This window comes from Mercenaria mercenaria, chromosome 8 (genome assembly GCF_021730395.1).
Source record: "Mercenaria mercenaria strain notata chromosome 8, MADL_Memer_1, whole genome shotgun sequence".
Lineage (NCBI taxonomy): Eukaryota > Metazoa > Mollusca > Bivalvia > Venerida > Veneridae > Mercenaria > Mercenaria mercenaria.
The window spans coordinates 72446974-72730299 of NC_069368.1; the positions used below are offsets into that span (position 1 = coordinate 72446974).

A 283326-nucleotide genomic window follows, 5' to 3' on the forward strand; every position below is an offset into this window, starting at 1 on the left:
TGACCTGCTAGTGGCTATAAAGTCATATGTCCGGCTATTTGCAGATGACTGTAATCTACAGATTAGATAGTAAGAGCAATAACCGACGTTGTACCAGAACAGGGGCAGAGATGGAAGATTCTTTCAAGTTTAGTCGAGTTCCAAAAAATGAACTTCACAAAATATATGTATATAATTTATAAAAACAAAAAGCAAAAAACATTCTGATACGGTATACACATTACGAAACCAACCACACTCCACAATGAGCCAAGCTACAGCTCTCGGAACTGAACTAATATCAATCTGTCATGGTCACCATATGCAAACATAATTCCAAGTGAACCTACCAAAGTTTTGGTTTTTAAAGGTCCTGTACTAAGGAAAGTGAACATTTTAATTTCTTTTAAAAAGCACAGAAACTATTTCATTTTATTGGAAAATGAAAGTTGGTATGTAGAAATTCGAAATAAATTGCAGTATATGTACAATTACTTTTCTATGAAGTATGAAGAAAGTTAAAAAGACCTGGGGGGTCATTCTGTCGATTCATTGAAATTTCAACATAATACACATACATTTCTTTGAGTTCCAAAGACCTTCTGTAAATTTTGACCTGCCAATCTTCATTATTTAGTGTCTTGCAGAAGTCTATGCACTGGCTATGAAAAAAATTGCCAACTCACTTTCCCTTAGTAATGGACCTTTAAAGAGAAATATTCATTCTGTCAAAGAAATAACAAAACAGGCAGCTTATAACGGCATTGTTAGACCTGTTTATATATAGAACGTTCTTCTATTCGGAACCCATATACAAAAAGAAAAGATATTAAGAAATAGAAAGTGGCCAGATAAGAGCATCCGGATTTGTTACTGATAATAAAAGTAAGATATGGGGCATGGTTTCCAGCATATTAATCGAACTAAACTGGCATTGCTTTTCTCTTCCATTTTTCTTCCTTTCTACCCCCCCCCCCCCCACACCCAACCCACCACCCTTCAGTCACTTTCATACATTTTGTAAAGAATTTCTATAGTTAGAGTTTTGGTCATTTTCATTTTTATATTCTTCTCAATCAGATATTCCATAATTCGTAAAATCTTAAAGCTCAGGTCAGTACAAACAAATATACCAGACTTAGGAGAAGAACTCTATAAGACATTGTCTTTCGTTCTAATCCTATCCATACAGATATAATACATGTTTATGTAACTATATGTACATATATGTATGTGGAAGAAATATGTTTAAACTAAACTAACTAAACTGGAGCATTATTGAGAGCAGAAGCCGCCTATTCTACCTTATATATGATACATGTAGCTCATTTGTTGAAATATCTGAAAAACCAATTTTATTAAGGACATGCTCATCAGATACTAACCACATATCAGCTGACTGTTTCAAATTGTCATTTCCCATCAAGAGCTTTGTATTACAAGATCTCAGTCCTAGGACAACTTTATCATATCATATGGCAACTGTTTTATGTTTTTAACATAAGTAACAGGTGACTTATATGTTAGTTTTCTGTAATCACGTACAATATTTTAGACTTTTGAAGCTATTGTAAGGTTGCGCTACTTTTTTTATCATTTTGTTAAGTAAGTCTTGGCGGTCTGCGTAGGCTCAAGGCCGTCGCGGGCGGTCCGGCCATAGCCGGACCACTTTTTTGCCCGAGCATGATATCGGCTTTTTTTTTTCATATGAAATTTCAGCTTTTCCTTAGATTAAAAGTGCCGAAATATTGCCTTGCTAATTATCGACAACGAGCGGTATCTGTCATGATTGCCTGCGGGGTGTGAAAACTTCGGCACACTTCGTGTCAAAAGTAACGACCCTGCTTGATTGGATTAATCATAATTAAACGCTTATCTGATATACCTTTAATCCGGTGTGATCTAAAGGGCGATTTTTTTTATAATCTATAATAATTGCTTTGATGGAAAAAAAATAGTCGTAGTTTAAAAAAAATGGAAACAATTGTGTTTTTCGAGGTATGATAAAACAAAACTAACCGAAAGCTAATTTTTCTAATTATCTAAAATAATCTTAAATAATTGCTTTAAATCACATAAAATGTCGACGTACATCTCAACTATAAAATGATATAAACTTCGTTTCTATCTACTCTAGATTCTGAAACCGTATGCTTAACTTGTTGCTTAACATATTGCTGCAAAATGGACATACCTGAAATTCCAAATCAACCTAAGACATCTAAATTTCCGAAACTCATCTTTGGTCAGAAAAATCCGGTGAACAGAAGTTTTCAGCCTTCGTGGTTCACCAATAGATCGTGGTTGCATTACGATGAAACTAATGACCTCGCTTATTGTCATGTGTGTATGGTTGCTCACATAGACGCCAAGTTGTCAAGTTCGGATCTCGGTAAAGCCTTCATTATTAATGCCACCGCCTGATGAGACTCACAGAGGGGTCGAAATAGTTGTTTTCTTTTGTATTGGCTGACACTCAGAAGTGAAATACATCAACATTCATTGGGCAAATGTCGGATAGTTATCCTTGAAAACTGTTATAAAATTGACTGAATATCTTAATGGAAAATGCTTTCAAGATGCAAGGAAAACGCACTTACGGGCATTCCAAATATTAAAATTTCCCCGGGGAGACCCCCCAAACCCCGCTTACGAGAGGGGGAAAGCCCCCTCTCCTGACTTCGGCACTCGCGGGACGCTTTCGACATCCCATGGCCGGACCACTTTTTCGAAACCGGCGACGTCCCTGGTAGGTTGGGAGTAGATACGAGACACAAAACATATTTCTTTTATTTATAGTCGGGTGTCGGAAGAGAAAGTAAAAAACCAACATGTAAAACATCTTCTTTAAGTAGAACATGAAACAGGTTGAACATGATATATGATTAAGCAGTTCTGGCGCAACTAGAAAGGCGGTACTGCGGCTCTTTCTGTACCAAACACTATATATTTAAGCTTCGGAACTGACACAGGTTTGATTCATCTATAAAATATTGAGGAAGGGAGGTTCAGAACTTGGCAGTACAAGAACATGTTGCTGCCTTTTCCTGTTGTCCTTAACAGTGTTTAATTGTGTGCCTAAAGAATTATGTTCTTAGAATCATTTGTATTTACAATGTCATGCGTGTAAGCAGGATGTTGTTTATCAATATTTGTTTCTATAGCAATTGTCCTTAGACGTCTGTCTTTCAGAGACTAGAGCCAAGATTGGTTTGGATTCAGTGTTGTTATATTTTCTGGTCCTTTGTGATCATGCAAGAGTCCGTTCAACATATAGAGTTCCGTTTAAGGCGGTGCTAGGGTACGTGAGAGGTGTTTCACATGTCATTACCACTCATGGACAGACTCAATCAAACCGAGTCTGCTATGCATTCTTTGCTTCCAAGGATTAGAGTACAGCGATAGGTTAATCCAACTAGGGATGCCAACTCTAGAGTATAGGAGAACTAGAGCAGATGTCATTGAAGTGTACAAACTTAGAAATGAATTAGATAAAACTTCCACAAACTTGCTAACTGTTAGAACAAATACTAATACAAGGGGGAACACACAGAAATTATTCAAACCTAGAGCCAATTCTAACACAAGAAAAAATACTTTCAGTCACAGAGTAATTGACACATGGAATGCACTCCCCTCCAGTACAATTGAAGCTCCAACTCTCAACAGTTTCAAATCAAGACTAAATAAGCACTGGTCTGGGCGGTCAAAATTCATAGCTAAGTGCTACAGCCCCTATCAGTAAAAATTTTGTATATTGACATAAAGGGTGATAAGACTGTGCTAGGGAACAATGTTCCTTTTTAGAAATTTTATTGATTGATATTTTTAAATGTCAGGCCAGTCTGAACCCAGGCATAGGTGCTATGGTCTTAATTTGTAAAATCTAGACTCTATGACAGTTAAGATAAATTATGTTCTTTTTAAAAAAAAAAAATGAACAAAAACAAACACCAAAATAACTTGTTTCTACTATATAAATGTAACGCCAGTCTAATTCAAGCAATGGATACTGTGCCAAAACACGCAATTGATAGTACATACACAAGTATATATTGAATAGACTGTGCTAATTAACTGTGATTTTTTATCCTTTTAAGAACACACCATTATAAGGAATTTTAACTGTAAATAGTAGCAATATAATATATGTCAGAATGTACATACCAATATTATGACAATTAAATGGAATAGAATAAATATAAAGATAATTTATAATAACCATAATTAAAATAATTTAGTACCAAATTGGGAAAACAAATACAAATGGGCCTAAGAAGCGTCAACGCTTAACATCTAATGATGTTCCGGGCTTCTACTCTACATGAAAAAGTACATGAACTTATTAAAATATTTACATAAATTCAACCATAGTCGTTATAAATGAAACAATTGAAACATCATGTCCATTCTTGTGTTAATTTCTATCTTCACGTCCTTTTATTTTCAAATAACCACGCATAAGCATGATTATTCAGAACTGATTGCTTGCCTTTATTTTTATATGAAGAAGAAGAACAGCTGCGCCCAAAATAACTGGAAATATAATGCTACTGAAAATGGAAAATTTGTCGCTCTGTAAACTCTCGAATTTGGACCAATGAAATAACGATTTTTCATCGGGATTAGAACAAGTTTTCGGACAGAGCGGGTGCTTTGAAAAAAATATTTATTTTGGCTGTGACAGCTAAAAAATACTGTTCGTAATGTCATTGCTTAGCGTTTTATGTTGAATGATGGTTATTTTGTCATCCTGAGTGTATAATCTTCTTTACAAGACATAGCCTCGAAACAAGCGTCGCGGGAGTGTTGGCGTCATTGACAGCGGTGTCTGCACAAGTTTGCTAGTAGTGGTTTTGTACTGGCTTCCTGGCTGAGTAAGAAAGGTATTTAATTTTTTTATTGAGTAAGGATGAATTAATCTATCGGTTATCAGTTCCTTGAAGAAGCTTAATTGTGTGTCAGATGTAAGATATTTTAATATAAGTGCGAAGCTTGTTGATGTAAGATGATTTATCAAGGAAGATATTTACCTTACCACCGGACAGTGCATTTGTACCCCAGGTACCATCAAACTGATTACGATACACAGCTATAAGATGGATGGCAGAAGATAAAAGTGCGATAGATCTTGTGGGATGCAGGGATTACTGTTAGTCCAACTAATTTGACGCGATCCTAGGTCTAGGAAATATTGAGATATTTTTTTCATATGGGCAGTCAATATCCCCACTCATGTCAAACACTCGAATGACCAAAATAGTTGAAGCAGCTTCCGATGAAATTTTCATCGCTGCCTACGCTTTTCATGCTATAGGTTTAAATGTCGATTATTTCACGAATTGGCCATAAATTAAAATATAACTTACATGTATCAAAAGGGGATTCAATTCCCCATTAATCTATGTTAAAATTATCAAATAATATCCAAAATTACGAATTTGCCAGGTGAATTAAACCTTTGTATGCACTGTACACGATCAATGTTTACCATGTGTTTACACGCCATATAAAACCAATAACTTTACATGACTGTACTGTGATTTAACTTCCATTATTTTGGTCCTTCATAGTTTTGATGTTTAGATTATAAAACAACCTGAACGTCGAATTATTTTGACTAGGATTACTGTTAAATGAATAAAAATTCTGCTGATGATAGCCTTACTTATTTGACTTAGTGGGATGACTCATTTGTGATCTGTTATTTTATAGTGGTCAGCCCCCTAAGCTTTTTAAGCCTTACCCATATCTGCATTTTACCATACATATGATACATCCCGGATTGTCCCGGAAATGATATGCTCGTCCCGGTGTCCCTGACAGTGTTGAAATGCCCTGGAAAAATAAAAATACAGGAAACAAATAAAAAATACCCCCCCCCCCCCAAAAAAAACTTTTTTTTTTTTATCTATAAATTGTAGAATTTTATGTTAATAAAACACAAAACAGTCCCCGGTGTCACATTGTTTATTCCAAATTATCCAATATCAACTTAATGCCCTCGAGCGGGACACTTGTTGATTAAGCCATCGATCTCTCTCCGGCTTTGCACAACTTTGATTATAATTGTGAACGGCTAATTGATTAATAACTGTTAAAGATACCATCATTAAATATGTGTGAAAGCACATGCCTGGTGACAATCTTATTGATTATCCTGGGAAACAATATCTTGTAACTTCAGAAAATAACTCTTAACGAAAAATTATGGCATGTATGATTTTACTGTTAGGAAAACAAAGACGTTAAAAATCCCAAAAAGTCATAAGATAAAAAGTCAAACTTACTTCAATGTTCCAATAAATTAATATTCATATAAACTTAAAATGAGTTGAATATAACTCATAATTTTAAAAATGAGACTTAAATCTTCAGAAATATGTGTAAACAGGTGCGAGGAGAAATCTACCCAGACACTGGTTTCAATACACAGTAGTCCAAATAATAGGACGTTTCGGGATAGCTTGATAACTTTGGACTGTCGCTGTCTCTGTCACGTCCAAACTTATTCTGCATATTTCTGTTAGGAAATACCCAGTTAAAATCCGGTGGGAACGTTTCTGGTACATGTACAAAGTATTTATAATGATTACATCTCTGATAATAAATTTATGTTGACATTAAAGCATAAACTTGCCTCGCTGACATTTTATGAATGTATATTTTGTGTTTTAATTCTGTAATTTAGTGTCATATCGGCAGTCTGCTGTTATTGAAACTGGTGTCAGGGTAGATGTCTCCTCGCACCGGTCAAATCATGTTTTCGAAAGTCTCTTATTTAAAATTATGGATTAAATTGAACCCATATGAAGTTTCTACATGAATATTGATGTTTGATTTATTAAAGCAAGTAAGTCTGACCAGTATATTATGACTTTTTGGGTTTTTTTAAAGTCTTTTCCTAACAGTAAAATGCAGATACGGGTAAGACTTAAAGGAATGACAACTGTAAAATATCATATCATAAAATAAGTCATCCCGATAAGCTAAATGGGTAGGCTAAATACAGAGCTGACTGCCGATGACAATAAATTGCAGAAACAAAACTCAAAATACACATTCAAAATATGTTCTTTATACATGTACCAGAAAACATTCCCAACAGATTGTATTGGGGATTTCCTAACAGAAATATGCAGAATAAGTTTGGACGTGATGTGACGGGACAGCGACAGTCAAAAGTTATCACGCAGTCCCAGAACGTCCTATTATTTGGACTACACTGATGCTAGAACCTCCAGGAACTTGTCAGACCATACACAAAGTCAGGGGCATAGGGACCATTTGAGCAAAGGGCGGCGGAGGGGGGATGGGTTTGGAAGTGGGTATCCCCCTTCCATCAACAGGGTCCGGGAAGGTCCCAGGAAAATTTCGCATATAGCTAGAGTAAATAGTGCAATCTGGCAACTTCTTGGACTGCTCAATAGCTGTTGAACATACTCGGTTTTTTTCTTTAGTTTTCACCCCTATTTGAAGTTTACTGTGTTTAAACACTGTTTAAAAACTGTAATTGCGGTACAATGTTAGATACGGACAATGTCTTGCCAGGGTAAAACCAGTAATGTCTTAAGTACTTAAGTAGGGGATCAAGCACAATACCCCGACTTAAAGGGGTAATCCAATCCTTATGGCATTTTAGTCATTAAATTGCATTATAAAGGTAAATCACAATTCACTGTTTCAATATTTACCTCATCATAGTGAATCCATGGAAATACGCTGAACTATGAACCATTGAGGGTTGAATGAACTGAGTTCAGGGTTCTTTTTACGGAATGATCGCTTTGGAAATGCAAAATTGCAAGGCTGATTGGCCTTTTCCATTTTTATGTAGAAGCTGTAATACTTGTTAATGTAACTAGATCTGTAAAATCTATGAGGATTTTTCTACATTTGATGTGTTGAATTTAATCATTATGATTGATATTTCAAACAGTATGTTTCAAGTGGGACTTCTGGACAAGAGGTTACGTAATGTTATTGCTAGCCACTGCCAAAGTTGAAAAATGATAAAAAGGTCAGCAGCTTTTTATGTCTGTTACAATTATGACTAAGAATCACTCTCATATAAATACTCCAATTTTTACTGGCAAACCCAACAAAACTGCTTGAATTCCTTTTTTCTAAGAACAGCCTGCATCTAATATACCCAGTCAAGCTATGTACAGTCCAGACCTAGCCTTTTTCAGTTTGCTGAATCACCTCAGTAGTGTAGTAGTACAGCACTTGCTTTGAGTGCGGTAGGTCAAGGGTTTGCTCCCTGGCCATGTTGTACCAAAGACATAAAAAATGGGATGAACAAAATTGTAAGTAAAATTTACATTTTGTGAGTTGGAATTACTTGTACTAGCAAACATTTGTGATAGCAATATAATTAGATTCTAGCCCTGAATTTTGTCATATTCTGGACAAATGGATAAGAGCACTAGTTTCATAGATAGTTCGAGCTATTCTACTCACCCTGGTGCCGGCGTAGGCACTGGCATCACACCTTGGTTAAAGTTTTGCATGCAACTATGTATAGCTATCATAAAGGCATATAGCTTTGTAACTTATTTTTAGCTCGAACTTTCAAAGAATAGTCTAGCTATTCTACTTACCCTGGCATCGGTGTCACACCTTGGTTAAAGTTTTGCATGCAAATACATATAGCTATCATTTAAAGGCATATAGCTTTGAAACTTACTTTTTCTTTTTCTATGTCAATTTCCAACCTCACTGTGTCAAGTCCCGTAGCTCTGACATGTATTTTGGTCAAAATGCCCCCATTGGACCTAGAAAATCCTGGTTAATGTTTAGCATGCAAGTTACTATTTCAAAAACTAATGCAGATATTGAATTGAAACTTCACACATTTCTTCGGGTTTATAAAACTTGGTCATAGCATCAAGTCCCATAACTCTGACATGTATTTTGCAAAATTATATCCCCTTTTGAACTTAAAACTTCTGGTTAAAGTTTTGCATGCAAGTTACTATCTCTAAAACTATTAATGCAGATACTGGATTAAAACTGTATAGATATTTTAACATTTAGGGTAATATTACTCCTTCTGAGACAACAATTCGAATAGTCAAGCATTGGTTGTCTTACGGACAGCTCTTGTTTCTTTTTCTAGGTCAATTACCAAACTCACTGGGTCAAGTCCCATAACTCTGACATGTATTTTGGCCAAATTATGCCTCCTTTTGGACTTGGAAAATCCTGGTTAAAGTTTTGCATGTAAGTTACTATCTTCAAAACTAATGGAAATATTGAATTGAAACTTCACACGTTTCTTCGGGTTTATAAAACTAGGTCATAGCATCAAGTCCCATAACTCGGACATGTATTTTGCAAAATTATGTCCCCTTTTGAACTTAAAAACTTCTGGTTTCTCCAAAATTAATGCAAATACTGGATTGAAATTCTATATCAAATAGTCAAGCTTTGGCTGTCTTACGAACAGCTCTAGCTTGTTATTTGTGTAGACATGATAGGTTTGATAAGAGTTGTAAATTACTGATTGATTGTTAACGTTGTTTTCTTTTGTCATGCCATTCAATGTGTTGATAAGTTTCGTACTGATATACTTTGTGTCATGCTTCATGTATAATACCTCTTTTATGTTCAGCTTCCAATTTTTCCACCGCTAATGTTTTTCGTAAACAGAAGTTATGAGGAGTGCTAAGACTAAAAGAACTAAAATTGTTTTCTTTATCAAATTATTAAAGGCACTTATGTATTGATCAGTTTTGAAAAGTTTATCTAAAAACTTAAGATATAAGTTTTTATACTGCATTGTTGATGCTTGTTTTTCTTTGCTGGTTGTTTATCCGAATGACTTGTTTGTTTTCTATCCATGATACGGATATTGCTTAAGTTAAGCGTGATATCTCAATGTCATTATTAAATTGTTTTGATAGATTTCTGTTCCCTTTAAGGTCCAGTAATCTTTTTATCAACACCATTTATGACAACAATTAAATTATTTACGGGTCTAATTGAAATTTTCTTCGTGTGATCCAATAATCAATTGAATTTTAAATGTTTTATTAGAAAAACATTTTTATTTTGACGCTTTTTAATGAATTTCTCCTGTATATCTCAATGGAATTTTATTTTGTTGACTGTGTTATTCCATTAAATCGGTAGCATGAATGTTCAATAAGTTTTTATGGGTATTTATCGGTGAAATGTCGAGTCTGTTTCAACACTTGAGATAGAGATTTTTCGTTCATGTTATTGAACTAACTGATAGATCTATAGAAGTATCGTAAATATACTAGGGGATTATAGATAGTGTTTTGTGGGGGTATATGTCTTTATAACTCTGGTTTGTAAGTATTGAAAAGTGATTTTGTTTTACACGACTTAAATACATGCTTAGTTCATTGGGGCAGTTACAAAAATGTGGATAATTTAAGTGTAATCAGTGCTTTAATATCATTTGACATTTACTGAATTTGATCTACTTGACTTAAAGCTTTTGGGATTTTGGTATTGCAGGTTGTGAGTTTGTTTCATTCCTTTGGACTTTAATTGTAAGGAGAATGTTAACACTTTTGTAAAGAAAGTTTATTTGAAGACTTGTGTAATTAAAAGTGTTAAACAGGTTCTAATCTACGATTATTTCAGCAACAATGTATCATCACTTCTTTGACAGGGTAAGCACAAAATATTTTGCTCAAGTTATTTTTGCCCTCTGTATAACACACTGCCGTTCTAACTTCCATGCCTTATGTATAGTTTTCTTTCATTTGTTCCATAATAGGAGAAATAGTCCACTTAGAAGTCAGCATCATGACAGTTAAGTTTACAACCATACTGCTACTAACGTCCATAGTGGTTCCTTGTTTGTTGAGTAAAACAGGAATTCAGTTGCATACATTTTCATAGAAGCTGATTTTTTAGCTTTACTAGCTTTTAGCTAGGTATTTTGAGAGCTATCCTACCTACTGGTGACCATGTCCACAGCTTGTTTCAAAGTTTGGATGCATTTTCCCTTTATCTCTGGTTACAATTTGATGGATTTGCATCCAACTTAAAATAGTTTTTCCTCTTTGTTATGGACAGTACAAATGACACAAGGGCCATAACTCTCATTCCTATACTTAATGAATTTTACTTAGAATTTCAAGCAAAAGTTTTGATGTACGTTCACTCAGTTTCTGCTTTTACTAAGCATGGTCTCCCACATCCTAATGCTCAAGGTCCATAACCCTAGCACAAATGTGGGTTCAAAACTTTGCATGGTTGTAAAATTCTTTGCGCGAGAAAAATATCCTGGTAGCTTGTGGAATTTGCATGGTTGTCCCAAGGTGCCAGCATATGCTTTATACAATGTCTGGAGAGGCACCTAGGATCTGCTTCCACCATGTGATGCTAGAAAAGTTACCTATGAGTCTATGACCTAAACTGTGTTGGCATGACACTTCACAAATAAATACTTTGAATTTTTTTTTTGCACTTTCAACTTTCACTCTGACTCAGTTATTTCTAAATGGATTCACATCATAATTATGATATAATGGTATTATTCTGGCAGAATATTCCATTATTTATGTCCCTTTTATACATGTTTTGATGCAGTTTCTCTCCATCTCTGCTGTTACCCTAAATTATCATCTACATCAGGGAGGGATAGCTCTTGTCTCCTCAGTCTGTGCCTTATTTTAGTATCTAGCACAGAAATAGTTGAGTCTTTTCTAACTGCTCATACACAAGTGCAGTTACATTGGTCTCATGCAACAGGAAGCTTTTTATCAAAAAAGACTAAATTTATCGTTCTTATTTATCTCTAGATTGATAAATAATACTTGCACCAGTTTTACCCTCCTTTAACTAAATTGTAGTCATATTTTAAGTTCTGCTTCATACCCTTTGCAGGTTTGTAAAGCTTTGTTTATGGAAAGGAGCAGTACCCATTGGGGTTTATTGTATTTCATATTATATCTTGTAAAATAAAACTGACATGTTAAAATTTCTTGCAGAAATGAATTATTTTTTCTTGAATAACAACCTTCAGATACCTTACTATTTTTTTCCTGTATTATTTATCATTGCACTTTTATTAACCCTTATCATGCTGGACACGATGGATTCTGCCTTTGCGACCAGTGCAGATCATAATCAGCCTGCACATCTATGCAACTGATCGTGACCTGCACTCAGTATCTTTTTGGTATGCATCTCCTTGAAAAGTTAATGGTACTGTCTAAATTGAAAGATAGACAAGTTCATTATAGAAATTTAGAAGGGTAAGGGTTAAATTTATCTAAATTAAATTGTTTCATGAGAAAAAAAATGTAATTCAGCATTGTCATACTTAAGTTTGCATGTTTATTTTGTCATGTATGCATATTTACTCTTAAGAAAAAATGATAAAATAGTCTGTGAGATAAAGACAAATACAGCTTGATTATTAATGAGATATTGAACTAAGACAATATTTGAACCAATATTTTGGTATTTGTCATTTACAATACACAGCACGTAAACAATAGAATATCAATTGACTTGTTAACATATGAACAAATAGAAAAACAGTTTGAATTGAATAGGGCCTTTGATTATGACTCGGCTGACATGTCAAAAGTCGTTCAGAATTGTAACACAAAATTGTAAAATAGACTGCTAACCAATTAGGTCTTATTGATATTTTAATTGTAAATATTGTATTATTGTAATAGTGGCATTGGATTTACGTCTTAATAGATTACTAAACAAAAAGGTGAGGTTTGATTGGATGAACATTCCTGTTTTTAAGTGCTTTAATTTTAGTTACAAGTTTTATGTTTGCAGAGCTGTTTAGAGATCCTGGGAGAAAATGTCATAAAGTCTGGCTTGATTTCTGTAAGATTCATAGATTTGTCGAGTACTTGATCAAAAGAAAATATAAAATTGAGAACTGTTGTAATTTATGTTAAATTGCGTTATATTTTATAATAACTGATGTTTTTAGTACATTAATATTCTTACAACTATTTCTAAAAAGAAGACAGTGTATCAGTTTCTTACAATGGTATAATATTAGTAGAAACTATTTATTAAGCATATTATACACTTATTGCATGGCTTGCTGGTCAATAGTTAAAACTATTTCTTGAGGTCTGATTGACTGTATGCTAACAGTTTTGACTATCAACCGGCAAGCTATTCAATAAGTGCTTTTTTTTTTTTTGCATGACATCAAAAATTAATTGCCATGTTTTTTTTTCTTTAAGTGTTGATTTCAGTCTAGCAAAACTGAGCGTTGCACTGTAAACCAGTTAGTAACACTAACTATGGGTTGTTGATTTATATAACATGTTGTTTAATGATTAAAGTTATTGCTTTCAGTACAATACTTTTTGCAGGTCTGATTCATATATATTTGATTCTTTAAAATTTACATTAAAATGGAAGGTAGATGGTTTGATCTTTTTGAAATGTGAAAAATTTAATCAAAATAATATTTTTCCATACAGTGTGGTCTCACACCACTAACTTAATTGTACTATCATTAATGTAGTCTCCCTTGCAGGGCTCCGGAAATTTTGATAACTCAATCGGTCTGAAACGAAAATCCTGACATCGGCGCTACCCCACCCACCGCATTCCCAATATTACATATTTTGTAAAACGTGATAGGGTAAAGAAATAAGCATGTCATGCATTAAAACTGAGTTACCAGTCACTGCGCGTTACCATACAATGAAGACAGTTATTCAGTGTTATGTGTGATCGTCTCTTTGTTTAAATTTCGATGTTTTTCCGAGATAATATGAGGCATTGACACCGTGTGCGTAACTAGTCTAAAAGCCAACGCACGTGACTTCGATACCGTATACACGGCAGATACTTTGTGATGTTTCCTCATTCTTTGACGGAATTCTATAAATTTCTATAAAATACAATGCGTCAAAGTGAGTTACACGACACATATTCTCTGCTAAACAGCCTAAGTATTTAAAGAATACTCTGCCGCAGACCGAATGTGTACGTTATGTGAACGCTGAGATCGAATTTCCCGCATGTATAGCACCAAAACGTCAAGCGGGTTGGCCACGGATATTTCATTTCACTTACGTTGTACTTCAATAAGCAACTACATTTTATAAAGTTATATGTTCTCTTCTCTGATGTAAACAAAATTTCATTTTGAAACGTTTTTTTAAAAGACCGATTTGATAAACAGTGCCACTCCGGTTTTCTTTATCATTCGTGGTTGCCCGTCCATTTTTATCTTTTTTGTACAGTCGGGTTGCAAAGACGATTTTCTGCATTTGTTTCAACTGGAGCCCCAACCAATGAATCATGTAATTTTTTCAAATCAAGTAATTATAAAAATTATTTTTATCGGTTTTCCGCGTGATGTCTCATTAAATCAATGACCTGTAATGTACAATTATAGCTCTTTGATTAAATGCAGCGACCATTTGTTTGTTACCGTGATCAAACATAGCCTTTTGAAATAAACCATCCGTCGGATTCTAAATAAAAGAAGTGGATCCCCGTTGAAATGATGTGGATCCAGTCAGAAACGTTAGGAAACCAGTCAAAATGTTTAACCGCAGTCGGCTGTCTGCAAACATTAAAGGAGGTGTCGTGCGAGCACTGATTGCGTCACGCGCTAATTACGGACCGATTATCAAAGTGACAATCAGACCGATTGACACGTTTATTGATTATCTGAAGGTGCGACCAACAATTTCCTACTTGGCAGGTGATCGTGTATTGAGATATCGGACTGAAATTTATACTTTTCTCCATTTTTACGGGACCGATTTTTTTCGTTTTTTCACTTTACGAATCGGTCTGAAAAGTCAAAAATCGGTCCAAAACCGACAAACCGGCAAATTTCCGAAGCCCTGCTCCCTTGTGTGTGTGTTTACCCATATGGGTGAGTCCTTGGTCAAGACTATTAGTAATTTTTAGTGGATGCTCCAATTCCAGGAACTTCATACATGGGATTCTTATTCCAGTGTTGTTCATTTTATTTGGTATAGAGGGGATCAAATTTGTGACCCAGGTCTCATAGTTGTTACCACTGGACCACTACATCCTCTCTAGTTTAGTCTCCAATACCAACCCCCACCCCCTACCTTGTTAGCTTAATAGTGAGAGATGTGCTTTACCTACCAAGTTTATATTTTCTCTCACCCTATTCTATGGAAAAAAGTGATGCCCATTACTTTTTCTCTCTGATGATTTTATGTAAGACATAATTGTTCCTTCTCTTGAGAAGGAACACTTAGCATTGGTAAGTCACACTTGACTGAGCAACTGACCTCAAAAACTTTTGCCATTACTAGCTGGCCAGTCAAACACCGTGACCTTAGAAATAACCTCTGACATTAAAATTATACTTTCCTAATTGAGGCTACTCTGGCTGAAAGCACTCTGTGGATTACTAAACCCGAGGATGGAAAAGTGGCATTCTTGAAACTTGCCAAACATCTTATTTGTCACAAAGGTTAACATACATCGTTACCTTCGAATGCATGGTCAATACGTGAAAACAAACCCCATAGCAACCCTCACATTATGCGCAACAGGTTCACGCATCGAATGTCCGGATGTCACACTCACGAGATTTAGGACAGATACTACTAAATTATAGCCATGAATTACATGATCAATGACCACAAAGTTTGTTGTGTGTGAAGACGTAGACTGTTAGCGCATCAAGTCACTACATTAGGATGTTTAACAGAAAAAATAAAGCAAGCATATGTCAGTAAGGTAGATTGGTCTTGTCCTTGCATCCAATCATGGGGTTCCACACACTGATGACCATATTTAAAACAGACATAGCAACCAAAATTTTACAAGATGATCATTATATGTAATTATAGATGTGCCCTAGAAGGAACTTTTGCTGTGCTTTAACTTGTTATTAAAATGAGATAGATGTAAATTGTTTGCACAGTATATTAGGTAAAGCAGATGAGAGTCAAGAACCATTACAAGATTAATTCCTAACAGGCTATAAACATGTTGAAAGAGTGGTGATCAGACCAGCAAAGAGTAAATCTTTCTGTAAATTTTGCTTTCAAGTTAGAGAATAATCTTTCATTAATCTCTTTACTTAGCTAGACTTGCATAGACAGACTTACATAAGATCAAATAACATTAAATCAAGCATTATAAAGGCCTGGCAAACTCAAGTATGATCTATTTTTTCAGACTTCACCATGCTAAAATGGACTAGTCCATCTTTCATTTGGTCAGTACTATTTATTATTCAAAGGGGGGTTCACTGAAAATTTATGTTGAGCGTCATTGCTACTTTTCTTTATCTGCAGAAAACAAAAACATTCAAACTAATGATGATCAGCCTAGTACTTATGTGACTCCCCTGAAAACACCCCATAGACTGCTCAAAACACCACTGCCTCTGTATGTGAAATTGAAAGTAAGTCTCATGACAGTAAAAATCTTGTCAATTGTTTCACACCCAGTGTCTTCAATTGTATGGGCACAAAATTTCATGTTTCCTTCAAAATAGTGAGTTTTGGGTATATAGATTTATGAATTTCAAGTTTAAATGCAAAATGAGAGAGAATTTTACTTGCTGCTTTGTAGATATTCTTATATTAATGTCAGGACCTTAATATAACTGTGAGAAAACATTACGGCTTTAACAGGTATAAGGTTTGAATGCTAATAATCTCAAGAGCGTAAATAATGACTTTATTATAGCCCAGTATGAATTACTTTGTGAAAGCTATTTTATAAATGATTTATTCATGCTTTTTATCTTCCATTCTAGTGTGAAATTTTATAGAGGTATTTTGTCTGTGGTATTCTGATGGTTGATCAATATTTTATTTTTGACAATATTCTTCTTTTTGACATGATAATATTTCACAGACTGGCAGTATGATATCTGGTGTTAATTATTTTGCTATAATGAATGCACCTTGAAAGCTTACACCAGTTTACTGGTATTAAGAAGGTATAAAATTTTGAAGGTGTAATTATTATGTTAACGTAATGGATTCAGTTTGTTCAAGCCTGTTAATTGATTATTGAATTTGAATTCAGTAGTTCTTTTTTGAATACTCTATATAAAAGTTCTCATTGCAAGTTTATTTATGTCTAAATTTGTCTTGCACTGTTCTGAAAACATTGCACTGTAAATCTTTTTTTTTTGAAAAATCAGAAGGGGTAAAAAAATACCTTTAATTAATGACATTGAGCACTGAAAACCCATAGATTTTTTACGTTACGTGTTTGGATGCTTGTTTGGTCACAGCAACACCTTCTCATGTGACACCGGTACTGGTTTTTCCAGGAAATAGACTTTAGAGTGGTTAAAATATGTTTGTAACTTTCATCATAAGTTAATGAATAAATCAGTACAAACCAAATGAACCTAAATGAACTAATTCAGTGAATTAAAAGGGAGGTAATTAGACATCTCAGTTAAACTTAGCTTATTTAAACTTTATAGGGAGATATAATTACCCCTATTTTAATTTGCAACTTCTGTTGTGCCTTATTTATACAATCACTGAAAAGTCACCCATTTCTCAAATACAAACATTAATTTTGGTAGACAAGAAATAGATAAAACAAACATTAAAGAATCCTCATGTTTTGGCAAAGGCCCTCAAAATTTATACCTTAAATATTGTAAAGCCCTGTAAGTTGATTTACACACTTAAAACTGCTTGAAAGACCTTAAACAGTCTGTCCTACTGGTTTGACATATTTAATATATTAAAGGGACTGGCCTCCAGATCAGTCGACAACAAAAAAATTTTTTATTTTTAGATATCTGGAAATAAATGCTATATTACTTCAGAAGGCTTTAAAACTTAATTACTGACAAACTGTATGTTATGGAAACACAATCATGAGAATTAATTTTGTTGTTTTTACTACTTTTTAAGATGAAAATCGAAAAGCGTTTGTAACGCTTTTCTCCAGCACAAACTGTCTCGATTATAAATATCTATATTTTGAAGTCATAATTTATTAAGTCTGCTATAGCTCTATTGGTTATGACGACGGGAAAATGTCTTTAGTGCCGAGGCGGTCCGGAGTTCGATTCCCGACATGGCCATCTTTTTTTCTTGATTTGGAATTTTTAAAATATTTTAGAAATAAAAACTCGTATTCTAATGTTCATAATATGACCAAACTTCAATTTGAAAGAAAAATTATTTTTTAGCCAAATCTGGAGGTCAGTTCCTTTAAATGTTCTTTTCTGTTGTTCTTTATTTGCATAGGTTTACTTGAAAGGAAAAATAGTTAATATCAAAACACTTGTTAATTTTTAAGGAGCTAAAAAGGCATTGGAAAAAGAAGTTATTATATTTTTCTATGATTCAAAAAGATATTTCGAGTGTTTCTTTGTTCACTTAAGCATTTCTTTAAACACTCACAGTGCCAAGATTGAGTCATTGAGGTGTGGACTTCTTGTTTCAACTCCTGACCACTTAAGCAAATAAGTGTTTAAGTATGTGTTTTAGGGTTGGAATCAAACCCAGTTAGTGAACTTGGTGAAGTTAGGGAGAAAGGAAGTGTTCTCTTCTACTGTAGGAACAACTCATAAAATGAAGAAAATGTGCATGTTTAGGTGTATGAAATCTATTACCTCCCTTTATTGATGTATGACCTTTATTTTAGTGTCTTTAATGCTTCCCTAATTAATTAAGACATGTCTGTGACCTGGTTTTTGAGATTCCAATGCATTGAAGCAAATAAATTATATATATTGAAGAAAATTAATTATGATGATTATAAAAAAAAAGATAATTAACTGGCACAACTAATACAGCTATCAACTTGCTGGCCCCTGCATCAGACAAACAAGCCTTCCTTATTTCAGGAGTACTTCAGATTGTAAAGATAAGCAATTTTAAAAGATTTAGGACAGTTTTAACCCCAGTTTTAAATCATTATATTTATTTGATCATGTCCTTTGTTAAAAGTAAATACCTCGGGTATTGACACTATGATCGCTTGTACTTAACTTTTGCACGGATTTGAATATTTCAAATTGCTTTGTATACCCTGATATATATACACTTCTGTATTCTTAAGGGTCTAGTTTAATGGGAAAAGTTGATCTAGTTTCAATTAAAGTAATTTTTGTAGAAGTTTGAATTGAAAAGTTTCACAGTTTCTGTAAACAGAGGGACTAAAGATGAATTGTTTGCTGTGGACCTGTATATGTTGAACTAGATATTTGCTTAGACCTTAACATGGAATTTTGTGGACATTGTACAATACTGTAGGTGTTTCTAACATGATTAAAATAAACATGATCATTTCACAGTTATATATATATCTGGATTTTTTCTGCTTTCAAGTTTTTAAACTAGTTTTTAAACTTTATATGCGGATATTGCAAGTACAAGGTTTGAAGTAAAATAGTAGGGGTAGAAGGGCACTCAATGCTGGGACAGAACTTTCCTGACCCTTTCAGAAAAGTTTAACCCAAGACACTTATAATCAAAAGCAATATTGCATATCAAAAATAATACTTTATTCAGAATTTTGCAGGTTTGGGTCAAGTTGGAGTCATTTCATAGTTTATTGTTGTTGTTTTTTCAGGCAAATTTGGGGCTGAAGTTCAGCCCCATTCCAGGCTTGAAATAGTATACAATTTTCTTTCCTGTTTCCATAAAAAAGTTATTTGAAATTGTGAACATTCATTTGAGATTTATTTAATCAAGTATTGGTCAGAATTGTTATTAGAACACAACTTTCCTTAAGAAGTGCTTTAAAGAATCATTTAAAGGAGTTTTCTTTATGTTTACAGAGAGGAGACCTCTTGGACCAGTTTCCAACACGAGAAAACGGTGAAATGTATTACGGTTCACAGATGCAACTTAGTCCTGAACGGACGTCCCTGAATTCATTAAAGGGAGGCAATCCACAAGATTCTATGCTTTCTTTGTTTCCTGATGACGACAGTGGTTTTAAGTAAGTTTGATTATTTTTTGTTTAAATTACTGCTCTATGTAAGCCTTAATGATAGTTGTGGAGTATTTATTTTGGCTTTATTGGCAGTCATCATTAATACTAGTACACAGCCATTGCAAAATATTTTTATGCCCCCAAAGGGAGGCATATAGTTTTTGAACCGTCTGTCTGTCTGTCAGTCTGTCGGTCTGTCCGCAATTTTCGTGTCCGGTCCATATCTTTGTCATCAGTGGATGGATTTTCAAATAACTTGGCATGAATGTGAACCACAGTAAGACGACGTGTCGCGCGCAAGACCCAGGTCCGTAGCTCAAAGGTCAAGGTCACACTTAGACATTAAAGGATAGTGCATTGATGGGCGTGTCCGGTCCTTATCTTTGTCATCGATGGATGGATTTTCAAATAACTTGGCATGAATGTGTACCACAGTAAGACGACGTGTCCCGCGCAAGACCCAGGTCTGTAGCTCAAAGGTCAAGGTCACACTTAGACATTAAAGGATAGTGCATTGATGGGCCTGTCCGGTCAATATCTTTGTCATCGATGGATGGATTTTCAAATAACTTGGCATAAATGTGTACCACAGTAAGACTACGTGCCGTGCGCAAGACCCTGGTTCTTAGCTCAAAGGTCAAGGTCACACTTAGACGTTAAAGGATAGTGCATTAATGGGCATGTCCGGTCCATATCTTTGTCATCGATGGATGGATTTTCAAATAACTTGGCCTGAATGTGTACCACAGTAAGATGACGTGTCACACGCAAGACCCAGGTCTGTAGCTCAAAGGTCAAGGTCACACTTAGACTTTAAAGGTCATTTTTCATGATAGTGCATTGATTGGCATGTCCAGTCCATATCTTTGTCATTCAAGCATGGATTTTAAAATAACTATGCATGAATGTGTGACACAGTAAGACGACGTGTCGCGCGCAAGACCCAGGTCCGTAGCTCAAAGGTCAAGGTCACACTTAGACATTAAAGGATAGTGCATTGATGGGCGTGTCCGGTCCATATCTTTGTCATCGATGGATGGAATTTCAAATAACTTGGCATAAATGTGTACCACAGTAAGACAATGTGTCGCGCGCAAGACCCAGGTCCGTAGCTCAAAGGTCAAGGTCACACTTAGACGTTAAAGAATAGTGCATTGATGGGCGTGTCCGGCCCATAGCTTTGTCATCGATGGATGGATTTTCAAATAACTTGGCATGAATGTGTACCACAGTAAGACTACGTGCCGTGCGCAAGACCCTGGTTCTTAGCTCAAAGGTCAAGGTCACACTTAGACGTTAAAGGATAGTGCATTAATGGGCATGTCCGGTCCATATCTTTGTCATCGATGGATGGATTTTTCAAATAACTTGGCCTGAATGTGTACCACAGTAAGATGACGTGTCACACGCAAGACCCAGGTCCGTAGCTCAAAGGTCAAGGTCACACTTAGACTTTAAAGGTCATTTTTCATGATAGTGCATTGATTGGCATGTCCAGTCCATATCTTTGTCATTCATGCATGGATATTAAAATAACTATGCATGAATGTGTGACACAGTAAGACGACGTGTCGCACGCAAGACCCAGCTCCGTAGGTCAAAGGTCCTAAACTCTAACATCGGCCATAACTATTCATTCAAAGTGCCATCGGGGGCATGTGTCATCCTATGGAGACAGCTCTTGTTGGTATATATCATAATATCTCGCGATATTTCACAAGTCATATTTAAGTTAGGCAGTATTTTGATGTGATATTTGTATACTAAAATCAGCTGGAAGAAAGTTTTTTTGGAGGAAAATATGTACGAAATCTTTCATCCTTGCTTTCATACATGCCAAGAAGTTGTCTGTTGTTTGTGAAGAAAAAAGTAAACTCAGTGCATTAGTTAGCAATAATTTATTTATTACTTTCGTTGAACAGATAGTGCGGATACAGAATCCAGGAACACTGGTTAGATTAATTGTCTGTTGTTAAATACTTCTTAAAACAGAGCTACTAAACCCAAAACAAATTATTTTGATGTCAGGAAGTTGTCAGTTTCTTGGGGAAATTAACTTAACAGTGGTACATCTTCTCAGCAAACTGGGTACCTCACCCACATATCTCATTGGGTAGAGCACAGATCTATGGATCATAGGGTTGTGGGTCAGATCAAAGATTTTCTAGCACCTGCAAAAACATAGGAAAATCCAGTCCGGCATTCAAGTACACAGGATAGTACTGATACTGAATCCAAGAACAATGGATAAGTTAACTGCTCGACATTTGATAACTGAAATACTGTAAACAACAGTGTGAAGTAGGTTGGGTCTTTGTGAACTTATGCTGAGAGCAATGGAACTGTGGTGAACAATAAAGGACCATTATGGCCCTTCTTTCTGTGCTTTTGTTGATTAGTTATGGTTACATACAATATATTATTTACTTTCAACAATTTCCCAAGAATTATCTTGTATCAAAAATATTGTGCTGCTTCCATTTATATTTGTCTTTCTCCCAGCACATATCTCTGTGTTATGCCCATACATTTATACTGCCATTTAACCTTTAGCCTACTAGCAGCAAGTGATTCTGCCTTTGCGACCAGTGCAGAAAAAGATGAGCCCTGCACATCTGTGCAGGCTGGTCATGGTCTGCACTGTTCGCTATTCAGTCAATAATTTTTCAGTGGACACCCCTTCGAATAATAAATGGACCTGCCCAAATTGAATGACAGACCAGTTCATTTTAGAAATTTAGCAGGGTAAAAGTTAAATAAAGCAGTATGGTAAGACATGCACTTTTTTTCAGAAGTTATCTCTAGTAGTATTTGTTGTTTTTTTAGAATTAAAAAAAAATTCTTTATTAAATTTCAGCTCAACATTTAGATCAAAAAGCAGATCAGGATTGTATTTATCTGACGATTACAACATATCTCCGAGAATGAGCCGTTCACGTTCCATGACACGTATTCCCATGACAAGCTCCCAAGACCTTGACCCTATCCTGTCACAGTCATTGAGGACGCGACCTTTCGAGCACTCGTTGCGGCACTTGAAGGATAATTTAGATGACAGTGAAAACAGAAGAGTTGTGCTAGTGCACAAATTGAAAGAAGCACAGGAAACATTAGAGGTAAGTTACAGTCTAGCTTTGTTTGTTTGAACTGGTTAAATAATTTCAAAACCGTCCTTCATTCAAAGTCATCACCAGATCCTGGCAAAATCCCTATATAATGTATATTGCTTGATGGCTTTAACTGCTGGTAGCTCAAACATGTTTTTTTTGGTCCCGTCCTGTTTGAGCGAAGAAAGTTTGACTGTACATTGTAAAAGTTTGCTCTCGTGTTTCAGTTTAGTCTTTAATAGCTAAATGTTTTTTGTCTGTTTTTGCCGATGTTGAAATCAATAGATGTGATGCATGATAAAATGGTTGTATAATTATCTAAACCAAAAGAAAATGATGTGGAAAAATGTCAGCTTGTATGGACAAGGGACTCCAGATTCAAAGCTGTTGCAAAGTTTGACATGATTGAAACATTTTGTTTACCTGGATAACTCTTATGAGGTCAAAACTGAAGAATGATAATGAGTAAAGTCTGCCCTTTACTTGGCTTGGGCACTTTGTCGCTTTTTCATCTAATCATCTTAGCTCTAATTAGATCATGTTTTTTCCTGTGTGAAGTAACTGATATTGTATCAAACACTGTTGCCCCTGTTATTGAGGGGGAAGGGTCAGTTGGTCAAAGGTCAAGGTGACCCCAAGATTGAAATGCATCCCACCCAACAACAAGAAATGCTTTGTCATTCAGTTCTCAGTTGTCCATCATAAGATGATTGCGTGTGGTCAGTAAATGACCCTAATTGTTTTATGACATGGTAGGTCAAAGGTCAAAGTCACATTGTCCTCGAGACTTAAAATCTGTTTAGCTCAATATTTAAAGAAGATTTTGGCCGTCAACTGTCTTAGGATGGATGTCAGTAGTCAGTGGAGTAGATAACTCCTGAATTTTTTTAGGTTATTTTGATCAAAGGTCAGTGTCACAGCACACTAAATTATGTACCCCACTCACATCAGACAGGTCATCAAGGTGGGCATGTGTTTTACAAACAGCTCTTATTATTGATTGATTGTTTGATTTAAGATGTTAGTTATTGATATTGTTTTGAGTGTTCCAGAAGAAATAAGACTAAATTAGATTAAAGCATGAGTGCAACATGAACATGGCATTAAAGTATAGCTGGGGGAAGTTATCACAGCAGGAGTATGGCACAGATTTCAAGTTCTTTTTAATTATTTAATAATCCAGTTTTAAAACAGGGTAAAATTACAGTCAGTACATGATTTTGTTTACATTACAAAGTCTTATCATGTTTTATTCATTCATCTTGCAGAGTTTCAGAAATGTATTTGTTTTCTTGTATATTTCAGTTACAAAATGACAGATTAAACAGAATAGAAGGAACTGCCAAAACCAACTCAGTACTTGTAGATGATTTAAAATACAAAGAAAAGGTAGGTCAAGGAAGTATATGTCGGATAGACTTTTTAAGTTGTTGATGGCCTGTGGCAACATTTTGTTAGCAGAAACTAACCTGTGCCTTCATCATTCCAGCCAGTTTTTATGAAAAAGAAAGCTGAACATTTGATAAATCAGGAGAAATGACACCAATTCTAGTGTAATTGTGAAACCAGATTGAAATTGTGTTACTCCCAGTATAATAGGGTGGTGAGGGGCTATGCTTTCATTACGCTGTGAAAAGAGATTTCAGTTGAATATATTAGTACAACTCTTTGTATAGCAAAAAGTCAAGAAAAATGGCCAAAATGGCTGTGTAAGCCAGTAAACAGCTGTTAAAAAATATGAGTTATCCCACCCCACAAAGGTGAAGGAATATAGATCGTTCATCCATCTATTTGTCCATCTGTTTGTGTGTGTCAGTCCTTCTGGAATTGAAAATGCTTATAATTCAAAAAGTATTTTAGCTAGAAACACCAAACATCATGTAATTATTAATTAGCATGTGACCTTTTCTCATATATAGAATTAACCCCTGTTGACCAAAAATAAAAGCAGAGTTTTTCCCCTTGATTCAGTAAAAGAAACAGATTTTTGACTGCATCTAAGTAACATATAATAGATGGATATCCATGAAATTACACAAATGTAGACCAAAATAGGGCAGTGGTGCACGCGCAAATTTCATCAGAATCACTTCAGGAACAGAGTTTTTGTCGTAATTGTTGTACAATCTATTAATTCCCATTTAACAAAGTAAATTTTAAACCGTACATCATTTGTCAAGATCTCTTCAATACTTGTAGAGTTATTGCCCTTTGATTGTTTTAAACTACATAAATTCCAACAAACTATATGGAAAAGCCTATGGTTCTTTATCTTGCATCTCTGTGCAAGCTAGGGATACATTTAAACTGATTGGTTGATTTACATCCAAACAGTTACTTAGACAAACACTTGGAAAAAGACCAACATTTACAGTTACTTATTAACTTGATATTATTGGTAATGTAAAATTGAATTTCATAATTTTTAGTTTGGTTACACACTCATGTTTCAGGAATATCGAGATAAAATCAACCAGTTAGAAAAGTCAGAGGATGATAAATCCTATCTGAAGTACGAGAATGATAGGTTAAGAGATGAAATGCAAAACAGGTATGTATGGTTGCTATGACAAAACTAAGTTGCACTCTCAGTAAAATTACTGTTATATCATATATGGTTGTAAAGTTTGCATTTATTTTGCTACATTTCTCACTACATCATTTAAAACTTTCAGAAAAAAGAAAATCCGATGACCTACTAGATTCAAGAAATTTTTCATAAAGTTTGTCTTAAAAACAGTTGAAACACGGTATTGCTGAGCATTTTACTTCAAACCAAAATTCAACTTGAAATGATATTTTGTACAGAACTTGAAAATCTCTTTGAAACAGCCAGAATTTTGAGTTCGAGATCTTGAGTTTTAACTGTATAACAAAGAACATTGGCTATCAGCTATTGTTTGACTAAAACCAGAGGATAGCCTGAGCTGTGTTCTTTAAGAGTTTATTTGCTTATTACATGATGACTTTCCCTATTCAAAATTTCAGACATTATGACAGGTAGCTTTATGTTGACTGGCTAGTATAATGTGTGTAATATTTGCAAAATATAGATCTATTGATAATTTTTAACTATGTATTACTAGGCCTATTTATAAAGGATAAAGTTTTTACTTTTTTCCCTACATGCTGTTTATGCTGCAGCATGCTGATTTAAGAAATGAACTGGCATATATTAGACCTTGAAAATATTACAGTTAACTTATGAATAAACTGATTTTTGACATCGTACCATATTGTGTTCAGCAATAAGCCAGTCTATAAAGGTGACCAAAATTTACATATTAGTAGAATTTCAGGATGATGTTATTTTTACAGCATAATTGTTTATTCAGCATTTTTGAGACAGCAATATGACATATTTTCATATGAAACAGATCAAACAAAGAAGTTAAATGTATATTGTGATTCAAGCTAAATTAGTAAATACCGTAATATTTTTGCTTTAGCATTCCGATGCATTTTTATGTGATTTTTTTGGAATTGTTTGCAGGGTAGATTAGAGTGTTCATTTCTTCAGTTGCTAGGTTTTAGAATGAGCAGCTAAAAATTGTTTTATTTAAATAGGGAGTTTTCTCTATTTTGACCCTGAAATTTTCAGTCTAAAAATAGTTTGTAATAAACTATAAATGATTACTTTCCAGCTAGCAAAACAACTGCCAAAATAATGGTGTCATTTAACCATGTTAAATGCCATTTTGTGTAATTGTTGAATGTAATTACCATTTATTACAATAGTATTCTGCCCAGTAGTAGTAGTAGTATAAAACTTCTCTAATCGGAATAAAAAATTGGCAAAGACACAAACTAAATGCCAGTAATGTCACGACGCTCTATTTAATTTACAAATATTTACTAAAGTGTTTGTCAAGAAGATAAAAAACAATCAGTTTTAAGTGCTAAATTTAAATAACCATATTTTTAGCTCACATGTCACTTTGTGACAAGGTGAGCTTTTGTGATCAAGCAGCGTCCGTCGTCCGTCCGTCCATCCGTGCGTAAACTTTTGCTTGTGACCACTCTAGAGGTCACATTTTTCATGGGATCTTTATGAAAGTTGGTCTGAATGTTCATCTTGATGATATCTAGGTCAAGTTCGAAACTGGATCACGTGCGGTCCAAAACTAGGTCAGTAGGTCTAAAAATAGAAAAACCTTGTGACCTCTCTAGAGGCCAAACTTTTCAATGGATCTTCAGGAAAGTTGGTCAGAATGTTCATCTTGATGATATCTAGGTCAAGTTCGAAACTGAGTCACGTACAATCCAAAACTAGGTCAGTAGGTCTAAAAATAGAAAAACCTTGTGACCTCTCTAGAGGCCATACTTTTCAATGGATCTTCATGAAAGTTGGTCAGAATGTTCACCTTGATGATATCTAGGTCAAGTTTAAAACTGGGTCATGTTCCTTCAATAACTAGGTCAGTAGGTCAAATAATCAAAAAACCTTGTGACCTCTCTAGAGGCCATATTTTTCATGGGATCTGTATGAAAATTGGTCTGAATGTTCAAATATATGATATCTAGATAAAGTTCAAAACTGGGTCAACTGCGATCAAAAACTAGGTCAGTAGGTCTAAAAATAGAAAAACCTTGTGACCTCTCTAGAAGCCATACTTGTGAATGTATCTTCATGAAAATTGGTCAGAATGTTCACCTTGATGATATCTAGATGAAGTTCAAAACTTGGTCAACTGCGATCAAAAACTAGGTCAGTAGGTCTAAAAATAGAAAAACCTTGTGACCTCTCTAGAAGCCATACTTGTGAATGTATCTTCATGAAAATTGGTCAGAAAGTTCACCTTAATGATATCTAGGTCAAGTTTAAAACTGGGTCACATGCCAACAATAACTAGGTCAGTAGGTCAAATAATAGAAAAACTTTGTGACCTCTCTAGAGGCCATATTTTTCATGGGATCTGTATGAAAGTTTGTCTGAATGTTCATCTTGATGATATCTAGGTCAGTTTCAAAACTGGGTCAACTGTGGTCAAAAACTAGGTCAGTAGGTCTAAAAATAGAAAAACCTTGTGACCTCTCTAGAGGCCATAATTTTGAATGGATCTTCATGAAAATTAGTCAGAATGTTCATCTTGATGATATCTAATTCAAGTTTAAAACTGGGTCAGCTGCGGTCAAAAACTAGGTCAGTAGGTCTAAAAATAGAAAAACCTTGTGACCTCTCTAGAGGCCATACTTTTCAATGGATCTTCATGAAAGTTGGTCTGAATGTTCACCTTAATGATATCTAGATCAAATTCGAAACTGGGTCACGTGCCATCAATAACTAGGTCAGTAGGTCAAATAATAAAAACCTTGTGACCTCTCTAGAGGCCATATTTTTCAATGGATCTTCATAAAAATTGGTCAGAATTTTTATCTTGATGATATCTAGGTCAGGTTCAGAACTGGGTCACATGAGCTCAAAAACTAGGTCAATATGTCAAATAATGGAAAAAATGACATCATACTCAGTTCAAAACTGGGTCATGTCGGGACAGGTGAGAGATTCAGGACCATCATGGTCCTCTTGTTCAAATACTTGCAGGATAGACAAGCTGGATTTTGCTTTAAGATCATTACAAGCACAGCACCAGGTGTCTGAGACAGAAAATATCAAACGAAGCAACCTCCTTGAACAGTCCACAACAGCATTATCACTGCTAGAAAATGAAAATACTAAACTCAAAAAGGTAAACATCATGGTACCATTGTAAATGGAAACTATTTTTTTCATACAATATACAGTGTCTTGGTACTTCAGCTTCAGTTGGAAAATTTTTAAGAAGTGTAAATGGCTGGCTTTGTCACTTTTACATGTGCTTAGTTGATTTTATGGTATTTATGGGCACAGTTTATTATAGAATTAGGCGACCTCTAAGGCCAACTGGTTAAGGTTGCTGGCTTCAGATCACTTGCCCTCAAGGCTGTGGGTTCCCAAACCTTGCTTTGGCTGTAGAATTCTTTGATTTGAGGAAGCCATTCAGCAGGCTTATAGAATTTTGGTGGTTCTACCCAGGTGCTTGTCTGTGCCTGAAATAATTCCCAGAGAGGCACTGAGGATTTTTCTCCACTGTCAAAACTAGAATATTGCTGTGTGACCTGTAATTTTGTTCTTGTTACGTTTTCATACTAAGTATTGTTGCACTTGCTCTTACATTATTTTCCTTCAATCAAGACTCTACTTGCCACCATTTAGCACAAACACTGACTTGTTTAAAGTATTAGCAGAGAAATATGACAGATGAAATAAAGCACAACCTGATATTCTAGTTGATACTGAACAGTATGCAAATACGACTTCATAAACAAGTTGATTTTTAAATAGATCTTTTAAAAGCGGTCTTTGTAAAATTCAAACACAGGCTTTCCCCAACTTCGAAATTTAATGTTTATATATGACCATCTAGTGATATGCAAATTCTGTAAATAAGTTGTATTTGATATTAAATTTTGTAATTCATTTTTTTTTTATACGCCCGTTTGAAAAACGGGACGTATTATGGGAACGCCCCTGGCGGGCGGATGGGCGGGCGGGTGGGTGGGCGGGCGGCGTCCACAGACCTTGTCCGGAGCATATCTTCTACATGCATGGAGGGATTTTGATGAAACTTGGCACAGTTGTTCACCATCATGAGACGGAGTGTCATGCGCAAGAACCAGGTCCCTAGGTCTAAGGTCAAGGTCACACTTGGAGGTCAAAGGTCAAATTCAAGTATGACTTTGTCCGGAGCATATCTTCTTCATGCATAGAGGGATTTTGATGAAAGTTGGCACAATTGTTTATCATCATGAGACGGAGTGTCATGTGCAAGAACCAGGTCCCTAGGTCTAAGGTCAAGGTCACACTTAGAGGTCAAAGGGTACAAGAATGAAAACTTTGTCCGGAGCATATCTTCTTCATGCATAGAGGGATTTTGATGAAAGTTGGCACAATTGTTCATCATCATGAGACGGAGTGTCATGCGCAAGAACCAGGTCCCTAGGTCTAAGGTCAAGGTCACACTTAGAGGTCAAAGGATACAAGAATGAAAACTTTGTCCGGAGCATTTCTTCTTCATGCATAGAGGGATTTTGATATAACTTGGCACAAATGTTCACCACCACAAGACGGAGTGTCGTGCGCAAGAACCAGGTCCCTAGGTCTAAGGTCAAGGTCACACTTAGAGGCCAAAGGTCAGATACAAGAATGACTGTCCGAAGCATTTCTTCTTCATGCATAGAGGGATTTTGATGTAACTTGGCACAATTATACACCATCATGAGACGAAGTGTCATGCACAGTTCCCTTCTTTAGAATTACTTCCCTTTGTTGTTACTATAAATAGCTTATATTGTAACTTTTTCATTACTAGACGTAGGGAAAAATCGAGACCACTTTTCTGTAGTACAACATGCATGTTACATCCAATTTTGAGGTGTATTTTGACCAATCTCTACCTGGTAAGGATTTTTGTGTGGACTTACAATTTTTTTTTTTTTTTTTTTTTTTTTTTTTTAAAGATTAACTTCCCTTAGTTGTTACTATAAATAACTTATATTGTAACTTTTTTATAATTGACCGTAGGGAAAAACCAAGACCACTTTTCTGTGGTACAACATAGATGTTACTTTCAGGGTTCGCACAGACTTGAAAACTCCTTGAATTTCAAGCTGCTAGATGAAAAGTGCTTGAATTTGCAAGAACCTCCTTAAAACTCCTTGAATTCTTTTCTTGCCTTGAAAACTGCTTGAAAAGTGCTTGATTTTATGATAAAAGTCCTTGAATTTCCTTCTTCAGAAATTTTGGTCAGCTTAATAAAAAAGGATCGTAAAAGACGCTTTGTTATATGTACGCATCGCCATGTTTTATGTCTACATAACCTATGTGTACCGTACGATACGGGTTTTAAACAGACCGGGACTAGGAAAATCACGACGTGTAAAAATTATGGACACCATTTCCGTTATCGGTATCGAAGAAAGTGTCGTGTATTTTCAACAAAAAGTGGCTTGTATCCTATCCATGGCTGCTCGAGCTCGAAAACAAACGGAAAGCCATGTGCAAATATTGTAACAAAGTTATTAACATTAGTTCAATGGGTGAATCGGCGCTGAAATCGCACGTCAAGTCTGAGAAGCACAAGAAAAATGTACCTGATCGAGAGTCACCCACGGCCACTCTTGATGTGTTTACTATTCCACCTTCGCCCCCAGCAGCCAGAGGCACCTAAAACTTGAGCTTATATGACATGATAAGTCGCTGTTGATGTAAGAAGTGTTGATCAATTGTTTGCCAGTTATTTTGTGTGTGATAAAGTGTTGATCAATTGCAAATTGGAAATTTATAGAAAAACTTATATCACGTGATAGTAATTTTGGATGTACGAAGTGTTCAGCAATTGTAACCCAGTCATTTCGTGTGTAATAAGTGATTGTTCAATTTTTTGCTTATCCTTGAAAACGTAGTAAAAGTCCTTGAAAACTCCTTGAAAACCCCTTGAATTTTTTGTCAGTCTGGCTGTATGAACCCTGACTTTCAAATTTTAGGTGTATTTTAAGGTATCTCTACCTGGTAAGGAGTTTTTTTTGGACTTAGAAAAACAAATGACTTACAATGATTACTAAACAACCACAAAATTAAAATTCCATTTGCAAATACAGGTGCTAGAGTAAAGAAATTTTCTGTGACGGGTGTATATTGTGACATTCTGGCACTCTTGTTTTAATTAAATTAAGTTATACATTTTAAGGTTCCAATATTGCAAAGCGCAAAAGAATATTTTTATACGTTTTGCACTATATAAAATATTTAATGTATTTGTATTATATTTATCTACTGTTTTGCCCATATTATTTTGTTCTGAATATGTAGAAAAAAGAAAAATGTTGCTTTATAGGATAAAGATACACTACGACAAGAACTTCTGGTTGCTAAGGAAGCTCTGGAGTTGGCAAGGGAGAAGTATGGACCAATGGAGGGAGAAAACAGAAACATTAAACATGAGATGGAAAGAATCAAAGAGGTATGATGTAAACAAAAAAGATTGAAGTTGATATATGAAGTCAGAGACTTTTATCCATTCAAATAATTTGAGCCGCGCCATGAGAAAACCAACATAGTGGCTTTGCGACCAGCATGGATCCAGACCAGCCTGCGCATCTGCGCAGTCTGGTCAGGATCCATGCTGTTCGCTTTCAAAGTCTATTGGAACTAGAGAAACCATTAGCGAACAGCATGGATCCTGACCAGACTGCGCGGATGCGCAGGCTGGTCTGGATCCATGCTGGTCGCAAAGCCTCTATGTTGGTTTTCCCATGGCGCGGCTCATTTGTAGAAGATGTTTCTTTTAAAGTGAAATATTTGTGTTTATTGTACAAGTTCATCAGGTATGTTAATGAAAGGAATAACTGAACTAACATTGAGATTCTGCCTCTGTCAGGATTTGAATTTTGTTCAGCATGAAGCAAAGACTGAAAAGTTATTGTTGATCACAGTTTTTTTTTCCATTTTCTGGAAGACATCTTTTTCAAATTTATTAAAATGACTTTACAGTGATAATGGCTCTAATCATAAGAGTCTGATTTTTTCCCTGTGGAAGTTTAAGGCATAAATACACTATATGAATAGATGGACTTTTCTGTTCTGTTTTCTATTCTGTTTGATTTTGATTCCATACCTCAAGTTTTTATTTCGATGTAAATGAGATGTGGAACCAAAATTTGTAGTCCTGTTTGGTGCCATATAACCTATACTGTGTTGGTGTGCCGTAAAACCCAAATAAATGAATAAATATTCTGTTTGAAATGAGACTCCAGTTTGTTGTTGCAGTCTGTTACCTAAGTTTTCATTATGTATTTTGATGAGCAGTTATTTCATAAGCCTCATTGCTTACTCTATATAATGTATATTTTCATTTTGGTAAAACAAGTGTACACATTCACAGCAAGCAGGACTGACTTGCTTCCAAATTAAAGTTCCATAATGAAAATGCTACTCAAAAGTCAGTTTGAGATTTTCGATGCAAAGTCAGCATTGGAAATGCTCTTTTTAGTTGCGGGTTTATCCATCTACCAAAGTTAAAGTGTATTTCTGACAATCATAGCATCTTTATTTGATTCCGAATCACATCCAAAGGATGTTCATGTGCTACATAAAACAGTCCCATTCAATGACAATGCGGATGAATTATCAATGAACAAGCAGTTTTTATTCAACCTGTATCCACTCACACTGACCATTTAGATTATGTAAGATCTATCAATGATAAGGTGTTCCAGCCCATGGTTACATCACAAGCTGGGTCAGGCAGAGTTCATCTTACATATGAAGCACATTAAATTTGTATTTGTTTCTCTTTCATGTATATTCATAGACTGGCATTTAAACAGAAATGAATCTACCAAAAACCCGCAACCATCAGGCATTTCAAGGCTTTGATTAGCATTAGAAATTGAAGTTTATCATGGTGGGATGTGGGACTACCTGTAGTTAAGGTTAAGTAGTTTGGCTATTTAGTATATATGTAAATAGCAGTTAAGTTTCACTAAGTTGTTTTGTATGATAGACATTCCTAGAAATGAAAGAGGTAAGAGATATGTTGGTAATTACCTTCTCTTGTCCCACTGTCTAACAATGTGTAATTGTGAAATAACAACTAATTTTAAGAAGCTGCACTGTGTATTAAGTGAGATATATTACATATATATTTAACATTCTAACATGGCGGGATTTTTTGTCAGTTAAACAAAGAAAGAAGTCAGGTATTCTATATTCCCAGATGAAAATCAGACTGGGAAGAGAATATTATGACTTACCACATTTTTGACGTCGTGGGAGTGAAATAAAGCCATTACATAAATTTGGTAATACACTAGTGTAATAAAGCTTTGACATTGAGGTTGTTTTAAGTATAGGAGACGTTGGTCGAATTTATTTGGTCTATAATAGGTAAAGAAAGAAGTTATCCTGATGTTCCAGCAGGAAAAAGCTTACATGTGATAAAAAGAATATTACACTTGTGTGTGTCCACATTGTATTTATTAAACTCGTTTAATACCGTAGATACCCATGTATAATGCACAGTTTTTTGACCCCCGGAACCACCCCCGAATCGTGGGTGCGCATAATACACAGGTATAGACAATTTTCCAACTTCAAAACAAGTTTGTTACCAGTGTTCGCCATTTTGGTAAAGGGAAACTACTCCCCGCGCTTACTGTCTCCGCTAAAATCTAAGATTGCCATTACGTTCCGTAAAAGATCGAATTGTTTATTTTTCTTTCAAAATTAGTTTCATATAAATTTAAAAGTATTTTGACGAAAGAAATGATTACAAATCACAAAAATTATGATACTAATTAAAGATCGAGAATTATCTTTAACCGAGATCAAACTGTGAACAACATAACTGACACGAGGTGACACGTTAATTGCCGGTAATTACTGGCTTTATGATCCTGACAAAAAGACTATCACACCTTTTGTTATCAGTTTGAATTGAGAAGCTCATGTCATTTTGAAAGATACCATTCCGAAATATTGAATCAGCTGCTATTTATTTATTCAAAATAGTGAATTTAAAAAGGTAAAACAACAAATGTAACAATAATTTACTGGTTTTATTTTCGAGAAAACAAAAATCGATAGTACCGTGAGACCGATGCTGCTCTCCGCCGCGGAGATAAAATTTATTACCGGTGTCGATGTAAACTCTACTTTCGTTTTCCATCCACCTCAAACTTGACCAAAATTTTTTATTTATTTTTTTTCCCCAGGATTTTGGACTAAGATCGAGGGTGCTCATTATACACGGGTGCGCATTATACATGGGTATCTACGGTAAATACAATATGAAAAGACACTCATGTAATATCCTCTATGCCCTTGTTTATTATTTCTCTGATGAGTGAAATAAGTCTTACCTTCTATCATCATGTTATAATGAACATATTAGATTGAAAATAAACAATGACTTCTTGCACTTTATCATCTGATTTTAATTTACTACATTTCATCATTAAGATGCTTCAGTGTTTAATCACTTTGGCAAACTCCCTTGTGGTTCAACCCTGCCCATCTGAACCACTGTATATCAGTCTATAAACAACACAAAGACTTTGATTATTTGATAAGTAAATGTATAGTACATTAACTGCAGGTTATTCTTAACATATAACTGTGATCTAGCAAATACTGTTTGATATTTCGCAAAGAAAGTCTTAGTACCTAGAAGTGTAGTCCCTTGTGATTTTTCACTGTAAGGTAATGGTGAACTGATATAGAAATTCTTTGTTTGTATGTCTAATATAACTGCCTGTTGATTTCACTATAAAATATGATGGAGGTATAGTATTGTTATTAGGTTTGCATAATATAATTGTCAGTTAGAAATTCCAAACATTTTGATTGGTTGACCATTTTATTTTTGTTTATAACTGTTCTCAGTATTATTTTGCAAGAACAAATTCTGAAAATGACAGATATCGTTAGATGGGTGAATGTAATTTTAAAGTTTTCAGTTCTTTTTTTAAAGAATGTATCAATATTAAGTTTTTCATCATTATAGTAAAAAAATTTAACACTGCTTTCACTGTTGGCAAGGTTACTCAAAAACAGTAACTACAGATAACAATGTAGACGCAATTATGATATCACTGTTTTATTGCCTGTATATAGATTTGATATCACTGTTTTATTGCCTGTATTTATAATATATATCATTGCTTTATTGCCTGTTTAGAGAGTCTAAACTACATTAGTAGTCACCTGTATATACCGTGACACTGATTAGAATGGTGACCTTTAGGTCTGACATTTTGAATTTCCTATAAAATGAAGATTTTTAAAATTTGACTTTGTCTTATGTACATTGTTTTAAATAGATTTAATGTCCAACATTGACATAGCGGTCAGCCATTTATAGTGATCACTTTCGATCAGTCAATCCAGTGGCCGCTGTAATCGTGTTTAGCTGTACATATGATTTCATTGTTTTTGCAGGAAAATGACAGATTATCCCACAAAGCACAGTCCTCTACCAGTAAACTGAATGAACTTAAGGATCTCACAGAGTCTATGAGAGAGGAGAATGAAAAACTGGCCAGCTCCTGGAAACAGCTAGCAGAGGTATTTTATGCATGTAAACCCCTATCATGCTGGACATGACAGATTCTGCCATTGCGACCAGTGTAGATCATGATCATGCACATCCATGCAGTCTGATCATGATCTGCACTGTTTGCCATTCAGTCAGCATCTTTTTGGTAAAACACCCCATTTAACAGTTAATGGTATTATCCAAATTGGAAGGTGGACAAGTTCATTATAGAAATGTAGCAGGGTAAGGGTTAAAAGAAGTAATAGTTTCTTTGTTAGGATTGCTTGAAACCCTGGTTAACTTGAGAACTTTCTTTTCCCTTTGCGACATTGAGTGATCATTGTTTTACTGTATCTTAAAGTATTGAAGAACTTGCTGAATAACATAAGTTCTTTTCCGAGATTTAAAAAATGAGCCCACTTCAGTCAGCTTTTATGATTTTGTTCTCTCTAGGAAAAACAAAAACTTGTACGTGAAATTGACAATAATCAAGAAAATCACAGAGACGCACGTGCACGTGTTACAAACCTTGCAACAGAGCGAGATCGACTGTTCAATGAGAAAATGGAACTGACAAGTAAAACACAGCAGCTAATGATTGACAAGGAGCAAGTTGAAAAGGTGAGCAGGAAGTTCGGGGAATGGTAGATACTGTTAAACAGGAGCACTTTGTTACTATATACCATACTGTTTATGTTTCAGTTCTTGAGAAGTTACTGAATTTTTTACCAGTTTCATAGTGCTAAACATGACTCCTTTTTCATTTAATTGTATAATGACAGTTTTCTATTTAGTGGTGATATAGGAAGAAGTTTATTCTGTTTAACAGTCAAAAGTGTGACAACCTTTCATATATAAACTTTCTATTTATCCCTTAACTCTAATTGTTATGCATGATTGAGAATCAGATATTCAGGATGTGTCTCTTTTTCCCTTGTAAAAATTATGTTGAAGTGCATTAAATATTTGTAATCAAATAGTATATCAGTGAGGTTGTTTAGTTGTTTATAAAACGTGAGTTTTGTATATATGGGGATTTATTTAGGATTTCGCCCCCCCCCCCCCCCCCCCCCACTTTGAAACAAAAACAAAAAAAACATTAAAAAAAAAGATAAATATTTGTTTAAAGTTTTTTCTCTCGTGTTTCTTGATAATACCTTGAAGTATCCATACCTTCCCCACCCTGATGTCTCGCAATCCAGTGTAATATGAAAGTTTTGTAAGTCTTGGGCACCACTGTAATACATAACTAGTCATTGTTGATCATATCTTAAAGACAAATGGAAAAATAAATTAATAAGTGGTTTGTTATTTCAGAAGATAATGTTCTATATAATTATATTTTTACTAAAGGTGTAACTAATTTGTTGAAGGATTAAAAGCACCAATTTTTTCTTAGGCATGGCGAATATTGATGGAGAAAAAAGATCTTGCTGAAAAGGTTACAATACAATGAACAAAAATTCTTTTTGGTGATATGGTTTATTTCTTGCTTTCAGCTTAAAGCCATTTTGAAATATTGTTTTTATAATCTTTCTTATTGTGTTAAAAAATAATCATTTTTTCATTATTAGAGACTTATAAAGGTAACTTTTCAGGTTTCACCTTTACCTTCTACCCTGCATCCTACATATTTTTAAAACATTTGTGTATGGAGTGTTCCAAATATACATGAGTGTATAGGGTTGTCATTAGCTGAATTTAATTGTATCAATGTATCAGTTTATAGATATCAGCAATACATCAGCATATCAATAAGACTGTTACGCAGAATTCATTAAACAGGCAGAAATATAGATCCACCCAGATCATTTCCAAGAATAGATAATATTTATTGCTCGATCAAAGTTAATGGTAGTCTAACAAAATTCTAGTCATGGAGCAAGCATAACACAAGTAGAAATAAAAGTAGCCTGCCTGTTCAGCTCAGTAAGGAGAGCACAGATCTTCAGTTTGCCAGGTTGTGAGTTTCATCCCCAGGCAAGGTGTATGCTCTTTTCTTAATGATTTGATGAAAGACATTTTGTCTGAAATCATTCGTCCTCCACCTCTGATTTATGTGGAAAAGTTGGCAGTTACTTGCAGAGAACAGGCTTGTACTGGGTACAGAATTCAGGAACACAGGTTAACTGCCTGCCATTATTTAACTGAAAAATTGTTGAAAGACGACATTAAACGAAAAACAAACAAATGAACATTTATAGTAATGTTCATTTTCTTCTGAATTTTCAAGGGAAATATTTTTTGTTCGTTTACTGTATTCTTTTTTCCTAATATTCCAAAATTCTGTATCAGTATAGCATTGAATGGGCTGTATATGAAATTCATTGATACCAGGTTTAAAAATGACAGCCCTATATAGATGTAAGGGTAGAAGGGTAAGGCATGTGTTTTTTGTTTGCTATGATAGCTTAGAGTTATGTCCCTTGTCTCATTTATGGAAATTTGTCCATTTATTTTTATGGTTGTTAAGGTTGCAAATTGTATCTGCCTAGAACCTAGCATTAGTATTTGCTCAAGATTTTGCTTGGATTTTTATGTACATTTTAAAACATGCCATATTACCCTGAAAGACCAGGATGGCTAACTGATTTCAATATTATACATTTGCCCCAGAAACTGTTGTTGGTTACAGCTGGCATGAGAAAAGAAGCTTGTCTGAGGTAACTGATGCCTTAAATTGTGCCTTTAAGGGCACATGGGAAGGTTTTACCTAAGATGTTGATGTATCAGAATTTTTAGCTTACAAGTCTGATTTTTGAAAAAAAATCTACAAGGTATTGTCCTCACTTGATTGTCAGTGTCGGCATTGGTTAAACTTTTTGTTTATGTCCACCTTTCCTCAAATACCATAAGAGCTACAGCTTTGAAACTTTGCTCACTTGTTAACCATCATTGGGGGACTATGTAGGCCAAGAACCATAACTCTGATTTGCATTTTGTTAGAATTATGGCCCTTTCTGTACTTACAAAATTTGAGTTTCTTGGTTAAAGTTCTTGTTTAGGTCCACCTTTTCTCAAAAACTATAAAAGCTACAGCTTTGAAACTTTTCACACTTGTTTATTATCATTAGGGGACTATGTAGGCCAAGACCCATAACTCTGATATGCATTTTGTCAGAATGATGGCCCTTTTTTGTACTTAGAAAATCTGAACTATAACTCTTTTCTTACATATTGTCCAACACTTGCAGATGAGCAATGGCCCCCGTAGGCGGTGCTCTTGTTTATGTTATATCGTCATTCTTCATATACATTTAATGAAGTAAACATGAAATTTTGATATGAAAGACAAATATTAAGTTAAAAAAAAATAAAGGGGATTGTTTTTTTGCCTTAAAATTTTCTGAAATGTAGAAATCAGTTTCTTTTCTAGGACATTGAAATGTTATCTTAAATATCTTTGTCCTATATAAAGCCAATGTAAAGTTTTTTTTGTGACAGTTCATGTTGTTTTTGCAGAGACTAGAGTTTATAGAGAAGGTAGTTTATGTGTAAACTAGGATGCCGAGAATGTTCTGCTTGGTAGATTATATAGTACTGACATCTTTTATTTAGATGATAAAAAGAAGTGGGTCAGGGTCTAGATGGAAGAAAGAAGGATAAAATTAATAGTATTGTGCGTGTGTTTTGGAAAATTAGCTTACGGCTTTTTCTTGTATGGATGAATTTGAAATGACCAAAAATGACCAACTTTACAAGACACAGGACACTCTTTAATGGTTTTAAGAAATGAAGAGGGGGAGCATTTGTGAATAATGGCGAAATGATATAGAATATTGAGTAAATGCTTTTTCGCTAGAGTCTAGGATAAACTTGTTTCAGACAAAAGTTGTTCCATTGTTTCATGTTTTAGAATAACCTTTAGTCAAAATTTGATGTGCTTCGAGCAATTTTAGAAAGTTTAGATCTGGAAATTATATGTTGGTGAAGGTTATAAAAATGATTAAATCATTAGATTTTAACATCTTGATCTTTTTCTCTGTAGCATAGACATAATTAAGTTTTAAGCATCCTAGTTAGTAGGTAATTGACTGAAACCTTGTTTGAGTTATAAGACTACAAGTTTGAAATACTTTGAAATTGAAGATTGAAAGTAGAGTAGAAATGTTGCTTTACACTTTATGAAGGGAAATATTCACCTTTATAAATATTGGCTTATTATCTATGATTTATAGATGGTATGCTGTTATCTAGGTGAAGACTTTTTACTAAGTATACTGAAACAAAGGCATGCCTCTCTTAAATTATTCAACTAAGTTAGAAATAATAAAGGGAGGTAATAAGAAAATACATTTGTACAAAATTCTATCTTCTTAGTCTCTATCATTTATTGCACTTGTGCAGCACACTTTGAATAAAGTTATTAAGAACCTTTGAGATTGAGTAATATAGTTTTTTACACATTCTTTAAAACAATAGCATGCTTTCACTCATTAAATGAGCCGTGCCATGGGAAAACCAACATAGTGGGTGTGCGACCAGCATGGATCCAGACCAGCCTGCGCATCCGCGCAGTCTGGTCAGGATCCATGCTGTTCGCTTTTAAAGCCTATTGGAATTGGAGAAACTGTTAGCGAACAGCATGGATATGACCAGACTGCGCGGATGCGCAGGCTGGTCTGGATCCATGCTGGTCGCATACCCACTATGTTGGTTTTCCCATGGCATGGCTCAAATGTCTTTTCATATACTTTTTAGACCAAGATAGCCCTTGAAGAGCAGATAGCAGAGCAAGAAGAAGAATTGGCAAGAATCAGAAAAGGTGTGAAACGGAAAGACGAGGAGCGGCGATTACTGGAGGAAACTTTGCATGATTCTAAAAATGTAGGTGCAGTATGTCGGTGCAATATGCAATTGTAATAACTAACCCTTATTGTGCTGGACAAGATTGATTCTGCCTTTGCGACCAGTGTAGATCATGCACATCCGTGCAGTCTGATCATGAGCTGCACTGTTCGCCATTCAATCAGTATCTATTTGGTAAGCACCCCACAGCTAATGGTAGTGTCCAAATTGTAAAGTGGACAAGTTCATAAAAGAAATTTAGCAGGGTAAGGACTAAAGGGAAAGAATCATGAACTAAGTCTAAGGATATGTGAGAACAGGTCATGAGCAGGGACATTCAGTTTTTTTCTACGGCCTTCAACAGCATATGAAAAGCTTGAGACATCCCGTCTGTAGAATGTCCATGGACAAGCAAGGTTTTCCATGGAAAGTGCATGGAATTCCATGGAAAGTATGCTACTGACACTGGAAAGTGTAAATCCCTGGAAGTGTTCCATGGAGAAGTGTCCTGTATTCTAGGGAAACACTGGAAAGTTTCCAGACATACAGAAATATGCATGGAAAATGTCCCTTAACTAAAAATATGTATGGAAAAATTCCCTGGACACTGTAGCATTTGCAAATATACATGTATATAGCTGGTAACACCTGGACATTCCAATAAAGATAAAGAACCAATAAAAATGCAGGCTACTTGTGACTTAACAAAAATAATCCCAATTTTTCTGTTCGTTTTCATGTGATCTTTGCAAATTCTGTGAGCTAAAAGATGGTCAAATTCACTCTTGTATTGTATATATCTGTTTTCACAACATTCTGGATATTCACATCAGTAACTAATTGTACTGAAGAAAATTGCTCATGAATACCAAAAATTTGAATGTAAACAGGAAGTGCTTTGTTCTTGTTGTTAGAGGCACATGGATGGAGCTATCTTACTGGAAACCCTAAAATTCTTTTAGAGGGACACCTGAGATAAAAACATTATACTTTCTAATTTCAAATGTAATTTAAACCTATAATATGTCACAGGACTAGGAAATAATAGATTGAAGCAGGAACTCTATTCATCTCAATGGCATAAACTTTCATCTGGTTACAGATAATTTCTGTTCAGGTATGTGTGAATGATAGATAATAAATATACTTCTCTAGCAACAGTTTATCTAATACTTGATGACATATTCAGTACATAATTTAGGTAATTAGTACTTAAATCACTTTGAACCACTGACTTTACTGTATTTTAAATGTTATAATTTTACCTTTCAAATAAAAGTGTGTGCATATAAAGTTTTATAAGAAGTATGTCCTCAACACATATGTATGAATTTATATGGTCAGAGAAATTTGAGTGCTTCAATGAACATGCTATAGGATGAAAAGATATCACAGACTGACCTGAGACTCAATACAAATTGTGCACATGTCAAAAAGTTTGAACCAAGATCATTAAGAATCTTTTGTTTCTGACAAAGCTACTAACAACATGATTTTTAGTAAGAAACTTGGTGTATCAGGGAATATTTCCATGTGTACCATGAAATATTTCCAGGGATACCAAGGAATATTTCCAGGTGTACCAGGGAATATTTCCAGGGATACTACGGAAATTTCCAGGTGTTTCAGGGAATATTTGCAGGGATACCAGGGAATATTTCCAGGGATACTATGGAATATTTCCAGGTGTACCAGGGAATATTTCCAGGGATACTATGGAATATTTCCAGGGATACTGTGGAATATTTCCAGGTGTGCCAGGGAATATTTCCAGGGATACTATGGAATATTTCCAGAAACATTAACAGACTAAACCTTTCAAATTTTCCATGGAACACTGGATTTTTTCCATGGAAATCTGTTCCAATACTCCATGGAATAATTCCATGTACTTTTCCATGGAAATCCCTGGACATTCTACAGACGGGATACTGTTTTTTTTATTAATCTTTAGTTTTCTGACTTTAAAGTTGGAGCTTTTTTGTTATTACAGTGCTGTAAATGAATTGAAAAAAGTAACTAAGTGCAAATGTTGACGGATAGCCAGATACTTTTTTCAAGAAATAGATCAATAATTAGCTCCACTATTCGGAAAATAGGGCAGCGTGAGCTTTCTTGGTTAAAGTTTTTTGGCAACCTTTGTTTTCTTTATTACTATTGCTTATATCTTACTGTAACTTCACATAAACATTGTCTAGTATACAAACAAAGTATGTGCAGGGGCTGGGTCCATTATACCCAAGGTGAAGGTCACCAAGGTGTTATACTTGGGTTATTGTTAAGGTTAAAGTTTCTCGGCAACCTTTGTTTTTCTGTCATATCTTTGTTACTATTGCTTATATCTTATTGTAACTTCACATAAACATTGTCCAGCATACAAACAAAGTATTTGCAGGGGCTGGGCCCATTATACCCAAGGTCAAGGTCACCAAGGTGTAATACTTAGGTTATTGTTAAGGTTAAAGTTTCTCGGCAACCTTTGTTTTTCTGTCATATCTTTGTTACTATTGCTTATATCTTATTGTAACTTCACATAAACATTGTCCAGCATACAAACAAAGTATTTGCAGGGGCTGGGCCCATTATACCCAAGGTCAAGGTCACCAAGGTGTAATACTTAGGTTATTTTTAAGGTTGAAGTTTCTCGGCAACCTTTGTTTTTCTGTCATATCTTTGTTACTATTGCTTATATCTTACTGTAACTTCACATAAACATTGTCCAGCATACAAACAAAGTATGTGCAAGGGCTGGGCCCATTATACCCAAGGTAAAGGTCACCAAGGTGTTATACTTGGAAATATTTCCATGTTAATTTTTCGAAAGCTTCCTATCTTTGGTACTTTAAAAGACAATGACTTGAAATTAAAAATGTTTCTTTATAATCATCATTTGCATGTGTGGTTACAATCCCCATAACTCTAATTGTATTTTTTTGACAGAATTATGCCCCTTTCATACTTAAAGTGTTTTGGCAATCTTTGCTTTCTGGATATAACTTTAGTACAATATAAGATAATGACTTGAAACTTAAAATGTATCTTTATCATCATCATCTGCATGTGTGGTAACAATCCCCATAACTCTAATTTGTATTTTTGACCAAATTATGCCCCTTTCATACTTAAATTTTTTGACAAACTTAGTTTTCTGGACATAACTTTGGTACTATATAAGAAAATGACTTGAAACTCAAAATATACCTTTACTGTCATCATCATTACCCCTTCCATACTTGACCTTTAACCCCTCTGAGTAGTAGGGTCTTTTTATATCGTGGTGTATCTTCCTTTTAAAGTAAAGGTCTCTTATTGAGATATAATTTCATTTTACTATCAAATCGCCGAATAGTGGTGCGCGCTGTCTTATGGACAGCTCTTGTTTATGTATTCTAATTTACTCAATTAGTGAAAAGAAACTGAGGCTGTTTTGTTGAATTAAATCTTACTGTGGTAGTCACTATATCACTGTATATACTGTAATATTATGTGAAGTCATGAAAACATATGACAGATGGTCTAACCAATAATGTGAATAACAAAGTCTAATTCTAAATTCAGTAAAATTTAAACAGAGAAGTGGAATGTGATATTCTATAGCAATTTTAGGGTGTTATCCTAACCTGGCATTCTTAGGTCAAGTTAGCAAACACATAAAAACTGCACACCCAAAATGTCATAGTAAGAAAACATATGTTAACCTCTAGCCTGCTGGTGGCAAGTGATTCTGCCTTTGCGACCAGTGCAGACCAAGATCAGTAGGCTGATCATGGTCTGCACTGTTCGCTATTTAGTCAGTAAATTTTCAGTGAATACCCCTTGGAATAATAAATGGTATTGCTCAGATTGAGTGATGGACTAGTCCATTTTAGAAATTAACAGGTTAAAGGTTAACTAAGCATGTCAGTAAAATGCCAGAAATATCCGTCTACAATAATTTAAAGGATTTTGAATTTTTCATTTTGAGAACAGTAGAAATATATTTGAAGTAAGATTTAAGATAATTTTATAGTATGTAAAAGATTTAGAGATTTACATAAAATGAGTTAAATTACTGGTAACTTAAAAACATACTTTTATTTGTTCTCTTTGGAAAAGAAAACATTTTGTCATGGTATATTACCTACAATGGTATAATATATATATTTATATTAATTTGTTTTTGATAGAACTATGATGACCTATACAAAGAGTTAAGCAATGTACGAGCATACTATGAGCGGTCTTTAGAACAAATCAGTGTACTGGAGAACAACAAACATTGGCCTAAAACAGTTAGAACTGGCTGAACGAAAAAAACGTCCCCGTTGGAGAAAGACAGCTTGGGAAGGAAATTCCCCTTTCTAATTTTGTTAAAGTTGTGGTCTCATATAAAAACTGCCTTTTTGGCGACTTCACTGTAAAATAGATGTCATAAAAATTGGTTTTAAAGATTTTTATGCCCTTTTTTAAAGGGATTGGGGTATTGGCATTAATCTGTGGTTGCTATCTGTCGGTCCATTGGTAGAATTTGGTGGCATAAATAACTAGGAATGCTTGGACTACGTGATTAAATTTTAAAAGTTGATTCCCTATGGTCAGTAGTTATCCCTTTTATTTTAGGGTCGTATGTCAAAGGACAAGGTTACAGTGACCTTCAGATTGAAACTGATTGGGTCAGTAGAGCAAAGTTATACTGACCTTCAAACTCGAAACTGTAGTCAAACACTTGGATGTTGCCGGTGACCCCGAAATGAAGCAAGGGTTTTTGTGGTCAATAGGTCAAGGTCCGTTGCCTTCGGGACTGAAATGGTATTGTTTAAAAAACAAAAAGAAGGTTATAGCCCTGCAGTAGAATCATTTCATGGATGATTGCCTTAATTCAGTAATGGTCTCAAACAGGCTTGGGAAAAATTTCCGGTTTTTTGGGTTTTTGGGACGTTTTTTTGACTTTTCAGCCCGTTGTGAAGTGAAAAATGAAAAAAATCGGTCCCGTAAAAATGGAGAAAAGTATAAATTTCGGTCTAAATTTCAAAAAACGTACTGCCAAGCAAAAAATTGTTGGTCGCCCCCTCAGTAATCAGAAAACGTGTCAAACGGTCTGTTGTACTTGAAAATCGTCCGAAATTTGGGGCATGAGCAATCAGTGCTCGCGGGACATCCTTTAATGTTGAAGACAGCGACTCCCCGTTTTAAACTTTTTGAGGGTTTTCCCAAATTTTTCGACGCATCCAAATCCTTTTTCGGGGATCATTCTTTTATTTGAACCCGACGGGGGTTTATTTCAAAGGGCTATGTCGAGGGTTCAACCCCAATAAGGGGTAACTCTTTTAAAAACTTACGGGGGAAAAAAAAACTTTTTGTTTTCTTCTGTGTTCAGTCACTAAAATTTCCCAAGTATTTCACTTAATATTGACTGTATTGAAACATTAAACAACATGAATGAAATTTTGACAAAGTAACAGTTATTTTAAATCATTTGACTAAGTTTTTTGCAGTTTTTTTCATGTAAATCTGGGTTTTTTTATATGAAAGATGGCGTAAGTGGTTTTCGCCTTTTTGCAAAAAATTTTTCTGCTAAAGTTGGAAAAATTGTGTCATGCAAAGGTGTATGTCAAATAAGAAAATTAAACAAAAGTATTTGCACTTTTATACTCATTTAAATAAAACATTAAGAACATATTGAATTGAAGAATGTAACGTTTATTTTAAAAGTACAGCTTAACAGAAAGATTTTTTCAGTAAATCGGGAGATTGTTTGCAAAACTAAAAATAATGGGAAAAAAGCGTTTTTTTTCCAAAAAAAATTTCAATTAAATTTTCTGATGAATTTAATTTTTTTTTCACGTAAAGGTCGTTAAGTATTACTATACAACGAATACAATATAAAAATAATTTATGTCTGCATTTTCTTTAAAAAAAATAAATATTACCATCTCATTTTTTTCCCTCCGAATAAAAGAATATTTTCTATTTGGCACTAAATAAAGGGAAAAACAAAAAAAAAAAAAGACTTTAAAATAGAAAACGGTATATAGGGAGTTATCAATATGAATAAGACAATGAAATCTGTCAGCACTCTATTTCTTAAATTTGTTTGCAAGCTTTATCAAAGGAAAAAATGACTTTAAATTGTTTTCTGTAAAAAATGAAAAACCCACAAATACAGGCAGGGACCACAGGAATGGCTCAGTTCCACAGCCCCCGTAACAGATCTTTGCTGTTGTTAAAAATGGAAATTTCCTTCCCTTTTAAATTAATAAACTAAAAACGCGGGCATGGTTGGGATAGGTGTCGCCGCTAAATCTGGGCGGGGGGTTTACCCCCATGGGGCCCAAACCCATGACCTCTCATAATATTATGCACCGTATTGGATTTTCAGAAGCAGACGCAAGAGTGGTTCCAATAAGTTTGAAGTTTCATCCAATTGAGCTAAAAAAATAAGTTTAAATACTAAATTAAAACTGGGAAAGGTGTAAAAAGGACACAGGTGCCCCCACCCCCGTACTGTACATAGGTTCATGACTCTGGGGAAATATTTAGAACATGCAACTTTAAATGTTTCATCACTTTTCTGTGTTTTTTTCGCTAAGTCAAGACCAAATCCTGATGGCTGAAAAAAACCAAAACAAAAAACACCCAAAGTACAAGTTCAATGCTTAACAATCTCTGATGTTTTCGATTTAAATTCAAATTTCTTGAGAAAAGGGCAAAAAAACTTGTTTGCCCTTTTTGCATTTTTTGGATTTAATAAAGGGCCCCTTTACATGTATGCCCCGAAGAAATCCTGAATAAAACCCCTTGGTGCACAAATTTACATGCAAAAATAATATTCCTATTTGTTTACCTCTTGACCCTGGTCAAATACGTTTTAAGAAAAGGTGACCAAATTTTATATTCATTTTATGCATTTTTTTTTTAAGTAAAGGGGCCCATAACTCTGGACTGGGGAAAAAAATCAAAAAAAAACAAGGACGAACTCAAGTGCTGAAAATAATCCGAATGTTTCATGATTTTAAAGGTCAAATTTTCTAAGTTACTGTGAGTGACACGATTTAAAAATAAATGTTGGTCGGCTTTGAGAGTCCAAATTTTTTAAATTCCGCTAGGTGCACAATTTACTTAATGGAGCTTGAGCCCTTTTGTAAAATCCCTTTTTTTGGTATGCACACATAAAATTTGGAAAAAAATTCAAGGGAACTCAAGTGCCCCATCCCCCCCCTTGCTCCGAATTTGGTGGCTCAAAAATCGACAGTGAACAAAGAATCTGTATTTTGATTTGCATCCCTTCTTTTGGGACCTTTTTCCCCCTGGCACAATGCAAAAACCCAAATTGGTTTATAGTAAAAAAGTAAAATAAAAGAAGAAAAAAACGCCCGGAATTTGGAAAGGCATAAAAAAATATGGGTATGTCCCGGTATACAAAACAAGAGCACAGTTGTGGGTGCAGGCTCATCTGTTTTATTGTCTCGTATAATAGAAATTTTGTCGCCCTGATTTCTAAGTCCAGAAGGGCATAATTCTTGCAAAAAAAAAATTAAAAATTCGGTACTTGCTTGCGAGTCATCTTTAGTGGGAAATGCCTTCACAAATTTAAAGCAATGCTTTGACCTTTAAGGAAAAAAAGTTGCCCTAAATGCAAAATTTAACTAAAAAATCTGATTTTTTCCTTTTCCAAAAGGGCCATGATTCTTGCAAAAACAGGATGGAGTTGTGTTTTTTTGCTGTACTTAGTCAGTACTGATTTTGAACAAGTGTTGCAAGTTTAAAGAAATGTTTTGTGGTTGACTTAAACATAAAACTTAACCAGGCATGCAGCACGCGCAGACTTTGGGAGCTATCAGGCGATGACAAAAACTCATAAATTTTTTTTTTCAAAAAAATCAGAAAAGCTAAAAACTTCGAATTTCCCAAAAAGGCTCATTTTATTATGTTCTAAATTTTAACAGTCAACTTACTTTTCAAAGAATGTATGCGTATGTCTTAAATTAGGCTGGGTGTTCACGTAAACTATACCCCTTAAGTATGGTTTTTTATTTTGGACCCCTTTTTGTTTTTCATTTTATTTTAAGAAACTAAATTTGAAAATAAATTGCACATTTTACCTTTTTAAATTTTTTGTTTCTTTTGGTGCCATCAACAAAAAATTTTGGGTAAGATTATTGGGATTTTTTCCTAGGCCAGACGCCTTTTTGTTTACAATTTTTAAATTGCTGGTTTCCCCTTTTTAAGTACATGGAGTTTCACTACAGTTTTTGGGGACAAAACCCTAGCATTACTGTACCGAGAAAGCAGGCACAGTGAAAAAATTTCTTCAAGAAATTTGGTACTAAAAAAAAATTTTTTTGTTTTCAAAAAAATTTTTTTTAAACTCCCTTACTTTTTTTCAAGGGCAAAAAAATTTTTTTAAACCTGATACATTTTAAAAGCCTCCCGGATATAAAACTGGGACTTACGTCACCTGGTACGATTCCAAAATTCGGAAAATTTGAAATATTTCCTACCATGATACACCTTTAAATACTTTTGGAACAAGGATACCCCTTTAAAAATCTTTAAGTACGAATAGATTATTAAATCATGATACCCCTTTTCGAAGTCTTAAAGAATAGAGATGCTTTTTTTAAAACCTCCCCCAATTTAATTTTTGAAATTTTAAATTTTGGATAAAAATGTTATTTTTTCATTTTTTTTTTGGTATAGAAAATTTCTATTTGGCAATAATTATTGTGGGCAGTGGCTTTCACTTTAAAAGTTTTGGGGTATTGGCTTTAAGAGCAGTAAGTGAATGGGGGTCAAACATTTAACTGTAGTAAATTTGATTTAAAATTTCCCATAAACACAGTCAGGTAAATGTACCATTAAATAATTTGTAAGACTGACTTCTAAGCATAAAAAACTTTTCTTGCCTTCAGTGCATAAAAAGTGATAATTTTCTACATTTACTTTAAAGGCTGCTCGGATAATGCCCTTGTATTTTATGATGTATCATTTTGACATCACAGAAATTATCTTTTTCCCAAAAACCCGATTGCAGGTAGAATTTTAAAATACTGGATATTTTTTTATGCAATAAGGGGTAAGCAATTCTTCCATATTGCGCGGGAAAAATAAAGGGAATTGAGATAGCCCCTTTTTCAAAATTTAAATAATATATAAATAACTGAAACATCTGGTTTAAAATTTTTTACAGTATATAAATTAGGTCAAAATAAAGTGAAATCAAAAAAAAATGATTTTTGGTTAAAATTGGATCGCCCCTATTGGTTGCCCCCCGATGTTTGATACGGGTAAAAAACAAATGGTACTGCATTTAAGAGAATCACCGCAAACCCCATATTAAAATTTTTAAATTTTTTGATTTGTAAAAAAATTAAATGTTCATTTGTTGGGGTGCAGTTGAACAAGTGCGAAATAAAAAAAAGAAAAAAAAAAAATGGACTGACAAACAGGAAGATAATAAAAAAACCGGAGTGGGGTGTTATCAATCGGGTTTTAAAAAAAAGTTTTAAAACGAAATTTTTTTAATAAAAAGAGACTAAAATTAATAAAAAGTAGTTCTTTTTAATACAAACCCCTTAAATAAATTGGAACCCCGCCAAAAATTTCACCCCAAAATTCATCCATTTTCCATTAAACACATTTTCCCCAATTTATTTTTAAATACCCAAAATTATACAAAAACCCAATTTAATTTCCCCTTTATTTTTTTTAAAATTTCCTCAAAAAAAAAATAAAATTTTTGCCCTTTGGTCCCCAAGTCCGTGCGTTGGCTTTTAGCTGAGGTATAGGGGTTTTGCCCGGTTTTTTCCGCAATTCCAAAAACTGTTTCGAACTTCCCCAAAATAAATAAAAACTTCTCATGATTAAAAGAGACCGGAACTCGTTTTAAACAAATCTTTTAAACCTTTTTAAAAATTTAAGGTAGCATTGTCCGTTCAATTTTGCGGACCGATTGAGTTCTCAAAATTTCCAGGGGGTTCTAAATTCATTTTTTTGATTTAAAATTTTTTAGGGTTTCATAGTAATAGTGGTGGGAGGGGAAGTTGGGGCTTTGGCTGTCAAATTGTTTTAATGATTTTTGTGGTCAGTTGATGACCTTAATTGCTTCGAGGCAAATTGGTCAAAATTGAGGCCTTTGATTTAAAATGGTTTTCCCCCGGAATAATTGGGCGTACAGCCCCCCAGACTTCATAGCTTGATTGTCTGTAAACATAGATGGCCCCCTTTTTAACGGTCAAAGGTTTTGGTCATGCATACTTGCAACTGAAAATTTTGCTTAATTATCTGTAGGGGGGGGTGTGGGGGTGCGGGTGGGGGGGGGGGTGGGGGGCCCAAATGTGTTTTACAAAAGCTCTTTTTGTGGGTTTAGTTTTTTTTTAAAGGGGGAAATCATTGATTTTGAGGGAATATTGTTTGTGGATTAAATGGTTTTGTCAGTCCATAAAATAAAATGAAAACATCAAACTGCCAGTCCTTTTATTCTAACAATTTGAAATGTAGGAATTGATGTCCCCGGCCACAAAAATTTTATGCAGACAAAAGTAAATGTTTGTCCAGTATCTAATTAATATTATATGTGATTTTTGACATACATATTGATGCTGATTTTCATTACTGATCCAGGTTGACATTTTGTCGTGATAATTATGTCTCCCCACCTAGGGGGACAATTGTTTTTTCCCCCGTCCATCCCTCTGTGCCCCCGAAATGTGGTTTAAGTGACGATAACGGTCTTTTTCCTTTGTGTCTTTATTCCATTCGTTTTGGACCTTTTTCCTTTTTATTGACTGGTTTTAACAATGGGAACAAAGGGGGTGTCTACATAAATACACTCGAAACCGTTATAAAGCTACGAATACCCCGGTCCTCGGTATAAGCTGTAGGGGGTTTGGGCCCAATTTTTTGTGGGTAAAAAAAAAATTTTTAAAAAAAAACGCGGTGTTATTAATTTTTATCCTAACCAGCGTTAAAATTACAAGTAGTGTACTTTAAAACCTTTCCATGACAACTGTCCTAAATCTGCTGCTTATTGTTTTTCGTTTGCCCTTTTTTAAAATTTCAAAACATGTACATGTGCAATTAGGCAATCGTCCGTGTAAAAAAAGATTGTTTGTTAACAAGCGGAACATTTGGTCAGTCAAATATCAAAATGTTTAATTTGGGACCAATTAAGGCAGATGACAGTCATTAGTGAAAAAAAAATGATTTTGTAAAAAAATGCGCCGTTTTTTGTAATTCAACTCAATTCATGGAAAAAAACGAAAAAACGACGCACGAAAAACCTTATGAGTGTGCTCCCTTTTAATTCGTAAATCAACGCGTGATTTAAAAAAATTCTATCTTTTTTTATCGATTTCCTTATGTAGTCTATTCAAAATTAATTTTTTTGACTGTCCGTTTTTTTTCTTTTTGTTACATAACCCCAGCAACTGCGTGATATGTAATCCCAGACGTGCCTTCCCCCACGCGTTTTAAAATGTTTCTTCGGGATACACAAACCAATTTTCTTTTATAATCTTTACAAATGAGAAGATGCCAAGCGGGATTAAAATTTTTGAAAAAATTTTTCGTAGCTTTTAAGTAAAAAAAAGTCCCTTTATAAGTTTTTATTTCATTTTCATTAAAAAAGCGTCCCAAAAAAACGTTCCGGTGGGTGGGGTATTGCGTTCCCCCCGATCGATCAACCCCCCTTTAAATTTACCCCGCAGTCCGGGGTCTCGAACCTTGGCCCCCCGCGCGTTTAATGGGGGTCCCCGGTCCTTTTGTTGGACTTTTCCGCCGTACGTTTACATTCAATTCGAGCAATCCCCGGGAAAACCCTTTGACCTAGAACCTTCAAACTTCATGGGTTGTAGGGGCTGGGTTGAGCCCCCATTGTTTTTTGGGGTCACCCGTCAAAGGTCAAAAGGGACAGGGGCCTGAACATTGAAAACCTTTTTGATATCAAAGGGCACAGGGGCCCGAAAATTGAAAAAATTTCGATCAATAACTAGAGAACCCTTGACCCCGAAGTTTAAATTTAGGATGATTGGTCATGAAGAGTAGATGACCCTATTATTTTGGGGTCACTCCGTCAAAGGTCAAGGTCACGGGGCCTGCATTGAAAACCATTTCCCATCAATAACTGAGAACCACTAGACCCGTTGTTTAAATTTTAGGTGATTTATCATGAAGGTAGTGACCCCCCATTGATTTTTGGGTCACTCCCTAAAGGCAAGGGCACAGGGGTGAAAATTGAAACCCTTTCCCATCAAAAACTAGAGAACCACTTGACTCAAAAATTTTAAAAATTTATAGGATGGGGACATGCAAAGCAGATGACCCCCATCGTTTTGGGGTCACCCCTCAAAGGTCAAGGTCACGGGGCCTGACATTGAAAAACCTTTCCCTCAATAACTGGAACCCTTGACCCCGAATTTGAAAATTTTAGGATGTTGGCATGAAGAGTAGTGCCCATTGTTTTGGGGTCCCCCTGTCAAGGTCAGGTCACAGGGGGCTGAACATTTAAAAACATTTTTTTCCCATCAATAATAGAGAACCACTTGACGCAGAATGTTGAAAAAATTATAGGGAAGTACATGCACAGGATGACCCCTTTTTGATTTTGGGGGCCTCTGCAAGGTCAAGGGCACAGGGGCCCGAACTTGAAAAAAATTTTTCCCTAAAAAACTAGAGAACCCCTTGCAAGAAAGTTGAAACTTATAGGATGATTGGAAAGCAGGTAGTGACCCCTATTTTTTTGAGGTACTTTTTCAAGGTCAAAAGGGAAAAGAGCCCGAACAGTGTTGGAACCCTAGGCAAAGAGTGTTGAAAATTTTGGGGATGACGGACTGCCCAAATAGATGATCCCCCTTTTCGCCCCCCATCAGTGTCTCTTGACTTTAGCCCTGACTCTTTGACTTCTTGCCTTAGGACTTTGCATTGGGGGGGACATGCGCTTTTTTACAAAAGCATTTTCTAGTTAAAAATAGGATTATGAAGAATTTATGTTAATATTAGTTTGAGTATTTTAAACAGACAAACATTAACTTTTCAGCTGGCTGAAGGAAAATCTCGTGATTTGAAAAATGAAAGACAACAATTGGAGGAAGCCGTCCTTGACCTCAAGGTAATCATTTTTTTTTATAGATTTCACTTATCTCAACTTCAAGGTAACTTTGCTGCTTTAATTAGATGTTCATGGCCTTTCAAGGAATATCCTGATTTTCTTTCCCTGGTGAATTTTTCATCACTTTTATATAAAGATGTGTTAAACCTCAAGTAAAACTTGTGTATGATATATTTTACTTCAAGGTGATATTGTTTCTGAAATGAAAAGTCCTTGACTTTTTCGTGAACTTGTTCCTGTACTTCTATTTCTTTGACATTGAATTTGTCTGGTTTCACTGGTAATGTGTAAAAAATAAAGGCCATGTTCAGGATCACTACCTGTGAATAGAAGTACAACTGACAGTAGATTTTTAGCTCGACTATACGAAGTATAAGGAGAGCTATCCTACTCGCCCCAGCGTCGGCGTCGGCGTCTTTCCGCGTCCCCACCTTGGTTAAAGTTTTGGTGCACTTTCTCTTTTTTCAACTTATCTCTGTAATTACTTGATGGATTTGATTCAAACTTGAAATACTTATTCCTCATCATCATCCACATCATCTGACATAAGGGCCATAACTCTGGCACCAATATTTCATGAATTATCCCCCCTTTTCACTTAGATTTTCAGGTTAAAGTTTTGATGCACTTTCACTCTAACTCTGTTATTACTGAATGGATTTGATTCAAACTTAAAATAGTTGTTCAACATCATCACCCACATCATATGACACAAGGTGCATAACTCTGGCACCATTTTTTCATGAATTATTCCCCCTTTTTATTTAGAATTTCAGGTTAAAGTTTTGGTGCACTTTCACTCTACCTCTGTTATTACTGAATGGATTTGATTCAAACTTAAAATAGTTGTTCAACATCATCACCCACATCATATGACACAAGGTGCATAACTCTGGCACCATTTTTTTATGAATTATTTCCCCTTTTTACTTAGAATTTCAGGTTAAAGTTTTGGTGCACTTTCACTCTACCTCTGTTATTACTGAATGGATTTGATTCAAACTTAAAACAGTTGTTCAGCATCATCACCCACATCATATGACACAAGATGCATAACTCTGGCACAATTTTTCATGAATTATTCCCCTTTTACTTTGAATTTCAGGTTAAAGTTTTATGCACTTTCACTCTATCTCAGTTATTACTGAATGGATCTGATTCAAACTTAAACAGTTGTTCAACATCATTACCCTTATCATATGACACAAGGTGCATAACTCTGGGACCAGTTTTTCATGAATTATTTCCCCTTTTTACTTAGAATTTTAGGTTAAAGTTTTGATGCACTTTCACTCTGTCTCTGTTATTACTGAATGGATTTGATTCAAACTTAAAATAGTTGTTCAACATCATCACCCACACCATATGACACAAGGTACATAACTTTGGCACCAATTTTTCATTAATTATTCCCCTTTTTACTTAGAATTTTAGGTTAAAGTTTTGATGCACTTTCACTCTGTCTCTGTTATTATTGAATGGATTTGATTCAAACTTAAAATAGTTGTTCAACATCATCGCCCACACTATATGACACAAGGTGCATAACTCTGGCACCAATATTTAATGAATTATACCCCTTTTTGCTTAGGATATACTTATATAGTGTTTTGATACATTTTATCTTTACCTCTCTTATTACTTTAAGTTGATATTTTTGACATAGACTCAGGCTATTGTGCAATATCTTCATCCACAATTGGAGTCATTAAACACTCCAGTGACAGCTCTAGTTTCCTCAGATGTGCCCAGTTTCACTATCCAGCATCGAAATAGTCGAGCACGCTGTCTCCTGTGACAGCTCTTGTTTTCAACTTAGTATCTTTGTGGAATGATAACTTTTTTGGTTTCTCTTAGTAGATATAGAACTGTTAACCTTGAACTTTATCTTTTTGCATGTCTGAGTTTGTAATAGTAGAAGTAGTATATGTATCTTGTGATAGAAGTTGGGGCCTCCATTTCTGAGCAGTTAAGAATGTTGACTTCAAATCAGTTGCTCCTCATTGCTGTAGGTTTGAAATCCTACTTGGAATTTTTTCTCCTGTATGGAAGCTATCCAGTTGGCTTGTAGAAGGTCAGTGGATCTACTGGGGTGCCCAGCCATGCCGGGAACATCACAATGACCTTTGTAGTGTTGGTGTCTCTTAAAACCCTATGAAACTCACAACAGATTTTGTATCAAGAGAGACTTCCATGAAGATAAATTTTGCGATTAGGCAGTAATTAATGATTATTCAGTTCAAATCCTATCCCTCTTTTATTTAATAAAAATTGGCGAAATATTAGATTGCAACTGAAAAATGTGTAGTTTTAAACCTAAAACAAATATATAAAGAAAATTAGTCAAAATTGTTTATGTAGTGGAAAGGAAATGAAAAATTCCTGTAAATTATTGATATATTTTGATACCATAATGGCAGGTTATACAGACGATTGCACAATTACAGGTGAGCCGGAGTGGCTTCCCTTTGTCTACAAAAAAATAAATGTTGATTTATTTTAATGGCTGGCCATAGCAACTAAAATTGTCGGCTGTTTTGCTGAATGTTGTATATATTACAAGAGTATTTCATGTATTGTGTAATTGTTGTGAAATTTTAATTGCTGGCTTATGAGATATGTTTATAATTGACTTTTATAACAAAATTGATGTGTAAAAGTAACATAACATTTTTATCCTTTGCCAGGAAAATAGGAAGAGATATAGAAATGCAGTCCATCTGTCTGACTGTCTGTCCACCTCTTAGGGGACTGTTACGAAATTTGAATATATTGATAGGTAGCAATGAGAGGGAGTGAATAAACAATAACTGTGTATGGAATAATGTATGAATGACCTATTCTTTTTAACTTTTTTAAGATTTTTTTTTTTCATTCAGTAACTTAAGTTTGGGATAAGATATTGAAATGAAAATTGGCGTATAGATAGCTTATAGAAACGACATGGTTTGGTAACATGCAAAGTACCAAATGAAACTATACTATCAAATAAAAAAGTGTATGCTGAGCATATAGCTTCAGATTTTTTGAAAGAAGACGCCTTTCTTTGTATCAGTAAGCATCTGCACAGCTTGAAAACCGTAATATTTTATACATTGTAAACAAAGTTGTCTGCTGGCTTCCTTTTATATGTTATCAAATAGAAGGAATTCTAGCTTTGAAATCATGAAGTTGCATCTGTTATGGCTAGCTGAATGATGTTGGAAGGTGATCCGCATCAAGTGAATGAAAACAAATGAGTAAAGTGGTAAACACAGGACTGGTGTGTAGGTGGTTTAACAGGACAAAAGGGTTTGGGATTGTTTTTGTGGCCACTAGGATCAGGTCATGGTTACTGTTACTAAAAATAGAAAATGTTAAAAAAAAGTTGGTTTTGGGGAAATTTCTATAAGGCTTGTTGCATTTTTATCCCGACTAATAGAAGAATAAGTAAAGCTATCCTACTCACCTCGGGGTTGGCGTCTGCGTTGGCGTCACACCTCGGTTTAAGTTTTTCGTACCAGTCCACATTTTGAGAAAACCTTTTGAGATAAAACTTTAAAACTTTCAAAACTTGTACCATCATCATGTCCAGTTTTAGGAATGAGTACATAACACTATCAAGGATTTTGGCTGAATTATGGCCCCTTTTAACTTGGAAACCTTGGTTAAGTTTTTCGTACCAGTTCATTTTTTGTGGAAACTGTTTGACATATAGCTTTGAAACTTTTATCACCTGTTTATTATAACAGTCTCTATCTGTAGGCAAGAGTAAATAACTCTGTCAACTATTTTGACTGAATTATGGCCCTTTTTGGACTTGGAAATTGGTTCAGTTTTTGTCAGTTAAGTCCATGTTTTGTCAAAACTATTTTATATGGGGCTTTGAAGCTTTGAACACTTGTTTATCATCATGATCTCCATCTGTAGGCAAGAGCACATAACTCTGTTGAGTATTTTGCTGTATAATGGCCCTTTAAGGACTTGGAAATCTGTTCAGTTTTCTTACAAGTCCAAATTTTGTCAAAACTTTTGAAACTTTGAGCACTAAGTGTTTATCATGATCTCCATCTCTAGGCAAGAATAGGTAACTCTGTTAACTATTTTGGATGGATTATGGCCCTTTTTGGACTTGGAAATCAGTTAAATTTTTCGTACCAGTCCATATTATGTCTTACCTGTTTGTCATATGGCTTTGGAACCTTGACCACTTGTTTACCATCAAAGTCTACATATGTACGCAAGACTTCATTACTAAGACAAGGATTTTGTCCCTTTTTTGGCATAGAAATTATATAAGTTTCGCATATCATTCCATATTTTGTATAAACGATTTGTGGCTTTGAAACTTCGAACACTTGCTTACCATCATGGTCACACATTGCCATATAGTGCAAGACTTATCAAAATCCACAAATACAGATACATTGTTTTGTCTTATCTATTTTTCTTCTTTTGTCTGAAATTCTGTGGTAATATTTTGAGCCCATACTAACATCAATTCTTTGAATAGTCTAGTGCGCTATCAACAGACAGCTCTTGTTTGAAATATTTTAATTCTTCTAAAGACATCTTAAGGAAATAAAAGAAAATTGAAGTAATGATAGATAGCAGTTAGAGGAAGTATAGAGGATAATAAACAATTCTGGGATAATTTTTCAAACTATCTTACATAATTTTAGTTAAACTTTCTCTAAGGGATGTTTTTTCAACTGGTGAAGAAAATAAGATGACAATGTATTGAAGTGCAAGACTTTAGGTTAACTTCCTTATTTAACCCTTAGCCTGCTGGCGGCAAGTGATTCTGCCTTTGCGACCAGTGCAGACCAAGATCAGCCTGCACATCCGTGCAGTCTGATCATGGTCTGCACTGTTCGCTATTCAGTCAGTAAATTTTCAGTGAACACCCCTTCAAATGATAAATGGTATTGCCCAAATTGAATGAAAGACCAGTCCATTTTAGAAATTTAGCAGGCTAAGGGTTAATGATTTAGCACCCCTTCCACTATAAATTACATTGGCAGAGAATATAACTCTCCAGGAATGCTTCTGTCAAACTTAATTTGTTTATGTGTTGTTCTTTACCCACTCATTTTATTAGTAACATGAAATGAAATTTGTTAGGTAAAGAATAAATAAATATGACACTTATTTTTTAGCCACAGTAATTTGTCCTAATTTTTTATAAAGTTGAAAAGTGTGGGCTGATTATAATTTAGTATCTTTCCAAGCTCTAAAATTATTATGTATATTTTCAGAAAAAAGAGGTATACTGTTTATTGCTTGATTAGCACAGTTATTACAATAATTCAAGTTAAGTTAGAATCACACTGCCCTGGATGGGCTTGCGGATGAGTTCCGGATTCCCATCCCCGGATTGCTCCGGATGTGTATGGAAAAAATGAGCTTTGCAAATAATGCAATAGTAACAGAACCTTAATTGACCTTATTAGAACTGGAATAAAACTAATCGCACATATTTTTTTACCACAGTGATTTCTTCCGGACTGTTACGATCTGTTAAGATCTGTTACGATCTTTTCAGAACTGTTATGGATTTATTACGGATTCCTTACGAATAAATTATTCGTGGCAAAATTTCAAAACTTTGCACTCTTGCCCGTGGATGCCCCCGATTTCTGAACGAATACATTACACCGGATGACTTACAAATGAGTTAGGAGTTCTACGGATGTATAAAGGATGCTATCCAGAGCTCTTCTGCAAGCATATCCGGGGCAGTGTGAATCTAGCTTTAACTATACAAAATAATGTTTGCATCGTTAAGGCAATATGTTATAAATTTCTTTCAGTACTTGCTAGTTATTTTTTGATGCCATTAATGCTGGTTGTATTTCATTACACAAAAAGTTTAATCTAGCTTTTTTAAACAATGAGAAGAGTAAATATTTTAGCTTTTAAACCAATGTATAAAATTAATTTTATTTATTAGAATTACATGCATTAACAACAATAATTAATGAAGTAATAATTGGGACGCGCCATGGGAAAACCAACATAATGGCTTTCCGACCAGCATGGATCCAGACCAGTCTGCGCATCCGCGCAGTCTGGTCAGGATCCATGCTGTTCGCTAACAGTTTCTTTAATTGCAATAGGCTTTGAAAGCGAACAGCATGGATCTTGACCAGACTGCACGGATGCGAAGGCTGGTCTGGATCCATGCTGGTTGCAAGCCACTATGTTGGTTTTCCCGTGGCGTGGCTCATATATTTTAATGTTGCTAGACTTAAGCTGAAAGCTGTGTGATGTTGTTTTTTTGTAGTTGCCACTGACTGGCTCATTTCAGGTGACTTGTAGCAATAGGTAGCCTATAAGTAGCCCTCGCCCTGATTCTATATATAGTAACAAAAAAGGAAACACTTGTTTTCTTTATAGAGTATTTTTTCATTGAGGATATTATTGGTGGAAAATTTTTTATATATTCATTTTAATTGTATGACTTGTTGATCCATTGTATCTGCTGGCCAGTTTACTTTATCTTAAGTTTGCTTGGTTAAAATAAATACATGAAAAAGATGTAATAAAACACTTATTTCATGGCTTGCCAGTCAATAAGTGTATGATATATCAGTCTTGAGTTATAAGCTGCATAAATTCAGGCTGTACCCAATGGCATAGAAATTTTATGTTCATGTAGGTAGATATATATAAGCTGTTTTATGCTACTAATGTTTGATTCATTCCATCGAAAAAAGACAGTCTTGCATAACTTTAGTTCCTAATGGGAAAAGATGTCTTATAAAAAGTTGATTACACCGGTAGATAAAATAAAAAAAGGGAAAGATATAAAGAAGTCAAAAGAACTAGTAGAGGAACTTGAAATAGGACTAACGTTAGATAGAAATGCAAATTAGCATTCATAAGGATGTTCATTTTAAGATGCTTAAGGTCTTATATGGCTACTGTATACAGCTGCTGCTGGTGTATATAAATAACAGTCCTAACTAATTGAGGCTGCTTATAATATGCTTATATAGGAGAATGTATAACATCGGTTAGGGAAACTTCTCAAATGGGAAACTTGTTTCCCAGTGAAATGTAAAATCATGTTTGTTTTTTACGAATTTCATTTGAAAAGGAATATACATGGTGTAATTAAATTCATTCCTGTAGACATGGAAGATTTATCTAAATTTGAGCCACACCATGAGAAAACCAACATAGTGCATTTGAGACCAGCCTGGATCCGAACCAGCCTGCGCATCCACACAGTCTGGTCAGGATCCATGCTGTTTGCTTTCAAAGTCTGTTGCAATTAGAGAAACTGTTAGCAAACAGCATGGATCCTGACCAGACTGCACGGATGCGCAGGCTGGTCTGGCTCCATGCTGGTCGCAAATGCACTATGTTGGTTTTCTCATGGTGTGGCTCATTTCTACTATAAAATAGGGAATAAAACTTTTGTCTAGACATTCAGAGCAGTAGAAAATTAGGTATATTGTCTAAGTCTAACATGGCATATTTCATTTAATGGTACCATGTATATTGTTATGCACTTTAGCAAGTCAAAACATTGATGATTTTGCTTCCAGAACAGGAAACAAATTACTATCCTTAGTAACAAGCTTACTGTAAAGGAAGTAGGGAAAAACAATGAGTTGATTCAAGAATGGGAAGTTTCTCCAATGCGTGAAGTTCTAACTAATTTGTTCAGTTAAGACATTTGTTAAAGTAACTTTTTTTTACCAAACAAGTTTTCCTTGCTTCTATTTGTATATTATTGTATTTCATTACATCTTTTTTGAAGACATTTAAATGCATTTATATTACCCCCACAAAACAAAGTTTGGGGGATATACACAGGAGTTAGATTGTCAGTTGGTCCGTTGGTTTTCATGGTTTCCTGACAATAACTCATGAAAGGCTTGACAGATTTAAATAATTTTTAGTACACAGATGTAACGTCATAAAATACAGGTCAAATTCGACTTTGAGGTTAGTAGTTCAAAGGTCAAGCTCACAATGACACGGAACAGTTAAATGGTTTCCGGATGATAACTTGAGAACGCTTTGGCCTAGGATAATAAATTTTGGTACACAGGTGTAACATCATAAAATACAGGTCAGATTCGACTTTGAGGTCAGTAGGTCAAAGGTCAAGGTCACAATGACACAAAACAGTTAAATGGTTTCCGGATGATAACTTGAGAACGCTTGGGCCTAGGATCATGAAAGTTGATAGGAAGGTTGGTCATGACCACCATATGACCCCTATTGATTTTGACCTCAATAGGTCAATCGACTTTGACATTGGTTTACTTCTGTGGCAAGGCCGTATTGTAGGGGTATAATTCATCACTCCTGTGACTGCTCTAGTTCATCTTGTAAATGATTCTTATATACCAGTGTCAAACAAAGGAACATTATCATGATTGTCTATCCATCAGTATGTCCTAAGTTTTCAACAATTACAGTTGTTGACTTGGTTTGTGTAGGACTATTAAACTATAAACAAATATATAAATTACATAACTGAGATATTTCATCAATGAAAATATTGAGAGAAATAACATTGATGAATAATGGAAACCAATGACAATGTTCTTTTTTTTTTTTTTTTATAAAAATGTTAAAAAATAATGAATGACAAAGTAGTTCTATCCAAGTGATATAAATATATAGCAGATTTTTCTTACTGATGAGCTTTCATGGTCAATATAAAAATTATAATTTGCATTGTCTATGAAACATTTTATAAATATCTGTCTGTCAAAAACATATATTTCTGATTTTACAGGATGATCTACGTCAGATGAAACAAGATAAGTCAAAATCAGAGGACAAAATACAGGAGCTTGAAATTGTAAGTTTTTCTTTTCAGACTGCAGTATATGTGGTGATGATGAAATTTAAATTTACTAATGCATTGTTAAGATGTTTTCATGAAATGCTTAGTGAAACTCTTTTTAGCTTATTATTTTCTTCAATTTGTTGCAGGAATAGGGCATTTTGTTTCAAAGTAATGTGTTTTCTGAACTCTTGGTGTTACAACAGTTAGCCATGTTCTGCATTCCCTTATCATCACAATCTTATGAATATGCATGCGTTTAAACCTGAACATTCTGGAGCTCCACCTTTTTGCTTGTTCATGAATATTCAGATATTTACAGCAATATATCCAATGTAATAAATGTACATCTAAATGAATAAAATGTATGATCATAGTGGGTCAAATGTACTGGGTTTTATCAGTCTTAATATTTTTCCAAATACCTATATGTTCTGAAGTGACTCTTTTTCAAAGAAAGTAAAGGTCACTCACTACCACTGTACCTTAAATAGACCATCACTCCAGGCATTAGAATCCCATAAGTAATCATTCTTGACTCAATGAAATTTGTCACATGACAGACAGTTTTAATTTCAAAGTTACTGGAAAATTATTCTTTTAATGATAATTTCAGAAATTACAAAAGGCGAACGATGATCTGAAGGAAATGGCAAGTTTAAAGCAAGGTGAAATTGACACATTGAAATCAACATGTGACCGTCTGTCTGCGGGAACAACAAAGAAAGAAACAGAATTACAGTTAATGTCAGAAAAGGTTCAACAGGTGGAATTGCAGGTGAGCTTTCACTTATAATGAAACAGTCTTGTAGTCAATGTCAGAAAAGGTTCAACAGGTAGAATTGCTGGTGAGTTTTTACTTATAATGAAACAGTCATATAGTCAATGTCAGAAAAGGTTCAACAGGTAGAATTGCAGGTGAGCTTTCACTTATAATGAAACAGTCATATAGTTAATGTCAGAAAAGGTTCAACAGGTAGAATTGCAGGTGAGTTTTCACTTATAATGGAACAGTCTTGTAGTCAATGTCAGAAAAGGTTCAACAGGTGGAATTGCAGGTGAGCTTTCACTTATAATGAAACAGTCATATAGTTAATGTCAGAAAAGGTTCAACAGGTAGAATTGCAGGTGAGCTTTCACTTATAATGAAACAGTCATATAGTCAATGTCAGAAAAGGTTCAACAGGTGGAATTGCAGGTGAGCTTTCACTTATAATGAAACACTTATAATGAAACAGTCATATAGTTAATGTCAGAAAAGGTTCAACAGGTAGAATTGCAGGTGAGCTTTCACTTACAATGAAACAGTCATATAGTTAATGTCAGAAAAGGTTCAACAGGTAGAATTGCAGGTGAGTTTTTACTTATAATGAAACAGTCCTACAATCAGCATCAGAAACGGATCAACTTGTAGAATGGAGGTGGGTTTCTGTGTAATAGGAAATGATATAGTCAGTGTCAGAAAGTGATCAACAGAGAGTGGAACTGTAGGTGAGTTTTCACTTACAAGGAAACAGTTTTACCGTTTGTGTCAGAAAAGGTTCAACAAGTGGAACTGCAGGTCAGTTTTCATATATATGGAAACAGTCTTACAGTCTTACAGTCAGAAAAGGATAATAGGTAGATCAGCATAAGAGTTTTCGCATACATGGAAACAGTACTACTGTCTATGTCTAACAGGGTTTAGCAGAGAGTAGAACTGCGGGTGAGTTTTCAGTTATAAGGAAAAGAGTTACACTCAATGTCAGAAAAGGATCGGCAGGTAAATCTCCTGAAGAGTTTTTGCAAGTCAGAAAATATGTCAGTCAGTGTCAGAAAAGGACCAGTAGGCTGAACTGCAGTAGAGTTTTCAAAAATTATGAAATGGTATTATAATCAGAAAATGATCAACAGATGGAACTGTAGGTGTGTTTTGATATATAAGGAAAATGGTATTACAGTCAGGAACTGGGGGTGAGTGAGGAAACAGTTGTTAATATTTCATATTACCAGGTTTAAATGTACTACTTGCTGTACACATTTCTCTGTTTCAAAAAACAAAAAACAATATGAAGTTAAATGTATGTATCAATCTGGTTTTATGGTAATTTCCTTACAGAATGACCGACTGAGAGATGAGCTGAGAAGTTACAAGGAAGAGTGTGAGCAACTCTCGGATCAAGTCGAGGATATAAAAAAGTATGTAAAAAATATACTGTACTTGTACTGTGTCCATACATTATTGTTCATGAAACTTAAGTAACTGCATATGGATAAAGAATGTTACGTAATATTTTCATAACCAACCCTTGATTCAAAGAATGATATATCAAGTCAATTAGCTGGCTAGGGTACTATGACCTTGGAACATTATAAGCAGGCTTCCACAAACAAGGACAGTGGTTTCTTTGATCTATTGGTAAATGATTTAATGCTACCACATCTATGGAAATTGCAGTCTTCATTACAAAAAAACACAAAAGATGTAAACCTGGTTGCCACCTGCTGTAATATGACAGTCTACCTATCTGTTAATTTTATTACTTCCAGACTTCCCTGTTAAGACATAGATCAGTATTTTTATTTTTTCTACAGCATATTTAGCCATATTCAAACAGAAACCAATAAAATAAGGTAGTTTCTCACTTTTCTTGCAGAAATCTGAAACGAGTCTTGCTAGGAAAAACTTGAGTTGCATAACTTGAAGTGCTAATTAATGGTTCTTATCTAGAAAATGTCAGTTTCAAGGATTTCCTTCTTTCATGACATGATTTGCAATTCTTTGAAAACTTAAGTTGTTTGATGTTTCGTGATAACAGAACAACTTCTTGTAATTCAAGGAAATTGTTTTTATTAAATTTGTTTGTTTATTCTGATTTTTTTCTGTTTTTGTCTTTGATGTTCTCTTTGCTGTAAACATGTTCAGAGATATTGACAGGAGAGTTGCTTCATTTTCTAGAATTCACTAAACTTTGTCTATTTCCAATTGAAACAAAAAAAGCAAAGACTGATGACCTCTGTGGAGGTGTATTCATGATGTTTGGCATTATCACTATTCAGTATCCTCTTTCCCACTGCTTCTTTACTGTTTATTGAGTTTACAAAAGTTTAAGAATATTCACCCAAAGTCTAAGAATACTGTGCCAGTCTCTTAATGAGAGGACGGTTTTCTTCTTTAGACCTAGGTGGTATTCAACCAAATTCTTAAAATATTGTTTCTGTTTCTTTTAATGAGAGGAAGTTTTCTCCTTTAGACCTAGGTGGTCAGAATCTAGTTCTATTGACAAATATCTAGTGTGTGAAAAATTACCTTCATTGTAATAACAATAAAACAATGAGCCACTGTCATTTCCTTATTTAGACTTTGTCACCAGTGTTACTTTTATTTTTAGACTTAAAGATGAAAATCGTCGTCTGCTGCAAGAAAAGGCGGAGAACGAGCAAGTGATCAAGCTTCTGGAGACACAGAAAGAAGTGCTGTCTAAAAGTGTAAGGGATACTTACGCTTACATAGATCTGCTTAAGGATGTAGATTTGAGTGCTGTGTGACTCACTAGTTCAGATATCCTTGTGCACTGCTATTTTAGTATCGTACACAGTAAAACAAAGTCATGCTTTTTTTTGCTTTATTTCATTTTTTTGCTAAACTTTCATGTTTTATTATACAATACAAAAGTTTATTCAGCATAAAACATAACACATATGCTTATTAAGAATCAAAATTCACTCATTACTTTTTGTAGAAACATTATGCTTATAATGCTTTTAGTTTGGAAAGACTTGACTTACTTGCCAATTTTTACTGCCATGGGGCATAGTGGAGATGGTGTGGGGGTTAGGGTGAACAAAGGTCGAATTGGTTCTCTGTAACCTCCTTAATGAATGCAGGGTTCAAGTCCATCTTACAAGAATCCCATGTAATAATCTGGGAGTAAGTCATGTATCTCCATAGTTACATATTATACACAAAGCCATAAAGGATTTCAAGTTTTACTGTGAAAGCGTTTTCAGGAATAACTAAGTTGGGATTCAAAAGTATCAAAGCTGGATGCATTAAGTTGTAGCAAGTTTTATCTAGAATATTTTTGTAAATTACAAAAAGTGAAGTTTTTTGTTGCGTTTTATTTAATGAAAAAAACTACTACAGAATTTAGACATCATGCATGAAGTACGAACAAAATTTTTTTAATGTACAAGGCAAAAGAACAGATTTTTGTACATTATTACTGATATTTTACTTATGTTTCACTGTGTACAGGCAAACTAAGTTTATAAACTGTCTGTGTGTGTGTGTTTTATAACTGTCTACTACTGTAGCCATACTTAAAAGTCTTTTTAAAACTTGTTTACTCGTTTACAGTTGAATCAAATTAACACTAGGTTTTTCAAGTTGCAATATCATTTTAGTAAAGCAATACGGGACATCATTTTACACAGATTTTACTTGTTTACACAGTTTTAGTGCTTGTTTTGCTTGTAATAATTTTATAAAATGCAATATGACGTGTATTTTCAGTTGCATTTATTTCATGTTTTGTTGATTGACAGCTCTATTCGTATTCTTGAATATAGAATTGTGCCTCATAGCTAGTTATATTTTAGGAGATAATACTTGTTGATACAGTAGCTCCAGATCACTCAGAAGTTGGAAATGAATGAGCCAAATGCTGGAGTTGTCCAGTAAAAACAAATGAGCCGCGCCATGAGAAAACCAACATATTGCATTTGCGACCAGCATGGATCCAGACCAGCCTGCGCAGTCTGGCCAGGATCCATGTCAATCGCTTTCAAAGCCTATTGCAATTAGAGAAACTGTTAGTGAACAGCATGGATCCTGACCAGACTGCGCAGATGCGCAGGCTGGTCTGGATCCATGCTGGTCGCAAATGCGCAATGTTGGTTTTCTCAGGGCATTGCTCAAATGTAAATATAGCAAAAAATGGTTGTGGAGCACTTGTATTTGATACTTAAAATCTGAGATGAACACTGTGATATATCTAATCCAGTCTATAGAAACCCAGCAAACTACTTTATAGTTCATAGCATTTTATGAATTCAGAAGAACAATGATGTACTAAATAAAATAAATGAGGCTTTGAAAGATCAGTTTTAGTAAAAATATTCTATAATTATACTGAAACTTTAAGATGCACTTGGCTCTTTATGGCTCTTTTTTCCCCTGAATTATGACAAGTTATGAAAGTAATTTAAGGAATTTGATAAATTTCTTTCATAAGATATTGGTTAGTTGTTACCAGATATAACATGGTTGTTACCAGATATAACATGGTTGTTTAAGAAATAATATATCTCATTTAGTGATTTGTCGCTGAATAAATCATTGTTTAAAGTTCAGGTGCGAAGGAATTATATCACGAGGGTGCAGCCCGAGTGATATAATAATACGCATCTGAACGACAAACAATGATTTTATTCAAGAGCAATTAAATCACTAAATGAGATATATTATTTCCATTCTAACACATTACCATGGACTTTAAAGTACATCCTTGACGGCATTCATTAAATATTTGCCCGTTTTCAGTCGGTTTCTTTTCCAGCATGCCGCTATGCCGTTTGACGCTATGACATAATAATTGTGACGTCAGAACAATGATTTGTTGTATAATAATTCACTGTTTTCAGCCTTCTTTGTTTAATAGGAAAATGAATTGGATCGTGTTAGAATACCAGATATAGCATTATAGTCTTATAAAGATATTTCTTTACTTCGTGAAAAAAATGTTTCTTTATTTGGCAAAAAGATATTAGAAGACACTTAAAACAAACCTGCATAAAAATGTATAATTTCAGAGACACAGTTTATATATGCAGAAGAATCAAATCTTGAATTGCACAAAATATTAGTCTGATTGACCGTTACATCATGACTGTGTGTAACGTTACATTGTTACAGTAGTTTTATCAATATGTAACTGACATATTTACACACTGAATATGCTATCTAAAATATTTTTATAATGTGTAAAATGTAAATTCCAGGATATCCGATATAAACAAAAGGTATATGTCTTGTTGTCTTTTGCAGCTTAATTAAGCATGTTTTAATTAAATCCATTGGTTGGCCAGTTTCATTCACTCTTTAAATGATGAAAATTAACTTTATTTTTTTTCTTATTAAACTGCTCCAAATTTTGTTGCAATTTTGGACTTTGAAAATTTTTGTTTTTGAATCGTGACTGTGCAGACTTGTAAACTTTCAGAAGAAAGAAAAGAAAGAATGAAAGAATAGGCAGTTTTGTCTTTGTTTTTTTTTTTTGTGAATGAAATATGAAATTGGGTAATCTATGTAGATGCTTAAAGCACTATGAGTGCTTTAGTTTTTGCAGGTGTGATCTGGGTTGATGAAAACTTTTTGTTTTTGTGGGCCATTTTTTTGTTTGCCAGTTTAACCCTTACCATGCTGGACACGACTGAATCTGCCTTTACCACCAGTGTAGATCATGATCAGCCTGCACGGATACACATTCGAGCAGTCTGATCATGATTTGCATTCAGTCAGTATCTTTTTTTGGAAAGCACCCTTTTAACAGTTAATGGTACTGTCCAGGTTGGAAGATGGACAAGTTCATTATAGAAATTTTGCAGGGTAAGGGTTAAAGAGAATAGATAGCAGTGTATACAGTTAGAACAGTAAACTGAGAAAACCCCTTTCAGTAACTGTTTGACTGTTTCCATTGACAGCCTAGTATCAGTATATTTGATATTTGCCGAATTTGTTTTTTTTCCCCATCAGTCTATATAGACTCAACTACAGGTGTTATATTTCAATTTTTAAAATATACATTGCTAGATGACATTAATGGAAAATGCTGTGGAAGGCTACTTACTAATTTGATCTTGAACAAAAGTTGTTTCATTTTACAGTAGTGGTTGTAGACTAGGTACTGATCATTAACTTTTTGTGTGGTAACTTATTCTAGACACATTACTTTCAGGACGCCCGTCATAGACAACAGGTATACTCATAAAAAATATGACATTATCACAATGGTAGTGGTGCACAATTTACACATCCACCTATATGTATGAGCAATTTGCCATATTTGTACCTATTGATAAAAGTTTGGGCATGAATAAATGTTTGTGCGTATGTACCAGTCAAAGTCATTTTAAGGTGAAATCTGTGTAAACTATCACAACAGTTTGAGTGTTTTACAGAAAAATGAGTAGAATAAAAAAAATCTGTAGTATGGAAGCATGTCGATAACGCATGTTTGATTCTTGAAGCACCATCTTCAGAATCCCTTTAGCTATAGTAATGTATTTGGTTTTTGGGCTCATTGCACAAACCAGTCACTTGAGAGTATACACAATATTGTTAAAAGAAAACATGTTTGTTGTTCACTCTACAACATTAAGGTGGATGTGTCGGCACTCAGGGTAGTAATAAACATCAGCTTTTTATATAAAGCAAAATTCTGCTGAAAAATAATATGCAAATTCTGTTACAGCTTAAAAGATAGAGCTGATGTATATTGCACACAGATTTATGAATATGTAACTGATACTTATGATAAAAATATTAAAATTGTAGCATTTCTTTTCTTAAGGGCTAGATATTAATTTGCTTGGTATTGTGGACCTGGGTTTTATAATTTCGCACCTGTTCATTATGTTGTATTGTATTCACCTTTTAATGGTGTTCACCTTTTTAGGGTGATGGATATTAATTAATTAATATTTACAATATAGATCAGGTGATTCCAATAGGGAACGGATCAAATGCAAAATGGCTTAAAAGATGGAATGTTTTTTCCAGACAAATTAAATGTAATAAATGAAATATGGTACTAGACGGAAATTTACCCAATGTTAATTTTTTGCAAAGTGCCATTTTTAGATTACATTTTATTTTAGCATTTGTACTTTAAACTACGGTTGTAGAATAACATCTTAATTATCTCATCTCGTAAAGTATCAACTGTAGTACAAATGTTTGATAATGATGAAGTCATAAATCCCATGTTGCAAGATTTTGCCTTAATTAAAGTCATCTTTAGTTCAGCTTTCAGCTATTCTAGTTCTTCCTAATTAAGATATTCAATTGAAACTTGCTGTTCATGTTTCAGACAATATACACCTTATCAATTTTACTGACAAGCTGTCCAGTAGTAGAGCGTGCTGTCAAGAGATAGCTCTTGTTTTGTCATGCAATGTTCCATCTTAAAATCTTATACAAAAATGAAACATATGTAAAACTGACATATTCCACATTTTTTTTATACGCCTGAAGGGAGGTATTATATTACACTACTGGTGTCCGTCTTTTTGTCCGTCCGTCTTTCCGTCCGTTAGTAATTTCGAAGAAACTTGACACAAATGTTCACCACATTGAGGGGATGTGCAGAGCGCATGTTCTGGATGGCTTGCTACAAGGCCAAGGTCATACCTTTGGGCATATATTGCTCTGCATTGCGGTGCTCTTGTTAAAAGATGGAAACACGGTTGACATGTTAAAAATGAAATGTATCCAGTATTCACCTGTTCCATATAAAAGGAAGAATACTGTTAGTTCATTTGCATTGATTTCCTAGGCAAAATGTTGAAGTATAAACATGGATAAAGAGCATTCCAGTGGCTTTCCTTAGTATAGATTCACATATTCATTTATATCACAGCTAACTTGTAATTATTAATAAATGATATTGATTGTACACTATTTTATATAGGTAACAAAAAAGCAGTTACTGACATCATATTATTTTACAGTTATATTGCTTTATTAATTACAATATCATTTAATCATATATACATGTTGTAGAACACATATTGTTAATTGAATATGTATTATATATTAACAAAAATAAAGATATTGAAAACAGTTGATTTTTTTTATATTTGATTTTGAACCTGTATATATATATATATGGAATGCATATTTTGAACTTCCTTATACAATCAATTTAATTTTGCTGACATTGGAAAATTTAATTGCTAGATTTTGAGTGTTTTATCTGATAAAAGCCTTTATTGAGTTTATCCATAGATAACAGTTCATTTTTGTATTGATTATTGATATTTAAAATTCTTAAATATTGTATTAAAGGCCAAGTCGTATAAAAATTTCAACAACAAAGTCTAGTATGAAATTGAACAAATTTTTTAGCAGACGAGATTTTTGCTGCATGATCTAGAAATCTAGAAAAAGAAATTGTGATCTATATTGGACTATAACTGCCAAAAAGTAAACATTCTGTAATAGATTTGTGTAATACCATCAAAGAAGTACATTTAAATGAAGTACTAACACATTTGGTTTTTCATTTTTTATCTGCACCTTTCTATAAAACACAAAGGACCTCAAATGATTTAAATCTTAATCTTGTAAAAGGGTCCTTGTGGGCCTCAGTTTAGCCCCACCCTCAGTTCAAGCCCGCTTTGGGTAAAGAAAAAGCTCTTGTCAGGGCCTCTGGTAAACACAATCTTTGGCTAAGCAAAATGGACCTTTTCCGGGCCTCAGTTTTTCATATTTTTGGGCCTAGCAAAGAAGTTCTTTCAGGGCCTCAGTTTAACCCCATCTGGGGTATCTACAGGTAAATTCATAAAGTTTGTTCCACATTTAAATTGTAAAATGTAAATTGTTTGTGTTGCTTCAAGTTTTTACAGTCATTCTTTTACTTGTTTTTGTTATTGTAGTTAAGTTGTTTTTGTTTCTTTGTAAAATTATCAGAAAAAAATACATTGAGATTCAATTTCTGTTCTATAATCACTTTGATAGATCTACTTGCTCAAGGTGAAATTTTCATACACATAGTAAAATATCATTTTACAGTATCAATTTTGTATAATTTTCATTAAATATTGTGATTAAGAGGTACTTGTGTTTATTTGCTGATAAAATACTCCTTACAACTGTTGAAGGTCATAAATCAATGGTCAATCTATGATAATAATTGAAATTAAATTTTAAGGCCAGATTAAACATTTTTGTTTGTTCAAGCTGATTGTATAGTATTTCTTTGCTTCATGTAGAAAAAAAGTAATACTGTCTGCATTGAAATTGCTTTCTACCAGTAATAATTCCCAAATATTAAGAAAAAGAGCAAATATATATATTAGTTTTTGCCTGATTTTGAATGTTGGCTCTGTGGCTGCCCTTGGGGTAAAACTATTTAATCAAAGGCAGATCAAAACTTTTTTCATACTACAGTTAGTATTTTATATAACTTGATACATTTAAGTTACTATATTTATTTTTGTTTGCTTATCTGTCTATAAAGATTTTTTTAAACAAAAAAAGCAATGACTCTTTCCGCAGGTTGGAAGAAAATAAATGGAAACATTTAATCTATAAATTCTTTTGCAATTTCCGTTCAGGTCTTTAAATTAAGAAGTAAAAAAGAACAAATTATGATCAGAGAAATCAAGAATTTGGTTTACCTAGCCTTATTCAGTGGTTTACAGATAATAAGAAATTTCAGTTTTAAAGGTAATCAATAGTGCTATGATTGAAATGTCAATCAAATTTTGTTTGAATCATAAATCAAGTGCAACCTTCATCTTCATAAAGTGTTTTATTATTGCAGAAGTGACATTTGCGGTTTCAGAGCTGCCTTTATATAGAAAATGTCTGACCTTCAATGACAATGTCTTTTTTCTTTTTTTTTTAAACATTAACAGCCAGGAATTTAGTTCATCATAGAAATAATCCTTTCTTGGTTCATGGCTTCATATGATGATCATATGATATTTGGGCTAAGCCTGTTTTTTTTTCACAGAATGAAAATCCTGCATCACAGCATGTGTATCAGTTGTCAGTAATTGTTGGACATGATTAAAAAAACAAACAAAAAAAAACGTTACTATGGAATCATTAATATTTGTGGAGGACCTTGTTTGTGGATTTTCTGATGGAGTCCATCCTCAAAATCAAATCCCAACAAACAGATCAAATTCTGATTCATTTTTTTCCTCAAAAGTTGAAATCCATAAATGCATAAATGCATAAAAATGGCCATTTTGGCCAAAAACACAAATTTCATGACCATGATAATAAATGATTTCACAGTATCATTGTATCTATGGTCGGCATTTATGTTTCACTGAAATAAATTTGTTTATTTGTTTGTTTGTGCATGTATTGTACTTTGTTGTTTGGGAGAAATAGAATATAGAGTCTACATATAATTGACAGCTTATGATATATCTTTTAATGGTTCTGTCTATAACTGACTGGTAATAAGAATTATGTACAAGAAAACCTTGAAATTGTTCTGTTATACCTAGCAGGAGTCAGTGGTAAAGGGACAAGTAAACAAAATCATATAATTGTGATAATACAGTATTCATATAGAACATAATTTTCAACAGACAGTAAGTTCAGTCCGAGAAAGAAAAATGTTAAAAATAATGTGTAGTCGAAATTTTATGTATTTTTCAAATAAATGGACATGTTATGTTCATATATTCTGCAACAGTTCTTACTTTTAACATGCTATATTGTGTATACTTTACTTACTTTTTACATACTTTCTTGTGTATATTGTACTTACATTTGACATATTTTCTTGTGTATACTCTACTTACTTTTTACATACTTTTTTGTGTCGTTATTTTGATTTGCTTTCTTGTGTATAATTATAGGCTGATTCCAGTATGGAGAAACTTAAAGATATTGACAAACTAACAGACAAGATAGAACAATATAGGAGTGACAATGAACATCTCAGGTAGGAATACACTTACATGCATTTAGAAGACAACAAAATTACCTTTAAATCCATGTATAATAAGTGGTGTCACATCCCCTGAGAGTTTGTCTATAAGCTGTTAAAAGTACCCTAACAATGATTTACATTGCATGCAAGACCATATATCAGAAAAATCTCTGTTAAATACGCAATTTCTTTTCCCAGAATCCTTACTGTGTGCTAGGGCAGCCATTTTTTAACTGTTTGCCAGCTATGTGTGTGCTCTGTCCCGGAAGCAAAATATGCGCATGCACAGTTCTGGTTTGCTGCCCACGTGATGGTAGTGTCTTAAAAATACTGTCTCTTCTCGTTCTTTATTTATCAAGGTTTACAAAATCATTGCAACGGTTTATTAAAGTGCTGGAGAAAAACTCGAATGTTCCCATTTTTCTGGAAATTAGTAACTGATCAACCATTAAGTTTCATGAAATGTATGAAACCGTGGCAACATTTTGCCTGCCATTGATAAATCAAAATCACAAATTACAATGTGGGAGTTAGTTGCTTTAATGTATAGTTTAAGAATGACAAGAGGAGAATTTTCTTAAAACTGGCATTGTTCAAAATATTTGCATGTTGAGTTAATGATTGTAATGTTTGTTTCAGGAGTAGGATAGCAGAGCTTGAAAAAGTGCGAGACAATCTGATAGCCCAGAAAGAGGAACTTCTTGTTAGTAATTCCATTCAGTTTCTATGATATGTGTAATTTTTGAAAGAAAAGAAACAATTTGCAAAGCTTTCAACATATTAAGTCCGCTTTAGAAGTACATATACTAGCATTGTTTGAAAATCATCTGTTTAAAGATAGTACTAAAGTGAACAAGTGCAAATGTGGAAAAGAGGCTGTGTCTAATACTACATCATGCTTGAAATGTAACAAGTATGTTACTGTAAAAGCAAATAAGATAATATAATATGACATGTATGAATAAAAATGATGCAGAATTTCTGATTAGTAACTATAACAAAAATTCTAATATCTGAAAAAAATATATACATGTAAGTTATATGCTATACAGTACTTTTGCACGTTTGGAGTTCAAGTATTAATTTATGAATCTGGTATGTTTCTCTTAAGGTAGCTCTGCATGTTTTAAAGAAATGTTATTCTACAATGTAGAATTTTATTTAAGAAATAATTTTTAGCAAGTGTTTTAACACTATTTATGCATGATGGGCAGTTATACGTTGGGCGTAATTATTTCACGAGGGCGCAGCCCAAGTGAAATCATTTGTATGACGTATTATCGCCTGAGTGTATAAATAGTGTTAAAACACTCTTTTGCTATGAATTATTTCGATTCTAATATGCCCTTAATCTAAAACAGTAGATAAAATATAGTAGCACTCTTTCTTGGTCGCAACAAAAATTTTGACGTCACCGCACCTGAACATGACGTCATTCTATCGTAAGCATGTTTTAACAGAGACAAGCATAATTATTAGAATAAGCCATATTTTTTTCAAAGCATCATTGTTTCCGAAGGTTCAGCCAATGAAAAGGGGTGTGTGCTTTATTTTTTGCTAGACCAGTTTGAAAATAATGGTCCTTCGGGCAATTTTCACAACGGGGTATTTTCGGAAATCACACTTCTGATGGCGTTTTTGCATATAGAAAAAGTTCTATGTTGTAGATTTTAATGAAACTTTTTTAATAGTTTAAATACACATATTTTCCATTAAGTGGCCAGGTAGAATGTGTAGGTACTTCATTTTTCACATTTTGTCAAATATCAATTGGAGTCATTATATTACTGCTTATTTTATGTTATTATTTTGCAAAATGGGTTATTCTTTCAGGCTAACAGTGAGTTAATCTACAAGAAACCACAGTTAGAGGAACTTGAAGCTAAGATTGATGAGTTACGAGATGCCAACAAGCAACTAAGGGAGATAAATGAACAGGTCAATGAGAAGGCAGAGGTCTTACAGCAGGTTGGTGTATTTAATATTACAATGGATGGATGACATGTCAGTTATGTTACAGAGCATTATATTTAAGCAATTTCCTGCTATTGTATAAAGCAGGGGGAAAATGACAATTTTTTTATTCCTCTTTCTTTCTTTTTTTTGTCAGTTTTGTTTCTGAATCAAAGTTAATGTTGTCCCTTACATAAGATTGGTGTCCATTTTTATATATTACACAGATATTTTGTATATTTTACAATGTACCTATAATTTGTAAGTACTAGACTTCTAGTTTATGTCAGCAGATCGAATGCAAAGAATTTCAGTTTTTCAGTACCGTCTGTGAATTATTAGAATGTTATCTAGGGCATACAAATAAAATCCCCACATTTCTGAAGCACTTCATAATAGTTGTGTGGTATCCTCTTCTCTTTGCTTGATGTCCTCTGAAGACTTCATAGTTTTTTTTTGTACAGCTGAGTTTGAAACAAGTCCATGAATGCATTGTTTATTTTTGTAAGTATCTTTGGAATTAACCAGTCAGATGCTTGCATTTTAGGACTTCCTCCAGACTCTTAACTTGGACTTCTGTCAGTGCTTTAACACTTACATATTTCATAGATATTTGCTAATATTTGTGCAAATACATGTATGTTAAATTCCAAGTCTTCCAAATTTTTTGTATTAGGAACTTTTGAGTAATTTTGAAGTGTTAACAGATATTGAGTAGAACTTAGGTTTAAGTTAAGTGAATTTACTTATTTTGGTAGACGTAAGTACTAAACATGTTAAAATGTTGTTAAGTCAGCAATGCATGTACTGGTTAAAGTCTGCTCTTTATAATCATTTATTTCTGCAGCCAAAATCAGAGAATGGAGTGGCACAATCAGAGCCATTTCCACAGGAATCCTGTTCTCGGGAGCAGGAACCATTTGCTCCGGAACAGGACACTTGTGTTCAGGAGCAGGAAAAGTGTGTTCAGTCGGGGAACACATCTCCTATAAATGTAATCGTATGTGATCTTGTAGTATATTTTCTGCATGGGAATAATGTATTGCTGATCATTAATTTGCATGTATTCATATTACATTTTTTCATTCTGTGGATAAAGGGAGGTAATTAAAGAAATTAATTTACATACATTCTTATTTCATTATAATAATAAAGGGAGGTAATCAAAGAGGTGGTTTCTTTGGGCGTAGTGTTCTTAAATGCTTTTTTTGTCATGATTTATACCCTTTGGTGAGAGGTAGTAATAATAATTTTTCGTTTGTTCTTAAACTGCAAGAAATTGTTCCCACTGTAGAGTAAAATAGATTATAACTGTATAGTAAACCATCCAAAGTACCAGACTGAGTTACTTACTGTTCCACCTTCCCTGTATTATAGGATTTTTTGTTAACCAGTCCTTTTTTTCTGCTAACTTAGCAAGACATTCATTCATATTTTTATTCAAAAGTGATTGCAAGATTAAACCATTCAAAATGTTAAGCCCGAGCATTTCTGTTGTCATAGAGATGCTGGAACATTTCAACATGTGTATGAATATGTGTTCATGTCATGAATAAGTCCAGCTAAAACTGAACAATCTGATGTTCTGCTGAATGGACCATAAAAATACGATGATGTTCATTTGTTCATTATCATTTATTCTTTGTACAAAATTACAATCATGTGGAAAAGCAAACGGTACCTTTGTACTGTAGAATTTTCATTTAAAATATCAATTAAGCACAATTTTATATACAATTTTATATACAAAGATTTTGTTGTTGTTTTTTTCCTGACCAATATACACCCTTTTCTTGAGAAAGACACAGTAGTCTGTATTTTATTTGTTTTCATATTTGAGCTGCAGCATGAGAAAACCAACATACTGCATTTGCGACCAGCATGGATCCAGACCAGTCTGCACATCCGTGCAGTCTGATCAGGATCCATACTGTTCGCTAACGGTTTCTCTAATTGCAATAGGCTTTGAAAGCGAAGAGTATGGATCCTGACCAGACTGCGCGGATGTGCAGGCTGGTCTGGATCCATGCTTGTCACAAATGCACTATGTTGGTTTTCTCATGCTGCGGCTCAATTTTCTTGTTTTCATACTTATGCATGAACAATTTCATAAATATAATTACATGTTTATATTTTTAGTTATGTTGTATGTTTACTTGATATATTTAAGAAACACTTTTCCTGTGTAATTTAGTGAGCTAATTAAGTCACCTTGTTCCATTTAAAGGTTAAACCTAACTTTCACTTTACTTGAAATTTATAAATATGTACATTTAAGTATTTATTTGCCTTTCCACCCTTTGTAAGTGTCTAGTAATAGGTACAATGTTTGAAACTGAGACTTGACTTTTAAAAACATACCATTTATATGCAAAAAATGAACATAAAATTATCATTATTTACTTTAAGAACCATATTTTGTTATGTATCCATACCAAGGTGGGGTTTTTTGCTTAGATCTTAATAGGGGCTATATGATGTTATTCTATTCATATGTGCTGTCAAAAAAATCAAACAAAATGATCAAATTTCTTAAATAGAAATTTTAAAACACTGATTTTGTTGTCCCTTAGGTATCAGTCTTTGTGCTACCCTTTTATGTTCATTGTTCCCATTAATTTTCATTTTTCTTTAGAGAGATTCTTCATCAATGTCATCACCAGATTCATTCATTCTTGTTCCTCAACATTTTCTCATTAGAAGGAAAGTGAGTACACCTGATTGGCTGCCATAGTGTCATATGATCATTTAGACACTTTTGATTGGTTGTAATGCAGTGTGTCTGCTCAGTTTTGAATTATTTTGACAATATTAATGCTCAGTTTTGATTGGATTGACAAGAAAGACATTTTAAACTGAGAATGGTGTGGTGTGGTTGTTAACATGAATTTTGTAACAAAGCAATGGCTTATTATGCAATTTCATACTTTAATGTTCACATTATTTCATTCTAATTGCATTTCATTGTAATTGTCTTTTTTTGTAATCGTCTTTTTTCAGAATAACAGTTGAAAAATAGAAATTCCTAAAATCTCCTTTTCAGAGATGGACTTTAATTTGTAAAGTAAATTGAACTTTTGTGTGGATGAAAAATGCTTAGACGCTTGCCTCTTAACATTTTGAAACATGCACAGAACAGTTCAAAGTCTGTTTTCTCTTACAACTGTAGTTAATTAATGCAATTTTCAGTTTAACCTTTAGCCTGCTAAATTCTAAAATGGACTCATCCGTCATTCAATTTGGGCAATACCATTAATTATTCAAAGGGGTGTTCACTGAAAATTTTCTGACTGAATAGTGAACAGTGCAGACTATGATCAGACTGCAAAGATGTGCGGGCTGATTTTGGTCTGTACCGGTCACAAAAGAAAGATCACTTGCCACTGCAGCCAACAGGTTAAAATGTAACACCATAAGTCTGAATCTTCTTCTTAAGAAAAAATTCTTTTAAATTTGTTGTCTCTGTTCTGCAGAGTTGTAATTATTTATGCGTTGCTGAAATGACTTTTTATTCTGTAACTTATACAGACATCAAAACAAGTATTGTTAATATATATATATGCATCTTTGGGTTAATATCACTTTTATTCAAGAATACAACATAAAATATGTCTAATTTATTTAATGTTAGAATCAAGATGGTACTACAGGCTTAAAGCTTCTGCAAGATGTATTTGAAAAACTCCCACCAAAGAATTTAATTGCTGAGTTTGTAAGTCTGTATGTTGTTGTTCCGAGATGTGGGGAATTGGTGTAATAATTTGAATACAGCTGTATGTATTTTTTGATGTTGTAATTGGGAAATGGAATTTTTATGAAATAGGACTGTGAGTTTTAACCTTAAATTGACTCTGTGAGAGGTAGAAACTTTTTTTCTGTGACATGTCTGTAATGTAAAAAACAAATTTGGCAGTTCTGTGATAGTTTTAGATGATTAACTTTAACAAGAATTAGACTTTGTGTTTTATTAACAAAAATGTTTAAAAGCCATTTCACATATACACTGAAAAAAAACACCAAAATGAACAAAATTACAGTGCATTTCAGGTTATGAAAAAATTCACATATATGCCAAAACCGAGATTGAAATAAAACTAAAATGAATATAAGCATGAAATAAAATCTGTTTAGGTAACCAGAATTGAACAAAAAGGGTGAAAAAGGTCACATTTTTCAACATGTGTATTTTTCTTTACTAATAAGAAAAACAGATTGAAACCACGTCTAGAATTCTCATGCAACTCCTGAACAAGTTTTAGGTCTCTCCAAATTTGTTTACCTACATCACAAGCACTCACTATATTTTTCATTGGCAATGTTGGCACCTTTGTAAAATTGAATGTCCAAGTCATATCATGCCGTCCTCGCCCATATTTAAGTCATTTCATATTTATTTTAATCTATTATGCCATGCCAATGCTGATTTTTGCTTAGATACTTTTTGTCAAAATTCAGCTTATATGTGGAAGCCTTTTGAGATTCTGAATTACTAGCAGTAATTACTGCAGTATAAGTAAAATGTTAGATGTATTTGGTATTATGAAAATTGTTCATTGGATAAAACTTACCAGCATTATACAGTCCAGCTATGTTTTGCTTAACCAGGCCATTGAGTTGACATAAAAGTTCTGAAAAGTTTTTTTCTATAATCTTATACTACCAAGACCTTGCACAAGTTTTCATTCCTGTACATTAAGTTTTAGAAAATGCAGTTCACCTGTAGTCCAAGGTCTCCAGACATAATTGTGTTGTTTGTAAGAAGTGAAATGTTATACAATATAAGCTGTGCCAGAGACACGTGTGCAAGGCAAATACCTCTCTACAAAAGGCATTTTCTTTCCCACTTTCAATCCCTGGAAAGGAACAACCTTTACAACAACCAAATCTCAGTCAAACCAGCCATGTTTTACCCAGAAATTTAGCACTGCAGACTATTGTATCTTGACCAGTTTAAGATAGCAATACAGGAAAAAATCTTGGCATTTAAGACTGTTTAACCTTCAGGCTCAGTCCTGTCCTTTTTAAAGACCTTTTATGTTGCAGTGCTAGTCGTAAGTGGACTGACATATGAGCCATAATAAGATGTTTTGAAAACCTGCCCAGAATACTTCACAATGTTTTATATAGAAAATGTTGTAAATGTTATTCACCTGCATGCCTATGGGAAAAGCTGCTACACTCCTTAAAAAAAAATGTTGGCAGTAATATAGAATTCTCCTTTCTTAGGAAACTATAATGATAAGAGAAAGCAAATAGTTTCAGATTACAGAGACAAAGTTGCAGCTTTTAAATTCAAAATAGGTTATATAAGTATGTTTACTTATTTACGATTTTGTTTTTTATGATTTACAGGAGAATGCCACGCTGAAAGATGCAGTGGGTGGTGATGGTTCAGTTGTTCCGAGAGTAGAACTTGAAAGGTAGGAATAAAACTGGGATAATCAGTACTTTTTTAAGGGGCTTGCCAACTTTTTTGAAATAGAGGTAGTTTTTCTATTTAGTAGTACAACTGACAGTGTATGAAGGGGCAGCGCACAGGGCTCTCAAATTATTGGTTTGTAATAGAAATAGCAGATATTATATGAGTGTCTTTTCATATTGAATTTATTAAACGTGTTGAAGAAAACGATAAAATGCGAGGGAGCCGAGTATTTTATCAATTTTATTCAACGCTTTTGATAAATTCAATGTTGAAAGACACATGTGTAATATTCTTTTTATCACATGTAAGCTTTTCCTGCTGAAACATCAAAATTTATTCTTTCTTTACCTACTATAGACCAAGTAAATTTGACTAACATCTCCTACTTAAATCGATGTCATTGTCAAAGCTTTATTACATTAGTGCATTATCAGATTTATGTAATGGCTTTATTTCTCTCCCACGACGTCAGACATGTGATAAAGTCTCTTAATGAAATTCTGGTAAATTTTAGAAAGAATATGTTGAATTGTTAGTATACCACTTGTCATAGTCATTACACCACCTGTAGTACTGTGATGAACACTTCTCCAAGTCCAGTGACTGTGGAAATTGTTTATTTGCTCTGGGTAACTATTTTGCTCATTTTGAACACAGTAATGTGGGGTTAAACTGAAAACTGAAAACTGAAACTGCTTTATTTGATTAAACGCCTAATTTTACACATAGTATATTCACTGGCGTTGTACATTAAATTTTACCAGATTTATATAGCGCCGAAGGCGCTTTACATAGTTTAAATACAGCCACATAGGGCGCATAATTCATCCTCTACTAGTACAGACACAGAGCGATCTGACCAGAGGGACAGAGTGAGACAAAGCCCCCATGACAGAGAGATCAGAAATCAGATACAGGCTTATCCGGCTAACTTAGCCTAGCTCGTTTCGAATAGACAGCCTGGTTCTTTAACGTGCCCAGTGTATAGCACTGATACACGCAAGGATTGCCTGGGTTCCTGACCAGTACACCTCTAGTTGGGTAGGAAACACTGAAAAGCGTTTCTGAAAATTCCCGAGTAGCTGCCAGGGATCGAACCCCGACCTCAGGATTGGAAGGCCAGTGTGCAAACCACTGAGCTATCCGTCCACCCATCCGTCCATCCGTTACTAGATTTACGCTTATTTTGAACATTATGTCTTATATAATTTCAAAACCATTTTAAATGTACCTAAAATAAACAACAAACAAAAAACAATTTTGTGTCAAATGCATTTTTTAAAACATCAAAATTTGTTAGAATTGAGATTGTCAGTGCTTGTTTTCAGATAAACAATTCTATTCATGTTTCCACAACATATTGAGTAGGAAGCTTGTCACTATTTTACACAAACACATAAAAATTGTTTGCGACTGTAAGATACCCATATATTACAAAGTATGTGGGAAAGAGAAAAGTTATGGGTCATTTTAGCATTTAAATTAAGATTTTAAAGCTGGAGGCCTCTAGATTTATGCCATAATAGGCAAGTTTAAGGCAGTATTTTTGGAAAAAAGTATTGTTTAATCTATAAAATGTATTAAATTGTTCTCAGATAGCTTCAGTAATACAAGTAGTATTGTTTAACATGCTTTAGTAATCCAATTAATCATAGCTTTTATGCCCCCGAAGGGAGGCATATTAGTTTTCAACTTTCCGTCCGTCCGTTCGTTCGTTCGTCACAACATTAACTTTTTTCATGAAGGCACTTTACTCGCGGACCACTGCACCCAGGACCTCAAACTTCACGTGCTGATAGTACTTATTGAGTACACCACCCCTACTGACTTTGGGGTCACCAGGTCAAAGATCAAGGTCACAGAGGCCAACGTTAACTTTTTGCATGAAGGCACTTTACTTGCGAACCACTGCACCCAGGACCTTCAAACTTCACATGCTGATAGTACTTACTGAGTACACCACCCCTAATGACTTTGGGGTCACCAGGTCAAAGGTCAAGGTCACAGGGGCCAACGTTAACTTTTTGCATGAAGGCACTTTACTCGCGAACCACTGCACCCAGGACCTTCAAACTTTACATGCTGATAGTACTTTATGAGTACACCAACCCTACTGACTTTGGGGTCACCAGGTCAAAGGTCAAGGTCACAGGGGCCAACATTAACTTTTTGCATGAAGGCACTTTACATGCGAACCACTGCACCCAGGACCTTCAAACTTCACATGCTGATAGTACTTATTGAGTACACCACTCCTACTGACTTTGGGGTCACCAGGTCAAAGGTCAAGGTCACAGGGGCCAACATTAACTTTTTGTATGAAGGCACTTTACTCGCGAACCACTTCACCCAGGACCTTCAAACTTTACATGCTGATAGTACTTTATGAGTACACCACCCCTACTGACTTTGGGGTCACCAGGTCAAAGGTCAAGGTGCTGTGGGGGCATTTGTCACCATTAGTGACAGCTCTTGTTTGTTTTAATTTATTGACTCTCTTTGAAAGGTTTGTAAATTTTGATGATTTTTAGGTTTATCTGTTGATGTGCTGCTTTAAGAACTGTTGAGAAAAAGATGTTGAAATATTTTACTGAACATAAATCTATCTTCATTTACAGGCTCACAAGGGAGAAAGAACGAATGCAGAGTGAGTATGATCATCTAAAACAGGAGCACGAGAATCTCGAGGAACGCCATCAGAGATTTATCATACAATACGGTCATGAAGGTTCGGAAACAAGGAAAGGTTTGTATAAACAAAAAAAACAAACATCACGGTCACAGATATTTTAATAACAGTCTGTTTAGTGAAATTTTGTTCAGAAATGAAACAGAAATACACTGAAACAGATAATTTGATATAATTTCACCTGGTGCTAGCAGCTTTGACATTTAATGTTAGGCTTAATCTTAATTGTGGTGAAGTTATGAAGCTGATATCTGAATACAAAGATATTCTCAAGTCTGCCTGATCTTTCTTGAAAAAAATCAGTTATGTCAGGTTATTACCCATGAGTGGTAAACAATACTGTTTCAGTGATGTTAGTTGTAAAATAGATTTCTGTGGGTTGATAAAATGCAACTTAAACTAACGTCTTGCCTATACATAATTCATTGCGTAACATACATTGTTTTGCAAATTTACACATGTTTGGGTGCATTTTAGTAATTTTGTACAGATGCATTTGTTGAAAAGTATTTTCTATCCTCCAGATATCTTTGACAATATCTGTTTGATATTGGCTCTGAAATAAAAATGGTTGAAAGTATGAAATGACTAATGTACACAATTGACAAATCAGTTATTCCATGAGCATAGTACTGTAAAAGCACATATTTTCGCAGGGTCAAAATTTCGCGAATTTTAAAATTTTGAGCATGTTCGCAAGGATTAATATTCTCGAAATTGTAAAAATGGTATCATACTTGAATTTGAATTATACTAATGGTGAATATTTATGAGAGGATTAATTTTCTAAAGATGTATGGTCTCGCGAATATAACGAATATTAAACCCCCGTGAAAATTTCTGCTTTTATCGTATTCATACTGGATCTTACTTTCAGCTATAGATTACTTTGATGCCTCTTATAACAGTTGTTGCCTGTAAATTTTTTATGTATATACATACATAAATACATACATACATTCATATGATTGATATGACCAGGTTTCATGAAGACAAAGAAGAAAATTTGGCCGCTAGAGTGGTTATATCTTTAATCTTCTTGTCAGGAAACACTGGCCCAATTGCAAAATTATATCACAGATATTTTTCATGAATGACCCTACATAAAAATTAATCAAGCAATCTTTGAAACTCAGATGAGCGATCTAGGGCCATCATGACCCTCTTGTTTTAACCCCTATTTCTTTCATCACAAAATGCTAATTTCATGACTTTGTATATGACTTTTATTATGTAATTGTAAAGTTAGAAGGATTGGCAAGGACTTCTGCAATAAATACATTTGTACAAAATTAATGAAACACAGCTGTATATGCTACTTTCAAATAATAATCTTTTATCAAAATGAAATTATGATTTTAATATGTATTTTTATTTAGACAAAGATATCATAGCTGGATTAAACATGGAGAAAGAAGCTTTAGAAAAGACAGTTGCACTCATTAATGGTCAGATGTTACTGGTAGAGGGAGGTAAAAAACGACTTGATGATGTGGTTGATGATCTTCAGACAGAGATTGTCTCCCTTAGACAACAGCTTGAAGAGGCTGAGAAAAAGTAAGTCTCATGTATTTTAGAAGATTCATTGCATAATGCTACAACTTTAAATAAAAGTAAAGAGAATGTCACTAAATTAATTAAAAAAAATCTGATAATTTAGAAATAAAATGTATATATTTTTAAAGCCATTTGATGAGACTAGGAAATAAAGTTAAAAAAAGAAAGACTATTATGTTAGTCATGTAGTAAAAAAATTGATGCAAATTTGATAAAAATTCAACTGTATTTTATATTGTACTCTATCAGAACAAATTTCAACACAGTGTTACTTCCCCTTATCAGTAGACATTGCCACTAACTGAATTTCAGCTAAGTTAATAGTTTTCCCTTTCTGAAGTTATTTGTCTGAAGTTTATATCTCAATAGTTATACATTATATTTTGCTTGAAATAAAGTAATTAACTGAAAAATAATACAGAAATAATAAATTTACTTCATTTTCTGGCTTTGTGATGCACACTCGTTAGAATATAAACAATGAAATTATTTTCAAGTAGTTTGAGTCCCATCAGAGAATTTGACAAATGGCTTGAAGCAAAACATAAATTGAATACTTCCATCATGTTCTTAAAGACTGCCATAAAAGACACTACCTGTAGATTTTGGCAAGCGCTTGATTTGTGAAGCATGTGGCCATTTTACGATTACATGGCTTTGTCATTGTCATGTGAATTGTTTGATGGCAAGGGATGATTGTTTTACAATATTCCTGTGCAGAGCCTGATATTTGATACCTTTGATATGTTTTTTGGTATCTCGCATCACTGTCTGGTTAAAATTTTCATGTTTAGGTAGGGTTTTTTTCTGGAGCAAGTCTCTTAAAATTTAGATAAACATTTTGGATTATAATGTTAATAATTGTCAGTCAAAAGCAAAATATTTATAGGAGACAACAAGTTTTATAGAGAATTCATTTTAAAAACTCCTGTTTCTTTTGTAAAATATGTAGAAAGTCCTTTTCCTGATTAGTTACATCATACAACCTGAAATAGTAGAACTTAAGCTTACACTGTCTTGTTTGAACCATTTTAATGTTTCAATGTACATCTAGCTGCCTAAAGAATAAATAAATTTGTGAAAGATGAATAAAGATTTTATGATTTGACTGTGTAATTATTTTCGAAAATTTAAAGTAGGTTTTCAGTAATGACAACAGCTTTTAACATGAGATGTTTGGCACTTTTGATCTTTGTAACCAATAAAAGTATTTTTACTACAGAATTTATAGGAACAACATAATTATTTATAAATAAAGAAGGCTTTTAGCATGGAGAGTTTTATGATCTGTAGCAGTGAAAAAACAAACAGTTGTGAGTTGTTATATATAGGGGTAATGAATGTTTCTTCGTGTTATAACATCTGCAGAATCATGTTGGATTTGTTGGTGCACGAGCCCAGTAGGGCGAGAGTACGAACGATTCCCGAGGGATTCTAAAGATGTTATACCATGGAATTAGTTTGCACTAAAGCTGTTCTAGCATAAAATGCGTTAAAACTAATAAACAAATACATTATCCCGCAACGTCATTAAATTGAACGCAACGTCCATGAAATGCATGGAAATGTCTACATTATTTTTTCCCCGTTGATTTCATTTCATTTTGAACTGTCCGTTTTGGGGCTACTACCAGAGTCATTGCTAGTTCAAGAATATTTATCAGCTGTTTTATATTTCCATTTATCATTAGCAATCAAAATGCAAGGTTAAAATTTTTCATTAAAATCACATTTTTGTAGAGTAAATGGTTCACATTAGAATAAATGTCTTATGCACAAGTGTGGCACATTTTGATACTTTTGTCTTTTCTCGTTCCTATATTTTCCACTTAAAATCTTATTTCTTTTTAAGTTAGCTCATTATGGAAAATGTTAAGAGTACTGATCTGTGTAATAATGGTAAGAAATCCAGTCGTGTCAACTGGTTACCTATCTTTGTTGTTAAATTACTTGTTTAAAAAAAAATAAACACATTCAAGAATCAATCTTTTTATTTATATTTATGATTTATATTAAAAAAAGAAGATTTAACATAGTTATATGTTTTTATTTACTAAGACATTCACAGTAAGTATTATATTGATCAGATAACTATATGAGCCGTGCCATGGGAAAACCAACATAGTGGCTTTGCGACCAGCATGGATCCAGACCAGTCTGCGCATCCGCGCAGTCTGGTCAGGATCCATGCTGTTCGCTAACAGTTTCTCCAATTCCAATAGGCTTTAAAAGCGGACAGCATGGAGCCTGACCAGACTGCGCGGATGCGCAGGCTGGTCTGGATCCATGCTGGTTGCCTACCCACTATGTTGGTTTTCTCATGGCATGGCTCATATGTAATTTACTTTCAAAATTCTAAACTTAATGCTAACACTTACTTCCAGACTTACATGATATTACTCAATGTATTTTGATAGAAATTCTTTGAAGTCTTTGCCATTAATTGAAATACTTTATTAATAATTCTGTTGACAATATGTATTTTCCAAAAACTGTGTCAGAGATATTTTGTGTTTTAAAATGTCAGTGAGTTCTAGACATATGTGATGATAATACCTGCGAGACATTCGTGCAGATAATTAAATTTTTAAGGTGTTGTTACAATGGCACGTAATTTAGTGACCAAGTGCCGTAACAACTCTAATTACAAGAAAAATTATCTGTAATATTAGAACTAAAAGTGAGTTATTAAATTAAACATTACCTGTTATAGACATCCAGCACGAGAACCTAAAGATATAATATCTAATATAATATCTACCTAGAAAGTCATTAAGTATGTGAAAACCAGAGTGAGAAATTACCAAAATTATATAATTGGATAAAATGTTTTTGTAATAGAGTAATTATTCATCTTTTATAAAAAGTAACATCTCATCACATTGTTGCAAGATTATATTTTTTTTTCAGTTTAAATAAGATATAATTGTTACTAGTACTATAAGCTTGGTTTTGTCTTAAATTGGTCTCGTATAATTTCTCTTTATCTATCACATTCTAAAGTTATTTTCTGATTACATGTATTTTTTCTTCGTTTAAAATATAATACACACACACTGTTCCTTCTTTAATATCTATTTTGCACAAATCTTTACTTTTAGCTAAAAGTGAAGACATAGCATTTCATTATCTGCAGCGATTCATTTTCAGTCATAACATATTGTTAACAACAACAACAACAAAAAAAAACAAAAAACAACAACTGTATCCAAATGAACTAACAAAAAGTGCATGTTTGAAAGAATAAGCTTAATTCAAGTTAAAATGAATTGGCTCAGGATACGTTGAGGTTATAATTATGTTTAGATACATGTAACAAGATCACCGAAATGTTACTTGCAATTTTTAGTTTAAACTCAGGTTTTTATTATCATATGTACAAAAAAAGGTGACTTAGAAGACCTATACCCTGTTCATAATAAGGTAGCCTGAATATATCATGTTTCTTTCCACTCTTTACTTTTCAGCGTGCACAGGCTTTCCCTCTTTCTTAATAACATACTGTGAAATATTACAGAAAGGTTTCTATAAAAGGCTCCATTGTCACATTATCTCATTTCTGTACATCACATTTACATTATCTTAATTCTATAATTTATATTTTTACGTTTTCATTGTGTCTCATGTTAACACTTAACTAAACATTTTCCACAAAAGGATTGCTGAATATGTTAAAAAGGAGACCGAGGATAACAAAATCCACAGGTAACGTATAATGATGGTGTACGCTTCAAAGTAACACATGTTGAGAAATGGGATAGAAAGAGTATTCTATAACTATTGTTAACACCTAATCCAGTTTTGTATTTCTTTCCAATTGATCTGGATTCTGTAACAATCTATCTTCTCTTTAAATCTATTGATAGATAGGTGGTTATGGTGTCAAGATGAGAAATTTATATGTTCTTATATTACGTTACCAGTTTTAAATTACGTTACTGGTTGTAAAGGATACTGTGAGGTGCATTGATGTTAATTAAACATGAGGACTGTTATAAAATGTCACTATTTGATTTACTGAGGTGATTCTATGAACTATGACAAATGGAAAGCTAACACTTCATAAAATAATTCTAGATCTGTAGAAAATTATTCCTTGTATTATCTGTTGAAAACTACTTTGTTACATTAACATTTTGCCTTTCAACTCAATGATTTGATACAAAAGAATGTCATCAAATATAGTGTTACTAAAGAATGTCATCAAATAGAATGTCATCAAATATGGTGTTACAAAATATACAGGTGTTTTCCATTAATCATGTTCCTATTACATTTGTTGCTGAAGATTTTGCCACTCTCCTGATATATCTAGATCTGTATATCTATTAAGCATTTCCTCCAAAATAAGAGGAAGTGGTTAAAAAAAATTATTCAAAAAGGCAGAAATATAGTAATTCATCAGACAGTTTCTCTATACAAACCAAACTTTGAATTGAAAATTGATTACGAGGTTTTTGCAGGACTTTTATGTAGTAATTATGTCTCCCACCACACAGTGGTGTAGGAGACATATTGATTTACTTCTGTCTGTCTGTGTGTCTGTCACAAATCTTGTCCGCACTCTAAGTCGAACATTTCTCATCCGATCTTCACCAAACTTGAACAAAATGTGTTCGACCATAAGTCCTCGGCCGAGTTCAATAAGTAACCAAATCGGCCCAGGCACTTCAGAATTATGGCTCTTGAATTACCAAAAATCGGCCTTTTTACTCTTGTCCTCGCTCTAAGTTGAATATTTCACATCCGATCTTCACCAAACTTGAACAAAATGTGTTTGCCAATAAGTCCGTGGCCAAGTTCGATAACTAGCGAAATCGGCCAAGGCACTTTGGAATTATGGCCCTTGAATTACTGAAAATCGGCCTTTTTACTCTTGTCCGCGCTCTAAGTCGGACAGTTCTCATCCGATCTTCACCATACTTGAACAAAATGTGTTTGTCAGTAAGTCCTCGGCCAAGTTTGATTACTAGCAAAATCGCCCCAGGCACTTGAGAGTTATGGCCCTTGAATTACCCAAAATCGGCCTTTTTACTCTTCAAAGGTATATTTGTAGTGAGTAAACAGTATATAATGACTGACTTACTATAATGATGATTAGGCAGTTGTGGGAGACAAGTGCTTTTCTCAAAAGCAGCTCTAGTATTTCAATAACTACGATAAATTTGTCACATGACAGTTTTGCAGCTTTCTGAATAGATAGGATATTCAGTACTTTATAACGAAATTGTACACAGCTGAAGAGATTTTTCCCCAAAAATGAATATACTGGGTTTTCAAACCTGGCTAACTATGTCAGGTCAGGATAATAAGTTGTACATTACTATTGCAATGGAACACACTATTCTTTTTCTTTTTCAATTTTTACCATTGATATGTTAAGATATCTAGGTATTTCTGTTCAAGATCTTTTCTTTTGCTATTTGAGACATATTTTCACAAGTTCACATATTGTCTGACAAAAAATATACATATTTTTTGCCATATATGTAAGTGTTGTTCTTGTTGTGCCAATATATTTGATATCTTTGGCATAAATAAGGTCAGTCAGACTTCATTGAAATTTACAATGTTGGTCAGTTCATTCATGTCAGTATCACAACACTTAGCTACCAAACACTCGTCAATTATTACTTCCCAAAAGTGTTTTTGACAATTCTACATTTTCTCTTACTTGCCTTGTTCAGTTAGCAAATGATTCTAGTCATATACAGTTTTTTCTACCCAGTTGTTTTATCCAAGAATACAACTAATTTAGTGTAACATTATAAACTCCTGGGTCAAACCCTGACATTTCTGTACCAAACAGAGATACAGGCTTAAGTGCAAGACTGTGTCCAAGTATTAGAACATTGTGTGAATGAATAGCTCAGGTTGCATTCAAACTTTGCAAATTATAAAAAAAAAATGTACTTACGTCTGAAAAACTGACTTAAATTTAAAACTTAAATGTAAAAAATGTACTTAAATTTACAAATTATGAAAGTAGTTTTGCCCAGCTAGCTACCTTCTCTTGACAATAATGTAAGAGCGTTATTCTCTTGGGTCTGTCTGACATTTAACAGTCTCAGTTTCATTACACATCAGTGCATCTCAAACATTATGTCTATATTTGAAAATGTTTTAAAGTCTTCTTTAAATGCCATGTTATCGCAAGTTGGTCAAATGTCATAAAAATTTCATATCACTGATCAAGGATTTTAGTTGTATAAAGTATCAGTAAATTTTTAGCAGTTATAGCCCTTTTTGCCTGAAGTTTATACAAATACTGCAGCAATCTTAATTAATGATGTTTTTTTTTTAATTTACCATGAATGAAAATTTGAATAAAGATAATGGTTTAAGGATAACATGGTGTAATAGCCATATTTCATATCTTGTAACTGGATGGTAATATTTAAATGAAATCTGGTCACTTTAAAGACATTCAAAATTAAAAAATTTTCACCGAGAGATTTTTCAAATTTCATAATTTTTTTGGGGAGATAATCGGTATTGAAGTTAACAATGATGCCTATGGGAAATATATAATTTCATTGATTATGAGAATTGAACTTGAGTTTCAAGAAAATATTGCAGTAGAAAGCTGCATTATATAATTCTGCTACAAATATCAAAAGAAATCTAAAATTCCCCGTGGAAAGGTAGGATAAGGATCATTTTTTTCTAGTTTTCAGGGAGATAACTCATGAAAACCAAATTATCATGGGAGGTAATTAAGGAATTTTTTGAAAAACTCTGTCACTATATTATTGTCAATATGCACTAATTTCTATCGTTGACATTTTTAAAGCTTAATTATCAAGTTGTATGTACGCTTTGGTGAAATTGAGGCTATTACACATGTATCCTTAAGTCACAGAAGAATAAAAAAATTGCTAGCAGTTTGGTTAACATTTAGATATCTGATGTCCACATTTTGATATGAATATATTGTATTGGAGTAACATGGAAAGTACTTTGATTCGATATTATGATAATGTTGAATTTGTTAATATTATCTCAAATGCTTTACTCCGACCTGAACTTTGTAAAATAATCATGTAAATAACCTTACACATTGGTCACTTTTCAAAAAATACAATATATAGCAGATTTTGAGATGATTTTAGCAATCCACTGTGGATGAGTTACTTTGATTAGTGGCTGCTGCAACACAGAAATGAAAGTCTGAAAGACTGAATTAACAGACTGATTGAGTTTAGCAATAGAACTTTTCTTTGTAGATATTTGACCAACTTCAGGCACCTTATATGTAAACAGAATTTCAAGTATAAATTCCCCCTTTACAGCATGATTACATATTGTATAAGTATAAACATGTATGTAACAAAGAGGCAAGATACTTTGATATTGGAGGGAACTTCTCTTTGATGGTGTTAAAAGTACAATCAGATGATTCAGACCCAGTTCTAGTGCAATATAAAAGATAACCTTGTGGATCCAAAACATGTATGTACCATGTATACTGAGCTAGACCACAGAAATTAGATTTGAAGTGAAAAGGTGATGTCCTACTGGAGGCCAACAGTGTAAGGGATACCTTCTTCATTTTGGGTTAATTAAAACTTTAAGAATTTTCTATTCTGTATCCAAAGTCTACTTTGTCAGCAGTCCTAAATTGCGATTCCATAAGGTGTCCCTGACTGGCCAGTATTTTCATAAATAAATCAAGACTTAACATCAGTAGAGAGATATCAGATCAAAGATTTGAGGTCAGTAAAGAAGTACAGAAATCCATACATGATATCAAGACAAATATGCTGGAATTTAAACTTTATGTCAAATTGCACATTCCTGAGACCAGACATAGGATAAGTAAAGACATGGGAGATCTTAGACTTGGGATTAATATAGAAATACCAGATCTCAGACATGAGGACAATATAGATTAGCCAGAACTTCAACATGAGGCCATTATAGATATATCAGAACTCAGACTAAATGTCAGTACAGATATGATAGAACTCAGAGTTGAGATCAGTATAGATAGGCAAGGTCATTATAGATATACAAGAACTCGGACTTGAGATCGGTATAGATATGCAAGGTCATTATAGATATGCAAGAACTTGGACTTGAGGTCAGTATAGATATACAAGTTCATTATAGATATACAAAAACTTGGACATGAGATCAGTATAGATATGCAAGGTCATTATAGATATGCAAGAACTCGGACTTGAGATCAGTGTAGATATACAAGTTCATTATAGATATACAAAAACTCGGACATGAGATCAGTATAGATATGCAAGTTCATTATAGATATGCAAGAACTCGGACTTGAGATCGGTATAGATATACAAGGTCATTATAGATATACAAGAACTCGGACTTGAGATCAGTATAGATATACAAGGTCATTATAGACATACAAGGTCAGTGTATATATATGCAAGAACTGAGACTTGGATCAATTTCGATATTCCAGAAGTCAGACTTTGGGGCAGTAGGTTGCAAGTCTCAAACCATACTTGAAACAGACAATGTTTATACTGGCACAGTACTCGTTTAGACAAATATAAGACATACAGTTAGGGTTTGAGAACTTTTATGAAGGTTTTGTGTAAGAAGATAACACTTGAAATGGAACTGGTGCTAAAATGAATTATCAATCCATCATATATGATGCAAGCAATTGAAACCTCATATTTTGAGAACAATTTGTAAATGTTGACAAAAATTGATACCAGGTCACTGCTATTTTTAATGTGACAAAATCAAAAGTGGCAATAACCAATCACAAGCCAGACTGACATCTTGCCACTCTGTTGAATGACTTGTATAATGATAACTATTATAGTCCCAAATATGGTCATATGGGGTAAAAATATATAGTTCATAAATATTAAACTTGTTAACTGACACAGTTTCTTAATTTCTTTTTATTTTATTGTTTATTTGAGTCTCATCTACATACATTACATAATATAAATTATTATATACCGTAGATACCCATGTATAATGCGCACCCCCGTTTTTTGCCCAAAATCCTGGGGAAAAAACATTTTTGGTCAATTTTGAGGTGGATGGAAAACGAAAGTAGAGTTTACATCGACACCGGTAATAAATCTTATTTCCGCTGCGGAGAGCAGCATCGGTCTCTCGGTACTATCGATTTTTGTTTTCTCGAAAATAAAACCAGTAAAATATTGTTTTATTTGTTGTTTTACCTTTTTAATTAACTATTTTGAATAAATAAACAGCAGCTGATTCAATATTTCGGAATGGTATCTTTCAAAATAACATGAGCTTCTCAATTCAAACCAATAACAAAAGGTGTGATAGTCCTTTTGTCACGTAAAGCCAGTAATTACCGGCAATTAACGTGTCACCTCATGTCAATTATGTTGTTCACAGTTTGATCTCGGTTAAAGATAATTCTTGATCTTTAATTAGTATCATAATTTTTGTGATTTATTAACATTTTCTTTCATCAAAATACTTTTAAATTTATATGAAATTAATTTTGTTTGAAAGAAAAATAAACCATTCGATCTTTTACAGAACGTAACGGCATTCTTAAATTTTAGCGGTGACAGTAAGTGCGGGGAGTAGTTTCCCTTTACCAAAATGGCGAACATCGTTTACAAACTTGTTTTGAAGTTTGAAAATTGTCTATACCAGTCCTGTGTATTATGCGCACCCATGATGCGGGGGTGGTCCCGGGGGTCAAAAAACTGCGCATTATATATGGGTATCTACGGTATGCATTTAGCCATTCTAGAACAGAAGTAAATGATTTGTAATATCCTATATTGTCTTAATAATAATAAAAACTTAAATATTATAAACTTTTTTTTTGTGTCTGCACAATCCATTTTCTTATAATTAAACATAGAACAGAAAAGGCTGAAAAGAAACTATGTACATTTTAGTTTACATACGTAGCAAAATAGTTTGAAGAAATATGACAACATTTATTGAAACAGTGTAAATGTCATGTAGTTAATAACATAAATTCTGCTAGAAAAGCAGACAGTAATTTTACAACTATAGTTATTATGCCAAAACTTTGTATGTTATTAGTTTTCTTGCCAATCTTAAAATTTTGTTGATGCAGACTTTAACATTGATTTCCACTTCTGTCAAGGACTTCTATATTACTTTGGTTATTTGAAAATCGTTTTCTACTGGTGGTTGGTATTTTGATCCAGACTTTTTGTCCATTTTAAGATACCTGATTAGATCAAAACTGTGACAAAAGAATTTCAGTTACTTACTGTAGAATGTGGGCGATTACACAGTGGAAATAAATTTTGTGTGGGCGATTGCTGACGTTAAATTTCTTCTTCCCAATATAATTAAAACCACAAGATATCTTCTTACTGTAGATTATAGTTTTATTAAAACTGAAAACGTTTTTTAGTTTGGTTAATGTTTCGATTTTTTTAATGCTTAAGTATTTTTTTGAGACTAGCAATTCTCTGTGGAAGAAACATATAAATTGTCATGACTTTAAATTGGTAATTTATGTGAAAAAAACTTTAATTTTGCATTGAATGGAAATACTAGTGATAGTTATATTAGTTTCGAATAAAATGTGTCAACTAATTCCTGGATGGTAAAAATTAATATTGATATCAAAATCTAATGGCCTTTGTTTTTAATTGCAAAATTAATACTTTAAAGGCAAATATTTTGCTAGTTAAGCAGAAGTGCATGAAAATGTGCTAATATAACTTGGTTTACTATGTAACCTTTTTGTCTTCCATTATTTTGTTCACTTATATTATTATGTCTCGTGGTGGGAGTCATATTGATTTACTCCTGTCAGTCCGTCCGTCTGTCTGTCACAAATCTTGTACGCACTCTAAGTCAGACATTTCTCATCTGATCTTCACCAAACTAATGAACAAAATGGGTTTGCCAATAAGTCCTCGGCCAAATGCAATAACTAGCCAAATCAGCCCAGGCACTTCGGTATTATGGCCCTTGAAACATTGTTTTTGATAATCAAAGCACTGAAAGTCTGATTGGGTGCAGTTGTGGGAGACATGCGCTTTTCTCAAAAACATCTCTAGTTTTGAATGATTGTGTGAACTTCAAATACAGTATTGATATCCTGTGGAATGTTTGCATGTTTATTTCATATGTGTTACTAAAATAAAAAAAAAGTTTTATACCTTCAGAATTGTTTCTAATCAAAGCAGTCAGAATTGTGTTTAAAGAACCAAAATAGATTGTATATCAGAAATGTGACGTCATTCATTTGATGCAAGGAAAACCATGCTTATCAACATCATTTGTGCAATTTTTTGGTGGTGAACAGGGATAAAAGTAATCCATTTGCTCAGGCCTGGTGCTGTCACTGCATCAGACTGGGTTTAAATACTGCCTTAATAGAAGAATAAAGATGTCTTCTTAATATAATATTTTTCCTGTTATATTTGCAGCATAAAGCTTAGTTATAGAACATGTCAAAATGTAGAATAAACAAGAATTCCATTGTCAGTACCCATGTCATTGCATTGTACACCTGTGTCACAGTAAAGAGTGTTTTAATTAGAAACAATAAAAGGTAGTGTTTCATAAAAAACAATATTTACCATTGTCAAATATACATTTGTATGCTTTTTTTAGTCAACAACATTTGTTGCAACCGCACTTGCCGTTTTTTCCAACAATGCGGGTCAGGTAAAAGGAATAGTTTAACAGTTAAAGCGTTAATCCTAGCAAGTTTTTTTTGCACCAGCTGGCTATTGATTTATTTATTTATACATCTTGCTGACAAATTTCTGAACAGTAACTTTTTTCCTCCTAAGTTCTGTTTGATACCTTATAGGTAATGTTACAGAATACGCCTTTTGTAATATGAAATGTAAGTCAAAATGAAACAAAGGACTGTGTTAAAAAACATGTTGCCAAGCAACTTTGAAATAATTATACTTTCTCTTTTCGTGAAGAAAAGATTTTGAAATAGAAAAAAGACAGTTATCATCTGGCTGCTTTGAAATTTGTCTACAAGACGTGGTGATTTATATTGTGATGGCTTTTTATACAAAGTCTGTTATTTAAAAGACAAAAAAAAAACGATAAAAGGATTTTTTTTCTCTTGTATTGCTTTTTGTGTAGGGATAGAAATTAGTTCTAATTACATTTTTCAGTCCCATGACTGTAGCTCGAGTAATAAGGGCAATGAGGATTATAGTAACTGGTTTCTGAAATTAGAGAAAATATTTTCAAAAGTCTGGTCAGTTTGGCATTTATGATGAATGTAATTGTAAGATGTCCTGATTTGTAACCACGTCCTTTAGAACATTCAGTCTTGCTAAAAGTCTTGAAACATTTCAGTTTGTCTATTGAATCAGATATAATATTCTTTTCACAGTGAATAATTTTTAAAGTATTAGTCTGATCAGTAATCATCATTGTTAAAAGTTTAATAAGTTATTTTGCAGCTGTTTATATTTTGGTTATTAATACATGCTTTATGGGGCATTTTTGAGTAACCTGTTCATTCATTTCATATGGTGAAAGTCATTGTTGTTGCATGAATGTAGGACATATCCACCCCACCCCCGCACCCCCTCACCTCTGCTGCTCAGTTTGACTAAGGCCGACAAAAGCCCCTCCCTCCCAACCCCCACCCCCTTGATATAATGAGAAAAAAAAATGATAAGGGGAATTTTTTCAACCTTGGTAAAATTGAGCGGTGGGGAAGATTTTGTTCTCTGGGTATGGGGATACTGTCCATATCCCTTGTTGCATGCTTATGTTCTACTTATATGAAAAGTTTATGCAACTGCTTACAGTAATATGGCAGTTGTAGTTATACATGTTATTTATGGTATTGCATGGTGAAATTTAAGTTAATAATTTTTAGCTCAACTATTCGAAGAATATGAGAGTTATTATACTCGCGCTGGCATCGACCGGCGTTGGTTAAAGTTTTTATGAAATGGTAATATGTTGTATACCATCAAATGTATTTACTTCAAACTTAGAACACTTGTTTATTATAACAGTCTCTACCTGTAGGCAAGAGTTCATAACTCTGTCAACTATTTTGGCAGAATTATGGCCCTTTTTTGGACTTGGAAATTGGTTTAGATTTTGTACAAGTCAATGTTTTGTCAAAACTATTCAGCATGTGGCTTTGAAACTTTGAACACTTGTTTATTACCAAATCCACAGAGACAGGTACAGTGTTTGTATTATCTATTTTCTTCTTTTATCTGAAAATCTCTGGTAACATTTTGACCCCATACTTCCATCAATTCTTCAAATAATCGAGCGTGCTGTCAACAGACAGCTCTTGTGCAATTGTTAAATTCAGATTTCATTTACATTTTAATATGGTAGGGCCTTAGTATATAATATCTTTCTGTTTTTATAATGTAGTTATCTAATTTTATATCTTTGTTAATGTATCTTTTTGAAAGAATTTCTAGTTATTTATAATACATATGATTTCATTTTTTTGCATTCAAGTGTAGTTCATTAAAAGTATACATTTGTAGCCAAAAAAGTAGTTTTGACTGTTGGCTTGAAAGTAATACAATGATTGATTTAATACATAACTTTAAAAATTAATTTTCATAATTATTTTTTTTTTCAGGTTTTTACTTAAGCCCATCAAAATTTAGTGCCAAACTGTGATTTATATAAGGAGTCATGTAATAATGAATGATATAAAATGACAATGCCACTGTTTCAAACAGTATTATCCACCATTACATTTCAATAAACCATGGGAAAATATGAAATAAATACATTATGTAACATAACATGGTAGACTCATCATTATTACTAGATAACATTTCAATTTAAAGCAGCTTTATTTAGTAATAAGCAATTAATTATTTACATGCGATATATTGCAATTTGTGAGCTTTAGTTACAGTATAATATTACCCTTGTGAGAATTTTTCGAAAATTTCGAGCTCATTTATAATACAGGTAACTTACATATAAATTTGGTATAATAATAATAATAACTTGAATTTAAAGTTAACTTTGAGCATTTGTAAAAAATACTTTACAATCAAGCAGCATTCATGGCTGAATTGTTAAAAGGACCTTTGATTAACTTGCTCCTTCCCTCTATCATGTTTCAAGAAAACAACCCTTTATTAAGAGAGGAAGCTTTTAAGCTTGTTCTGGAAAGGCGTCTGTTTGCAGTATGGTTCCTGCCTTTGTCTGGAAAAGATGTGAAGAAGGGTATTTGCTGTATCTCTCTACCTTTGGATCTGGACAGTCACAATAACTATGAGGACTTTTGTCAGTGTGACTTTAAGCAAAACATATATGAGCCGTGCCATGAGAAAACCAACATAGTGGGTGTGCGACCAGCATGGATCCAGACCAGCCTGCGCATCCGCGCAGTCTGGTCAGGATCCATGCTGTTCGCTAACAGTTTCTCCAATTCCAATAGGCTTTAAAAGCAAACAGCATGGAGCCTGACCAGCCTGGTCTGGATCCATGCTGGTCGCAAAGCCACTATGTTGGTTTTCTCATGGCACGGCTCATATAAAATTGATGTAAAATATTAAAATTGGATTCTTAGAACATTCAGTTATTGGTTGACTAGGTAAAAGTACAATCAGAGTTTATGACAGTGTTATTCCACATTTAACATAGAATTCAAGGTTCAAGCAAGGTTCAATGGAATATTTCTCATCCTAATACTAAAGAGTGTGAAGGTTACAAGAATTGTTCACTGATATAAGAATATGCATTTAGCTAATTCACACAGAGATTGTTTTGTATCTAACACTTTTGGCGCAGAGCTGTGAAATTATTGTATGTGTGTGTATGTAAGCTTATTATACCCCAACCAAACATGTTTGGGGGGGGGGTATATAGGAGTCAGTTTTGTCGTGTCGCATCCCGTCCCGTCCCGTCCCGAAATCTGTTATCTCAGTTATTACTAAATGGATTTGATTCATACTTTAAATAGTTGTTCCACCTTATCACCCACATCATGTGACACAAGGTGCATAACTCTGACACCAAGTTTTTATGAATTATGTCCCCTTTTACTTAGAATTTAAGGTTAATTTTGATGTATTTTCACTATATCTCAGTTATTACAAAATGGATTTGATTCAAACTTGAAATAGTTGTTCCACCTCATCACCCACATCATGTGACATAAGGTGCTTAACTGTGACATCATTTTTTTATGAATTATGTCCCCTTTTTATTTTAAATTTAAGGTTGATTTTGATGTATTTTCACTATATCCCGGTTGTTACAAAATGGATTTTATTCAAACTTAAAATAGATGTTCCACCTCATCACCCACATCATGTGCCACAAGGTGTATAACTCTGACACCAATTTTTCATGAATTATGCCCCTTTTTACTTAGAATTTAAGGTTAATTTTGATGTATATTCACTGTATCTCAGTTACTACTGAATGGATTTTATTTAAACTTAAAATAGATGTTCCACCTCATCACCCACATCATGTGACACAAGGTGCATAACTCTAAAACCAATTTTTCTTGAATTTACTTAGAATTTAAGGTTAATTTTGATGTATTTTCACTATATCTCATTCTGATTGGCTTAGAGCCAAAGGGAAGTAACCTTTTTTAACTTTTGTACTGAGTTTCTTCCCCTTAAATTCCAGGAATTAGTCTATTTTTAGAAATCCTATTTTTAGATTTTCAATATTTTAGGTATTTTTCTAACTTTTTTTATCATCAGTCCTATGCAAAAAGTAAATACATTTTTCTGTCGTAACTTTGGTCGGTAAGACACTTTTTTGTATTCACCTTTAGTGTATCTCTAATATTAAAGATTTTTTATACAGTCGCGACTGTTTTAAGAGACCGACTTTGGGAAGCAGCGAAAAAGGTCACATATGACAGGGAGTCTCTTAAAACAGTCTCACTTGACAGGATGACGCTGGTTTCATATATTTTTCCAATTAAAGTCCATGAATATCGGATACTTATATATTGGCCTTTTTTAAGGTAGGAGTGGAAAATGATTAAATACTATTTCTTTAATTGCATATTGATAAAATATAAATTTCAAATAATTTGCATCATTTGTATAATGTTGATAAAACAAATTTAAAAGTTCATGACCTGGCAAGAAAATAAAGGGGAGCAGTAAAATATAAATGTTCCATTTGAACTATTTACACACTGAGGTTTATGATATTTATATTTTGTGTACTAATTGTTCATTGACATTTATTCGATTATTGACTGCATCTTTTATCTGTGTTTACTTCGTCGTTTCCTGTTAAATACCGCCATATTTTTGTTTCACCAGGAATAAAGTTAATTTATGCACCGACTCCGAATTCTTCAGCGACTTTATACGCTGGTTTTCCCTAATCGCGCAATTCAAATGCCTTAACACGCTGTTCTAATGTAAAAACAGTTCTTGTTTATGTTTTTCATCAGCCATCTTTTGTAAACAAATAAGTTCTCGTCTCAAACAACTTCCCGCGGGATAAAGAACGGTAACTCTGTCGTGTAAAATCTTGCGAGGGAGCGTCTCAAAGTCGCTGAAAACGGTCTAAATATCGATTCGGGAGCCTGATTTCACAGTCGCTTGTCGCGCTGGGGGTTGCTTAATTCAGACTCTTTTAATAGTAAATTGCGTCCGGAGCATAAAATAAGGTCGCATATGACAGGGAGTCGCTAAATTCAGGGGGTCGTTAAGGCAGTCTCAACTGTATTTATCATCCCTCATCCAGGGCACATAATTATACTAGTATTACTTAAATGTGGAAGCCCAGGATGAAGTACTCCAAAGACGAGTAAACTTCTTTTTAAGTATTAAGCTTTTTTGACATTTTTATATTATTCTAAGTATTTTTAAGATTACTTATGGTTGCCATTCTTCTGTGACAAGACAGTATGGTTGGGGTATGAGTCACTCCTGTGACAGTTCTAGTTTATAGTTGCCACCAGTATTCCGTATGGGCGACTCCTCCAGAAGACTGTTAGTAATGTTAGTAGGAGAATAGTGCAAGATACAAAAGATGCTCCAATTCCAGAAGCTTTCCTGGTTCTTTAGCATGCCAGGTGTAAAGCACCCATACATGGGACTCTTATCCCAATGTTAGTAATTTTTAGTTGGAGCGGGAGCTTGAACTCACAACCCCTGGTTTCGTTGTCAAATTATTGTATTTATAATATGTCTTTATTGTAATAAAGTAAGAAAAAGGTAAAAAGATTTGAGCTGCACCATGAGAAAACCAACATAGTGCATTTGCAACCAGCATGGGTCCAGACCAACCTGCGCATCCATGCGGTCTGGTCAGGATCCATGCTGTTCACTTTCAAAGCCTATTGCAATTAGAAAATCGGTTAGCGAACAGGATGGATCCTGACCAGACCGCACAAATGCACTATGTTGGTTTTTTCATGGTGCGGCTCAAATGTCTTGCACAGAGTAGATGGCTTCTTACCTGTTGTAGAAATGTTATATTTGGATTTGAGAGTTTCTTTTAATGCTTTGACAGGTGGAAGTCATCGTAAGTTTAGCTGTGCCATGTGACCTTTTGGTAGACGTGATTCTGTTCCATCAAAATATGACCCATTTTCTCTTTTAACTTTAATCACTTGCTGTTTTGTGAAGCATTGTTTAGGAAAGGATGAAAGAACATGAAGAACTTTGAAACTCAGGTGAGGGGAGGGAGGTACAAGGTTGGCAAAAATAGCTACATAATTATAGGGGTTATTCCAGCAAAGCTTTAACTGGCTTCCAAAATTTCTCAAAAACTCCCCTTTTATTGTAACCATTGGCAGGCATAAAACAGATCAGCCATTGCATTGATAGGAAATAGGTTTGAAATGTTGTCTATTTATTTTATAATGCTTCACAAACTGTAGTCAATACTGTATTGTCTCTAATGTACAAAACTGGTACTATATTGAAAGTGAGATTGTTCGAATGTTGGAATTTAATATACTGAAACTAGGTTAGAAAGTTTGAAAGAAATATCAAAATTTCCAGTTATATTGTCAATGACATTTTTTATTCCAAAAGAACAAGACCTGATACATGTTTGTTGTTGGGGTGGGGGAGACTGGGTGTCTAACACAGAGACAGTATAGTACGTTATATGTAATCAAGACTTGCTGATTTATATTTATTGAGTACTTTTTGCAACCTGAAACCACATTGTGTGACATGTTTTTGAAATAATACTGTACATGAAAAAGTTCAGATAATTTGTTTTGACACACCAATTTGTCTAGCACTGTGTTTCTGACATATCACCAATGTCTTTACTTGAATCACATGTTAACACAGTTGTGACTTGTGATCAGTTTTACCTATTAGTACTGAAAAAGAAACTGTGAAAGACATATATTATGCACTTTAGAAGACCATAGTTTTTGGCTTTTATCCAATTTTTCCCCATCACATGCAGTGTGTACTTTTCTTTATTGTTTATATTGTTCTTTAGCTTATGTTGTTATTTTTATTTTCTAGTGAAAATACAAAATTCCAGTAGTTTTTTTATTTACTTATTCTCTTTTTATTTCTTTCATTTACTACAGGCCAAGGTAAGCATTTGCACAGGATGTTTTTTCCACTTTGGTACAACAATTAGGGTCATCAGTAAATGCCATTAAAATTATAATGACTAACTTAGGTGACTCCATTAGGAAATTTCACAGAGAAAAATTAAACAGGAGCATAGATATGCAAATAAACAAGTACATTTAAAAAACAACATGTGCATATGTAGATAAATAACAGGAAAAGATATAGACTGTAGTTGAGCATAGTCTGAAATGAAAAGACATATTTTATCATATTAAAACTCAAATATATTTATTTTTCAAACTTACTTTTTATTTTTAATGATGAATAGATACTAATTCATATAGTTTTTTTGTGTTTTTTGTTTTTATTAATTGCATGGTGCGTATTCATATTTAGGATGTGCTGTAGAGAGTAAGTTGTGGTTCATTGCTTCTTTTGTCTTGACACTTCTGATTGGCTACTATGTGGAACTGTAACCAATGAAAATGTCCAATATACAGACTGATCAGTTGCAAATTAGTTAAGTTTAATGTGGTTAATCAGATAGTCAGGTAATAGATTTGTTCCAGACTTAACCATTTTCTCATTTACACTTAATTTGTGTTCTCAAAGGGTTACCAGTATACAGGAAGTATTTTTAAAATTTGATTTTCCTATCCCAGTTGCCCAGCTTAGAGTTATTTTAGCATATGTAGAGATTTTTCAAACATACTTTGCCTAAGGAATGATATAAATATAAAATATATTGCATTATAGTTATTCAAGTATAGGAGAGATCGTGTTTGTATACAAGTCCTTGATATTTTCTATTTTTAGAAATGTAAGACAAATAACGGGTGGGCAGACACGAGCGTACATGTTTTTTTAACATAATGTAATTCTAACGCTTAAACTTTCTTAAAACAATGATATCCAATAATCTTTGATCAATGGAAAGAATATAAACAGCAATTTATTGATTACTTTAATTTCATTTTGAAATAAAATTGATTATTATGAACGCTTACTTACAGCTGTTTTTCTAAAGTTTGGAGCATCCTACGCCGCTATTAAAATCATATGTCATTTACATGGTTATTCATTTAAAAAGATATTTAAATAGAATATGAAAATCGTAAGCATTTCAAAACTTTTGAATTTTAAATCCATAATGAAACGAAAAGTTATTAAATTAAAAATCCGATCCTAACAAAATGTTAAAAACATTTGTTTTGCAACACAGATAACAGTTTAATGCGTGACGTCACGGCGATCTCTCCTATATATGTAGCTGATTAATACATTAGAAATACAAGTTCTAAAAAATCATTATTACCTCTCTTTGCCTGTCTTCGTAACTTTGGGGAAAATAAATTCTGAAGCTACACACAGTTATAAAACTTTTTTTTGTGTTCAGATTGTTGAAATATCCTAATACCTATCAAATGTAAATGCTTTTTAAAAAAAAAAAAAGCTAGAAATTATATCGGCTTTTTAAATACTTTCATATATTAATAGGGGTAAATACAGAGCTCTAAAATAAAATCAGCAGCCATACATTTCTTAAGGGGATCTAATTGTATATGGAGGGTATTTTGTTCTTTAAATATAAAATCTTGTAACAGAACATACAAAATGTGAAAACTGTCATAAATTGTTGCTTAAATATATGACTGACCACCTGTAACTGATAAAATTGTATATTTAAAACACAACAGTCAGATTTGAGGGAACTTTAAACATAATTTTTTTTTAAAGCTTGAGAGACTGTATCGTTTTCTAATTTTGGAAGGGATTTGATGTGCACGAACAAAGCTATACTAATGTATTTTTATTAAACATGTACACAAAGTTTGTTTTGGTTGGAGAGATTAGGTTATGGAGATCACGTGCACATAAAAGCATGATTAAATGTACTCTCCCCACCTTTGATATTTAAGGAAATTGTAACCATGATATATGCTTTGGTAACAGGAATTTATTCCTGGTCTATTATTTCTATAGGCATCTGTTTTAATAACCTTAAGAATTTTAACACATAGATCAGACATTTAATTGTTGTGATGATGGCCTTGCCCTTTAATCTTTTTCACCTGATACGATATTGGTCATTTTATAGATGTTGTAACTTTATTTAGAATTAGGGGTGATATAGTAATAGCACAGTACATTAATTTTCTACATTACTGTATTTTTTTCAGGTTTCAGTTCTGTTTCAGAAATTCTGTTGCTTTCATTTTAACATCAGTTATACTGAGGAAGAAGACATGTTTATTTTGCTAGAGAAACTTTATCTGTAGAGATTGAAAATATTCTTAACAATAATAAGCACCAATTAGAAAGCTTGTAACATTTTTGAGGCAGAGGAATATTTTGTTAAAAATTTGAATATTCAATGAGAAAGTGTGTTACATTTGAAAGAACCAATTAGAATATCTGTTACATTTTCAGGCATCAGCCAGAGGTAGAAGCTCTTCAGGAAGAAATAAATATACTGAATGAGCAGCTTGATGAATCAAAATATGAGCAAGATAAACAGAGAAGGCTTATACAAACACTGAAAGATGTAAGTAAATGGGTTACTGTAGGAGAAAAAAGAATACTCTTAAAGCACTTTTCAATGGATTTAGTACAGTCCCTTTCCAAAAGTTTAGAGTCAAAATTATGCTCTTTAAGCTGTCTGAAATTCAGCAAAATCTTGATGATAGAGATAAGACACTTTCAAACTGAACAAGACAGTTTTATTATCATCATACTTCTTATCCCAAGAAATACTTCAATCTAATCATTTTAAGCAGAATTCCTTGTGTACCTAAACTTTTGGAGTGGTGTATACATTTGTACTCGAGTTGATGCATCTTTAGTTTAGATATGTCTTAAAAATTGGTAAAAACTAAACATTTTATGTAAGATAAGTTTAACCTCACATTTTAGAATCTTATTAAAAAATCTATAGAATCTAATTATATGTAGCTAAACTATGCACTGGTTTCTACAAGCATTGCAAAGTGTATTGCTTCATAAGAGCATGAAGCAAGGAGGTTGCAATACACATTAGAATAGATTGGTGTTCATTCATACAGTGTTGTTTTTTCATGGTTTTGAACAGTATAACTTTTCAATAAGAAATAATGTGTAGCAAAACCGTGTTTTAACTATATTAAAACATGAAAAAGAGGTATACATCTGCGGAATAATTTTGTGAGGGCGTAGCCCGAGTGAGTTATTCGGGTGACATATAACCGATTTTGAGTACATAAATTTATGTAAAGCACGAGTTTGCTGTACATTTATTTGATTCTAATATGCCAATGATAAAATACGGTAGCAGTCTTTCTTGGTGGCAACAAAAACACTGATGTCGTCACCCATTAATGCGATGTCATTTAGCGTGGCCGTGTTTTAACAGAAACAAGCATATTAGTATGTCTGTTGTTGAACCATTCTAAAATGGTTGAAGGAAGAAATGAACTTTTCCTAAAAAAAAAATTTTAATTGTCCAAATGAAAAATGGTTAATATGACCTAATTCATACTGTGTGTACCTTTTCATGTTTTTGTAAAAATATTAAATTTGTCATTTCGGTGCAAAAAGTGGATAAATGTTTCTTTATGTCATTGCACTTATCCACATTTTGCACTCAGGTGACATAAATTTTACTAGCGTAGATGGTTTATTTAAACATGAAGCTGTGTATTTTGACCAGGACATTGAAGAAGAAAGAAATAAAAAACCAACTCAGATTAGAGTAAGTACAAAGTTTTGTTTTGTGTGACCTCAATAATCATTCTAATGTATGTTAGCTTTGTCCCCAGGCTTCTTGCTTTGGAAGAAATATTAAGTGCCTTGGATTCAATTTTTTAACAAAAAAGAAAGTTATCTTTGTATACCACCAGACCATCTCTTTTATATAAAAATGATGCATTTTTAGCTCGACTATTCGAAGAATAAGTAGAGCTATCCTACTCACCACGGTGTCGGCATCGGCGTCACACCTTGGTTAAGTTTTTCGTACTAGTCCACATTTTGACAAAGTCTTTTGAGATAAAGCTTTGAAACTTTCAACACTTGTTTACCATCATCATGGCCAGTTATAGGCAAGAGCACATAACTCCATCAAGGATTTTGGCTGAATTATGGCCCCTTTTGACTTAGAAATCATGGTTAAGTTTTTCGTACCAGTTCATATTTTGACAAAGTCTTTTAAGATAAAGCTTTGAAACTTTCAACACTTGTTTGCCATCACCATGGCCAGTTATAGGCAAGAGTACATAACTCCATCAGGGATTTTGGCTGAATTATGGCCCCTTTCGACTTAGAAATCTTGGTTAAGTTTTTCGTACCAGTTCATATTAGACAAAGTCTTTTAAGATAAAGCTTTGAAACTTTAAACACTTGTTTACCATCACCATGGCCAGTTTATAGGCAAGAGTAGTAACTCCATCAGGGATTTTGGCTGAATTATGGCCCCTTTCGACTTAGAATCTTGGTTAAGTTTTTCGTACCAGTTCATATTTAGACAAAGTCTTTTGAGATAAAGCTTTTAAACTTTCAACACTTGTTTACCATCACCATGTCCAGTTATACGCAAGAGCACATAACTCCATCAAGGATTTTGGCTGAATATGGTCCTTTTGACTTAGAAATCTGGGTTAATATTTCGTACCAGTTCATGTTTTGAACAAAGTCTTTTGAGATAAGCTTTGAAACTTTCAACACCTGTTTAACCATCACCATGTTCAGTTATAGGCAAGAGTTACATAACTCCATCAAAGATTTTGGCTGAATTATGGCCTTTTGTACTTAGAAATCTTGGTTAAGTTTTTCGTACAGTTCATATTTTTGTAAAGTGTTTGACATATGGCTTTTAAACTTTTATCACTTGTTTAGTATAATAGTCTCTATCTGTAGAAGAGAACATAACTCTGTAATCTATTTTGCTGAATTATGGCCCTTTTTGGACTTTGAAATTGGTTCTGTTTTCATACAGTCCATGTTTTGTCAAAACTATTGACATATGGCTTTTAAACTTTGAACACTTGTTTTTATTATGATTTCCATCTGTAGGTAAGAGTACATAACTATTTTGGCTGAATTATGGCCCTTTTTGGACTTTGAAATTGGCTCATATATTCCCATTTAGTGCAAGACTTATCAAAATCAAAGTAATACAGAACATTTTTTGTCTAATCTATTTATTTCTTTTGTCTGAATTACCGTGGAAAATATTTGACCCCATTCTTCAATCAATTCTTCGAATAGTCGAGCGCGCTGTCATCAGACAGCTCTTGTTAAACAAATGACTACTCAGACTTGGCTGCAATAAAATGAACTCCGTTCAAAAGGTTACGAATTAAAGCTAACGGTGTGATAAAGGGAAGTTACTATATTACAATAGCTTAAAGCGACTAGCTTGTACTCCCAGACTTGGGTATAGGTAGAGTACAGGGACTGTCAGTGAAGAGGTGGCAAGTTATATTGCCTGATAACTAAAATATTGTTGTACAAGTCATACAGACAAAGAAAACTACTTGTAAGAAATAAGTTTTGAAAAAAATATCCTGAAGTCTTTGAGAATCATGCTGAAAAAAAAAAATCAGTTACCTGCTTAATGAATCTTTTTAGGCAGATGAACAGACCTTTAAATCAGTTAAGATAGATATGTCATTGTTAATATGTATTACTTGTAAAATTCAGAACAAGAAGTACATAATAATTATGAAATTAAAGAAAATGTGTTTTTTTAACTAGCTGTAATTTATTGGTTTTTGATTCTGCAAATTTGACACAAGAGCCATTTGGGAACAAGCTCCTTCATTAAGCTAGCTTGGAAGTTCTTATTCTGTTTAATTTTTCTCGAAAGCTTTAGAAATCTTTCTTTATGAAACAATTTTAATAACTAGAATACTGGATACTTTGTTAGAGCTGTCTTGGACATTAAGATATGATAATGATTGACTGCATGACATTTAAATGGAAATTTAGAGCTAGATTTTTGTTCTGATTTAGAAAGAATCAAAGATAAAGATTTTGTTGTTATAATTTAAGATGAAAAGAATAAAGCTTCAGAGATGTTGATTTCAAAGAAAACATGTTTTAATTTATTTAAAAACTAGATTTTTTTATCATTATAGGAATATGAGAAACTTAAAAATTCATTGGTAATTTCAGAAACTCTTTCTACAATATTCCCCTCCCATTTCTCGGTACTAGGCCTAGAAGTAGTTATACAATATCAGGAGAAAAACAAAATACGTGCTTGGTCCTAGCCTCATTAAAATTAGAAATATTGTTATGTGTGTAATAGGTGTTGGATATTAATTCTGAGATCTATGTTACTGATATTCATTCTAGTGGTTAATGGCTAACTGTGCTAATATTTCTCAAATGGCTGTAGATATTGCTAAAAATGTTGGTACAGACAGCTTTCATTATATTGTCTGTCGGTTTGTTTAGCATGTTCTCTAAAAAAATGTATGGAAAGCACTCTCTTAACTGTTTCATATTTAATAAAGATAGAAAATTGCCCACTTTAACTGTAACTGAGTTACTGACATAATTATTTTTAGCTTAATTATTCCAAGAATTAGTGAGAGCTGTTGTACTCATCCAGGATTCACTGTTGCTGTCAGCAACACACCTTGGTTAAAGTTTTGCGTGGAGGTTTATATCTCATTAACCAATAAATATATCGGATTGAAACTTTAAGAGAACTGTTGCTTGAAATTTATTCTAATTTATTGTCCATGTATTGTTAATGGGTCAGTCACACTACACCGTATAGTATTAAAGGATGTCCAACGTATAACAAAATTTTCAATCCGTTCGTGTCTGTTCGCATGCGTTTCTTTTCTGTTTCTCATGTGGCGCCTGCGCTCCTTGTCTGGTGATGTTCGTTCTATCCAGTGGAAGGTTTTGAGCATGTTCAAAATTTGGAACGTACACCATCAGACAAAGTTGTCCGTTAGATGTACGGTAGCAATGCGCTGGTACGCGTTTTGTTCGTAACTCGTGCGTTCCTTATTCTGTACTTGTCCTGTTCGCATCTGTTCTTATCCAGTGAACCTGATTCACGGCTGGACTATGATCGGATATGCAGTGGATGTAACGTATAATCAACGGACGATAACTGACAAAACGTTTTGTCAGTTTCTCATGCGTTGCGCTTATGTTTTACGCGGTACAAGTCAGTTACTAGTACGGTGATATCTGTTAATTGAACGTTGTTCGTCCTGTATATGTGCATTGATCTTGCTGTCATTGTGCATTTTGTCCGTTTTATGCGCCCCATACATTGATCGTGAGAGCACCTAGCAGCAGTGGGGGATGCCTTTTCGTCACCGGATAACTTTCTGCTGCAATTTTTCTATACGCTGGGTGTCCGTTAACACTTTACAGTGTAGTGTGACTGACCCATAAAGTTTTGCGTAATAGTTGTTATCATTGCCATAATGATAGTTCAGTTGTTATTCAGTCTTTCAAGGTAATAACTCTTGTTCAGCTCAGAGGTTGTAGTGGTCAAACATGCTGTCTTATGAACAGTTTTTGTTATTGTCATACTTGAATACTTTCATTATCCTCATACATTTTCAGTACATATTTGGGGATGAGGGAAATTTTCGATTTAATTTGAAGAATTATTCTCTAAACATTCAGTGATTTTTACTTTTTACTTTAGGATTCTGAAATACACCCTTGACGGCATTCATAAAATATTTGTATGTTCTCCGTTGGTTTCTTTTCCAGTGCCTCGCTGTGCCGTTTAACGCTATGACATAATAATTGTGACGTCAGAAAAATGAATAGTTGTATATTCTTACATGAGTCTGTTTGATTTCCAGTTTAACAAAGAAGGAAATCAAGCTCTGTATATTCTGCGATAAACAACAGTTGACGCGCGGACCGGTAAGAGAGCAATATGGCGTCAATTATGACGTCAAATTTCCGCATGACGTCCGATACATTACTCCTCGCGTAAATGAAGTCCAGTATAATATCTATTAATATATATCAATGAGCATGTCAGAATGAAAACAATCAAGGCCTTCTTGTTATTTATCGTCTAATTTACCACTGTTCATCATTCAGATGCTTCAGTATTTAACCACTCAGGCTAACGCCCTCATGGTTCAATCTCTACGCATCTGAACTCTGAACCGTGGTAAATTAGATGATAAACAACTCGAAGGCCTTGATTATTTGTTATATAACACACAGTTTTCAGCCTTCTTAAATGTTAAACATGATTTTCCTTTCTTTAGGAAAATGAATCAGATTGTGTTAGAATCCTTATTAACAAATAAATACTCCATTATGTTTCAAGTAACTCAAGAAAAATAATCTTTTCTTAAAATGTTCGAAAATTATCTTTTTCATCATTACTTTTATGTGTATTATAAACGCTATATTTGTGATTGTTCTTTTGGGATGGGAGGTAGAGCTTGCCTAAGAATCATTCAACTTCTTGGTGAATGACTTAAATATACATTTGCATTTTGTAGAGCACTGTTGGACAGGTACACAAGTAAAATCGGAAAAACCCAAGAAAACTGCACATCATCTTCACGAAACAGTTTCATTCTGAACTGTTTCCTTTTCGAGACTTTTATAGAAACTGTGTATATAGCATATCTGTGATAGAAATCAGTATTTTTTACATACCTACTGTATACTCTTTGTTTTCTTCTGTCATTGAGTTTTATTATAGTGAACTTTGTGAAAAAGGAGAATTGTCCAAGTGTGAAGGATTATTCTGAGGAGACTGTGTCAGAGAGTTCTAAAAATACAACAGGCTTACTGGTTGTTGTGGTGCAACAGATTGGTTAACTGTGTTCAAAACAAGAAGCACCCTATGCAACTTGATCAGTAGAAATGCTACAAAGTTTGATAATCTTTGAAGATAAGTTTTAAATTGTCTGAATCGAAGTTGAACTCGAAAGTTGTCTGTCCTCCACATCCGTTAAAATGAGCATTTCTGGCCCAATAAGAACATATTAACTAGTTTAGTCATTAAACAGTCATTTTATTTGTGAGGAAAAATTCAGACATGTATAGCCCTTTCTTTATATATTATTTATATTTAACGTATTTGTGTGTGATTGATATAAAATATAATGACTGAAACAAGAACAGTGTTTTGCTTTCCTTAAAATGATAATTACTTGTGAATGAATCCTCACAGTTTATATGCCCATCTTGAAAAAAAAGTTGCCATATTTCATTTTACCCCTTTATGAAATGAATAGCAAAAGTTTTTTTTTTTTTGGAACTAAACCAAGCATTTACAGAAAGTATGATGGTGTCTATCCCAGACAGACTGCTTTAAAATAATTTTCACAGGTATTAATTGACAACCAATTTAATAACAGATTTATCACTGATAAAAGTGCCAGACAATGGACAACTAATTTTAGGAAAAAACTGTTAAAACTTTTCATATTTTCTGTATTTTCTTTCATTTGACAATCCAGACTTTTCCTCTTATTAAGCTGTAAATAAACGAGAAATTGCCAACTTTCCCTTCATACTTTTTGCCTTCTTCATTAGGCATCTAGTCAGTTGTTCAGTTGGATGTTAAATCTCCCTGTGGAGAAAATGCAAAAAAGTTAGATAATTAGAAAATGTGGTTGATAGAAAAGGTTTGTATAACAGAATTTTATTTGAAATTGCACTATAAAGGTGAGTAGCATCCATTATAAAGCTGATGTATAGTTTTCTTGGGTTTTCTTATTTTTTTTCTTACAAGAAACACGTTTCCTCTATTTGGCTCTACTGCTTAGCATCATATATTTAGTCTTGCTATATCTTGGCCAATCCTTTAGCTTTAAATGTGTCTTGTAACTAGCTTTGTAGAATCTATATTTTGAAATAAGAGATTTTGATTTCAAGAAGTATCTGATACCAGACACTACTTATATGCTCTAAGTCTGCATCAGCATTAACTAAGGGCACTAGACCTTAAATTTGCTTGAAATATATATGGTGTAGTTGTAAGAATGTTTGGGGTTTCTTTGTTTCTGAAGTTTTGGAATAAAGTCATTGAAATCTGAAAATCATTTCAAGGCTTTTTACACTATGAACAATTATTTTCAAAATTTGCAGGATTTATATACAGTCTTACTTCATTTGCTCAAAACTCGGATTGCTCAAATGTTTCCCTTTGTTTGAACTCCATGTCAATTCCAGGCAAAATCCCTATATACTATGTATTGTGCTGTTCTACCTCGGCTTGCTCAAACAAGGATAGCAGGAGCTCTAGAATCATGCCTCTGTTTCTGACAACTATAAATGTTTAGATCATACATCAAAGATTCTAACACGACCAGCAAATAACCTACATACATGTAGAGCAAAGTCTATCTCGGGTTATTCTGCAGTAAACCACTCGTGTGCAGTGACGTCATCCGATCCAGGTGCGTAGCATGGTCGTAAAAAGTAGTTACATTTTTAGCTCGACTATTCAAAGAATAGGGGAGCTATCCTACTTACCCCGGCATCGGCGCTGGGGTGAGCGTGAGCTTCACACAAGTTTGCATGCCACCCCAAATATTTTCAAAGTCCATTGAGATATTGCTTTCATATTTTGCATACTTGTTTACCATCATGACTCCAGTCTGTAAAAAGGAGGAGGCAACTCTATCAAGCATTTTGACTGAATTATGGCCCCTTTTCGACTTAGAATATGCTTATTGTAATGTTAAAGTTTTACTCATAGCTTATATTATACTATCAAGCACTGAGAATAGTCGAGTGCGCTGTCAACTGACAGCTCTTGTTCCTAACACTGTTGATACTAGTATGTCGTGTTAGAATTGAAATAAGTTCCCAAGTGTGATTTATCATAGATTATCGCATAGTGCGGCAATTTTCCTTTGATCTTTGCAGCATGTTATACATAGTAACACACATTATTACTACAAAACTGTGCTGATATCTTACAAAACTGTTGCAGTATATATCAACACGGAAATCTCTATGGAGTTTCATAAGAAAAAAAGTGTTCCGATATATATCAGCACAGTAAAACTGTTCCGATATATATCGGAACACTTTTTCTCTATTGAGGCCCTATCAAGGGAGTATAATTTTTTCCTTTCAAAGAAAAGATGATTTTAGCTCCAGTTTACAGTTCACAGAGAAAGAATTGTCACAAACACCTGCATTTATAAAGTAAAAGAATAAATAAACTAGAATATTTCAAAAACTTGATAGTTATTGCCAAATTCAGAAATACATGAAATATATGAAATTCTGAGATTTCTCAAATGTTTCTTTTTCTTTGATTTTTTTTTACAAACAAAACAACAAGTTTTACAATATGTCTGGCCAATGAAATGCAAAGATTTAAAACCAATGCAGAAATTTGTTGGGTACTTTTATCTGGGGAACACATTTTCTAAAACAGAAGTTTTAGTGTTTCAGTCAGCGAGGCGCAGAAAGGGAATCAAAATAGTAAAAATAATAATAAACAAATTTAAATGTAAATGATATATAAATTTTAATAATAAACTATGCGATAAAACAGTTATAATATGTAGTGCTCGTGTGTTACCAGGATATATCAGAGCTAGGGGTACATCTCGTTATTTTTCTCTTCACATATCTGTCTCGGCCTACCGGCCTCGACGATATGTGCAGAGAAAAATACCCTCGATGTACCCCTAGCTCTGATATATCCTGGTAACACACTCTCACACATACTATAACTATTACATAACCCCAGTTTTTCGTTCTTATGCGAAACAATATATCGCTCAGGCCTAAGGCCTTCGTGATATATTCTTACGCATAAGAACTCAAAACACGGGTTATTCTGCGATAAACCTTGATTGGGAACTTATTATTTCTTAAATGAATGGTCAATTAAGTGACAAATATCAGTTATTGACAATAAGTGTGAACGAATGTTACTTGTATTTCTAAATGTTTCCAACAATATACTGGATCGATCACTATCTTTTTATTCTTTCTGAGCAATATTATGCCAAGTGTGTAAATGACACAACATCTTGAAGTTCATAGATTATTAGATATTGGTCTAATCAAGGATGATACTACAGAAAACTGAAAAACTGAGTTGAGTTCAACTACTGTTTTTGAAAAAATTTCCAATGGCCCCTTGAGTTTGAGCAAATGGAGTTGGAATAAATGTTTCGATATAACAGTTGAATTTTCATTTTTGTTGATTTCTTTCTTAAGAAGTATATTTGATATCAGCATTTTGTCTGTTTCAAGACCATTTCACATACACTGAACTGGCAAAAAACTTGAAATGAAGCTGTTTATTGTCTTTCAGAAATCACATATATGCCGGATATTGATTCGAATTTCTTGGTTAAAATATGTAGAAGCATAGAAACACATGTAAAATGTCCTTAATATAGGTGATAATGATTATGTTATTGGTTGCATATTGATCATAGTTTTTACAAAGGTGCCAAAATTCTGCAAAGAAATGTGTGAGGAACCTGGATGATTCTTTTTTTGTATTAGGAAAAAAAAAAACTAAGTGACAAACTTGTAGAAAAACATCTTCCCCTTTTTGGACTGAAGTGGGTAACCCAACTTGGATTTCAATTTATGTATACGTTTCGGTTTCATTTAATTAGCTTTATTTTTTTCGGATCAGTTTCAGTGTATAGATGAAATGGCCATAAAATAAAATGAAAAGGATGACAAAGGGGGCGAATTTCCCATTTATAAGATATAGGGTATACAGACGTGTAATGAAAATCAGCAGTTTCCATTCATAACTACTTCTGATAGAAAGCAATTGTGATTGAATGAGCTACAGTAACAACCGAAAATTTCTGAAAAAGCATTATCATGAACAGAGATTGGCGATTGACATTACAAGGCCGAGTCATGTACAAGGACACCTCTCTCTCCGCTCTCCTGCGTCAGTTTTTCATTTATTTGAATTTGTTGGATATATTGTTAGTGAGTGATCTTGTATAGTGAAAACTTGATTCTTTTAATTAGTGTACAATCGCTAGTTGTTATTTGATCCTAAAGGATATTGACTGTCAACAAAATCAAATCATGGTCTTCATTGAAAGAAGAAGAAAAAATGGTGTGCTTTTACACTAGAAATTAACCCCCATATATACTCGCCAAGGCTAAAATAAGCAGCTAGACTGATTGTAATGAGATATGGTGCTTTTGTTGCTGCATTCCTGCTTTTACACATCTAAAATCACTTTGTTTGAAATTATAACTGCACAAAAATAAATTAGAATCAAGCCATTTGGAGTAGTAAGTATTCTTATAATAATATACAGCATATTTTTTGGCATCTGCAAACATTATGTTTCTTGAGTTTTGCTGTTTAAGTGTATTCACTGGTCATTTAGTGTTCTTTGCTTTAAATTGTCACTGCCATTTATAATTAGATAGAAAAAATCATTTGTGAAGAGTAATTGTAGAATTACAAAACCAAGGAAAAAGGCAATGTTTTTCTTTGACAATTTGACTTTGTCAGAATTGCTCATTAATTTTGTAATATGTATAAAAAATTATGTGGAACTAATTACTTATTCACCTAGAAGAAATAAGCAACAAGTTTAGTGGTATATTAACATTTTTCTGCATATATCTTACTGGTAAAGAAGGCAGAAAATGCAATATGAACAAAAACCTCAGTTGCTATTAAGAAGCATGTTTCACTCAAAAACTAACCATCACAATAAGCTCAGTAGTGCTAAAGAAGTTTCCAACAAGGAAGCTGCAGTTGTGCCATTTATCCTCCACCTTAATTGATTGTATGTTACATTCCTAGAGCAGGACAATATTTACAAGTGATAACAAACATAAAAAGCTAGATAAAAAGTCATTAGATTTAATTCTCGAAAATGCAGCTTATTTACTTATCTGCCCTAATGGGTGAACTCTTGGAAAAGAATACAGTTAAACTTTGTTCACTCGAAGTCGATAGGACCTACAAAATTTATTCGAGTTATTTACCTAATACAGGGATTTTGCCAGGACCTGACGATGAGTTTGAGCAAAGGGTATTGTTTCAATTATCCCAGTTTGAGCAAACGAAGCTTGACTGTGTAATGCAGATAGGGAAATAGTAGTTCCTTATTATTCATAAGTCAGTGAAATCTTATTTGTAGAACAGCTGTTAATTTATTATGTCTCCCACCACACAGTGGTGTGGGAGACATATTGATTTACTCCAGTGTGTGTCTGTCACAAACCTTGTCCGCACTCTAAGTCGAACATTTCTCATCAGATCTTCACCAAACTTGAACAAAATGTGTTTGCCAATAAGTGCTCGGCTAAGTTCGATAACTAGCCAAATCGGCCTAAGCACTTCGGAATTACAGCCCTTGAAATACCAAAAAAACACTCGGATTTCGTGCGCATTTTTGACCTCAAACCAGCACCTATACTACTTTTAGAAGTAGTATAGGGGTCCTTTTGGTTTCGAAAAACTGCATGCACATGTGCTCTAAGTAAACAGTATATAAAGACTGACTTACTATTTAGATGATTAGGCAGTTGTGGGAGACAAGCGCTTTTCCTAAAAGCTGCATCTCTAGTTAGGTTTGCAGACTCGTCTTTCAGAACCTTTTAGAACAAATGGGCCATATTTAATGTCCAAAATTATTGAAGCAGTGTTTGAAAGCTATTAATTTTGATTTGTCTTTGAACTTTCAGCAGATAGATCTAGTATGTATTAACTGCAGTGAATGAAATGATGTGAATATTTTTTTCTACCAATTTGAATGAATGCATGACACATCCTGTTTTAGCTCACAGAAAGCTAATGCATACGTCTGTCATAGATATGTTCCTGACTTGTATCAAATGTTGTCATTTTTTTCATCGGTTGTTTAGGAGGTAACGAGGCTCTGCTGAGTTACTGTGTGAACAGTTACCCAAGAGCCCGATATTCTCATCCGCATCTACAGCCAGTGATCTTTTTCTTGCATACAATATTCAACAAACAGTAGTAAAAATAAAATAAAATGAATGGCATTCTTTATAGCACTTTTTTCTGACAGTAGCTTATTTAAACAAAGTGTGGGAAATCAACCTCCATAATAAGGAAGACGTCATGACATTTCAAGGACAAATAATGATGTTTTGGTTTTGTTTTATCATTTGTGGCGTAACGTTATGTATTTTTCATAAAATGACACTTTTTGAAACAAGAAATATACGATAAGGAACAAAGTGGAACTATCAAGGTATTCCATTTTTATCTCTCTTTTTTTTTTTTTTTAGCTCACCTCGCTCGAAGTGCTCAAGGTGAACTACTGTGATTGCCCTGTGTCCATGTTCCGTCCATCGTCTGTCTGTCGTCAACAGTTTGACTGTTAACACTCTAGAGGCCACAATTTTGGCCCAATCTTAATGAAACTTGGTCAGAATGTTACCTTCAATAAAATCTTGGAGAAGTTCAATATTGGGTCAAGTGGGGTCAAAAACAAGGTCATCAGGTCATATCAAAGGAAAAGCTTGTTAACACTCTAGAGGCCACATTTATGACTGTATCTTCATGAAACTCAGTCAGAAAGTTAATCTTGATAATCTTTAGGTTAAGATCGAATCTGGGTCATGTGGGGTTAAAAACTAGGTCACCAGATCAATTCAAAGTAAAAGCTAGTTAACACTCAAGAGGCCACATTTATGACCATATCTTAATGAAACTTAATCAGAATGTTAATCTTGATGATTTTTAGGTCAGGTTCAAATCTAAGTCAAGTGGAGTCAGAAACTAGGTCACCAGGTCAAATCAAAGGAAAAGCTTGTTAACACTCTAGAGGCCACATTTATGATATATCTTAATGAAACTTCATCAGAATGTTAACCTTGATGATCTTTAGGTCAAGTTTGAATCTGGGTCATATTGGGTCAAAAACTAGGTCACCAGGTCAAATAAAAGGAAAAGCTAGTTAACACTCTAGAGGCCACATTTATGACCATATCTTAATGAAACTTGGTCAGAATGTTTATCTTGAACATCTTTAGGTTATGTTTCAATCTGGGTCAGGTGGGGTCAAAAACTAGGTCACCAGGTCAAATCAATGGTAAAGCTTGTTAACACTCTAGAGACCTACTTTTAAGTTTGAAACTCATGGGAATTGATCAGAATGTTTGTCTTGATGACCTCTAGGTCAGGTTCGAATCTTGGTCATGTGGGTTAAAAAACTAGGTCACCAGGTCAAATCAAAGGTAAAGCTTGTTAACAATCTAGAGGTCAAATTTATGACTTTATCTTCATGAAACTTGGTCAGAATGTTAATCTTGATGATTTTTAGGCCACGTTGGAATCTGGGTCATGTGGGGTCAAAAACTAGGTCACTAGGTCAAATCAAAGGAAAAGCTAGTGAACACTCTAGAAACCACATTTATGACCATATCTTTATGAAACTTGGTCAGAATGTTAAGCTTAATAATCTTAAGGTTAAATTCGAATCTGGGTCAGGTGGGGTCAAAAACTAGGTCACCAGGACAAATCAAAAGGAAAGCTTGTTGACAATCTAGAAGCCACATTTATGACTATATCTTCATGAAACTTGGTCAGAATGTTAATCTTGATGATTTTAGGTCAACGTCGAATCTGGGTCGTGTGGGGTCAAAAACTGGGTCACTAGGTCAGATTAAAGGAAAAACTAGTTAACACTCTAGAAGCCACATTTATGACCATATCTTAATGAAACTTGGTCAGAATGTTAATCTTTATGATCTTTAGGTCATTAGGTCAGGTGAGCTTCATTGCCTGCTTGTTTTTATAATAAGATATAAATAACTGCATAAATCTTCTGCATAGATGTAGTTCTTTAACTATTATGTCATTTAAAGTGGAGTTTTCTAGCACTTGTGAAATCACTGGAAACTCCAGTCTGGTATACAAGAAAAAGACATTCTGTCATCAAACAATGATACAAGTTAGGAAAAAAAAGAAATAAACAAACTGATATAATTATATTTACATGTTACATTAGGGCTTTTTTTCATTGCAGATCAATGAAAAATATATTTTATATTTTATCAAATTTTACAAATTTTCTTAGGTGAGCTATATTGGACCTGCTTTTGCAATCTTGTGGTTTCTTCCTGGTAGTGTTCTAGTTGAACAATGTGTTTAAAGTGTTTTAACATAGTCACCTTTTAACATCTGATTCTTTGACAGATTTAGCATTACTAACTCGAGGTTTCAATAGTAGTTTGTACAAAAACTGAAGTAAAACTTGCTGTACTGGTCTCTTGTTGAGCAGCTAGTCAGAGAACTTTCCAAATTTATTTTTGTGCCCCCCACCCCACGCATGTTTTGTTGACATAGGTTTGCGGGGGTTAGGGTATCTTACATTTCTACATATAGGCAATATAAAAGTTTAATTAGACTTACATTGTAACATACAGCAACATAGTGAAAGAAAGAAGGAGGGCACCATTGTCCTATGAACACACATCTAGTTTGTTCTAATTTCAAACAGACTTTTAAAACCAGCCATCTGTCTTGTACCCCAGTCACACATACGGCGTGGATAGCTACGTCTAACCAAGGATAGAAATGTAGTAATCCGTATTGATCCATACCTGAACCGTATGGATAGGTACAGATTGATATGGATTACTACTTTAAGGTTCGGCTCAGGTACGGATCGATATGGATTACTACATTTCTGTCTGTGGCTATACGTACCTATCTGCGCCGTATGTGTGACTGGGGTATTAAGTAGCCAGGTTGAATTGTTCCGTCCACTGCCTGTTAAAGACAGATTTTACTATATCTGTGTTACTTGCACTTTAAGAAAGGTGTCAATAAGAAATTATTGCTCTCCAAACTGTCATAGTCAACAATTTTTCTCTCTTGACTTAATAAGCATTTTTTAGAAGTATGAATTTACTGCTTGAATTGTTAGCATGCGCGTACAGGAGAATGCCTTAAGCCACATTTCTGACATAAATTTATATTAGCCAAATTTCAAACTAATGGCTTTGCCGGAATATTCTCAGAAACTTTAGACATTATATGATATGGAACAGTGTAAACGATGACAGATATTTCAGCAAACCTTAAGAACCTCAATCCCAATCCCTCCCTGACAGAAATCTTTAGATGAAATTCAGTAAATTTTAATACTGCTGGTATTTAGCCTGATGAATAAAAACTTTTAAGAGCAGTATTGTAAAAAAGTAATTGATACATACAAGAAATATTGTGAAATTTTCATTATTTCTTATTCAAATGAAGGTCAGATTTTAAATACAGTTAAACCTGTTTCTAAGGACAGACCTTGGGAAACCCGCCTGCTTAGCTCAGTAGGGAAAGTTTGAACCTCGGGCAGGCTGTATGTTCTCAGAGACAATTTGATAAAAGATATTGTGTCTGCAATCATTCGTCCTCTGCCTCTGATTCATGTGGGGAAGTTGGCAGTTACTTGCAAAGAACAGATTTGTACTAGCACAGAATCCAGGAACACTGGTTAGGTTAACTGCCAGCTGTTACATAACTGAAATACTGTTAAAAAAACACTGTTAAACCAAAAACAAACAGTCAAACAAAGACCTTGGGAAATGAAAAATTATTAGTGGTCTTTGTTGACAGATCACAGGTTAATCAGCATAGGTAAATTAATGCTATGATCTTTATCCAGAAGTGGCCTTAATTCAGAGGTCATTATTCAGGGTCGGTCTTTAACACAGGTTTGGCTGTATCATTGAACAGGAAGTTTTTCTTTATTAAAATTTAAGGATGGTGATATTTGAAATAGTTTCTATAAAGGTGTTTCGCAAGGTTGTCATTTGAAAATGTTTCTATATAAAGCATAAAAGATTAAGATAATGTTTTATATCAAGTGTCTGATGAAAATCCTGTGGTTAATAAGGACAATCCTGTCTGTGGAGACAGCTGCTGCTTATTGCCACTAATATATAGACTGGTAAATTATGCCTTGTAAAAAAGCAGCTTTTTGAGATAATATTTAGGCAGTGAAACATCATTCATAGTTTCCATATAATGTATATGCTAGCTGGGCTTAAAATGTAATGGGACCCTGGTGATGCTTGGGGGTCTGGACACTGGAGGTATGCCTACCTTGAAACATTTTTATTTTGACATTTAAGTAGTTTTACATGCACACTTGTCATATTAATGTATAAGTAGAAACCTGGGCTTCAGTGTTTAAGCCTGGCTAAGTGCCTGATAGGTATAAAATCATGCATTAAATATATAGAGATCATGCGCTGAAGACCTTTGACTGTGCATTAAATAATTATTAGACACCACAATATTCTAAGAAAATTATATTTCACAATAGATTCACACTGTTTACATTGAATGTTAAAGTACTGAGGATCTGCAAGTGTTGAAACATAACCAGCTATTTATAACAGACCTTTAAGGTAGTTCTGCACATTTGAAAAACAGGAAGTGATGGCGTAACGTCATTTATCCGTAAAACGTAGAATAAAGCCTGGATTTAGCATAGTGAAATGAAAATCAATTTGTGAATTAATGGAAACCTGTGAGTAAATTTATTACAGTGGCACTGCGTTGCTGTATTTCTAAAGTCAAAATATGATATTAAACATATGACATTTTAAATTTCAAAATAATGTCTTAAAAGTAGCGTGAAATGTCCAGTTCACTTTACTAGTGGTCAAATATCTCAAAAATAAGCACACAGACCTATAAATTTTATTTCACCAAAATCATAGCTCATGTGTTTATTTACAACTGTGAGAAGTTTCATTAAAATCTACATTGTAGAAAAAATTCTATTTGCAAAAATTTTATGAAAGTTATGATTTTCCCATGGACTCCCATTATGAAATATTGCGTGAGGTCCAAATTTTTCTAGAAAAAAATCAAACACATGACCCTATCTTTTTTATTTGCTGAATATTTAAGGTATATTCTGAAGTTTTGAAAAATCAGAGTTTAAACAAATTCTTTATTGCAGAAAAGATCCAAACTTGCAGAACTACCTTAAGTCTGAGTAGATTGCTTGTAAATCTGATGTTACCCTGCATATAACAAATAAGGCTTGGCGCAAAACTATTGTATCTTGTTCTTTATTTATATACACTTACAATAGTTTTGCACCAAGCCCTCAAATTGTGTCATGAAATTTAGAACTACAATTAAAGTGCATTTGAAAGCCTGAGATTGGGTATGAATATACAACACAAAAATATTAATAAGATAAAGCCCCTTAAGACGAAGAATATTTATTCTTTTAATATTTTTCGAAAATATTCATGTTTTTTTAAAAAAGCAGCTTCCTCTTATGTACAATGATGATTGCTTTTTGTATGACTCAGGAGTCATTGGATGATGTAGGTACAGAGTTACGGGACATGAGAGACGAGCTTCACAAATTGATGGGAGTGATAGAGAGTAAAGACCATGCCATAGAAACTCTAGAAAATCAACTGAGGACCTCCAAGGGAGAAATTCAAATGAAGTATATTTTAATTATTTGCGCATTGATTAAAATGTTAAAACTTCCCTAAATATCCTAAAAGGAGGAAAAAAAAACACTATCACAATGTGTTTCTTTCATCAATCTTTATCATAATATGAATATTTTATACAGTTGAATTAATACAAAGTAAAATGCAGACTTAATATGACATTACATTTTGGTGTAATACTCACGTTTTGACATGAAAAGTAATAGAAATGTAGCTGTTCTTTAAGCTAACTCCTACCGTTATTCATAGCTAACTTAAATTGTTCTTTACAGCTAACTGCAATTAGTACTGGCTTGCAATATGTTTTTTAACAAAGATTCCTAGATAGGGAACACAAATAACTCTGTTACCATTTTTTGTTTCTCATGCAGGTTTATGTTCTGTTACTAATCCTTTTCTTGAAATTTTTAGGGCACAGGCAATGTCTGACCTTCAGGTGCTAGTTAGTGATCTTGAGCAGAAGAACGAGGAGTTACGACATAGTGTTGACGGTGTACGACATAGCGTTGAGGAGAAGTTGCTCTCACCAAGACGTACCAGTCCAAGTCCACCTCGGTAATAATCATACATTTTCACTGTAATTTTAATCTATATTATTTAACTTGACAAAAAATGGCATTTGTAACAGTAAAGCTTAATTCTAATAATTTGCCATCTAATGACAGTCAAAGCTAATTCTTTAAAATGATATAGATATCTGGCTGACTTGTAGAAAACAAGGATAATCCCCCACAAAATGTGTTAGGTAAGACTACTGGAAATAAGTCTGTTTCACAATCTTTTAGGTAAAACTACTGAAAATAAGTCAGATTCACAGTCTCTTACATAAAACTACTGGAAATAAGTCTGTTTCACAATCTGTTACGTAAAACTACTGGAAATAAGTCTGTTTCACAATCTGTTATGTAAAACTACTGGAAATAAGTCTTTCACAATCTGTTACGTAAAACTACTGGAAATAAGTCTGTTTCACAATCTGTTACGTAAAACTACTGGAAATAAGTCTGTTTCACAATCTGTTATGTAAAACTACTGGAAATAAGTCTTTCACAATCTGTTACGTAAAACTACTGGAAATAAGTCTGTTTCACAATCTGTTACGTAAAACTACTGGAAATAAGTCTTTCACAGTCTGTTACGTAAAACTACTGGAAATAAGTCTTTTTCACAATCTTTTAGGTAAAACTACTGGAAATAAGTCTGTTTCACAATCTGTTACGTAAAACCACTGGAAATAAGTCTTTCACAGTTTGTTACGTAAAACTACTGGAAATAAGTCTGTTTCACAATCTGTTACGTAAACCTACTGGAAATAAGTCTTTCACAGTTTGTTACGTAAAACTACTGGAAATAAGTCTGTTTCACAATCTTTTAGGTAAAACTACTGGAAATAAGTCTGTTTCACAATCTGTTACGTAAACCTACTGGAAATAAGTCTTTCACAGTTTGTTACGTAAAACTACTGGAAATAAGTCTGTTTCACAATCTGTTACGTAAAACTACTGGAAATAAGTCTGATTCACAGTTTGTTACATAAAACTTCTGGAAGTAAGTCTGTTTCACAGTTTGTTACGTAAAACTACTGGAAATAAGTCTGTTTCACAATCTGTTACGTAAACCTACTGGAAATAAGTCTTTCACAGTTTGTTACGTAAAACTACTGGAAATAAGTCTGTTTCACAATCTTTTAGGTAAAACTACTGGAAATAAGTCTGTTTCACAATCTGTTACGTAAACCTACTGGAAATAAGTCTTTCACAGTTTGTTACGTAAAACTACTGGAAATAAGTCTGTTTCACAATCTGTTACGCATAAAACTACTGGAAATAAGTCTGTTTCACAGTTTGTTACATAAAACCACTGGAAATAAGTCTGTTTCACAGTTTGTTACATAAAACCACTGGAAATAAGTCTTTCACAGTTTGTTACGTAAAACTACTGGAAATAAGTCTGTTTCACAATCTGTTACATAAAACTACTGGAAATAAGTCTGATTCACAGTTTGTTACATAAAACTACTGGAAATAAGTCTGTTTCACAGTTTGTTACATAAAACTACTGGAAATAAGTCTGTTTCACAGTTTGTTACATAAAACTACTGGAAATAAGTCTGTTTCACAATCTTTTAGGTAAAACTACTGGAAATAAGTCTGTTTCACAATCTGTTACGTAAACCTACTGGAAATAAGTCTGTTTCACAATCTGTTACATAAAACTACTGGAAATAAGTCTGATTCACAGTTTGTTACATAAAACTACTGGAAATAAGTCTGTTTCACAGTTTGTGACATAAAACTACTGGAAATAAGTCTGTTTCACAATCTTTTAGGTAAAACTACTGGAAATAAGTCTGTTTCACAATCTGTTATGTAAAACTACTGGAAATAAGTCTGTTTCACAATCTGTTACGTAAAACTACTGGAAATAAGTCTGTTTCACAATCTGTTACGTAAAACTACTGGAAATAAGTCTGTTTCACAATCTGTTACATAAAACTACTGGAAATAAGTCTGATTCACAATCTGTTACGTAAAACTACTGGAAATAAGTCTGATTCACAGTTTGTTACATAAAACTACTGGAAATAAGTCTGTTTCACAGTTTGTTACATAAAACTACTGGAAATAAGTCTGTTTCACAATCTGTTACGTAAAACTACTGGAAATAAGTCTGTTTCACAATCTGTTACGTAAAACTACTGGAAATAAGTCTTTCACAGTCTGTTATGTAAAACTACTGGAAATAAGTCCGAGTCCGAAATATCAAAATGTTAGTGTATGCTTGCCCACAGTGTTATAGACAACTAACTGTACATAAGGCATTTATGAGCACTATAAACCATCCCTGGCTCAAGTACCTGGGCTGACTGGAGCTATCATTGAAGTATCCAGCCTTTCTGTCTATACGTGCTATTTTTGAATTGCTCAAAACCCTTGATAACTCTGCCATTCTACTCATTTCACACAAATTTAGATCAATCTGTATTTTACTTTATTCCCTAAAATTAAGTTAATATTGAAATAACTTCTGTGCAGAGAAATAGATCAACTTGTAAAACATCTAGTTTGGCTTGAAACTTCTAGCAAATTCAGGTTAATGGAAAGTGTTTCCTCATGACTAAATTAAAAAAAAAACAACCATGTAAATACAGTCAAGGATAGGGTTTTGAAATTTTATTTGTGGGCCCATACATTATAAATCGTATTTCAGAAAAGGACATTTGTCACGTTTATATACACGTGAATAGTGGTTACAATTTCCAGTCTTGTTTTTCAAATTAGATGGCAGCCACCATAAATTTGCTCTGACGTATAATCCAAACAGCAGCCTTGATATTTTAACACATTCAATATTTTTTTCTCCACATGAGTGCTTAGAAGTTAATAGAAAATAATTTCTTGTATGGAAAAGTAAGTTGTCAAACAAAAAAAAAAGAAGAAGAAATTATGAGGATAGTGTTACCTGTGTCAGGTGAAAATTGGACATGTTTCTAAAAGTGATTTTATATGAAACAGAAATTTCCAAATGAATTGTTTGCGGTATTAAAGGGACTAACCCATACTTTTTAGGTGAAAAATAATTTCTCTTAGAAATCCATTAAAAGTGAGTTCTCTGAAAGTGACTTGTGGTACTCAGTTATTGTCTTAAGATTTTAAAATTTTGCAAGATATGCTTATAAATAACCAAAAATATTGTGCAAAATATAGTTAACCATTGCAATGCTTTTGAAATAACACAAAAAAAAAATACATTCTTCTTGCATCTTTACCAATATCTAGCTTTTATTTTCACCCACTTTATCACTTTTCAGTGTCATATAATTATTATACATTCTATACCAAATTTCGTGGAAAAGAACATGTTGAAAAATTTCACCCAAACTGTGGGCGAATAGCTTTAAATTTAATCTCAGATGTTTTATACAGACCATGATTTATTTTCTTAAGTATTCTAAAACCCAGATTCTGTAACCGTGACTTGTACTCAGTGGCCCTGTGTTCACAAAACATTTTTCGTTCTCAGCTGAGTTTGGGTTTGAAATTTTAGTATCAATTTTATTAAAACTTCAAAGTTAACTTCCAACTGAGACTTACCATCAATACTGAATAGCCATTTGAAAATAGTTGTTAACTTAAAATTTAGTTTTAAACATGCTATTTAGATATTAATGACAAATAAAGTTTCATTATCAAACTCAGCTGAGACTGAAAATGTTTTGTGAACACGGGGCCAGATATGATTGTGTTACACTTGAATATAATCATGTTCTATTGTTTGTTTTGTAAGCAAGTGTCAGGTTTGTTTTGCTAACAATATAGAATACTGTACATAGCATTATTTTTTCCACAGTTACATTTCGCTATTTAATAGACAACACAATTACTGTTAAAGGTATATAAGATCCAAATCTCATATTTAAAAACATGAACAATTACTTAATAAAGTTTATTTTAACATAAAATTTACAAGTTTATGTGTATAAACAGTACTATGCATTAGGTTTAAAATAGTACACACTACATACATATATTATAGATAAACACAATATAAATGTGTACTACAACTAAACAACTGGCTGGGTTTTTTTTAACAGTCAATTCTAACTGCATGACATTTAATTATGAATGTAGGTCTGTATGCAAGCATAACTGATATAATAAGTAAAATTAACTAGATTTGATGAGGATTTTATACATTTTGAAGTAAATATCTAAAGATAAAATATTATAGTGAAAGATTGCCATTGGATATCTTTAAGAATTCATACTTTATAGCTGCTTATATACTGTTAGAGATAATACTTCTTCATATTCCTTAGATTTATTTTCTCTAGCAGGGATTTTTTGAAGGAAACAAAAAATTTATAGAAAAACTAGACTAATTTCTAGTATATGACTCAGTTTCCAGAATCCAGAAAGAGGGGCAGACAATTACACAATCAGCATTTTGCAATTGTTAAAAAATACTGGACTTACAATAAAGAGTTATTAGTACTGTGTAACAGTTAAAGGTACTGACTGACAGATTGTAAGACAGTAAAAAAAGAAAACTTTTAGGTATCAGAAAATTAATGCTATATTTCATAACAATGCTTTGAAACTTACTTACTGACTGAAACATGCATATTTAGTTGTTTTTAATAACTTTTAGATTCAAAATTGAAAAGCGTTTGTAATGGGTTACTGAGGTAAACTGCCTTATTCATAAATCTTTATATTTAACTATGGTTAAATACATATTCCTCTGTGGCGTATTGGTCAAGAACACAGGTAAGTTTTTATTGCTATGGCTGCCAAGATTAAATTCCAGACATGGGCATCATTTTTTCCTCAATTTGGCATTTTCTAAGATTATGAGTTTATCCAAAATCTGGAAATCAGTACCTTTAACAGACATTATGAAGACTACAATAAATATAAATTTTAACTCAGATGAAAATGTAAGGGAAAATGTCAGTGGTATGAGAGAAACATATTGAGTATCCTTGTTAATCATTCATTGAAATATTTGTGACAGTTCTGTATTGTTTAAAGGCAATAGTAGTGTTTTATGGTATCTGTTACTATTTTAGGAAATCTAGGTCACCAAGTTCTAGAGGGTCAAGGATTCCAAGGTTATTACAGGCTTATCGCCATAGCAACGAGTGTTTTACTTATTCTGTCTTTCAAGAACACAATGTATTCCTGTACCCCTTTAAATTGTCTCCCTTTATTTTGAAAAGGTGTACTGCTAACATGTAATAATGTGTGTTTGTCTATTTTGATAACTTTTGTGTTGTTAATTGAGAAAGATGATTGTTTATAAAACTTATATATCTTGATGTTTTATATTTAAACAGTCGAACATTAAGTCAGTTAAGGAAAACAAGGTATTAGAAAAACTCAGACTTTTTACTTGTTAGCCATTAGAATTTAGCAGAACACTGTAATAGTTCAATTATTTGATTATCATACCACACTGATCCCCGAAATTGTTTCCCTACACTGGAATATTTGATCACAAAAAGTTACACTATACTCGGCTATAATAAAAAGTGACATAGTTATCAGTTTCAATAGCACACTCTCGTGTTCTATAAATAGAACATACAGCAGTTATACCATAATGCAATGCGGGAATTGAGGACAAGGATATATATAACGAATCATCAACTATCTGGGAATTAAAAAAGTAACATGCCACCTGTACAAAATTGTCACACCTGTTAACAGAATAAATAAAAGAGATGAAACTATAAATAACTAATTAAAGAAATATATCTGTAAGGAACATACAAAATATACAGACATATTATTTCAACAAAAGGATTCAAAACGGCCTACTAAGCAAATAAAGAGCACTATTTAGAAGCATGTAGCATCCATATTACCCCGTATTATACTATTTAAATCTTGCATCAGACTGAGAACGGTTTACAGTCTTAATAACAAGTTACAGTATTTTCGAATGCGACACACCGAAGAGCACTTGTAGTTGAAACTTTTAATGCTAAATCATTTTGATTCATGACGTCCAAAGAATGTATCAGCAGAATTTAAAACATAACTCATATAACTACATGTTTTTTTTTCACTTTAAACAACTGATTCACACAACACAAGACGAAAACTCATTTATGATCACCGATGTCAGTGGTCAGTGTGGATCCGTCAAATATTTCCTTTTTAAAAATACATATATATGCATGATTTGGTAGAAAATAATGGTGTTGCATTAGATTCGAACATAATCTATTAAATTATTATCAGACAACATCTAAATATTACTATCAAAAGTCAAATATCTTTTATTTATTTTGTCACACTAAGGGGTCATTTGTGATAAAACACAACATGTGTATATCACAGAGGTGTTAATTGTTTCAACGAATAACTGAATATGTGGCCGAAAATAATAATGTATATGACAGTTTACATTAAAATATACATGTTGTTCATCACATTTAAAAATTTCAATGAATTTGAATTATGCGATCATAAGATTTCTTTTTACATTCACAGATAGATCTATTAAATCAAACAATTAAAATCAAAGATTTTTTTACGAAAATATAATGTTAATATATGACGGTAACTAAGAAGAACAATTTGGATATGTGAATACATTTTTGTTTTAAATAACGCTTTCCATTTGGTATTTATACATTTTTCTGACTTATTCTACTTTTTTTAAATATTCTTTTTTAAAACTGGATGTCTCACAAAAAGAACAGAATTATTTAATAACATCCTCCATTCGTACATATATACTGATGAAAAAACGTAATTCTAACATGGATATAATATAAAGAGATTCTCGGCTAGTTTAGTGTAAATAAAAAGTGAAGAAAAACATTTGTTTGCGATGTGCACGCTAGAAACCTGAACAAAAATAACAAAATAAATGCAAAATTTATGGCTACTTATGCTATATTGTACAATGAATGCACTGGTTGTTTGTCCGCAAATTGAGTGCTGTGCTATTTTTAGATGACAGTGACGTCACAGATCCTTACATACGAGAGTGTGCTATTTGAATGCGCAAGAAATGGGTACATCTTAATCTATTAAATATCTTCTATGATTGCACTAAGATTGTTTTATGTAATATTTCACAATTGGATGAAATGTGTATAATACATAAGAAATGTAAGTTTTCCTGGTTTTTGCAGAATGGCCAATTACCATATAAGTGTGGCTCCCGTGTATTGGATGGAATTTGTATGAAAATTTGATGATCATAACAGCATTTTTAGCTCATCTGATTTTTTGAAAAAAAATGATGAGTTATTGTCATCACTTGAGCGGTTGTCGGCGTCGGCGTCGGCGTCGGCGTCTGCGTCGGCGTTGCTTGGTTAAGTTTTATGTTTAGGTCAGCTTTTCTCCTAAACTATCAAAGCTATTGCTTTGAAACTTGGAATACTTGTTCACCATCATAAGCTGACCCTGTATAGCAAGAAACATAACTCCATCTTGCATTTTGCAAGATTTATGGCCCCTTTTGTACTTAGAAAATATCAGATTTCTTGGTTAAGTTTTATGTTTAGGTCAACTTTTCTCCTAAACTATCAAAGCTATTGCTTTGAAACTTGGAATACTTGTTCACCATCATAAGCAGACCCTGTACATCAAGAAACATAACTCCATCTTGCTTTTTGCAAGAATTATTGCCCCTTTTGGACTTAGAAAATCAGTTTTCTTGGTTAAATTTTATGTTTAGGTCAACTTTTATCCTAAACTATCAAAGCTATTGGTTTAAAACTTGCAACAGTTTTTCACCATCATAAGTGGACCCTGTACAGCAAGAAACATAACTCCATCCTGCTTTCTGCAAGAATGATGGCCCTTTTGGACTTAGAAAATATCAGATTTCTTGGTTAAAGTTTTATGTTTAGGTCAACTTTTTCTCTTAAACCATCAAAACTATTGTTTTAAAACTTGCAACTGTTGTTCACCATCATAAGCTGACCCTGTAAAGCAAGCAACATAACTCCATCCTGCTTTTTGCAATAATTATTGCCCCTTTTGGACTTAGAAAATCATTTTCTTGGTTGAATTAGGGTTTAAGTCAACTTTTCTCATAAACTATCAAAGCTATTGCTTTAAAACTTGCAACAGTTTTTCACCATCATAAGTGGACACTGTACATCAAGAAACATAACTCTATCCTGCTTTTTGCAAGAATGATGGCCCTTTTTAGACTTAGAAAATCATGGGTAGGACAATATTTCTATTATACAAAAAAAATCAGATGAGCGTCAGCACCCGCAAGGCGGTGCTCTTGTTTTGTATTTTTTATGGCAGTACTGTTTGAAAATGATTATTCCTTTTAAACATGTAAAACAAGATTTAATAACTGGTATGGCATATTTGCACAAGTTTCAAATTTCTTTGCTTGGACTTTCTTGGTTTGCGAAACTAGACTAAGTGTCCTTAATCTGCTGTTATTTATATGTCAGTATAGATCACATATAATGTTCTGTTTTGAGGTTCATCACCTGTTTATCACTTATATTCCAAGACAATGTTTTACCTTTTCCTTAGCAAGTAAAAGTCTCATAGCCGAGTATATGTGATACTTGCATGTCTTTTCTGCACAGATTTTGTTAATCTTCAGTGAAAAGTGTTTAGAGTTCTTAATTTTATTATAGAAGTGTTTATTTTATTACAGATATTCATTATTTCTATTTTAGCATTCTACTCCATAGATTTTTTTTGCAAATAGCACTATTTCTGGAACAGGGAACAGTTTTTATTCATTACAAACTTAGATTTACCCTTGTCCATATGTCTGTCTGTCTTGAACTCCATCCATCCGGCCTTCTATCAGAATTTGTGAAATGCATAATCTCAAGAAGTATTTGACCTAGAGTCATTAAACATAATAAGATTATTATTCAGTATGTGAAATATTGCACCTGGGGTTTTGTTTAGGATTTCGTTCATTAACTAACAAAGTGTTATGGACCTTGATTTAGGAAAATATGCATAAAGGCCCCAAATAGTTGTTGCTCATATATCTCAGAAAAGTATCGTCTAGAGTCGTAAAGCATTATTGGAGTACACGTAGTAGTGCACATTGCATCATTTGGTTATTTTACTTGGTCAGACCAGGTTTGATCCTAACTTAAGAAAAAAAATGTATAAGGGCCTCAACAAAGTGCTGTATGTATGTTCAGAATTAGTTTACCTAGAATTTTGAACTCTTCTAGGAATATTATTAAGCCTGTGAAATTGTGCCCCTGATGTTTTGTTTGCTTTGCCAGAGTTGCAGCCCTTGTCTTACTCAAAAATTGGCATAAGGGGCTAAAACTTTGTGTCACACATACCTCAAAAAGTGTCTAACAGACTCTTGAAACTTCAGCGGATTGTTATTCGTCATGTGAAGTTGTGGGCTTTGTTTTGGATTTCACTCAGTCAGAATAGAGCCATGGCCCTTAACTTAGTCAAAAATATGCATTAAGGGCAAACAAGTTTATCTGGAGAAGTACTAAATTTTTATCGGTAGTTACTAAACCAGGAAGCTCTATAGGGATGTTGTTCAGCATTTGAACCCGCTCCCCAGAACACAAAAGAGTAACATATAACTTTTCAGTAACAGGAAGTGGGAACTCCAGTGTCCTATCGATACACATCTAGTTTGACCATTTAGAAGAAAGATAAAGAACATAGGTTGAACCATGGTATTGAGAAAATATTTTGGCAGAGTTTTGCAAATATTTTAGAACAGTTTTCAGCAAGATTTATTACAGAAATTACCATTTTGAAAAATTAAATCTAGGAATACCTTATGTAAATAAGACAATCTTAAATGAGTGAAGGGGACACAGGAATACATTGTACATCTTTCTAAGCACTGATTTCATCAATTCATCAGTAGTGGCCTATATGAACCTCCCTAAGAATATCTTGACTTGGTGTGATTTTAATTTTGAATTATATTTATTTAACATGTAAAAACTGATTAAATGGCCAGCATATTTAATGTTAAAGATGAATATGAGTAGTCTGTTAGGTTAAGTTGCCAGTCACCAGGAGGTTGTGGGCTTAAGCCAAACTGAGCCACAACTGTGTCCCTCCTTATACCACACCAAGTGTGTTTTTTTCCTGTCAGAAAAGGCAACACGATTGAAATAAGTTTCAAGCTTTCCTGACTATAGTATTATTCTGTTTTAAATGTTTAAAACACAAAACTTGTTCTGGTGATACAATATTTACTGCCTGTAAGTCTGATTAGTTTTTATCTAAATATCATAGCTTATATATCACATGGGTTTAAAAAGAGCTCCAGTGAAATTATTATATAAACAAATTGTGCCATTCTTGTAGAATTTCTTTTATTTTAATTTGTTCACTTATTTTTTCAGACAGCAGTTCTTTAACAAATTGCACACTGATTAGTTAGTTATAGATTGATCACTTATTTGTTTTTGCAATTTTATTTCTAGTGTTTGTTTGATATTGGCATTGCACACAGTGGATAAGATAGATGATTGCACAGTTTAGTTTAGCTTAGCTGGTTTAATCATAAGAAATATCAGCCTTGGATGAAACTTAAATCACCGGAAATTTAATTAAAAGCGACACAAAATCCTAAATGTTGTGTGCAAGTAAGAACTACAGACAAAGCAGTTTTATCATTGAAAGCTCAAGGTCTTTGAGTCGAATGAGCCAGAACCTTATCCAGATATTAATCACTAACCCTTTGTCATAAGCATTTCAAAGCTGGTTATTAAATGAAAGTTATATGATTCCATTATTGCCTAATATAACATGACTACTGATGAAGCCAGTTTTTGAACAGCCATATACATGTAAAAATTCATCTGATAAAGAACAGTTAGATTGAGTTTCTTTCTGATGAAAGAAAACATAGGTATTTAAGACAGTAATATTTACTTGCTCCTTGACATTATGTGGTAATTGCCCTCGGAATTAGTAGTATCTTTTAGGGGTTTTAGCCCTCAGGCCAATATACACATTTTGGAGCAATTACCACATAATGAGGTGGAGCAGCCAAATATCAAAGTGTAATAACATTTCGTAGAGCTACTTTAAATCATTATTATCACATTATTAGTTTGCTTATGCAAATTTATTACTATTGTTTATGATTTTGACTTGTTTTTGTTCTTGCTAGAAAGATAAAAGTACTAATATATAAGAAATGATTAAATGTCATGGCATTCATTAGTTTTAGCATGGAATTTGTTTATTAGATTCCTTTATTGTAAGTGCCATGTATCTTCTTAAAAGACTCTTGTGTACAAGGTATGTTCTCAGGGTATGGAAGACTGGTTTTTTGGACAACTTTTAGCTCATCTAAGCAAAAAGTGCTTATTTTGAGCTTTAGGATCATTGGATTCAGTGGTCTGTCAGTTGTCCATAATCTATTTTAAGAACATCTCCTGTTAACCACCCAGCACATTTCAAGTAAAATCATAGGAATATCATGGTTGGTCCCCTTTAAGATTCCTTTAAATAGAGGTTATCCATATAGAATTGTGGTTGAACTGACAACCAAAAGGAAACATTTAAAAATGTTCTCCTCAGAAACATCTTGCTGACTTTGAAATAATGTCATAGGAATGTCCGGTCAGTAACCCTGTACTAACTTCTTCCGAATCATTCTTTCATTCTTTTTCATTAAAAAACTTGGTCACATGGAGTGAACTAATATTCCCTATAAACTTCCGAAATCATTTCCTGAAACCAGTGCCCCAGCTTCAGAAAAAAAAATCATAGCAATTTTCTTAGGGTGATCCTCTGCCAAATTGATTCAAGTTAATCTGAATGGTCTGAAAATGCTGGGCTGATTTCTCTTTACAGCTATATGGAAAGCTTTAAAAATTTTATCCTTAGAATCCACTTGCCCAATTTCGAAATAATTTCACAACAGTATTCCTTAGCTGACCCTCTACCAAATTCTTGCAGTCACTCCATTTCAATGAAAAAACATGGTGGCCAGGGGTTGGGTTTTCTAAATGTTGCAGTATTGAAAACATTGGATGCCTTTGAAATTGCTGGCCGGATTTCAAATATTTTCTCAGCAGTGTTCCTTGGTTCCGCCACCAAAATTGTTCAGTCCAGCTGGGAAAATGAGGATAGTGATCTGGGGCCATTGTGGCCGTCATTTTTTCTGAACATTTCACTGTAGTTTGTTCCAATTTTGAAAAAAAAATGCTTATAAAGAAAAGAAAAAGAAGCAGCATTGCTTAATAAAATAACTACTGTAAATTGAAACTGTCGAAATATGTGATGTAAAGCATTTTTGTGAACACTATACAGACAGATAAACTCTCAAGTTACACTGACCTTGGCAAAATCAATTGACTTTAGTTGCATACTTCTGAGGTCTCATGTTTCTTCAAATTGTTCAGATGTAAAGTTCACTGCTTGAGGTGTCAGATTGAAGAGATAAGTAATTTAGGACTAACTTGACTCTCCTGTTTTGAATAAAGGTATTTATGTCCCCCTTTGAAGAAGGAGGGGTATATTGTTTTGCAGATGTTAGACCAATTGGGCCTCAAGAACACTTGGGCCTAGGATCATGAAAGTTGATAGGAAGGTTGATCATGACCAGCAGATGACTCCTATTGATTTTGAGATCTGTAGGTCAAATGTCAAGGTCACAGTGACCCAGAACAGTTAAACAGTTTCTCAATAATAACTTGAGAACGCTTGGGCCTAGGATCACCACACTTGATAGGGAGGTTGATCATGACCAGCAGATGACCTTTATTGATTTTGAAATCTGTAGGTCAAAGGTCAAGGTCACAGTGACCGCAGCAGTTAAATGGTTTCCAGATGATAACTTGAGAACGCTTGGGCCTAGGATCACGAAACTTGATAAGGAGGTTGATCATGCCTATTGATTTTTGGGGTTACTTAATCAAACGTCAAGGTCAAAAGGGCCTAGTTGGTTAAATCCATATCTGATTATTTATCTTGAGAACTATTTGACCTTGAGCCTTCATATTTTATTGGATGTTTAGTCTCCTAATAATTTTCATATCATAAGGTCAAGGTCAGTTAGGGTCAGATCCATTTTAAAGCATTATCTTAAGATCTGTTTGGCCTACATACTTCAAATTTCATAAGTTGATTGGACTCCTTTAATAGATGACCTTTATCAATTTTGGGTCACTGGGTCAAGGTCTTTTAGCATCAAATCCTTTATAGATCAATATCAGCCAAACTGATTTACCCAGTCTCCTTGAGAAGATGACCCTTATAATTTCCGGGTCATGGGGTCAAAGGTCAAGGCCGCTTAGGGTAAAAACCATTTTAATTCAATACCTAAAGGTCTGTTTGACCTACATTCTTCAAATTTTATAGGATGGTTGGTCTCCTTCAGTAGATGACCCCTATTGCTCTTGAACCTTGGTCAAAGGTCAAGGTCATTTAACATCTAAGGCTACCAGTGGGGCATATTTGTTTTTCAAACAGCTCTTGTTAAACCTTGAATTATTTCACATAATTTACATTCACATTCACATTATTTTATATTTTTATTGAATTAAGGCAAGTTTTCAAGATGACATTATTTTTCCATTCTGCAGATCTCCAGATGATACTTTTTAGTGCTGTTAAGGAGGTAGGATACCTTGTTACCAGGGTAAATTCAAATTAGTTGAACCGCAGTGATTTTTTGTATTTCATGTAATTTAATGTTTTAACTGCTACAATCTCAGTTCCGTTTATCTCTGTCCCTTCAAGTACAATTTTTATCCAGGTTTGAAGTACATGACCCTCTTAAGGTATTTTATATAGAAAGAAGAAGGAAAATATGGATATTTAACACTTTTCAGTGTATTTTGGTTTCATTGTTATCCGTAGAAGTCTGCATAATTAATAGTTTTACTAGTATGCGCATTAGCTTTCTAATAAAAGCTTAAAATGTATATGTCGCGGGGCTCGTGTTTCCATGGTAACGCATTTTCTCTCATTTTTCAACAATTATGTATGATAACGGGTTTTTCGACGGCTTCAGTGCCATTCTGTTATTGACCAACATGGAAAATTTGGGTAATATGATTAGCAAAATACCTAGAACTTTACATGGTACTATGTTTTTCTTAAAGTTTAAAGTAACCATGGCAACAGAGATGTTTAAAATAGCTTATATGTTGCTTTTTATCGTAATTTCTTATAAAAAAATATTATATAAAATTATCTTTCTTGTTAATGTAGCTTTAAATCATCTTATTTCTAACGTTAGTAATATTTTCGTATGAATTGCAGTTAATTTAACAAATTTCACAGCTTAAAATACTTACAGCAGTGCCCGTCGTCTGACATTTTTATTGAAAAATCGTTCTGCATGCTGCTATTATTCTCATGGATATTGTTGAAATGAAAATAAAAAGCCGAAGCTGTGTTCCTTAAATAGACCAGTGTCAACGCTTTTGAATTTTACAATTAGACATATAGGTCACGGGCTTCGTTTCCATGGTAACATCAATTTAATTCAAGACACCACAATTTAATACTGAAAATTGAGCTTAGTTTTAGTATTTAAGTAACAAAATATCAACGGAAACTGGGAAATAGGTATAACAAATCAAACTGCCCAATTTTTATTTGTAGATGACCGTAATAAGTTACCTTTCAGTCAACTATATTCCCAATCACATCAGTTACCATCATCCATTTTCTTACATTCCGCATAACATTTCCATATAATTACATAAAAGAAGCAAAATATTGATCATTTTTCAGAGCAAAAGACTAATAAAAAGTATTTCAGCAAATAATGGCTGTTTGAAAATAGTTCAAATAAAGAAAAAGCACAGAATAACGTACTTTCAAAATAAAAGCTATTAATTTTGCGCGGTAACTGACACGTAACGTCATGACGTCAATGACGTCATTTTAAGGCAACAATGTTTTGAAGCGTTTCTGCGGCAATTCATTCATTATTTCTGCATTATTAAACCATTAAACATAAGATCGGAGGCAGGTTCAAGATTTATTTCCAGAAGAATGGATATACAAACACATTTAGTTTGTCGTAAACGTCGTCATAAATGGTCAAGTTAGCTTCCGGTTGGACATGCGCACTTACAAATATCAAGGTAACCTACCTCCTTAAAGTAAAACTAATGTAAATACGACAGTTTAATTGATTTAAATGTATCACTGACATTAATGTTACATAAAATTTCACAGAAGTTCATGTGAAATGAAATATCACAGAATTTCTTGCACTATAAAATGTCACCATGTGTATATTTTGCTATTTATTTTTTTTGTCCCTGAAGGGATGTATTATGTTACACCCTGTCCATCTGTCCATCCTTAAGCAATTTCATGTTGGCTCTGTAACTCTTGAACCCCTTGAAGGATTTCAAAGAAACTTGACACAAATGTTAACCACATAAGGACGACATGCAGAGAGCATGTTCTGGATGGCTTGCTCCAAGGTCATTGTCACGCTTAGGGATCAAAGGTCATACGAGTGTGTTTCTTGTCCGCTTTGTAACTCTTGACCCCCTGGAAAAGAAGGATTTGAAAGAAACTCAACACAAATGTTTACCACATCGAGACGACATGCAGAGCGTATGTTCTGGATGGCTAGCTTCAAGGTCAAGGTCACACTTGGGGGTCAATAGTCATATTACTGTATTTAGTGTCCACTCAGTAACTTTTGAACTGCTTAAAGGGTTTAAAAGGAACTTGGCACAAATGTTCACCACATCGAGACGACGTGCAGAGTGCATGTTCTGGATGTCTTGCTTCAAGGTCAATGTCAAACTTAGGGGTCAAAGGTCATCGCTCTGTAACTCTTGAACCCCTTGAAGGATTTTGAAGAAACTTGACACAAATGTTCAACACATCGAGACGATGTGCAGAGCACATGTTCTGGATGGCTAGCTACAAGGTCAAGGTCACACTTAGGGTCAAAGGTCATACCTTTGGGCATATATTGCTCGGCATTGCAGTGCTCTTTGCTTTGCATTGCGTTTGTTTTCTTTTTTTCAAACATTGAATGACTTAAATAAACAGTATTTTTGGCAGTTGTTTAAATTTGAGTTTTAAAGCTAAAAAAGTAACAAACATAATTATAAAATGATGCATTAATCATGAGATACTGCACTTTACACATATAATATATCTGTCTGTGTGTTAGATATATCTGCAAAGGGACTATATACTGTCTAGAAAATTGTAATAAGACCTCTAAGAAGGACTGACAGTAATTGCATAGTAGGAGTTTTAATCTATTTTGTTTTTCACTGGCAGTAAGTTTATATTTCAAGAACATTACTTTAGAAAGAAGTTATTATCTGTATTTAACTTAATATAAAAGTCGACAGTATGATAATTTCTGTATATTGAGTTTATTTTTTTGATATGGTACTATGTGGGCAGACAATTATTTGACCATCACCTTTGAGCAACTGACCCTAAAATTTAAAAGTATGTTCCCCAAGTGGTTCTTAATGGTTGTGTATAGTTTGAAAGTCATAGATGTTATCATTTATGACTTAAAAGTCCGGAAACCATTTTCAGACTCCCAGTTACTCTGACCTTGACCTTCGACCTACTGACATAAAAAACATTGAGGATCCTCATGTAAAGTCTGACTTGGAGTCTTGAAACAGAAATTATGTACCATGGACAGACATTATGTCCCCATTTTTCCTTTCTAAAATCTACTCATTTAAGAATTTCTGCCAACTCTTGTCAAAAGAAGCACTGGTATATACTATTATCAAAAACTAAATAAAATCTAAATCTGATCAACTACAGTCAAGGACTATGTCACTAGGTTAAATAATTGAAAACCTTTGTTAGTGTTGTACCTAATTTTAAGTTAAGCATGGTCAGAATGTTAGTTGTAGTGAATGGTTGGTAAGATTGGATAATGTGTTATCTGGGGTAAATACTAGATCAGGTGAGCCATACAGGGCCATCATGGCTGACTCTCCTTTTACATTCAGGAAAAACGATTTTTTTGCCTAAATATTAAAACTTCTGGTTAATGTTTGTTAAATTTTTACTTCTTTTAATATGACATTACGGTACATTTTTAATATTATTAAGAGCATACATCAATACTTTTCCTTTATTTTTATTTTCAGGAAAGTGGAGGACGGCAGTAAGGATCATCAGTCAGGTGAATATTACCTCCCTTTAATTGTTACAGATATAATCTCCCTTTAGTTATCATAAAAATGTACAAAATATTGTACGAATCAGTCTATTTTTGGTAGAAAAATGAGTCTTCTTGTCAAGGTCACAGTGATACAATGAAGAAAACTTTATCTGAAGATGAAATGGTACCATCTTGTAAAATGTGTACAGGACAGACTTTGACCATAGTATTTTTTAGACTTTGTTACATATCTATTGATAATGAAACTGTTCTTTGCTTCATTTGTAATTGCTATAAAACTTGGGCAATAGAAAGACGAAACAAAATAAAACAATTATTTTTTCAAGCACTAATATTGTTTATTGATATCTGCACTAATATTGTTAATTGATTGTATATTAAATGACATTTTATTATTTAGGCAGTTATTGTAAAGAAAAGATTTTTTTTGGAATGAGATACCAAATTGATATATCACAGATTTTACTTACAAAGGTGAAGGTCCCTAGAGGTTGCCACTGAGACTAATCTATTTCAATATGTTATATGAAGAAGACAGTTAGTCTGGACCACAAAAGCAATCATCTGAAGGGTTGATCACAAAAACTTTTCATCTTTTCTGTTATTTATGCTCACATCAGCTTTGTTATTAGTTTTCAATTTTCTACCTGGATTGGATGAATAATGATTGTCTGCCTGAAAACTTTAATATTGGTGTATTGTATTAATTTTGTAGCACCAAACAAAATAATTTGTCTTTCATTTAGATAACATAAATTGCTGTATGACTGTCTCATTAAAGAATATTTACAAAGACCTACGTAAAGTTCTGCAGATTAATGTAAATTTCTGTATGTGTATAATTACAGTGGAACACCGCTCGCTCGAGCATCCATGACTCAAGTACCGGGCTCGCTCGAGCAATTCATGTGGTCCCGGCCGATTTCCTTCTATTTTCTATGCGAAATTACCACGGCTGGGTCGAGCACCGATAACTTGATCGCTCGAGCATGACATGTGATCCCTGTGTATTAATTTACTCTTTATTGCTTCTGGCGAACTCAATAATGAGATTAATTATTGATAAAAGGTTGAACGAAAGTTTTATTGATCAGATATAGATGAATAACTGATTACTTAAATCTTCTTTTCTGCAGGATCGAGAAGACTGTCATAAGATCTTAGTATTTTAATCAGCAGTTGTTTCATGCAAATGAAGGAAATAATATAGCCTTTTCATAAAATTGAGACGAAAATTTTGATATGCACTTGTTGATAAATAAAAATAAGAAGTCCTAGTTGTTTCTTCACATGTGCCATTTACAAATTAACGTATTGAAACGTCTATCATAGATAACGTTTGTAATACGTTTTTTTTAAATGTCACAAGCATGTTATTATTACGCATCACCGTTTAATCTGCAAATGGTCGTGATGACAATTGATATTGGTAAAACAAACCTTTTTTTTTCTTATATTGGTCAGTGTTTGGGTCGCTCAAAAGCTTGGATAACTCGAGCATTTTGCTCATCCTCTTGCGACCTCGAGCGAGTGGTGTTTTACTGTACACAATGTTTAATTACCATATACATCGTATGAAGTCATTTAGTTTCATGGGCCTGAAATTTCATGGTTTTGATCAGAACAGTTAGTTCATGTGGATATTAATTCATGGATTTCAAGTATAGAAGATCAAATGAATGGGATTTCGGCTTGTTCATTAGGGTTTAGTTTTGTCAATGAACTCGTCCATGAAAAGTAATTATTCTCAGTATATAGTATCATGATAATTCATAAAATAGTAAACATTTTGTAAAAAGTTTTGCTGCTGAAGATGCTGTGTTTTATTGTCAACAAGAGAGCCCGCTGTCCATGGCTCACACCCAGCCAAATTATACTAGAAGCAACCCCACTAATGGGCCCTGGGTACCTGCTCCGCAGCAACTCCAACTATGAATGCCAACTCCAGCATCAGCAACTGTCTATGCAACCTTACACTTGCCTCTAGCTTCGCCAGCATGACTTTTAATACACATTTAATATTTTCAAGTCTGAAAACAAGTTTCCAGTAATATTGAGGTGTCATGTTACACATTTCAGAATATGAGACAGTGAAATGACCTTTAAGTCACCTAACTTTATATATAATAACAACTACATGATTTTGTCCAAAGCCAGAGTATTTTGTTTCCAGAATGATGTTTATTAAAATGTTATTGTCATTTTTAAAGGAGGCGTATCAAGTGTATTTATAGGGAGATCACGAAGTCAGGTACATTAACTTATTATTTCTAATAATTTTCAAGAAGCATTAAATCGTTACCAACTGCTTTAGGAAAAAATATGTGAACAATAGAAAATATATATCTACATTCTTTTACAATTATACAGTAACTACATTTTATGTGCAATTTGCATTTGTTAAATTACATAAAAATATTACAGTATTTTTATCTTGCTATACAGTTAATTACAAAAATCTACAACTTCAATCTCAGTTTTCTTTACACACACAAGAATTACACAGTCATATAAACAAGCTAGTATATAGGTCGACCATGTTTTTTGAGCCGTGACTAATTTATGCAGGACAGTTAATTTGCTGAAAAAGGGTAAGAGCATAAATGTAATACATAGTAAGCGGTATAAGTTATCGATAAATGTAAATGAATGCATGGCCCAAAGGATATGGCATTGGCTTAACAAACTTGCTTTTCCAGGTTCAAGCCTTGGTAAGTTCACATTTTTTAAAAAAAAAAATTTTAATTGTTTGTTTCAATAAACATTGCACGAGGAAATTGTGCAGTTCATTGAACAATTAGTTAATGATCACAGTGTTAGCTAGTCAAAAATACAGGTGAAGTTGAAATTATGTGTCATGAATTAAATTGAAATAAAAGTAGCAAAATATATTAAAATATAGAAACAATGAAAAAAAAAGTAAGTCAAATATTATTATTAAAATATATAAAATGGTTTAAAAAAAAAATAAGTCAAAGACTCTTGACTAAAATAAAAATAAAAATAATGTATACTAGAAAAAAAATACGGCCGTAATCTGGGCTTAAACTCGCACATCACGGTTTGTAATCATTACACTCTACCAATTGCGCCAGCAATATAATCAAGTTCATGGCAAACAAAAAAAACATATCAACTTACTCTACAGAGGTTTTTCAGCCAGGTATGGACCGAATATCAATATAACCAAATTGAAAAAGTGTATCATTCCGTCACGGCTCAAAACACGGGGCCGAACTATACTGTCTTGCATAGGCAAATAGAAAGAAAAAACAGTCAAGAAAAAATGGTGATATAATGCATAATACAATCAAGTACGTCATGTTTGAAATGAAATATGAATTTTCTAATACAGGATAGGGGGAGTGACATTATTAAACGACTGCAACCTGCAGAGTCGTTGTTTAAACGTGAGTCTCGGTCATTAACTAAAACCTCGACCGAGTCTGACACCTCAGAAGGTATTGAAGTAGTTCCTGGGAATTATGGATCTAAATTTATCTCTAGTAAGTCTGGCAACTCTGACAGGCTTATGGTTAAGGGACATAACTCTAATCTAAAGTAGAAAAATCTCCTTATCTTTCAATTGAAATGTGTACCTAAGATTAAGGTACTGTAGATATGTAGAATTTAGATTTAGATTTAGTTGACAACATTTTTTCTTCCTTAAGTGTCTGATACTTAATGTAGATGTTTTAAGACTTTTATTATATGTTTTATCCATTTAAAATAATCTTTCTTTTGTTTTATGTTAGGAAATATATTTTGGGGTTTATTTCCACCAAATTATTGTAATTTTTTTTACAATGTTTGAAGGATTTTTTTCTCAACAGGGTTATGTCCTCATTTAGCCTGTACTTAGGAAAAGTGTGTGGATGCTAAGCTAAATAAAGCTTCACAGCCATGTTGCTAGCATGTTTCACCAAATACCATCTTAATATAGCTCTCATTTCCATCCATACATCCGTTCCTCTGTTCCGGGAAAACTAATACCATCTGAACCTAACGGTTTCCTGATTAACTGTCACATCAAGTTTTCATTAGTTTTGTTTACTGATTAAAGCACCCACCACCAAAATCCAGGTCCCTGTATTTACTTACAAAGGGCTGCAGGCTTTCATCAAACTTACAAAGCTTTCTAAGCCAGCATATTTGAGAGGCCCTGCTTTAATAAAGTGCTTTCATGAAGGGTTTGTTGTTGAAATTATATACAAGTTTGTGGTAGCCAGATTAATCTATTTGCTCTTGCTATGTGTTATAAGGGTTACTTCATTCTGTAAATTACAGTAATATAATAAAGGCTTATAAATAGTGCCATATTACTCTTGGAGGCAGATATTTAGCTATAAGCTGATAAGTGTTTAGTGTTATGAATATATTTAGTCATAATGGAAAGGTTTTGCTGAAACTTTACAGAAATAATGGCAGTGATAAGATACATTATTAAGTATTTTACAGCAGATTTTCAATGAGATCATGCAGTGCAATAGCACTGAAAATTAAATAATGATTGAAACTGGGTAAAAATTTTGTTAAAACAGGGGTGTGGAAATCCCAATATTTTTCACTTGTCCACGGACAAACGAGACTTAAAAATCTACTTGCCCGCACTCAAAACTTACTTGCCCGGATTTTCAACATTTTAGCATGCAAATAATTCTTTATTTTTGACAATAATCTACAAGTAGTAACAAAAGCAAACATAATAAAGTATAATACTGTAGCTGTTCATGTTTTACAAAAAGTCTGATACGTATAGCTCAGCAGGATTCCATCTTATTCTTTGAACTATTATTTCAACACACTATTCACTATGATAACATTCGTGTATTAACTCTACATGAAAGTTTTAACATTTGATTGATATACCAGTTACAATGTGATTAGACTTGGACAGACCTTAGTTTGAGATAACAAATCAACAGTTGTTTGCAGACGAAGTTGTAACAACGAATTTGTCCAAAACTTTGTGATAATTGTTTACGTTTCCGGTTTCTATTCGCCGAGTTACCGTGTGCAAAAATCACACGAGATCGTGACAGGGAACCAATCACAATGCAGAGAAAGAGCTGCTATATTTAGACGCAGTATGGTTTTTCCCAAATCTGGAGAAATCGAGAGGACCTCGGCGGGTGAAACATCCGTTTCGTACGTCAAATTCTTTCATAAACTCCATAAACTTGAAGCACTGTTCAGCTTTTATAAATTTTTCTTTCCTTTTTTCATTTCAAACCAGAAAATTTGTGCTTGTCCGCGGACAAACGGAATGCAAAAACTCACTTGTCCGCCGGCAAAAAGTCCCGAGTCGGACAAGTCGGACATAGGAATTCCACACCCCTGGTTAAAACCATTAAAAAGATATGGAATTTAAAACAAAACAAATATACTTGTTTCTTTTACATTTAAGATCAAATGGATCTTTTGCTGATGCACACCAGATTTCACATTTTCTCTAGATATATTTAGAAGGCAAGGAATATAATAATAATAATAATAATAAACAAAGATTTTATTCAAAAGAATGTAGATATTTGAGTTATATTTTTTCAATCAAGGGTTGCTATCAACGGACTTGACAGCATCCTCCAAATATTTGCCTGTTCTGTATCATTCATTTTCAGCTCGCCTCTGTGATGTTGGATGTTATAACTGAGTAACTGTTATATTCAAGCTGTGATTTGGTTGCATAATAACATCACACTTTCAGTTTCTTTTGTTTAACAGGGAAGCTGATATGAGCCGCGCCATAAGAAAACCAACATAGTGGGTTTGCGACCAGCATGGATCCAGACCAGCCTGCCCATCCGCGCAGTCTGGTCAGGATCCATGCTGTTCGCTAACAGTTTCTCTAATTCCAGTAGGCTTTGAAAGCGAACAGCATGGATCCTGACCAGACTGCGCAGATGCGCAGGCTGGTCTGGATCCATGCTGGTCGCAAACCCACTATGTTGGTTTTCCCATGGCACGGCTCATATTATAATTATTGTTATGCTTTGTGTCTTTTCTCTATTAAAATACAGTTATAAAATCTCACAAGCATGATTGTACTTGAAATGTGAAATACATGACACTTAAATACTTAAATTGCTTGGTGCCTATTTTATTTCTCTTGGATCGATTTATATTAGACCTAAGAAGAAAATAGTATGTTTCTGGTAGCCTGACAGACCTTGTGTTTTGACCACCTTTGGTTTTTTTTTTTTTCAGTTTTTTTTTTGTCCATCTCCTTGCACACAAAATATAGATATTTTGTTAACTTTCGAAGTACAAGAATTTTTTTCTTGAAACCTGACTGATAGACTGTAGGTTATTGGAGTATATGCAGGTTCTTTAATTAAGTTTCAGTGTAAAAAATGTGGTTTCTGTGGCAGCAATTATGACAGATACCCCATTCAGTGGGAGGACATTTTTCTATAAGAAATAGTCTTGTTTTTCTTGTAACTGTAAAGACTGTGTGAATCAGGTTGGCAGCAAGAATAATATTATACAACAGAAATTCAGCAGTGAGCTACTTATGCCTTTAATAGCAGAAAAAAAGTTTTAGTTATCCTTCACCTTTTTTCTAACTTACCAATTATATGTGCCATCTTAGACGTAATGACATCTGTTGCTAATATAACTTTGTTGCTATATAATGAAATCAGCTAGACAGGATTATTGGATTACAAAGTCATTGTGAAGTGTTAAATATCATCTTTAATATCAAAGACAAGTACCCAACATCATTGGTGATTTGGTATGAAATGAAATTGTAGCATTTCTTTGAAAAATCTATAGCTGAATCTTGTCTTGTAGAAATTTTGAGTTTACGCCCACGGACGTCTCCAAAGAATCTTTTTCAGCAGTAACAAATTGTCCTCGATGATATCTGCATGAAGTGATAATGTTATTTCCTTTAGTCTCTGATACATTTTTGTATCATTATTGTATTTAATAATGACACATAATAACAATGTTTTGTTTAAGCCTTTTCTTTTGTTAAGCAAAAGACATTAAACATACAGAATAGAACATACAGAATAGAACATACAGAATAGAACATACAGAATAGAACAATACAGAATAGAACATACAGAATAGAACAATACAGAATAGAACATACAGAATAGAACATACAGAATACAAGTCAGCTTCCCAGAGAATTCTTGGAAAAGTTCTGAAAAACACTGGAGAAATAATGTTCATGGTTTGAATTGCCTTGAAATGTCATTTTACAGACATATTTCAGGCTGTCACAGTTTCTATAGGAGTCAAACTATGAACCAAATTTGTCTTATATTTATTTATATGGTCATTAAATGATTGAAATTTCAAAACATGGGCAGTTTATTACAAGGGTTCCTTCATTTTTGCTGAGATTAACAAAATTCAGAGTATTTCTAGGAGCTTTAAGAAATATATGACATATTTGATTGTTGATAAATTAATGTGTAATATATTACAGAGAAGAGAAATGATTTCTAAAGACTGATTACTTAATTCTCTTGACTAATATCACAAAATTTTGCATGAGAATTCATGATAATAATTATGTTACGTTAAGATTATAGTAGTCTTCAAGCTCAGTTTGGAAGCTTTCTTTTGAACACATTTCCTTCTTATTTGAACATTTTCATCTTATTTTTTAGCTCACCTGTCACAAAGTGACAAGGTGAGCTTTTGTGATCGCGCGGTGTCCGTCGTCCGTCCGTCAGTCCGTGCGTGCGTGCGTGCGTCCGTAAACTTTTGCTTGTGACCACTCTAGAGGTCACATTTTTCATGGGATCTTTATGAAATTTGGTCAGAATGTTCATCTTGATGATATCTAGGTCAAGTTCGAAACTGGGTCAAGTGCCATCAAAAACTAGGTCAGTAGATATAAAAATAGAAAAACCTTGTGACCTCTCTAGAGGCCATATATTTCAAAAGATCTTCATGAAAATTGGTCAGAATGTTCACCTTGATGATATCTAGGTCAAGTTTGAAACTGGGTCATGTGCCTTCAAAAACTAGGTCAGTAGGTCTAAAAATAGAAAAACCTTGTGACCTCTCTAGAGGCCATATATTTCACAAGATCTTCATGAAAATTGGTCAGAATGTTCATCGTGATGATATCTAGGTCAAGTATTAAACTGGGTCACGTGCCATCCAAAACTAGGTCAGTAGGTCTAAAAATAGAAAAACCTTGTGACCTCTCTAGAGCCCATATATTTCACAAGATCTTCATGAAAATTGGTCAGAATGTTTACCTTGATGATATCTAGGTCAAGTTTAAAACTGGGTCACGTGCCTTCAAAAACTAGGTCAGTAGGCCTAAAAATAGAAAAACCTTGTGACCTCTCTAGAGGCCATATATTTCAAAAGATCTTCATGAAAATTGGTCAGAATGTTCACCTTGATGATATCTAGGTCAATTTCGAAACTGGGTCACATGCCGTCTAAAACTAGGTCAGTAGGTCAAATAATAGAAAAACCTTGTGACCTCTCTAAAGGCCGTATTTTTCATGGGATCTGTATGAAAGTTGGGCTGAATGTTAATCTTGATGATGTCTAAGTCAAGTTCGAAACTGGGTCACGTGCGGTCAAAAACTAGGTCAGTAATTCTAAAAATAGAAAAACCTTGTGACCTCTCTAGAGGCCATATATTTCATGAGATCTTCATGAAAATTGGTCAGAATGTTCACCTTGATGATATCTAGGTCAAGTTCGAAAGGGGGTCACGTGCCATCAAAAACTAGGTCAGTAGGTCAAATAATAGAAAAACCTTGTGACCTCTCTAGAGGCCATATTTTTCATGGGATCTGTATGAAAGTTGGTCTGAATGTTCATCTTGATGATATCTAGGTCAAGTTCAAAACTGGGTCACGTGCCTTCAAAACTAGGTCAGTAGGTCAAATAATAGAAAAACCTTGTGACCTCTCTAAAGGCCATATTTTTCATGGGATCTGTATGAAAATTAGTCTGAATGTTCATCTTGATGATATCTAGATCAAGTTCGAAACAGGGTCATGTGCAAATAATAGAAAAACCTTGTGACCTCTCTATATGGATCTTCATGAAAATTGGTCAGAATTTTTATCTTGATAATATCTAGGTCAATTTCAAAACTGGGTCACATGAGCTCAAAAACTAGGTCACTATGTCAAATAATAGAAAAAACGACGTTATACTCAAAACTGGGTCATGTTGGAAGAGGTGAGCGATTCAGGACCATCATGGTCCTCTTGTTTTTCTATTGTTATTTGGTTTAGGGGAAAACACGCAAGATTTAACCAGGTAAGTATTTTAGATTTTCAGAAATTATTTTGAACTGTAAGACATATGGCTATTAAGTACATTTCTCAGTTTCTCAGTTGTTGTATTTTGTAGAACAAATCAAGCGGAGCCAAAGTGAAAAAGGTGGCGATAGGTTACAGAGTCTAATTTCAAAGTACCGTGGATACAGCGATGCAGGGAGCCAGCCAGAAAGGAAAATAAAACCACTCTCAATTTCACCTAGTAGTAAAATGGGATTAGTCACAAAGGGGAGAAGTTTTGGGCCAGCAGCCCCTAAAACAGATAAAGAGGTGAGTGGTGAGGACACTGAGTCACGTGTGCAAGAATCTCACTTTCCTTTTACCTCATCACATTTAGCAAATTCTGAATCTTACGCTCAAAAAAATAGTCCTGTTTTGCAAGATAGTAGTGCCAAAGATATTGAGGTGCCAATTGAGAGAGTTGAAGCTGCTGGACAAACTGAAATGGAGGGTGGATTGGAAGGGGGCCGGAATGGGGAGACAGGCACAGAGGGACAGGAAGAAGCTGAAATGGAAACGGACGATGACGATGATGAAGAGGATGAGGAAGAATCAGATTCTGAACAAAAAGACATAGATAGACTCATTGACAGGTAAATATTAATTTTGAATGTTTTTTTATATTATATAGAGTTACTGTACAAAATTTAGGTATGATTGTTTATTTCATAGTTTTAGTTGTTTTTTTTTTATTCATCATGGAAAGATATTAACAAATTAAAATATCTAGTTGGATTAAGCGTACAAACTGAATCAAGAGGAAATGTACCATATAGCACAATAATTTGAGACAAGAAAAATCGGAAGATATATCTGAATATAGAAAAATGAAGTGGCTTTCTCTTGTATGCTTAAATTGGTATAAAACTACAGTTTTGTAAAGGTAGAAATACATAGAAAGCTTCAAATTGTTGACTTTATTCTAATCAGATTTATCAAATTGTTTCTAATGGGTACCAGTTCTCTTGACATCATTAATGTTATTCTTTTATAATAACAACCAATAATCACAACCTTTATTCTCAAGATTTGTGTAAGATATAGTGAGTTCAATTTTACTGTATTTCTATCATGGAGGATGTATATTTTAATATCAAGGATTTTGAAAAGCTCATTATCATATGCATGTCCAGTAGTCTCATATAAAACCTGTAGAGTTAGTTTTGTTTATGTATAGTCATGTATCTCTGGTCATCATTCCTTTTTCTTTTCTCTACCGTTATCTTGAATGTCTCCTTTTTCAGTTTTGTGAACGTGACACAAAGTTTCTGTGATGAAATAATGTCACATTTCTACTTCTCCCTATGAGAAATTTCATATGTGCAGGTTCACTGAACTAAATGAATGTTTAACTATTGATGTTTGCTATGGAGGTTTGCATACCGTCCATGAACAGGCTCAATCAAACTAACACTTTTGTCAGTGGCTACCAGTGGGTTTTGATTAATGGGGTTTTGATTGAAAGGCTGATGAAAGGTTTAATGCTTGGAGATTTTATCTGGAGCATTGGGAATATGGATGATTGTTCAAGGTCTAAGTTGTTATATTTGACTCTCAGATTTAATTTTAACTTCTTGAAATTTTTGATTTACCTAGATAGCTAAGAAATCCAGAGATTGGGAGTTTGTGATGTCTGGATTTACTCATCCTCCACCAGTTTTCTGTGTTTGGAAGTTGTTAAGATCCAGGAATAAATACAGAGACACTCCAAGGTTAATTGACAGCGGTAACATGACCAAAATACTGTTGACCAGAAAAAGTAAAATTTAATGACAACAAAGAGACAAATCATCAAATGTTGCATGTCTGTTTTCAGATTGACTAGGAAATGTTTCCATAAATAGTTATATCTAACAAAGATCAAAGGACACAAATATTCTTAATTGTCTCATAGGTTGTGTTTTATTAACAGTCTGATTGCTTAAAGATACCAGAGTTATATGAGACTCTTACATTCCACAGGGAAAGGTTCCTACTACCTCCTCGCACTGTTGTTCCATTTGGAATAAGTATAAATGTCACGCAGATATTGATAGGTGATAAAAATAACCATTTTCACCAGCGTAAATTCCCTTGACAGAAGCAAAATCAATGTCAGTGTGACCATGCTGTTTTTGTTTTTAGCTCACCTGTCACGTAGTGACAAGGTGTTCTTTTGTGATCGCCCATCGTTCATCCATCGTCCATCCACAATTTCTTGTGAACACGATAGACATCACATTTTGCAATCAATTTTAATCAAACTTGGGCACAACTTGTATTGGCATAATATCTCTGTTTCTGTTTTGGCTTGTGAACATGTTAGAGACCACATTTTGCAATCAATTTAAATTAAACTTGCACACAACTTGTATTGTCATAATATCTGGGTTCCTTTCAAAAACTGGCCAGATCCCATCATGGGTTCCAGAGTAATGGCCCCTTAAAGGGCCAAAATTTGCTATTTTTGATTTTGCAGCCATAATAGAGACTTCAGTTTTAGTTTTATTTGATACAAACTTGCAAAATATCTTTAACAACAATAGAACTTGAATTCCATGATGAATCCATTGGATCCAATCATAGGTTCCGGAGTTACTGCACCAGATTGACCCCTAAAATTTGTTATTTTTTACCTTGTGAACACGATAGAAGTGACCTTTTACATTTGATTTTAACCACACTTACACACAACTTAAGTCACAATAAAATCTTAGTTCCTTTCGAAAACAGGCTAGATTCCATCATGGTTTCTAGAGTTACTGCCCCTAAAAGGGGCATAATTTTCTATTTTTGCCCTTTCAGCCATATAGAGGTTTCACTTATGCTTTGATTTGATACAAACTTGCACATAAAGTTTATCTTGATGATCTCTAGGCCAAGTTAGAAACTGGGTCATTTGGGGTTAAACACTAGGTCACCAGGTCAAATCAAAGGAAAAGCTTGTTAACACACAAGAGGCCACATTTATGACCCTATGTTCATGAAACTTGGGAAAAATGTTTATCTTGATGATTCCTGTGCCAAGATAGCTAGGTCATATGGGGTCAAAAACTAGGTCACCCTGTTAAATCAAAGGAAAAGCTTGGCCATATTTATGAGCCTATCTTCTTGAAACTTGGAAAGAATGTTATCTTGATGATTCCAAGACTGATTTTAACAGGTGAGCGATATAGGGTCATCATGACCCTCTCATTTGTTGGGGTGTTTTTGTTTGTTTGTTTTTTTTGCTTTTTAGAGAAATTTTCGTTTGATTTGTTTTAAACAAAGTGAAATTGAGTGGTTTATGAATATTGGAAGAACATCTGCAACAAGGTTCTCATACAGTTAATAGTCAGATACATAGGTGGGTAACATTTCCCAGGTGTTTTTAAATACATTTCACTAGGTTTCTGCTGTTTGAAAATTAAAATTACCTGATAAGGCCTCACCAAGTTAAGAAGTTGTTCATCAGATTTGCTGCTGGTATTTTTGTAAGCGTAAATATTTTTTGATGCATGTCACTTCTCTGTTTGCCTATTTTTCCTGTTCAAAGTACAGAATGACATTGTGTAAATGACAGTTGATGGGGTAAGAAATTCAAAGTTATTGCTTCTTTTCACTTGGTCTAACAGTTATGCATGTTAAAAGGAACCCTTGTTTTTTAGTTCATGGTGAATAATTGTTAATATAAAAGGGTTGTACTTTCTATTTTAAGGGTTTCTTTAGTTTGCCAGAACAACAAAAGTGTATTTCTTTGCCTCAAAAACAAAATCTAACATTTAAATTTATATTTCACTATTCGCCACAATTTTTAGCTCACCTGAGCACAAAGTGCTCAAAGGTGAGCTTTAGTGATCACCCTGTGTCCGGCGTCCGTCATCGTCCGTCTGTCCGGGGTCAACAATTTGACTGTTAACACTCTAGAGGTCACATTTTTGGCCCAATCTTAATGAAACTTAGTCAGAATGTTACCCTTGATAAAATCTTGGACGAGTTTGATATTGGGTCATCTGGGGTCAAAAACTAGGTCACCAGATCAAATCAAAGGAAAAGCTTGTTAACACTCTAGAGGTCACAATTTTGGCTCAATCTTAACGAAACTTTGTCAGAATGTTACCCTCAATAAAATCTTGGAAGAGTTCGATATTTGGTCATCTGGGGTCAAAAACTAGGTCACCAGGTCAAATCAAAGGAAAAGCTTGTTAACATTCTAGAGGTCACAATTTTTGCTCAATCTTAATGAAACTTTGTCAGAATGTTACCCTCAATAAAATCTTGGAAGAGTTCGATATTTGGTCATCTGGGATCAAAAACTAGGTCACCAGGTCTAATCAAAGGAAAAGCTTGTTAAGGTAGTTCTGCATGTTTGATAAACCGGAAGTGATGGCGTAACGTCATTTATCCGGAAAACGTAGAATAATGCCTGGATTCGGCGTACGGAAACGAAAATCAGTTTATGAGTTAAGGGCAACCCGTGAGTAAGTGTACTGAAATGGCACTGTTACTATCTTTCTAAAGTTAAAATATGATATTAAACATCTTACACGTTAAATAATTCAAAATAATGTCTTAAAATTAGCTTAAAATAGGCGGTTCACTTTAATCATAGCCAGATATCTCAAAAATAAGCACACGGACCTATACATTTTATTTTACCATATTATAGGCCATATGTTTATTTACGACTGTTAGAAGTTTCATTAAAATCTACATTGTAGAAAAATTTCTATTCGCGAAAATGTTATGAAAATTGCGTTTTTCCCATAGAGTCCCATTATGAAAAATTGCGTGAGGTCGAAATTTTTCAAATCAGTCTAGCAAAAAATCAAGCACACGACCCTATCTTTTTTATTTGCTGAATTTTCTCAGTATATTCGGAAGTTTTGAAAGATCAGAGTTTAATCAAATTCTACATTGTAGAAAAAATTTCGATCCTAATGTGCAGAACTACCTTAACACTGTAGAGGCCACATATATGACTATATCTTCATGAAACTTGGTCAGAATGTAAATATTGATGATCTTAAGATCCAGTTTGAATCTGGGTCATGTAGGATCAAAAACTAGGTCACCCGGTCAAATCAAAGGAAAAGCTAGTTAACATTGTAGAGGCAACATTTATGACCGTATCTTAATGAAACTTGGTCAGAATGTTAATCTTGATGATTTTTAGGTCAAGTTTAAATCTGGGTCAGCTGGGGTCAAAAGCTAGGTCACTAGATCAAATCAAAGGAAAAACTTGTTAACACTCTAGAGGCCGCATTTATGACTGTATCTTCATGAAACTTAGTCAGAATGTTAAACTTGATGATCTTTAGGTCAGGTTTGAATCTGGGTCATGTGGGGTCAAAAATTCATGGGGTCAAATCAAAGGAAAAGCTTTTTAACACTTTAGAGGCCACATTTATGACTGTATCTACATGAAACTTAGTCAGAATGTTAAACTTGATGATCTTTAGGTCAAGTCCGAATCTGGGTCATGTTGGGTCAAAAACTAGGTCACAGGGTCAAATCAAAGGAGAAGCTAGTTAACACTTTAGAGGCCACATTTATGACCATATCTTTATTAAACTTGGTCAGAATGTTAATCTTGATGATCTTTAGGTCAATAGGTCAGGTGAGCGATACAGGGCCTTCATGGCCCTCTTGTTTCATAAAGAGAATCTGATGAACACCTTTCAATTTGTAGTGGCGTAAACTTCTTTTGAACAAAAGTGTGTAGGTGTAGCGAATGAAGAAAAGTCTTTTATTATTAGCTCACCTGAGCACGAAGTGATTGTGGTCAGTGGTTGTCTGTTTCCTTTAAACAACATCTCCTAAACAACTAGGCCAATTTTGGTTGAACTTCACAGGGATGTTCCTTGGATGGTCTTCAAAGAATGGAAATACAGAACTCTGGTTGCCGTGGCGACTGAAAGGAAAAACTTGCCCTGCCTCAGGGGTCATGCACATGGTTTAAAAAGACTTGTATAGGGAAAAACCTTTTTATGCTCCCAAAGGGAAGCATATAGTTTTTGAACCGTCTGTCTGTCGGTCTGTCAGTCTGTCGGTCTGTCCGCAATTTTTGTATCCGGTCCATATCTTTGTCATCGATGGATGGATTTTCAAATAACTTCCCATGAATGTGTACCACAGTAAGACGATGTGTCGCGAGCAAGACCCAGGTCTGTAGCTCAAAGGTCAAGGTCACACTTAGACATTAAAGGATACTGCATTGATGGGAGTGTCCGGTCCATATCTTTGTCATGGATGGATGGATTTTTAGCTCACCTGAGCACGAAGTGCTCAAAGGTGAGCTTTAGTGATCACCCTGTGTCCGGCGTCCGTCGTCGTCCGTCGTCCGTCCGTCCGTCCGTCCGTCGTCAACAATTTGACTGTTAACACTCTAGAGGTCACATTTTTGGCCCAATCTTAATGAAACTTGGTCAGAATGTTACCCTCCATAAAATCTTGGACGAGTTCGATATTGGGTCATCTGGGTTCAAAAGCTAGGTCACCAGGTCAAATCAAAGGAAAAGCTTGTTAACACTCTAGAGGTCACAATTTTGACCCAATCTTAATGAAACTTGGTCAGAATGTTACCCTCCATAAAGTCTTGGACGAGTTCGATATTGGGTCATCTGGGGTCAAAAACTAGGTCACCAGGTCAAATCAAAGGAAAAGCTTGTTAACACTCTAGAGGTCACATTTTTGGCCCAATCGTAATGAAACTTGGTCAGAATGTTACCCTCCATAAAATCTTGGATGAGTTCGATATTGGGTCATCTGGGGTCAAAAACTAGGTCACCAGGTCAAATCAAAGGAAAAGCTTGTTAACACTCTAGAGGTCACAATTTTGGCCCAATCTTAATGAAACTTAGTCAGAATGTTATCCTTATAAAGTCTTGGATGAGTTTGATATTGGGTCATCTGGGGTCAAAAACTAGGTCACCAGGTCAAATCAAAGGAAAAGCTTGTTAACACTGTAGAGGCCGCATTTATGACTATATCTTCATGAAACTTGGTCAGAATGTTAATATTGATGATCTTAAGGTCCAGTTTGAATCTGGGTCATGTAGGATTAAAAACTAGGTCACCTGGTCAAATCAAAGGAAAAGCTAGTTAACACTGTAGAGGCCACATTTATGACCATATCTTAATGAAACTTGGTCAGAATGTTTATCTTGATGCTCTTTAGGTCAAGTTTAAACCTGGGTCAGCTTCGGTCAAAAACTAGGTCACTAGGTTAAATCAAAGGAAAAGCTTGTTAACACTAAAGAGGCCACATTTATGACTATATCTTCATGAAACTTAGTCAGAATATTAAACTTGATGATCTTTAGGTCAAGTTCGAATCTGGGTCATGTTGGGTCAAGAATTAGGACATGGGGGCAAATCAAAGGAAAAGCTTGTTAACACTCTAGAGGCCACATTTATGACTGTATCTTCATGAAACTTAGAATGTTAAACTTGATGATCTTTAGGTCAAGTTCGAATCTGGGTCATGTTGGGTCAAAAACTAGGTCACGGGGTCAAATCAAAAGAAAAGCTAGTTAACACTGTAGAGGCCACATTTATGAACATATCTTGATGAAACTTGGTCAGAATGTTAATCTTGATGATCTTTAGGTCAATAGGTCAGGTGAGCGATACAGGGCCTTCATGGCCCTCTTGTTAAATAACTTGGCATGAATATGTACCACAGTAAGACGACATGTCGCGTGCAAGACCCAGGTCCGTAGCTCAAAGGTCAAGGTCACACTTAGACATTAAAGGATAGTGCATTGATGGGCGTGTCCGGTCCATATCTTTGTCATCAATGGATGGATTTTCAAATAACTTGGCATGAATGTGTACCACAGTAAAATGACGTGTCTCGCGCAAGACCCAGGTCTGTAGCTCACAGGTCAATGTCACACTTAGACGTTAAAGGATAGTGCATTGATTGGCGTGTCCGGTCCATATCTTTGTCATCCATGGATGGATTTTCAAATAACTTGGCATGAATGTGTACCACAGTAAGACGACATGTCGCGCGCAAGACCCAGGTCTGTAGCTCAAAGGTCAAGGTCACACTTAGACGTTAAAGGATAGTGCATTGATGGGCGTGTCCGGTCCATATCTTTGTCATCGATGCATGGATTTTCACATAACTTGGCATGAATGTGTACCACAGTAAGACAACGTGTCACACCCAAGACCCAGGTCCGTAGCTCAAAGGTCAAGATCACACTTAGACGTTAAAGGTCATTTTTCATGATAGTGCATTGATGGGCGTGTCCGGTCCATATCTTTGTCATTCATGCATGGATTTTAAAATAACTATGCATGAATGTGTGACACAGTAAGACGACGTGTCGCACGTAAGACCCAGCTCCGTAGGTCAAAGGTCCTAAACTCTAACATCAGCCATAACTATTCATTCAAAGTGCCATCGGGGGCATGTGTCATCCTATGGAGACAGCTCTTGTTAAAAAAATTCTTGTCTTAAACGATAAGGCCCAGAGCTTAGATATTTAGGTTTTGGCATGCTCTAGTGGTTCTCTAACAAGATTGTTCAAATCATGGCCCTGGGGTCAATATATGCCACGCCCTGGGGGTCCTTTGTTTTTTTCATTGACTTATAAAGGAAAATTGTCTAAAAAATTTCTTGTCTAAAACCATTAGGCCCAGACCTTAGATATTTGGTATTAAGTATTGTCTAGAGGTCAGATATCAAGTTTGTTCAAAACATGACCCTGTGGTCTACTGAACCTGCTGACCTACTTTCTTGTTTTTGAAGCTGCAGCATAGAAATTTGGACCTTGCATATAATTTTTGATATAGATTTCAATACTCATCTTCAATATTTTTAACCCTGACCTACTGACCTACTTTCTTGTTTTTGAAGCTACAACAAAGAGATTTGGCCCACTTGTCAAACTTGTATAATTTTGTAACAGATTTCAATTGTTATCTTGAATAATCTTTACCATGACCTACTCACCTAGTATTTTTGTTTCTGAAGCTTTAGCAAAGAATTTTTTTCTAGCAAGCAAGTCAACTCAGGTGAGTGATATAGGGCCATCATAGCCCTCTTATTGTGATCTACATGTTTGTGTATCTATTTTTAAGGGACATTTTGCTTTGAAAAGGCTGTTCTAATTGATAAGAACATAACACCTGTAATATTACCTGAATACTTTCTATCCTTAATCTGTCTCAAATATCAGTGTTTAATATTAGTTTTCCATAAGAATTTTAGAGGTTACCTTAAGACCTTGATGATTATATGAAAATTTTCTGTAAATTAAATATGGAAATTAGTGAAGAGTTTCAGCCTTGGGAGGCTCATAAGATGATCAGAGAGCTCATCTTGAGACAGCTAAATGATTACTTTTTGTCACAAACCATAAATTATCTTGCATGTTGATTTAAATCTTAAAGGAGAAAGTATACACATCAGTCTGTCTTTGTCATTATTATCAACTTCTGTGAAAAACTATAATACTGTGAGTATGAAATTTTGTGTTTTTGGCAAAATTGACTTTCATATGTGGGTTTCTACTAAGGAAGACGAATGAACTGGAGTTTTACATGTTTCTTGGGATTTGATTTTTAGCTCACCTGAGCCAAAGGCTCAGAGTGAGCTATTGTGATCACCCGGCATCCATCCACACTTTCCTTAAAACAACATCTCCTAAACCACAAAGCCAATTTTGATGAAACTTCACAGGGATGATCCTTGGATGGTCTTCTTTAAAAATTGTTCAAAGAATTGAATTCTGTACAGAACTCTGGTTGCCATGGCAACCGAAATGAAAAATGTTAAAAATCTTCTTGTCCAAAACCACAAGGCCTAGGGCTTTGATATTTGGTATGTAGCATCATCTAGTGGGCCTCTACCAAGATTGTTCAAATTAACCCCCTAGGGTCAAATATGGCCCTGCCCCAGGGGTCACATGGTTTATATAGACTTATATAGGGAAAAACTTTGAAAATCTTCTTGTCCAAAACCATAAGGCTTAGGGCTTTGAAATTTAGTATGTAGCATCATCTAGTGGGCCTCTACCAAGATTGTTCAAATTATCCCCCTTGGGTGAAAAGAGGCCCTGCCATGGGGTTCCCTAGTTTTACATAGACATATATAGGGAAAAACTTTAAAAATCTGAAACTGCAAGGCCTATGCTTTTGATATTTGGTATGTTGCATTGCCTAGTGGTCTGCTACCAAAATTGTTCAAATTACGCCCCTGTGGAGAAAGAGGCCCTACCCTGCGTGTCCCAAGTTTTACATAGACTTATATAGGAAAAAACTTCAAAAAATCTTCTTGTCTGAAAGTTCAAGGCCTATGCCTTTGATATTTTGTATGTATTATTGCCTAGTTGTTCTCTAACAAGATTGTTCGAATTATGCCCCTGAGGTGAAAAGAGGCCCCACCCTAGGGGTCACTTGATATATGAGTTATATAGGAAAAAATACTTCAAAAATTATCAGATCATATTTCCTAGACTGTTTAATTATATTTATCTGATGACCCCAAGTGATAATGGTCACCCGACTGTGACCTTGACCTACTGACCTTCTTTCTTGTTTTCCAAGATACAACCTTGAAATTTGGATGACATGTACAGTTTTGCACACTTATTTGAAAACTGACTTTCAGTGACCATGAATATGACATACTGACCTACTTACTTGTTTTTAAAGCTTTAGCAAAGAAATTTGTTCAAGCAAGCAACTTAACTCAGGTGAGCGATATAGGGCCATCATGGCCCTCTTGCTTAGTTCGTCATTTGTATAATCCATGGAAATTAGAATATCAAAGATTTCAGAATAACTGTACTTCATGCAGTGTTTTTCAGTATATATATATATAGTTTTATCTTTGCTGCATATAATGTAAAATTCAGTTATACTGTTTCCAACTACTAAAAATACAGTCCTTTTCCTCATAACTAAAATTGCAAAATGGAAATAGAATATCTATCAATGTTGCAACGGGTCGGTAAGTTTCATATAAATAGGCCATGTGTAGCCAGCGTTTTCATTACGATTATCTTTGCCATCATGTCAAACTATGGCAAGGTACGTTTCAGTACAGATAACTACGTTTAATGCGTTTAACTACGGATGAATAAGTTTCAACCAAGTTGGACTAAAGTCACGCTCAGATGGCTATGAATCGCTCAAACTTTTGTGCATGTTCAAAAGTTGGAGAAACTTGCAAGTTTGGGATAAGTCTTGAATACGTTTTGACCAAGTGTTGGTACGGATTGATACGGATTACTACTTTCAGGTACGGATCGATACGGATTACTACGTTTCTGTCCGTGGCTAGACGTAGCTATCCCCGCCATATGTGTGACTGGGGTATTAACTAGATCAAAATTACTACTATCTGTTTCACAATCAGCTATGGGTATCATCTTTGGTTGGAAATGCTTCATACTGCAGTATAATCGTCTTTCCTTTCTGGTGCATCATAACAGCCTTATTATCACTTTCTCTTTCCAGTCCATATTAGATTTTACTAGGCCTGGATAAATTATGGTTCTTGCTTTTAAATTAGTCTTTATTTTCCACTCTGTTGATTGAATATTACTCTTTTGATAATGGTGGTAGTAAAATAACATTAAAACAATAACATTTAAAGTATTTAAACTCATTGAAAAAAAAAAGATAAAATGCTCAGTAGAATATCTTATTTTATTACAAGTCCATTTTAAAAAAACAAACGTATTATGTGATGGTGCTTGTGTCTGTCTATCCATCCATCATAATTTCTGTCTGTAGCATAACTTTATAACTATTTAAGGTATTAACTTTAAACTTGGCATATGGGTAGATAGCGATGAGACGACACGCTTGAACCGGCTCTGTAGGTCAATGATCAAGGTCACAAATTGAGCTAAAAGCTCAAAAATGTCCATCATATGTCTGAAGCATAACTTAATATCCATGCAAGGTATTACTTTAAACTTGGCATGTAGGAAGGTGGCAATAAGAGGATGTGCAGAGCATGTGAACTGGGTCTGTAGATCAAAGGTCAAGGTCACAAATAGAGCTCAGAGGTAAGAGCTGTCCGTCATATCTCTTGTCTGGAGCATTAACTTATTCTCTATTCAAAGTATTGACTTCAAACTTAGCATGTAGGTGGGGAATGATGAGATGATGTGCAGAGAACATGAACCTGGTCTGTAGGTTTCAGGTCAAGGTTACAGATTGAACTCAAATGTCCATCATATTGTACAGAGAATATCTTATTAACCATTCAAGGTATTGACTTCAAACTTGGGATGTAGGTAGGTGGTGATGAGGCGATGTGCAATGCAGTGTGCATGAACCAGGGTTATGGGTCAAAGTCACATTAAGGTACAATCTGCCCATCTCTTTTTGTGTCCAGAGCATATTTACTTAAAAAATATTAAAGGTGTTGACTTGAAACTTGGAATATAGGCAGGTGGTGATGAGACGATATGCAGCAACAATCTACATTACAAATATACCCCCCCCCCCCTCACATCCCCCCCCATCCCATTAACACTACCCCGCCCCCCGCCCCCCCCCCCCCCCCACCCCAAAAACCAAAAAAGAAGACATTTTTCATTCAGTTTCTGGCCCTTTAGTATCCTGTCATCTCCACCATACACATACCCTACGTATCCCACCCTATCACACTCCCAACCAAAAAAAAATCTTTTAATTTTTCTTTTTATTTAAATTTTGTTTCATTCCTCCTCTACTATAACCCCTCGGGCGTATATTGCCCGCTTAGTGGAACTCTTGTTGTTTTATTTGACATAATCATTGAAGTCCTGTATTACTGACATAAGATCAAACACAAGTTTCATAATATCTGATAATGGAGGGAAAAACAATAGTGGAAATCTGCTGTTGCAGCATTGTGGTCATTGATGTACAAAGAATAATCTGATTAGGTTTTAGACAAACAATAAATTAAACCTTACAAAGACCTTTAGACAGCATCTCTGATTATATGAAATTAATGTCTAATAGCTTTAAATTATATATATATATATATATCTGCCACAGATTCAGGAGACTGTATTTTGACCTGAAAGCAAAAGGAACCTGTAAATAATGCAAATTTGGGAGATAACATAGAATGAAACTTAAAGAACTTTTTTTCACAATCAAGTAAAATGTTTATAGTGCAAAGATTGGTTGCTGTGCATCATTCATTCTCAATATCTTTAGGGTTGATATCTTATGATTTCAGTTTACTGTAAAATCTTTTATTTTGCTTGCATAAAATTTTGTGATTTTGACTGAAATGGCTATATCATAGAAGTATTAATTCATGGATTTCAAAGTTCAAAGGTTAAAGAAATAATGATTATATGTGTTTGTTAGGATTAAATTTCATGGATTTACATTACCATGACCAAATATTAATGGTTGATTTACATAACCATGACTTTTAATGATTTCTCAGGATGCATAATCTTCTGTTCAACACTTATTAAGACGTTCTGTTTTCAGAATGTTTCAGTTTCTTATTTTGATTTGTTGTATCTCGGCTTCTGTACTCTGTTTTATTCTGTTACTTCTTAAATCTGCTTTTCTGTATCCTGTTGCTGCATTTTTATCTCCTTGACACTTGTTATATGGTATCTGTTTCTTTACAAAACGGAATGTATTTAAGCTAGCACTGTTATTTTTGTCAAGGTTGTTGCTGCCTAGGTTTTCAGTGTCAGTTGTCAAGACAGATTTCAGTCGAAGAAAATAAGCATGGATTTAACTTGTTTCAATTTTAAATGTTGAAGTGGCATTGCAAAGGAAGTAAAAAATTTATTTGGGATTTGTCAAACATAAGCGCGGAAAGATATAAAAAAAAAACTTCTGATAATCTATGTGAATTTATACCATCATCCACAGGCGTCACTGAACAGTCAATTTATTTTTCACTTCTATTCACAAAAAGTTATGTTTTAGTACCTATCATATTATTTTGGTATCTATGTTGATACATAGACATCTGTTATGTTATTTCAATATCTTGCGACTTAGCAAAATAAAAAATGTAATTTCAGCAGCAGTATCCGTGTTATTTCAGAATCTGTAATATTATTTCAGCATCTCTCATGTTTCAACATCTAACATATTACTTTATTATATTTTTAATGTTTTAGTATCCTTCATGATGTTTCAGGTTTTTTTTATTATTTTCGCATTTGTCATGTAATTTCATCATCTTTCATGATGATTCAGCATCTGTCATGTTATTTCATGCCATGATATATATATCATTTATCGTGTTTAATCTCCTGTTTTTATGTGTGATCTTCATCCTATTTAACAGTTGCTATAGAACTCACTTAGCATTTCTAAAGAAACTCAAGAAGCGTGGATTCAAGGGGCCTAAGGGAGGTAAGAAGTAGGTATCCTTAAATATATATTATCTCCCCTTAATTTAAAGCAATCAAATAAACATTATCTATCTCCCAGCTATAAAACATGCAAATGACTTCATCTACATCATGCACTCATAGCGATAGTTTTAGGAGCTTTTTATGTTGTACATGTTTTTTTTTACATTTTATTTAAAGGAACAAATATTTTACTAGAAATTTAACAAGAGATCAAAATTTATATGTAGTCAATTATAATTTTCTCACTTGTATTCTCTTTTCATTTCACTTTATATTTTTTATCCAGTGTAAAGAACACTTTTTGATAGCTCCTAAAACAATTTTATCTTTGGATCAGTAGTCAATCTAACATTAAATTAGATATTCTTGACTAATGATAATAATATATGTAGAATTTATTTTCTCAGTAAGTTTGAGTATAGACTACATTAGTATAGACATAGTTGATAATAATATTAACATAAAGATTAAAATTCCATAAAAGTTCAAGAAATCAAACTGATGTTATTTGGAATCAAGCTGCTGTAAATAGAACTTATTTTCATAACCCCAAACTTCACCACAACCTTTGCAATTCTGAAGTATATTGTGAAAAGGATTAAACAAAATTATTATAAAATTTTATCAATGTTTTCATTTCTGAATTGTCAAATTAAATTCTTGAAATTAAAGAGGAATAACAATTTTTAAATATTTGAAATACAAAGGAAGCAAGGAAAAGTAGTTCCATCTTCTTAAGTTTCTATTGTTCAACACCCATACACTTAATTTCATATGGCAAATAACTTTCTTGCTAACTTATCTATAAATTGATTTTCTTCAGTTAAAGGACAGTCATTGTTTATATAGTAGCATTTAGAATTTTTACTCCAGAGAGTTTTTCTTGAAAGAACAGAAGACATTTCCAACTTTTAGAAGATATAAGCCATTCCTTTGAACACCTAAATAGTAATACCAGAATTTAGTTCATAATTTCAAAAGAAGTATGACTACCCTTAGACTGAAGGAATCACACAACTTTCTTTAATTATCTGCTTTTCCAATCCTTGAGTTACACATCATTTAATACCCCCACAGAACAAGATTTTGTCATACCAATTTTAATACATTGCATGATTCCCCTTGTTAATTAATTAAATGGTGTATAGGAACTGACTGTATTGAAGGGAGTTAAATGTATTTAAATCTGGATGTTTCAAACAAGATGAATTTTCCTTAGATACACATTTATGATATACCTGTACACGAATACTTTAAACTTAACAACATCCTTTGGTATGAACACCATCATATAGACAACAAACAATATTGTTGCGGGTTATCCCACCAAGTTAAAGTGTTTCAGACAATACATAGCATCTTATTATTCCGATTCACATCAGGATGTGAAGTGCCACACAAAGTAGTCCCATCATAACAATGCGGATGAATTATCAATGGACAAGTGGTTCTTATACAACCTGTATCCACTCACACTGACCATTTAGATTATATAAGATCTATCAATGATAAGGTATCCACCCATGATTATCACAAGCTAGGTCAGCAAGTTCACTAATATGAGCACATAAATTGTATTTGTTCTCTTCATGTATATTCATAGACTGGCATTTAAACAGAAAATAAATCTACCAAAAACCTGCAACCATCAGACATTTCAAGGCTTTGATTAGTATATAGTTATTGCATTTTTGATTTTGTTGACTTACTGCTTGCATGGGTTTTAAATTAATATTAATGATAATTTATTAATTTGATGCAATTTTATTTTTAATATAGATATTCTGAGTAGCTTGGAATGTATTTAAAAGAGGAAAAAAATTCCAAGATTTTAGTTTATAAATAAATTTTAAAAGTGTCATAGTAGTGTAAAACATCAGAAGAGTAGATTTAAACATACAGGGAAATACTTTAAGATCTTCAAAAAAAAATCAGTATTATTTTTTCCCATCAGTCTTTAGCTTTCAAACTAAGCATAACTGTTACATAAACTGCTTATTCTTTGTCTGCTTGACATTCTATATCATCCCATGTAAACTCCATTCTTGTAGCGGTGGATGGCTGAAAGTGACTTTTGCAGACCAGTAAGTCTATTTCTTTTCAAAATACGTCTTTTTTTTATGTATTCTTGAGTGATATTTTATCTTTGTAAATGTACAAGTTTTCCTATGTATGCTGGAGTGATATGTCTTTTAGTGAGTTTTCTTTAGTACAAAAAAGTGATCTGTTACAGCTTTAAATGGCTAGGATTTTGTATGTCCACTTTGGAGTGATATTTTGTCTGTCCAGATTTTCTTATATACATACTGGCTTTCAGTTGTACATGTAAAAATACATACACTGTAGCAGTTGTTTGTCTTTTTGTATTTTTGAGACTTAACATAAGTGATGTGATATTTAGTTGTTGTTTTTATTTCTTCTAAATTGAAAAATGATGTTACACTTTGAAGTTGCTAAATCTTGTGTTGTTTCTTTTTCTGAATTGTTCTTACACTTTGTCTAGAGTTGTTTACTATACTGAAGTGACTTTTTTGTTGTTTACATTTGGCTTTCAGTTTTGTCTTTGTCAGTTGATGTCTTACCTTATGGATGTGTGTGAAAAATGTTCCAGTTTCCTGTCCCTATTGTTATGTGTAAGTTAAGGTGTTTGTTGTAAAGCGCAGTGACATGTATTGAAGTGATGACATCTCTTATGAGTAATCTATAAACATGTCCCCTTTGTAAGTGTGTATGCTGGCTGTAGTTTGAAGCCCAATTTTTTTGCTTTGTTTTAAGTAAAAGCAGTTTTTTTTCTATGTATCAAGTTAATGGTGAATAAGAGTCATTATGGCTCTCTTGTTAATTTACCCAGCGTTTCAGTTGAAGTGAGGGATGGTTTTACACCCATGATGATTGAAAACATGTTTGAATACTGTTCCACAGTCTGTCATTTCATCACTCCCTCCATCATGCTTTCTTATGTACTCACAGTTTTCTTCATTTTCTATCCTATTCAAAGGAAACTTAGTAGATATCATCAACATGAAGTGGGCTTGTTCTTATTTTCAAGACTTGATGGCAGAGTGTTTTTTTCTACTTCATTTTCCAGTCATTATATACATAGACATGCACATGTTGTTGAGATATCCATGTTTGATCTTTAGTCTCCCACTGGTTACTCAACCATCTGTCAAGGTCAAGGTCAAACCCTAGGGCAAAAGTTAACATTGTATTATTTAGGATCTGTTTAGTGTCCTCTCTATAATTCTGCCATCGATCAAGAGATTATAGTATTACTTAACACAAATGTTCCTGTAATGAGGCAATGTATCATGCGCAACACCTAGACTCCTAAGTGAAAGGTCAAGGGCACACTTAGCAGTCAGAGGTCATTTTTCCAGTTCATTACATAACTCAACAATCCATCAAGGGCTTTTTTAATATTTCTTGATATAGATATTCCCAATGATGAGATGATATCTCATGCTCGTGCTCAACTTTCAGACCTCTAACTTGAAGGTCAAGGTCACACTTTGAGGTAAGAAGTTAACATGGTATTAACAGTCTTGTTTTGTCAATGGTCCATAACTCATCCATCAAAGAAGTATAGTATAACTTTGCACAAATATTCCCCATAAAGAGACAATGTATCATGTGCTTCACCTAGACCCCTAGTTTAAAGGTCAAGGTCAAATTGAAGATGAAAAAAAATAACAGGATCTGTTTTGTTTCCTCTCTTTACTCTTTCATCCAGCAAAGGATTTTGATATACACTTGGCACAATGCTCCACATTATGAGACCACCTGTCATACACAATATGTGGTCCTCTGGCTTCAAGGCGATGGTCACACTTATAACATATATAACACTATTTAAGATACATCATTGACAGATATCAAATCATTAAATATGCTACAGCTGAGATAAGTAAAATTCCAATTAAAGACTCATTGTACTTCATTCACTTTTGTTATGCCCTTTTTTTAAATAGACAGCATTAAAACTTCATCTGTACCTTATGTACTTGAACCCTTACAGTTTTCATCAAGTGAACATGAAAAGAGAGCAAAAATGCAAGCACTCCTGTGTTATTTTGAAGTCTTTCTTGTTTCATGTTTGCCGTATTTCCAAGATCATCTTGCACCTTTATTATTGAGAACAACATTGTACTGGCTTCTGTTTTTGAGTTATTAGATTGGGGTATGTCGTTGGTCGGGCGGGCGGGCGGATGGGCGGCGGCGGCGTCAAACTGGTGTTTCCTGTCAATAACTTTTGTTTCGGTAAAGATATTTGAATAAAACTTGGTATGTATGTAGCTTATATCAAGACAAAGGCTGGGATTGATTTTGGGGTTTCTGGGGTCAAGGTCAATGTCACTGTTACTTAAAATAGAAAAAGGGTTTCCGGTCAATAACTTGACTTAGGAATGAGCTATCATGATGAAACTTGGTGTATAGAAAACTTATATAAAGTTGTAGCTTGGGATTGATTTTGGGGTTTCTGGGATCAAGGTCAAGGTCATTGTTACTAAAAAATAGGGTTAGGGTTAGGTTAGGGTTAGGGTTGTGCTTTAAACTGGTGCACTGTGATTCAGTATACTTTTTTATTCTTATGTTGTAGCTTGGGATTGATTTTGGGGTTTCTGGGATCAAGGTCAAGGTCATTGTTACTAAAAATAGGGTTAGGGTTAGCAGGCCTTTCCCCAGCCGCATAAGGCGCCGCGCTACCGCGGCGCTTAAAACACGAAATACAGCTTCCCGCAGCGCTTAAATATCCCGCGCGGTGCCTCAATTAATAGCGCAGCGTCTTAAATCAGTAAGCGATTTCATCCCCGTGAGATACCTCATGTGTAGTGTATATGTAATTTCCCTGTTGACATGCCTCGACGATTTTTTTGATCAGCAAATTACGTCACGGCAAGTGCACACAGTTAATGAGAATCAAAGAAGTGTTAAAACTAATTGATAAATAGTATGGATGCTGTGAAATGTCAAAAAGGGGTGCGTAAGTGGCCAGCTGATTACCAAGGACGTGAAAAGTGCCCTAGATTTCTTTGTGCAAAATTTAAATTAGACCGTTGTTTAGTATAATAACAAGTATATATCAATGCAGTTTGATTCTACTGTAATTTAAACTAGAAAATGCACAAATTTTAATGAATATCGAAAGTAAAAGTAAGTTTAGAATGACCGTTCACGAGTCTTATTACTCCCGATGTCGTATGCAATTTTTCCGTATTTCCTTCAAAAAAAGCTGACAGTCGGTGTATTTTTTTACGATGAGAAACATCAAAATTTGAGGAACTATCTCTGGTTTACCCTAGTAGGTCATGTAACTGAGTAAAAACTACTTTCAGACAACATTCCGAAAGTGTACCAGTATCCGGATAGTATATTTTGGATATGCGTTTTAGTAAACTTAACCTGACTGTAATAGCACTTTTCTGTTAATGAAATATTGATGAAAGACCTGATCGATACAACATGACTTTTGATAATTATTAGTTTACAATGTGACCTGAAACAGGCCTTTAACTATGTTGTTTACAACATGATCTTGGTTTCAAGATTATATAAGCTAATATATTAAGACCCTCCACTATTTCATATTCATATGAATAAGTTGACATTCTTGGTGACATTCTTTAAGAGAAAGGCTTGAATGGTTTAACCTAAACTATAACGTAAGTAAAAAACCTTTGTAAACTTTGTTACTGGTTTTTGGAAGATTTACCACTTAAATTTATTCTGTGACATTTCCATTAAGTGTGCAATAAAGATAAATGGAATACATATTAACTAAAGACATCTAGAAAGGCAACTACTGCTATGATAACTTTCAGGTTGAAAAGAACACCCTGCCCCTTTCGGACAACACTCTGTCCCTTTTTGGCAGCACTCTGACCTTTTTGAGCTCTAGAAATAACACTATAATTATTATGATATATTGATGGTTATAACATTATGTGAAAATGTAGAAGTAATGAAATAAATGTTGTTGTGTTTTTTTGCATATGGTATACTTAAAAAAGCACAATTTGGGTTCGATTTAAAAAAAAAAAATCGAACACGGGAGGGGGTACCCCTCACACACCCACCCCTTATCCCGCCACACAAACTTTACCCCAGCGCCTTAAAAAATTTCTGGGGAAGGGCCTGGTTAGGGTTGTGCTTTAAAGTGGTGCACTGTGATTCAGTATACTTTTTTATTCTTATGAAAAGTGTTGAAAACCTGGTTTTGTGGCATTGCCGTGTTTCTTGTTTCAACATTGTACTGGCTTCTGTTTTTTCAACATTGTACTGGCTTCTGTTTTAACTACTTCCTGAAGATAATGATGCCATCTTAAATTCACCGATCCTTGAAGCTTAAATGAATAAATAACATGATAATTTTACCTTTTCCTTATGAACAAGAACTGACAAACTTCGCCTTAAAGTCACGTTCACCTGATGGTTTATGAAAATCTGTGTAAGAAACAGTTAATTGTTTAAGGAAAGGATTGTGATAAATGAGCACTCCTATTCCAAGAGCAGAAACATTTCCTGGAAGTGCATTTTATATGACACTTTTAGTAACCACTGTTTGACATGAAGTAAGATTAAATGTTTAATTACATAATAAAAGGACACAACTCTTCAGGGTTTAACCTGGTTTTTTTTCTGTGTTTGCAGCTTTGCAAAATAGATTTTTTTTCACTTTTGTACTTGTGTTTTTGTTGCAAGTAAAAACCTGCCAAAAGTATCTTCATAGCAAAGGAAATGAATATTATCTTGCTGAGCTTTATTATGTCTTTCCTGAACCAAATCCTTATTCTGCAGAATGTTCTTTTCTTCTTAGTACCAATTAAGAAAAATAAGAGTTTTACAAGTTCCAGTTTGCTCAAAACTTGACAGGACCGGCAAAATTTGTTCGAGTTATTAGTAATTCTAGCCACCGAATACTTTATACTAAAGATTTTACCAGGTCCAGACGATGAGTTCGAGTAGGGGTGCTAGAATTATCCAAGTTCGAGCAAACAAAGTTTGACAGTATGTCCAGTAGAAACTAAATAGAACCCATTGTCTTTTATTAATAGTAACATTTTTCTTTTCTTGTAGATGCAGTGCTTCTATTAATTGATTTCCTGAAAATAGATAAAAAAAACATAGATATTTTACAGAGCAAAAGGTTACATGATGTAATTAACTTAACATGGTTATAAACTAAATTGGATATAATTATGTCACATCTATCATGGCCTAATAACTTCTATTCTTGTTTCAGATTGTATAAGTGAATATTTTTGCACCACAAAAACTTAGTAAAAGCCTTGAAAAAACCTTTTTGAAAATAAAAATGCAATTTAGTTTAATCCACCTTGTGTTTGACTGTTGGTGGTACTGAGATTTTTCTTGTGTTTTAAAAACATGCTTCTTTGTAAAGTGGGTAATAATTAATCATGAAAACATGCAATTTATGGGGGAAAAAATGTAAAAATTGGGGTTGTTGGTACTTTTTAGCAATTGGGCATAGAAAAAAGGGGAAGGGAAGTGAGATGGGAGAGGGAAGAAGGACTCTCCTATCTAGAAAATAACATATATTTTCACCATGCAAAATAATCACTTATAGAAGTTTTATATCAGCTTCTGTGCATGTATTCAGAACATTTTATAGCCGCCATCTCAGGTTTCATTATTTCTTTTCATTTTATATTTATTATTATAGATGTAACAGCGACCACTTCATTCTTTCAGAATTCAGGTTGACTCTGCCCTAAATCAATGAATTGAGGGTGAAAATGAAAATTTGTTTTGCTTAATTTACAAATTTCTAGCAATGGTGTTTAACTGTGGATGTTTTATGGATTTTGACCTTCAAAAATAAAATGAATTTCACTGAAGTTAGATTTCAGATTATCTCATCTGTAAAGTGATGAACATGAGTCCCCCATGAAAATTGATAACTTCACAGTATGCCTTTTCTGAATGGTAAATCATTTTTAGTGCAAATTATTTTTAATATTTGCTAGAATGAATTGGTTGCTGACTTCAAACCCAAACCTGCATGCAATTTTCCTGCATGATAATAGCTTTTGTTTCTCTTCTTTTCTTTTCAGAAGTGCCTCTCACCCCAAACCGATCCTGTCTGTTAGTCCACCAAAAATCACAAGTAAGGTGATAGCTGGCCTTTTGAAGACAACGCCGGGCTCGTCATCTCATTCGACCTTGACCCCAGACACTCCTCCCTCACCTCCGACCTCTGCACTGCCTGATAGCTTGTGATCTGTTTATAGCACAACCTTCACCTTTGACCTTCTTTGCACAAGGTGAACTAGCATAATACAATGGAATAGTCTTTACTGTGGGTGTAAATGTTTGATATTAAAGTTCCAGTCTACACAACATTGCTTTAATATATAGTCAGTCTTTTCAATCTTAAAAAAAAAAATGTAATAACCACTTAAAGACGTTAGAATGATATTCTACTTTGAAATAATATATTTCTTGTAAGTAAGATTTTGATAGTGCTATAAAGTTAAAGAAAACAGTAAGGTATGAAACTGTTGAACTGTTTCTCAGCTAGCTTTGTATGGTTAACATTTGACATTTAACCCTTAGCCTGCTGCAGGCCAATTTAACAGCCTTTGCAAACAGCTTGGAACCAGATCAGACGCCGATTAAATCAGCGTCTGATCAGGTTCCAAGCTGTTTGCTACTCGGACAATATTTCTTCCAATTTTGGAGCAAATTGAATGAACTTTACAATTTTAGTAGACGACATTTCCAGCAGACGACAATTTATCTAGCATGCTAAAGGTTAAATGTTTCAGTCAATAATGAGAAATGATGAAATATGAGTAAAGAGACAGTACTTTATCACTATTGACAACTAAGCACATTTGTTATACCTGAAGCAGCATTCTAATATCTGTGAACAAAATTAAACCTGCTAGAGTAGTTATTTATTGTCACATCAAGTACACTGGAATGGAACTTTAATATTATTTTTGGTCATAGGGAAATAAAACCATGTTACCTAGCTCAGTTTTATAATTAATATCATGTTCTATGTGGATATCCTGTTATTTGGTGTAATTGTCCTATGAATTGGGTATTAAACAACTGGTTTTGATATCTTTTTACTATGTCTTAAAATCTTCCCTTATAATAATATTATGGATTCGAGTAAGGACAATTTTTTTTCATATTTGTTCAACAGTTTGAAAGATCTAATACATACATAGCAGTTGAAACAATGGATGTGTTCTTTGAACTGTTTTCTCATATAGACTGCACTTGCTGTCCATGTAAAACTTGTTAGTTTGTAAATTGCTAATTACAATGTGAAAATATCCTGTAAAATACAGTAATGGTTCATTGATTTTAGGTCAAGGAAAAGTATGTGAAAAAATTCTTTCTTGAGATGGTTATTATTTATTATTATATATATAATGATTTTAAATATTTCATCATTCAACCAAATAATGAACCACTGTCTTAAAGCAATTTAAAAGGTATGAACACTTGATTTTGTTGTATCTCTATGATTCCAGCAGGTATTAAAGTTTTCTCATATTTGTATAAGATGTAAGTGAGATGTTACACTGAAATATATAGTCCTGTATGGCACCATATTAACCTCGACTGAGTTGATATGCTTTAAAACCATTAATCAACAAACTGATTAGTAAATTTACATGATTTACGGTACATCTTAAAGATAATGAATGTTTCTCTCAGAGTACTTCTGACTGCTAGAACAAGTTTCCAGAATTGTTATTCATCAATTAAAATAATAAGAAAATTACTGTGTATGATTAAGTCATATGAAGCCAGTCAGAACCCCTGTTTGTGTGGTCTTTGGCTTTCAGATAGTCATGTTATATCAAGCTTAACTTTTCTTGAAGGGGAAAAAAAATATGTGAAAGAAAACGAAAATTTTACAAGTATTTCTTGGTCAATTCACACTGTGAGCTTAATTTAATACCACAGATGTACTATTAAAACATTAGATTTACCAATAAAATACAATTCTAGAAAATCTAGAATGAACGCACTCTATCATGATTAGTTTTCACCCAGTTTTTCCCCTGATTGTGTCAATATTAACAACTATTCTCATTCATGGAAAAACAGTTTTAGATTCATGGCTTTATCTTTATTTGGAAATATCCATAAATCTGTTATTACAAAGGCACACCTTACATGCTGGTCATGTTAATGGCTTTGGCAGGAAGCAGGAAATTTTATAATTGGATGTCTCCAGTCCCAATTTAGAATCCTGTTGCAATTTGGTCTTGTTTCTGGATGTTTTATTGGGAGATGTCTAAAGTTTAATTTGGTTACGATTGAATGTATATGAGCCGTGCCATGAGAAAACCAACATAGTGGGTTTGCGAACAGCATGGATCCAGACCAGCCTGCGCATCCACGCAGTCTGGTCAGGATCCATGCTGTTCGCTTTTAAAGCCTATTGGAATTGGAGAAACTGTTAGCAAACAGCATGGATCCTGACCAGACTGTGCGGATGCGCAGGCTGGTCTGGATCCATGCTGGTCGCAAACCCACTATGTTGGTTTTCTCATGGCATGGCTCAATTATAATCAGTGCTATGTTGTTAAAACAACAACAAGGAAATTGAATTTTGTTAAAATATTTAGAATACCATTTTTACCCCCAGTTGATTTTATTCCCAAAAGAATTTTGATTTAATGTTAAAGCATATAAAGCAGGACTGGTGTCCTTAAAGACAATATGGGTAGTTTATAAAAAAAAAGAAAAAAAAAAAGAAAAAATGTGACATTCTCTGTTTTTCCTGTAACTGTTCCAAGTTCTAGTGTTTTTTCTGTGCTCTTTAATGAAGATAGACTTAACTTTAATCATTTCTGCCTTAGAAGTCCAAAGAAAACACCAAAAAATATGCTGAAAAAAATGTGGGTTTTTTTTTTTTTGGTGTTTGGGTTTTTTGTCCAAAGTGCAACACCATTTTTCTTCCATTTAAAAAGAAATGTTTGTTGTCAAAAATTTGGCAGCCACTTTATATACAAAGCCATTATGAACTTTTAAAGATATATTGTAAAAGGTAAAGTCTTAGATATAGATAGTATTGGGGGTGGGGGGGGGGGCTGGGCTTGGTTTGTATGAGGGGAAAAACACCTTATTTTCCATCATTTTTTCAGAAATTTCATTGAATGCTGTTTAAGGTGTGAATTAAATTTCCTAGAAAAATATGAACTTAACTGTAGTATATTGTGATTTAAAACCATAAATAATGGATGGCCATGCAAAGAAGTGCAGTCTATTGAAAACAGAAAGATGTGTATATTTAGTCAGTGACTTGAATATGTTTTGGTCTATAAACTGTGTAGAAATGTTGTACTGTGCTAACTGTTTTGTATATATTTTGTAGATAAGATTTTGGACTAAGGGTTTTGGTAATAACTTTCGTCAGAAAACACTGTTCAATAAAAAAAAAATGACTATTCCATTTGTATGCAAAGTTTGGCTTAACTAACAACCTTGTCTTGTGTAGAGCATACTTTAGTACATTATTTATTTTTAACACAGTAAAATTAGTTACAAAGCTATTTTATAATGTTTGATGATATGTTAGTTTTATGTAAGTTTCAAGTAGCTGATTTTAGTCTTTATTTTATGCAAAATGTTTTTGTGAACTAAAAGGCATTAGTATAGATGAAAAACAATAATTTGATTTTATCCCATGTTGTGTTCCAGTTACAGTGATTGCAGAGTTGTTATAAAATTATTTACCATTTCTTTGTAACTCTTGTATGTAAATGTGAGAATACTTTAACTGGTATGACCTTTTAATATTTATTATATTGGCAGATATCGTTTGCCAATTACCCCATAAGTCTATACAGGTCTGTTGAAATCCAGTTGATAATTATGTCTCCCCCAGGAGACATATTGTTTTTGCCCTGTCCGTCCGTCCGTCCGTCTGTCTGTCCGTCCGTCCGTACGTCACACTTCATTTCCGAGCAATAACTGGAGAACCATTTGACCTAGAACCTTTAAACTTCATAGGGTTGTAGGGCTGCTGAAGTAGACGACCCCTATTGTTTTTGGGGTCACTCCGTCAAAGGTCAAGGTCACAGGTGGCCTGAACATTGAAAACCATTTCCAATCAATAACTAGAGAACCACTTGACCCAGAATGTTGAAACTTCATAAGATGATTGGTCATAAAGAGTAGACGACCCCTATTGATTTTGGGGTCACTCTGTCAAAGGTCAAGGTCACAGGGGCCTGAACATTGAAAAGCATTTCCGATCAATAACTAGAGAACCACTTGACCCAGAATGTTGAAACTTCATAGGATGATTGGTCATAAAGAGTAGATGACCCCTATTGATTTTGGGGTCACTCCATCAAAGGTCAAGGTCACAGGGGCCTGAACATTGAAAACCATTTCCGATCAATAACTAGAGAACCACTTGACCCAGAATGTTGAAACTTCATAGGATGATTGGTCATGAAGAGTAGATGACCCCTATTGATTTTGGGGTCACTCATTCAAAGGTCAAGGTCACAGGGGCCTGAACATTGAAAACCATTTCCTGTCAGTAACTTGAGAACCACTTGACCCAGAATGTTGAAACTTAATAGGATGATTGGTCATGCAGAGTAGATGACCCCTAACGATTTTGGGGTCACTCTGTGAAAGGTCAAGGTCACAGGGGCCTGAACATTGAAAACCATTTCCGGTCAGTAACTTGAGAACCACTTGACCCAGAATGATGAAACTTTATAGGATGATTGGTCATGCAGAGTAGATGACCCCCAACGATTTTAGGGTCACTCTGTTAAAGGTCAAGGCCACAGGGGCCTGAACATGGAAAACCATTTCCAATCAATAACTTGAGAACCTCTCGACCCAGAATGTTGAAACTTCATAGGATGATTGTTCATGCAGAGTAAATGACCCCTATTGTTTTTGGGGTCACTCCGTTAAAGGTCAAGGTCACAGGGGCCTGAACATTGAAAACCATTTCTGGTCAGTAACTTGAGAACCACTTGACCCAGAATGTTGAAACTTCATAGGATGATTGAACATGCAGAGTAGATGACCCCTATTGATTTTGGGGTCAGTCTATTAAAGGTCAAGGTTACAGTGGCCTGTTCATGTAAAATCATTTTTTGGAAATAACTTGAGAACCACTTGACCTACAATGTTGAAACTTAATAGGATGATTGGACATGCAGAGTAGATGACCCCTATTTATTTTGAGGTCACTTGATTAAAGGTCAAGGTCACAGGAGCCTGAACAGTGACTTGAGAACCACTAGGCCAAGAGTGTTGAAATTTAGCGGGATGACTGGACATGCCAAGTAGATGATCCCTATTGCAGCTAACCATCAGTGTCTCTTTGACTTTCGCTCCTGACCCCTATTGACTTCTTGCCTATAGGACTTTGCATTGGGAAGACATGCGCTTTTTTACAAAAGCATTTTCTAGTTATAGAAGGTTTTATTAAGTTGGTAAACCTATCATTAATTCCCAGATACAGGAGGTGGGGGCTATATTGGAGTGGTCTTGAGTTGGTTTTTCAGTCTGTTCATCCCATTAATAATCCATCGGCACAGGCTTGTCCCCAAATCCATTCAATAAATGTTCAAATTACTACACAGAAATGTTAACCATCAAAATAGGATACAACAAGAAAGACATTATGAATGTGTAGGTGTATGTACTTTTTGAATATTACAAGATTTAAGCATTACATACAATTCTTGCACTTTTCATAAAATCTTGTGAAAAATGTTCTTATTGTCTGTATAAGAATCTTACTGATGCACCGATTTATTTTCGATATTTGTCATTTTAGATAGCAGTACAAATTTTTTGATACATGACAACCCTACAAATAGCTTTATTTTACCTTCCTTCTAAACTGCTGACAGGATTTGCATAAAACCAGCTTTAGATGCTTGCCTTATCAAGATGACATGCAGAGCACACTACCTAGGTCATTAGGAACCAAGGTTAAGGCCAAGCCCACCAACTTAGCTAAATAGGGAGAACACAGATCTACGGATCTGGGAGTCAGAGTTCGATCCCTGGGCGGGGCGATCTGGACTTGCTACCTTATCTGAGAGAAGCTTTTATTTATGACTTGGATGCTTTCCCTTAAATTACACATATGTGTAAATAAATCACTTGATCAGTGTATTAGATAACTGGTACACAAAATATTTGGTTTTAAGATTCAAAATTAGGCCTTGAGAAACAAAAATGAAACAAAACCAAATCATAGAAAGAAAAAGTTGTTTAACACGAAAATTGAACAGCATGTAAAACATGTATATTACTTTACGAAACAAGTGTCAGCATACTGATATAAACATTGAATTCCAGAAAAGGACTGCCTAAAGGGGCCCCACTTCAGGACAGTCAAACACCTTTAAAAACACCATTTTCAAAGAACTGTTACACAAGTTCGTTTTGATGCATTTGCAATAGCGTGCAAGTGGTGAAATTTCACATAACAAGATGGAACAGTTTCCAGCAATTATTTATCTTTATTTCTTTACAAATGAAATTCATTTTCAAAGGGAGACAACTTTTTCTCGACGAATACTTAAAATATTCAGAAAAAGTTGTCTCTCTTTGAAAATGAATGCCATTTGTACTTAAAATATTCGGAAAAAATTTGTCTCCCTTTGAAAATGAATACCATTTGTAAAGAAATAAAGATAAACAATAATTGCTGAAAACTGTGCTCCACCTTGTTATGCGAATCTTTACCACTTGCACGCAATTGCAAATGCATCAAAACGAACATGTGTAACAGTTCTATGATAGAGCTAAACGCTCAGCGACTGTTGTTGATGCGCTGATGGGGAATCAGCAAAATTGATGAATAACTCCAATTCTGTTTTAAATGTCTTGTATTGAAATCAACACAAATATAAATAACAAATAAATAATGAGTTCCTTCGACAATTAAATCTTGACTTCAAAATTAATGTCCAAACGGTTTTCAGTATAAAAGTTTACTTTTTACACAACTACAGGTATTCCTGACATAAATTCTAACTCTGCAGAGATTGTCTTAGTTCTTACTTTTGAGTCCTAATATTTTTTTCCTTTTTTCTTCATTCAAAACCATGCTTTATATAGCATATTATGTTGGCAAGGAAACATATGCCAAAAACATTTCTAAACAAGTATTTAACAAGTATAGACTCTTACAGTGAGAATTAGTCAAGATAAATTTCAATTTGTATAACAGTTAATCATACATAATCATTATACCAATCAACATTATAATGAGCATAATAGCAATGTTTTTAACACAATAAAATTATACAGTAAAAGCTAAAACATATTAGGTCCAGGTTAAAACATGTCTGTAAATTAGTTAGAAATCTTCTAAGAGGATAATAATAAGTTGTAACAAAATTGGATTTTTCTGAAAATACATATTCTAATAAGATCATTTTGAGAAAATCAAAAATCAAGTAATAATTCCTGTGTTTAACTTTTGAGAGAAATATTGTCACAGAAAACCTTGTGACAGTTCTTTGAAAATGGTGAATTTTAAAAGGCGTTTGACTGTCTGGAAGTTGGGCCCCTTCAAGCACTCCTTTTCCAGAATTCAATGTTTATATCAGTATACTGACACTTGTTTCGTAAAGTAATAAACATGTTTTGCATGCTGTTCAATTTTCATGTCAAACAACTCTTTCTTTCTATGATTTGATGTTGTTTGATTTTTGTTTGTCAAGGCCTAATTCTCAACCTTAAGAAATGTACCATGTTGAACAACCAACCTCTCTTGAATTTTCCTGATTAACATTTTGCAAAATGGGGACATTTATTAAGGCCTTGAAAATTCTTGTTTTTTATTTTTTTTTAAATTCTTAGTAAATATGCAGTATAAATCTAACTTTTAATGAATAAATTTTAACAGTAACCTTTACAGAATCCTGCATTGTCATAGTAAGGATTATTCAGTTATGAACTTATTTTTTTAGCTCACATGTCACAAAGTGACAAGGTGAGCTTTTGTGATCACGCAGCGTCCGTCGTCCGTCCATGCGCCCGTAAACTTTTGCTTGTGACCACTCTAGAGATCACATTTTTCATGGGATCTTTATGAAAGTTGGTCAGAATGTTCATCTTGATGATATCTAGGTCAAGTTCGAAACTGGGTCACGTGCGGTTCAAAACTAGGTCAGTAGGTCTAAAAATAGAAAAACCTTGTGACCTCTCTAGAGGCCATATTTTTCATGGATCTTCATGAAAGTTAGTCAGAATGTTTACCTTGATGATATCTAGGTCAAGTTCAAAACTGGGTCACGTGGCGACAAAAACTAGGTCAGTAGGTCAAATAATAAAAAAATCTTGTGACCTCTCTAGAGGCCATATTTGTCATTGGATCTATATGAAAGTTGGTCTGAATGTTCATCTTGATGATATCTAGGTCAAGTTCGAAACTGGGTCAACTGCGGTCAAAAACTAGGTCAGTAGGTCTAAAAATAGAAAAACCTTGTGACCTCTCTAGAGGCCATACTTTTGAATGGATCTTCATGAAAATTAGTCAGAATGTTCACGTTGATGATATCTAGATCAGTTTTGAAACTGGGTTACGTTCCTTAAAAAACTAGGTCAGTAGGTCAAATAATAAAAAAAACTTGTGACCTCTCTAGAGGCCATATTTTTCATGGGATCTTTATGAAAGTTGGTCAGATTGTTCATCTTGATGATATCTAGGTCAAGGTTGAAACTGGGTCACATGCGATCCAAAACTAGGTCAGTAGGTCTAAAAATAGAAAAACCTTGTGACCTCTCTAGAGGCCATATTTTTCAATGGATCTTCATGAAAGTTAGTCAGAATGTTTACCTTGATGATATCTAGGTCAAGTTCAAAACTGGGTAACGTGCCGGCAAAAACTAGGTCAGTAGGTCAAATAATAAAAAAAACTTCTGACCTCTCTAGAGGCCATATTTGTCATTGGATCTGTATGAAAGTTGGTCTGAATGTTCATCTTGATGATATCTAGGTCAGGTTCGAAACTGGGTCAACTGCGTTCAAAAACTAGGTCAGTAGGTCTAAAAATAGAAAAACCTTCTGACCTCTCTAGAGGCCATACTTTTCAGTGGATTTTCATGAAAATTGTTGAGATGGTTCACCTTGATGATATCTAGGTCAAGTTCGAAACTGGGTCACGTGCCTTCAAAAACTAGGTCAGGAGGTCAAATAATAAAAAACCTTGTGACCTCTCTAGAGGCCATATTTTTCATGGGATCTGTATGAAAGTTGGTCTGAATATTCATCTTGATGATATCTAGGTCAAGTTCGAAACTGGGTCAGCTGCGGTCAAAAACTTGATCAGTAGGTCTAAAAATAGAAAAACCTTTTGACCTCTCTAGAGGCCATATTTTTCAATGGATCTTCATGAAAATTGGTCTGATTGTTCACCTTGATGATATCTAGGTAAAGTTTGAAACTGGGTCACATGCGGTCAAAAACTAGGTCAGTACTTATAAATATAGAAAAACCTTGTGACCTCTCTTAGAAGCCATATTTTTCATTAGATTTCATGAAAATTGGTGAGAATGTTCACCTTGATGATATCTAGGTCAGTTTCAAAACTGGGTCACGTGCCTTCAAAAACTTGGTCATTAGGTCAAATAATAGAAAAACCTTGTGACTTCTTTAGAGGCCATATTTTTCAATGGATCTTCCTAAAAATAGGTCAGAATTTTTATCTTGATCATATCTAGGTCAAGTTCAAAACTGGGTCACATGAGCTCAGAAACTAGGTCGCTATGTCAAATAATAGAAAAAACAACGTCATACTTGGTTCAAAACTTGGTAATGTGGGGACAGGTGAGCAATTCAGGACCATTATGGTCCTCTTGTTTCTTATTAGGGATTATACAATGATAATGTAAATGGTTCAAGCCTAGTTCTGTAAAAGTATGCTTTTAACAAGTGATGGGTTTGTTGTTGTACTTGTTTTTTTATGTTTTCTGATACATTTTTATGTCCCCCTTTGTAGAAAAGGGGATATACAGTTGAAACTCGATGTCTCAAACTTGCTTATCTCAAAATTCCGGCTATCGGAGACAACTTAAGTCCCAATCTGGAAAGCATAAGCACAAAATATCATTTTAAGACAAATTTCAGTTATCTTGGAGTAAAACGCTCAATCCTTTGGAATCGGAGATTATAACCGAGTTTCAACTGTGTATTGTTTTGCTCTCTATTTGTCTGTTGGTAATTCCTTTGATTTCCAACCTGAATAGATAGAAAATATGTACATGACTCTTATTGCTTAAAAATAGGCATCAGTAGGTCAAGGTCACAGAGACCTCGAGACTGAAAATGGTCTCCCCTCAATAATTAAAGTACACTTTGGCTGTCAGTCTGCATAGTCCGTGGATGGTCACCATTTTTTTTGAAGACAGGCTGTCGTGGGGTGCATATGAGTTTTACAAGCAGTTCTGCTTAGTTTTGCTAGATCTTTTAAAGCCTTCAATCAATTTCAACATGCTTTTTTGCACAGACATTTCACTATGATGAACATTCTGTGATTTTATCACATAATTATGCCACCCTCAGCATTTTTTGTTTAGTAGGAAAACAAATATCATTTTAAACAGAATTTACAAATAACTTTAACAGTTTTGCGGAAACTTCAGTAACCTTTCCAATTAGCTTACAGACTGTTGTCTTTCTGAGTGTGTTTATTTCGATTCCAAGGATTAAATTCAAAGCAATTAAAGTTGCTGTTCTGAAAAAAAACTTGCTCTACATCTTGGCATTTTAATGGCATATCACAAAGTTTAATTCGCTCTCATAATTACACCCAGCGCACCCACCAGGCTGCCCCCACAAGCAGTTATTCTAGAAATCAATTGATAGAGCCTCTTTGGTTGTTTTTGCAAGTAGTTAGCTGGTATTAATCTTTCATAACTGATTAGATGAATCTGAGTAAACAGTTGCAGTCATTTTCTGAATCATCAGTGTTGTGAATTGTAGCTTTTGATATATTCCTGGAAACAACAGCAACATTAATGTGCCAGTTACATCTACAATAGTTATATAACAATAGAGTAATTCACTTAAGCTGTGCCCTTGTCAAATTATTTCACAGTTTATTGTGTCTAAATATATTAAAATCTGGTTCTACTGTATAGTATTTCTTAAATCAGTTAGTATTTTTGAAGCTTGAATTAAATTTTATTAGCTCAACTGAGCCAAAAGCTTTTGTGACCGCTCGATGTCCGTCGTCCGTCCGTCAACATTTTCTACAAGAACATCTTCTTCAAAAACCACTGGGCAGATTTACACCAAACTTCACAGGAATGATCCTTGGGTGGCCCCCTTTCAAAATTATTCATGAGATTGAATTCCGCACAGAAATCTGGTTGCCATGGCAACCAAAAGGAAAAAACGTAAAAAACTTCTTGGCCAAAACCGCAAGGTGTAGAGCCTCGATATTTGGCATGTGACATCATCTAATGGTCCTCTATGCAAATTGTTCAAATTATGCCCCTGGGGTGAAAAGAGGCTCCGCCCCAGGGGTCCCAAGTTTTACATAGACTTATATAGGAATAAACTTTAAAAATCTTCTTGTCAGAAACCACAAGACCAAGGCCTTTGATATTTGGTATGTAGCATTGCCTTGTGGTCCTCTACTAAGATTGTTCAAATTATTACCCTGGGGTAAAAGGCCATGCCCGGGGTGGTCCCAAGTTTTACATAGACCTTTATAGGAAAAAACTTTAAAAATCTTCTTGCCTGAAAGTTCAAGGCCTAGGCCTTTGATATTTGGTGTGTAGCATTGCCTAGCGGTTCTCTAACAAGATAGATCCAATTATGCCCCTGGGGTGAAAAGAGGCCCTGCCCAGGGGGTCACTTGTTATATGAGTTATAGAGGAAAAATTATACTTAGAAAATTATCGGATCATATTTCCTAGACTGTTTAATTATAATTACCTGATGACCCCAAGTAGGGGTCACTTGACTGTGACCTCGACCTACTGACTTAAGAAACAGCCTTGAAATTTGGATGATATACGCAGTTTTGCACACCAATGTTAAAACTGACTTTCAGTGACCATGAATGTGACCACTGACCTACTTTCTTAATGCTTTAGCATCAGTTTGATAGTTGAAACATGTAGCTCATATTACTCAGGTGAGCGGTCCAGGGTGATCATGACCCTCTTGTTTTTATTCTGTTGCTATTTTAATGGACATAAAGAGATCTGACAGTTTTAAGCATAATAATTTAAAAATGTAGATTTTCCCAAAACACTTTCCCCTTATATTTAGTTTGTTTTCTTTATATAGCAGAAGCGAAAGAGAGATGTCCATTTTTCATCAGAAGTGCGTAGTTGTACCATTTGTGTGATGAGTTTTCATTACTGGATAAGGGTTGCACCTCTTTATACTCCAGTGTTCAAAACAGTTTGTGACGTAGAGGCATAAGAACCTGGCTCTAAGTTTATAAAACATGAGTTTTGAAATTAGTAGTCTCAGAAAACAGTTTTACCATTGGTTTATTTCAAGAGTGATTGATGTGAGACTGGCCTCTGAACTCTGTTGTATAACCTTTGAACCTGCATTTAAGCCTAACTAATCATCCAAAGTGTTGTTGCCGAACTGTTCCTATTTTGGAAAGTAGTAGGAATGGCTGTTTATACTGTACAAGCAGAAATTTCCGCATGGGTTTAATTTTCGCTATATTTGCGAGGCCCTTCTTGCAAAAATAATCCTTTCGCAAATAAGTCACCATTAGTATAATTCAAATTTAAGCAGGATCAGTGTTCCCAATCACGTGATCGCCCTACGTCATTTTGAGCTAGAAAGTGAAAGTAAAAAGGCAAACAAAAATTAAAAATCACGGCGTAAATTTTTTAATCTATATATTGTGTTTATATCATGCACATGATTTGAAACCTATTTGGAAGTCCTACCCCCAGTAATACGATTTCCCCACCAAAACCTTCTCCTTTTAATGCTATTCCTGTTCAATTGACTTGCACAATGAGCGCACAATGTCGAAAGTGGTTGAACAGGAATAGCGTTAAAACGAGGTTTTGGTGGGGAAATCGAAGTACTGGGGGTAGCACTTTCAAATAGGTTTCGAATCATGTGCATGATATTAACATTTACGCCCTGATTCATAATTTTTGTTTACCTGTCAGCTTTCACTTTCGAGCTCAAAATGACGTAGCGCTATCACTTGATTGGGCACACTGAGGATACCATTCTTACAATTTCACGACAGACTCAAAATTTTGACCCAGCGAAAATATTGATTTTACAATATTACAAGTTATATTTTAGATGTTCCATGTTTTAGATGGAAACCTTCCTGACAAGTTCAGAATTTTTATGCCCCCAAAGGGAGGCATATAGTTTTTGAACCATCTGTCGGTCTGTCCGCAATTTTTGTGTCTGGCCCATATCTTTGTCATCCATGGATGGATTTTCAAATAACTTGGCATGAATGTGTACCACAGTAAGACAACGTGTCGCGCGCAAGACCCAAGTCCATAGCTCAAAGGTCAAGGTCACACTTAGACGTTAAAGGTCATTTTTCATGATGTGCATTCGTGTCCGGTCCATATCTTTGTCATCCATGGATGGATTTTCAAATAACTTGGCATGAATGTGTACCACAGTAAGACGATATGTCACGCACAAGACCCAGGTCCGTAGCTCAAAGGTCAAGGTCACACTTAGACGTTAAAGGTCATTTTTCATGATAGTGCATTTGTGTCCGGTCCATATTTTTGTCATCCATGGATGGATTTTTAAATAACTTGGCATGAATGTGTACCACAGTAAGACGACGTGTCGCGTGCAAGACCCAGGTCCGTAGCTCAAAGGTCAAGGTCACACTTAGACGTTAAAGGTCATATTTTATGATAGTGCATTGATGGGCGTGTCGGATCCATATCTTTGTCATTCATGCATGGATTTTAAAATTATTGGGCATGAATGTGTGGCACAGTAAGACGACGTGTCGCGCGCAAGACCCAGGTCCATAGGTCAAAGGTCCTAAACTCTAACATAGGCCATAACTATTCATTCAAAGTGCCATTGGGGGCATGTGTCATCCTACGGAGACAGCTCTTGTTTTTAGCTCACCTGTCACATAGTGACAAGGTGAGCTTTTGTGATCACCCGTCATCCGTCCGTGCGTGCTTCCGTCCGTCCGTCAACAATTTCTTGTCTGCAAGATAGTGGTTTCATTTATGATTTTATTTTAACCAAACTTGCACACAACTTGTATCACCATAAGATCTCAGTTCCTTTCTTGAACTGGTCAGATCCCATTATGGGTTCCAGAGTTATGGCCCCTGAAATGGCCAGAATAAGCTATTTTGACCTTGTCTGCAGAATAGCAGCTTCATTTATGATTATATTTTAACCAAAATTGCACACAACTTGTATCACCATAAGATCTTGGTTCCTTTTTTGAACTGGCCAGATCCCATTATGGGTTCCAGAGTTATGGCCCCTGAAAGGGCCAAAATCAGCTATTTTGTCCTTGTCTGCACAATAGCAGCTTTATTTATGATATAATTTTTACCAAACTGGCACACAACTTGTATCACCATAATATCTCGGTTCCTTTCTTGAATTGGTCAGATCCCATTATGGGTTCCAGAGTTATGGCCCCTGAAATGGCCAAAATAAGCTATTTTGACCTTGTCTGCACAATAGCAGCTTAATGGTTTGATTTTTACCAAACTTGCACACAACTTGTATCACCATAAGATCTTGGTTCCTTTCTTGAACCGGCCAGATCCCATAATGGGTTCCAGAGTTATGGCCCCTGAAAAGGCCAGAATTAGCTATTTTGACCTTGTTTGCACAATAGCAATTTCATTTATGATTTGATTTTAACCAAACTTGCACACAACTTGTATCACCACAAGATCTTGGTTCCTTTCTTGAACTGGCCAGATTCCATCATGGGTTCCAGAGTTATGGCCCCTTGAAGGTCCAAAATTGGCTATTTTGGCTTTTGCAGCCATATAGAGTCTTCATTTATGGTTTTATTTGATACAAACTTCTAAAATATCTTCAGCAACAATAAATCTTGGATTCCATGACAAATTAGATCCAGTCATAGGTTCCAGATTTATTTTATATCTGATTACCTCCCCTGATTGTAGTCAAAATGGATTTATATCAGTAAGTACTTATAGGACTTACTTGAAATTTCTTGTTGTCATTAGTTGGACTGGGCCAATCAAAGTAGATAACTATGGACTAATTTATGTCAAATTACCTCCCTTTATTTCAAATTAAAATGGGTATATCTCTGTAACTAATGAAGATACTGATCTGAAATTTCATTTATGTCAACAGATTTATTTGGCAGTTTCTTCTTTTGATCACTTACAATAATTTTCTTTTAATTACTTCCCTTTTACGTTAATATAAATAGCTTATTTTAGTAACTTTTTTACTATTGGCCTTAGGGAAAAATCAAGACCACTTTTCTATGGTACAACATGGATGGTACCTCCAATTTTTAGGTGTATTTTGACAAATCTGTACCTTGTAAGAATTTTTTTTTCTTCTTGGTTAGATTTCTTTCCTTTGTTATTCCTGTCTTTTGAACTTAGATATTTTTTCTGAGGACCTTCTTGTCCTCAAGTGCAATGATAACAGGTGAGCGGTATAGGGCCATCATGGCCCTTTTGTTTCTTATCTTGTCCAGAATTTTTAAATATCTTCAATAGGTAACAACCATTCAGTACTAACTCTTCAGAGGCTTTTTTTTTATCTATCTCCAAAAAAATATTGGTTAAAAAAAAAAAAGATTTATAACAAAATAAAAACTGTTTTGAATACAGGATTTTTTCTATTCAGTTTGAATCTACTGCCATTCATTTACTTAATCATTTTTAAAATTAACAAAACATTGATCCAAACTTATCAGTCAATCCATTGGTTTTAAAGAAGAATATTTTCCATGTTTTTTATCCACACATGTAGTATCCCTAAATTTAGTATCTATCCATTGTGTGTTTTGTAAAAATGTGAGAATATTTTGTACCCATGTAGATCACCTTTTATTTGAGTACACTTGATTACTGTGACATGAATGTAGAAGTGTGTAGTATTTATGAAAAGTGGGCTTTTTTATTTGTGTTTCTTTAAATAACGTGCAGCTTACCACTGTGGGTGTTTAACAGTTGTTCAGATGTAGAATTTTTTCGTATGAGGAAGCCATCCAGTTGACTTACGAAAAGTGGGTGGTTCTACCCATGTACCTGCTTGTGCCTGAAATAAGGCTTGGAGGGGACAGTAGGGTCTTCCTCCGCCATCAAAAACTGGAAAGTCAACATATGACCTATAACTGTTCTCGACTAAAGACGTGTTGAATAATTTACAGGTTCTGCATAGGGTTAATGGTGTTAAGTGATCATAATTTGATATGAAAATAAGCAGACTTTAAGAAAAATATGCATAAAGCATTTTTTACTAGTAATACAATTTTTTTAGTGTGAAAATAGTTTATCAAATTTATGGGAACAAATTATTGCCCAATATGATGTTTTCTTCACTTTTTCAAATGAGAGCTGAAAATTATACAGTCTGATATAAGAAAGGATTATGAAATTTGTCTTTCAAAGAAATTGTTAGATTGCACAATAGACTGGGGTTTTTGTTATAGTTTTTTTTTGTAAATGTGAGTGCAAATCTTTTAGCAGCACATGTTTTATTGAATGTATTAATCCTTTTTGCAAAAGTTGTTGCCATTTAATTTCCAGAACCTGGTTTTGTCATTTATTTTCTTGATATTTAAGCATGTTTGCAAAAGTTGTGACTGTCCTATTAACTTACATTTCTGACGTAGATAGGTAAGGTAAATTTTTAAGCTAAAGGGCAATTTATAATTATATATAAAAATATGATTATATTATTTCCAGTGATGTTATTTCGAGATGTTTCAACTTTCCTATTTTATGACATGGTCTAACATTGCTTATATAATCATATAAACAAGACACTTGACATTTAAATCTTCTCATTTTTTTAATATTAAGTTTTTATTCATCGTAATGCATAATTCTTCTTACACTGGATTTAAGTTGGAATTATTTATTTTAAAATTCTGGTACTTGGTCATTTATCTGAATCATTAATTCATTATGTTACAACACAAAACTCTGGAGCTTAATATATAATAATAACTGAAATGTTTGTATAGAATTCATCCAGTTAGCTAAACAGTTCCTCAACAAGTATTTTTTTCTTTCTTCAGAATATTTTGTGAGATGTAAAGATACCTATTCTATTTTAAACAGAAAATATGACTTCAAATAATATGGAGTAAATGGGAAAAGATGTTATTTTAATATTGTTTGTATTTACTTCTATTCTTCAGGTACACTAAAGCGCTCAAAATGTGATCGAAACCAGTTATCACCTTCTTGACAGTTTATTGGAGTATCAATTAAACCAATCAGAGCATTCGTGTAATGCTACCTGACACACCAGCCAATCAAATTATGGAGCATCTTTTCAGCCAATCAGATTACTGTTTCAGGACTCCTCATATGGTTACAGTCTATGTTATTTGACATATGATTGACAGTTTAACCAGTCCAAATTTGGTCTTCTTTAAATAGTGAAATGGATCATGAATACGAAGTTGTTTACTTCTCAAAGATTAAATGCTGATTCATATTTTACTGATAAGCATATTTGAAATTTTGAATTGTACCAGATATTGTTGTGATTTCAAAGTAGAAAATCTTTTGAAAATATAACCTTATATTAATAAGGTGACATTTTAATAGCCTATCTGAAATTAAAACCAGAACCAATTGCTTAAAATGTTCATTGGGAAATGTCACTGGTTAACTTTAACAATTTTCTGTTTAATATTCCAATCCTGGAAATGAAAATTGTCTGTTAGAATTTTTGCGTTTTACTGATACGTAACTTATATATAAACAATTTTTTTTTTTCAAAAGATTTTCCTTTTTGTTAAAAATTAATGGAACATAAATTAAATTTTATTGTGGACCTAATAATTCAGACATGTAAAATGACTGGTCAGTAGTAAGATTTTTGATTGATAACAAAAGACAATATATGAATATGCAAATTATTCGGAGAGATCAGAGCATTCTGTGATAAATTTACTTAGTAAGTGTGATACATGCTGTGAGTCTGAAAATATACTGGAAGTGGAAATTTAATGACACAAACACTGCATGAACAGTAAGCCCCTTGAAGCTAAATTTGGTGTCGGTGCTTATCCATTATAAAGGGAGGTAATCGTAAAGGTCGAACTAGAAGTATTTAGAAAAATCCATGAATAAAAGCAGTATTGTTTTGAAAAGAGCTGATTTTATGAGTTTTAGATTTTTAACTGCAAAAAAACTTAATTAACTAGTTCAAAGGTATTTTTAGACACAACAGTAAATTATGCAAGTACCCGTAAGTTTAAGAAATGGCGTCATATTTTCATTAAATATGTTTTGTAATATTTTCAGACTTACAGTATTTTTTATATAATAATTATGTGATATTTTATTTTTATATCTTCATATAGATGTTTGTTACTAGGATCTATTTTATTTCTGAAATTCCTACAAAATGTTTTAGGTTACAGATAAAAAAAAAGATAAGGCTAGCTTAAAATAATACAGAGAACAAAGTAATTTAATACCTTAAGAAATTATAAAAAAGTTGTTACGGTATTTTCATCATTGTTTTCATGGTATCAGAAGGATTTTGCAAGATAATCACTTTTTGTGACCTACCCTCCCATTTTTGGGGTACGGGCACTTAGATTTGCCCTTGTCCATATGTCTGCCCATCCGTCTGTCTGTCCAAATTTGTGTCATGTATATCTCGTGAAGTTTTGTCCTGGAATCATCAAACTTAACGTGTTATTCAGCAGCTCATGTTTTGCACTTGGTGTTTTAATTGGGATTTCTCACATCCAGACAAGAGTTGCATACAGAGGCACACATCTACATGTAGTTTAAACTGCCTTTGATAATATCAGAAATTTTTCTTATTGTTCTCTTATAACATGTTACAAATCACATGTACCAGAAAATAATTTTTGTGGCATCATTTGAATTAAATTTGGAAATGTTTTCAATATTCTGAGTTTAACATTTATTTTGTCGCAGTTTCTTCAATGACTGATCCCTATTTATATTGCCATACAAAAACTGTTCATATTTTATTTTTGAAAGTAGTCTTGTTTGTTTTTTTTATAGTCATTAGAAAAACTGTTAGTATAAAACTAATTATACAATAGTTTTTTTACAACTCCACCATTATTTATACAGTATTTATTTATTTTTTGTCTTTGTATGTCTTTATTTTCACCAGTGTTGTGTAAAAGCATTTTAGAAGGTTATTTTAATAAAAATATATATTTATTTTAGCTTGTATTATTGTTTGCTCTGTCACAATTTTATTTTCCTTAACTGAAACATGACTAGTGACTACCTGTACTCACTTCATAGTTGTCCCCCCCTCCGTTCATGACGGAGTTATGGTTCTTCTGTTCTTCCTTTCCATTCATTGTCATCTTTTACTGCACACTGTCTTAGTGTTGTCAAAAGTTAATTGCCTTGAAATTCTTGAATACAAATTCAGATTTTAGAAGGCACATGATATTTATATTTGGGTCAGATTGATGGCAGTTGTGACTTGGTTCCTTTAAAAGACATGTATTTTTATACCAAGTTACACAATCCCTTGAGTGGTATTACTGTCATTTGCTGTGATACATGTACTTAAGATGTACATAGTTGAGAACAGTAGGAAAGGGAGACAATTTTGTGTAAAAGTCGGTTAGATTTATTTTCTCTTTTATTGTGTAAAGTCTCATTATGCCCTTTAGTAAAGTTGAAGCTATTCTTTTCAATGTCTAAAATTTGGAAAAAAAAAGGTACTAAAGGAAGATAACTATCATTCTAATACGATCCGCAGCAATTGCTATATAAACATATAGCAAAATCGCCTATACATGAATCTACGATAAAATATGGTTGGCTGTTACATTTCACCCCACTATGATTGTAACATAAGAGATTCTACTTCAGTTCCATTACATACGAATTATTTCTGGGCCAAGCGGTTCAAAACAGCATTTTAAAAACAAAAATATAATAAAAAGTCATACTGACTTATGTGTAGGTCCGTAAAACACGTTCTAATCTCTACAAGCGAATTCAATTAGCTTAATTATGATTCAGCGGTGACGTCATAAATGTATGACATAAAGTATGACGTCGTAATGATGTGACATCATATAAAAGTTAATCTCTGCACACGTAACACAGGGTCAACTCTATTTATTTGATGATTCTGTTCATAATTAGTTTGCGAGCTGTTAGATTACTAATTTATGAATACTTCTCAAAATTCTGATATAAAAGAAACAAATATTTATATGTTCCATTGGCTATGCAACACTTTCTAACCTTAGGGGGTAAATTGTAACAGCATATGATCCGAATGACGTATTACGCTGAAAATGTAGTACTGTAAAATGCGAATTATTTTCGTTGTTCGAATCGAAATAATAAATATGTTCCAACAATTTTATCAATTAATAAAACATGGGCAGTCGTTTGGATGCGAATAATTAAATCACTTGTGCTACGCACTCATGATTTAATTATTATGCATCCAAACTCCTGCCCATATTTTATTAACGGATAAAATATAGGAACAGATTTATTATTTCTTAATTATTCAATGCAGAGCAGAGTTCTGGTTATTGTGCCTTCAAGTCCCGTTATAGATAGCTATTATAATGTGTTACATTAAATTCGCTTCTGCGGATTTCACTCTCGAATATCACAAAATGTGAAAAAATTAGTACAACAAGACCTGTCTGTTGACGGTGCTTTCAACTGTTCAAAATTGATAAAAGTATGGGGTCAAAATACAACCAGAGATTTTCAGAGAAAAGAAAGAAAATAGATAAGACAATGTACCTGCAGTTGTGGAACTTGATAAGTCTTGCACTATATGGCAATGCATAACTTATTATTAACTAATTTCTTTGTCAAGAAGGGCCTTAAAGGAGCCTTAAAGTTCCTTGTCCTAGTTATGTAGTCTTGCCTACATATGGAGACTATGATGGTAAATAAGTGATCAAAGTTTCAAAGCCATATGACAAACAGTTTAGACAAGACATGGGCTTGTGCAAATACTGAACCAATTTCCAAATCCAAAAAGAGCCATAAGTCAGCCAAAATAGTTGACAAGAGTTATGTAATCTTGCCTACAGATGGGAACTGTTATAATACACAAGTGATAAAAACTTTCAAATCCATATGTCAAACAGTTTACACAAAATATGGACTGGTATGAAAACTGAACCAATTTCCAAGTCCACAAAAAGGGCCAAAATTCAGCCAAATATCTTTGACATAATTGCATACCATTGACTTCAGATAGTGATCATGAAGATGAACAAGTATTCAAAGTTTCAAAGCCACATCTCAATAGTTTTGACAAAATGTGGTCTTGTACGAAAACTAAACCAATTTCCAAGACCAAAGAAGGACCACAATTCAGCCAAAATACTTGACAGGGTTATGTACCCTTGCCTACAGATAGATATTGTTAATAATAAGTAAGAGTTCAAAGTTTCAAAGCCACATGTCAAATAGTTTTGACAAAACATGGACTTGTACAAAATCTGAACCAATTTCCAAGTCAAAAAAGGGCCATAATTCAGCCTAAATGCTTGACAGAGTTATGTACTCTTGCTTACATGTAGAGAGTGATATAATACACAAGTGGTAAAAGTTTCAAAGCCATAAGTCAAACAGTTTACACAAAATGTGAACTGGTACGAAAAACTTAACCAAGATTTGTAAGTTGAAAGGGACCATAATTCTGACAAAATGCTTGATGGAGTTATGTTCTCTTGCCTAGAAGTGGACACGGTAATCATGCCCCCTTTGAAGAAGGAGGGGTATATTGTTTTGCAGATGTCGGTATGTAGACCAGTCCGTTTCCTAGGATCATGAATGTTGATAGGGAGGTTGGTCATAACCAGCAGATGACCCCTATTGATTTTGAGATCAAAGGTCAAGGTCACAGTGAATCGGAACAGATAAAAGGTTTCAGGATGATAACTCAAGAACGCTTGGGCCTAGGATCATGAAAGTTGATAGGACGTTAGTTATGAGCAGCAGATGACCCCTATTGATTTTGAGATCAGTAGGTCAAAGGTCAAGGTATCAGTGACCCGAACAGTTAAATGTTTCGGATGATAACTCTAGAAACTTGGGCCTAGGATTCAAAAGGGTTGGATAGGATTATTTATGACAGCAGATGACCCCTATAGATTTTGAGGTCAGTAGTTAAAGGTCAAGGTCACAGTGACCCGAACAGTTAAATGATTTCTGGATGATAACTAAGAACGCTTGGCATAGGATCTGAAAGTTGATAGGGAAGTTATCATGACCAGCATGATGACCCTTAGATTGATTTTGTAAGGTCCAGTGACCCGAACAGTTAAACATTTTAGACGATAACTTAAGAAACTTTGGCTAGGATCGTGAAAGTTGATAGGGAGGCTAATCATGACCAGCAGATGACCCCTATTGATTTTGATTTCTTCTCATGAAACGCTTGATGGATCTTCATCAAAATTGGCCCGTAGCATCAATACAATGTCTTCTCCAACTTATATTCAAATGGGGGCACCTGGGGCCTTGTAGGGGCCACTAGGGCTAACAAAGGTAAACGGAGCTCAGTTTTCAAACAAATTTTATTGCAACAAATTTTAGAAAAGATGCACATATAACATATTCTCTAGCTATCAACAGCTACAAAAATAACATCAATCACATGTGTGCTGTCAACAGTTTAGTTTTATATGTACTCCTAATAAATAGATAAACAGAGAAAGTTGTAAGAGTTAATGATTGCTGTCAGATGCATAAGACATAGTCAGGTCCATAAATGTCAATCTGTAGTGAAGAAAGAAGCCCACATTAGAGGGATGGTGCAAAACACTTTACAAAAATAGAATATCATATATTTTAACACTTCTGACACATATAAAAAATAAACAAAGGAATCTTTTATATGTACCCGTACTGTGTAAGTAGCAGTTCATCTTGGTACATATTTCTGAAAATGGCATGTGTTATCTGGTAGAGAAAACCAAAGAACTAAAAATACATAATACAATATTTTTATAGCTCTTTCAGAAAACCGACTTCAATAGAGACCTTGGTTTTTGCCTTAGCTCGGGCAAAGTTAACACTTACTAAATAAGTTTTACACTTGATATTTATATCTCGGGAAGCTTATTGTTGAGATTAAGTATTTTGCCATAGAGTTTTAAGAGTTGCTAATCGCCCATACCAAACATACTTTGGCTGAATTTTTCAGCATGTTTGGCATAGAATACAAACGGCACCGAAAATGTTCAGGTAAATAATACGAATGTTGATTTTCTCCGCTATTTCAAAATCGTTACAATGGTTTACTTCCTTCTGTAAATCAGTACTGTAATTTTTCAGGGTATCTTGCAAGATTTATATGTCAGTAAGTTTTTACCACTGGCCACTTTCATAGAAACCATTTTTATCGATTTTTTGAGAGAGAAAAAATTGCCAACGAAGTGTCAACAAGACTTAGTCGCTTTGAATAAAGATTTGACAACTTGAATTTAATGTCTTCTTAAATCTGTCTAAGCTAAATTTTGTTCCAATCGTGACATTCTGATCTTATCCGTTAAACTTTATTTTATTTTAGAAGATAAACCGACAAACGTCAGCAATAATTGGTAGTTATGGTTTTCTACGAAATGTAGATAAACTGTGAAAATTTACTACTTTCTTGGAAACCTATTACACTTGCTGAGAATCCATTTTTACAAAAATAATTCAAATGTTCCTTTTTTAAATTGAATCTGTTTAACTACAAGTTTCTCTTTGTGTTTCAAAATGTGTCAGGTAAGAAGTTAAGTAGCGATCTTACAGATTCGAGTCCAAAATGAACACTTTGAGATGCACAATAAAACGTATGCACAATAACAGTTACTAACGTACAAGTTCCATTATTTTTACAATATCTCAGGGGTCTGCTTAACTACATTTGGTCTTTGGAACACGTCATGGGAACAATAGGAACACTTCATCACAAATATATAGTATCATATAATTATACTGTTCTTGCAAAGACGATCTGCAAGACAATGGTTCATCAGTGATATAAGTCTCAAAATAAGACTAAAATTTCAAATCCCTTCAAAGTCAGTTTACTCTAATTGATTTAATGCATCTATACCACTAAGACTATCGCACCTTTGTGTTCAATTCAGTTGCATGTATTTTCAAGCAAAGTTGCATCAACTATAGTAACAAAGTTAGAGCAAATTGAAAATGTGGCAATTTAAAATCTTAGTCATATTTTCACACTCAAAGCGTTGACGAATACGCATGGTCAAGGAAATCACGTGACGATTTAGTCAATCAAGAAACCCCTTAATACATTAACAGCGGTAAACCAAATTTGAACTTCTTAGCGCTTTTGAGCCTTTCAGCACACTTTATGTATAACAAAAATGTAATATGAGCAGCAACTCGAGTATCCTATCCATGTTTTGAACTTAACACTGGTGCAATTGAATGCCACTTCGCCGTCTCAGCTGGTCTCGGCGAAATTATTTCCTTCCAGTGCAATTTGCCGCTTCTACATCCATTTTGTCCAATTGTCACGTGACCAACAACAGTGTCTTTTGTATGCAGCTTCCCGCGCATGATCACAAAGTCAAGGCTGTACTCGTTTACGTCACTTCCGCTCAGATCAAATAAAAATGGCTGATTCCAGATAGGAAAATATCCACTTTGTGTTTTTGTTTCCTGTGTCTTTAGAACCTCATTGTTTTTCACCAGAGAAATAGTCACATAATGAACTGAAACAAATAAGAAAATACACTGAAAAACTCGAACAAAGTACAACAGCTCGGTCTAACAATAAATAACAACTTAAATCAAGCAAGTGTCCTATTAGTAATACTCTTAAATTTATCAAGCGCAATATAAAACTAATACTCAACGGAAAAAAGAAACGGCTTATAAACCCTGCAACTTGACTAGTGTGCATTTATGCGGCATCCCTGGCAAAAACACCTATATGATTTGATACAAAGAGTTCAAAGGAAGAACCTACATATATAGGCCTAATGACTTGACTTCATTGTGATACAGATGACTTAAACTAGGGGCTTATTTCCTTGTTAATATTTTTTTTCACCTGCACAATTTGAGCCTGTTGTGAAAACCCCATCTATCACACATATCAAATCAATTTCGATATATCTATACCATTTCCGTACCAATGTTCTCAATTATTTTTGTGCAATTGTTCCTATTATTCGTAGGGGAGAGTAATTTTCAACTGGATCACAACTGGTCAAGACCAAGTATCATAATTAACAAAAGTGTCACAAGTTAAAGCGTTTCGTTTTTTTTTACCTGTCACGTTATTTGATTGTATTTTGATTCGTGACTGTGTTACTGAGAAGATTTATGTTTAATAACACTGTTTTCAAGAACGTGTCTTAATTATTTTGTAAAAAGTCACGATTGTTGAAACAATTCGCAGTATTAGAGACGACAGAATTATATTTCCAATTATACGCTTACATAAAATCCCCAGATGTTATTACCGATCGTTTTTACTTTATCATACTAAATCACAAAATTAATCACGATTCTCGCTTTTATAGTAATGCAATTTAATATTTGCTGCACAATTCGCTTATTTTTAGCGCATATGTGTCTTATATAACGTAACATTTAATTCTCACTACGATAAATCTTTAAAAAAATGAACACCTAAGTACAGAAAGGGAAATGATTAAACGTACAGGACAAAGTGGTATTCCTTCACCCTCTACCTCCCAAATTAAAAACTTAAAAAGTACTGTTTTGAGATTAAACTATATACACGCAGATACATTTTACTAACCAACGCTTGCATAGAACAGAACAGAACAGAACTGAGTTTTTATTAGAGACATAGTATATCGTCATACATAATAAACAACAAATCATTACAATGATGATAATGATAGGGTTATGTAACAAACTGCAGTATTTTTCAGAGATGGAGAATAAACAATCATTATATATAATACAGAGACATAAAATAATCATATACATACACATATACATAATAGATTATATATGTATAGACAAATATCAGATACATAGTCTACACTTAATTAGTGGCTTGTTGTTCAATAGTTAAAACTATTGCCCGAGGTCCGAAGTACCGAAGGTCAATAGGTCTGACTATTGATGCTAACCATTTAATAAGTGTTTAATTACGTGAAGTTTTATTTATTAGCCTAGTCAACATGTGTGGTCATACAACAAGGACTATGGAACGGCGACGTATATAACGTAGACATGTAATGATACCAAATACGGAAATCTATTGTACGGTCACGTCGTACAAATTGATTGGATAAGAAAAAAAGAAACTTTCGGAATCAAAGAAAGAAATTACCTGGTCGGCCTATGAGCTTGTCCGACTTTGGCAGATTACTTGCTTTTCTGACCATAACTTTCATGCGGCTGGCTCCGGCTTGATACTCTAGGCAGACAAATAATGATCCCAAGTCTTTTAAAAGATACTTTTCCCTGGTACCCTGCAATTTAAAATGTTGAAATAGTAAAATTATGAATATAAATGTTATACAGACAAGAACAATATACTTTTTTTCCAGAGTAATTGTCGTCAGGTATATATCTGACCAGAACGTTCTAGGGCCCTGTAAACAAATTCACTCCAGATCAGGTCGAGGTAGATGAAACACAGGGTCAGCAACATTCGACAATTCAAAAGACTTGTCACTAGAAATGTTGGAAACTTAAAATTACGACCATCAAAAGTCGAGAAAGGGGCATAACTTGGAGAAAACTTAGAATTCAACTATGGAATATGTGAATTGCATATCAATTCGTAACTGTGAATTAGTGTGTGATGTTTTAATACATCCCTAGACACGTTAACTGAGATACCACCTAACAGACAAAACCTTAACCAAAATTAGGAACAAAAATGAAATTGCACGATAAGAGTTACGAAACCTGTGCATTGCATGCCAGATCATCGTTGTAAACAAGAATTTTAAGTTTTAATCCATTCCCAAACAACATTCTTTCTGAGATATCCAGATTACATGCAAAAATTTTACCAAAAATTGCCATATTTAAAAAGGGGCATTATTTTCAAAAAAAAAAAAAGAAATACAAAACAGAGTTACGGAACCAAATTTTAATACATTCCCAGAAGTAGTTACTGAGATACCAGCTTACAAATAAAAAAAATCAGCTCATCAAAAACGGGAAAAAATATCTTTAACCCTCACCATGCTGGACACAACTGATTCTGCCTTTGCGGCCAGTGTAGATCATGATCAGCCTGCACATCCGTGCAGTCCTATCAAGATCTGCACTGTCCGCCATTTAGTCAGTATCTTTTTGGTAAACACCCCCTTTTTAACAGTTAATGGTACTGTCCAAATTGAAAGATGGAAAAGTTCATTACAGAAATTTAGCAGGGTGAGGGATAATTTAATCGTCATTCTAAACATTTGAAAAACGGTTTATATACTGACCGGCTCTACCGAGGATTTTGCAGTTTAAATATAATTTTACTAAATGTAACCTTTAATCAAAGTTCTATCTGCCCGTGGTTCAAACTTGTAAACTGAGCTCTGATTTTGTTTTATCTGTACCCATATGAGACATTATTTAAACTATAACAAATAATATGTAAACTACGTAATATCTGGAACAACTGATACATTTAAATGCGTGTTAAACCTAGATGATTTTCTGCAGTTTTATCTAAAAGTTCGGAATACTAAATGTAACTTCGTTGTCGGCCTTTTTTTTTAAAAAAAAAATCATTGTTATTTTAATTTAAATACATTGTATTTTTCACACATCAGTTTTACGATTGAATTATTTTTTTGAGTTTATTCAACAATTTCATTTGAAACATTCTCTGCGTCCAAGAAGAATGTTTGTTTCTGTATTTAGAAATCTGACATTATAATCAATTATTATAATTATGGCTCTACAAGATTCAGAAAAGTGTCAGCTTTCTGTTTTTCCATTTTATTTATTCAAATTTAACAAAAATCGGTCCTTTAATACAGGTTTGAAGTTAAGTGGTAAAATATTTCTTCAGGGAAGTGAGCTCGAGTTAATTCATAATAATTAAGCATATCACCACATACAGTGACATGCTGTTTTTCCTTCAGAATCCCTTTAGATCAATCTCTGATCATCTAATTATGTGAATGGTAAACCCTTTGAACAAAAAGTGTATATAGCTCCATGATTAACATGAGGTAATATGCTAATTACACGCTAATCGATAGTGGCGAAAACAAAATATCGATCGCTAACGACTGGTCGATATTTACAGGTATGGACGACAGCATAATACAGATAAATGTATTGATTTATACGGAGTTTCTACTCCCCGTATTAGACCTTCCTGGTAATATGTTATTCGCTATTCCCGTAATGGCAGGATTTATGTTCCTAATGCGCCAAGAAATTATAACGTGCAACAGGTAACACCAGAGCACATTTTGATAAAGTAAAAACACAGGCTTCCTACAATAGTTCTTGACATTTTAGCGCTAACTGACCTTAATTTTATAATGGGTTTTCTCCCACTCGAGTCACTCAAAGAATGTAGAACATAAATCGCATCACTGCGCTAGCATTTCACATCAAAGCATTTACAGAACAAATTTTAAAAGAAACACGAGATAAGTAATGTTGTAGGAATTACTGGTAAGGCAATCGCCTAAAGTCAAACCAGAAAGTTATAAATGATCGGAAAATATCATCACATTTTCCCTCTGAATTTCTTACTTTTCGACATTTTCAAACAATTCCCATGGCATATTTTTTACGTGAAATATTCTCATGACACACACATCCGTATTTATCAAGCCGTTTCATGCCGTAAACGGCTGTGGTGCAATACAGAGAACTACATACTGCATATCATGTTGTAACAAGCAACTCGGCAACTCCAGTTTTGCGGAAACCTTTTTTTCTATTTTAGTAATCGTGACCTTGACCAGAGTGACCGAAATACCATCCCAGTCTTGTTCAATTGAAAGCTATCTACACGCCAAGTTTATTGACAGTACGTCTACCCAAACTAAAGATATATTTTTTGTAAACCTTGTGAAAAGAATAGTGCTATTATACGAAATCAGTAATCTTACGCATTTTATTTTATTTTTCTCTAGTTCACAGTCGAACTGTAAAGGCTGTTCACTATTCCAGTCGGCTTCGCTGCATTCCACGAATGTCTCACCAAGGAACCCGTCTTTTCTTCCTGATTTCGTCTTCTTTTTGTACATTAGCACCAGTCTAAGAGTCGATTTATCTACTTCCGCTAAGATCATGTCGTCAAACATGAATGATTCGTTCAGAACAAGTTCCTTTCCTCCAACGATACTTCGGCTGTGGACACCGTCTGTGTTTCGTGGAAATAAATACACCACGGCATAGATATCGAAACCGTAACATTTCACTGGTAAGTCCGACACACGTAATAACTTAAGATGTAGCTGACGCAACTTCTGTGCGTATTTAAGTGTAAATGATATTGTAACATTTTGTTCAATTTCGTCCATAGAAAGTTTCGCCACCATGGATTTGGACCTCTTCATAACTTTAGCAGACGGTTTGTGACTCTGCGAGTCTACACTATGATATTTCGTAAGAACCTCTTTATTTCGACGTGCCTTGCTCTCTCGGTACTGGGAAAGTTCTAAGTCGGTCACTTTTATCTCTTTGGTCTCGTCGAAGGAACTATAACTAGTCCGGTTATTTGGTGCACTAAGTTGGCGTCGTGTTCCAACTACTGAGAACGCAGGTCGCGTCAACGTTGTAAACAGATGGTCATATTTGGAGGCTTTGTGTCTTTTCTGGGATCGTCGTCGCTTCAGGTTTATCAAGAAGGCTACGATGACCACGAAAGCGATAAACACTGTAACTCCAGACAGGCACAATACCAGCGTAACTGAAATATATAAATATATATCCATCAGTATATTTTGTTAAAGTAATAACACACCCTGATACCGGCATGCTGCCAGCGCGATTGCACGCTGTTACACTGGTAGCCCAGCTTGGGAATCCAGTCTGACAATTTCTAACTTTTTTTTTCTTCCTGCAAATTAACAATATCAGAAACTCGATGAATGCCAATTAACACTTATTAGCGCAAATTAAGTGGGATCATTAGGTTGCTTCTGGCAAAGCACGAATATTATCAACGGCTTCCCAGGCTACTGGTAGCCTTACTTATTTAGCTTATCGGGATAACTTATTTTATTATCTGATATTTTATAGTTGTCATCCCTCTGTGCTGCCGTCAATTCTGGGATGTCGGATGTATGTAGAACGAACGTTTCTGTCCAATTTTACTTTTGTTATATTATCCACAATAGTTTAAATAAACAAAAAGTATACATTTATAACATAACAAATAGTCAGTTTTTGAACGCTGGTTATCCAGTCAGTATAATTAAAAAAGAAATTTAGTGTCACTTTCAATGTCGGTTAACCGAACTAACAAGAAATAAATATTAATGTATAACACGCTTGTTCTATGGATGTCCACTAACTAACTGTCTTTTTTCTACCAGAATACTGCATTATTTCTTATCTTTTCAATTAACGATTTTCAACCAATGAAAGCACAGATTAATATCATGACAACCAGTACATGCGACTATGATTATGCAAATTATCCTTATACAGCCATTCTTTAAATCTTAGTGATTGAAAGAAGTTGCAAACAATGGAACAAAGACCTTGTTAGAAAAATATCTAATAAATCGTAATCTTGCATTACTTAACAAATAATCAGCTTAACTGTCAACAATATTACTGAATCTAGCAACTTAAAAGTTTACAGCATGACACCTCTGTAACGTAAAAACGACAGTAAAAAGTTATCACGCTGTCCCAAAACGTCACAGTATTTGGAGTATTACACTGGTGGCTAGAACAAAGAAGTATAAAATATTAAAATTATTTTTATAGCTCTTTGGCTAGAATTAGTAAGAATGTCTTTGTATTTCAGTAATTAATGGTTTGCGGTAGAATTTATGTTTTGATCTGTACATTAGCCGTATTTTTGTAGCTCCAATTCCTAATCACATAGAAAATAAACAAGGCGTTTTATAGCCTCAAAAATATATTTTCATGTCTTGGAAGGACTATTAATATATTGTAAAAGACGTTATTTTTTTCAATGTTTCATTTATGAGCCACCGATTCAACGGTAACTCAATACAAATATGTAATAAAACTGCGAACAAACCCCTTCTTAGTTATATTACCTAACACAGTTTGAAATTTTAATATATTTTCACTTAATAACATAAAACCTTGGTTTCACATTTTTTTTTTACAAATAAATGAAATTCATGTGTTACCTATGCAACCTTAAAAATGGTAACATGGAATTCTGATGTACTGTTCTGTTATGTCCATTTAACCACTTGTTTTGTTGTGAACACGGCTCCATCATATTTCTTCCTGCTCCCCTCCACCCCCTCCCCTTTGCCACACATACACAGAACAAAAGGCTTTGTTTAATGTGAATTTTATTTAATCACATTTAGCATTACTATCACTGCAGTGGACGTTTTTGACGCACGTTCCGTCTCATGACGGTTTTAGAATGTCACCCTTAACTGGAATAATGCACAGTGGCATCTTTAGAAATTAAGCTAATTATGGTGTATATTGAAAGGTTACTTCGAAACCGTTTTGCTGAGATTTGCTGCAAGAAACTATAACATTTCTCTGCTTTGTCGTCTGCCAAAGTATATATGGAATATAAGGAGACAGTAATTAGGTGTAGGCGGGCGGATTTATTTCGCTTCAAGCAGAAGGGAAATTGTCGTCTGATATGGAAGCAAAATTAGACGCGATGAGAAAATTGTGCAAATGGAATCTGAAACTAAATACAGCATACGGTTATGTATATGACAGGTAATAAATAAAATCTTGGCAGAAAAGATAAAACTCTCAATATCAAGGCAATGATTTTTTTGGTGAAAGGAACTTTAAGCCTATGTTTGTTAAGCCTCCATCCCCCGCCCCTTACCCCCTCTACCCACCCTCACCCCCGCGCCGACACAACTTAGTGGATGAATGAACATTTGCCAGGGAAATGCAGAACACTGGAGAAAGGAACTGTACAGGGAATAAGACGATTACTGGAAGTTGCTGACCCGAATTCACGATTGCCTACCTTTTAAAACAGTAATGGTTAAAATTGTTCTCAAGATGTCTCCACTGTTGAGCTAAATACTAGAAAATATGTATGCGAACATGGCCATGCAGGACTCGCCCACTAAAGATACTAACAAGAAAGGATACAGTACGAGAGAAAACCACAGTAAGATACAACGACTATGATTTGATTTAAAACAAAACAAAGAGGACCATTTCAAATTAAAGCATGCCCTCTTCCAGAGCGGTAATAGTTTCAGTTTTCAAAACTGATAAACCAGTTTAAAGACTTGCAAAATTTAAAAATATCTTACCTGTGTTGGAACTAGGAGTGCTGGAAACGTTAGTCGTAGGAGTTGTGTCCAAGCTTTTATGCCCTGAAAAACAGTAAAATAAAATAATAGGTAGGGGAAATGACAGGGCATGCCTATAAATGCAACACTAAATATTCTATAATTGTCTCAGCATAAACTGGTTTTCGTGGACTGTCCTTGTCGCAAAAGTCGAAAAGTTTAAAAATAGTGCGGAATCTGTGGAAACCCGGCTCGTTTTCATGTTTATGTATATTTGTCCCAAGAAGTGCATGCTCGCATGCGCAGATCTGTAGTGAATAATGTGAAAGTTGCGCAAGAGAAACAAAAGCACAAGGTGATATTAAAAGATTGTCAAGGTTTCTCTGAGTCATTTGCGGTTTCGGGGAATTTCTTCCCAGGCTTTCACCACATGCTTATCATATTTATAAGTTATTGCTCTGTAGAGATATTACTTGGACTCCATGTGAGTAGTACGTCTTATTAATCCCCCCCCCCCCCCCCCCCCCCCCCCCCCCCCCCCCACACACACACAAAACAACAGTGCATGTTAAAAGTTGCATGCTTATCAAAGTTTTGCTCGCATTTTGTCGTTATATCAGACAAAAAAAAAAGATTTATGTATTTCCATTCTTTATTTTTTTTTATCTAGAAACAATAAATACGTCGGCCAGTACCCGTTGGCATTATTTTCAGACAGTTAGTGAACAAATTGAGGGTGACTATTGCACGTGAGGGCGTTTTAGTTTTGTAATGAAAATAATTAACAGAGTCTTGGGAATGGTAACAGGTTTGACAGACAGTTTTATGGTAAAACTGAGTAAATTTATAAAAATTGTGCACTGCTAGTGGAATATTTTTCCCTTTTTTCAAGCAAATACAGTGTCACTCCTGTCACGAAAAAAAAGCTGCATGCGATATTCAAATTTTTCTAACCATGACCAAGAATTAGAAGAGAAAAAAAGCGCAATATCAGCGTGTGTGCGTGTTCGTGCAGACGTTTCAATGCTTATCTTACTGCTTATCCTGTTAACCTTATGGGTGACAGATGCTCCAGTTCCAGAAACGCGTGCCAGGTGTAAAGCACCTTTCCATTGGACAATATTCTGGAAACAGTTGTGCGCGACCTTACGCAATATGGAAGTATTACAGCATTTAAGGTGATGCTTTTAGCCTTCGTTCGCACTTGTGGTATCATTCAGCCCTGCAAAATGTAGTTCAACACTTTTCTTCTACAGTATAAAGTTCATTTACTACAACTACCCGGATGAATGACTTCCGGTATATATGTAACAAACACGCAAAATTACCTTAAGTTTACTTATTTCGATATTGCGACAAATCGTGTCTCCCAACCACGTTATGACATTTAATAATATTCAACAAGGATTATCCTTCGCTCTTTAGGTTAGAAGCGATTGCAAACTTAATTGACTTTTATGGCAAGTCTTTAAGTGACGAGGAAAAACAATTGTAATGAAAATCTCGAATCTAAAAGGTTAAATAAAATTACGTGTTTAATAAACATTTACTAGTATTTGAAAGGGCAACTTACGCTCAAAATAGTGTTCATCCACAATAAAAACAATTAGTACTATTTCGAGTTGCAACCATTGAAAAAAGTAAACTCATTAACAAGTAAAGAATTACAGACATAAGAAATGCATGTTATCTCTGCGTGTTTGTTTATATTACAGTGAACTCTTTTTTCATTCTGCGTCGTTTTTTGTTGGAGACAGAACATAATAGCTAATTAGTTCAATTTCTCCCTGTGTTTATGTTTTTTATTATTTTTTGTATGGACACGGGGTGTTGGAAATTATAAATGCAAAAATGATATTTTTCCACCAATTAAACTATTTATGACATTAAGAAAATAATACATTGCCCGCAGATGCACGAATTCAGAGGCCGGTGTATTTTGTTTGATTTTAAATTTTTGTACAAGAAAAAAAGGGTGACATTGCTCCTTTCTGTGGCTTCCTTATTTGTTTTGCAGATTTTGTAGCCTCATTGAAGTATTTTCTTTAGTTATAATTCTAATTTTAGAAATTTGTAATTTTTGATATTTGTAATGATACAAAGAGTTATTTTTTATTACAAGTTGTGACAAATTTAAGTATTATTATGACTCTGATGATATCTTAATGCAAAATTTAAATCAGAGTTTTTGAGTCAAATAAGAGCCTTAATCTTAACCCTTACCCCGGTAAATTTCTATAATGATCTTGTTCATCTTTCAATTTGGACAGTACCATTAACTGTTAAAAGGGGTGATTACAAAAAATATACTGACTGAATGGTGAACAGTGCAGATCTTGATCAGACTGCACGGATGTGCAGGCTGATCATGATTTACACTGGTCGCAAAGGCAGAATCAACCGTGTCCAGCATGATAACAACCAAGATTCCCCTTGTAATATATATATAACTGCTACAGAAATAAAACTTGATGAATTGCTTAACGCAAAGTCGAAAAAGGGCCATTACTTGCATTGAATTTAATCAAGAGTCGTCTAACTTAGTTACTCCAATGGGTTTGATGAATATAATGTCTTATTTAAAGTTTCAATACAAAACTTGCAGTAGATATTGAGATATGATCGTGTACGCTTTAACTTTAAGGTTTCGCGCCGACGACGACGACGCCCGGGTGAGTAGAATAAATCTCACTATTCCTCGGATAGTCTAGCTAATAAGTGCATACAGGTTGCACAACGGTAACCAAACTTGCTATTTTCCCTACATGATATGTACATATATTCTAAGGAGACAAAGCTACACCCATCATTTAAAAAATACTTTGCTTATGTTTATTAATGGCCTAAACACAACAAAACATATCATATTGTCTAACTTGTGTTCAATATGGAACGCCTTGAAAAATTAAATTAAATTCGTGTTTGAATACATGTGTAACGCGGCTTCTTTTATTCCCTTTGAAATGGTGTATATATAGGTCCAAAATAAAATAAAACAGCGACCGACCTACATAAATTAAGAAAAGTTTACAAGGCAAATTAGGGACCATTTTCTGAGATAGTACATGTTTATTCCTATCTTTCTTTTTTTCTTTTTCTTTTTTGAAAAACATAGTAATATATTGTACATGCTTAAAATACGTCAAAAAGACTTAAGTGTGGTATTTGTGTGAACATCGTCGAAGAAATATAAACAATATATATTTATCCTGTCTTCATTTTTAACCAGTTTGAGAAACAAAAAATTACCTGTTCAAAAGGTAAGTAATTGTTGGTAAATAAAGGAAATTCGTTTAAATGCAAGACAATTGCGACAAAAGCAAAATGACTAGATGTACTTTATCCTGTCATACCTTAGAAATAAATTGGCTTTAGATTTGAATAAAACGATAGGTTGACTTCATTGAAATTTCAGTTGTTATTTTCTAAAGGTATACGAAATTTTAAAACAATGCATTTGTTGTAAATACAAAAGCTGTTTCAAAATTATCGGGGTATACAGTTAGAATTCCTTAAACGAAAATCAAGCAAAACAAGAAAAGACTTACCGTGTTTAATGATGTCCATATTTTCAAAATCACTATGTATTTTCACTTTTGGAAAGTTTCTTAATTCCGGCAATATCCCCATTATTATTCTAAAACAATTTGCCTTGTACTAGTGCAAGTTTCAATGCAAACTCTTAAAGGAGTTTGATATTCATATTTCTTTCAAAATTTGTAAAATTTACATTTTAGTAATACTTCTAAAAACATTAAAAGGCTATTTTGTTATTCTCTGTAACTTAAAATATCCAAGACTGACAACTGAGATGAATAATGACAGAATGTACAGCTGATGTGACGCTCGGAGAAATGCTTGTGAGGCGAGTATATATAGCACCTCGGCACTTATCTGCTGAAATTCATGTGGAGAATCGTATATATATGTGGGAAGAAAATCCCAGCATTCTTCGCGGGAAGGTCTGATTTCAACATTGATTGTCATATTTATATTGAATTTATGCAAGATGTTTAAGCGATTTTAATTATAGCTATTTGATTAGTTTTTGTCCTTAATATGGAAATTTTAACAGAAGATTGCATGATTTTGATTTTTTTAAATATTTTTTTTTATTCTCTGAGCCTGTCTGCACGGCTGACAATATCGTTTTGACATCTTTATCAATCTTGATGCGAGAGTTATCTCAGTTACCGCATAAGATAAGCGGAAAAAAGTGCTAAGGACAATATGCTCCGACAAAATTAATATGATAATGTTGTAAACTCGAACCTGATAAGCCAGTTGCTGTCATGCTGTATTTGCATACTCATATCAACTTATAATCCAGTCTCTTTCACATTTTCCGCATACATTTTGTATATAACTGTTGTTGTTTTTGGGCAATTTTGACAAATACTTTGAGCTATCATCCCAGAAAAAAAAAGACTTGCTTTAAATGGATTCTAAAACAAGAGCTACATCTGTTGACAGCGCGCTCGACTATTCGAAGAATTGATGGAAGTATGGAGATTTTCAGGCAAAAGAAAAAATACATAAGACAAACAATGTAACTGTATTTGCGGATTTGGATAAGTCTTGCACTATATTGCAATGTGTGACCATGATGGTTAAATAAGTGTTCAAAGTTTCAAAGCCATATATCAAATAGTTTGGATAAAATATGGAATGGTATGCCAAACTTAACTACATTCTATGTCAAACAAGAGCTGTCCGTAACACACCGCGCTTGACTTTTCTCAGTGTTTGACTCTGAATTAGAGCTTTGCCAGTAAAAACTTTATGAAACTTTAACCAAAAAATTCTAAATTAAAAAGGGACATTACTCTGTCAAAGTTCAAATCAGAGTATGGGTATTTTTTTCTCCTGGTGTAGACTTTGATAGTAAATAACTATTTTAAGTGTCAAGTCAAAAGCTTTAATAGTAACAGAGATATTTGACTTTATCAAAAACTTTAACCAAAAATTCTAAGTTAAAAAGGGGCATAATTCTGTGAAAATTCAGACAGAGTTATGGGGATTGTTTCTCCTGATGTAGACTTTGATAGTAAATAACTACTATATATTGCAAGAGCTGTGAACCATTTTTAGGACAATATGCTCTGACAAAATTATGTTTCAAGTCAACAGCTTTGATATTGCTGAAAACCTTTTTAAGTGTAACAACACTCCGGGAGAACTACGTTCCAACGTAAGTCAAGTCTCATCGATTTAATGTGACATATCTCAACGATGAAGTTACGGTGTCGCTCCGAATGACCTTGTTGATTCATTTATTTTGTGCAATAAACAATTGATTCTACGTTTTCATAACTTAAAAGATGAGTTTGATGTGTGGAACTTATATTAGCTACTTGCAGCATTTTGGAAGATACAACGAACTAGTTACAAATACACCTATGTAAGCTATATAAATGTTGCAAGGCCGCAACGATAATAGAGATTATGTGACAACGTCTCACATACAGTGTTGCAAAGTCTCAACATCACAATTACCATTTGAACTTGCAGAAAATTCTTTTGTTCATTTCATCTTTACGTCGAGAACATTTCTGTGACACTTTCATAAATGACTGGATGATGCGTACGTCTGAGAAAGGTACAACAGTTTTATCAGTATGACAAAATATGAGCCGTGCCATGGGAAAACCAACATAGTGGGTGAAGTAAAAATTTTTGAACTGGATGCATAAAATCTATATATACAATTTCAGCATGAAAATTTAAAGGTAAAATTTATGCTCTACAATAGAAACAAGTATCTTCAGGTGTTCGCTATAGAATTACTTCCATTATTATCAAATTCCATAGCAATGTTGTAAGTTATAGTAGTTTATAATAGTGCATAATGAAGTTTGACATTTTTCACTTATTTCTTGTGAAAACAATCTGTTTTGTTGCAATAGATTCCTTTAAGAGATCTTGTTTGAGGGTTAATTTATATTCAACAAGATTTATAATATGATTTGTATGAATTTTACATAAATCATTTAAAATGACATTGTATATTCCGTGCACCCATTGTAAGTTAAAACGTGAAAGACCTCCGAGGCCAATGGTCGCTGACTTCGAATCACTTGCCCTCTCAACTATGTGCTTGAACTTTAGCTTTGGATGTGGGATTTTTATTAAGAAATCCATCCAGTACGCTTGCAGTAAGTCGTTTGCTGTACCAAGATGCCCGTCCGTATATGGAATAATGATCAGAGAAGCACCAAGGACTTTCCATCACCACGAACCTTATATTTTTAATTGTGTAGAGACGTAGAACGTTTCATAGTTACTAAATGGCCTCAAAATAGCTTTAACATTCACACTTATTAAATAGTACGTGCATTCGTACGCCGGTAATCAATATTGTATTTATAATCAGGATCGTGAAGCATTACTTCCAGAACTTTGCAAGTAAATTGGCTATTTCGTAACAAATATTTTCGTCATCATGTGCAGATGTATTGCTCATTTTGTCCGCACATGATAATCATTATTACCTGCGAATGTCATAAGGAGCCTGAGACGTCTTAACTCGTACTCAAGTGCCCTCAGGACCGATTTATATATCCAGTTCTTTAACACATGACTTCATTTTTTCCTGCATACCGTATACAATTATGCGTTTCTAACAGATCTTTTTTGTTGCATATCGTATTTTACATATAATAATAGAAATTCAAAGCAAATAGAAATTCTTTATTTACAGTACTCTCTCTTTCTTATGGTAGAGTATGTACGCCCTGCGCAGGAAATTAACGTCCGTTAACTGAAGTTATAACGTTTCAGTAAAGCACAATAACAAAGTTTCGGTTTATCCTTTGTAGCGTAACGGTATGTTCTTTCCGTAAAATAACGTATTTTGGGCCGAGAAATATACTACATGTAAAAAGGATGGAGAGAAGGTCTCAAGGTACCTGATATTGTCTTAGTTCACATATACAATACCAAGACAAGACAAGACAAGACAAATTTATTAAGACTTGCACAGTGTACATCGTCTAAACACATGAAAATTTTAAACATATTTGGTCACAAAATAATGAATGTATAATAATAACAGGTATCATATTAACACAGTTGTGTGCCTAGATTTTAATGAAATGTTAAGATAAACAATTTTACAAATCAATATTCTGGAGGATAACTACTTATAGTTATGTAATAATATTAAGACAATTGTTTCTTAAAACTAATGCTTCTTTAACAAAGTTTGCTAATTTGACGAGTTCTGATTTATCAGTTGTATTTAACAATTGGTGGAATTTGTAAACAGAAGGTCGGTTGTAATAGCATTGCTTTAAATACTTTCGTCTAATATTAGCGTAGGTAGAACATTTACAAACAAAGTGATATTCATCTTCAATATCTAATTCATTGCAACAAAGACAATAACGTTCATTTCTTGGGATATTCTGACCAGCATATCTTCCAGTTTGGATTCGAATCGGTAAGGCTGAAGTTCTAAGCTTGGTGACATACTGTTTTAGTGTTTATAATCAATGCATGAAGCGCCAGTTGTCATTACTAGCAAGATGGGTTTTGCATGCATGGACAAAACCTACGGAAACGCCAGTCCGGTGTGTAAGAAATATTTTTTCTTTATTACATACCTAAAAATATTTCCCTTTTTGTTTCAGTGGACCGCGATCGTGCAATATTTTTCATTATTACATACCTAAAATTATTTTCCATTTGGTTTCCTATTTAAAGTCGCGCAATATTACATGTACCGCTTCAGAACAAGTGCATATATCCACATACAAAGTTAATAACCTATACATATTGACGTTTCTTATCAGGTGTGTGTCGCCAATTGTGACGTCAGTTTCATGGATGTCATCACGTTTTTAAGTTCTTTAACTAGGACATTTTCAGTTCAACTCTAGCTAAAGAACAAAATTTATATCGTTGCTATAATGAATAGTACACGTGTAGTAATTATAAAAAAAAAAGATTTTTAGAATTGCATCGGGAACTATGCATTCATTCTTCCTAAAGTCGCGCTATGTTGCTTAGTTTCTTCATGTGCTTCTAAAGAATCTTATTACAGACTTTATAACAATTAAAGTGTGCACATGTAATAGTATAACTCAACTCCTAGCCACCTCGTACATATTGCTTTCATTTGGACAAAGATATTTTGGGGATACCATTAAATGATAAAAAACTACACACTTTGAACAAATTCTGATTTTCAGTCATAGACTTGCTGGTATGTTTTACTCGAATATAGGCCTAAGTAATGCGTTAAGTCACAAGACTTCGGTGAGTGTCAGTAACGCTTGCCTGTGTTGCGTTTAGAGTTAGTAACATCATCGGTTAGAGTGAGAAACATGATGTTAAATAAATATTGCGTGTTTATGATAAAGCAGTTGCAGAAATATATTTCTAAGATTAAAACTGGCATTGATTTTAATCGATCAATGACTATGTCTGTAAATATTGCTTTTAAAAAAATGTAGTATATTGTTTTATTCTGGAAATAGCAAAATGCTTTTATTTTCTTAATAACAGACGCCTGTTTTAAAAATCTAAAAGTTTTAATCAATCTATGCAATTACTTTTGGAATCTGAATTCATGTTCATGTCAAGACACAAGTAAATATAATCAAAGTAATTAATATATATGAAAATTATATAAGCCGTGTCATATTGAGCGCGTTGAGATATGTCACATGATATCGTTTAGACATGACTTGCGTTGGAACGTAGTTCTCACGGAGTGAACAAGGCTATTTGCCGATGTCAGTTCATTAGTGATTTCATCCAACGATATAAAGATATAAACTATCGAAACCGTTCTCAATACCGATCTAGAAAAAATCAATAAGTGGTCGAAACAATGGCTAGATAACTTTAACCCTGACAAGACAGAAGTAATGTTTTTCTCCTCTAATCAAGAGAATAATATTATAGTAGACGCAACTTGACCCCGATGATTGACCTTTATATTATAATACATAATGAGGCACAACCTATTATTGAAAAGGAGTGTACGTAAAACACGAGCTGCATGAGAAAGTGGAAATATAAATTTGTGAAATTATAAATTAGTGTATTGGAAAGTTTTAACTGATCAAATGTAAGTATAGATACTTTGATAATGTCCTGCAAACAAACTAATTCCATATAAATATACATGGCTACCCTGATCATCCTTTATTTCTACAATGAAATAATCGATATGAATAATCAGCCGAAGGTCAACCATCTACTATACACTTGATTTTATTATTAATGGTTATTATACCAGATTTATACAGCGCCCTTTTTACGATAAACACGTTCAAAGGCGTTTTACATATAGCAAGGCGCGAAATTCATCCTCTACTAGTACAGACACAGAGCGTTCTGACCAGAGGGACAGAGAGAGAGAGATAAAGCCCTCTTTGCGAATATACAGTCTGGTTCTTTATCGTGCCCGGTGTATAGCACCGATACACGCGAAGCCGTCTTTCCTGGGAAGAACCAGTACAGACCTCTAGTTAAGTGCACTCAAGAGCATCTCAGAAATTTCCAGTGCCTGGACCGGGATTCGAACCCCGGACCTCCGGATTGACAGTCAAGTGTGTTACCACTAGACCACCGGCCCACCGTCATAAACAGTAGGCCTAACACTTTCATATGATCTAAATAGCATAACCATATCAGCGTCAGAAGTCCTTAGTTCAATGCGAGCTTTAAAATTCAAATTAAAACGGTCAACTATATGTCAGATTTATATATATCTTACATGCGTTCTATATTAGAAAACGCGTCCATTGTTTGGGACGGATGTACCGTGTATGAAAAACAATCAATTGAACAACTACAGTACGAGGCTGCCCGAATCGTCACTGGCTTAACTAGATCTGTTTCTATAGAACGTCTAATAAAGGAAATTGGTTGGGTTTCTCTTTCGGATAGACGCAAAATACAAAAGCTCGTCGTTGTATATAAAGCTGGAAATTGCATTTTACCTGAATACTTAGCAAATATATTTCCGCCAATAATATCCGAGACAACCCATTATCCTTTGAGAAATAATACCAATTATACAACTTTAGCACGGCGTACTCAGTTGTTTAATACATCTTTTTTACCGTCTTCTACTAAATTATGGAATAATCTCGAGCCGGAAATAAGAAATTCTCCTTCTTTAAATATTTTTAAATAAAAATTAAAACAAAAATATAGAGCAACAGTGGAACCAAAACATTTTCTCTGGTCAAAGGAACTTATCAGTATTACATGCTCGTTTAAGCAACAAATGCAGTTTAAATGATGACTTGTTCAGAAATCACCTAAGAGAAGATTCTTACTGTCAGTGTGGTTCGAATACTAAAAACGCTGAACATTATTTTTCCTCTGTAAACTATTTAAAGAACAGAGAATTACTCTATTCCGTGACACAAGACCATATCATCCACTGAATATTAATCTTCTACTATTTGCCCGCAAAAACCTACGATACGTGTACAGCTTAGTTATCTTTGAAGCTGCACAAAAATTTATCAAACTGACAAAACGTTTTAATACAGAATGATTGTTCTTATCTCAATACAACACAATTTAATTGTTCCGAGTACTTATAACAACAACCCTGTAGCTCACTATTAATACTAGATGGAATTTAGTAACTTGGGCACGAGGCCAGGGATGGTGACCGGTAGGGGGAATGGGATCTCAGTACCTTTGCTTCAGTATACCAGTATTTTTACTTAATAAATTTTACTTTTTACAGTTCACATTCTCAAATATGTACCTTTCAAACTAAGATTAAATGACAAATAACATTTAAATTATCAACTGCATATACATGTAAATAATTCTGTGTCGCCATTCTTGTATTTTTCTGTAATTTTCACTAGTGTGAAGGGCATAAGTTAATGTAATGTTGGGGCCTCCGAGGCCGAGTGGTTAGAGTCGTTGACTTCAAACCATTTGCCCCTCATCGATGTGGGTTCGAAACCTCATTTGGGGCGTAGAATTCTTCACGTGAGAAAGCCATCCAGCTGGCTTACGGAAGGTCGGTGGTTCTACCCAGGTGACCGCTCGTGATGAAAGTATGCACGGAGGGGCACCTGGGGTCTTCCTCCACCATTAAAGCTGGAAAGTCGCCATATGACCTAAAATTGTGTCGGTGCGACGTTAAACCCAACAAAATAAATAAATAATGTAATGTTGTTAGAACTTGTCGCCTAACCCGTTTGCTTTTGTATTGTTGTAATTCTATGTATCTACTTGCATGTATATATAAGCAAAAATATGGTTAAATCAACAGCTTTGATGGTAACAGAGATATTTGCTTTTATCAAAAACTTTAACCAAAAAAAATAAGTTAAAGGGGGCATAATTCTGTCAAAATTCACATCAGAGTTATGGGGATTGTTTCTCCTGGTGTAGACTTTGATAGTGAGTAACTATTTTAAGTTTCAAGTCAATAGCTTTGATAGTAACAGAAATATTTGACTTTATCAAAAACTTCAACCAACGGCGACGCCGACGCCGACGCTGAAGCGAGTGCAATAGCTCTACTTTTTCTTCGAAACGTCGAGCTTAAAAGAACCATAACAGAGCTAAAGTCCTTGTCCTAGTTATGTAGTCTTGCCTACATAGGTAGACTATCATGGTTAATAAATGGTCAAAGTTTCAAAGCCATATGACCAAAAAGTTAGACAAAATATGGACAGGTATGAAAATTTTTACTGATTTCCAAAGTCCAAAAAGGGCCATAATTCAGCCAAATAGTTGACAGCGTTATGTACTCTTGCCTACAGATGGAGATCATGACGATAAACAAGTGTTCAAAGATTAAAAGCCACATGTCAAAGAGTTTTGACAAAACGTTGACTTGTACGAAAATTGAGCCAATTTCCAAGTCCAAATAGGGCCATAATTCAGTCAAAATACTTGACAGAGTTATGTACTCTTGCCGCCTACACATGGAAATCAAGATGTTAAACAAGTTTTCAAAATTTGAAAGCCACATGTCAAATACTTTTTGACAAAACATCGACTTGTACGAAAATTGTACCAATTTCCAAGTCCAAAAAGGGCCATAATTAAAAAAAAAACAAACTGAAACTGAATAATTTGATTAAACGCCTGTTTTTATACAATGATATATTCAATGGCGTTGTACTACTGCTACTGCTACTACTACTACTACTACTACTACTAATAATAATAATAATAACTATTATAACAATATTAGTAACAACAACAATAATAATAATAACAGCCTTATTGTAACAAACAGTCATGACCGCACCCCTCCTCTTGAGGTCATTTTACCCCTATTGCGAATATCAGTGCTTAAAGCACCACATGGTACGCCCAGACGAGCTGCATATAAAGGTTCAAACCCCCCGGTTAATGGTGCCATCATATACTATTTAAGAAAGAAATTCAGCCAAAATAGTTGACAGAGTTATGTACTCTTGCCTACAGATAGAGACTGTTATAATAAACAAGTGATAAAAGTTTCAAAGCCATATGTCAAACAGTGTGTAAACACAAAATATGAACTGGTACGAAAAACTTATCCGAGATTTATAAGTTAACAGGGGCCATAATTCAGCCAAATTCCTTGATGGAGATACTCTTGCCTAAAACTGGACATGGTGATGGTACATAAGTGTTGAAAGTTTAAAAGCTTTATCGCAAAAAGTTTTGTCAAAATGTGGACTGGTACGAAAAACTTAACAAAGGTGTGACGCCGACTTCAGCGCCGACGCCGTGGTGAGTAGGGTAGCTCTACTTATTCTTCGAATAGTCGAGCTAAAAAAGTAAATAAAAATTGAGAAGTATGGGTGCCCGCAATCTTCATAAGTTCGAAGAAGGATGGCACGTACACAATTATATACACTTCGTGGACGATGTCATATACGATGCGGAGAATGATGCGGAATAACTGTTCTAAGTTTGAATCAGATCCATTCAGTAATAACGGAGATAGATTGAAAGTGAATCAAAACATTAACCTGAAATTCATGGAATATCTCAGAGTAATTATTCTTATGTTTAAGTTTTATAACGCGGGTGATGATGTAAAACAACTATTTGAGCCGTGCCATGGGAAAACCAACATAGTGGCTTTGCGACCAGCATGGATCCAGACCAGCCTGCGCATCCGCGCAGTCTGGTCAGGCTCCATGCTGTTCGCTTTTAAAGCCTGTTGGAACTGGAGAAACTGTTAGCGAACAGCATGGATCCTGACCAGACTGCGCGGATGCGCAGGCTGGTCTGGATCATACCCAACTTTTTTCTTCTTAGGCGTCTTATCAAGCCATCCGCAGCGGGGTGCGAGAACAGCCGCCGCAGAGACTTTCCGATATCAGACAGACCTGAGATTTACATTGAAATATAGAAGGATTAAATTTTGTTTCGACCATTCTTATTTCCTGTTCTGATATTTAAATTTATCACTGTTCCTACCATAAAATTCATTTTATTATCTTTCCACTGGTGTATTTTTTATTAATGTAACACTATTTCTTCTTGCTTCCAATTTCATTTGAAACCAACCATAGTATTTCCCTATATAACCTATATAAAATGCAAGCAAAACACGTTTTTCGCTAACTTTAAAGGATATTTAAAACTGTTTCTCCTCTGAAACAATTTTTATCACTGTTATGACGTGAAAGTATAACAAACAAAGAAAATGATGATATAAAAATATTTAAAGTAATTCAATAGCATCTTGCTTCCATTTGCATTCAAAAACGGCTAAAATTGCACTTTAGCCACTCTGCCCAAAATGTCCGAGTTATGTTCGGTTAGCTGATAAGATTCTCGGTCTTGCTTGAAGTATTCCGTAGTAGAGGCAAATATATTAGAACTATTATAGCTGGAATACCATTGTAAAGCTTAAGTTTTTTGGCTGATTGTTTTAAAAATAAAAGATAAAATATTGCCTTTATCCCATTTTTCGTTACATATCGTTTATTTTATGTAAAAAAAGAAAATGGTGTCCAAAATTACTATGTATTTCGGTAAAAGTCAGTCATGTGTCATTGTTACAGCCAAAAAATGTAAATTGTCTCAACCACGTATCATTGAAATATTCGATCTTAGAATATAATAGATTTAAAATGTCAAAAATTACAGTTTATAGTTTTGTAAATTGTACATCCACGCTTCACTGTGACTGACAGAATATATCGGTTGCATTTTTGTAAAAGTGAAATTAGTGCGTGCGAAATAAAAAATAGTACAAATGTATAACGTGCAGATTCAGTATAGAAATTAAACAAAATCAGAATTCTAAACTGTTTTTACAGAGTTTTCGCTTCCATTACTATTTATCAGAATCGGATCAGTGCATAACAGAATAAATCACAGCTATATCAACATACGACTGTATTAATTTTACGTACATAATTTTTATGTATTACCAGATTGCTATATGATATAATGGACTAACATAAATTTAGCACTACTGGAAGTATATAAAATATTCTATTGATTCGAGTGTTTAATTGTAATTATCATACAGTCGAACAAATAGTTGTCAAAACTATTCTAAGTTTAAATGTGAACAGTGGCTTGACATGATATATCTTTTAACTTGATATCTTTTTATTTAAAATAGATTTTAATATTACAGTAATTTTGATTTTAAAGTAAAATATCATATAGCATGTTGGCTGTTTTGCTAATTATATATAAGGGTGTAATGTGTTTCTGATTAATAGCAAAGTGTTAAGTATAGTAGCTGTCAGCATGACAATATGATAAAACTTATGTTAACACAGCAGGTATCCGCGCCTGTATAAGGGTCAGCTATAAAAAGAAAAACTTCATGATGAAAAGAAATGAAAGAAAATGAACTGGATGTTTAATTAAATCATCATATTTCTATCCTAAAAATATATCCTAAAACGTTGACTTTTTCGGAAATGATTGAATAATTTTGATCACAGAATTGCGAGTTTACACAACTGCATGCAGTGTGTGCTATCCATACGGATATATACAACCAGATGTTCTGTTGCGCAACATGTCATACTTGATTAACTAACTAAATGCAAATGCGACAGTGGTCTGATAAACCTAAAATTTTAGTACTTAAAATTATGTGACCGGTACGTGTCTTATATTTTTATTTCTTTCTGTACTGTTACATATTGTAAATACATGTGTTTTAATTGCTGCAAGTTAAAGTTTCCACAATGCCAGACTGCCTTAGTCCATTTCATAGCCTGTACTCAAAAATGAACTTTCATTTAATAAAATCGAAAGAAAGCTTTGACGCAAAATGTTATTTTAACACTAAATGTTACAAATCGAGTTTTAAAAGCTTTTGATGAATAAAAATTTTCTTATCCGGATACCTTTACAATTTAAATGTTTATAATTAAAATTTCAATCACATATCACTGATGAAATGATATTTGTATCATTACAGTTCATATGATCATAATTACATCATATCTGTTCATAAGGTTGGTTATTATTTGAGGTGATCATGAAAATATTTTATCCTGTAAAATTCTTGCATTAATTATACGGACTCCCATTTCGTCTTTCCTTTTCTTGTATAGATGATAATAACACTGTTTATTTGTGAAAAGTAGCCTGGGTTCCAGTCGGTTGATTTTTCATGTGTTTCTGTTCTACTGTTAGAAACTAAACGGGCCAGTAACAGCAACTTTCTCATACACATAAGATAGCGCGTATGTTATGACAAAGCAAAAAATATCACCGAGTGAATCTCAGGCTAGGTGATAAGATACGTTATGTTACCAAACGGGTAGATAAGGGGAGAAACTCGCATATCTAATTCTTCTTATCAACGGTAAATACAGGGTACTGTCCCTTGATGAAAGAAGACTTTAGTTTGACATGCCATGCTGGTCGCAACCCCACTATGTTGGTTTTCTCATGGCACGGCTCATTTTAAGCTTAAATCAAATTCACGTTGTTAAAAATAGAGAAAGAGTGAAATGCATTAAAAATTTAACCTGAAATTCTAAGTAGAAAGGGGTACAAATCATAAGTGTCGGTACAAGAGTATTGACCATTGAGCGTGTGATGCGGATGACGATGAGGAATAACTACTTTAAGTTTGAATTATATCAAGTAAAATGATGAAGCGAAAGGGCACCAAAACTTTAACTAAGGTGAGGAGGAGGGTGTCAGCGCCGGTTCGAGTAGGATAAATGTCTATATACTTCATAAAGGCATGCTTGAAATACAAGCCTCCGCTATACCTCTAAACACGCCTTCCTTCTGCTTTGTAAGTGAAGAAAGAAATATATAAAAAAAATTCCTGCTTTTCATTCAAGCTTGAAAACCGACGCTTCTTCGTTCTAGCGGTTTAAAGAGAGGAGATCTTAATCAACGTGTTTTCGGCGGCTTGTTCATTTCAGTCTTGCAAAACAATAAAGCAAGGTCCCATATCAAATACTAGAAATTTAACATATTAAGGCATCGCCTACAGTGGCAGCCATTTGAGTCAAAATTTTACATGGAAATTTTCATAAAAATAAAAGATGACTAAGTGGTAACAAGAAAGTCAATAAATTTGTCATAATTATGTTTTAAATACCTATGTGAACATATGCAAGTAGAAGGGTGTGCATTTTACTACCTGTTTTATGCCTTTATTCAATATTTTTCTATGACAAAATTTTGCAATTTTATCTGCAGTCAAACTCAATATTATAGGATTATGTATAGGTTTACCTGGCTACCTGTGGTCAGTAATGCATGTACAAACAACATTTTAAATTAGATTTACATGGGGTTGTCTTTTTATGTCTAATGCAATAACCAGGAAGAATTTCGACAAAAATCCGTAGGAGTTTGCAGTATACATATTGTACTATGAAATTAACTAAATTTTGTCTTTGTAATATTTTTATATTGGAGTTCTACTGCACATTAAATTTCAATATTTTGGGGTAAATTTTCGGTCTAAACGAGACTCAAATATTTTACAAGCGGCATATGTTCTATAAATCATCATATGCTCCTTATGTTGATGATAGTTTGACCAGCTGTTAAGGCTTTAGTGCAATTTTCAAGAGAAAAATACTCGGCCTGAAAATATGAACTGATACCGAACTGTGACTGTGGCGGTGCCTTTAGCCATTTTAGTTTTCCGTAAAGTATATAGAGTGCTTCTTATTTCTAGGTGATAAAATCGCTGATTTTTTAACAAATAGCTTTTTTGTTGTTATGTTAATACATTGTATACTTCCTGCCGTAATGTTTCTTTTCCCTTCGGCACGGTGTCATTTTTCTCTGCTCAATCCTATAGAATATCCCTTAAGGCACATTCTTTAAAGTTAATTTGAGATCAGTTCAGATGAAACGGTGCATAAGAGAGCATAACTTATTGATATATATGTAAATGAAAAGCATATTAATAAATGCACAGAAAATTTGTTATGTCTACTGGAGACAGCTAGTTCCAAAAATATAATAAAGATTACCACAGTGGCTCAGACGGTCGTAACTTCTAGAGGTAATGCAATTACACCTCTGACACAATGTTTATAGTCGTTTGAGGTAGATATCTTCTTGTCAACTTGACGTGTAGACGTAAAAATATCATGAATAAATCTGTTGTTATTGTAGTAATTTAGAACGCCTATGTTTGTATATAACTATGCAGAAATTTGGAAATTCTTGATATTAAGAATTTGGAAAGCCTAAGCTTGAACACATCTGTCGATACTTCAGTAAAGCCTAAGCTAGAATACATCTGTCGATATTACAGTACTTTGGAAAGCCTAAGCTTGAACACATCTGTCGATACTTCAGTAAAGCCTAAGCTAGAATACATCTGTCGATATTACAGTACTTTGGAAAGTCTAAGCTAGAATACATCTGTCGATACTTCAGTACTTTGGAAAGCCTAAGCTTGAACACATCTGTCGATACTTCAGTGGAAAGCCTAAGCTCGAATACATCTGTCGATACTACAGTAATTTGGAAAGCCTAAGCTCGAATACATCTGTCGATACTACAGTAATTTGGAAAGTCTAAGCTCGAATACATCTGTCGATACTACAGTAATTTGGAAAGCCTAAGCTCGAATACATCTGTCTATGTTACAGTAATTTGGAAGCTTGAATACATCTGTCGATATAACAGTAATTTGGAAAGCCTACGCTTGAATATATCTGTCGATACTGCAGTAATTTGGAAAGTCTAAGCTAGAATACATCTGTCGATACTACAGTAATTTGGAAAGTCCAAGCTTGAATACATCTGCCGATACTACAATACTTTGGAAAGTCTAAGCTCGAATACATCTTTCAGTAAATTGGAAAGTCCAAGCTCGAATACATCTGTCGATACTACAGTAATTCGGGAAGTCTAAGCTCGGATACATCTGTCGATACTACAATACTTTGGAAAGTCTAAGCTCGAATACATCTTTCAGTAATTTGGAAAGTCCAAGCTTGAATACATCTGTCGATACTACAGTAATTCGAAAAGTCTAAGCTCGAATACATCTTTCAGTAAATTGAAAAGTCCAAGCTCTAATACATCTGTCGATACTACAGTAATTCGAAAAGTCTAAGCTTGAATACATCTGACGATACTACAGTAATTTGGAAAGTCCAAGCTTGAATACATCTGTCGATACTACAGTAATTTGGAAAGTCTAAGCTTGAATACATCTGTCGATACTACAATACTTTGGAAAGTCTAAGCTTGAATACATCTGTCGATACTATGTTAATTTGGAAAGCCGAAGCTTAGATATATCCGTTGCTATTACAGTAATATGAAAAGCCTGAGCTGAAAGTCCAGAGTCTGAACTAGAGTTGTTGAGTAAAAGCTCCTGTTTGGGAAAATTTCAGAAACATAAAACTGGAAAATATATTTACCACTAGCGGACTTCGTTACATTAACATCCAAAGCAACCATCTTGTTAGAAAACATCCCAGTTTGTTACCATAATTCTATCAGTGGTCAGTCCAAAATATTCGCATGTACACAAGGCATAATCTCAATAAAGCTGTTACTAGGCCCCTACGGTCACACCCCGAGCTAAAGATTGTTTGATCTTTACTCAGGGATTAAAATAGTATTGGTCATCAAGAACTGAGACACGGCGGTGACGCTATATATGCAACGGTTCCGTTGATTGTCCCCTAGCGGTAAAATAACCTTTTGAATAACTAGAGCGGGAAAAAAACATGAACTGGATTTGTCACTTACATGATAGAATGTATCGTGGAATCTGTCAAAACATGAAGTTTTAATCCATCAAGTGTTCATAACATGGAACCTGTGACCTACGGATTTTATCTTGAATTTTGAGGATTTCGGCACATGGAGAGCACGAGTATGTTTCTGGAAATTAACATTGACTGATAATTGAAACATCAACTACATTAGTTAATTGTTTATACACATGTCCATGCATTTCATCTTATTCTTGATAAAATGGTAATAATTGCTTTAAGATAATATAGCGACAAGAAACGAGAAGCCTTTAAGGTGGAAAAGACGTGCGTACCTGAAAAAAAAGAACTTATATGTTTAATAAGGAGATTACTTCTAAGTCCAGATGTTTTGATTGCAACGAAACGATTTTTTTCACTCTATTTCAGCATGATTCTGTCAATGTGTCACACAGGTAAGGCACGTATCCCGTTTTAGTACGTCGAGAAATATGCACTCGTTCTTAACCGGAATAAAATTGCGTCCCTAAAGTCGCGAAATGTTTTCTGCTGCAAAACTTGTGTACGTCTGTCTGTCTGTCTGTCTTTCTCTCTCTGTGTGTCTCTGTCTCTGTCTAGCTGTCCGCCTGTCCCCGCCCCGCCCAGCCCCTCCCCGCCCTGCCCATCTACCTATTTAAATAGTTTCGCTTGACCACTTTTAAAAAGAGCCAGAGCTAAAATAAAAAGAAACATTTACGCGTCTTTTTTTCATGTACCGCGTGTTGAATTTTCACCAAACTCTCACGGAGTTCATTCAAATGTTGTTAGGGGCCGCCAGACCAAAAACAAAAAAAAAAAAAACAAAACAAAAAAAACATAAAAAACTTTAAACGACCTCCTTTGTAGCATCCTTGTATGGACCCGTCTTATATTCATGTTTGTTCCTTTCAGAGGAAATTAGAAAAATCTACTATTTCTTCGTTTGAGTCAAACTAACGGATCTTCACCATACTTGGTTAGAAGCATCCTTGTTTGGACCTCTGTCAAGTTTGTTCTATAAGAATCTTTCACTGGTTGCGGGTAAAGATGGGAATATCCGGCACGAGGGTAACTGTTTAGGCGGTAACGAGGCTTCTGTCGAGTTATCGCCTAAACAGTTACCCAAGTGCCGGACATTCCCATCTTTACCCGCTGCCAGTGATTGATTCTTTTTCTTGCATGCCTTATTCTTCAATATGTAGAAGATATAAAGAAAAACGAAGGTTTTTCTTTAAGGCGCTATTTTGTTATAGTAAAGGCGCTATTTTGTTATAGTAGCGATGTGCGTGAAATTAGCCAGAGCAGCCAGAGTAGCCAGAGTTCAGCCAGAGTTCGGCCAGAGTTCAGCCAGAGTAGCCAGAGTTCAGCCAGAGTTCGGCCAGAGTTCAGCCAGAGTAGCCAGAGTTCAGCCAGAGTTTAGCCAAAGTAGCCAGAGAAGTCAAAACTCTGGTTACTCTGGCTAGCCAGAGTAGCCAGAGTTCAGCCAGAGAAGTCATAACTGTGGTTACTTCTGGCTGGCCAGGAGTAGCGAGAGTTCAGCCAGAGTAGCCAGAGTTCAGCCAGAGTAGCCAGAACTCTAGTTACTCTGGCTGGCCAGAGTTAGCCAGAGTCAGCCAGAGTAGCCAGAACTCTAGTACCCTGGCTGGCCAGAGTAGCCAGAGTTTTCAGCAAGAAAAGCCAGAGTTTGTAGGATGTTTAAAATGTTCTGGCTACTCTGGTCAGCATAGTATCCAGAATAGCCCGAGTCACCTGGATTTTTAATTTGCTTTGGTTAGTCTGGCCGGAGTAGCCAGAGTTTCTAGATTTAAAGAGCAGGCAGAGTAACCTGGTTCACAAAACATTTTCCGTCTTAGCTGAATTTGATTATGAAACTTAATATGTAATTCTATCTAAATAGCATGTTTAAACTGAATTTCAAGTTAATTACTATTTTTAAGTGGCTATTTAGAGTAGCCAGAGTAGCTAGAAATCTGGTTAATCTAGAGTAGCCAGAGTAGCCAGAACCCTTGTTACTCAGGCTGGCCAGAGTAGCCAGTAGATTCAGCCAGAGTAGCCAGAGTTCAGCCAAAGTTCAGCCATAGTAGGAAGAGTTTCTAGGAATTTAACATGTTCTGACTACTCTGGTCAGCCAGAGTATCCAGAGTAGCCCGAGTCACCAGGATTCCTTTTGCTCTGGTTACTTTGGCTGGCCAGAGAAAGTCAGAGTTTGTAAGATTTTACATGTTTTTGCAAATCTGGTCAGCAGAGTAGCCAGAGTAACCAGGTCCCATGTTCACAAAAGTTTTTCAGTCTTAGCTGGATTTGATTATGAAATTTAATAATTGAGCCGTGCCATAAGAAAACAAACATAGTGGCTGTTGGGACCAGCATGGATCCAGACCAGGCTGCGCATACGTGCAGTTTTGTTAGCTTCCATGTTGTTTGCTTTTAAACGCGTATTGGACTTTGAGAAACTGTTAGCGAACAGTATGGATCCTAACGCTCAGGGCTGGTCTGGATCCATTATGGTCTCAAACCCACTATGCTGGTTTTCTCATGGCACGACTCATATGTCATTTCTATCTAAATAGCATGTTCAGAACTGAATTTTAAGTTAATAACTATCTTCAAGTGGCTATTTAGAGTAGCCAGAGTAGCCAGGACTCTGGTCACTATAGCTGGCCAGAGTTCAGCCAGAGTTTAGCCAGAGTAGCCAGAGTTCAGCCAGAGTAGCCAGAAACCTGGTTGCTCTGGCTGGCCAGAGTGGCCGAGTAACCAGGATGTCAATTGCTCTGGCTACTTTGGTTAGGCAGAACAGCCAGAATTTCCGAAATGTCCATTGGTTCTAGCTACCTAGGCTAGCCCGAATAGCCAGAGAAAATACTGTAATACCTATTGCGAAATGACCCTTTTGGTTCTCTCAGGTTTGATTTTTGAGTGTTTTATATATATCAAGTGATTCATAAAACGGACTTCAAAGAATTGTCTTATCTTTTAGACTGCAGCCAGAGTAGCCAGACGTTCTAGGATTTTAATATGTTCTAGCTAGTCTGGTCAGCCAGAGTAGTCAGAGTGACCATGATTTCATTGGGTCTGGCTACTCTGGCTAGCCAAACAGCCAGAATTTCGAGATGGCCATTGGTACAAGCTACCCTGCTAATCAGAAATAGCCAAAGAAAATACAGTAAAACCTGTTGCAGAGTAGCCAGATTAATCAGAACTCGGTTACTGTTGCTGACCAGGACAGTCTGTTTAATAATTTTCACATAGTCTGGCTACTCTGGCTGGCCAGAGTAACCAGGAATAACTGAAATGCGCACGGGTTCTGGTTACTCTGGCTGGCCAGAAAAGCCAGAGAAAATACAGACAAACATGTAAACTATAGCCATTTTTAAAATGTATGACCCTTTTTCATAAAAATCATATTATACATGATTAGGCTGCACTAACTGTTGTATATAATTATAATGTAAATAAAAAGTTAGACCTGTTGCGTTTTGTGTGTGTGGTATATGAAGGCTGAAATTCACAAAGATTAAAGCGGACAGGTCTATATATTTATGGTAGATTGAAAGTCTTTAAAAACACGCCTAAAAAATAAAATAACAACAACAAACAACAACAACAAAGAACTGTAAGACGGCATGATTTTCGCACAAAGTTAAGAGTAACACGAAACGGAAAATGACACTTTCCAAAAAAAAAGTAACAGGGTATATGCAAAGGCTGTTTGTTTATATATACTCAGCGTCACTGAAAAATTACCACCATAATGACCCTTATATTTTAAAAATCGCACTGGACTGTGTTAAAGGTATAACACGACTACATTTTTGACGCAGCTGAGACGTCACTGGTGTAAAGATTGTCAATTCGATTAACTCCATTTGAGGCACGGGCTGCACTTGCAAAATGACTTTTTCCAGCAATGTTGACATGTACGAATTTTCTATCGCAAATCATTCATCGCACTTAAAAGTTAGTCGACAGACTAAAAGGAATACGTCAAAAAACCCAGAATATCCTTGCTAAGAATGCCACGTTTAAGGCACGATCAACGCCATCAGACCATTGGCATGGTTGACGCCGAATTTCATGTCGCGAAATTGCACGTCGTATATGCTGTTCTCACCTGACAGTCATGAAAATGGGTTAGGAGACATGATCAGACAGGGTCTATGAGTAATAAACCGCGCACAGGCCATGAAAAAGTGACGTCGATATTGTATAAATAAGTAAAGAGGTATATATTAGGTGGTAACTTTTCAGTGTACGCCGAGTATACATTGTAATAATGCTTAGGTATGTTTTCTTTTTCTATAATTGTAATTATACAAAGTAGCCTGCAAGTCTGTGGCAGAATATATCAGCATTGATATTGATATTACAGCCCACATCTAATTTATTTTGAACTGGTAGGCGTCCAGGATTTTGGACGTTTTCAATCCACTACTTTGAAAATATTTTAACAAAATATTAAATTGACTACTAAGATACAAAACAAAATTTTGATATTCCTTCAAATTTCTTCAAAAATGACTTTAGTTTCAACGTACCTCAAATCGGGTTGTACAGTTTTCTATAAGCTTATACAATGCATTCCAAATTCATTGTTCTCAGGACTCTTAATGTAAAACTAAGAAGTCGTAAAAACATTGCGAGTCCGGATATTCAAGGCTATACTATACTAGTAATATGCCTGTATCATGTCAAAAGGTATTTTTCGATACAAGTTCTTAGAATATCCTTTAACAGTTTATACAGGTCCTGGCAACTTATTTATTACACACGATGTCAACCATCCACACGATAGCTACATTTCGGTTGCCCATGGCTAAAACCAAGTTACTAATTGATATATTGCAAATACCATTTTGTATGATGTTGCACCTTTTTGAGAAACCTTGTTTAAATAATTCCGCCTCCATAGCTCAGTGACTAGAGCGTCTGTCATCTAATCCGACCGTCGCGAGTTTGAGCCTGGCGGAAACGGACATATAATGTGCCTGCCATGTTGGGGTCAAAATTCCATCATGGCGAATAAAGGCTAAGCCCGGCACGGCACGACGATTAATGGAGCACAATTTTTTAAAATTTTTGTCAATGTCCAGTTTTGAGCATGCCTTGAAAATAGCGTTGTCATACAAACAGTACAGATATTTCCCCATAAGTACGATGTTCCGTTTGGACAGTCATGACTTTTTTCTAATACTAAATCGTGATGCACAATGGTACAATGACGAAAACGCGATGGCACGATGATGAAACAACGGTTGTATGATGGTGAAACACTGGCGCGATGGTGAAATGTCGATGTAATATCGCGTTTTCACCGTCGTGTTTTCGTCATCGTACCATCGTGTTATTTCATCATCGTACCATCGCACTGTCACCATCCGGAGGTCATGCGCAGTGGTACAAACATGTTTCAGTAAAATACAGGCATTGATACAATCTCATTTTCACATTGCAATTTTACAGTTTTATTGAACAGAGCACTGAACATTTGGAAAACAACAGAATCTAAATGGTAAATTTCTTCTCTCAAAATACATTAGATACATTCATCTATTGTGACAAAAAAAAATGTGTACGGGACTACGCATTACTAAATGGAAGGCATGGTACGATGGTGAAAACACGATGGTACGATGATGATAACGCGATGGCACGATGGTGAAACCACGGTGGTACGGTGATGATAACGCGATGGCACTGTGGTGAAAACGCGATGATATGATGGTGAAAACGCGATGGTACGATGTTGAAAACGCGATGGTACGATGATTGAAACGCGATATTACATCGACATCGCAAAATCGCGATTTCAGCATCGTACCATCGCGTTTTTACGATCGTACCATCGTTGTTTCATCAATCGTGTCATCGCGCCATCGCGTTTTCGTCATCGTACCATCGTGCATTGCGGTTTAGTATTAAATAAAAAGTCACGATTGTCCAAACGAAACGCCGTACGTAACAGTGTGAAAATGGTGAAAAGTCAATTTACATTACTGAACAAAATTAATAGGTAAGACTAAGTCAGATTAAATGATATTTATAGTTACCATTATATATTGAGTGACCCTCATACACTATACTTAAATTTTTTAGCTCTTGTCACTGTGTGAGGTTTTAAGATCAACTTTTGTCTTGTCTATCAGATTGAGTCAGGCTCTTTGACTGAACTCGTACTATTCCATTTTGTATGTGAACCTTAAAAATCTCTCAAGTATCGCAAGACCCAGAGCTAGGTATTTGCAAGAAGCATTGGCAAGTACAATCTCTTTCAAAATTGTTCAAATCATGGACTTCGGGGTCATATTGGATCTGCCTTGGGGCTATAAGTTTCATATAGAGTAATATATAAATCTCTATAAAAATAGTCTTATTTTCCTTTAGGCCCAGACTATATATATTTTGTATGTAGCATGGCCTAGTGAATGCCTCTCTTAAAATTGAGCAAATCATGTCCCTGATATCAAAATTGCCCCCGCTTGTGCTAATGAGCTTGCAAAGTCTTTCAGGAAAATCTTTTAAAATCTTCTCATAAGAATTGCAATGACAAGAGTAAAGATATTTTACATGTTCAACCAATACCCCAGAGTCAAAAGGATCCTACATAAGTTTTACATAGAAAAAAACATGATATACTTACATAGCAAACATCTTTCAGAGCCACAAGGTACTAGTAAGAGCTGAAATAGTTTGCATGTAAATTAGCAAAATTTATAATGGAGTTCTTTCAAACTTGATTGAATCACCACCCCCGGGGCAATATAAGTCTCTCTCTGTGGATTATCAAGTATACTTTTAATCTTAACAATATAAGTTTAAAATTTCCAGAATACCCAGAATTTAGAGTTGACAATTACAAATTGTGAATTTTTACTATGACTGTCATATCCCACAAAGTCCAGGTAAGCGATTCGACCACAAATGTCCTGTAGTTTATACTGATATCATAAACAATTTCAGTGAATTCCATATAACTTTGAGTGTAAAATAAAGAATATTTATTTGAAGGCTTCTGTTTTGTATTTATTTAACTTCAGTGTTTGCCTTGAATTTGTACCAAATAAATTAACTTGAAGACATAACGATAATATAAAGAAATTGAAGAATAAATTTTTCATACATGTTGACAACAACCAATTCCTGAAATTTGCATATTAAAGTTGTGGAAGTTGACGAAATATTGACATGTGAACACATACACTTAAAGCGGCTTAATAACGGTATTTCATCTAAACCCTTGGAAAAAGGTAGGTACCTGTGGCATGAAATCAAAACGCAAAATGCCATTCAAAAATTGATTGTGATCACCTTATGCCATCAGACAATCAACATTTCATGTTGTATTAACTCGGTATCACTTGTGTATGAGTATGAAACGATACTCACTGTGTTCGGATTAAACAGTTATAGGACTGCTAAATGATAAGACTATTCTTTAAGTCCGTTTGATGAAACACTTGATACATGAAACACTAAAAAAACCTTGAGGGTACAAAAAAGGGTCATTTCGCAACATGTTAAAGCCTTAGAAACTCTGGCTACTCTGGCAGAAGTCCGTTTTATGAATCACTTGATACATAAAACACAAAAAAAAACAACCCTGAGAGAACCCAAATAGTCAACAATCTTCTCACACCTTTCCAATATAGCTCCGTTCCAAACATAGCTGTGAGGCTCACCTATTATCCTTAAAGAAGGAACTTTTGACAATATCCAATCTGGAAACAAACAGGTCTCATTATAATGGATTTCTAGAAAACTTTCGACAAGATTCTCTATAAAATCGTGAACTTTGTGTCGATAGAATCTCTCTATCCTGGATTCAATTTCCTTAGTAACCGTTCTCAATCTGTAGTAATTGAAGGCTCACACACTTTACCAGTTTTTCAGGGGATTCCTCAAGGTTCAGTGTTGGGTCCTTGTCTCTTTCTTTATTTTATCAATGACCTTCCTGACTCTGTTAAAGGCAGAATACGCTTATTTGCTGATGACACAATCATATACCTCAACATAGACTCGTTAATAGACTTTACAAAGTTCAAGATGATTTGACAAAATTAGAATAATGGAACGTAACTGGTCTATGGAATTCAATCCTGATAAATGGCGAAGTAATAGGAATCTCAAAAAAAAAAATATCATTTACCATATATATTACTTAATCAAGACCTAAAAACTACAGAAAATGCTTCATATCTTTAGTGATGTCTTAACTTTGAAACACTTACTGAAATATTACATCTTCAAAAGCTAGTAACACTCTCAGATTTATACAAAAATGTGTACAATTTATAACAATAATATTAAAGAAACTGCCTAAAAACAATACGTTCGCCCACAATTAGAATACTGTAACACCATATTGCATCCATGCAGAAAAAAACTTAGTATATGAGATTATTATCATTATTATTATTATTTTATTGTTATTATTACTAATCCAAATTTGTTGAGCGCCCATTTAATATAAAATATACGTTCAAGGCGCTTAACAATTAAACATTCGACATATCGCAGATATGTAGGTAAATCATAAAAACATGGCATATGCAATATTAAAACTGAAAGTGAATGATTTGATTAATGGTTATTTGTATAACATTAATCGGGATGCATGTATTCTTCTAATGTTCTAGTGTCTGCCATTAAGTTTCAAACATTGATGTTACGCTGCTTTGGTATGAGTAGCCAGAACATGTTAAAATCCTAATAAAGTCGTGTTACTCTGGCTGAACTCTGGTTACATCTGGCCAGCCAGAGTAATCAGACTTCTGGCTACTCTGGCTGAACTCTGCCTATTCTTGCCAGCCAGAGTAACCAGAGTTCTGGCTTCTCTGGCTACTATAAATAGCTAACTGAAAATAGTTATTAACTTGAAATTCAGTTTTAAACATGCTATTTAGAAAGAAATAACATACTAAGTTTCAAGATCGAATTCAGCTAAGACTGAAAATGTTTTGCGAACACGGGACCTGATTTTTCTGGCTACTCTTGCTGACCAGAGTAGCCAGAACAGTTAAAACTCTAGAAACATCTGGCTAGCCAGAGTAACCAGAGCTACTTTAATTAACCACTTGAAATAGTTATTAACTTGAAATTCAGTTTTAAATACGCTATTTAGATAGAAATGACATATTAAGTTTCATAATTAAACTTAGCTAAGACTGAAAATACATGGTACCTGGTTACTCTGGCTACACTGGCTAGTCTGGCTGATCAGAGTAGCCAGAACATGTTAAAATCCTAGAAGCTCTAGCTTCTCTGGCTGAACTCTGGCTACTCTGTTACAAACAGCCAGAATGACCAGAGCAAATGATATCCTGGTGACTCGGGCTACTGTTGCTACTTTGGCTGAATAGAGTAGCCAGAACATATTAAAAATCTAGAAACTCTGCCTACTCTGGTTGAATTATGGCTACTCTGGCCAGCCAGAGTAACCAGAGTTCTGGATACTGGATAACCTCTTGCTTAACTCTGGCTACTCTGGCCAGCCAGAGTAACTAACCAGAGTTCTGGCTACTCCAGCTGAACTCTGGCTACTCTGGCTAGCCAGAGTAACCAGAATTATGGCTACTCTGACTGAACTCTGACTACTCTGGCCAGCCAGAGTAACCTGAGTTATGACTTCTCTGGCTGAACTCTGGCTACTCTGGCTAGCCAGAGTAACCAGAGTTTTGACTTCTCTGGCTACTCTGGCTAAACTCTGGCTGAACTCTGGCTGAACTCTGGCTACTCTGGCTGAACTCTGGCTGAACTCTGGCTACTCTGGCCAGCCAGAGTAACCAGAGTTTTGACTTCTCTGGCTGAACTCTGGCTACTCTGGCTAGCCAGAGTAACCAGAGTTTTGACTTCTCTGGCTACTCTGGCTAAACTCTGGCTGAACTCTGGCTACTCTGGCTGAACTCTGGCTGAACTCTGGCTACTCTGGCTACTCTGGCTGCTCTGGCTAATTTCACGCACATATAGTAGCGTATGAATTTACGCATTCATTCATAAATTATAACACGTGAGTCATCTTACACCCCTGGGAAGGGTATAGGGAAGACCCGTTACTAATGTTGCGACAACTTGTGGGTAGACCCTTTTGCCTATTATATGTACAAATGACGTAGTTATCTGTTCATATATGTATATATTGGCAATAAAATATGTTTAAACTAATCTGTAAGATGAGTTTTTCTAGCACCGGAAAAGCACGGGAAAATACTGTCCGGCATGCAAGAAAAATGGTCATGTTTGATCCCTGTAAGGATCCGTCAGGGCTAAAAGTAGGAGAAAACGATTTATTCTTTTGAACTACTTTATGGATCTCTACCGAACGTGGTCTGTAGCATCCTTGAATGGTGTTGTCTTAAGTTTGTTCCAGTGGTACTGCTTGATAGCATCCTTGCATATATCTCTCTATTTTATGTAGCTGGTTCAGTTTATAGCAGCTTAAAGTAGAAAAAAACTCTATAAACAGCTTCCTCACATGTAATGCTAAAAAGATCTTTGCTTAACGTGGACAGTAACCCAATCTCAATACTAATAATTTACTGCAGGCCGGGGCTGCTAAAGCTAAAAGTTTCTAAAAGACTTCCCATGAACTTGATGGTCCAAATGAGCACTTACGCATCCCCTTTGTTGGACCTCTCTCACATTTGCTCTGACATTTACGCGTTTTGGATCATTACAACAAAGAATAGAAAAAACTTTACAAATCGTTAATGATCTGCTTAATGGATGATTCCAAAACTCTGCTAGCGGAGCAATGTCCTCCTCAGGTGAACGGCTTAGGTTCATTTGGGACTCTTGTTATTGGACCAGTATTTACTTTCATCGATAAATACACGCGTTGTAGGTATTATCTTAAGGTTGTCGCGAAATATGGTCGCTAATTTCATTGTTAGCTATGTGGAGAATGTGATCCAGCTGATCATGACTGGCCTGTAAGAGATCCATGGTTCAAGCATTGGTGCCCGCCCCTGCCTAATTAATGTCCCGATGTTCTTCTTCTGCGTTTTTAAATGAAGTACAGATACCTTCGTCTGGCATATAGTCCCAATGTTCTTTTACTGCTTTTTTAAAATGAAGTACAGATACCTTCGCCTGGCATGTAGTCCCGATGTTCTTCTTCTGCGTTTTTAAATGAAGTACAGATACCTTCGTCTGGCATATAGTCCCGATGTTCTTTTACTGCTTTTTTTTAAAATGAAGTACAGATACCTTCGCCTGGCATATAGTCCCGATGTTCTTCTTCTGTTATTTTAAAAAGAAGTACAGATACCTTCGCCTGACATATAGCCCCGATGTTCTTCTTCTGCTTTTTTAAAATGTACTGACATATAGTCCCGATGTTCTTCTTCTGCTTTTTTAAAAATGAAGTACAGATATCTTCGTCTGGCATATAGTCCCGATGTTCTTTTACTGCTTTTTTAAAATGAAGTACAGATACCTTCGTCTGACATATAGTCCCGATGTTCTTCTTCTGCTTTTTTAAAAATGAAGTACAGATACCTTCGCCTGGCATATAGTCCCGATGTTCTTCGTCTGCTTTTTTAAAAATGAAGTACAGATACCTTCGCCTGGCATATAGCCCCGATGTTCTTTTATTGCTTTTTTAAAATGAAGTACAGATACCTTCGTCTGACATATAGCCCCGTTGGTCTTCTTCTGCTTTTTAAAAAATGAAGTACAGATACCATCGCCTGGCATATATCCCCGATGTTCTTCTTCTGCTTTTTTAAAATGAAGTACAGATATTTTCGCCTGGCATGTAGTCCCGATGTTTTTCTTCTGCTTTTTTAAAATGAAGTACAGATACCTTCGCCTGGCATATAGTCCCGATGTTCTTCTTCTGCTTTTTCGGCGAACGCCGTCTAAATTCGTTTTCGTTACCCATGCCACGTGACTTCAGTTTGCAAATCAAACTACTTGATAACGCATTATAGATAATTTATCAAAATGGAAGATTTATGCAACACTCTGCCTGACTGGACGAGAGTGTCAATTTCATTCACTCTGTTGACTGTGCTACGCTGAGTGAAATGTAGACAAAGCGTTTATCCTAAACGACCCTATTTACAGTTTTAAAGCTAACTTTGGCTCAGTATATTTAGCAAGAATATTGATATATCTCAAAATGATAAGTATAACTTTAATAAATATGACAGAAACCTGTTCAAATACCAACATATATCAAATTAAAGAAAGAGCAGAATACGGTCTGCGTATCACATGACTAAGGGTGTGATAAGAGTCTTTTATGTAGAGAAGTGCTTTTTAAAAGATTTTCCTTGTTACAGTTGTCGTCTGTATATGAAAAGGTTTCTTGCTTTTGTGACTTATTCAGATTGCATATTAAAATGAGTACTTGTTTGCTTTGATATATTTGTTATAAATTATTTAACTGATTTATTATATATGAATATTTTTCTTTAGTATGGTATGCAAATATTGAACTCAATTGAAATCTGTTTTATTATATATATGCTATAAAATGACTGAATCTCATTACACTGAAATGAAGGTACGCTGCATACAGTTTATCTATGTGATATGACTACGGTCAAACATTGCTTATGAAACAGAAATATTGAAATAATTACAATTGTATGTTTTGCTTGACCTTCACTTTTTTATAGGTGTGACGTCATTGTCCAAAGATTCATGAATAGCGAATATGCATTTGTTAAAGCGGGATCAGTTGGCCTATTTTAGAAATAAATAAAAATAATAAATAAAAAATCCCTTGATTTTTTTCTCATGTATTCTAATCAAACTTGATTTGTAGCATCTTTATCAGGCCCGCAGCCAACTTTGTTCAGCTGGGACATTTGGCCCCTTTTAGGGGCTGCTAGAGCTAAAACTAGAAATCCCTTTATACAGCGTCTCATGAACAGCTTGGTGGATCTTTGTCATATTTGGTCTGGAGCATCATTATAAGGTCCTCTTCCAAATTTATTTATATAGGTACTTGGGCCCTATTAGGGACCACTACAGCTAAAAGTAGATATGCCTTTCTTCGCATTAACCACTAAAATGTAATGGATTTTTATGAAACTCGATGTGTAACAATATCGTAAGGTCTCCTGTAATTTTGTTACAAATGGGGATAGGGACCAATTTAGCTAAAAATATAAACACGCTTAATGACCTCTTCTCATGAACCGCTTCATGTATCTTCATCAAACTGCTGCTGTAAATATTCGTCTAAGGATAAACGAAACAAAATTGCAACCCTACGAAACCTTTGCGAAAAAATAAAAGAGAACCATTTAAATTGTTAAAGTGCGGTGTTTAGTTTTGCAATTTGAAAAATGTTAGATGAAAGATGAATGTTAGATGAAAAATTCATAAACTTCTTTCCTTATTACAATTCGCCGACCATCATTTTTAAAGATATTTCTTGTTTAAAATGAAGTACAGATACCTTCGCCTGGCATATAGTCCCGTTGTTCTTCTTCTGCTTTTTTGAAATGAAGTACAGATACCTTCGCCTGGCATATAGCCCCGATTTTCTTCTACTGCTTTTTCGGCGAACGCCGTCTAAGAACGAATTCGTTACCTATGCCACGTGACTTCAGTTTGCAAATCAAACTACTTGATAACGCATTATAAATGAAGATTTATGCAACACTCTGCCTGACTGGACGAGAGTGTCAATTTCTTTCACTCTGTTGATTGTGCTACGCTGAGTGAAATGTAGACAAAGCGTTTATCCTAAACGACGCTGTTCACAGTTTTAAAGCTAACTTTAGCTCAGTATATTTAGCAAAAATATTGATATATCTCAAAATGATAAGTAAGTTTAATAAATATGATGAAAACCTGTTCAAATACCAACATATATCAAATTAAAGAAAGAGCTGAATACGGTCTACGTATCACATGACTAAGGGTGTGATAAGAGTCTTTTATGTAGAGAAGTGCTTTTTAAAAGATTTTCCTTGTTACAGTTGTCGTCTGTATATGAAGAGGTTTCTTGCTTTTGTGACTTATTCAGATTGCATATTGAAATGAGTACTTGTTTACTTTGATATATTTGTTAAAATTATTTAACTGATTTATTATATATGAATTTTTTTTCTTTGTAGGGTATGCAAATATTGAACTCAATGAAAATCTGTTTTATTATGTATATGCTAAAAAATGACTGAATCTCATTACACTGAAATAAAGGTACGCTGCATATCAGTTTATCTTTGTGATATGACCACGGTTTTAAACTTTGCTTATGAAAACAGAAATATTGAAATAATTACAATTGTATGTTTTGCTTGACCTTCACTTTTTTTTATAGGTGTGACGTCTTGTCCAAAGATTCATGAATAGCGAATATGCATTTTTTTAAAGGGGGATCAGTTGGCCTATTTTAGAAATAAATAAAAATAATAAATTAAAAAATCCTTTAATTGTTTTTTTTCTCAGTATTCTAATCAAACTTGATTTGTAGCATCTTTATTAGGCCCGCACCCAACTTTGTTCAGCTGGGACATTTGACCCTTTTTGGGGGCCCTGCTAGAGCTAAAACTAGAAATCCCTTTATACAGCGTCTCATGAACAGCTTGGTGGATCTTTGCATACTTGGTCTGGAGCTCATTAAAAGGTCCTCTTCCAAATTTATTTTTTTGGGAACTTGGGCCCTTTTGGGGCCCACTATAGCTAAAAGTAGATATGCCTTTCTTCGAATAACCGCTAAAATGTAATGGATTTTATGAAACTCTATGTGTAACAATTCGTAAGGTCTCCTGTAATTTTTTACAAATGGGGATAGGGACCAATTTAGCTAAAAATATAAACACGCTTAATGACCTCTTCTCATGAACCGCTTCATGAATATTCATCAAACTACTGCTGTAATTATTCGTCTAAGGATCAACGAAACAAAATTGCAACCCTACGAAACCTTTGCGAAAAATTAAAAGAGAATCATTTAAATTGTTAAAGTGCGGTGTTTAGTTTTGCAATTTGAAAAAATGTTAGATGAAAGATGAATGTTAGATGAAAAATTCATAAACTTCTTTTCTTATTACAATTCTCCGACCATCATTTTTAAAGATATTTCTTGTTTAAAATGAAGTACAGATACCTTCGCCTGGCATATAGTCCCGATGTTCTTCTTCTGCTTTTCTGTACCCTTCTTAGCAAATATCTGCATGCTAGCTGATTTTGACGACTTTTGAACCTTAGAAGCTATCTCCCACGACAGATTAGATTAAATTAAAATCTTTTTTTTTTTTTTTTTTTTTTTTGGAGACTTTGACACATTTTGCCGAAATTAGAACGCATACAAGAATGGACAACAAATTTTAAAGTTTAGGAGTATATCAACAAAACATAGAAATATTTGATAAACGAGCAACATCTTTACCAAAAGACCATGTTCTGCCGTACTGTCCCGTACGATGGAAAAAATGAAATAGTCTGAAAAAGTCGCCCCCAACATCCTTTAAAAAAGGAAAATGAAATACATGTAAAAAGCCTATTGTTTCTGGACGTCATTAAATTCAGCCAAGTTTATTACAATGACATTCATAATAAAATGTAGCGCGTCAAGCTGGATATAAAATATCAAAATTTGCCTTTTTACATTTTTGGACTATTTTTTTTTACTCAGAAAATATATACATTTCTTATTTAGTAAATTATGATTAAACAAAAGGCGTCAAAAGGTGTCAAGAGCCTTGAAGAGGTGTTATTCGAAATATAATGCAAAAAATAACAACTGTCCAAGAACAGATACACGTGTGTGACAATGGAAAAGAATCTTTTTAGCGAGTCTTTGAAATAAAGGTTATTAAAGGGTCGTTTTCACAGAACAGAACAGAAAGTTTATTATCATTTTGGATTTAAACATAGTTCATCATCCATACACAGAGTACATATATACATATATATCATGTCAAACATTTTATTATATCAAATACTGACATCAATATAATTTGAATATTAAAAGGAAAAAACAATTAAAATTTAATGAGGGTAGATGTACAACTACCATAATACAAATTGCAAATATTAGATGCAGAACAAATACAACTTCATCCAGATTGTCGTAAAATATTTTCTCGTATTTTCAAAGCACAACTTATAAACAACATTATTTTTGAAACCATAACCTGGTCGCTAAGTTTAAATAAAGTCACCAGTTCAAACATGTTCGAACGACGTATATAAAACTCAGGAATGTAACGTTTGCGAACAGCCTTATATTTGTCACATATTAACATGAAGTGGTATTCGTCTTCCACTTCACCATTTCCACAAATCTGACATAACCGTTCAGATCTTTCTAGTCTGTTGTTGCCATAACGTGCAGTCTCTATGCGAAGGCAATGAGAAGATACCCGCATACGTGTTACATATACTCAAACAGTTTCTTTTACTTAATGTCGGTTAATTGATTATTAAACAATCAGTTCCGTGCCGATTATCATTATATCTTATTAAATAACAAAATAAATAGGTGCATATTATTATGCCTATTCTTTATTTATTTTTTGCTGAATTTCAAATAGAATTCATTTAAGGGTTAGATTCACTCACTAATCTGTTATCAACAGTTCATTTTACAACAAACTAATCGGCACGGAACAGTGTATTCATTTGGAGTTCCTGGGTATTTAGGTTTTTAAGAGAAGGTAAACAATCGGGTGAACGCTGGTTTTTGTGATCCATTTAGATCCAAGTTTTAAGAGAACACTGGTTAAGCCTTATTTGTTATTTCATTTTCAACAAAATTTAAGATATAAATAACCCTAAATCTCTAGAAAAAGGAGGTCCATACCCCTAGAAAACCCCTAACAGGCTTGTCTAGAGGTACGGATCCGTACCTCTAGAATCAGATTCTAAAGGTACGGATCCGTACCCCTAGACACTTCCAATAAGGAACGTAAACCTACATAAAATCATGATTACATAACGAATTGTATTGCCATTTGATAATACAATTTATTACAGAATGTCTTGGTTAAAGATAGATATGTTATTAGTTACATCGCACCTGTGGTACCGCCATTTTCTCTTTATTTAGGTCAGTCCGCAAGAATTCCAAACTCTAGGTCCACTCACTAAACAAACATGGAGCTTGTTCTTTACATTTGAAAATATCACATTTTGTTTCATTTTATCTGTGAAAAGAGATTTTTTTTTCAAATAGCTGTAGCACATTCTTCTTTTCTACGACTTAAATGATATTTATTATAAAATTTTAAGGGACACTACTCTTGTCACAGAAGTTGCTGTTTTAAGTTGTATACGGGAAATTATTACGCAATTATTACGCAACTGACATGACAAACATATATAGGTCACCGTGGTGATGCAAGACCATAACATTGGACTTGTTTGAGATTTTGAACATGTCACCTAAATAGACCGCGTCATAAAAGTTACTGAAGCATAAAAGATGTCTTTGATGTGATTTTTATAAGTATGCACTCGGAAAAATATATCACGCGGTGGTACTGTTTTTTAAATTGAAAATAAACAACTCAAACGATACCTAAAATGTTATTGTAAATAAAATCTGTAAAAAGGACCTTTGGAATTTTGATAGAAAATTGTTTTTTTAAGACCCGTAATAGTGTACCTCCTTTTTTGAAGAGTATTCAATTCCTAACATATTCTGACTTATTTTCAGGAGGGCATAGGTTCAAACCCTATTAGGCATACAGACACTAAATAGAAAAATGGCGCGAAAAAAATGGTAGTCGCATAATGGCGGACACAAATAGTCCTCATTTTTTTTGCTCTGTAGAGCTATTTTCCCTTATTTCTTTGCAATTTTTTTTAAAAATCACATGACAGATCTATGCTTGACATGTAGGTAGCATTTCATAATGAAATAACAACATGACAAAATTTTCAGGGGAAACTTTGATCATACACCCCAGTATAATTTGGGGTCTCATTTTTTAGCTGATTTTGCAGTTTGTGTGTTTGACTGAAATTATTTTTCTCGCATCAAACATGACCCCCACTTTTCTTTTGATTTTTAGTAAGCAGTGACAATATTCTTCAAGAAAATGTAAGTTACAGAAATTTAAAATGGGTCCTGATGTGTGCTGCGGTCATTGGAAATGAGTCAATTTCATATAGAATAAAGAACAACAACTATTTAGTGTGTTATAACCTATTCGGACCAAACTGTTTTTCTTTTTATTTCTTGTTTCTAATAAGTTAAACTGTTTCTACAAGATTAATTATTGAATAATGTACAAAAACCGAAATTTTTCATTGGATAAGTCATTTCTTGCTGTTTAAAGTGAGTTTTACCTCTAATGGTTACCTTTGATTGTAGAGAGCAAACTTTAAAACAGTCTCACATGACTCCATAATTTTTCAGTGTTGAAGCTAAAGGGAGCGGGGGGGGGGGGGGGGGGGCTACATGTATTAAGTTTCTTTAACAAGTGTTACTGTTACCAGTTTTGACTTACTTTTATAGATATTCACATTTAAAGTGGGTGGGGTAATCTGACATGTGACCAGCCAGAACACAATTTCTGGTTTTTCTTTTAAAAATGGTTCTAACTTTTTACCTGAAACTTTCATGATAAATAACTATGCAATGGACATTCACACAACATGTTGCATTTAAATTGTACTGAATACTTTTTTTCAGCTGAGCCACAAAGTGATCTAATCAATTTACGATTTTCAATGGACGAACTTTACCAAAAAGCTAAAACATTTTTCATTAGTTGAGATATTAGGTGTTATTTTCAGCAGATATTGTAAACTAAATAAACATAAAAATGACAGTATATCAGTACACTCTGATAAATATTGGAAGAGTGGTACACTCTCAAACTGGGAAAAAGTGGGTGGGGTAAATAAATATTCGAAGCAACACTACAAAAAGTGTGCAGTTGTTACGAAATGGCCTCAGATTGTCTATTACTATCTTAATTGTGCACTAATGAGTGGTGGGGCATATAGATTTGCATTTGTCCGTGCGTTTGTCCGTCAATTCGTCCGTGCGTCCGTCCGAAGTTCGTGACGCGTTTAGATAAAAAAGTATTTGATATAAATTGATGAAATCTTGCAAAAGTCTTTATCATGATATGAACTTGCCCACCTTCTATTTTTCGTCTTGCTCCGCCCCCTAATTTTAGAGTTACTGCCCCTGAAATAGTAAAAAATGCACATTTTCACCTTGTGACACGCCTGGCTCAAAAAGTATTTGATATAAATTGATAAAATCTTGCGTGAGTCTTTATAATGATATGAACTCTCACACCTCCTATTTTTCGTCTGGCTCCGCCCCCTATTTCTAGAGTTATGGCCCCTGAAATAGTAAAAATTGCACATTTTCACCTTGTGACACGCCTAGCTCAAAAAAGTGTTTGATATAGATTCATGAAGCCTTCCATTAGTCTTAATCATGATATGAACTTGCATATCTCCTATTTTTAATCTTGGTCCGCGCTCTATTTCTAGAGTTATGGCCCCTGAAATAGTCAAAAATGCACATTTTCAACTTGTGACATGCCTAGCTAAAAAAGTATTTGATATAAAATTTATGAGTGTTTATCATGTATGAATTGCGCATCTACTATTTTTTTATCCGGGTTGCCCCGTTTCCAGGTTAAGGCCCAGAAATAGTAACAAAATGCATATTTTACCAAATTATGTGCCTTAATCAGAAGTATTCTCGGTGCCTTACTCAGAAGTATTTAAATGTAAATTCACGAAACCTTGCTTTATGCTTTATCATAATGTGAATTTTGCACACATGACACTTCTTGAGAATTTTAGCATTCATTACAGAGTTATGGACCTTGAAATAGCTAAAATAGTGGATTTTTTGTTTGTGATGCGCATAGCTCAAAAAAATATATTGTATAGAATAATGAATTTCCCTTTTTATACTTTTTTTGAGGCTATACCCATTAAGACTGCAAACATTTGAATTTTTTTCCCTTATTGTGACAAATGTACCATGCGGGAGGGGGAGGGGGGCACACCCTGTGCCCTACAGACACATTCTAATTTTATTAAATATAGAAATTGGTGATAAATTTTAACAATTATTTTTCATTTAAAAAGACTTTATACATGGGGTGCCATGGAAAATCAATGCAGAAAAATTTTAATGTTAATTTGAACAATAGCTTTCCTCAAAATATACTGCCTAAAGGGAAAACCTTTATTAAATACTTTGAGCTTTTAGGGTTAATTTGGTTTTTTCAACATGTCATGTTCAAGGTCCATGCTTTTTCCATGACACACATGTATATAAAATGGGGTTTTTTTTGTTATAATTTATCAATCAATGCTGTATTTATAAGATTAAGGTAGTTAATAGACAATCTGAGGCCATTTGTAACAATGCACAATTTTTGTAGTGGGTTTCTTCGAATATTTATTTACCCCACCCCCTTTTTCCCAGTTTGAGAGGTACAACTCTTCTAATATTAACCAAAGTGTACTGATATACTGTCATTTTAATGTTTATTTAGTTTTCAATATCTGCTGAAAATAACACCTTAATATCTCAAATAAAGGAAAAAAGTTTTAGCTTTTTGGTTAAAGTTCGTCCATTGAAAATCAGTAAATTTGATTAGACCACTTGTGGCTCTATGCTGAAAAAAGTATTCAGTACAATTTAAAATGCAACATGTTGTGTGAATGTCCATTGTGTAGTTATTTTATCATGAAAGTTTCGGGAAAAAGTTAGAACCATTTTTTTAAAAGAATAACAGAAATTTTGTTCCTGGCTGGTCACATGTCAGATTACCCCACCCACTTTAATTTTGGATATCTATAAAAGTAAGTCAAAACTGGTAGCAGCAACAAACTTTTAATGGGAAAATTAATACATGTAGGTATTTACCACAAAAAATAAATAAAAAACAAAAAACAATTTGCGCAACACCTAAATGGGACCCCCCCCGCCCCCCTCCCCCCACCCCACACTTTCTGTTTACCGTGAGGCTCCTCAGAAAAAAATATTATCAACATTTTGATTTTATGTTTTATAATTGTTAACCAATATTTTGAGGTTTCTTTAATCAAAATTATTGGTATAATGAATTCTCTGCGATCGTTTTGTACAGTGATTATCACTTTGAAAGAGCTTGAGGAAATATCATAAATTAAACAAAATTTTGAAAAAAAAAAAAACGACACGATAAAAGTTGTTTAAAAAAATTCAACACAGTGCGAAACAATGTTTACTTTAAGACTGTATCAAGTTAATGCATTTTTTAAAACTTTACTTTTACGGATCCACTACCTTAAAACTAAATTTGTAAGATCTGCATCGTTTCAATGACCAAAATTACAATTGGTATTTATTTTCTAAATGGAAATTCCCAATATATCTCCATCTCATGTTCATATTCTGGATCATTTTTATATTCCTAATACAATCGAAAATATACAGTATAGTGCGCAAAAATCAATAACCATAACTGAAATAAACTTGAATGTCACAAAATATGGAGTGTAGAATTTGATTGTAGAACATACCCCTCCTTGAACCCCCCCCTCGTTAAATTTGTTTGACCACTGCGGTAACTATCCCAACTTCAACTCCTTTAATATTGTTGAATAAAAACTTCTAAATGAATAATCAACAAATGAAAATAATTTTTTATAAGAATTGATCGTCATTTGGATATGACTGGGTTTTATTCAAGGGTCGGGGGGGGGGGGGGGGGGGGGGGGGGTGCGAGATTGTGTGCGCCTTTGTCAAATTTAGCATAGGGGCTTTATAGGTGTGTGCGGGTGTATACCGGATGGAATTAATCTGTTACCTCTGCGAAAATCTTTAGTTTTTTAATTTATAAAATCCACGAACGGAAATAAAATGTCTACGTCAACTACTCTTGATTAAATTTTTCATTTTTAACTTCAATACCTCAGATTAGTTTTTTAAAAAAATGGACGGAGACGCAAGCTTTTGCACAATCTGCCTGTGAACAAACGGTAATGTTATTTCATTGCTGAAATAAGACGTCAAATATTTAAAATAAAAACAAAATGAGAAGCTCGGAATAGAGTCTAATCTAACAACTGCTGATAACTTGATGCCGATGAACTTTGTTTTCAGTTTTTATTTTCCAGAAACGAACAATAAAGAGTATATTTTCCCAGAATTTTACAGTAATGCAGATTTATGAATTCTCAGACAATGTGTTTGTCTACAAATAATAGAATCAAATCGGTCTACATCTCGTTTATACCTTTCTGAACTGTTTGAATTACCAGTTCTGCAACATTTGCTTTTCTCTCGAAACATTCTCCTTTTTTTGTGTTTCAAGAACTGAATATATATACATCATTCTAAATGTCTCCAGGTAAAGGTGTGGCTGTGGGAACATTTTCTTTTAATTTTAATAGATGTCTTTGATGATTTCTTATTTTATGGTAAAAATGAGGGTGGAGCCAGTATTGGTACGAAAATGCAGACCCAAAGAAAGTTACTTTAACACCCACTGTGTAATAAGATATTCCGAAATATACAAAGAGGTTAAAACTACTAACTCGGGCTTTCCTTTATTTCATATACAACTCGCTTTTTACTTCAGGGCCTGCACAGTAATTATATCGTGATACAGTCTAAAGCTGGAGGGAGCGGCTGTAAGTTCGTAGGACGACTAGGCTGGTCTGTTTTACCCCGATCCATTCAACTCGTGTGGTACATTCATAGCCCTCAACTTTGGCGAAAGACAGCATTGAAAGCGTCGGGAGGCGGTGTCATCGAAGGACACCTAGCAGTGCTAGCACGACCGTGGTGTTTGTACCATAGAGGAGATGGTACCACGTGTAGACGGCTTCTCCTTCTCAAAAGAGTACTTGTGATGGTTACGAAACAGTCCATGTAGCGGCTGTGTCTGCTGATTACTGCACTTATAGGTCCCATTGGCCATGTACAACGACTTTTTCGGCTTTTAAAGTCTGACTGGCTGTTTTTCTTATACTCTATGGAAATTGCATAGAGGTAAATTTTCATCATCTTCCAGTTTCACAATATTTGCTTTAGAACTTGCCGGGGGACAAGTAAGGTCCGTAATCTACAAATAGCTTCAGAAACGTCAGATGGACCGTCATTAAAAATAAACAGCAAACTGACCCAGGTTATTTATATTTTTCTAGAACTTCTAGAGACAAATTCCCATAAAGAGCTATGGCCCCATTACAGAAAAAGAAAACAAGTAGTGTTAGTTTTATCCTACCACTACCCTTTCGTTCTGCCGTGTAAACTTAAGCTTCCTTTACATGGCAGTTGGTAGCGGACTTTTTTATGTAAACATTACCAAATATCGTAAAATAATTCTTCATCACTGAAATATCACTCAAAATAAAACATATTTCGTGAATTATGATAATAATGTATTTCTACTTTCTCGTGTTAACTATCCTTAGACAACCCAAAGTACCCTGAGTGAGCAGTCAATTGCCCATGCTGGGCAGCTAGCTTAAGTAGTCTTAAAGTCAATTAGCACATTGTCCATTAAGAGACCTGCACAACAAGTTTGATAAAGGTACAATAGCAATCAAGCAGCACTTCCTGGCTAGTCTGAAACGGCCGATATCGATGGACTGATGTTAGGTAAAGAGTATTTACTTATACATGTCAAGCATTTTGTTGTGTTTTACGCAAACACTTGTTTCGTGTATCGTTATCTGCTTAAACACTCGGGTTATGTTGACCAGACCCTTGGGATTCCGCAGATTTTGTAACAAGAGAGCACTGGTGTTACCCTTTAAACGTCAAATCTAACGTCAATTATTGTACATGTGAATGAAGAACACACGCACGTGGCATACGTAACCATCGGCAGCAATGTACGACGCATTACTAGAAAATGACAAAGGCGTGCCATACAGTTTGCAGTATTTCTGGGGTATATTACTTTTGAACACAGAATTTACGCTTTTATAGATAAGCTCCATATGGTATTAATTTAATGACGTATGATCTGAAAGATAATTACATTTGAGACAAGATGTTGCATTGAAATTGCGCCAGTATCTTTAAATGTAATGGGCGTGGATTCAGATTTGTCATTCATAGAATCTATACATATCTATTATGTCATATGCAGAATAAGATATATCCAGTTGATGTGACTGTTTTATTACACGTTTAAAATTGAAATCAGTCCCCATAGAATCACGGGTGGTAAACGCGCATTTCTATTCACAGTGGGAATACCGCGCGACTTCCGGTGTTGGTGTTCCGCATCAATATATACAAAATCGAGGTAGGTGGGGTTTTGTTTTTGTAAATAATGACACATTTACGTGTGTTTTCGAAAAAAGCAAAATGCTATTCGACACAAAAATGAACAAAGATCATATGTTTGAAATACCAAATTATTAATTTAAGAATCAGTCCTGTTATCACGAAAACTCTGCTGGCTGTAACTGTCAAAAAAGTATGGAATCATGAAAAATGCTAATTTTCTAACTCTTTTGCCTTTTTCCCGGAAATGTGACGCTTCTAATGATCAAACACGTGTAAAACAGTCACGAATATTACATACACTTGAATGGAATGTTGCTTTTGGGGGAAAGATTGGCTAAAAAAACAGTCGGGAATGGGGTTGCGCCCCGGGAATGGAGTTGTGCGTATACATTACATATATATATTATGATGTATACAAGCAACTCTATTCCCGGTGCGCAACCCCATTCCCGATGATTTTTTGTCAATTATGTCCCCGTAAACAGGATTTGAAGCAAATGGTTTTGATATCCGTTACTTCATAACAGCCGAGTTATCATAAAAAACATCAGATGTCCTCAGATTAGGCATATGAGGTCAGAAACTGCCATTTTTGTTGGTTTCATACTTTTGTTCAGGCTTCGTGTCGCCAGGGTTTTTGTGATAATAGAGCCGAATCATAAATTACAAACCAGATATTTTACATATATGATGTATCATCATATTTGTGTCGAACAGCATTTTCCTTTTTTCGAGAAAAATTATTCTTGTCTCATACTAAGCGAAATCATAACTTCACATACCTCAATTTGGTCTTTTTTACGCGCAACACCAGCAGCGGACGTCGCGCAACCCATTTTAAGCGTATATCAGCGAGAATTGGATTGCGCGTTTACCACCCGTGAGAATGTCGTTTCTGTGTAAATGCTATTTTCGCTTTGTCCTTCATGTTATTTTCACTCTGTCTGTAATGTTTTATTTTTGAATTACGCCGTTTTTAACATTGTTTTTGTTGTGCAATAACAGTTACTTTCGTTCTTTAACTAATGCGGTGACCATTTGTACACGCTTGATTTATACCAGTTGTTTATATTTCAGCTGCTGAAGTTCTTAGCTCTAAGAAAATTTACGAGACCGGTGACAAACACTTCGTGAAAAGATTTATAGTTGCTAGGTTAATTACAGAAATATCAACAGATAACCTTGTTTCCTTTTTATACGCCCGTCTCTGAAAGAGCGGCGCGTATTATGTGAACACCCGTGGCGGCGGGCGGGCGGTCGGTCGGCGTCCAAAGCATGTCCGCTCTCTAAGTCGAACAGTTTTCATCCGATCTTCACCAAACTTGCTGACAATGTTTGTGGGCATAATATCTCGGCCAAGTTAGATAACCACCCAAATCTCCCAAGGCACTCTTGGATTATGGCCCTTGAATTACTCGAAACACTGCGAATTTAGCCTTGTCCGCTCTCTAAGTTGAACAGTTTTCATTCGATCTTCACCAGACTTGTTATCTATTGTAGAGATAGGACCTTGATTTTAAATTATGAAAAGGAAATATAAAACTAAACGTTGAGTGCCTATATATAACATTCAAGATCAGGTGTTATACTTAAGTCTTGAAAACATCTTGTAATCCATGCAGATAGTCCTGTCTATCAAGTCATTGATAAATATTTAATCCCGTATTATAATTGGATTATAGCAGGAATACCTTATGTCAATGCGAAAAAAAGTTGTCAAATATACTCATCTTGTATGACATCTGAAAGTGCTTTGTCTAGTTCCACTATTTAAGCTGAAATTCAAATAAAATGTTATTTGTACCATATTAAACATAATACATAAAAACTCTTCAATATTTAACTCGAAAATTGAGATTACAATGAAATGACTTATCACCCAAGTTCTTAAACGCACTGATATTTCATGTTCTTTTTAACTTTAATTATTTAGGTGCATGCTAAATGCCATACAGGATTATTATTTGTGTCACTGGTATTTCTCTAGTACTCAGAGTTGAAACACTTGTTAACCACTATTAGTCGATTATATTTTGTGTGCCTATAAAAGTATTCACGACACTTGCAGAAACAGTTGTCAAGTGTTGACATTGCAACTACCTGTCATTGTAATGGACATACATATTTTTTTTTGTAATTCGCTATTCATATTGCTGCGAATGATCATGTTATTTCCAGTGACTCTAAGGAGTGTTATATAATTTTACAAGGCTCTAACACTCGAATAAAAAAAATCCTACTCAAATATGTTCAAGGCTATTTTGTCCTGTTTAGTTTAAACCTAGAGAAGCTAACGACCATTTAGGAAAAAATACTACTTATAACTACATTCTCATGCAGGATATAGCGTTTAAAATATCAACATTTGTCGGAGGAGGAATCCCATACACCTACATGCGGGATGGGCTTCCCTCTACCCAAACTCTCATTCACTCTTGTTGCAAACATTGAAAAGGGTACTTCGTATACACTATCTGATTTAAGGGCACGCCCAAAGCGTCTACCTAAATTCGGCGAGCAAACATTCAGACCTCAGATTATTTTAGAAGAATGCGTCTCCAAGTATATATGTCAAAATTCACCAGTTCTACAATTTAAAAATTCACCAGTTCTACAATTTAAAGATTTTCCAGTGGTGGAGTTAGGGGCGCATTAGCAGAACTACTAACTTCGTCCTGTACATCCATTTCTGCATTGCGATGCCTTCTTTATTTATAAATGTATCAGTCATATAATGCACATAAATTTATAGCAGGTTGAACCGTTTAGCTTAACGTGTATGACTGGTCAAAAATAAAAGCTATAATTTGGGTCAAATTGCTTCCTACTTCAGAATTCTGGCCCCCACCCCTCTCCTTACAGAAATTCAAATGGTCGGTCCCTAAGGTTCCCATGTCTTCTATCAAAAGAAGTCTGTCTTAGTATAAATGAAATGTACCAGATCCTTTGGAAGCAAGCAAAGAGCGCAACAAAGCACAGAACAGCGGACTTATTTGATTGAGGCTGTTCTTGAGAGGTAATGGAATTCGGAACACACCCATGTCCTCCAGCATCTGCTTACGCGGAAACTATCTTTGTCTTTGTATTGTTATAGGTCAGACGTACATTGAAATTTTTATGTCTCCTTTAATTTGAGAGGAGACATACTGAAAGTCTGATATTTGTTGTTGGTCCGGTCGTTTGACCACTCTGTATTTTTTAACCTCCTAAAAGGACTTTTCAACGAACTTATCACAATTTTTCCCAGCATAATAAGACAAAGTGCAAAACGTTAATGTCCTACATATCGGGTCATGGACAAGATCGCAAGGAGACATTTTTTTTTCACGTAGGCAGTATTTCATATCTTTTGCCTTTCAACAATTTCAAACAACATGGTACAAAATATTGTCGTTAAAAGAGTATGAATCAGTCAGTGATCAAAGACCATCTATGTGCATACTTTCATGCCCTTCACCTTTTGAAGGATTATCAGATAACTTAGCACAGATGTTTGCACTAACTGGATTACGTGCAGAGGACATCTTTAGAAACGACTGGTATTATGTTGTATCAGATATATATATATATAGCACCCGTGTCCGAAGGTGCTTCGAGATGGAGCGATATGGTGAGAAAATGCCTTGTGTTAAACACAGTTTAACGTAGATTGCTTTCAGAAAAATAATCAGCGGCAGACTTACTATTGAAAACATATTTTGCTACTTGTTATAGAGTTACAGTTTCTAACACTTTTAAGGGGACGCATATTGCTACATTCACAGTTCATACAGAAATGCGGAAGGGGTGCATATTCAAGAAATCGATGGTGGGAAAATAAAAAACATCTTCCTAAACTGATATAATACTGATGGACACCTGTAATATTCAGTATTTTGTGGATAAGGATGTGGTACTATGAATGTAATAGGAAAACAGAGGTCTTTGTGAAAGTACATTCAACACAAAATATTAAGCTTTTGTATAGAGTGGTGGAACCTATGCTCGCGGTATTTTGTACATATATAATCTTTTTAAGAAGCAAGAAAAAATAATTATTTGATTTGCCTATGCAAAAACATAAAGATATCCTCCTTTTATCGAAACATACTGTTGATGTGCGTCATCACGTGACTTAGTCGTCTTGTGAGCTATCGACACGGCATACGTGAAAAGGTGAAAATTCGCCCTGAAGGGAACCTATGCTGGCGGTATGTAATATCGATTAAACTAAGGACGAAAAAAAAAATCAGCAGGCTAAAAATGAACAAACAAGCATATGCGAATATAATATTTAGAAAATTAATCATTTATTATGTGAAAAACAAAATACATGGGGATAAAATTTAGTATGTGCCTCTATGTGTATATTTCCCTGTCAGAAATGGAGTCACTATTAGAACAAAGCTTAAAAACGTATAATAATGTTGTTTAAAAACAGAATGTTCAAGTATTAAAGATTCAAACAACGACAGTGATTAACTCGCTAATGTTTTCTACATTTCTTTTGTGTGTAGGAAATTTACTCCTCCCTACATCTCAGAAAGAACCATTTGGACTTTGTCAAAATACTAAGATCAACATCGATCTTTTCATGGTTCGAAAGGCACTCGTAGTGTAGCCAGGCGTCACATTCATCACATCTTGCTCTTAAATGTATCTTATATCTGAATGTAATGCATGATTTCTAAAAAACTAACTTTAGTTTAGTAATTTTGACATATTTGTGTGAGATTTGTGCGACGGATACAGATTGCGTAAAATGTATCGGCTGCTGTATACGTCACGTGAGCGGCACGCGCGGCTATCGCTACGTTTGTTGCAAAGGCATTTCACCACTGGTCGGTGTTGAACATAGCATGATGAAATATTTTTATCAGTGCTTCTGCAGAGAGCATATTTATCGAAATACCGCGAGCATAGGAATACCGCGAGCATAGGTTCCACCACTCTAAGGAAAAAACAGGTTTTTTACAATAACAGTGTTCCAAATAATGTTGAAGGGATGAGATTTTCTTTCTAACACACCAGGTTTGCTTAAACATGTAAAAATTAACGCCACGTCATTTCAGCTCGGGATGGACGCCATATTTCTCATTGATAAAAATGTAAACAAAAAAAATCAGAGTGGGATTAGCATTGCAAGGGCATAACATGACATTCTACATAATGAATACCTTAGAACAGATATCTAAGATGCTACACAGGTCAGGCGGGTTAAATGCATAATGGCGATCACTTGAAATTCATCTTGAAAAGGTGGTTAATTTTAGTTTATTTACATGGTTTTTAATTTTCCCACGACTTCTCGGCGATTCACTGCAAATGTATTACTGCGCCGGACGAAAGGTAACTCTAATAAACAACGGGAGACAACTTAGGTGTCAGCACGTGTACGATTTTTAAAAAAACATGTCGATGATTATAATTTCTTATCAAATAATGAATCCTATTCAGATATTCGTCTTTAATATTAGAAAATTATTAATTTCTGTGGACATTTGTCAAAAAATATTACTTACATTGGACTACTTTGCGCATCAAACTGGTTTCCGCTTCAGTTGTGAGGCACTTCCGTTATACATTTTGACAACAATAACAAAACACAAAATGAATCAATAAAGTCACTTATAAACCGACTGCTACTTAAATCAGTGTAAGTAAAGTTGTTGTTACAACATTATACATGTTCGTTACGTTATGAGATAAAGTTTATCTTGAACTGCATAATCCATTAATTACGTTTAGATGATATTGCATTTACAACTTATTTGACCCCATATTTTTACGTGAATGACAGCATTCTCGTGCAACTCGTGCAAACAGAGTTATGAAAAGTATGGTGGAGAATTCAAGGACAAATTATAAATGACATTAAAGTGAGGATAACTGTATATTCGTCCAGTTTTGATCATTGACATGCCTGCTGTGTATTAGTAACTTTTGTGAACAAGATTAGAATGTTACTTTTGCACATATACACATTGATTGGACCTCTCAACCAAATTTTATACCTTATTTTAGGGATTTTTAAGACAATACATTTTCAAAAGTTTGTTGAATGTGTTTTGATATTAGTGCATTGTAGTTCATGAATACAAGTTAAAAATTAATAATGGCACATTCTTTCTAGGCCCTTATTGTAAGCCACTAGACTTCTGTAACGATAAATGTTTATGTATTAAGGGGAATATACTCTTTTAGTTTTGGAATGTGGCATTCCTTGACCACCGTATCTTTTCTTATGCACTACTTTGTAAACAAACTAAATATGTTGTTTTAGACTTACATATGCGAAATGAAAAGCAAGACAGTGACCATATTTCACATTATTTCTTTAAATTAGAATCTGTAGGACATTGTAAATGTAATTGGACCAAGGTGAAGCACTATTATTTTCGGCACCAAAAAGTCATTTATTGTTGACTTTGAATGTACAATAAGTCTTACGTAATTCAACAATAACTTTCTTGTTTCAGTTTTCTCATTTTTATTTTAGTGAGCATCCTTGTGTACTTATAACAGTTTGAAACAGTATCCATTTCATATACAAAACTTTGTACTTTTTTGCAGATAAATTTTATCATACCCCACCCACTTTTTTCTAATTTCAAAGTATGCGTCCCCTTAAGATTTTCTTTTATATAAACAAAGGAGGATTTTACCGTGTGTTGTCTTGTCGATTAAAATACGTTTCGCAAAATTACCTACTTTTGGCTATTCCGCCTAATAAAGGATTCCAGATTAGTATCCTTTCCTGGTGTAATTCGAACGTCTTAGAATGGAAATAGATTTTAGCTTTGCGTGCTTTGTTGGCAAATAAAACCCGTTTTTTCGTTCAGATGCGTCGTAAGGCCTTCGGCTTTCGTGATTAAATTACTACGCATCTGAACTCAAAACCGTGTTTATTTGCCAACAAAGCACGCAAAACTAAAATCTATTTCCCAAATGATGTATGCAAGCATAATTAAAATTTTGTATCACATACAAGTTTTTCGGCGAACGCCGTCTAAATTCGTTTTCGTTACCTATGCCATGTGACTTCAATTTGCAAATCAAACTACTTGATAACGCATTTATCAAAACGGAAGATTTATGCAACACTCTGCCTGATTGGACGAGAGTCTCAATTTCTTTCACTCTGTTGATTGTGCTACGCTGAGTGAAATGTAGACAAAGCGTTTATCCTAAACGACGCTGTTCACAGTTTTAAATCTAACTTTGGCTCAGTATATTTAGCAAGAATATTGATATATCTCAAAATGATAAGTAAGTTTAATAAATATGATAAAAACCTGTTCAAATACCAACATATATCAAATTAAAGAAAGAGCTGAATACGGTCTGCGTATCACATGAATAAGGGTGTGATAAGAGTCTTTTATGTAGAGAAGTGCTTTTTAAAAGATTTTCCTTGTTACAATTGTCGTCTGTATATGAAAAGGTTTCTTGCTTTTGTGACTTATTCAGATTGCATATTAAAATGAGGACTTGTTTGCTTTGATATATTTGTTATAAATTATTTAACTGATTTATTATATATGAATATTTTTCTTTAGTATGGTATGCAAATATTGAACTCAGTTGAAATCTGTTTTATTATATATATGCTATATAATGACTGAATCTCATTACACTGAAATGAAGGTACGCTGCATACAGTTTAGCCATGTGATATGACTACGGTCAAACTATGCATATGAAACAGAAATATTGAAATAATTACAATTGTATGTTTTGCTTGACCTTCACTTTTTTTATAGGCGTGACGTCATTGTCCAAAGATTCATGAATAGCGAATATGCATTTGTTAAAGCGGGATCAGTTGGCCTATTTTAGAAATAAATAAAAATAATAAATAAAAAAATCCTTCAATTGATTTTTTCTCATGTATTCTAATCAAACTTGATTTGTAGCATCTTTATTAGGCCCACAGCCAACTTTGTTCAGCTGGTACATTTGACCCCTTTTAGGAGCTACTAGAGCTAAAACTAGAAATGCCTTTATACAGCGTCTCATGAACAGCTTGGCGGATCTTTGTCATACTTGGTCTGGAGCATCATTATAAGGTCCTCTTCCAAATTTATTTATATAGGAACTTGGGCCCTATTAGGGACCACTATAGCTAAAAGTAGATATGCCTTTCTTCGCATTAACCACTAAAATGTAATGGATTTTTATCAAACTCTATGCGTAACAATATCGTAAGGTCTCCTGCTATTTTGTTACAAATGGGGATAGGGACCAATTTAGCTAAAAATATAAACACGTTTAATGACCTCTTCTCATGAACCGCTTCATGAATCTACATCAAACTACTGCTGTAATTATTCGTCTAAGGATAAACGAAACAAAATTGCAACCCTACGAAACCTTTGCGAAAAATTAAAAGAGAACCATTTAAATTGTTAAAGTGCGGTGTTTAGTTTTGCAATTTGAAAAATGTTAGATGAAAGATGAATGTTAGATGAAAAATTCATAAACTTCTATCCTTATTACAATTCGCCGACCATCATTTTTAAAGATATTTCTTGTTTTCCGTTGGATTTGTGTCACATCAACACAATTTAGATCATATGGTGAAATATGCTTGAGGAAGACCCAAGGTGCACCATTCTGGCAGATTACATAATTCATTGCAGAAAGAAATACAAAGCATGCTAAATGTCACTGCATGTTACATGTTAATTGTGCATCTAGCATGATGTTACATATTGTTTTTGTGTTTTAGGTATTTCTCCTGAATAACCTTTATATAAGTGCCTTTTCTGCAAGTGAGGTTAAGCAAAACTGTGTAATGGATCACGATTGAACTTGTAAACTACGTGCAGACGCTGCGCGTGCATCAATTGCTTTTTGTAAGGAGAGTCGTAAAAGGAAAGTTCGAAGTTATTAGTTGAAAACAAAGCCAAGAGACTACCATTAGTTTATTTTTCATTCACCTCCAATTTGTGTTAAAATCTAATGTCACAAAAAGATCTTCACCACAAACATGCGTGGGAATGATCTAAGCAAGTATTACAAGAAAACCTGTTATTATTTACTTTGTTACCGTAGAGATTACATTATATATCCGTAGGAAGAGTGTTTAGTGCTTTCTACCCAATCCCTTATGCGCTTATTTGCAATATTATATATTTATTAATAAAATGTTGTTTACACCAAAAACCGTATAATTCTACCAGTAAATAAAGTGTTCTACCAGTGTTCATAAAGTGTTCGTTAGAATATTCCCGATTATCCTAACCATTAACCTTGTTGAAGAGCATCAAGTCGTGATTTAATCATTTTGTATTTTAAGTTTTTGACACTCTTTAGAACAAGTTTTACTTAATTTTCCAAGAAAATAATGACTATCTGATACAAAAAACGCACGAATATAGCACGAATATAATACGAATAACAACACAGCAACATTTTAGTGACCTGAAATCCTAAATTTAAAAATTATCTAGAATGTATTGTATAAAGGCAAATATTAGATCTAATTTAACTTAAAAACTCTTACAAAATAATTAATTCCAGCAATCACTTGCGGTTACATTAGCAATAAAACCAATGAACATTTATGGATACTTTGTTGGAAAACACTGTAAACTTAATCACCATATTTATCATTGACTTCTAAAGCACACGGTTTGCTCAATCACTGATAATCAAGACCAATGCATAATAAATGTCAAATATATTTTCATGAAATTTATGAAACCACTTATACTGTTCTGTTTTACATACAATAATGTCCTTAGAAGATACAGAAATTTTGAAAGTAATATTGTTAGGATGTTGTAGTTATATGACCTCTTTCTTGAAATATATAATGAAACAGGAAGCATTGTGCAAGTTATTTAAAATAGTACGTTACTAAAAACAACTAAGGCATTGCTGTAGTTTATTTAAGAAATAATAGAATCTATATCCAAAACAGTGATTTGTCATTGAATAAAATCATTGTTTTGAGTTTAGATGTGAAGGAATTATATCACGAGGGCGCAGCCAGAGTTATATAATGATACGCATCTAAACGACAATGATTTTATTCATGAGCAAATCACTGTTTGAGATATATTATTTCGATTCTAACACGTCATCAAGTATTATTATGTATATCCTTGACGATATCCATAAGATATTTTCATATTTTCTGTTGGTTTCTTTTTCAGTGCGCCGCTTTGCCGTTTGACGCCATTACTTAATAATTGTGACGTCAGAAAAATGAATTGTTGCATAATAACACACAATTTTCAGCCTATTTGTTTAATAGACAAATAACGCGGGTCGTGTTAGAATGTCTAATTTACCACGGTTCATCGTTCAAATGCTAATAGCGAGCTCGAGAATCGAGCTTTACGGTAACGCAAGTATACTTTCACACTTGGTGATGGATTTGAAAAGTTTCGTCGGAAGTTTTAAAAAAGCGCACCCTAGCGGACTGGTGCTCACAGGAAGTACTTCTTTCCGGAGTGAATACAGAACTTCATTCAATTGCTAAACATTATTCATCACTCAACAATAATGAAAGAAAGATTTCCAGTTGTTTGAAAAAAAACATTATTTGCATTTAAAAGATCAAGCATCGGCCAGAAAATGGAAAAAATGTCATTAATAAGCAGAAAGAAACGGAAACGCGGTAATGACGTCACCGTGGCACCGGCTTCCATAAATTTTGCAACTTATGATATTCACTGTTATAGGCATGGTGACACTAAATGTAGACTTTTTTTCTAGCGAATAGGTTCTCCTGAATTCTTGTGACTAGTGAATAGTTTCTTTGTGACAAATAAATGATGCATAATATTTTTAGATTAATCCGATTTCTTTGAGCTCGCTTTGAGTTCATATTAGCGAGCTCGAAGAGCAGGCCCTTTGGGCCTGCTCGAGAATCGAGCTTTACGGTAACGCAAGTATACTTCCACACTTGGTGATGGATTTGAAAAGTTTCGTTGGAAGTTCTTAAAAAGCGCACCCTAACGGATAGGTGCTCACAGGAAGTACTTCTTTCCGGAGTGAATACAGAACTTCATTCAATTGCTAAAAAGTATTCATCACTTAACAATAATGAAAGAATGCTTCCCAGTTGTTTGAAAAAATATTATTCTCATTTAAAAGATCAAGCATCGGCCAGAAAAATGGTAAAAATGTCATTAATAAGCAGAAAGAAACGGGAACGCGGTAATGACGTCACCGTGACACCGGCTTCCCATAATTTTTGCAACGTATGATATTCACTGTTACAGGTATGGTGACACTAAATGTAGACTTTTTCAAGTGAATGGGTTCTCCTGAATTCTTGTGAGTAGGGAATAGTTTCTATGTGACAAATAAATGATGCATAATATTTTTAGCTAAATCCGATTTCTTTGAGCTCGCTTTGAGGCTTTGCCTTATTTCATATTAGCGAGCTCGAGAATCGAGCTTTACGGTAACGCAAGTATACTTGCACACTTGGTGATGGATTTGAAAAGTTACGTCGGAAGTCCTTAAAAAGCGCAACCTAGCGGATAGGTGCTCACAGGAAGTACTTCTTTCCGGAGTGAATACAGAACTTCATTCAATTGCTAAAAAAATATATTCATCACTCAACAATAATGAAAGAATGATTTCAAGTTGTTTGAAAAAAATATTATTTTCATTTAAAAGATCAAGCATCGGCCAGAAAATGGAATAAGCAGAAAGAAAAGGGAACGCGATAATGACGTCACCGTGACACCGGCTTCCCATTAATTTTGCAACGTATGACATTCACTGTTATAGGTATGGTGACACTAAATGTAGACCTTTTTTAAGTGAATAGGTTCTCCTGAATTCTTGTGAGTAGTGAATAGTTTCTTTGTGACAATGATGCATATATTTTTTTAGCTTAATCCGATTTCTTTGAGCTCGCTTTGAGGCTTTGCCTTATTTCATATTATAAAACAGTCATTTCTAAAAGCATAGTGATACCTATTCCTCAGTATGTCATAATGTTAATGCGTAACACAAAGTGCAATCAAAGAACAATAATGTTGAATTTTATTCATGCTGTAATCTTAAAGACGACGTTTTTTTGGGGGCGCCGTTTATAAGTGTCGTTCTTCCGTTCTGTCGCGTTGCATTCTTCGTTACGTCGTTTTTGCGGGGAGTCAGAACGAGGGAACGAAACAACGCCAGAAGAAGAAAACGTCATTCTGTCGTTCTGGCGGGGGCGCCAGAAGGACAGAACGAGACAACGCCAAATGTGAAAACGTCGAACGACACTGGCAGAAAGAAGCCACCATAAAATCTTGATAAAGATGTTTCTATCTACTTAGCTCATCTTTGAAGTCTTATGTGATATGTTAGTCTAAATAATAGGACGTTTTGGGACCGCGTGATAACTTTTGACTGTCGCTGTCTCCGATAAGCCAAATAAGTAAGGCTACTGCGTAAACACTCGGGTTATGTTGACCAATCCCTTGTGTTACCGCGGCAAATCTATAACGTCAACTATTGTACATGTGAATGAAGAACACACGCACGTGGCATACGTAACCATCAGCAGCAATGTATACGACTGATTAAATATGTGCATTACTAGAAAATGACAAAGGCGTGTCATATAGTTTGCAGTATTTCTGTGGTATATTATTTTGAATACAGAATTTTCGCTTTTAAAGATAAGCTCCATATGGTATTATGCACCTGTCAATATTTTGCCCGCCCGGGGTAGCGGCGGGCATACACGGGACTTTAGACAGAAGACCATTCCCGACAGGCGGGAATTTGACAAACATTTGATGTACCAACCAGGCTCTAGGGTGGGATTTAGACAAAAAATGTTGTCTCTAGGGTGGGGATTTAGACAACAAAATTTTTGAAATGTCAAATTCCCCTGGGTCAGCCCCCCCCCCCCCCCCCCCCCCCCCCCCCCCCCCCCCCCCCCCCGGACGGGCAAAATATTGACAGGTGCATTAATGACGTATGATCTGCAAGATAATTACATTTGAGATAAGATGTTGCATTGTAAACACCAATTCCCCATTGTGCCAGTATCTTAATAATATTTATTATGTCATATGCAGAAGGAGATATATCCAATTTGTATTAAAATGTTGATGTGACTGTCTGCAATTTTACTTTTTATTGCACGGTGAAAATTGAGATTAGTCCCCATAGAATGTCGTTTCTGATGAAATGCTATTTTCGCTTTGTCCTTCATCATGCTATTTTCACTCTATTTATAATGCTTTTAATGTTTTATTTTTGAATTACGCCATTTTTAACATTGTTTATGTTGTGCAATGACAGTTACTTTCGTACTTTAACTAATGCGGTGACCATTTGTACATGCTTAATTTATACCAGTTGTTTATATTTCAGCTGCTGAAGTTCTTAGCTCAAAGAAAATTTACGAGATGGTTTGCAAACACTTCTGCAAAAGTTTCATAGTTGCTAGGTTATGCTATAAACGACCAAATTACAGAAATATTAAACATATTCAACGGGGTAAGCTGAATCTTATTTCCTTTTTATCTATTGTAGAGTAGATACGGTACCTAAATTTTAAACTATGAAAAGCAAATACAAATCTAAACGTTGAGTGCTTATATATAACATTCAAGATCAGTTGTTATATTAAGGTAATATGCGCCACCTAACGATTTTCACAAATTAAAGTTGACGATATTTTCGATTGACTGGTATTTTTTTCCAGTTCTCTGTTATTCTCCATTTTGCAGCTGTAACTCTTCAAACATGACCACTAACGTCATTTTTCTGCAGAGCGCAAAATGACGTACTTGACAGGTTGTTTAAGTAGCGTTTTTATGTACAACAAAAATATTTATTTTGAAGTTTGTATTAAAATTATCTCTCCAGTTATATAATTATATAATTTCTTAAGTTTATTTCGACGTCACATCGGAGGCAAACGATTTATGAACGCAAAACACGTAAAACTGACGTCAAGGTTCACCCAAAATTTTGCGTGAAGATGCCTAATAAGAAACTGCCCGATAGTTTTTTGAATAAATTTGAACAGACGTGCAAAATTTCAATTAAAGAGAAATGGGGGTCACCGTTGAAAGTTTAGATTTCGCTCTATTTACCGTGGTGCTTCCCCTAGCGCCAGTAAAAATAACGACGTTTTTATACTTATTTCGTAAATTTCCACTAATTTAAATTCAGCTTCTGTTTCTATTGGTGGATATAATGATATCATATTTCAATAATGATAAAACAAAGATAATATTTCATGAAATTATTGAAATAAATGAATGATTTCGAGAAAATGCTCTCCTATACATGACACAGAAATACAAACCAACAGGACATGTGTATCGGTAAAGTGCATTCTAGCCGAAAGTCGTAGTCACCTGGCTTACGCTGACTTTTCATTTATAGTTACAGCTTCAATTCTTAAACAAACTTTATTTTTCATTTAAGAACATTAACAATATTGTCGAATTGCTAAAACATTCGCAGAAAAGTGAATATAATGGTGGCATTTTTCTGCATACGATAATCATAAAATTTTCATGAAAATTGTATAAACTTTCACGAAAAAACAATACTTTTCGCTAAAAATTGAATAAACTTTCGTGATATTAGGAGAACGTTTTCTGAAAATGTCATCTGGCTATCGAGACTATAAGTCAAAATAGTGCCCAGTACTGCATACAGATAACTCAATAGTCCCCTCTACGGAATAGTAGGTTGAGCCTTTTAACTTACAGTGTATGACTGGTCAAAATTAAAGCTTTAATTCGGTCAAATTGCTTCCCACTTCAGAATTCTGGCTCCAAGATAAACTCAGCCCCCACTCCTCTCCCCACAGAAATTCAAATGGACGGTCCCTAAAGTTACCATGCCTTCAATTTAAGGATATCTGTTTTGGTATAAATGAAATGTGCTAGATCCTTTGGAAGCAAGCATAGGAAAACAGCAGACTTATTTGATTGAGGCTGTTCATGAGAGGTAATGGAATTCGGAAAACATCCCATGTCCTCCAGCATCTGTTTACGCGGAGATTATCTTTGTCTTTGCCCTTTTTTGTATTGTCAAGGTCAGACGTACATTGAAATTTTTATGTCTCCTATAATTTGAGAGGAGACATACTGATATTGTTGTTGGTCCAGTCGTTTGACCACTCTGTATTTTTTAACCTCCTGAAAGGACTTTTCAACGAACTTATCACAATTTTTCCCAGCATAATAAGACAAAGTGCAAAACGTTAATGTCCTACATATCTTTTGCCTTTTAACAATTTCAAACAACATGGTACAAAATATTGTCGTTAAAAGAGTATGAATCAGTCAGTGATCAAAGACCATCTATGTGCATACTTTCATGCCCTTCACCTTTTGAAGGATTATCAGATAACTTAGCACAGATGTTTGCACTAACTGGATTACGTGCAGAGGACATCTTTAGAAACGACTGGTATTATGTTGTATCAGATATATATATAGCACCCGTGTCCGAAGGTGCTTCGAGATGGAGCGATATGGTGAGAAAATGCCTTGTGTTAAACACAGTTTAACGTAGATTGCTTTCAGAAAAATAATCAGTGGCAGACTTACTATTGAAAACATATTTTGCTACTTGTTATAGAATTACAGTTTCTAACACTTTTAAGATTTTCTTTTATATAAACAAAGGAGGATTTTACCGTGTGTTGTCTTGTCGATTAAAACACGTTTCGCAAAATTACCTACTTTTGGCTATTCCGCCTAATAAAGGATTCCAGATTAGTATCCTTTCCTGGTGTAATTCGAACGTCTTAGAATGGAAATAGATTTTAGTTTTGCGTGCTTTGTTGGCAAATAAAACCCGTTTTTTCGTTCAGATGCGTCGTAAGGCCTTCGGCCTTCGTGATTAAATTACTACGTATCTGAACTCAAAACCGTGTTTATTTGCCAACAAAGCACGCAAAACTAAAATCTATTTCCCAAATGATGTATGCAAGCATAATTAAAATTTTGTATCACATACAAGATTTTTTCCGTTAGATTTGTGTCACAACAACACAATTTAGATCATATGGTGAAATATGCTTGAAGAAGACCCTAGGTGCACCATTCTGGCATATTATATAATTCATTGCAGAAAGAAATACAAAGCATGCTAAATGTCACTGCATGTTACATGTTATTTGTGCATCTAGCATGATGTTACATATTGTTTTTGTGTTTTAGGTATTTCTCCTGAATAACCTTTATATAAGTGCCTTTTCTGCAAGTGAGGTTAATGGATCAAGATTGAACTTGTAAACCACGTGCAGACGCTGCGCGTGCATCAATTGCTTTTTGTAAGGAGAGTCGTAAAAGGAAAGTTCAAAGTTATTAGTTGAAAACAAAGCCGAGAGACTACCATTAGTTTATTTTTTATTCACCTCCAATTTGTGTTAAAATCTAATGTCACAAAAAGATCTTCAACACAAACATGCGTGGGAATGATCTAAGCAAGTATTACAAGAAAACCTGTTATTATTTACTTTGTTACCGTAGAGATTACATTATATATCCGTAGGAAGAGTGTTTAGTGCTTTCTACCCAATCCCTTATGCGCTTATTTGCAATATTATATATTTATTAATAAAATGTTGTTTACACCAAAAACCGTATAATTCTACCAGTAAATAAAGTGTTCTACCAGTGTTCTACCAGTATATAAAGTGTTCTACCAGTAAATGTTCTACCAGTATATAAAGTGTTCTACCAGTAAATGTTCTACCAGAAATTAAAGTGTTCTACCAGTAAATGTTCTACCAGTAAATAAATACCAGTAAATGTTCTACCAGTAAATAAAGTGTTCTACCAGTAAATAAAGTGTTCTACCAGTAAATGTTCTACCAGTAAATAAATACCAGTAAATGTTCTACCAGTAAATAAAGTGTTCTACCAGTAAATGTTCTACCAGTAAATAAATACCAGTAAATGTTCTACCAGTAAATAAAGTGTTCTACCAGTAAATAAAGTGTTCTACCAGTAAATAAATACCAGTAAATGTTCTACCAGTAAATAAAGTGTTCTACCAGTAAATAAAGTGTTCTACCAGTAAATAGTGTTCGTTAGAATATTCTTGATTATCCTAACCTTGTTGGAGAGCATCAAGTCGTGATCTAATCATTTTGTATTTTAAGTTTTTGACACTCCTTAGATCAAGTTTTACTTAATTTTCCAAGAAAATAATGACTATCTGATACAAAAAAGCACGAATATATACGTATATAATACGAATAACAACACAGCGACATTTTAGTGACATGAAATCCCAATTTTAAAAATGTATAAAAGCAAATATTAATTTAACATAACACACAATTTTCAGCCTATTTGTTTAATAGGAAAATAACGCGGGTCGTGCTACTTGCCAGTTGCTAGTTGCTACTTGCCAGTTGCTACTTGCAAGTTGGGTAAAATTTATATGTACACTATGATTGCATTTGGCACGATGCGTGGTAATTAGCAAGTGGCAACTAGCAATTAGCAAGTGGCAACTAGCAAGTGGCAACTGGCAAGTAGCAATTAGCAAGTGGCAACTAGCAAGTTGCAACTGGCAGGTAGCAATTAGCAAGTGGCAACTGGCAAGTGGCAACTAGCAACTGGCATGTCCCTACCCGCATTCCATAAAAAACAAAGTCCCATAACTGTGCGGATTTTTTTCTGAAGGAACCTAACATGCACCATGCACAAATTCATTAAATTGTGTGGATGGCTACAGGAGATTAGGCGCGCACAAGATTACATATGCAGACTCTATGTATAAAGTATAGTAACAAAAAACAAAGTTCCGTAAATAATTTTTTTCTGAAAGAACCTTACATGCACCATGCACAACGACTGTTGTAACTGATCACTTGTGTGAATGAGGAAAGTTGGTGCGCACAAGATTGTGTCTACAGACAGACTGACGGACGGACAGACAGACAGACAACCTGAAACCATTATACCCCCCCCCCCCACTTCCCCCAACAACGAATACGTTCTCATCTCTCATTATCATTGTACAATAGAGCGCAATTATAATCAGAATATATTTAACTAAGTGCGATAAAGCTACTGTTATATGAAAGTACATTGCCTGGCAATTAGCAAGTAGCAAATGGTATGTAGCCAACTAGCAACTGGCAAGTGGCAACTAGCAATTTGAAATAATCACGCGTTATGATTGACTCTGAACGGTGTGCATGTAAAATTTTGCCTGTCGTATTAAATCATAACTGGTTATGCCTCCTTTTAGGGCCCAAGCTGGAATAAAAAAAAAATACCCGCTCGCTCCATGTAAAATCTACCCGCCTCTGAAAAAATCAAAATTGAGAGAAAAAAAAACAACAAAAATTCGCTCGCTCGCTCCTATTTTTTTTTGAAAATTTTCCGAAGAACTATTAATCAATTTGGTATGGCCTAAGTGGCAAATGGCAAGTGGCAATTAGCAAATAGCAACTAGCAAGTGGCAAGTAGCATGTCGTGACCGGCATTCAATATTCAAATGCTAATATAAAACAGTCATTTCTAAAAGCATAATGATACCTATTCCTCAGTATGTCATAATGTTAATATGTAACACAAAGTGCTATCAAAGAACAATAATGTTGAATTTTATTCACGCTGTAATCCTACACAATTCGTTTAACTTTATCTTTTAAAACTTTTCTTCAGTTTACGATTGATGTCATTGGAGCGTCAGAAAATTTCTAATTGTGTTTCTTCTTTACAATCTGTTTTACAAAAACAAATGTTGAAAAGATACACATTAAGAAAACTTCTTACTGCCTCTCAAAATAGACGACATTATATCGTCACCAGGATGTACGAAATACGCTGCCATATAAAAGGCTTCAAGCATAGGAATGTTGTCCTCGGGGAAAACCGGTTTGTGCAGTTTTATTTGGCACAGAACTGTATATCTGTGCAAATTATATCGAAATCTACTAAAAGTGGGGTGGCACATTAAAGAATGAATAAAAAAAATTTTGTGTATGTATGCACTTTTTTTTCTTTTGTTTAAAGAACTTAAGTTTTATCATTTACTATTTTTGTGACAGACAGACAGATATCATGGCAATATATATAATAATATACAGATAAAAATGAACAAGTATGCATGTTAAATAAAGCCATGTCATATACATTATAACACAAAGGATGACACAAATAAGAGATAGAAATCATCTCTTATTTCCATTGTGGTCCTTGTGTAGTATAATATTGTATGACATGGGAAGACATATCACAGGAAAAAGGAAGACTTATGTTATCACAATTCATAGATGAAAAAATATGAAATTGTCTATTTCTTTCATTTTAAAGGCAAATAATCACATCCCCCTCCCCCAGTATGACAACTTATTAGGTCATATGAAGGTGTTTTGTACTTTAAGAAAAATGAGATAATGCATTTACAGTTTTAATAATAAAAAAGCTCTTTGTTTCCATTTAATATCCGGCAAAGTTGATCAAGAAACTGAAAACTAGTAAAATCGTTTCTGCTCTGCCAACAGAAATATCATGGTTGTCTGCACATTGTTATCCAAAAAGAGGCTCAGACTGCTGGGAAGACACATTGATATATCGTAATAATCGTTCTTTCTTATAAGATACCAGACAAAACAGATTTGTTCTTACTGGACTTCTTCACACAATGAAAATTTCATTTCTATACACATTCATGATTAATCTTATTACGATGCGGCATTTCCAATGAACGATATGCGCACATAAAAAGATATGATTGGTACCTTTTCTTTATGTTATTCGGGTTTTTAATAGGACATTAAAGGGTAAGGAAAGCCTGAGAATGAGTAAAACATGATAACTTCTTCATTATAGCTGAAAAAAGTAGAGAAATTATTTTACAGAAATAAGTAAATACAGTTCAAATGTGTATATAAAAATTTAAAAATCCGCCATTTTGTTTTTGTTGCCATGGAAACAAAATGGCCGCCAATTTGGCCAAATATTTAAATGCTCATAATTTTCTCATTTTTACTCCGATTTTGAAAATTCTTTCTCTTCTTTAAATGATTTAAGAAATCCCAGCTGACGAATCTAACTTTAGAAAAACGTTGCCTTTCCCTGTAATGACAGGGCTTCGTAGTCCGACCTGTAGTTTTCCTGGAAAATAATTATCTTTTTTATGATTAGTACATGTATTGGTATGATCAAAAATGCAAATATTTTCATCAAACTACTGGCTGACTGAACCGCAATTCTATACTTAAATGTTCTTTTCTTGCTTATCTATCCGATCCGACGATGATAAGAGCATAGCAAGCAAGCAAGGCATCATATTTTATCATACTTCACGTCATGTTTACCGTAAGTGGAGAGAGAGAGAGAGAGAGAGAGAGCACTGCTGAGATGGACCGAAATGTACCCGCTGCTCCAACTGTGGCGCCTGAGATATGCGCATATAGTTTTAATGTATTGCTACACGGTATTCAACTTTAACTATAAGCAGCGTTTAATTATTTTCGCTATTACCATCAGTACCTCGCAAGAACAGGCAACACATTTACAGGGTCCAACAAAGAAAAATAATGGAGGGTTGTCCTGTATAGAGCCGTTGATGACCTTTTGGTATGTTACTGTTATGGGAAAAATCTCCAGACGATCTCCGATGATAAAAACATCAATCTGATAACATAATGTCTTAAACTTTGCTTATACCAGTGACATTTATTGAGGCTCTGTCATAAATTAGATGCATACACGTGCATTAAGCACGTGTTGCTTACCTTGTAACATGACACATGACCAATGGCACACTATCTTCCATAAGTGGCTACGGCCTATGACTGATTCCGACAGCTTGTTTTAGAATTCCCCATGAGTTTTTAATTAACAAGTAAAATGACTAGTATTATGATGTCCAACTGATATCAGTTAAGTTGGTCTGCAGTTCGCAGTTCGCAGTTCGCGTTTCGAATTGCGAACTGCAAACTGGTCTGCAGTTCGCATTTCGCAGTTCGCGATTCGAATTGCGAACTGCAAACTGGTCTGCAGTTCGCGATTCGAATTGCTAACTGTAAACTGGTCTGCACTTTACGATTCAAATGTCAGCATGCAGTCTGATCTACACTGTCCTGCGCATTGCAGACAAGAATGCATTTCACGGTTGGTCTGCAGTTCGCGTTTCGAATTGCGAACTGCAAACTGGTCTGCAGTTCGCGATTCGTGTTGCGAACTGCAAACTAGTCTGCAGTTTACGATTCAAATTTCAGTGTGCAGTCTGATCAACACTGTCCTGCGCATTGCAGACAAAAATGCATTTCACAGTGGGTCTGCAGTTCGCGTTTTGAATTGCGAACTGCAAACTGGTCTGCAGTTCGCGATTCGTGTTGCGAACTGCAAACTAATCTGCAGTTTACGATTCAAATTTCAAAGTGCAGTCTGATCAGCACTGTCCAGCGCATTGCGGACCAGAATGCATTTAATAATTAGTCTGCAGTTCTCATTTCGCGTTTCCAACTGCGAACTGGTCCGCGGTTCGCGTTCCGAATTGCAAACTGCAATCCTGTCTCCTGATTACAATAAAAATTTCAAAGTGCAGTCAGATCAGCACTTTCTTGCGCATCTATATTTCGCAGTTTGTGTTTCCAATCGTGAACTGCAAACTGGTCTGTAGTTCGCAGTTCGCGTTTCGAATTGCGAACTGCAAACTAGTCTGCAGTTCGCAGTTCGCAGTTCGCGATCTGAAATGCGAACTGCAAACTGGTCTGCAGTTCGCGATCCGAATTGCAAACTGCAAACTGGTCTGCAGTTCGGGATTCGTATTTCGAACTGTAAACTGGGCTACAGTTTACGATTCAAATTTCAAAGTGCAGTCTGATCAGCACTGTCCAGCGCATTGCGGACAAGAATGCTTTTCATAATTAGTCTGTAGTTCGCAAGTTTGTGTTTTCTTATTGCGATCTGAAACTGGTCTGCAGAATTCGCAGTATAGCGTTTTCGAATGACGAACTGGCAAACTGGTCTGCAGTTCGCAGGTTGCAGATTGAAGTATCGTATTGTCGAACTGCAAACTGGGTTCTGCAGTTCACGATTCGAATTCGAACTGCAAACTGTCTGCAGTTCGGGATTCGTATAATACGAACTGTAATGGGCTACCAATTTACGATTCAAATTTCAAAGTGCTAGTCTGATCAGCAAGTCCTGGCATGAGGACAAGAATGCTTTTCATACTTAGTCTGTAGTTCCGCAGTTTGCCTAGTTTCGTATTGCGATCTGATGCAAATGGTCTGCAGTTCCGTAGTATAGCGTTTCGACTTTGCGAACTCGGCAAATCTGGTCGGCAGTTCGCAGTTCGCTTGATTCGAATTTGCGAGACTGCAAACTGGTTGCAGTTCTTGCCCGGTGTAGGCATTCGAATTCGAACTGCAAACCTGCCTCTGCTGTTTGGGAATCGTGTTGCGACCCCCCCCACCCCCCCCCCCCCGCCTCCCAAACTGTAAACTGGGCTACAATTTACGAATCAAATTTCAAGAGCTGTCTGATCAGCACTGTCCCAGAGCAGATTGCGGCAAGTAATGGCATTTCATATTTTAGTCTGCAGTTCGCATTTCGCGTTTCCAAACTGCGAAACTCAAAATGGTCCGAGTTACTGCAATTTGTCGGCCTGATTACAATAAAAATTTCAAAGAGCAGTCGATCTCGCACTTTCTTGCGCATTTCACAGTTGGTCTATAGAATTCGCAGTTTGTGTTTCGAATTGCGAACTGTCAAACTGGTGCATGCTGCAGCTTCGTCAGTGCGTTTCGATATTGGCCGAACTTGCAAAAACGGAGTTCTGCAGTTCGCAGTTCGCCAGACGTCGATTCGATATTGCGAACTGCTAAACTGATCCTGCAGTTCGCTCGATTCGAAATGTTCGAACTGCAAACTGGTTGCAGTTCAAGATTCAAATTGATAGTGAATTTGAAGGTTACTCTGTATTTTTTAAGTAATAGGTCAGTGTTTGCTAAATATAAAAACTTTGAGCCGTGCCATGAGAAAAAATCAAACATAGTGGGTTTCCGGACCAGCATGGATCCTGACCAAGCTTGCGCATCCGTGCAATCAGCGTATAGGATCCATGGCTGTTCGCTAATGGTTTCTTAATTGCAGTAGGACTTTATACAGCGAAACTAGCATGGATCCTGACCAGACTGCGCGGAATGTCACAGGCTGGTCTGGTATGCCATGCTGGTTCGCACACCCACGCTTTGTTTGTGTTTTCTCATGGCAGGCTCTTTAATGTTATGGTCTGCACTTCCTACCTCTTCATTTAGAACTGCACAAGTGCCGGCTAGACCTGCCGGCTCCTAGTTTTCGAATTCAAACTACGAGTTTGCAGGTTCCGCCAGTTCACAATTGTCAGTTCATTATTCGAATTGCGAACTGCATAAATGGAGTTGCTGTTCTCAGTCGCAGTTCGCAATTCGTTAGTTCATTAATCTCGACATTGCGAAACTGCATATCTGTACGTCTGCAGTTCGCAGTTCACGATTCGAATTTGCGAACTCGGCAATGTGTCTGACAGCATTCGCAATATTTAAAATGAAAGTATATTGGCACATTTCTCCTTAGCGGCCTTAGAATTTCGTACTTGTAAGTTTTTGCTGAAAAGAGGTTATGGGTACCATCAGCTGCAGTCACTTTATCGAATCGGAAATTGTAACTGTAAGGTTGTCTGATAAGCGACTTGTACCGGTTCTTCTCCTAAAAGAAGGCTTCTAAAGTGTCATGCACAAGGTATATCAATTGCCACCAGTCTGTCTTTCCTCAAAGAGTCTTGTATTTAAATTCACGATTTCTTACTCCATCTGATCTCTGAGGGATCTCGCCTCTTCATCTGGTGAGATCGTTCGGTGTAGATTACTTTCGCGACCAGAGTGGCTGCGTTTGTGCTATGTTAAAACGCCTTTAAACGGGCTTAATCATAATAAAAGGGCTATATACTAAAACATGGTATCATAATAATAATTTCAAAATTACCTTATCACAGAGTCATATTCATTATATGTTTTGTTCCCTTTCGGCTATAGGGTCAGTAAATTGGTTTAAAAAAAAATGTTAGTCGTAATTCGAAATCAGTCCATAATAATTGGACTAATTTTTTACCCATTTTATTTGGGCACATTTGTGAGAAACGAGTGCTTTAATAAATCACACTTTTGCACTACTGGAATACATTCTACATGGAATGTAGACAGTTACATTTTCCTCACCCCACATGGCAAGTTTTGCAAGATCGAAAGATTGGAAGTAAATGTTTATTGTGCGGACCTAGAGCAAATATGCGCTATTTTATGTGGTAGCAGACCACAACTGGCAGGCGATTTTATTAGGAATATCCAACCCAGTTTCTTGTGTTAGTATCATTTGTAACCAGAGCTTTTCCTGAAAAAATTGATGTTCTCTAAAGATACGTAAAGACGGCTGAAGTTAGCGGTTTTTATTTACAGTACAAAAAAGGATTATCATGGACATTAAACATTTCTCTCGTCATTATGTAATATGCCAGATTACAATTTAAATTTGTGAATATAGATGCATTGAACTTTGATAAGCGTTCATTTGGAATTAGTAAAAAAAAATGACATTAAACAAATATAGATGAGACAACTCAAATTATTTGAAGCATTTATTGTTTAATGTCCATATATTTTCTAAGATATTGCGAGACTTATTCATTCAATCACTTTAGCCTAATTGATCATTTTAACCACTTATGATTGTTACATTTTGCACAGACAAACAACACTAACTCTCTTCTTTCGCCATTTAAGGTATGTGACCAATTATGTAGGCATTAGTGCCGAGTGCAAGTAATTGCGTGTACTGCGGTCAACTAAATATTGTCGTCGTTCCAATAGGTTATGGACAATTTAATTCAAATTTACTTTATCAATGCCACAACATAGATAAACATTCTAAAAGTATTAGACACTGCACATATCAAAGGCCCCACTTACATTAACCAAACAAGATTTAATAAAGTAAGTTTCTTAGCCAAGATGCGAAACCAGGCTTAGTACTGACCGTTTGCAGATTTTTATGTATATTTCATTATAATACCAAGACAATAAAACGGGTCTGATCGATGAACCATTCCCCCAGTGCTACCTTTGGACATATCCGAAGGCGGCGGCAAGAATGGGGTTAAATTGTGGTATTTTATTAGAGATGTATGTAATATGTGGTTTTGCCAGGGACGAGATTTATACGGACTTTCTTCTTTATATTCCACTATCTATGAATATTTTGTACATTAAGTCCAGTATATTTCGCTTTAAAACACTGTCAATTTTAAGGACTGTGTACTTTGTTGTGTGTGGACTACTTTCGTTATATTCGTTACTATTTTATCAAATATGTTTTGTTTCAGAAAGTTAGAAAATAGGTTAAAGTTCATGGCAAACTTAGCCGTCTCAGTGCAGTTCATCGCAAAATTAGACCTCTCTCTGACTGGACAATCTCTACAGGCTTCACGCAGATATGTCAAGCGTGCATTGCCGGTTGGTTACCAATCTGAATATTGTATATGTTCAGAAATAATCTACAAATTCAGGTGCGCTATAGTCTGACGTTGGAGAGGAGCATTCTTAGAGTGGGCTGACAGTGACTTGAAACATTCCGGCTATGATTACTTCATTTCCGGGCGCAAATTCCGTCAAATGGAAATCAGTGCTTTGATTATGTACAAATTAATCTTCGTTGATTATATTTACAAAGGCACTATGAAATATTTTTGTTTTAATAATGAAAAGATATTCATCAACCGCTCATGTTACTGTAGAAATAGAAATCTCACACTGTAAGCTGATTTATTTTCAGGAATCAAAGCACTACCTGCAAAAGCTGCACAGAATTTTTTATTTTCATTTTTTTTATATGTTCAGTTCATGTGTTTTATGACCTTTTAATAAAGTCCTAAATACCAATAGAATATGTATATTGAGTTAATATAACATTCCTTAAGGAAAAAATGTTATAACATCATGGACAGTAAAAGGGTTGGGCTTTAAGGCCATTCAAGATTACATTAGGTCCATACGTGGCTGTAAACGATTCTTATAATGGGTGTAATGTCTTTACATTGAAAACAGGGCACAATATATATCAACTGATAAATTAAAGAGTAAAATTAATTACAAAGTTTTCACAAAAAAATAAAAAATTCACGCGCTCTGTAAAGAAATACAAAACTACAAATATTAAAGATATTTCAAAATATTCCTTGCCACACCGACTGGTGAATTAATTGATGTAATCATAAGACTTCTAAATGATTTAATTCAGTTTTCTATAATTTTACCTGTTATTGCTCGTAAGAGCTACATTTAATACTCTGAGTGTAGAAGGTATTTGCAAGTTAAAAAGGTACTAAGAGAACACCAGTGAATTTCTTTCTCTCATTTCCTGATCTCCTTGTATTACTCATAAAACAATCCAAAGGAAGATTGGTCGCATACAGGGAACGGAGTACACCAAACGAAGTGGACTACTCTCAGTGTTACATGTGAAAGTAGTCCAAAATGTAGTTCCATGCTTATGGGATGAAGTCTGGTATATAAGAGTGACATGAGGAAGGTGGACCGTTACATTTTTTGGCTTATGTTTATTGCTTATTGTAATTGAGAATAGAACAAGACCATTTTCAGTAAATTGCCTGGAAAGAAGTTCTATACTTTTGCGAAAAAATGTCTCCTACGCGTATAATTGCTAAACTGCTGTTTTCATGGGGGCATTCTTAAGAGGGTGATGTTTCTAAGAACAGATTATTTTTCTTATATTCAACATAACATGTCAATATTTTTCTATTTTTGATAAGAGGCATGTTATACTAAATGGACTCCAAATTGGTTTTCATAGCATTGAATTGCTCTAACAGTGCTGAAAATGAGGTTTGGAATGTTTTGTTATTAATATGAAATAATATTAAGGAATTGAATTGGCTTAGAATGTAACCATACATGGACAGAATTCACAATGACTGTACGAGGCAAGGAGATGTGCCTCGGACATCTCCGTTAATATTCATAATAACACGGTTTCATTGCCGAGTGATATCCAATTCAATTAATCAGCAGGACGATACGCCAGGGAAAAATACTTAGTTTTCCGCTCCGATGCGCGGCGCACGTCCACATTAAGTTTAAAGAACATGAAAATGTTACATCCCGTAAAACATGCTATAACTTCTATTGTTTTTATTGTTTATATATTATGCTTTATCTTATTCGGTCACCGGTATTGATATGGTCGGCTCCTCATAAAATGTACTAAATTTCACTTGGAAAAAACATCTGCAAGATAGAGGAAGCCTCCATTTCAAGATTTTTCATATCTTTCTTTCTTTTCCAGTTTGCAGATCGCATTTGAAAACGTGAATGAGAACTGCAAACTGCAGTCCAACTGTGAAATGCATTCTTGTATACATTTTGCTGGACAGTGCTGATCCAGACCGCACTTGAAATTTTGAATCGTAAATCTGCAGCACAGTGTTAACAGTTCTCAATACGAATCTCGAATACAGGACCAGTTTTCGTTCGAATGTGAATCGCGAATGCAGACCTTTGCTAGTTCGCAATTCGAATCGGGGAAACTGCGAACTGACGAAATGCAGGCAGTTTGCAGTTCGGAGAATTCGAAAGGCGAACTGCGTACAGCGGACCAGTTTGCCGTTCGCCAATTTTCGAATCGCGAATCTGCGAACTGCAGGCACAGTTTGCAGTTCTGCAATTCGAAGGCGAAAACTGCGACACTGCGGGACCAGTTGGCAGTTCACATTCGAAACGCAAACTGCGGAACCTGTAGGACAAACTGTGAAATGCCATTCTTGTCGCATTCTAATGGAGAGGGAGGAAGTGCAGAATTTCAATTTTTTTGTTTAGCAACACTTGCCTATTACTTTAAAGTATAAGAGTAACCTTCAAAATTCATTTTCATTTTCGAATCTTGAACGCAGACCTGTTTGCAGTTCGCAATGCGAATCGTGAACTGCAACTGCAGACCAGTTTGCTGTTCGCATTCAGTATCGTGAACTGCGAACTGAGACCAGTTTGCAGTACGCAATTTCGAATTAATGAACACGACTTGCGAACTGCGCGAACTGAGAACTGCAGACAGTTTGCAGTTCGTACGTTCGAATCGAAGAACTAGGAGCCGCCGACTTGGCGGCACTTTGCATGTTCTACTGAAGAGGGAGGAACGTGCAGTCCATTAACAATTAATTGCAGTGCCATGTGGAAAATCAACATGGTGGTTTGCGACACGATGCATGGATCCAGACCGCTTGCGCATCCGCGATGCTCTGGTCAGGATCCCATGCTGTTCTCACTTTTAAAGCCTACTGCATTTTTAGAGAGAAAACCATTAGCGAAACAGCATGGTTCCTGGACCGACTGACGCGGATGCGCAAGTTTGGGACTGGAATCAGGCTTGGTCGCAATACACGTACTGTTGATTTTTTCTCATGGCACGGCTCAAAAATTTTATATTTAGCAAATACTGACCCTATTACTTAAAATGTATAAGAAAGTAACTTGTTCAAATATATTTTTATTTTGAAATCTTGAACGCAGACAGTTGCAGTTCGCAATTCTACGATTCATCATCTTTACGCGAACTGCGAACTCCGGCGGAACAGTTTGCAGTTCGCAATTCGAAAGCTGAACTGAGATCCAGTTTGCAGTTCGCAATTTGAAACACAAACTGCGACTATAGACCAACTGTGATGAGAAATGCATTCTGTCTTGCATGCGCAAGTAAGTGCTGATCAGACTGCACTGTGAAGTTTTTATTTGTAATCAGCCGACAAGATTGCTCAGTTTGCAATTCGGAGACGGATGACGGACCAGTTTTGCAGTTCGGCAGTTGAAAGCGACAATTGCGAACTGCAGGGGAATAATTATAAAACGCATTTCATGTCCGCATGCGTGCAGTGTGATCAGACTTGCACTTGAATTTGAATCTTAATTTGTTAGCCCAGTTTTCAGTTTGCAAATACGATTCACCGAACTGCCTCGACCAGCGAACTATAGGACCAACCAGTTTGCAGTTCGCAATCGAATCCGCGAACTGCGAACTGCAGACCAGTTTGCATGTTTCGCATTCGAATACGCCGAAACTGCGGACTGCAGACAGTTTAGGAGTTCGCTTCGCAAAACATCAAACTGCGAAACTATAGACCCAACTGTAAAATGCGCAAGCAGTGCTGATCAGGACTGCACTTTGAAATTTTTGTTGTAATCAGCCGAAAAGATTGCAGTTTGCAATCCGGGAAGCGCAACTCTTAAAACTGCGGACCAGCTTTGCACGTTCGCAGTTGGAGAACGCGAAATAGCGGGACTGCAGACTAATTATGAAATGCATTCGTGTCCGCAATGCGCTGGACCGTCAGTCAAGTCAAGTCAAAAGTTTATGAAATGTACAAAGGGCCTCGGCCCAAAATACACTACATAATATATAGTAAGTAAATTTATAAAGTTGTGATCCATAAAATGTATACAGATCCAATCGGATAAGTTAAAATACATATACATAGGTTCTAGCACACAGTCGACTAGTAACATAGGCTGCTGAATATCATATTTACAGGTTCAAAACAGTATTTAAGAGTTTCTCAAGATACAAATGCTGTTAGTTATAACACCTTTTCTTTATCGAGCTAAGTATGTTATAACAAAACGTTGTATACTTCTGTAAGGTGAATACCATTAAGATGATACTGTTTAAGGACTCTCATAAATTTCTCACCAATTGAATAAAAAATGCATGATATTTCACATGTCAACAATACTATCGGGTACTTACTGTTATAGAAAATTGGCTGATACGAGGATACGAGATTCAACAAGGTGTATTGTTGTGTCTTCCAAGTTTCAACATGCAGCTTATGGCTTGACAACGAAATTTGACATTGCTAGTCTGTATTTAAATGGCAAAATTTATTGTAAGGTAACGTTCTGTATTTAATAAGTTTTAAAATGTTTTAATGGTGACATCGCACTTGATTCTTCGATAGACTCTTCCAGTTTTGTTTATGACAATCTATGAGTCTTTGACGGAAAACATACTAACGGAAGTAGTCAATATTTCCAATCATCATGTGAAACCCAAATCATACCCAAACCATACAAAAATAACAAGTGTTTGACCTGATTTAGCCTGGTGATTCAAAGAGTTATAAAAAATTATGTGTTTTATACTTCTTTGGGTGATTCCGCCTACGTTATTCTACGATTTTTAGCTTAAATAACACCGTTTCTGGGTAGCTTTGAGTTATCCATCTGTATAGTTTAGCTGATCAGACTGCACTTTGAAATTTGAATCGTAAAATTGTAGCCCAGTTTACACGTTTGCCTTACGAATCCCGAACTGCAGAGCAGTTTGCAGTCGAATTCAGAATCGCGAGCTGCAGACCAGTTTGCTGTTCGCACTTGGAAAACAACCTGCGAACTATAGACCAGCTGTGAAATGCAATTCCTTGTCTGCAATGCGCAAGAAAGTGCTGATCAGACTGCACTTTGGAAATTTTTATTGTATCAGCAAGACAAGATTGCAGTTTGGCAATTTCGCGAACGCGATACTGCGGACCAGTTTGGCAGTTCGCAGTTTTCTTGTCCGCAATGCGTCTGGACTGAATGCTGATCAGACTGCATCTTTGATATTTGTAATTGTTAAACTGCCAGCCTGTTTACAGTTCGCAATATGAATCTCAAACTGCAGAACCAGTTTGCAGTTCGAATTCGAATGCGGGAATTGCAGACCAGTTTGCATTTCGCGCAATTCGAAACGCAGAATACGGCAGTCAACTGTGAAAGGCATTCTTGTCTGCCAATGCGCAGGACAGTGTTGCTCAGACTGCACGTTGACATTTGAATTCGTAAAGGCCGCCAGTTTTACAGGTTTGCAGTTGAATCTGCGATACTGCAGACCAGTTTGCAGTTCGAATTAGAATCGCAAACTGCAGCACCAGTTTGCAGCTTCGCAATATCTCGAACGCGAACTGCAGACAACCACGAAATGCATTCTGGTCTGCAATGCGCAGGACTCAGTGTTGATCAGACTGCACGTTGACATTCTGAATCGTAAAGCGCAGGACAGTTTACAGTGTGCAATTCGGAATCGCGAACTGCAGACCAGTTTGCAGTTCGAATTTGCTAATCGCGGAAACTGCAGACCAGTTTGCAGTTCGCAATTCGAAAACGCGAACATGCAGACAACTGTGAAAAATGCATTCTTGTATGCAATGCGCAGGACAGCGTTGATCAGGGACTGACGTGAAATTTGAATCGTAAACTGCAGATAGTTTGCAGTTCGCAACACGAATCGCAAACTGCCGACCAGTTTGCAGTCGCAATTCGAATCGCGAACTGCAGACCAACGTGTCATGCAATTCTTGTCTGCATGCGCGGCTCAGTGTAGATGAGACTGCACGATGAAAGACGTTTGTATACGTAAAGGGCAGACCAGTATACAGTTCGCAATTCGAATCGCGAACTGCAGACCAGTTGGCAGTTCGCAATGCGAATTGTACGCGATTCTGCGCAACTGCGAACTGCAGACCAATCTAGTAACTGATATGTCCAACTGGCCGTTTATAATATAACTGGAGTTCTTGAATTTAGTATTGGTGAACCAGGCATATTTGAGCAGCGCCATGAGCAAACCAACATAGTGTGTTTGCGACCAGCATGGATCCAGACCAGACTGCGCAGTCTGGTCAGAATCTAAGCTGTTCGCTTTCAAAGCCTATTGCAATTAGAGAAACCATTAGTGAACAGCATGGATCCTGACCAGACTGCGCGGATGCGCAGGCTGGTCTGGATCCATGCTGGTCGCAAACGCACTATGTTGGTTTTCTCATGGTGAGGCTCATTTGGTTTTTGAGTTTTACTTGTCTCGTCTATGGAAACAGGGATTTTCCTGTTATGAACACAACGGTTTTTCTGTGAAGGGCTTAAAGTAATGTTGATAGAACTTGTTACTCAACCCATTTGCTTCTGTGTTGTTGTAATTTTATGTACACGAATCTTTTTAAGTTTAAACAACACACTCATTTAGATGTATATACATTGCTTTTGTAGTAATTTTAATGCGCGTTATCAGATATGACTTATTTTCGAAGACAGGCTTTATGTAAAGGTTTACATAACATTATATAGAAAATATACTTTAATGCTGTAATTTAATCTTTATATGAAAGGTTGCACGATTTGTATAGACGTCAAGGACATACTCCTACATGAATATAACTGCGGTTTTAAATACCTTTTTATCTACTATTTCTTTGAACTACATTTCTGTCAAAGTCATCCTGAATAACGTTTTATCTTGTCTTGTAAACGAGTAAACGATGAGGGTCCCAGTGTTTAGTCTCAAAAGTATGGCTATAGAATGATTTGTAAATTTCTAATCTATAGCGGGCTGAAATTTTTATTTTTTTCATACATGCCGTGATTAGGATGGCAACATACGTGTCACTTTAAAATTTAATTAACACAATTTAAATTCTGCGTACACAGATTTAAGGCACATGACCATAAAATTTATTATGATAATATCTTGTCAATGCAATACGCTGTCCCGTGCCACGAAGATATACATGTATACAAGAAACAGGATGCTACTTGACCAAAATGACACTTTTAAAAATCTTAAATTCAAATTCAAATTCAACTAATTTACTGAAACACCCAAACATTATGTCAAAATAAGTCATAATAAATATTTTGTATTAGTAATTTGGTTATTGCTATAATGCAACAACAGAACTGCTTACACTTTATTTTCGAATTTTTTTTAAACATATCTCAGTATTTTCAAAGGAAAATGCCATGAAAAACTAGAGCTATCACTAAAGGTGATGAATGTACCCCCCGCATGCACTGACACAGTACATTGCAATTTGAAGCACACAAGATTACATAATTATGTGGACTGTATGTATATAGACTGTATGTATACAGTATAGTAACAAAAAGAAAAAGTCCCGTAACTATGCAGAATATTTATCTTAAAGAACGTAACATGCACCATGTACAACTAGGGTTGGTACTGATCACTTGTGTGAAGTTTCATTAAATTGTGTGCAAGGGTTCCGAAGATTAGGCCCGCACAAGATTGCATATGCGGACTGTATGTACATAGTATGTTAACAAGAAACAAAGTCCCATAACTCTGCAATTTTTGTTGTTGAAAGACCCTAACATGCCCCATGCACAATACTGTTGTTACTGATCACTTGTGCGAAGTTTCATTAAATTGTGTCAAGGGGATCAGGAGAGATGGTGCGCACAAGATTGTGTCTATGTATATAGTATAGTAACAAAAAACAAAGTCCCGTAACTCTGCAATTTCTTTTTTCTGAAAGAACCTAACATGCCCCATGCACAACTACTGTTGTTACTGATCACTTGTG

At 34.5% G+C, this 283326-nt stretch overlaps 2 protein-coding genes across 2 annotated transcripts; one reads left to right on the top strand and one right to left on the bottom strand.

The window, feature by feature from the left end:
- The first annotated feature begins 10307 nt into the window (after nt 1-10307).
- Nucleotides 10308-193467, top strand: LOC123566099 (myosin heavy chain, non-muscle-like). The gene is made up of 41 exons (XM_053549186.1): nt 10308-10628; nt 19721-19884; nt 22736-22994; nt 24291-24374; nt 25439-25536; nt 28531-28675; nt 31862-31987; nt 33530-33550; nt 35965-36090; nt 36515-36682; nt 37461-37502; nt 40763-40888; nt 45016-45130; nt 45449-45501; nt 53865-53936; nt 56357-56383; nt 62677-62742; nt 63344-63505; nt 64826-64905; nt 66099-66195; nt 74314-74399; nt 75027-75090; nt 76221-76355; nt 81693-81760; nt 84381-84508; nt 85831-86008; nt 89666-89713; nt 97595-97648; nt 106912-107026; nt 108167-108208; nt 124744-124886; nt 125308-125451; nt 130469-130510; nt 142463-142497; nt 144708-144748; nt 145853-146003; nt 151846-152365; nt 166018-166092; nt 168139-168171; nt 174163-174215; nt 191443-193467. Exons 1-41 carry the CDS (start codon nt 10605-10607, stop codon nt 191490-191492), a joined length of 4260 nt encoding a protein of 1419 aa, XP_053405161.1. The 5' UTR covers nt 10308-10604; the 3' UTR covers nt 191493-193467.
- Nucleotides 193468-196803: 3336 nt separating this feature from the next.
- On the bottom strand, nt 196804-225637 carry LOC123566098 (synaptotagmin-11-like). The gene is made up of 5 exons (XM_045359955.2): nt 225483-225637; nt 206677-206739; nt 203332-204134; nt 200580-200721; nt 196804-198978 (listed from the first exon to the last, which is right to left on the bottom strand). The coding sequence occupies exons 1-5, from the start codon at nt 225535-225537 to the stop codon at nt 198656-198658; spliced, it is 1386 nt and encodes a 461-aa protein (XP_045215890.2). The 5' UTR covers nt 225538-225637; the 3' UTR covers nt 196804-198655.
- Nucleotides 225638-283326: the final 57689 nt, after the last annotated feature.

Coding starts and splice junctions, on each gene's coding strand:
- LOC123566099 (XM_053549186.1), top strand. CDS start 10,605: ATGTATCATCACTTCTTTGACAGG. Junction 36,683..37,460: donor ACAAGGAGCAAGTTGAAAAG/GTGAGCAGGAAG, acceptor ATTTTTTCTTAG/GCATGGCGAATATTGATGGA. Junction 75,091..76,220: donor CCCAGAAAGAGGAACTTCTT/GTTAGTAATTCC, acceptor TTATTCTTTCAG/GCTAACAGTGAGTTAATCTA.
- LOC123566098 (XM_045359955.2), bottom strand. CDS start 225,537: ATGTTTTCTAACAAGATGGTTGCTTTGGATGTTAATGTAACGAAGTCC. Junction 206,740..225,482: donor TGTAACGAAGTCCGCTAGTG/GTAAATATATTT, acceptor ACTGTTTTTCAG/GGCATAAAAGCTTGGACACA. Junction 198,979..200,579: donor CAAGCTCATAGGCCGACCAG/GTAATTTCTTTC, acceptor TATTTGTTTCAG/TTCATTATGTGACTATTTCT.